Source organism: Filicampus tigris, chromosome 1 (genome assembly GCF_054856515.1).
Source record: "Filicampus tigris isolate MCC_2025a chromosome 1, RoL_Ftig_1.0, whole genome shotgun sequence".
NCBI classification, from domain to species: domain Eukaryota; kingdom Metazoa; phylum Chordata; class Actinopteri; order Syngnathiformes; family Syngnathidae; genus Filicampus; species Filicampus tigris.
The window spans coordinates 5,715,989-6,002,664 of NC_141217.1; the positions used below are offsets into that span (position 1 = coordinate 5,715,989).

Consider the following 286,676-nt stretch of genomic DNA (forward strand, 5'->3'; position numbering starts at 1 on the left):
TCTCAAATTATTTTGGAATTATGTTTCTGTCTGCTACAGGGGCTGAGATATTAATCATTTTGGAGGTGTTGAATTTCTGGGTAAACTTCAGGTTTTCAAGAGTAATCCCATTGAGCCAGGCGCTTTAGGCCTTAATGGGTTAATTATTGATTGCCATATTCACAGTGTGCTAGCCCTGAACTGCAGAAGTTGTTGGGTTAACCATTTTTTTACTTCAGAAATAGGACTAGCGCACACTGAATATAATCAGTAAACACCTGCCATTTTGTTCGGAAATATTGACCGTCTGACCTCACATCCTATCATCTGTTCTGATTTCTGTCAATGATGTAATAGTAAGCACAAATTAGAATTCAATTTTGAAATACGGCACTTTGGTTGTCTGCTAGTTACAGTGATACAAGTGGAACACATCAGTCAACATTGAAACAAAGCTATACACAGAGTTGGGCATTTTACCAAAAATTCCCGGTCCGTTTATCGCCTTCCCCCTGCACCCGGGTACCCTTCCGCCGTCCATTTATCGGCCTTTTTGTCCGTCCGGAACAAATAGTAATAGCCTATAGGCCGGTCTGCCTATCATTTTAAACGGGCTTCCGTTTGCGTTTCCGTCTACCAACTTTGACCACCTTCCACTACCCCCGCCCCCGCTGAGCGATATTTGAAACGAAAGACTCACTGTGGCATGCAACCCTCACCGCGGCCGTACTACATCTCCTTTTAGGACCCAGAAGCCTCGACCGCGGCCAACGGGAAAAGGAAACCTTGCCGAGGCCATTGAAGCCTCACCGTGAAAATATATGATAGATGATGACAGACAGAAAAAATGGGCTTCCGACTACACTTAATCCGTTAAATTTTCGAAGATTCCCGTCTATCGTTTATTGCCAGCAAATGGGCGTCTGTGAAGTATAATCCTGCTGAGGCCCAGGCATGCATATCGTCGCGTACCGTGAAAAACACTTGTCATTTTTAATATATATATATTTTTTTACATTTATGTGAATGGGGTTTCCGTGTTACAGACATCCCATTAATGTGACTTTTTAATTTTTTTTTATTTACAAAATTGGACATACGTGTTTTTTACAGGACATTGACGATATGTTTATTTTAAAAATGTCATAGTCGTGTATCTTCCAAATGTTACAGCAGTGACAAATCTTATGAACCGATGAGCGACCAGTACTGATTTATGTCACCATATGGTACGGGCTCAGCATCCTAGAAATCGTCTTGTACTAGAAATTGTACCCGCTTATCGAAATTGTTAATGTCAAATAGAACCATGACAAAAGGTGCGTGAACATCAAGTAACCTGGAGATGTTTCCATGGTGTCATTTTAGCGTCATGACGCTGATGCTTTCGCAACGCTAACAGCACCACAGGTCAAGATTCCTATGCAGCGATCAACTTACATGTACTTTGCTGAAGCGAAAGAGAGGACTTTAAGCGTCCCGTTTCCCAAGTCTTCCCAAGAGTTTCACTTGTGCGTTTTACTCCTTTCAGCAGTCACATTTAACCCCCGGGCATTGACAGGAGAGCTGGAACATAATATAAGACACTCACCCAAGGCAGTAAAGCAGCTCCTCAGTCAACGTTTGGTACCAGCCAGTCATCCGTCGGTGTTCTGCAGGCTTTGACCAAAAGTCACTTATGTCTCTCTGTCTCTGCTGCACTTGGCCACTGCAACAAGTCAAGGCATGTTCCTGCACAGCAGCCGGCAGGGGTGCACAGACTGCTCCCTAGACCAGAAGGGGAGGAGCAGAGCAGTGAGGGGAGGGTAGTCCAAAAGGCCCAGCATGACTCAGCCTGCTTGAGTTGGCCTGCATGCAAAGTTTGAACCTTTTTGTCGCTGCACAGGATATTGAGATGATTGCTAGCTTTTTTTTCATGTCTGAACAACAAGATGTGATTTGTTACAGAAAGCCAACATCAAGAGCTTTGGACAGGCCATAAAACAGAATTCCCGTTTGCCTGTGGGCAGTGACCTTTTTGTGTTTTTTATTTAACCAGCTAGAATAAAACACTTTCTGATGCTATCATTTAATTGTAAAAGTATTGTAAATATATACAACAAAGCCCAAATAATTCAGACGCAGTTCAAATGTGGCAAAATGATTTCTGTTGAATGGGTATCTTTTACTTGGAAATAACACACGAAAGTGTCAAAAAACTAAGGTGTTGAGATATTCATGAAAAACATGTTGTTTGCCTAATAGCATAACTGTCTAAATCATTTTTTAACTTATTGTCACATAATCAATAAATACTAACGTTATTTGATTGCTATATTGAAAAAGAGAAAAAGAAAAAAGTGTTTTGTCTTTTGTGTAGATGCTCAGCCATCCAGCTCACCGTAATGAATTGAAGCAACTGGACTCCTGCTTAATTTGTCGTTTTTATTGATGTACTTGCTTTTCAAAAACATTAAAAAGTTACTTAGGCAATTATGCTATTAGGCCAATTTTCTTGTTGTTTTTGAAGATTATTCTTGTTTTTAGACTTTTTAGACCATTTTGTGAAAAGGAAATATTTTGCACCATTTACAACAATGAATTGCCTCTACTGAGAGAGAATCAATTAAGATTCTGAACTTTTTTGTTCCAAATTAAAAAAAAATATATGTTGTAATAAATATCTCTTAGCATAATATCTTACAATCCTGTGCTTCTTTCTTGTCATTTTAAGATAAAACCAAATCAACCAGTAAATGTACACGCTTATACTTTTTGCACTTTAACGAAACTATGGACCTTACTGTATATTTGAAAGCCTTTTTTTTAGTGCATGCAACCATAATTTAGTAAGTCAAACTGAAATTGACATCGCACGCCCACTATAAGGGAGTAAAACTATGCAAGTTATACTTGATTAAATTACAAATTTAATGTTACTGTTTTTTTAATTAAAGTTGCGTGTCTTGCGATGAGTGACCTATAAAATGTTAATTTGGTCAGTGTATTATAACTTATTTGCATTCCTAATAGCCACATTACTCTTTATCATACCGCTAAATGAATAGTCCATTAAAGCTATAATGAGGCAGTATACTAATTCATTATATAGCATCCTAAAATACAGGTGTTTCAGACAAGGCCCATGATTACAATTAGAGCTTACTCAATGACAGATATGGATTATACGGATGTGTCCAAATGTGCCTCGCATGCCTTTTTTTTTTTTTCCTACTGACACACAAAGCCTCGATCAGATGTGCAGATTCATCAGCGTCCGTGAGGGCTAATTATGCAGTGCCGCTCCGCTGCTTGCGTACAATCCCCCCCCCCCCCCCCCCCCATCCTCGGAGGAAGGGTGAAGCCGGTTCATCACTGCTGTAGTGGAAGTTGATCACTAGGCAGATTCCAGTTGCAGCGGCAAGAACCAGCTCAGCAAAACTCACCTGCTACAATATGCTCAGCCTGGCTGCCTGAGCATCCTGGAAGAGGCCAAGTGCACGTTTCTCTCCACTGCATCAGGCAGCAGACTGATGATGACCTTATCACTTGGAGAGCCAAGTCACTGATCTTGTGCCCAGAAAGCACTTTTAGCACTGCACTGTGGTTTGTCTTTTCCATGTTGACGGCAAATGGAAATGGTGCTGAAAAAAAGGATGCATTTGTCCACTGCTTTTTTATTGAAGTCAGTGATACTGCAAAGCACTGCACTGGCAAAATTCTGACTTCTTTCGCACAGTTGCTCCAAAATGTACGCAAGCGTGGGCTGTTTGCACTTGGGTAAAACATGGACAAGCATGACGGGAAATCTTTCTTGCTATTGTTATTATTTATTTATTGTATTTGATGGGACATTGCGGGGGTGGGTAGGGGGGGGGGGGGGGCAAGGAGAGAGGAACCCAGCAAGTTCAAAGCTTGCTGCATTGATTACATCATCGCAACTGGAGTGCTGGAATGGGACAATGCACCATCCCAAGGTGGGGGGGTGTATAATTGTGTATGTGTGTAGCTCTTGTCTACAAACTCAGGCAAGGTCCCATTTACAGCGAGGTAGTCTACCTGCAGTGTGTGCGTGTGTGGGTGCGTGTGTGTGTGTGTGTGTGTGTGTGTCAGCACTGCAGGAAGTCAGCTGATGCTGTAGGGCATTGCAGGATTGCTGCACTGCTGCTCTCTTCCTCACTCAGGCAAATTGCTCAAGGAGGAGGATGGTGATGATGAGTGCATGTGCTGCATACTTTTTTCAGAAGGGGTGGGGTGGAGGGGGTGAATGGAGGAGAATTGTAGGGCTGCAAAGCATGCCGGTAAGTCGCTGTGCTGGGCTACTGTACCTCTGAGAGAAACTAGAAAGTAGAGATGGAAGGAAAAGAGAAAGGGGGAGGGGGTGCAAGGAATATCAGGTGAGTGCGGCAGATTTCCTTTGCAGCCGTCTCTGTTGGAAGTATGAGCAGGGGAAACTGCAGATGTTCCTAGATGATGTCAGGCACCGGATGTGGTGTTGAGCCATCTTTTTTGGTCTTTTTTTTTTTAAATAATACTAAAGTTAGCTTTTTTTTTTTTTTTGGCCTACCCCATCCTCACTCATGTCATCCTGCTGCAGTAAGGAAACATCTCTCCGGAGGAGTGTACGTTTCACACAGAACTGCCTGACGGCTCTTTCCAAGGTCTTAGCACAGTTACCTGATATGAACTCGGAGCACAGTCGACCGTCATACTGAGCTGACAGGACTCACTCAGAAAAAAGAGCTGCATGTTGCAAGTTTGGCTTCTCAAGGACTGTCATACGTGAATGACAATTCAGGGTTTCTTGGAGAACGACTTGTATAGTGTGAATTTGAAGACTAGACACTTTTTTTAAATTTCTATAGTCAAACCCAATCCCAAAAACATGATTACTCCTGCCGGCAAGCATAATGTGATCAGTCTTTAAAGAAAAGTAGTTGTAGCGCTAAACTTCATGACTGCACCACAGCTCCCCTGTCCCACGCAGGATGCTGTAGCCTCACTCTCTCACCGGCCTTTTGAGCACTCATGCATCCCTTTTAGCAGCTCAAACTGTCAAATCTATACCTTCAAAAAGTAGAAAACACAGATTGTTCTCTCTTAAAAGTCCCAACTCTCTGGGTTAGCTTTTAAGAGCTCCTTATTTCAAAGGGGGGGCTGTTTCAGCAGGCACGCTGGCTGCTATTTCAAGCCGGTACCGTGCGTTATACACGGACGAGAGAACAGACGAGCCCGGCTGGCTGGCGAGCCATCTGGCCGACTACAGCCTGGTGGTGCAGAGGAGGCGGAAAGTGATGCGATGATAAGGCATGCACATACTCAGAGCAACTGCTGCAACTGCATGGCCGGTTTCGAAAGTGTATGACGGACGAGGGGGTGCAAGTATACGGCATATGAGAGGAATCAAATGTGTACCTGTAGACGAGTGTCGGGCCGCATCGGCAGCGACGGTGCAGGAAAACTTCGGCCAGCCTCTTGGTGTGATGATGTGCCCTCATGGTGCTGCAAAGTTGACTGCAGCATTACCTCCTGAACAAAATGACATTGTTTGCACTCTCTCTCTTTCCCTCCTCCTCCTCCTGCGAGCACCCCACTCCCTTCCCTCCCTCCCTCCCTCCCTCCCTCCCTCTCCTCTGCACGCTTGCTGGCAGCCTAAAGTGCAGAGCTCAGCAGTGTTCTCCTACTGCCGCAGCAGATCCTGCATGAGCTCTGCGTATCCAAGCGGGATGAGACTTTTAAAGGGGACCGCAACCTCCAGGGTCAACCTCCTCTCTCTCTCTCTCTCGCTCTCTCACTCTCTCTCTCCTCTTGGTCCTCCTTTGCAAGCCCCTTTGGCGCTCTTCGTCACTCGGCAAAAACCTCTGTGAATGATACTCACAGGCCTTCTTCCATCCCATAAAAGCGAGTGAACTCAAACCGCACCACATAGAGTATCACCTGTGATGTGCACGGGAATCTTTCGTATCCTTGAAAGCTTTAATTTGAAAGCAAAAATTCAACGACAGTGGAATCTCCCTCGTCAAATGTCTAAAAATACAATTTGAAATGTATCCAACATTACAGAGAAAATATGCGGGGTTTTTTGGGGGGAGAGGGGCACTCTCCCCTTGAGCTCACTCCACAGGTTTTCAATGGGGTTGAGGTCTGGGGGCTGAGACGGCCATGGGAGGAGCTAGATTCTGTGCCCATGGCAACAATTTTCAGTATGAGAGTATGCTTCTGTAATTAAAATGGAATTAATTTTAAGACTTTTAACACATCTTAACCAGGGAGGGCAATAATTATGGAGGGTGCTGTATATTTTGAACAAGTTCAGATAATGGATGGATGGAATAACTATATTTATAAATCCATATGCAGCTGTGTGCTAGAAAGCAAAGTGTGGTGAGTATCTGTTACGGAAATGCAGTGGGTCCTTGGGGCGATCAATCGTTGTCAACACACTGCACTTCATTCATTGATGCCTGTTTCTTCTCTTTTTGGCTAACTATCTGCTTCCTTCTTGACAATCATGCCATGTTTTTGTGGCTCAGTAAAAAAAATAATTATGATACAGTATTTTATGTAGAGCCTCAAAACCCAATACAGTGTCGCAGTTTGTCCTTTGCAGCACTTCAGTAACTGCACCGTGCTTAATCTCTCAGTGTGCGGTGAACAGTTGCCAGCTGTAATTTTCTCACACTGGTCCACTTCAGTGGTGTTCGGTCACATTGTTCAGTGTGTGGCAGATTTAAAATGTACGTTTTTGGAATGAACCCGGAGAAATCCCACACAAGTGCATGGGGAATATGCTACACTTCACCCAGGATTGGTGGCCAGCCCTCACCCTAACCACAGGACACACATACGTATAGCGACAGACAACCATTCACGCTAACAATTTTCACTGAGCGGGAACTGAACTCATGCTGCTTGCAGCAAAATCAGGTGCATGGAAAAACGTCCAAGTGTATTTTGAGTTTTCTTTGGATCATTCTTTTTGCGCTACTGCCACAGAAGTGAAAGAAGGCCATCGTACTGGAAATGGAGGTACCCCTCTATCTAGACCAGTGTGTTTCAAACTTTTTTGAGTCAACGCACATTTATTTCATTGGAAAAATCCCGCGGCACACCACCAGCTGAGAAAGCTGAGAAAAAAAAAGCTTATTTTAACAATATAAGTGTTCTATTGTTTATATAAGCATTTTTTTTCACATTGAAGAATGACATTATCTTATAACGTATTGAATAGGAATTAGATAAACACAAAGAAAAAAGTATTTTATAATGTTTGAAAAACACTGGTCTAGACTACTCAGTACAATTTGGCTAACTTCAATAATGATGCTTTTGCATTGGCATGAGTCGGTACCTAGATATTTTTCTTGTGTTTATGGAATGTAATGTCAGCTTACTTTGTTGTCTTTCATCTCTGGTCACTGCTGTGTTCTAAGATCCAGCTTTTTATTTTTTTTTCTTCGTTCCTCCTCTTAAAGCGGAAGTCAACCCAAACCTATTTTTTTGAAGAATATGTTCCCACCAGGCCCACGAGTTGAAACACGGCATTCTGATTAATTTTGTGTTTGTGGAATATAAATTAAGCAGTAAAATGCACTCGTTTTTAGCCATCTCTGGGGGCGGCCATTTTGTCTTCTGTCGACTGAAAATGACATCACAACTGCTCACAACGACCAATCACGGCTGACCTGTTCTCTGAATCTGAGCCGTGATTGGTCCTTGTGAGCAGTTGTGATGTCATTTTCAGTCGACAGAAGACAAAATGGCCGCCCCCAGAGATGGCTCAAAACGAGTGGATTAACACTTATTCCACAAACGCAATATTTATCAGAATGCCCTGTTTCAACTAGTGGGCTTGCATAGAACATATTCTTGAAAAAAATATGTTTGCGTTGACTTCCGCTTTAAATAAAATATAATGTATAAATTAAAATGAAGCCACACGCCAAGAAGATCCTATTTGTCCTTGATTATTTTAAGCCTGTTTCATTCCAACTGATGTGTTCAGTGTGGCTTGATTTTTATTTATTTATTTATTTTAGGTTTCTGCAATACTACTACTCTCGAAGTGGAAAACGAACCACGGCAAAGTGAGGCGAGCCGGTATTGCGCTAGGTAAAAGCAACAAAAGTAGACAGTTATCAAAAAGGAATGGAACTCATCCTCACTCCTACTCATCATCGGTGTCTTTGCTGCACGTCTTAAAAGATGTGAATAAGGACGAACAGTGTTGGAACAACACTCGGCTTCTTCCCACATTGCAAATACATACATGTTAGGTTCAGGAATGTTAAAATGCTACTTCTTACAGTGTACAGCTAGTAAAGGTTTCATAATGGTTTGACTTTGCAATGGCTTAGGTTTAGGGTTATACTATAATTAAAATGGACCTTCACAGGAGAAATAGTGTGGAAATACATACTGTAGGACAAACTGACATTCAAAGGTGTTTGACTATGAAGGTTTCACTGTCCTTCTGCATTCCTCTTACTTGATTTTTCACCCGAGACAATGCCGGACTGCTTTGAATCCGGCCGGCTAGCCTGCATTGCACTACAGTACAAACGCTGGCTTCAGCAAAGTTGTCTGTGCACGCCGTCTTACGCGGTAAGTGTGACATTGTCCAACATTTAGTAAGTGGATGAGCTTGAGTTACTCTTTCTGTTCCTTCCCGTGCGCGTCGCCAAGCATTTTGGAGATCAGTGTGTACAGTGTGAGCCATCAGCTTTTGCTGCAGCAGTGCAGCACTTTGTTCTTCTCACTGCAGGAGGACATGACTTTGAGCAGCCCCGGGCCGGACTTGAGCCCGCTTGATGTGTGGCGCATTAAAAGAAACGGGCAGCTTTTCTCATTCATTTTTTTTAAGCCATATTCTTCACTGTGGCATGCACCTGCTCTGTTTTACCAGTACCACTATTTACTGACATGATACAACTGAATATTGCTGAATCCTGGTAAATCTTACCCATGATTTGGCATCAGCCACATGCAGTGTCCTGATCACTTGCTGTCAGTATGTTAGCAAAAACTGCAGTACAGCATTGCACTCCTGTGAAAAAATAGCCCGTATGCATGTTAGCATGCGGTGCTGCTACACTGCATGAGTCCGCAGAGCCCTCTCCTCTGTACTCTGACACCTGCAGGAAAAATGCCTCCAACAGCAGCTCTTTCATACCAGCAGCAGCATTACCAGCCATGGCATGAATAAACCACATCTTGTATTGGTTACGGCAATGATTCCCAACCACTTAGTGTCCCGCGGGAAATTATTCAATTACGCTTGATTATCGTAAAATTATTTTGTACGAGTAATGTATCCTTGTTCCATCTATCTATGCCAGCGACGTATAGCGGCAGGCAAAACAACTAGATGCTCTTCCACTAGATTGCAGAGGGTACATAATTAACAATTAACCTGTGTGTCCACCTTTTGGGGGACATTTTTGTTTCATGATTGCGCCTGAAGTTTTTCTAATGTTAACCATGTGCCTTGGCTCAATAAAGGTAGGGAAACTCTGTCTTATGTACCTTGCTATGGAACCTCCAAAGGCAAATATCCCAGAGGTTGTATGAATGAGGCAATAATCTGCCTCCAGTTGCACTAAACTTTAGGTTGTCCACCACCGTATTGTATGCATGACAAAATGTAATAAGACAGCATCGTGCATAAGAAGAGCTCATCTCTGGAAGCATCAAAGTAGAGAGAAGAGTACACACTAGAAGTAAGCTGATTCATTCACTACTCCAGAGGAAGCACACACATCCTAACTTATTAAAATGCAGGGTTTGTTCTTTATACAATGGTTATCTTCTTATTACACATGTTGACAGTTAATGTTTAAAAGTGAAATGCCTAAGGCACAAATGCTACACAACTCACATTACGCCTTCGTTATTTAAAGCGGAAGTCAACCCAAACTTTTTTTTTTTTTTCAAGAATATGCTCTATGCAAGCCCACGAGTTGAAACAAGGCATTCTGGTGAATATTGTGTTTGTGGAATATGAGTTAAGCAGCAAAATCCACCCATTTTTGGCCACCTCAGGGGGTGGCCATTTTGTCACTTCTGTCGACTGAAAATGACATCACAGTGTCTCCGGGCTCAGGTATCGACCAATCACGGCTCCGCTTCAGAAAACAGGTGAGCTGTGATTGGTCGTTACCCCTAAGCAACTGTGATGTCATTTGGGGTGGCCAAAAATGGGTGGATTTTGCTGCTTAACTCATATTCCACAAACGCAATATTCACCAGAATGCCTTGCGGGCCTGCACAGAACATATTCTGGAAAAAAAACATGTTTGGGTTGACTTCCCCTGTAAGACAATTTGTGCGCTAAGCAGTGGTTAGCAGTGTTGTTGTTTTTTTTACTATTGTATGAGACGAAGTTTATTTCATGAATGTTTTAATACAGAGTTTGATCCGTTCTCTTATCACTTAGCAAACATCTCATAGATATTACTTCTTGTGCCATAGTGCTTCTTGCATGTAGATTTGGCCATTGTCAGAGCCTGAGGCAGATGCCAACAGTCTATCCTTGTTCCCAATGCGCTGTACCTGGTTATGCTGGTAACAGATGGCAGAACTGAATGTAGGCCACGAGTCAATGCAAATCTCACAAACACATTTTCAGAAATAGAAGAAAAAAAGCGTACTTGGTCGTTTGATTTTAACACCTTGAGGCAGGCACTCCAGAGACCCAACTATTTGGATAGACCATTTAAAAAAAAATCTTTTTTCGATGTCACCTTTAAAGCAAGGTTCTCTGTATATTGCCCAAGACTGCAGCAATTTGGTCAAGACAGCATTGCATCGCTGAAGAGCCAAGCAACTGACGCTGCACGCAATCATTCAGTCGCTGCATGCACTTTTCCCGGCCAGGAAGGAGCGCTTAATCGATGTCAGAAGTGGAGGCAGTGAGCATGTCTGCTTTACCCTCCTCTGCTGTAGGAGGGCCCCAAGATTAGCACGTAGCTCAGCACTGCTGCACTGAAACATTGGCTTTTTCATCAGGAGATGTCACCCAGGGAGGAGTCATGCGAGAAGCCAATGAGAGCATTTCAAATGTGCTAAGAATTGCATTTCTTGTCATTCAGAAATCCCTTGGTAAAGTTTTCATTGCGTGGTTGAAATTAAAAAGAAAAAAATCCATCTATCTTTACATGTATTTTTTTTAATTCGTTTAATACAACTTTAATTATATGGAGCTTGCACAACAGCTGCAGCTGTAACAAAGAGCTTTAAAGAACATTTCACGTAAAATAACAAAACAATAGAAAACAATTCACAAACAGTGGCAATAATACAATCGTAACAACTATCCCTACATATGCCTTGCTTTTTGTAGCGGTTATAGATGAAAGGCTGAATTCACTCAGTTTACCCACATAAAAACACTTAATCAGGCTATTTGATTTCTAATGGCTTCAAACCTTAACGGCCTGTTCTTTGAAACCCACTAGATGGCAATATGTCCTCATTGTTCCTATGGAAGCTCTGAACCAATGCCCTGTCTTTCACACCGTGGAATAGTCAACCAAACTTCAGTTATTTGTTCTCTACGTCACAGTAAATATCTTAAATACAATTAATGATGAATGAGTCATATTTTTATACCAAACCCTGGAGAATGGGCCCCGTTGTTTTAAAACCCACATCACCTGTAAAGCACCATATACTTGGCATTCCCCGGAGATCAGTGTGTCAAGTCAACCCAAAGATATTTTTTTTACAGAATGTGCTCTATGTAGGGCGGTGGTCTACATGTAGGTTGGTCCGCCTCACAGTGCAGAGGTTGTGGGTTCGAGTCCGGCCCCGGCCTCGCTGTGTGGAGTTTGCATATTCTACCCGTGCCTGCGTGGGTTTTCTCCGGGTACTCTGGTTTCCTCCCAGATTCCAAAAAAACATGCTCGGTAGGTTAATTGGACACTCTAAATTGCCCCTGAGTGTGATTTGGGTGCAGATGTTTGTTTGTCTCTGTGTGCCCTGCGATTGGCTGGCAACCAATTCCGGGTGTCCCCCGCCTATTGCCCGAAGACAGCTGGGATAGGCTCCAGCACGCCCGCGACCCTTGTGAGGATAAGCGGTATAGATAATGGATGGATATATTGGCTTTTCATGTGTGTAGGTTGAATTACATTGATATTTTCACTTTGTTTGTAAATGTTTGAAAGCATCAATAAAAAAAGCTCCACAAGTGCTGCTTTCCGATGACTTAATATCGTCATTCAATTTCGGCAACCAATATTTCTCATGTTTTTTATGTTTTCAAGACAACCAGATGTTAAACCATATAAGTAGTCAAGCTCAACCATTACCGGTGCATGTACAAGCTATTTTTTTATTTGTCAAATAATATATTTTTTGTTGCGTTTGGGGCAACCCTGTAACAGATACTTAACTGTATTAAATACTTCTCTAAATTTGAGCCGTTTTGGCTGCTATGCTAACAGGTTTCTACGGTTTCCTCCAACATTCCGAAAACATGCATGTTAGGTTAACTGGGCACTCTAAATTGCCCCTAGGTGTGGTTGTGAGTGCAAATGTTTGTCTCTGTGTGCCCTGCGTTTGGCTGGCAAACAATTCAGGGTGTACCCTGCCTACTACCCAAAGACAGCTGTGATAGGCTCCAGCACGCCTGCAACCCTTGTGAGGATAAGCAGATTGGATAATAGATGGATGGATGGATGGATGTTCTATGCAGGCCCACTAGTCTAAACACGGCATACTGATTAATATTGCATTTGTGGAATATGAGAAATCCACCCGTTTTTAGCTAGCTCATGGGGCGGCCATTCTGTCACTTCTTTCCACTGAAGATGACATCGATGTTGCTCAGGGCTGAGATAATGACCAATCATGGCTCAGCTTCAGAAAACAGGTGAGCCTTGATTGGTCGTTATCTGAGTCCTGAGCAACTTCAATGGAATCCCCCTGAAATGGCTAAAGGTGAGTGCATTTTGCGGCTTAATTTATATTCCACAAACGCAATATTAGTCAGAATGCTGTAGTTCAACTAGTGGGCCTGCATAGAACATATTCTGGAAAAAAAAAATTGGGGGGGTTGACTTCCCTCTAACAAATGGTCAGTGCTCATCTTGCTGCCATTCTCTGTTCGCTAAACTGTATTGCATAAAATTACTTTTGTTAATGCTGAGCAAACACCACGAGCAGCAGTGTTTCAGCGTGAGAGTGAATACTGGATATAATTCACAAAAGGGCCAATAAAAGTTCTGTAGGTATGATTGGCTCGGTTGAGAATGATGAACTGCTGCTCACTTGAGTCCTCTTCAGTCAGACGCACAATTAGGCACACCACACTACCAAATTACCAATTTAAATGTATCAAACTACAGATGAAATAAAACGTAGTGCTTCACTCTTAAGTTGACAAAAAAATAACGTGCACTTTCCTACCTGTCCTGTTAGGTGTTCTCATGATGGTGAGTTGAAGCCTCATGAGGCATCGAACCACTTGAGGCAATTGGTTCGAGAAAAGGTTCATTTCTCGAAGTTCCATATACACACGAACCACCTGCTGACCAGGTGTATCATCATAGGCAGCTTAATATGTGATGCATACAGTCGATTTTTTATGTCGGTTGTGGAATTAAAAAAAAGTATGATCAAATAATTTCTTGAAATTAATTCTTGTATAGTCCTAATAGAATATATTTATTCAGTACACGTATTTTTTTCCCAAATGGTAGTATCATATGATATGGCAGTTTGTTTGAAATTTCTTTGTCACTTTTGGAAAATGGCATTGTTTTATGCAGGTGGAGGACAGTGAAAGTGCTTGAGGAGACAGGAAGAGGGGTGCTGAATATGCTTGTGTAACTTGGACAGTAACACTTGGACAAAAAAACAAAACAGGGGCGAGAATGTATCTATTTGTATTCAGAAAAAAATGTTTCTCAACTGTATTTGGTTTTAAAGGGAAAGTCGAGTAAAAAACGTTTTTTTTTACAAAGTAAACTTATTTTTGCCAAGTAGCAAAATACGATTAACTACAAAGAGGACAGAGATCTGTCATTATATATGAAGCTTGTGACAATATTTTTTTCCAGCAATTGCAATAGGATGACCAGTTGTTCCACATATATATTTTTCAAACTCTCCAAAATTTTGACGACATAGGGCCATTACAAAATAAATGCAGAATCGCCTCTGACTCACTTCCACAGAAGGTCTTTATCATCTACATTAGTGAACTTGGAAAGAGAATTATTGCAAGGATAAATGTTGTGCAGTATTTTAAACTGAAGCTCTCTTGTTAGCACCGGTGGAGCTAGTTGTGCGTCTTCCAAGCCGGTGACGAGGACTTGGGTCGGAGACGGAGACTGGGAGGTCCTAACTAGCACACAGCAGCTGGGAGCACTTCACCACGTGACCCGAGATACGTTAGCTAGCAGCCGTCGTCACTTCACCTAATTCATGTCGTCCGGACTCGGATGGGCAAAGGTAAGCCGCCGACACGGAAACACATCTCAACAAAACCCGAACGCTAACCTGACATACAACGTCGCTTCCATTTAGCTGATTCTTAACACAAGGACTGTTTAAAAAAAGGAAAACAACGCCTTTCAACTAGCCGTTTTCCCCCAAGGCGTCTAGATGGTAGCTGCCCAAGCGTCTCGTTCTGTCATCTTGGGAGTCCGATTTTCACCATTATAGTCGAACAGAACAACAACACCTGCTCATGTCTCGAACGTCCAGTTTAGATGGTAGAATCTGGTTCGCAGCCCTTCAATTTCACAAGCTTTTTTGTTTAGTTTTTTAAACACCTCTCGTTTTGCGGTGTGTGGTGAGGAGGTATTCACATAGGTGTCTTGTACCGATAGCCCACAATTATTGAGGTCGAGACGGCCCATTTGAAAGATTAGCTCACGCATTGGCTAGCATGACAAGGCGTTACGTGTTTACTGCATTCAACGTTGTGCTAGCTCATTTATTTAAGACAGCACTCCCCGGTCGTCACTAGACGAGGTGTGTCAGAAAGCTTCCAGGACTGGCCACAAGCGTTTTTTGTTTGATTGTTGGTTTGTTTCAAACCAATAATACAAGTTTCACTTTCAATGTGGGTTGGACGGTCAATCGAACCGGCATGTCTAAAAGAGATCCTGCTGCTCTTGCTTAGTCCAGTGGGAGAGCGACTTAGTGATGGGCAAAATGAAGCCTCTTAAACCACTTGGGGTACTGCTTCAGCTAACGGTTCACGTACGCACAGAATGAAATGAGATTATACTCTAAACAGTGACAAGATCACCATCAGTAGCAGTATTGCACTTTTAGCAGTAGGTGTGTAAGAGCAAATGTGGAATAAATGAGAAACACGACATCATGTGCACACTGTTTATTAATAACAGTAAATAAGCATGAGTTTTAAACTGTCAAAATTACTAAGGGGATCAAACCCGAGACCCTGTGACTATAAGTGCAACACTCAATCAACTGTGCCAAATGAGCTGTTCAGTTGATATTCTCCCAGACTATATAGGAGGCAGTGAAGAGCGTTTACGGTATAATCTTAAATCGGCAACTAACTTGAAACTCGCTCCAAACGGTGACTACACCTGCGAAGCGGCGCGAGGTCTCCAGTGTTTCAAGGCAACGATATGTTGAATGAACAAATGATGCCATCCGCACAAACCAAGGCCTCTGTCTCGATTTTTCATGGAACCAAACCGATGCTCGGAATCGGGGCTTCATTTGGCACGCCCACTTTTGCTCGCGACACACTCCTAAGCCTTGCTGCGCCTTGGCCCATCACTATCGAGAGTTGTGGCAAGACGACTCATAGCTGCTTCACCATGACAACGTGCCTGCTCACAATGCTCTGTGGACCTAACAGTTCCTGCCGAAAAGAACATACGCACCCTGGAGCCATTTTTCAGCTTGCCCAACATGGTTAAGTGTGATTTTATTTTTTTCCTCTTTGACAAGCACAACTGTGCCCATTTTTAAGAATTGTTTGACATCAAGATGGCCCTGACAACGTAGCTGCTGAAGAGCTGATAAGAATCCTTAAAGGGAAGTCAACCCAAACATATTTTTTTTCAAGAATATGTTCTATGCAAGTCCACTAGTTGAAACAAGGCATTCTGATGAATATTGCGTTTGTGGAATAAGAGTTAATCCACCCCTTTTTAGCCATCTCAGGGCATTCTGATTAATATTGTGTTTGTGGAGTATGAGTTAAGTAGAAAAATCCACCCCTGTTCAGCCATCTCAGGGGGCGGCCATTTTGTCACTTCTGTCGACTGAAAATGCCATCAGGTAGCGACTAATCACGGCTGCCTGTTTTCTGAAGCTGAGCCATGATTAGTCGTTACCTGAGCCCTGAGCAGTTGTGACGTCATTTTCAGTCGACAGAAGTGACAAAATGGCCGCCCCCTGAGATGGCTGAACAGGGGTGGATTTTTCTACTTAACTCATACTCCACAAACACAATATTAATCAGAATGCTGTGTTTCAACTAGTGGTCCTTCTGGGAACATATTCTTGAAAAAAATGTTTAGGTTGATTTCCTCTTTATAGGAGTGCGTTAAAGTGTGGCAAGAGTGCGTTAAAGTGTGGCAAATAAAGCTCAAAAGGTTTGTTAAACTCCGTAGTTATTTCTCAGAATGGGAAAACCAGTAGTTTAGTTGGGTTTCAAATACATCTTTTGTGATGCCAGTCCTGTAGGTTCTCTGACACACTTCGTCTTTAGCGTTTGTGAAACTTGAATGGAACTTTGCTATTAGCTTTGCCAACTTTGACAAAGACCTGCTCGTTTGAAGCCATTCTGGGGACTGACGTTAGTGGTGCCATTCACATATATTTAACCATTTAGAGTCCAGTGGTTGGGATAAAATAACATGCAAAATAACATGATCTAATCAGTTTTGAGAAAAATGTGCAGGTGATTATCACACCAGTACAATTGACTATAACACTAAAGCAATTATTCCTCCCAATTTAGATCTGGGGCGATTAAAGGCACAGATTTGATTTTGATGCGTCACATAAATGCGACGGATTTCGAACATGCTCATGCTCTTGCTTCACGCAAAGTTGCATAGGTGAGGCAAGGTGACCTCAGCAAAATAATTGTGACCTGGAAACACATAGTTTGGGTCAATGGTCAGTTTGCTGAGTTTCTAAAATGGTGATACTGCTTTTGCAACAAATGAATTGGCATCGGTGTTCAGTGCAGTAGACTTTGCCTTCCCTCCAAATTCTTGTCATACAGAACACAATGTTAAAATGACTCCGCTCATGTTTGTTTCTGAGCAGGAATTAAACTCTCCAGTCACATTTTAGAAAAAATGTCAGTGGAGTGGTCAGAAAAGTTGCTAAATAACCAAAGTTAGTTGGCAACACTAACTGCTCTTGTAAAGTACCTCCTCTCTTTTTGGTTGTCAGTTAGCAAGGATGGATAAATATGATTTAATTCAATTAAATTTGGATAAATTTCTTTTTATTACAAAGGTTAATGAATACTTGGGTTGAAACAATAAATCGCTCGACCACGCAATATCCTTTAAAAAGTACATACTATGGAAATATTACTTTGTTTGTACAGTGTGACCCGGGCCCCGCAAGATTTGGATTTGGAAATTTGAAGTGGATTCCTGGAAAAAAATCCCAATGAGTATAATGTTTTAATGTGATGTTCTAAAGACATTAAACTCGTTATACCTCAAGTTGCATTTGATTCTGTAAAAAAATTGAGAAATTATGTCGATTGAAAGTTGGGGCACGTTTTTCTTGTTTTGGATCACCCTGTATACAGGTGATTTCGCTGGTGTGGCTGACGACCAATCAAATGTGAAATTATTAAACGGGGTAAATCTTTCAACCATCTGCCTATTTCTGGAAATGCATCTGTGAGCGAGCAGTTCTGCACTTCTGCCCCACTGTCACCTAGCAGTGAGGCAACTAAACATAATAACCAACCACACACACCAAGTGTCTTCAATGGTTTGGCAGCTAAGCTGGCCTACGTTTCCGAGAGACAACACTAGCACATAATTCAAAAGGCCAGCATAACTGCAGTGTTAGCCCAGATCAGTGTAAAATGATAGTGTTCCCAGAATTAGCTTCTGATAGTAATCTTCAAATAACTGAGTTGTCTACATGGAGTTGGGTACACTTGTTTGGTGATGTCATGCACCACACTGTTACCATGAAATTAGAAATCTAATTAGGTGAATTGGTGATAATGCAACGGAATCTCTTTTAGCACCTGCTTTATGTGAGATAATAGCCTTAGCTTCCTACAAATGACATACTTGGTTGTGCCGTGAAATTGTATGCGGAGGGGTGGGGGTTGTATTGGCAATGTGTCCATGCAATACACAAATGCTTTCATGATCTTGAGGCTTCACGGTGCTTGTTTGTTTTTCACACTCTGGGTTTTGCTTCCGCTCGTAGAAGCCAGCAGCTGTCTGCTGCAAACATTCTTCAAGCAAGTTGGAAGAGATGGCCTAACACTGGCACAATATGCCATTGTCATTGGGGTATTTTCACAACAGCATTTCAGACAGGTTAGGACTAGGGCTGAACGATGTTGCAAAATAACCTACTTGTGATTACCATGAAGACAGTTTATCTGTACTACAATTACAGATGTAAATTTTGTAAGTACATTGATATGTAGCGTTAACCACGACAATATAATTTCACGACTACCTAATGCACCTGATTAAAAGCCTCAAAGCCTCAGCTAAATAAAGCCATAAAAACAAATGTGTACATTGGTCACTTCGCATTAATAGCCGCAGGTCTCCATGTTATTGAATGGGATATTTGCAAAGAAAGAGGTCACACAGATACATTTTTTTTTTAACTTTTATTTACCTTAAACACTGCTAGACGATTTTTTTCTTCCCACAAACAATGCAACTAACGCAGCCAGTTACTCAGTAGCATCCCAGAACCTTTCTCAGTCTCTTGTCACACGAGGCAAATTCACCAATGACCTTAGACTGGGGTCGCACTGCGGAGATGGCTGTATTTATGGCACATGTTCCCTGGGCTCATTGAACTCAACTGAAGATGCTTTAGCTGCTCTCGATTGCTCATTACATAGCCCCCCGACCGCTACGCATACAAAGTTCTGCACTCTCTCTCTCTCAGGCAGCCCGCTCATCCCTCGTATGCACACCAACCACAAATAGCTGATGAATATTCAGTATGTGGGCAGACTCAGACAGTTTCATTGAGCCACTGTGACTTGTTCGCTAATTTGAATGGTCAGATGTGATGAGATTCTGAGTACGTCTATTGATGGCTTGAAACTTGCCAGTAAAAATTCAGAAATAAACCAAGTCGCATTTAAAAAAAAAAAAAAATAAATAAAAAAAAAAAAACAGAGGGTTCTATGCATGGGGAAAAAGGTAGCGGCTTATCGTCCGGAAAGTAAGTATTAAGGATGTAAGGATTCACTCAAGCTTCGATTCGATTTTCAGTTCCTGATTTTCGATTTGATTTTTTAAAAATTACTACCATGCTCTGTGTGCTAGTGTGGTTCTGCAGCCAGCCACAAACGCAATACGCAATGATGTTTGGTGCAAGCGTGTCAAGTAGGGCTGCCACAAACTACTATTTTGCTAGTTGACTAATCACCAACAGAAGTCGCGATTAGTCCACTCATCGGATCATATGTAAACCGCGGCATAATCGCACCAGGCTCTTATATGACCATCGGTACCTTACAGCTGTAATTCTTTAAGGTATGTACAAATGAATAATAGACAATTGAGATGATAGCACATTCAACTTGTATTAAACTTTGCAGCGTGTGCTAGCATTCCTGAAATGTTTATAAATGGAGTAATTGAAATTGAAGGTGACACTGTGGCCTTAATTTTTTTTTCTAGCCATCAATGTTTAGTGCATTTTAAAATGGAACCAAAAACTATACACTACGTTGAGTTGCACTGCTATGAAACTACCTATAAATACAACAAAGAAATACTTGTAAACATATTTCACGTTTCTTGGGCAACAAGCCTTTATTTAATGTAAAAGAGAGTGAAATATGAGTGAACTTAGGGAAAAGCACTGTGCCAAATAAAACTAAACTAAACACTTGTATTGGTTTTTAATTGTGTGTTTATTCAACCTTAATCCAAAACGTTTTGTTTTTCTTCTCTAATATGCATAATTTGATCTACACATTCAAAATGTGGTATGTACCCGGAATGGACAAAAAAAACTTTAAAGATTAGATCACTTAAAAGAGATCCCTTTAAATTATTATTCTAACGACTAGAGCTGGACCGATAATTCAGTATCAATATGTATTGCGATTGACGTGATTGATATCAATAGAAAATGCCTTCGATAGATCATTCGATCAAAAACAAATCAGAAAACAAACCCTATCGCGACATGGTGCATGTGATGCAGGCATCGTGCATCCGCCTCCAAACTTGAAGTTAAACTCATGAAGAAGAAGCCACAAAACAAACGAAGAAGCATTAAACCAAAGAAGAAGCAGCAGCTCACCCAGCGGTGCAGGCGTGCGGGCCAGGCCGCCGTGCGCCATACTCGTGTAGAGCGAGCAGCGTAACTTCATTCAAATGACCAGTTGACTCAGTATAACTCTTATAATAAACTGCGATTATGCATGATAACCCAATTAAACACCTCCGAATGGAGACAACGATGATGTATGCACTGCAAGAGAGTATTTGTTCACTTACATTGTATGTGTAGAACTTTCCCTCAGTCGCAAGTACTGTTTGATTATGTTGCCAAAAAGAAAGGTATGACAATTTGCTTATACACTTGAATTAATTTGAGTAGCCAGTTCACCACGATGATCAGTGCTGTGTTGCTGCCACAGTTGGGGTTGGTTGTGTTTGGCTGATTCCAGGTTCGTGCATGCAGGGCGGGCGGGGCTCTATATGTGTGCATCTGCATTTAGTTGTTTTGCTGTTGAATGTCAGGACCGGGACGCCTCGACTGTTTATGACCTGCAATCCGTACTGCTGTTCGTACTGTGCTACTATTCGTACTGCAATTTGTACTACCTTTACTACTGCTATTAACAAATTGAGAGAGTCTGAAGCGCAGTGTGTGAAAGTTTTTGTGTAAATGTGTGCAATAAACGAACAAAATTGTTGCGTCCACCGTGTCTGTCCTGGCTACCCCTTCCAGAGGGAGTTAATTAAACTAAAAAGTGTAGTTTAATTCAAACTGGACAATATGAACATTGAAGGCTAATGTGTGTGTATCAACAATACTGCTTTGGGGTAGCACCGAATGCAAATAAGCATTTACAATGCTTTTGGAGTAGAAACTGCACGTTACGCTACATAACAATGTACACCAAACCAGTTAACTGTTATTTTTTAAAGATAGCTTTAATACAAAATCAGTAGTTATCAATATTGACTGATAATAAATACTTAGATTGTGACAGTTCTTCAGACATATCCCCCAGCCTTACTAAGCACACTGTTTAAAACTGAGTTTAGTATTTATATCGACCAGTTAATTTCACTCTTTCATAGTTACGTTGACCTCTTATTAAAGGTTAAGTATTGTCCATCCATCCATTATCCTAACTGCTTATCCTCACAAGGTTCGCAGGCGTGCTGGAGCCTATCCCAGCTGTCTCCGGGCAGTAGGCGGGGTACACCCTGAACTGGTTGCCAGCCAATTACAGGGCACACAAAGGCAAACAAACATTCGCACTCACAGTCAACGTATGTCAGAGCGCGTGTGTGAGGAAGTGTTTGATGGCTGTCGGATATGTGCTGCTGTTGACTCCGATTTACGTGTCTTTGACGTTTGAGCACACACACAGAGATGATTGGGTGCGGCTCCTTGCGCCACAGCAAATAAAAATGCTGCAAAGTTGTCAAGCGGTCAAATATTAAGAGGATGAATACGGCTGCTTGTTCTGAAACAAAAGACAGACGAAAAGATGTTTCAAGATGAGTGAGTAGCTGCCCAGTTGTAATGCTCGCTGGTGCTTGAAATTACGTCATAAATACACATTATTTTACTTTTCCTACCGGTTGGTGTGTGTGATGTTACGAACTAGAGATTGGATAAGCTTTGATTTTATACATGTTTTATTTATATATCCATCTATATGATACGTTGAGTAAGTGATTTCAGAAATGCAGTCCAGGTTTACATGTCGTCGCTGTCCTGTGAAAAACACTTATGTCCAATTTTGGTAACATTTTTTTAATTTTCACATTAATGCGATGTCTATAATGCGGAAACACCATTCACGCAAAAATGACAAAATAGAAAAAAATGGACAAGTCTTTTTCACAGGACAGCGATGATATGTTTCATGAAGAGACGTGTAGGAAGTGGTAGAGCCACTGGATTATTGTTTTATCGGTCTATGTAAGAAGTTGAGTGATTAAAGAGATGGTTGGGCCAGGATGGCCATGTTTTCACTAACAAGTTCATTTTACATAGTTTTTGATTGGGAAAATGAAAAGCGTTGTCATTTTATCAATACATTTCTCAGGAGTTAGGAAATAAGTGACTCCATGAATAACGCCCCCTACCGTTCTATCCTTGTTCGGTCTGAGTCACTGGAGGAACCGATTCCAAACTCTCCATTGGAAATCATTGTACTTTCATTGCTTATAACGTCCAAAAACGTTGATCAATTGGCACCAAAATTTATGTGGACATCCCTACTAATGCCTGGAAGTGAGCAGAGCTACATAGAATTATGCTCGGACGAGTGCACACAGCTTCTTTGCTTATCATGGTTGGGACAGGTGAGGCATTTAACACGAGTCAGGATATTTACAGAGACTGAAGTGGGGATGAGTAGACGTGCACATTTTTTTGGATGAGGAATGGCCCCGGTTTTTCGACCTACAACACGGCGTCCAATTTGGGACGTAACAGCCGAAATGGTACGTTCCAATGCGGCCACACTCGGCTGAAAGCACATGCTGCTGTGCGATGATGTGCACGTTCAAGATAGCCTCGCTTTTCGATGAGGTCTTAGCTCACTTTCACGCCGATGCTGTGCGGTGCCTGGACATCGCACGCGACTGCTTGGGAGGCAACCCCGCGACATGAAGATCGACGCAGGCTGGACGGACAGTAGGGAGCTAATGTTGTGCTAACGCCTTTAGTTTTACGGCCTGAAGCTAGTTGTTGCTATTAGCTGTGCCGTTATCCTACTGTTAGCCGGGGAGGGATAAGGATCAATGCTTGCCTGATGGCTGCCTGCTGCTCGCTCCCAGCCGCCGTCTGCCTTGTGAGAGTTGGCACGTGTTTAGCATAGCTAAATGTACGAAATATAACCAGTCGGGGTTCGTGTGCACATTCATGCTCTTGTCCGCTTCAGCTTGTGTAAGTGGAGAAGCAATAGCCACGGTATTTTAGATTTTTGTGGAGCTGATCATGATGAGCTCACGTTTGACGTCAATAGATCCAAATTGTTGTGCTGAACACTTTTATACTTTCACAGGTTGAAGTGGACAAGAGTAGTAATGTGCATTTGCATTTTGGTGCTGATCGGTCGCCGTTTTAGACAACAGAACTGACAAAGCGAGCAATATTACCACGCTTGGCTCCATCCCGTGACATAGACCGATGAGACTGAAAAAATAACAAGCCCAGCCCCAAAAAGTGGCGCGGCAATTTGTTGTAATGGCGGACGCCGTCGATCGCGGGAGCTCTGAAATGATTAACGGCAGTGATATAGAAGACGCGCTTGTGCACTTTGAACCAGTAGGACCAGTCGAACGTGATATATGGTTAAGATATACTGTATGTTTGTAGACAATGACAATATCGACGTATTTGTAACAGAATAGAGGATAGTAATTTCCACACCCATTTTTTAAATTAAAAATGGTGCTTCTCTTGCATTGAGACTTTATTTTTACATCTTCGATTGAAACAGTAAAGATGAATAAACTTGGGCCTGTGTGAAAGCCACGTGTCTAAGGTCTCAAATTCTTTTGGAATTACTGTATTTATCTATCTACTACAGGGGCTGAGATATTAATTATTTTGTAGGTTTTGAATTTCTGGGGAAACTAAAGGTTTTCAAGGCTAATTCCGAAGACGACCTTAGGTTTTGGGGAGCTGTTGAGCCCAAGCCCTTTAGGCCTTAATGGGTTAAGCAAAATGATATGTAGGAAGTATGCAAAGCTACTGATTTGTTTACATGATTGTTGTAATCCGCACTTGAGTTTGTGCCTTTACAGTATAGTATCAGTATACTTGTTTACACAACAACTTGTGTGGCAGACTTATGTTGTTACCAAACTGCACATCAAAATATTTAGTAGTTTATACCTGTAATTGTAGTAGATAAAATGTCTGTCTTATGAATTAATGCTTGTCTTTACATCAGTATTCTATAATGCATCATAATAATGCAATTTCTGATCTGATATAGTTTGTTGTAATAAAGATTCATTGTTGATAAATGCATTAGAAAAAGACCTGCAGTCGTAATTTTTAGGAAAATCGCAATTAGATTTTCCATAATCGTTCAGCTCTAGTATATAATGTACTGCAAATCCGTGTCAATTCAACATATTCAACTTCACAGTTCACCAAACATGTGGACTGCACTTATTAAACATTGAGATTGATAAATAAATAAAATATAGAGTACATAAACGCGTAGAAAAAGTAAGATTATACCTGCTTTTGATCTAACATTATCCAATTTCAAAAATGGAAACGTGCCAAACAGGCATTCCAAGCAGCGGCAACACCTCATCAATTAAATGAGGAGGAATAATCTTTTCGTCTGCTCTCAGTTTCATTCATGAAATTGGCCACACACAGACCTATTGATCCTTTTAATATGTGATTGCTGACAACTGTGCACCGCGCTGCCATTTCCTTGTATGACTGGAGGATGTGTTTTTTTTTGTGTTTTTTTTTTTGTAACCTCAAGTGGCATTGTGTCCGTGTGTGTGCTCAAACAGACAACGCAATTGAGCCCTTCTATTATACATGGGTGGCACGTATCAGTTAGCCGTGGTGGCTCACAGTCTCACATATGACACGTCTTTTCATCAGACACTTCCGTTTTGTCACGCACAGTTCCACACGCTGAGTGGTGTATAATGCCCGCTGCCGCTTGAGATGACGTCATAAGTGGGCTTTCTCGTACTTTTTTACCGGGTGGCGTGTGTGAGGTTAACAGTTAACAAAGTTAACCGTAACCTGGAGATCGTGTAAGCTTTAAATTTATACATGTTTGTTTTATTCAGAGCTGGGCATTCTGTCCGGTCCGTCACTGACGGACGCCAGTTTTGTAGATGGTTGACAAATGATGGGTAAAATTTTAAAAAAGACGGACTAAGCATAGTCGGAACCCCCTTTATTTAATCTGTCATTCGTCTGTAGTAGGGCTGAATGACTGTTGTCGTTTTGGGACCGAAATCGCGATTTTGAGATCGCCAAAGATGCGGTTTCTTTAAAGGGCACTTATCCCCCATGCTCACCATTAGTGGCATGCTACTGTGGGTAGGTCCAGCGCTGAACTGGTTAAAAAAAAAAAAAAAAGTGTCGTCCTATGTCACGCTGTCGCCCGTACTCCCAGAAGTCATTTCGTTCGCGACTGCTTGAATGCTAGGCGCTAAGCTAGCTTCCTGTCGCAGCACGGACTTTATTAACGGACTACATGCAAGTCCGTGCAAAGCAGCAACGAGCTGCGTGCTATGCTGCGCATCATCTCCTCCGTTGTGACAAATAAACGACCCCACTAACAAGTAGTGTTTTCACCGCGGAGGCGAACAAGGGCTCGCTAAGTGTGCTAATCGCTAAAGTGAAATGCAGAGTCGAGAATAAGCAAAATAAGTGCTTAGGTGTAGAGTAGACTTTTTACTGAAGCCTGACTGGAACCGCGTAAGGGTGGAGCAGTTACGTAATCCAGCAGTTATGAACAGAAATGTTGTATTCCAATCAACACGTATCCAGACAAAAAATGAGGTAAGGGCTACATTAGCAATTTAGCACACGATCTAACACCGGCCGGAACTCGCCAACGGCTTAAGTAAGCCAATCACAAATATTCTCTTTGTGATATTTACACCCACCATTACTGTTAAGAACAAAAGATTATATGTATTTCAAGCCATATCGCTAAGCCCTCAGTCTCTGTTTGAAGCAGTTAAGTCTCTAGCAAAAATATGGGAAAAATATTGACTTATGTACAGAAAACATATACGTTAGTACAAACTGTAAAACATTTTGGGGTTAAAAATAGATTTTTATGCATACAATTGCACATAAATTTATACTTGTGGCAAGTAGTACAGTAATACTTACTATTTTTAATACTATTTTTAAAAACCTGAAAAAGGACTGCCTCCCTCACAAAACCTCTTTAGTGTCCTTGCATTATTAGAGTAGTAGCTTTTAATGTTTTGATGGTATAATGGCATTTTGTCATGTTTATAAATGTTACTGTACATTGTGACTATTGCTCTGAAGCTTGATTTCAAGAAAATCGCATATTCAATCAAAATCGCAATATCAGTCAGAAAAATCGCAATACAATTTTTCCCTGAAATGGCTCAGCCCTAGTCGGAGCCATTGTTGGGGCGTCTGGGATGCGACAGTTGGTCACGACGGCTGATGTCGGATTGGTGCATAAAGGCCTTCAGGTCATACAGTTTTAGTATACAGTATACTGCATGACACTGTTCAGCGTGACTTGCCTTCCACCAGACTCCATTCTTGTCATACAGAAAACAATGTGAAAATAATTCTGCATGCGAGAGGGGTTGGAAAAATCGTAAATTCATCAAATTAAGCAATTATGTGTATCTCAACAAGTAACAAACAGACAGTACTACAGCCGACTAAACCCTGCTTCACACGGCAGAATAATTGGCCCGATTCCGACTCTCTTAATGGCTCCAAAGAAAATTTTGGCAGGTAATCCCGCCGTGTGTGGTTGTTTTGGCTCGACTTCGCACCGTGTATGGTGTGCCCCGAGGACAAACGTGGCCGGAGCCGGTTGAAAGTGACGTGCAGCCAATCAGAAAGTGAGGTGGCAGGGCAGCGAGGGAGCCGAGTGGGAATCCAAAATGAAACAGTCATATGGCGCAACAGATCCCAACGTCTTTTCTTTTTGTCACTTTTTTGCCCTAAAAATAATTCACAAACTAGTGCCACCGTCAAGACACGATCAGAGACCCGTCCTGTCCTGCCTCTTAATCCGCCATGTTTGTTTACTCCGAAGTCTTGTTTCTCAAGGGGTTTTGCGAGATTTTCCATCTGAGCTGCGAATATCCGTGAATGAATCGATTCGTGTGTGATGTGTTCATCTTGCCATGTGACTGCGCACCACACACAGTACGTTCAAAACTGTTATTCATGTGTTTTTTTTTTCATGTCACGTGTGGGGTCTCAGAGTTTTGAAGTCGGCCGACAATTTTAAAATCTTGCCGTGTGAACCTTAAATTTAGACTGCTCTGTTTTAACAGCTCCAGTTTAAATGATTTTTGCTAACCCATTACCTTGCATTCTCCGCAGGTAAACAAGCAGCCCTAGGGCATACATTCTGATTGGCCTGGGCAAAATTCTGCCTTAGAATCCAGAGCAGTGTTTCCCTGGCCCAGTAAATCCATTCAGCTCTTTTTCTTGCATCTTAATCAGTCCCGAACCAACACAGGGGCTCTGGAACACCAACCAGCACAGGCCAGGATCGCAGCACAAATCCACCCCTAAACAAAATGTATTTTTCAATGGCAGTGCTTATTTTTAGTTGTTTTGATTCTGTTGGGGCTATATACTTGTATTTGTCGTAATGTGGCACTTTACCAGTGGAGTGGAAGTAGTGAAGCGTGAGCCCCAGCAGTGTGCAAATGAATACGTTTTAATCTTTCTGAATGCTGGACAAGCATTCAAAAAGAGATTGTTTACATTCAGATGCTGGCCACCCGCTGCTTGCTTTTTCATCCACCCCCCGCCCCCCCCCCTGTTTTCCAATCGTTGAGGAGACATGACCCACTTAAATGCTTGTTTACTTGCATTAGAAGACGAGTTAAGGCCCTTCTCAATGCACTCTTGTCTACAATTCAATTAGAGGCCTTCCCAGCAGCACATTTCCCAATTACACAATCTTGCTGCAACACATGCCCAAAAATCATAAATAATGCGTGTTTGGCAAGCAAAACTTGACAACCCTCACTTACAGTTAAAGGACCATACAAAAAGTTTAACAAATGAGAACTAATGGGATTATTTTGATCAAGTTGTAGGCAGCCATTGTGTCAAATGTTCAGACTTCAGTAAGTCTGGAGTTGGTTTTAGTGGATTCCCCTGGGCAAATGTGTTCAAGGTACACTTTTTGTACCAGAAAGTTTATGTCTCAAGTTAGGGCTGCTTGATTTATGACCAAAATATTAATCACAATTATTTTGGTAATAATTGAAATCAGGATTATTCAAACGATCATTTAATTTTTTGATACAAAACAAGAAAATGTTTGCATGTAAAAAGACTAAGACAAATCAAATTCTTTAAACACTAATTATGTAAATTGGATGAGCGCGACCTGCGTCATTACTGGAGTCGCATTGGATAGATTTCTGATTCATATGAACATATCAAAGAGGCCTGGGTCGGATTTGGAAAAAAAATCTGAATTGTACTGTTCACATAGATTGAAATAATCGGATACTTGTCACATACATACTTGGCGGGACCTGATTTGTCCTGCAGTGCCTAAGCAATATTTTTCAAAAACTGACAAATTAAATTTTTAAAAGTAGTTTAAGAAACAGACTATTTATGCGGAACCATTTACAAATTGTGTTGACAAGAAAGTAAGTCTTCACTGAAGGCAATCACTAATCAAGATGAACATTTACCGCTGAACCTTTATGTTGCAAAAGCAGTTATTGACATTTTGGAGACTTTCGATGCAAGGCATGTGCTTCCAAGCTGTGAATATTTTGCTGAGGTTTCCTTGTTTCACCTGTCCAACTCTACTTGAGGAAAGAAGAAATGCTGTGTGCATGCAAGGATGTTAAATGTATGGAATTTGTAATTGCTTTAGTTTTATTGGCATGCTGGTCCCCATATGTATGTATGGCCTTAAAAAAAACAAAAAAACATCTAATTTGATTAACATGATTATTCATTGATCAAAAGTTAGTCATTATTCAACTATACCAAAATTCAACTTTAAAATACAATAACTTAAAAGAACAACCAGAAGATAGATTGGTAACAAGTATAATGACAATAAAAATGGTGAATAAAAATAAATGCCTGCTGCGCAAGCCTCTGCCTCTTGGGAGCAGTGTGGTGCGGTGTATGCACGATGGAGATACTTAGGTCAATTAAGTTGTCAGAAAAATAATCATTAAAAAAACCCAGAAAAACAGACACAAAACGCCCAAGGCAACGCATGTTTTTCTGGTCGCGAGAGGCCAAAATTGAAATCACGATGATTTCGATTAATCGCCCAGTCTTACCTCAAACTATGTCTTATGTGTCTGGGAACAGAAGTTTGAGAACCACTGTTCTACATATCTCAATTTGGCAAATAATCTGTTTAATTGTAAACAGTCCGACTCTTTCAACTGAAATGATCATAGAGACCCAGTGCTGTTGAATAACTAGATGGATAGATACTACAGATGTTTTTTTATTATATTATCCAAATAGACTGAAGTTGAAACAATGACTGAGTTTCCAATGAGATGGGAAGGCAAGGGAAATCATTCAGGATGCTAGAATGCAAGAAAGCATAGTTGGACTGGTTTTGCCTAATTTGTTTTTTTCCCCTCCTTATCCCATCCTCTCAGATAGGCTGTCCAAACCACATCTTGACCTTCTGAAACCAGAGTCAGAGGATCAAAAACCTGCCTTTTGGATTGCATGAGCACAGGAGTAGGCCGGAGCTCAACTACTCCCCCAGTGGACTTTGAGGAGGAGGAGGGGGGAGGAGGAGGAAGAAGGCGAGTCCTCTGCTGTAAATACCCAGAGTATGGGGCAAAAGGTCCCAGGTGGTATTAAAACTATTGATATGCGAGATCCAGCGTTCAGCCCCGTGAAGCTGGAGTTACAGGCCTTGAATCAGAGCAAGCCTTCTCGACTGGACCTGCTGCTGGACATGCCGCCCGCCGGCGCGGACGTCCAGGTCCAGCACTCGTGGAACAATGACGACCGCTCACTCAACATCTTTGTCAAGGACGATAACAAGCTGGTTTTCCACAGGCACCCCGTGGCGCAAAGCACGGACGCCATCCGCGGCCGCGTTGGCTATACACGGGGACTGCATGTGTGGGAAATCAGCTGGGCCATGCGTCAGCGGGGCACACATGCTGTGGTGGGTGTGGCAACTAGCGATGCTCCGCTACACTCTGTAGGCTACACGGCGCTGGTGGGGAGCAACAGCGAGTCTTGGGGTTGGGACCTGTGCAGGAGTAAACTCTACCATGACAGCAATCATGCTGGAAAAACGTACCCGTCCTTCCTCGAGCCAGACGACACCTTCATCATACCGGACTCCCTCTTAGTGGTTTTGGACATGGACGAAGGGACTCTGGGTTACATTGTGGACGGCCATTACCTGGGCGTGGCCTTCCGAGGACTAAAAGGCCGGAAGCTCTACCCAGTGGTGAGCGCTGTGTGGGGACACTGTGAAATACGAATGCGGTACATAAACGGACTTGACCGTAAGTACAAGCTGCTGACGTTTATTTACAGTGATTTGATTTGCTCCGTATTCAGCTTTCATACAATCAACGGGAATATTCATATTCACAGTTCAGAGACGTTCACACATTCACTATTGGTGGCGAGAAACAAAAAGCGGACTTGTCACTCATGTCCCAATCGCATGCTTGGTTTAATATGGCCATGTGTTTGTGCACTGAACAACGAAAATACTGACTCCAGGAGCATGGCGTTAGATTGACGTCACAATTGCATAACATAATGTCAAATACTGCGTGCAAAAATGTGTTTGGAGTGTACAAAAAAGTCCGCACACACACACACACACAAGATCTTTTTTACGCTTGCGTCTTCTCTCCTGCTGCGCGTACAATATGCCGATTCCCAGTTGCAATACAGGCGTGATAATTGTGCCACAATTTTTAACCAATCAGGAGTCGGACAGTAGGGCTAATTCTGATTGGCGGTTTTCTATTCAACCGCATTTTACAGCAGTAAGTACGACGTCCAGGAAGCCTCAAACTCAGTCAATAGAAGGGTCAATATTCTTCTAAATTCTGACACATTTTGCTGTTCTTTGTTGTAGTACTAATTCAAAAATATACGTTTTCCAAATATATTTGTTTGATTTAACATTATTGTCCCTTGAGACACCAGCAGTTTATTTATTTTTTTCCCCCCCTCCGGTTTCCCCCCCATCTCTTAGTTACGATTGAATAGAAAACAGTCAATCAGAATTAACCCTACTATCCGACTCCTGATTGGTTTAAAATTGTAGCCCATTTATCACGCCTGTATTGCAAGCGTGAAATTGTACGTGTAGCGGAGAGAAGACAAGCGTAAAAACAATCTTGTGCGTGCATGTGGATGGTTTTATAAATACGAAACACATTTTTGCACAAGACATGCATTTGCACGCGGTATTTCACATTACGTACAAGCGAAACACATTTTTGTACGTGATATTTGGCATCACGGTTACATAATTGTGGCATAAATCTAACGCCGTACAGGGAGTGTCCAGAATTGCTGACTGTAAATTGGATACCATAAATCGTCTCCAAAGGTGTTCCTCCCAAAATAGTTGGGCATTGTGCAGTGTGATTAAAACTACATTTTCGAGTGGTCTTCTATTGTGGGTGCCCTAAGGCAAACCTTTCTAATGGCTGCTTGACATGCACCTGTGAGGGGGGTTGATTATCTCTGCAAAGACAAAGTGCTCACTACTGCAGATGTAGACAGATTCTTAGAACAATATTTGAGAGAAATGGGCCCTTTTTTTGTACATGGAAAGTCTTGGGTCATAGCGTTCAGTTCATTAAAAAGAAATGAGCGTACAAAGAGGTGTTCCATTTATATTTTTGCCAGTGTAATATTCAAGTCAAACTTTTAACAGTCATTTATGATGCCATCGTAAAACTTCATTCACAGTGCAGGTAGCCAATATTTAAATTTGAAGGGGAAGTCGTGTCAAAAATGTGCCTAAGGGCTCAGCTTGCGAATGTCACATGACGAAAGCCAGAAAACAGGTGAGTCGTGAAGGTCGTTACCTGTGGTGGATTTTTCTGCTTACCGGTAATTCCTTTTCCACACGCGCAATATTAATCAGAATACTGTGTTTAGAATAGTGGGGGTGCATAAATATACTATTGTAAAGAACATTTTTGACTTGACTTACGCTTTATCGTTCCTAACAGTCATACAGTGACTGTTGGTGAAAATTAAGGTATGCAGTTGGTATTTAATATTGCATTGCTCATATTGGACTGAACATACGGACACTTTCAAAGGGTGCGTTTAGTTCTGTTTCTGCTTTATGGGATTATCAGCACTTGATGCACATCAGTGATCTGAAGATTGACAAAATTTGCGGACTTAGCGCGTGATTGTTTAAACTCCCATGTTTTGAGGCATTCAATGTGTTTCCCACCCAAGCTTGGTTGAACACCATATTGCACCACTTCTGCATGTTTGACTTTGGAGGCTCTGTTATATTACGCAGCGTTTTGCTTATGTTTGGATTGCAGCCATTCACAAAAATTTGCCCAATTTGCTGTGCTGTGTTTTGATTAGTTAGTTCGACCCATCACATTTTTTAACAACTTTATTTTTTCTCCCCTCAGCTGAACCTCTGTCCCTGATGGACCTGTGTCGGCGCTCGGTGCGAGTGGCTCTAGGGAGAGAACGTCTGAGTGAAATTCACAGGCTGCCCTTGCCGGCCTTCCTCAAGAACTACCTGCTCTACCAATGACGCCACGTTCAAATTCAATTGTACACACCTCCCCTTCTCCCTCACACCTTTCTCTCTTCTGCTTCTCTGGGATCTTTCTCTGGTCAAACTTGTTTGACAGCATTTCTGGAGCCTGTTGAACAGACTTGGGCTAACGGATGTTTCAACAAGTATGCTTGTGTGACTGTGGCTGAGTTCATTTTTGAGGTTCTTATCCTGTTTTAATGACTTGTCCAATTGTACTCTTAACTGAAAAGAAATCAGGAATCACTGAGCTCTATGCACATGCTGATAGGGGGAAATATGCCTCGTCAGTCAAGCCAGTAGTGGTCAGTATCCCATGTAAAACTCAACACCCTGTCTTGATAATATTTTATTATTTTGACCGCAGTAAAAAAAAAAAAAAAAAAAAAAAAATGGATGTGCAAAGTTGCAGTTGTGCAATCGTCACAAGGTGGCAGCATTGATGTGCATCATGCAAACATGAGCATAAGACAAGCTCCAGCTCACCCGCATTCCTGAGGTTAAGCTTTAAAAAATGGATGGATGGAAGCTGTCTTTTTTTTTTTTTTTTTTTTTTTTTAATGATTTTTAAATAGACTCAGACATTTGTGTTCTCCACTGAGCTGAGATGCTGACCACTCCAATGAGTAATGTAGCAAGGTGTTGACCCGGTATTTCCTGCTCACACTCCGAGGCATCTGACAGGAATTAACTACATCAGCAGAAATCCTCTGAAATATGTCACTGTGATCATTCATAGCATGCATCTAGAAGAAATCGTTCTTTTTGTGATTGCATTGTTTTTTAAAGTCTCATGTTTCTTGGTGCCATTTTGACTTGGGTTGTACCCACATCCACTGTCACAGGTTTGCGCACAAAGTAAAAACCAGCTCGTTGAGATGTCTGTATGGAACCGGCACATATCAGGGCACATGTTTTGTTAAGGGGGGAAGGTAGTTTTGTTTTGCGCATCAACAAAACGACATTTTCAGCACCACGATCGACAATCCACCAAGTGCTGCTTTGATGTCGAGTCAAGTCCCGTGCTGCCAACATTGTCAAATGCCATACGGCACTATCATATCAGACCTGTTGATTCTAGTGTTTCAAAACATGCAGCTCTACAATGTTCAGTCAGCACTCCACGTGCCACAACTGTCTTTTCCTTACTGCTTGTTTTTTATTTGTATTTCTTGATGTAGGTTTGTTTGTTTCTATTAAAGTTTATTTCCTGTTGATCCCGTGCATTGTTTTGTGTTAAAACGTTATCTTGGAATAGTTTCTGTCAATGGGTCCATTTATTGCATTAGTTTAGCGCATGGTACATTTCACAAGATGTAGTATTAACTGCAATGTGCTGGTGCAAAGGACTTGGCAACCCGTTGGGAAGGCGACTGACAAACAATACTTCTATAAATTCATTTTATTTTTATGTGCCTTTCAAGAACACAGTGAATATCAATCAAATTGATATATGGAACAGAAACAAAACAAAATACAGGGCAGTGAAGTTAAGGCGAGTAGGTGATACTGAACACGTGTTTTGGGTTTGCATTTGAGGGTGGTGAGAGAGTTGCGGAGGTTAAGGTGGCAGAGAGCTACTACTTATGTTACTACTTACACGGTGAAGCCTAACTATAAACAGTTTACCATAATGTTGAGTCCTACTACTTGATTACACATTACTTTTCTGAGGAGGATAAATGTAGCCTTGTTTCCAATAGTTGATGTCCATAATATATCTATTATACCAAGAGTTTAATACCTGACCTTAATTATATGCTGGTGAAATACTTTAAAAAATGTGTGTGGATATTAGTATGAGAGTTAAATTACAAAGAAGACATTTCACTTGACAAAAACAAATCTGACTAGAAATGTCCAATCATGCTGCAATGAAACACACCTTGTGCTAAACCAAATTCCATAGAAATTGTATTTGGATGTGCTTTATGCTAAAGCAGAGGTCTCAAACTCACCGCCTGGGGGGCCATTTCCGGCCCAAGGATGATATTTTGCGGCCTACTACTTGCCATTAAAGTTCGTTAGTGCGTCACCCACCTTATTTGACTTGCCGTTACCCTGGCCGTTTTTTTTTTGTTTGTTTGTTTTGTTTTTTAAAACACACATGGGCTCCCATACATAGCTCGGGCTCATGATAGCTTTTGGAAAAACCTAGTTCTGAAGTGAGACGAAGTGAAAGGAAAAGATATCATGTCTGACTGTAACCCTGCTCGAAAGCATACCAGGTGGATATTCGGGGTGTGGAACTCAAGGTTATTTGTGCCTTTCTCTGTTGTATCACTTTCACATATACTCAGCTTGAATGAGTCGAATCCTCATCGTGGTTTAGTGTTTACCTGTATATGAGGTTTATTAAGACCTGAGTTGAAACTACATTGCACTTGATAATAGGCAGAAAATAATTATGATTGGATAAAGTATCCCATCATCCATTGTACAAACAGTTGCATGTTTTCGTCTTCTCATTCCAGCGTCTGTGGAACCCAAAACTAAACATGCAGCTGACCCACTTTTTGTTGTTGCTGTTTTCAACTGGGCTCATTGTTGTACTATATTTGAAATTGTAACGTAATCTCACTTGCCCTTAATGGACCTTGGAGCAGCACCTGTGTCACATGTCCACTTAAGTACAAACCAGCAACAATCTTTGTTGTTATTCTCTCAGTAGGAAAGATCATGTTGTTTTTCTAGCCTTGTTATTATCTCCTGTTATTTCCTGTTGTTATCACAGCAAGAAGAGGCTAACTGCTGGTGGATAAACATCTTGCTCATAAACATTGGGATATGCTATTACCGCAAGAGATTATTGCATATTGTACAACTGAAAGAGCATAATATGTGGGCTTTGTTTTTTCCCCTCAACAGTGGAACTTAAAATGGGTCCTTCAAAAATGTATTAACTCAATACAATATACAGGTATACAGTACATTGTTGTAATTGTTAAGGTATTTCTTTGGTGGCGTGATGTATTAAAAGATGTCTTGCTCTTTGAACCCAGATCTACTGTATTATTACATTAATATTTTCTTCAAAAGTACTGGATTGTTTACAGGCACTTAAGGATGCAGACTTTACTCGACAAACTGAAGACACGTTTTACTAGTTGAAATATAAAAGAATTATCCATCATTCCATTTTCTATGATCTTGTTGAGTGTTGTGAGGAGCCACATTTATTTTGCTATTTAATTTTTATTTTCAAATCTTTATTTTTGTATTTATTTGTACTTTTATATTGTATTGTATATTGTTTGTTGTTCTTATTTCATATATATTTTTTAAGTTTCTTTTTTCAATACTTAGGACCGTCCCCTCGTTTGAATAACATTTCCTTCTGGATTGCAGGACCAAAACTGCCCAAATTAAAAATAAATAAATAAAAGTGAAAATAAAAATAATATAATTGAAAAAATACATTTAAAAAATATATATGTAAACAAGACAACAAAAATATATTGTACAAAATAAAAGTAAAAAACAAATACAAAAATAGAAGATTTGAAAATAAATAGCAAAATAAATGTGGAAATACAGAAATAAATATATACATACAGTTAAATATCAATGTATTTATATTTTCTTTTATTTGTTTTTTAATTACATTTCTTTATATTTGTTTTTATTTTCACTTTTATGTATTTTTGATTTTGGCAGTTTTGGTCCTCCATATTGAGGCACTTGGCACGATGTGTCTCTGCCCACAACATGGTTAACCTCTTTCATTAACTTACATGATGCACATACTGAGAGGGGATTACAGTACATGTCGTTACTTTTTTTTTTTTTTATTATTTATGTTTTTATCCTTTAATTAGAGCCTCCGTGTAAAGGCTGGTCCTCGGTTTCCTTTTTTTTTCATTTGAGTTGTCATATACAGAGGTTAAAAAAAGTAGGAACCCTATTTTTAACAAGGAAGAGCATGTACCGATGTCTGTTTTCAAATGTAGGGAGTAAAAGTAAAGTAAATATGCAATTACAGTTGCTACCTGTATGCGGAAGTCCAACAACCCAACACTGCTGCTTTGTGGCCAAAAAAGAGAAATTCAACGTCACTCCAAGCAGCCATTGTATTTGCCACCCGCAGTGTCCATATAACATGTCCAACACAACACGATTGACCTCGTGCTCCTTTTGTACCTGGTTTGTAGCAACAACAAAGCGCGACTTGAAAAGGTCCCATACGCGATGTCCCGAGCACGTGTGCCTACGTCACAGACAACGCCCTCATCCGGCCCACCGACGTCACCGTGAGCTACGCCCCCTCAGTTGATCTGCCTCTGGCTGACAGCTCCGCCCAGCCGGCTCACAGAGAGACAGTACTTTACACGTGAAAAGCTTGGTGCAACAAACCGTCTTGGTCTGCGCAAAAGCGACTTTATTCGGACATATCACATTAGTATGGTGGCTGTTTGAAAAGAAAAGACAAAAAAAAAGAAGCAGTAGGAAGATGGCCCAGAAAGACACTCTTCTGCATCTCTTTGCTGGAGGGTAAGTCCGTGTAATGCCGTATCCTATAAACGGGCAATTTCTAAACGTCTATCGAAGATGCATACGCGTTACGTGTTCCTTTTAATGTTAAAATAACAATTTTACAGTAAGCGAACAGTTCAGTTCCTGGGCTCGTACTGGGCCGTTAGCCAGAGTGCTAACCGTTAGCGCCAGCTAGCTAGCTCGCGTTAGCATTTGATTATCATTCAGAGCTAACGCTTTCCTATGTTCTTCCATACATCATGGATATATTTTCGATACAGACTGATTGAATCTTGCATACTGGGCTGTGTGTTTTAAAGTCGTAGCCGCCAGTAAGGAAATAATACCACTTGTTAGTAAGTGAACCGGCAACATCCTATAGTACGACCATTACACTTAATGTACATATCTCACGATAAATCTTCGTGGATATTAGCTAGCCAAGCTTTGCACGAATTACATCAGTCGGGCGTCACGTTCGGATCTGATAACTGCCAGTGTAAGGTTGGAGTTTAGCGAGCGGTTTCTTGGCACGATGGCGGATCGCACGGGTTGTAGTTTGCTGCTGTTATGTAACGAGAGGCAGTTCGCCAGCATGTTAGGTTCCTGCTGTTGCAAAGATCGTCAGAACCTTATCGAAGATAATTGTTGATTGTAGCGCTACGAACCCTCACCCCAAAAAATCGAGGTGACTAGAAGCGACACGATGATGTTAAGGTCAGGCCTTGACAAAGGATGATTTGTTAAAATGACGCCATTTTACCCTTGGAAAAGTCGCGACAACTTTGGCAGTGTCTTCAAGTGGACAGCATTCAGCACACATTCAAGTGAGCTTTACACTTATGTAATGATGATGGAAATTGTTAGATTCCTTCTTATAGACTAGTGTTTACCGACAAGGCACATATTTTTAACAACAGCAAAATTACAAGCACACCATTAAAAGAAAATGGCACAAAAAGTACTATAAGTTCTCTGAGGTGAATGACTCAATTTACACCAAAACATACTATCTTGATCCAAATAATTCTGCTTTGTGCAACCACTTGACAAAATTAAAGTCTGTAAATTAACCAAATATTTTTTGGCGTACTTGTAAATCTACTTGTAATGTGGGCCTGTTTTGTTGAATACAAGAGCTATGACGGTACTCTGTTGGATGAAGTGCATCAGGTTGAGCATTTGATTATTCTGCTTGTCGCTTTACACTGCAGGCAAGTGGTTGGGAATTAATGACATTCGTACACAAATTAACCCGTCTCATTAGGCCCACTAGTTGAAATATGGTGTTCTGATTAATTTTGCGTTTGTGGAATATAAATTAAGCAACAAAATGCACTCATTTTTAGCCATCTCTGGGGGCGTCCATTTTGTCTTCTGTCGACTGAAAATGACATCACAACTGCTCACAACGACCAATCACGGCTGACCTGTTCTCTGAATCTGAGCCATGTGCCTGAACTAGGATGCATTGATCCTTTTTTCAGATTGGGTTCAAGTACTTAGAATTCTGACCGATACTGATTACAGATACTTGGCAACACTATTACTTCTTGCAAATGTGATGTAAATGTTTTGTTTTAATGAAGTCTTGTTCAGAAAAATGGAAAACTTTTCTTTAACATAGTATATATTTCACACAAATTTTGGAGTAAGAACATGGTGTCACAAACAGATTAAATCCCATATTACAAAACAAAAGGAATAATTACAACTGTGAATCCTATGTGTGTTGACTAAAGCATTCTACCACAAACATTAATTCCCCTAGTAATCCATTCAGCAACACAGTATAGAAAGAAATAACTCAATGACTTATCACAACATGTAACTGAACTCCGTTACATGACTGCCAGTGTAAACATGATTGGCGGCTGCTCTAAACCGCAAGCCAGCGTTAGTTACATGACAAATGGTTGAAAGATAACATTGAAACAAACCAAAATACAATGGAACTGACACAGAGATGCATGGAGTTAACAGCAACACTTTTTCATCGGCACAGTGTAAAAACAGTTTGGTTCAGTGTGGAAAAAGTCTCTGCAAAGTGTCACCCTAAGGGTGACACAGATCAAAGTTTGCTCATAACAATTAATAAAAGCTGTTATGATCACATTACACAGTAAGATACGAAACATGAACTCAATCTGAACACCTAATCAGCAATTATCCTGGACCATCAAAGAAACGTGACACACATCTGTGCATGCAAGCAGTCAGTGAGACTCCCCGCAACTCGTTGCGTGCCGGTCGATAAACAGCAGCCATAGTTGTAGCTTGCGGGGCAGCTACCTCTGTCACTGTCTAAAGAGTTTGTCTTCCGTATTGCAGTATCTGAAAAGTGTTGTCATCTGTGTCCTTTAAGGAGCAGTCAACCCAAACATGTTTTTCTTTCAAGAATATGTTCTATGCAGGCCCACTAGTTGAAACAAGGCATTCTGGTAAATATTGCGTTTGTGGCATCAAGAGTTAATCCACTCGTTTTTAGCACTCTGTGGGGCGGCCATTTTGTCACTTCTGTCGACTGAAAATGACATCGCAGTTGCTCGGGGCTCAGGTAACGGCCAGTCACAGCTCACCTGTTTTCTGAGGCCTTGTCTACACGTAGCCGCGTTTTTTTGATAACCGTATATCCTCCCCCCTGCCTGCGTTGGAATACACATAAAAAAAACGCGTCCACACGAAACCGCGGACGTGCGTTTTCAAATGCATGCCAAGCCTCTAAGTGGCAGTAGTTAGCCAATTACCGTCCATTCAAAAGGAACTTCCGTCCTTTGACGGCACTTCTACGAAACCAAAAACGTGGCGGCAAACACGTTCGCGAGGACCGACAAGAGGTCAGAATTGCTTTTAAATCTTTCAAAGAGAAGCAGTGGTTGGTTGCGGACAAATAAGTAAGCAAAAAGCGCCCCGGGAATGGCTATAACCAACGCAGCGCCGCAGGAATCCTTGTTGACTTGCATGAAATCACAAGTTGCGCAAGTGATGTCAGAATTTTTGTCGCATAGTGACAACGTAAATCTCTGGGTCTGAACGTCCACAGCCAAACGCGGATCTGGAGATATCCGCAAATCTCCACTGTGGCCGGACTTTTCAATGAAAAAACTCCGGGGACGCGTGAATGATAGGGCTAACCGCAGGCTAATACCAGCCGTTTGCAAAAACTAGGTGTAGACAAGGCCTGAAGCTGAGCCGTGTTCGTTATTTGAGCCCTGAGCATCTGTGATGTCATTTCCGGTAGACAGAAGACAAAATGGCCGCCCCAGTAGATGGCTAAAAACGGGTGGATTAACTCTTAGTCCACAAATGCAATATCAATCAGAATGCCATGTTTCAACTTGTGGGCCTGCATAGAACATATAATCTAAAAAAACTTTTGGGTTGACTTCCGCTTCAAAGCAGTGTTTCTCAACCTTTATTGAGACAAGGCACATATTTCGCATTGGAAAAAATCTCACGGCACACCATTTAACAAAATGATTCACAAAAAGCAGCTATAGAGGGTGGTTATGTACCTTTTGTCATCTAGTGGAAGAGCATTTGATTGTTTTGCCTGTTACTATACGTGGTTAAAATGACAAAATATTTTTTGTTTTTGTCAAAATAATTGACATTGGATAATTCCCATGCGGCACGTATGATGATCTCTCACAGCACAGTGGTTGAGAATCACTGCCTTAAAGTGTCTTGCTACCTGCATACGACTGACATGGCTGTTACCTTGAAGCTATATGTCATTATTGGCATTGGCCAAGGCACAGAGTTTACATTAGAAAAATGTCACAGCAGATCACCAAACAAAAAGTATACACGTATACTGAAATATATGATCTTGTCTGTATTTTGTCACAAAATTACTTTCTCGGTGCGTGCTCTTGCCCTGTTTATTGGAATGCAAATCTGATACTCTTGCAGGAATGAAAGAAACACGCAGAGATCAAAGATTTCGGACCAATTAAGTGAAATGTTATAATTTCCTGTGGCACAATGGTTGGGAATGAGTGACTGTGCTAGGGTATTTGAAATTGTGGTTTTTCTCCTAGCAAAAAGAAAACTGTCACCAAAAGGAAAGCACAAGTCCAAAGTTAATCCTTTGACACTCACCCTCTGATTCCAGTGCTCTGGTCTTGTGAGATAGGCTCACAGCTCGCGTGACAAAAATATTTTGGTCTGGGTGGCCTTCAACTGCAGGGTTTCCATATTAGGAATTAAACTGTGTTAAATACTTTGATCGTAGTGAATGTTGTACATCACCCCCCCCATATCGTTGTCCAGGTGTAGCGGTACAGTGGGAGCCATCGTGACCTGCCCCTTGGAGGTGTTAAAGACACGACTACAGTCCTCGGGACTCACCCTCCGGCCCGTCTTCCAGGTCCAGCTTGGCACCCTCACTGGGACCGGGGTCATCCGACCAGGAACTGTTACGCCTGGGCTGGTGCAAGTCTTACGGTAAAAGTCAGACAGCCCCTATCAGCCCAGCATTGCATGCGCTTTTCAGGTGTCAGCAGATCCCTCCCTATGGTGGGAACATTTTGTTCCTATACAACTTCCTCACTAGGTTAGGAGAAGACTTTTGTCATTACATCATGGAAGCCCTAGGGATAGCATAATAAGGAATGGCTCCTTGTATTGTCGTGTATACAGTCTACATAACTTTTCCTCGTAATTATATAACAACTTAATGCAATTTTTTTCCTTTCCGGGTAAAAAAAAAACAAAAAAAAAACTGGTATAGTCTGACACTAATCTTGTCCTACATAAAGCAGGATTAATCCTGCTCTTGCTTGGTGTTCCTAAACAGCTGCGACACGGACCAGCATTTTCCACCATAAACCGTCATAAGCGTAAAGTATAGTAAAGTGTGTGTCTCTGTGTATTCATGAGGCACTCAAACTATAGAATATACATATGCAGTATGACTTTCTTTTTTATAAGGCTGCTTCAGGAAGAGTTCAGGAAAATAAAGATTTTTTTTTTAGTGTAGTGGGGTGCTGGAGCAGCAGTGTTAGATTACACCCAGATGATGGAGACTGCAAACTGGTCTGGTATGCTGTCAACCGAGGCTCTAAATGTTGAGACCCGAGACACCCAAACAGATAAAATAGTGTCAATGGCACATACTTTTGCGTGTCAGTTCAGGTCTTTTTGTGGGTTTGTACCCCGAATGTGTTTTCACTATTGTGTGTTTGTGCTGTCTTTCCTTTATCAGACTCTTTTACAGTGTACCAGATAACACACAGTAGTATACCTTGTTAGCCATAAACAACCGCCAATCAGTGACTTTGACCTCAAAACACATGGTTTCATTTTGACCTGGCTGTTGTTGGAGAGCAGGTGTTTTGTAACTGCGAGAGCAAATCTGAGAGTTGATACACCTTTTGGGGACAGGGTGTATGTTACAGTAGACACCACTTTGCTTCCTAACACATTAAAGTCCCAGCCATCTGAGTTATGAAGGTCACAAAAAAAGTTGAATAGATGTGGGAGGGGAGTTGTTGCAGATGAGCCAATTGCATGTGAGTTGGGCGTTGCGTGTGGCTCTGTCTTAAGGGAGCACTTGTGATGTAACATTTCATCATATTAGGAGGCTGTTCTAATATCCATTCCATTAATAGAACAGGACTTCTTTGCATGTATGAACGTTTATTTATTTTTTTTAAAAAGAACACAATCATAAACCTACTTTGGCCAATGGCTCTTTTCGTATTTCTTTCAGATCAATCCTCGAGAAAGAGGGACCAAGATCTCTTTTCCGCGGTTTGGGGCCAAATCTTGTCGGTGTGGCTCCCTCAAGGTAATGCAAACACTTCTGAGTTCTTCCATATTTATGCAACCCCCACCGTGTTTACCTAATTGTATTTTTGTAGCGCAAAGTCGAACTATGTGGCAATGTTGTGACGCCTGCCAGTTGGTGCGCAAGTCACTGATTACGCACTATGAGAAGTCCTTGTACTCAAAAACAAAAGCACCACAACCCCAAAAGCCCAAACTTTAACACACCTGTATGTTTGATTCGCTGTCCGAACAGCAAGCTCTTGTCATAGCGTCAATGTCCAAGTTCCCAGTCAGTTAGCAGGAATAAACTCAAAACTTATTTTGTCCCCACAAAAAACATGTTCCCACACACAGTTTAGCAGTTTCAAGCTAAATGTGAAATGAATAGTAGTGACACACTGAAAAGACATATGATTAGAAATACAAGGAAACGGTATAACAGTTTTGAGAATTTTGGTTATATTTTTATTGTCTGAATGGCAAAAATCCCACACAAATTAAACTATTTTAAAATGAGCCGCCAATATCCTTCTCTCAAGAAGTTGAGTTATATAATTTCAGCTTCTTTACTTCTTTCCAAGTGTTTGCACTGTCAAACTAAACTCTTACCGACAATGGTGCTCGTGGTTTGTCAAACATTGTCTTCAGTGTCACTTGACCAGTTCCGCAACAGTTCATATCAACTCAGGTTCCTGTTTGTACTCTTCGGACATTATTCTTGCAGTATCATTATTTTCTTTTCCGTTTGGCCCAAAACTCCCTCTTGGTTTGTAATATTAAAATAATGAAATAATTACTGCAGCGAACTCACACTAAATACCAACCCTTATTCCACATTGCTGCAACTTTGTTTTGTTTTTTTTACATTCAAAACATTCCTCACGCCGCTAATACTGCACATAAAACGTGAGTGCCATTACTGCCATTTGCATTGCACTTTGTCTTTAGAGTAGTTTTTATATTATGTATTACTCTAGTCTGCTTTTATTCTTCACAGGAGTTTCACCTTAATTTTGTTGTGACTGACAATAAAGGCTTTCTATTCCATGGCATTTTCTACTCTAATGCATTTTGTACATCCTCATTTTTAGTGTGTCACGCAGCAAACACATCTTCCAGAGTATAGTGTTAGCACTTAGCATTAATGTCTTCATGCACAACAAAACATTGGTTGGACTTTGAGACTGCTGGCTGAAGACACTCATGGGATTACTTTCACCCCCTTGTTAATGAATAGCTGCATCACAATAACCTATGCTGCCACTACCCTGATCCACAAGCCAACTTGGACATGTTCCCATTCAGACCAGCTCTTGTGGCCACTGGGCGCTCAGTGCTTATTCAGCCCATTCTGGTGCAGTGACAGAGTGTTCCCGAAGTGAGGTGCAGGAAACCCACTTGTTTAGATACATGCACTCCACAATCACTTGCATCATGAGTGGCCGTCGAGTTATAAAACCGCATTCACAGATATCACAGCATGAGAATGCGTGCATATTGTGTTGTAGTCTTTTCGGCACCTTCTGTGCCGTGAGTTCTCACCAAGTTTGTTCTCCTGTCTTTCAGAGCCATTTACTTTGCCGCATATTCCAAATCCAAAGAGCTTTTCAATGGGATGCTGGTTCCCAATAGTGGTGCTGTACACATGTCCTCTGCTGGTATTGCAGGTGAGACTCTAGCATAATAACAGACACAGAATAAAAGCTGTGTCATGTGATCCAGCAGCCAATAAAATGTTTTGGTCCGCTTTGACATTAAAAGTGAAAACTACATTTTGCAGATTCTCAAGTGTTCCTCCTTTCCTGTCTTAGAATGTTTTTTAAGTAGAATAAACATTTTGTTTGTCCCTCAGCTTTTGTGACAAACTCCCTGATGAACCCTGTCTGGATGGTCAAGACCAGGATGCAGTTGGAGAAAAAGTGAGTGTGGCTTGAAATGCACCTCCTCTGTGTACTCTTGTGTGAAGCTTCTGGATCTGCATAGAGTAGACCAGTGATTCCCAACCACTATGCGGCGGTACATTATGTGACACGGCAGAACCCGACTGGAATGGACAGTTGCCAATTCACATCTGCACATGCACATCTGCGCATACACATCTACCAATGCGCTGCGAACCTGTGTTGGATTTTGAGGCTCCTTATACAGTATATTGTACTGCATCGCTTTTATTAAACTATTAAAACATGGCGTGATTGTCAAGGAAGAAGCAGATTGTCAAAGAGAGGAAGTGGGTGAGAGTAAAGGAGAGTGTAGATAGTTTGAGAGGCATCCTCGCCCCCATTCACTAAGTGTACGCGGTGAGCTACGTACATTGCTCGTGTGCATTTTGGCGAAAGAGACTGCACGCGTCATTATGAATCTACAGATGCATATATGAAATTATAACTACTGTATAGTTAAGTATTAATATAATACAACACAATACAACTTTATTTATATAGCATAACAGCTGCATCTGTAACAAAGCACTTTACATTAACACAATAGCAACAATACAACAACAAGGACGGTGAAAGCAATACATGAAAACAAACAGACATGAAAAACAGCAGAAAAGTGTCAGTCTCACGACGGGTCAAAAACCAAAGAATAGAACTGTGTCTTCAAACGAGTTTTAAAAACGGACAGTGAGGGGGCTTGCTTAAAATTTAAAGGAAGGTCATTTCAGAGGGAAGGACCGGCCACAGAAAAGGCTCGATACCCTCTGAGCTTAGTCCTCGGCACCTCCAGTAGAGCCTGGGCCGCAAGCCTGAGGCACTGGGAAGGTCCGTAGGTGTGGAGGAGCTCAGAGTGGTACGCCGTGGATGAGGCCATATGAAGATTTGTAGACAAATAGAAGCATTTCAAAATGAACCCTAAAATGCACTGGGAGCCAGTGAAGGGAGGCCAGAATTGGGGTTATGTGCTCCGTCTTCCTAACTCCAGTTAGGAGGCATGGATGACTGTTTCTAAGTGTTGATGAGAATGGAGGGGCTTTACCTTAGCCAGCTGTCGGTAAGATGAAAGAAGCTGGACCTTACAACAGCGCTGATTTGCTGGTCCCCTTTAAGATCACTGTCCATTTTGAAGTCCAAGTTTGAGACTGTTGGCTTTAGATATGAAGCCAGGGGGCCCAGGTCAGGGTGGGATGTAGAAGAACCACTGGGACCGAACACCATAACCACTGTTTTGTTTTCGTTGGAATTTAAGAAAATTTAAGAAATCTTGTGACATCCGGTCTTTGATGTTCTCTAGACAGGGCAAAAGTGGTCTTCACCCGTGAAAAGTTTTCCTGAAAATTCAACACCTACAAAATAATTAATATTTCAGCCCCTGTAGCTGATGATAACATAATTCCAAAAGAAATTGAAATCTTAGACACGTGGCTTTCAAACTGGCCCAAGTTTATTAATCATTCTGTTTCAATCGAAGATGTCAAAATAACTTATTTTTTTATGAGTGCAAGAGAAGCACTATTTAATTTTTTTTTAAAAACGAGTGGTAAATACTATCCTCTATTCTGTTACAAAGACGTCAATATCATCATTGTCTATAAACACTTAACGGTATATCACGTTCGACTGGTTCCACTGGTTCCACTGGTTCAAAGTCCACAAGCGCGTCATCTTTTTCACTTCAACGGTGCCCGCCATTACTGCCGGCTATTGCCGACATCCTCCGAGGAGTCACGTCACCGTCACGTGTATATTCCGATGCATTTTATTGGCTAGGAGACCGAGAATTGGATTTAAAAAAAGAAATTGACGTACTGTATACGCTCTCCCGGCTTTAACGGTAGAAACACGCAACAGCTCTCCTGGCTTTAGTGGTAGAAACGCGGATATGCACTCCCGGCCTTAATGGGTTGAACAAGATATAAAGCTCATCATCATCATCATCATCATCATCATCACTCCCTCAAGTAATTTATCTTTGTTCTTCCATCTGTGCCAGCGAAAGAACAAATAACCAGCATAGCCACCTATTCCCAGTCATACAACAGAATAATACATTAATTCAACTTGACAGGTTTAAGTAAAATTGTGAGTAAACTGAGCTGATATGACCATTACGTTAGTGTATATATATTTTTCGTGACAGTGTTTGTTCGGTGGTGTGCCGTTAGTTTTTTGCAATATACAGTATGTGCCTTGGCTCAGTGACATTTGGGGAAACACTGGTGTAGGGTATTTGAACGCAAGTAGTCCGTGTGTGGAACGTCATTTACAACAGCAGCGCTAACCGCCTGACACCGCTTTGCTGTCCTTGAGCTATTCACTACGTGACTCTGAGCTTGTGATCTGTGTCCGTAAATACACAGCTCTGACGCATTGGCCTGTGTGCAGAAGAAGAGTCTATATTTACACTTGCATTGGGGGGTGGAGTTGAATATGCAAGGTCACAAGAGAAAGTTTTTATTTATTTATATATATATATGTATTTATTTTTAAGAGGCAGGGGGTCAATTGTTTTCCACCAAAATAAGCTTCAAGTCAGGAAAAGTTGTGGAAAATTTCAAGCAAAACCGTGGCAGTTCGTTATTCATTTAACTATAAAGTTAGAGATTGACAGCTCTTGTATAACGAAAGGATAAACTGAAGATTAATCATTGAAGAGCTCATTTGCAAAACACTATTAATTCCATTTGATTCTGAGAAAAAATGCTTTCCTGCACATTGCACATCTGTATGTTTTACAAACATGATCCGCCGCGCAAACCTCCCACACATTGACAAATCCCAGAATAATTTTGATTATAAAATCAGTGTAATATATTTTTCTAAACACTAAAATCCAGGATTTTTTCCCACATACACTGGATTTTCTTTAGTGCCATCAAGATATTACCAGAGATGGGCATTCCGTACTGGACGGACGCCCATTTTGGGGACGGAGGATGAGAAGTTTTTTTAAAGTGGAAGTCAACCCCAAAATTTTCTTTAGAATAATGTGTATGCACCCCCACTAGTCTAAACACAGCATGCTGATTACTATAACGTTTGTGGAAAATGAGTAAAGCAGCAAAATCAACCCGTTTTTATACATCTCGGGGGGCGGCCATTTTGTCACTTCTGTCGACTGAAAATGACTTCACAGTTGCTCAGGGCACAGGTAATGACCAATCACGGCTCATCTGTTTTCTGAAGCTGAGCCATGATTGGTCGTTATCTGAGCCCTGAGCAACTGTGATGTCATTTTCAACCTTGATTGGTTGTTACCCGAGTCTTAATATAACAATGCAATCTGAAATATTTTCATGATGTCCCCTGGCAATCTGTTTACCGACGGTGGTTGTGTTTGCAGCTAAATGCTGTCATGGTTGACACTTAAGCAGTTGTAAACTATTCAATCCACACATGATACCTCCCAGCCCGTAAGGTGATGTGAATAGGAAATTAGCCTGCTAATGAGCTTTAAATAATGTTTATGAATTATGAAACCTCTGCTGTTAGCATCTCTCCCACGCCGTCATACGCAGACAGGGAGGGGTGGGGGCAGGCAGTGTCAGTGAAAACATAGATGCCATATCACATCTAAGATGTCAAACAGGAAGTGTGCTTATGGTGGCTTCGAATGGAACTGGGGTGTGTAGCACGTTTTAGAAGAGGCTAATATTGCGGCTTAACACAAAACCTTGAACAAAGATCAATATAATGCAGTATAATTGTTTGTTGCAAAACACAACCTTCCCAAAATGTATTGATACATTTATACTTTTCAAAACTAGGAATTAATCTTTGTATGTTGTGCATGTCATCATAATTGTATGCTGGAAGGAAGCAAATCAAGTTTTTTGAACAACTTCTATTGTATTTTACATATGTAACTGGGTTGGGGTGGTGGGTCGGTTTCTAGGTTCTCGACTCTAGTAGTTACCAGCCTTTCAGCCAAGGCACATACAAAAAAAAAAACACGTCATATTTGAACAGATAGTGTGCACTATTATGCAGTTATTTTGTGTATCTATATCATTCTGCCCAAAGATCTCTACAAAGCCTCACATGCACTTATTTTACTTTCAAATTTAAATCGCCCAAAAGTTTATGAGTTTAAAATGGCTTACTTTTGACAGGATCCCTTTTTCACAGTTTAAATAGTGGAAGTCAATGCAAACATTTTTTTTTTCAAGAATATGTTCTATGCAAGCCCACTAATTGTAACAAGGCATTCTGATAAATATTGCATTTGTGGACTAAGAGTTAATCCACCCGTTTTTAGCTATCTGCTGGGGCGGCCATTTTGTCTTCTGTCCACTGAAAATGACATCACAACTGCTCACAAGGACCAATCACGGTTCAGATTCAGAAAACAGGTCAGCTGTGATTGGTCGTTGTGAGCACTTGTGATGTCATTATCAGTCGACAGAAGACAAAATGGCCGCCCCCAGAGATGGCTAAAAACAAGTGCATTTTGCTGCTTAACTTAATTCCACAAATGCAAAATTAATCAGAATGTCGTGTTTTAAGTAGTGGGCCTGCTGGGAACATATTCCTGAAAAAAATATGTTTGGGTTGACTTCCGCTTTAAGCTTCTTGACGATGTTGTCGAGGTCTCCTGCGTTCGAGTTCTCCATCTTTTATCACCTTAAGAATATCGCCAGAGTCCGCCCGTTTCTCTCTCAGGCTAACACGGAAGTGCTGATGCATGCCTTTATTTCCTGTCGTTTAGATTACTGTAATGCCCTGCTCTCTGGCCTCCCGAAAAAGAGCATTTCACCACTGCAACTACTGCAGAATTCAGCCGCTCGGGTGCTGACGAGAACCAGAGGGCGGGAGCACATTACGCCAGTTTTGAAATTGCTGCATTGGCTCCCTGTGTGTTTCAGGATCGATTTTAAAGTACTTTTATTAGTTTATAAATGTGTTAATGGTCTTGGGCCATCTTATTTATCTGATTTGCTTTTATCATACCAGCCCTCGCGGATCCTGAGGTCCTCTGGCGCCGGCCTTTTATTTATTCCAAGGGTGAGGACCAAAATGCATGGCGAGGCTGCATTCAGCCATTTTGGTCCTCACCTTTGGAATAGCCTGCCAGAGGATGTCAGGTCTGCAGAGACTGTTGATATTTTTAAGAGGAAGCTCAAGACACACCTTTTTAGTTTGGCTTTCAACAACTTTTAAATAATTTATCTTTTCTTTTGATTGAAGATAATTCTATGTTTTGCTTTGAATGTTTTAAAGCACTTTGAGTTGCATTTTTATGTATGAAAAGTGCTATATAAATAAAATGTGATTGATTGATTGATTGATCTCCATTCTTCTTCTTCTTCTCCTTCTTTGTCTTCTTCTTCTTTACATGCGAAAATAGACGATTACATAAATGGGCGAAAAAACACTTTGTTTATGCTTAAAACATCTTTTTAAAATGTATTTCCCGTTTATCGCCTACAAAATGGGCATCCATCATAGGCGGACCGATCCGTCACATAGGCGGTATGCCCAGCTCTGTTAATTTGTTCATATTCCAATATAAAACAACAGTTTTGATAAAATGGCATCCTGCCTTAAAAAAATTACCATGATTGCGATTTTTGTCAGTAATCAAAGGACACTTGTTTGACTTTTCAGAGCCCGAGGAGAGAAAAAGATGAATGCCTTGCAATGCGCCCGCCATGTTTACAAAACGGAGGGCATCCGGGGCTTCTACCGCGGCCTGACTGCATCCTACGCCGGCATCTCTGAGACCATGATCTGCTTCCTCATCTATGAGATGCTCAAGAAGCGGCTCGCGGACCACCAGCTGGCCTCCCCAAATAGTGAAAACGAGAAAAGAGCGTCTGACTTTCTGCGCTTAATGATGGCAGCTGCTTTCTCAAAGGGCTGTGCATCCTGCATAGCCTACCCACATGGTAAGCACTTGCACCAGGCACGCATCCTCTCACAACGGATTTCAGAACCAAATGACCTAAAATTCATGTGTTGTTTGTCTCCGCAGAGGTGATTCGGACAAGACTGCGTGAGGAAGGCAGCAAGTACAAGTATTTCTTTCAGACCGGGAGGTTAATAGCTTTGGAGGAAGGCTACGCAGCTTTTTATAGAGGACTCATTCCACAGCTAATTAAACAAATCCCCAACACAGCCATCGTCCTGTCCACATATGAACTCATTGTCCATCTACTGGGAGAGTCCAAGTAAAAAGAAAAAGGAAAAAAAAGGCAGTTCGGCCTCTTGGGTTTTTCCTTTCTGGCAAACGTTGAATGCCGCATCATGGCTGGACACACACAAAAAGTTTGAATAGCAACACGTTCATGTTAGTGTGGTGCCTGACTTGAGAGACTTCTATTTTGGAACTGAACCAACTTGTTCTGTTATCTAAAGAACACATTGTTTATACAAATAGATCAAGAAGTTGCTAACCTGTGGAAAAAAAGGCCATCTTCTCGGATTACTTGTGTTAAGTTAACTAAATTATTTTATGTTTTGTTATTTTATGTCTGTTTCCCTTGTATTATCAGTGATAACTGAATCTGCTCACATGAGAATGAGGTTGGCTCTGTACTTGAAGAGGAGGTCCACCCAAACATTTTTTTCCAAGAACATGTTCTTTGCATGCCCTCTGGTTGAAACAAGACATTCAGATTAATATTGCATTTGTGGAATATGAGTTAAGCAGCAAAATCCATCCGTTTTTAGCCATATCAAGGGGCTGCCATTTTGTCATTTCTGTCGACTGAAAATGACATCACAGTTGCACAAGGCTCAGGCAATGACCAATCACAGCTCACCTGTTTTCTGAAGCTGAGCCATGATTGGTCGTTATCTGAGCCCTGAGCAACTGTGATGTCATTTTCAGTCGACATAAGTGACAAAAAGGCCGCCTGCTGAAATGGCTAAAACGGGTGGATATTGCTGCCTAACTCTTACCACACAAACGCAATATTAATCAGAATAACTTGTTTCAACCAGGGGGGGGCTTCATAGAACATGTTCTTGAAAAAATAAAAAATGTTTGGGTTGACTTCCACCTAAAGAAGGGAAATGATTCAGCAAAAAGTGCTGGTAATAGCGCTGTTTGTCACCTTCCAATGAACACACTCACCATTTTGGGATAAATACAGTATGCTTGTTTTCAAGTTAGATTTCAAGAGAAGAACAGTCATAGTTTTTACTTTAATATATATGAAAATATATTTACTTGCTTACCTCTTAATTTTTTTTCTGAAAAAGGATGGCTATGTTTTATTTACAATATGACAAGATTGATGCTTATTTGACAAGTGAGTCAATAAAATGCATCAAGAAAAATGGTGTGTTTTTCTAGGGAAAATTGGTGTAATCTTGGTACATCTAGTGTTAAATGCCAGCCATTCATAGCACAGCTAAGCCCCTGAGTGCCAGCCATTTTCGAGGATTTTGACCCATCTTTGAAGGCCCACAAAATATTGTTTTATGGCTGTGTAGATGTGGGACCTACCCAAAAAAATAAGACTCTTCTTTCATCAGAAAAAAAAGTTTGTTTCTAGCATTTGTAATTCTTTAATAATCTGCAGTAGAACATTGGCAGGTTTCACTGAAAAGTCTGTTTCTGGGAAAAAAAACAACTGAGAAATCAAGGGTTTTGTGAAAAGCCTTATTTCAAGTAAAACTTTGACACCAACATGTTTTGCTTTTATGACACCTCAGATACATAAAGGAAAAACAAACGGTAAGAAAAAAGAAATTTTGATGGCAAAAAATGTGTAATCTATTTACAATTTGCAAAAAATTAATGAACATTGTGCTATATTACAGGCGCGTTCATGTGTGTGCGTGACTGTGTGTTCATATCGATCCCTAGAAGCCACTGGCGTAGTTTGGGTTTTGTAAACCCATGGGCCCTCTTGTGGTCAAACCTTTTTATTTTTATTTATTTTAAAAGTAATGTTGCCCCGGTTGACTCTCGCAGCCACAGCCAGGTAACACGGAGTGTAATGTCAGATTGGGTCACTGCATAGTGTTGAACGTATATGAGCAGTGCAGGTGAGTGCTCTATATAAGCAGCGTGTGGGGGGGTGACAGGGTCCCAGTCAGACAAGCGGCTCATCGAAGGCACACAACATTTCCAGATTCCTATCAGACAAGCGAAGCGCGCTTGTCGAAGACACACAACTTCAATTCTAGATTGTGGTACACAGTTCACACAAAAGATGCATGGGGGCGGGGTCGATTTTTTAAAATATATATTTTTATTTTATATAGTAGAAATGCTGATGTATTTTTTTTCATATATAGTGGTAGTTTAGAAACGCTGACGGAAGCCCATTTAAAATCAGAAGTGGACCGGACCATAGGCGGGTACTATTTTTTTCCCACTCGGAAATATAATATAAAGAAACAAAGGTCGTACTGTTTGTTTTTTAACTAAGAATCTGCGGTGTAATGCTGCGCCCTGGTGGCCGCATCGAGAACCGCTAATCACCCGGGCCGGATGGTTAAACGCCACTCTTGACCCAACACACACCCGACATGGACGTTAGATTATTGTGACGGGCCCGCTTCACTCTCGACATTCCAGTACTCGTCGTCGCTTTTAAAATCGGAAACGTCTGTCGTTAGTGTACATTACAGCCGTTGAGCATGAGCCACTTGATTAAAGTTCCCTAGTTAGCACTCGGTCGCCTGTTTGGCTCACTTAGCTAACTAAGCTAGCATGTCACATGCGGAGTGTTTGTAGCGTCCTTCAACACTCTACAGGCCGGGCGTTATTCCGACCCCGCTCTTTGATGGAAGGGTGAGGGGGAAACGATGCTAACATTCCTCCACATTCTGCTAACGGGTAAGATGCTAGTCTAGGCCCAGGGTGGCTAACATGTAGTTAGTTAGCCCTGTGTGTATCCAAGTTACGCAATATCGGCCAGCTCCCATCGTTGAGGAATTTTACCTGACACCACTGTGTTGTATTGGGTTGGTGCTTAAATTAACTGTTACCTCTGTTGAGCAACGGAGCCGGTTCTCTAATACTGCAGTACTTTTAATCTTAAATTAATGAACCCTAACTGTGTTGTTATTTCAAAATCTTCTTTAACCTTGTTTCTAAAGGTTTAGAGTACGTGTTAATACTCACTGTTAACTGACTTTGAAACCCTGCTTTGGAACCGAAGCCCCTGACCCAGGCTTGAAACCCTAATTCACAATCACAACCCCTATTTAAAACTCGAACCCAGCCGTGAAACTCCTATTTGAAACCTTGAGGCGTGAATCCTTTCTTTGGAGTCACTTTGCATGTTTAAACCCTTGTATAGTTTTTGTATGTTGTTGTTGTTGTTGTTGTTACTCAGCCAGTGTTGATGGGTCTGGTGGAGTCGCTAGAGTTTTGGGTTTTCAAGACAACACATTCAAATAATTTTCTGTTAAAATACTCAACAGATGTTTACTACATTCCAATTTCAAATCATATGAACAGCAAACACTGTTAATATTTGACCTTTACCCTTGTTAGATCGTATTTATGAATTATGTGCTACTTCTTGAAAAAAATAAAATGTAATAATTAAAAAAAAAAAAGAAAATCCTATAACAGTGTGTTATCACCATGAGAAGGTTTCTGATTCTCATTGGGTAATTTTTTTGAGTAAATTAAAACTGAACGCGGGTCCCACAGACCCACGAACACAATACAAGGATTAAAATCCAAACCCAGGTTTGAGACCCTAATTTGAAACCCAAAACATAGACCTTGTTTAAAGCTGCAACTGTGGTTTCAAGCTCAGCTTTGGAACCTTAAATCTTGGTTAAAAACCTAACCCATTCTTGAGTCTCCAATTTAAAAGAGTAATCGTAGCTCAAAACCTTACTTTAAAAGCCTAACCCTTGACCTCCGCTTTAATCCAAGAAGGAACATTTATTGGCATCCAATTCTTCTTGTTGGGTGTATGGTTTCCTTTAAATTCAGCAGCACAGTGATAAGTTGTTGTTGTAAGAGTTGAAATATGTGGTGGTAATTCAGTTTCTCATTTTATCAAAAGGTTTGTTAGGTGTTCTGCGGGACAGAGTCACTGCCTTTGGTAAGCCAGGATTTGGAACGAAGGAGCTCTCCCGCCATGCATAGCGCTAAGGCGTGGTCCTCCTAAATGTTGTTTCTGGTCCTCAGACAGTGTCAGACTTGTGGACGGGGAGAACAAATGTTCCGGCCGCGTTGAGATTCTCCGACATAACCAATGGGGGACAGTTTGCGACCACGGCTGGGACCTCCGCGAGGCTGACGTGGTGTGCCTGGAACTGGCCTGTGGCTTGGCAGAGTCGGCCCTCCACGGAGCAGCGTTTGGTGCCGGCAGGGGAGAGATCTGGCTGCGGCACGTTCAGTGCACGGGACACGAGTCTAGTTTGACCCGCTGTGCCGTCGTCCTCCATAGTCACCCCCGCTGCACGCATGAAAATGATGCAGGGGTGAAATGCTCAGGTGAGACGATCTATCACTAAGGTGCTTTGCATGTGTGCCTGTCTGTGTACATGTTTCGCATATTAAGTTCTAAAACAAAATATCTAAAAGCAAACATTTGCAAATTAAAGACTACTAGTTGTGAGATTGAGGATTTTATACCGCGTTCCAAATTATGAAAATTGTTTTTCTATGCAAATGATTTTCATGATTTTCAAGTCATCAATTTGAATGTGTCCAATGCAGCAAATGACAATTCTCAGTTTTTTACAACCCATAAAATGTCTTAAAACACTGCTGTGGTTCATAGTGCACACAGCTAACAGACACGCTAGCTTCTACTTTTATACAGCCATCGTGCGTTTGTGCTTTGGTTTTTCCATTGGGTTTATTTTGTTGAACCATTTATTTTTTAGTAGAGAATGAAGACAATAATGAAGCTCACTTATTACGTAGCTATCTGTTGATTTGTCTAGAATAATCACCAAACATTTTTGGCCGCTGAAACAATCTGTCGTAAATAGGATGCTGTGATGACGCAAGAAACAAACACGACCGGCGCAAGCTTGCTTGATTCAGAGTCAAACTCGAGTGTTACACAGATTCATTAAACACGAGAATCATTTTCAGAAGGTCAAATCCTCCCTATTTTCTATTTGGATTGTTTTTAATGTAATATTCTATTTGGTGAGTTGGTTCATTTGGAGTTTTCGTATGCGATAATCATCAGTTATATATATTAAAAAAAAACCCTCATAATACAGTACTTAAGTCTGTAGTGATTGTTTCAGTTTTTGAATTTAACTGCTGAAGTAAGTTTTCCACACTATGCTAATTTATTGAAATGCACCACTGTGTATGTAGATAGGTGTGTATATATATTTGACTTTGGTACTCACGAGTGGTTCAACGGATCACATAAGTCACGGTTCGTATCGGACACGGATTTTGAGTCACGGATCGGATCATTTTTTTGGCTCAGCGGAAAAAAAAGAAAGATAAATAGAACTTTGTCTTCATTTATGTTATAAAACGCTTTTGCCCATAAAATAAATAAACTCCTAAAATAAACTCCTAAAGTCTCGCTCTCGCACTCTCTCTCTCTCAATCTCTCTCTCTCTCTCTCTCTCTCTCTCTCTCTCTCTCTTTCTCTCTTGTACGATACATTCATGAACCTCGGAGACATCACAACTCAGCAACACACAAATCCAACCACAACACAGATAACCCAATTCGTTACAATATGCTGTTGAACATTCAAAGATTTCAATGCCTAAAAAGTGTATACAATTTTATAAAGACTTAAAAAAAAAATTTCAGTATAAAAAGAGTTTTAATATAGTTAGCAATAATTGTAACTGTTATTGTATGTATTTTTTTTTTTTATTACAAAAAGTGTATATGTGTACTGTAATGACAACTTGTCTTTAACTTGAATACTTAGATGTGTCATAGGTTGTTGCTCCTGAGTGTTTAAAGATTTCAGTGTCTTAATAATTTACTAAATTAAGAGATCTTTATTGTTAGTGTATTTTTTATTCTGGTGTAATTTCTTAGAATATCACCCGAATGGTTCGCTTTTACTTATTTTTTTCTAAAAAAATGTACCATTTACTTGTCATCTTTTCAAAATAAACATATTTAAAAAAAATAATAATTTGTACCAAAAATATACCGAACCGAAGTTTCCAAAAAAACGAACCGAAATATGATTTAGCGTACCGTTACACCCCTAATATATATATATTTTAAAGTGTTTTAGGTCTCCCACTTTGAACAATTCTGAGGGCTATTGCAATTTCAGCCACTGTGTAGAGTGTGTGGACCAATAACGTGTTCTTGACTGAAATGTAATTTTGCGATTCTTCTTTTTCACACAGGTACCCTTTTCATGCCCATCCTTTCGCTGTTGTCACCCCACAACGTGTTCTCTTCCGGGGAGGCGGTTCGGTTCATCTGCAGCGTCCTGCCGGGTCACCACGTCAGCGACTTCCACCTGCACAAACATGGCGTGGCCACACCTGTGGTGACGCAGAGGGTGGAGATGAGTCAGTCACGGGTGGAGATGACTCTGCCCAACGTCGAGACTTTCCAACAGGGCAGCTATAGTTGTCGCTACAGGGTCAGCGGCAGCTCGCCTTCTCAATTGCTCAGCTCTCCACCAAGCAACTCTGTCAACATCACTGTGGGTAAGTCATTTAGGCTGGGTTCACACCGCAGGCAAATGCGACCCAAATCGGATTTTTTTTGCCCACATGCGACCTGTACTTGATTTTTTTATGACAGTCTGAATGGCTCAATTACGATTTTTTCAAATCCGACTTGGGTCGCTTTCATATGTGGTCCTAAATCGGATACGTATCCGATTTTTTTACAATGCGACCACGGTCTGAACGGCCAGGTCGCATGTATCTGACATTGACGTCATCCGGAGCCCAAAATGCCAAGCAGAGGGAAAGTGCTGGCAGCAGGGGGATCGAATCTGCTCGTGCCACGAGTTGTTTTGAGAAACACTATTGACTTAATATTTTACTTTATTTGTTTCCTACTTGAAACATGAAGCATTAAGTGCACATTTATGATGATAGTAGTAATTCAGCCACCGTTCAGATCGATTCATTTTTTTTACGCACGATTATGACGTCACGTCATCATTAGTGACGTCTCCATGGAATGAGATATTAAAGCCTCGCCTCATAATTTCCCCCAAATACTGTATTTATTTTTCTACCTTCTACCTAATCGCTTCACTGTCTAAATGCCCGGACACACTGGACCACATTTACTTCTGCAAACACAATGTCGGGAGATTTAAAAATAGAGTGGAAAAAAGAGCACTATTTGACTGAACCATGAAAATAAATATTTGCAAAATAACTACCTGAATATATATTTTATTTGGTTAATGGGACTTCTGCTGAACCTTTGCGCGTCTGGAAATCAGGGCTGGGAATTAATTTTCATCTTTACGCAGAACTGTAAGATGCTGTCTTTTTAAGAAAGAAATCTTTTTTGTGTGTAAGTGTTCATATTATAAGTCCGACCACGGTCTCTTTGGTGTCAAAGTCAGTACTTTTACTCAAAGCAACTTTGCAGATTTGATCTCCCCGCTCCCAGAACTTTACCTCCGCCTGCTAGGAGTGCATTTTGGGCTGAGGATGACGTCAATGTCGGATATATGTGACCTGGCGGTTCAGACTGAGGTCGCTTTGCAAAAAAAAAAAAAAAAAATCCCATAGGTATCCAATCTAGGACCACCTATGAAAGTGGCCAAAAACTTTGATTTACTAAGAAGACATTATTCACGCTTTTGAGACAAATAAAATGCACTTTAATCGGACCCTTATTTAATTTCCCAAGCCACGTAGATCCGCAACAAGGATGAAAGAGACGCGGGTTGCCAACCCCTGTTTTAGATGATAAAAATCCATCCATCCATTTTTAGACTTTTTTTTCCTGCCCTGCCATTCTACATATGGAACATGTGTTTATCATGTTGAGATGCTAACACCGCTGTCAAATTGTATCCGAATTGAAGACAAAAGTCAGAATCTTAAAACTACAGCCAAATGGACTTCTGAGTGGAACCTGTCTTGTTACGTCGGTTTGGTCTTGGACAACCCCTCAGGGATTTTTTTTGCCATGGGGTGCCATGTTGAACTTCCTGTGTCCAGTGTGTGAGCATTAACACCAAATTTATCATAAGTGCTCCTCATTCACACTTGACATGCTAACAAGTCACTTGACAGACAACAGGGAGGGAAAATGTGTTGTCTCAAGAATACGTAATACAGTATAAAATATCTGAGGGTTTTATTTCCTTTTATGAGATACAGAAATCGCTTGAACGGTTTGTTCTGTGGTGTGATCACAGTGGAACTCCTGACCCCTGAGCACTGGTACAACACATCCTCTGATGCACCGGCTGGTTCCGTCATCAAGGGCCACAGTTTTAACATCACATGCTCCACACCGCAGCCGTACCCTGGAGGCTCCTTTCAGCTGCGACTCATCCGCCCCAATGGCACAGTGCGCCAGTCTCTGCCGGCCCTCAGCCCCTCCGTCACTTTCACCTTCGCCGGTGCCCAGAGCTCACATGAGGGCTACTACTACTGCCTGTATCGGGTCCAGCTGGGAGGACGCACCTTTGTCTCCAGAGAGAGCCAGGCCCTGCCCATAGCTATAAGAGGTGACACTTCTTTGGCTCCCTCATTATGCATGGCTAAAACTTTATTTGGTTCTAAATGACAGAGTGCAGACACAAATCGATCTGTTGAAGTTGACTCTTGTTCAATTCAATGTGCTATTTGTTTCAAATGGAAACTTGTCTTGCAGACAGTGTAAAAAAGACAGTTAAAAAGCCATTCAAGAAAAAAAAAATGTCTTTTAAATTTGATACACCACAAAGAAGTGTTCAATTCTGACGGTATGATAACTGTGAGCAAAAATATCACAGTATTAAAATTACAGCTCTAAAATCTTTTTTTTTTTAATATTTGGGAAAATAACTTTTTTTCCCCATTGAACACAAGCTATTTTATTTTTAAACACAATACAGAATATTTAGTACATTAAGAAATTTGTACCGTGTTAAGTTGAAAATGAATAAATGTTCTTGTTTTAATTATTCTTCTCAGTAAATAACAGTATCCCATCACTGGTGAACAATTTTTAGAGCACACCCGTGGGCTACTCATGCCTAACTAAGTAGGCCTACCCGCTGGCACCACGTTTAAATTTTTTATTTTTTTTAATCAATATAGCAAAAAGACATCCGTGTTATTATGTGGGAGTTTGCAAAGTTGCTCTCTCTCGTCTTCCTCCCTTCCCTTCGTCCTCCTGCCTGTGTGTGTGTAACTGCTGTCTCCTCCCCTCTCTGCTCACCCTACTTTGTAACTGAGTGAATTGAGTGCTACATAGTTTTCATCCATCCATCCATTATCGATACCGCTTATCCTCACAAGGGTCGCAATCCTTGCTAATTTTCAACAATTATCTTCAAATATGTATAATGTATTTCAAACTAAATTGATGATTTCACTTTACAGGGGCTGTAAGACAGTTTAGAAATGGTTAATACAATGTAAAACAGTTAAGACAATTTAAGATACAGTAGACCATACACACAAGATAAGCGGTTCAGATAATGGATGGATAGATGGAAATGCAATAACAATAAAAAAAATTCTCCCACCTTCAGACCCAGATCCAGTTCTGAGTCCAGTGATGATCAGCTGGCTTGTGTCTGGCCTGACATTTGTTGTCGCTGTCATCATAATTGTCGTTGTGGCCAAAGTGCTGTGCAACAAGGAGAGCAAACCATCTGAACTGGAGCGAGAGACCAGATCTTGTAAGTCAGTGGTTCTCAAAACGTTTTACATGTACCAGCCCTAAAATACTAAGCTCTTGAAGTACAGTGGTACTCCTACTTATGAAATTAATTGGTTCTGGAAGAAATATCTTAACTACAAAGTTTTGTAAGTAGAGACGTGTTTTCCATGTAAATGCCCTAATCCGTTCCAAGCCCCCCAAAATTCAAAAATCAAAACATGGAACAAATACATATTTGTATATTCACAGTGGACAATAAATGAGAGTTGTGCATAATGTAAAAAAACAAAGAATAGAGTAAAGAATAAAAATGATGGTCGTTTACCTTTTAATTGCTGTCCTCATCGCTTTTTGCCCTCTTTGGTTCATGTTCTCAGAAGTGGTTTTTGCCTGGCATTTTGTAACCAACTGATTTAATAACGTGGCGACTGTCGATACATTACGGTCATATTCTTTGGTGAGATCAACCAAACACATCCCTTTTTCATACTTTTCTATTATCTCTTGCTTTAAAGGTAAATGTTTTGTACTTAACTGAACTGTATTTAGGCCAGGGATGGGCAGCTTAAATGCTAAGAGGGGCCCACAATTTTTCATCAGTGCTACATAGGACCACACACTTCCTAACTAAATAAAAAATATTTTAAATATGGATGAAATACAGGCAAAATATGTGCTCTTAATATATTTCATTTTCGATAATGCATTTTTCGATGCATGTATAAAAAAACACTATCCACTCAGGGTGTGAGGCCCGTGGGCCTTCATCTGCTCATCCCAAATTTAGCCAGTGATTATTTTGCGTACAACTAGTATGGGTGGGATGCATACCACATTTTGAGAATAACTCGTTTTTTAAGTAGTGACTTTAGTAGTAGTACCTGGACTCCTTCATAGTTTACAGCAAACTTATCAGTTACAATATGTCCAGTGCTATGTAGTTGCTGTTTTTTCCCTATTCATCATCACAGTGGTTTTGAAATATAAGCAAGATGTGAGTGAAGTGTTTTTTGTTTTGCTGTAAGAGATCTCACAAAATTGTCATTTTCCATACAGGAATTACAGTCATTTATGGTGTATGTCAATTTTTAGGGAATCAAAAGGACATAATTAGCCATGTTTGTTTGTGGGTTTTTGTTTTTTTTAGTGCTTGGATGAAAGTCTAACAACACATGCTTCCATCTACAGGTGTGGAAAACACGTATGTTGCCTTATCAGTTAACAAGATATGATGGTGGATGCAGCCAAGCGCATTGCTGGAGGTATGTTGTTTCTAGCTTGATTACATTTTAGTATTGTATAATAACTGAAATATCTTTCTCCTTGAATAAAGTGATGTGTAGTGCCACCATATTGATCCATAAACAAACATCCATCCTGTTTTGATTTAATGTCATTTGACTAAGTCTGTTTAATCATTTTAGTCTAATGATGTCATTTTATAAAGCGCTGGATATTGTCACTGTCGTATTTGTATAACCAATCATGTTCGTTAATGTCTTTTATTGTATGTCTTATTTTATATTGTGTTGTTGATCGCTTGGAGACTACATGTAGGGAATTAAAATGGAGAATGGCTTTCTGCTTTACAACACTAGGAAGTGGACCGTGAAAGTGCTGCGGGTGCGGCTGTGTCCACGATGGATTCATGCGGCACCACAGAACCAGTTGGCTTGGTCAGCAATCCCTGCTGCACCACTTCACTGTCTGGACGCTACAAGGTTTCTACTGTGTTTTGAATGTCACATTGCTGTATCTCCACTATATCTTCTAGCAATTAAAACACTTGGGCCTTGATCTCTAAAGGAGATATGTTATGGAAAATATGATGGGTGGCCTTTTTTTTTTTTTTTACCAATTATATATTTTATACCAATATTTAATAGTTGGCATGCCTCCCCACCCATCAAGTGTGAAATTAAACAACCCAGCAATTATTTTGCAGGTTGCCTATTATTATTATTATTATATAATTTTTGTTTTATTATAAAAAAATGTCCTTGAGCAAGCAGTTCTAAATTTTGCCCAACTGTGAGGCATATTTAATGTAATTTAATAATATATTTTATTTAAATACTAACAGACCCCCCACCGCCCCTCAACTTTGAAGTTACCAAACAGTACTTTTTCTACATCTTAAATTAGGCACGGACTGGAATCAGATTCTGACGGTATGATAACACTGAGCATAAGTATGGCAGTATTGCAAGAAACAAAATGTAGAATATTTGGTACAGTAGTAATTGTGTACCATGTTTACTCATTCATTCCCAGGGATGTATTTTTATGTTTTAAGAATCCAGACATTCAATCCCTGGTATTTATTTTTGTCTTTTACAATTTTTCACACGAGAGGGTAAAGGATGGTCTGAAAATGGCTGGCATTGAATTCGTAAGTTAAAATAAATTCTGTATCTTAAACGGACACTGGGATGTGCTTAACATTGGCACTTATATAATAGGTTTGCATGTAAAAATTACATCAGTACCAAAGTGTCCCCCCCAAAAGACTCTGTAGTGATTTAAGGTCTTTTTTGGTGATTAGATTTATGGCAAATTTCCACGCCCCAAAAGGGGGCGTGGTTTATGTTATGTTTTCGGTCCCAGCGGCTACGTCACGCGAGGAAGGCATGCATGGTAATATTGCTCGCTTTGACAGTTCTGTTGTCTAAAACGGCGACCGATCGCCACCAAAATGCAAATGCACATTACTACTCTTGTCCACTTCAACCTGTTAAAGAATAAAAGTGCTCTGCACAATAGTTTGGATTTATTGACATAAAAAGCGATCTCATCATGATCACCTCCACAAAATCAAAAATACCGTGGTGATTGCTTCTCCACTTTCACAAGCTGAAGCGGACAAGAGCATGAATGCGCACACGAACCCCAACTGGTTATATTTCGGACATTTAGCGACACTAAACTCGTGTCTTGGGAGGGAGAGAGACGGTGGCTTGCAGCAGCAGCAGCAGGCAGATTGGAGCCCCCCGCTTCCCTCCCCGGCTAAAAGTAGGATTGGGACGGCTAATAGCAGCAACTAGCTTCAGGCCGTTAATACAAAAGGTGTTAGCACAACAACATTAGCTCCTTACTGTCCACACAGTGTGTGGAGGTGAAGATGAACCTGTGTCTTCATGTCGCCTCGCAAGCAGTCGCGTGCGGTGTCCCTGCTTTTTGCTTGCAGCTGCCACCTTCTGCCCGAGTGAAGCGGCTTGAGAGTGACAAAAGCCCTCATCGAACAGCGAACGAAAAGTTCCAGCGAGGCTGACTGCACAGCTTAGTGTGGCTGCATTGGAACGTGCCATTTCAGCTGTTATCTTCCAAATTGGACGGCGCGTTGTAAGTAAAAAAAAACTGGGGACATTTCTCATCCAAATAAATGTGCACGTCTACTCATTCCCACTTCAGTCTCTGTAAATATCCTGACTGGTGTTTAATGCCTCGCCCGTCCTAACCGTGATCAGCAAAGAAGCAGCTTTTTTTAAGCAAAGAAACAGTGGGTTTTTTTAGGGGCAAAGAAGCACTGTGTGCTCGTCCCAGCCTAAATTTATGTAGCTCTGCTGACTTCCAAATTTCCTCACTCTCATATAATTCAGCCACAGAGAGGTTAATCCTTTTGATATGTTGAAGTGGTCATTAGTAGGGATGTCCACATGAATTTTAGTGCCAATTGATCTCCGTTTTTGGACGTTAGTACAAAGTACAATGATTTCCAATGGGGAGCTTGTAATCGGTTCCTCCAGTGACTCTGACCGAACAAGTATAGAACGGTAGGGGGCGCGGCCATTTTCCTCATTAAAAGAAGGCGCAAGATATTGGACCCCCAGCTGCTCCTGATGCTGCGTTATCAGGAAGGTGAATAAAGCGCTATACAAGTGAAAGCCCATTTATCAATTCTTAGTGTAGAAAACACGTGAATATTAAAATATGTGCAATAACTATACACCTACAACACAATAATAATCACAATAAAAATAATAGATTGGGATGGAATACAGAGAAATATTTCCCTACATTGTTAAGGCGAGGCAGCGCCTCAGCGTGCGCCTCAGAGAATATGGAAGGGTGAGACAAATATGATTTAACCTCCATTGCGACGCTTTCTTTTCGGCTCATATCTTCTTCAACCCTTTTGTGGTTTTGCTCATGTTTTCAGCAAGCAGGACAGAGATTTGACTTTCTTTGCAGCAGCATTAGGGGCAGTGATAGTGGAAGTTCTCCTTCCTTGATCTAGGTCAGCAGTGGTGGCAGGTGATGTATCTGGCAGGTTCACAGCCTCCTTAATGGTGGACTTGATGGTGTCATCCGTGTGAGAAAAGATTCTCTTGAAACAGGGATCAGTTAAGTGTGTGCACGTTGAACTCTCCGTCATTTGGAAAATGGAACCCCAACTTGTCAGTACGTCACGAATGAGGGATTTTCCAGGAATGTTTTGGATTGCCTGATTCTTGTTCAATTCTCTCTTCCTTTTCCAGCCGTGAGAGATTCCCTGTACAAGGTGCCTGCATGCTCATAGAGCCGAGTCAACTCTGTGAATTTTGAGCACTTTGGCTACAGCTAGGTTTAGATAGTCTTTTGTTTGTTTGCTGAGTGCAATTTAAAAAAAAAAAAAATTATTTAGTTGTTAAAACTGACCAGACTCAGTTTCAATTTCTTAGGGGCGCTCTCCTCAACTTCAACAGCAGCTGCTGTACATGTTTGTGGAGGTGTCTTTTGGGCTTTTCCAGCACTTTTCCAGTTGTTGATGCTGCTTGAAGCTCTTCAGCAATCTGTTAGGCCTACTCATGGGCTGAAGCCAGGGACACCTGCACGTCAGGGCTAATGGACTCTATGCACGCAGCACTTGTGCATTCGGTCTAAGCTGGCACGTTAACTTCCGCTCGGCATGTGAACGCTTGGTTACGGCATGGGAAACGCATTCAAGGTCAAAACCGAGTTGACGCTGAACATTGCAGCGCACAGCAAAGTTGGCTTGGGAAGTTGCCTCCTCGTCTTGGAAAGTAAAATGTTTGATGCTAATTCCACCTCGAAAAGTACGAGCACTGAGTTATTGAAAACATACTACCTATTCCATAACCCCAGGTTAGTGCACGTTTAACAGACTACAGATGTTATTTTTCAATCAGATGGCATCCCAATAGTTTGTAACGCATATTGACAGCTGAAACGTATGCCATCTGACCTTTCCACAGTAAAGGTTTAATGCCTTCCTGTGCATAAGCTCCATTCACCATTCCTCGTTTACCCACCACAGTGAAAATCGGTGGACACAGTTTCTGATTTTCTCTGTGGCGCCGCCTTTTTTTATTGCGAAACACTAGCTCCGCGTATGATTGCGTGGCAGTCCAATCTCACGCTTCGACTACATCTAAAGAAAGAGTCAGTTGTCAACAAAGCTCCAATAACAGTGGAAAAAAGTCACAAGATGGGAGGCAGTGGCTCATTTGCATGAGACGGAACCGTCCTTGCTTTTGAGCAAGTAAATGGGCTGTAGTCCTTAACCCTTTGCGTAGTTTGACCAAATAAATCTCAAAGACAAATGGGGAGGAAAAGGCATAATGTTTCCTTTCACCTGACCCATATGTTTAAAATGGCTAGTAGCAAACAAATTTAAGTTTTCTCTCCTTATAAAACAACCTGGTGAAGATTTAGTGACACACTGGAGCAAGTGATTAGTTCATAACCACAACATTAGAACCTTGGGATTTCTCAGGTTTCCTTTCTTTATTCTGGAAGTTTGTTCAGTTTTATAGTGGTTCCAAGTGTGCAGTTTCCTCCTGCAGTAACTATACCGACCAGCAAGACCACATTACGAACACTTGCAAAATATCCAATAGTGTATCTAATATTCTGCATGGTAATGGATAGTTTTGATTGAGACTCTCAGATGTATTCATTTAAGATTTCTTGTGGTTATAGTTTGCAAATGTACTACATCACAAGAGCTGTGTTGAGTATTTGGGTCACCTCAATTATGATTCAGACAACTTGTGACGAGGCAGTACATTTGTACACATTAAATCTAGTGAATGACCTTTGAACAGTTTCATTCAAAACCCAACATCAAATATAAGCATCAGTACAGTGCAAAGGAACAGAACGTTACAGCTACAGGTCACAGCCTGTCAGCTGTCCAAACAAAGTAAAGATGTTTTAACACTACAAAAAAAAAAAAAAAAAAGTTCAATCAGTTTACATAAAAATTGGTAAATATGCCAGTAAAACGGCAAACAGGGTTTCATTTTACTTTAATTTACAGCTGCTGGACACAGCAGTTCTCCAGTTTTTTAACATGCTTCCCGTATATATTCATGTAAGCCTTGCGCATTACCTCATGCGCCTGACATAACTGACAGAGCCATTGCGTTCAAAGTCAGTGTTTAGGCTCGATTCAGCATTAATACACATTTAGAGTTGCTACGCGCTCAAGTGGCACAATGTGACTAACTTTTTTTTTTTTTATTAAAAGATTTGTGCAGTACTAAGGACGAACTCCACTAATTTGTGTACCTGGTTCTCCAGAGCAATGATTTATGTAGAGAATGCTTTTGTATTTTTAATCTAACCCATCTATGCATTGTATGTCATGTACATTGCTGCATTTCAAGGTATAAATGTCACTGTTGATTAAAATGTTAAGTTGAATGTTCCATTTTCCACACAGATTTGTCTTTTATTTTATTATTTTGACAGCAGTTAAAACCTTGTGATCAGGATAGTACAAAAATAATCTGAAGCCAAGAATATCTATCGCATGTGCAGATTTCTGTAGGTATGGACTTGGATTAAAACAACATGCAACTTGTTACAAAACCACTGAGGCACTTCTGTTTTGCTCGTCTGTTCCAACGCAACAAGGAACATATGGACCAGTCTTTTAACTCCAGTGACCGCAGTCTACAACAATGAACAGTAACGCTGGCCTCTTATTTGGTCACAAGACGCCAGAAGGGAATTAAAAAAAAAAAAAAAAAGCTCTCAGATAAAATGTCATTTAAAGTAAAACAGCCCTATACTGGGCATGATTGTTCTGAAATCATTCTATTTTCCTGGTGTAATTGTTTGTCTCCATGTTTGAGAAGACGAGGTAGAGTAAAACTGCTGCAACGAGGAAGCACACCAACTGCACCCAGACTGGGATGAAGCGGGACGACTGAGGTTCTTTGGGAACATCTAGATGAGATTTCTTGGGTGTTGCTCTCAGCCTGGCGCTTGTGTACGGCGACGACGCAGTGTCGTACGTGTAGCGTCTGAAGACCAACAGCAAGTTTGTCACACACTTGCCAGTAACTCGATGCTCATGAACACCCCAAAAAGTCAGAAGGTTGTCTCTGAGCAATACTTGGCAAAATGGTATCTGATTTGACATTGAAGTGGCTGTAATAAAATCTTGGTCAATTTGGACCTAAATGCACCACATTGCATTATTAGCTTGATCATAGTAGGACGAATACTACTGGCTAATTTTTGGACAAAATACTCACTCGTGTTGAACTTTCCTCTCAGTCCACTCTGGTCTTGCACTCATGTAAAGCCGACTACTGTAGACAGACAGTGCACACAAAGTAACCAGTCAAAAATACAAAAATAAAAGCATAAAAAGGAGACATGGTGGATTTTTCTTTTTTAGTTACAGGTTGTAATTATTTTGTCAAAATGCACAAACCATTAAGCACAGTTAAAACATCCACCGTTAATAGCCAATGCAGAGCACGACTTTCGTTATGATAGGTTAGGGCGAGCAGCTATTTATTCAGCCCAGACACTGAACTGAAGAAAAAAGCTAGCCCCTGTCAAGACGAAGTAAAACCACCATTTCTATTTTCACTTGTGGAGGCAAGAGGTAATTCATCACCAAGCAATTCATAATTCGATTTTCCATAATATGTCACCTTTAATATTGGAACACTACAGCCAGAGCTGGGCACTTGACTATTTTTTTGCCGGTCCGGCCGCGACCCTCCACCCTTGACCTGGGTACCTTTCCGGCCGCGACCCTCCGGCCATATTCATAAACATTGTCGGCCCCCGCCCCATTCCGACCCCCCCCCCCCAAAAAAGCGTCCGTAATTGACGTCGCTGCGGGAGAGACATTAACGGTAGAGGCTTTTTAAAGATCATTAGCTGGCTAATTTACTATTCGAACCTGCTATGGACACGCTTCAAATGCCCCAGTAGTACTTACCCAACTGCGTGCTTACTTGCATTGCGAGCCCCAGGGTTGGATTTGTCGTATTGTATAATTATTTGGGCGGCCATTTGACGGTCAGAAGTCGCAGTCAAGTTACTTATTAATTTTGTACACTTCCCGGCCTTCAAAATAAAAGCGTACCAGCAAACCACTATACAATGCAGGTTTGCTATGGCGTATTTCTGGAAGTAGGGAACGCCAGAAAAAGTGCAGGAACTCCACCTTGATGTGCTAGCGTCTGAATATACTCGCAGACACAAATTGTTTTGAAACAAGTCGGCGGGCGTCGCTTCAAAAAGACAGCAACAACAATGCATATTGTGCCTGCTACAAACATAAAGGGATGACTAGACGATGCATTTAATTTTATTGCGAAAACGATCTGGAAGGTGGCAGCTAAGGGGGAACGTGGGTGAGTAGCTTGTTTTTACTTTGAGTGATGGGACTTTGCAGCAACGAGCTGCGTGGCTCATCCGTCTCCGTGTGGGAAACTGTATGTCATCGCAACATGTGAGTCAGCAACGTGCGCTCAAGCGTGTTTGTATTTCCTTATCGTCACATCACGTAACCCACGCCTCCCACCTGCAACTGGGGCATACCATTACAAGAGGGGGCGGAGGGGCAATACCATAATCCCTATAACAGCAGTTGTCGCTCGCGTAGACGCGGGAGTAGAAAGAAGCCTAAAAAGAAGCCTTTCACAGAGTAGGCTGAGATGATGTTTGGTCGCCTCGCGAGCACGTCACACGCATGAGGGCCGATTAGTGGGCCAGACTAAAATCAACTTCCGGCCATGCTTAGTCCAGCCGTTTTTTAAAAATGTGTCACTCCCCACCCCTCCGCCCCCAAAATGGGCATCCGGCCGCCCCAGAGGGTCCGGCCCAGGGACAGTCCTGCCCAGCTCTGACTACAGCAAACACTTTGTAATATAACTTACTTGTCTTCTGGCAACTGACTCCTGGCCTACAAAAGGACAAAAATGATATTGATCAAATATTGACAATACACAGATATAAAAAGAAAAGTAGCACACCTAAGTAGCAAATTATTCTACAGAGATGTAAAATATGTATGTGTTACTTACAGGTGTACTGTAAACATATGTGACTTCCTCCTCTGAAATAGGGAGAAAAAAACATTTGGTTGTCAAGGCAGCTATGGAACTCTTCAGAGGACTAAAAAGCATCCTGCTGGACATCTTTGGAATTTCTCAAGCATTCCAATACCCAAGTCAATGGAAGTACTGTTGTCTTAATTGCGCTACAAAGTGGGGTGACAACATACAGGTGGTTTGTGCTTGTATGGCTGGGTGATATGGCCTTAAAATAACATCTTCAATTTTTACTTTTAATCACAAAGTATGATTTTATTTTTTTCCCATTTGCTTGTAGAAAACACAAATGATAATAACAATAGTCATTGTGCACTCTCCCCCGCCCCACGGGGATTATTGTCTACATCCACAGAAATAAGTGAATCCTTTTTTCTTTACAGTTAATGTGAAAATAAGTCTCAAACGTGTACAGTCTGTAAATAACATTGTTAATATATTAGCATTATAACTTAAATGATTGAACTTTATAAAATGAGCCATCAAACTCCACGGCTCAGTTAATTCATTTGCTGCGAACCCCTCTTGCTCTCTTGTTGTCTTATGTAAAGTTGCACAGGTGAAGGAGGAGACCTCTGCAAAATATTTGCGGGATGGAAGCACATTCCTCGGGTCAAAAGTTCCCAACAACATGAATCACTGCGTTTGCAACATATATATTTGTACCATGTCTTCAGCAGTATTCCGCATGATCCACTAAAAATAATAATAATCGTCCTGACAGATCGAGTCTAATAAGTCGCCCAGCCCTACTTGTGTGGGTTTGAATTAAACCAAGTGGCATGTTGCTTGTCAAGGTTGTGCCAAAGCAAACTTCATACCTGTCAACCCCGGGCTGTGCTGAATCTTACAAAAGTAGTAATTAGCCCGTACATTTCTGTATCTAATCTTACACCGTATCTATTTTTAATTTTACACAGTATTTATCGCTGGGGGGGGGGGGTTACATCTGTCTGCAGCAGATTTAGACTCTGCTTGGTTAAAAAGCTAACACATTACACCAATTCAAGAAAAATGTGTATTAAAACCACTTTACCTTCTTCTCTGTAGTAGGTTTTGTCCGGTTTTGTCGGCGAAGCTCTTTTCCCTTTGGCCATCGCTTCTCTAATTTTCTTCTCGTACAGACTTCGTGTGGAGTCTTTAGTAAAGGGAGACACACTATGAGCGATGGTAACAATACAATAAAGAATAGAAAGCCAACGAAAAACATGTAGCCGCGAGTATATAGAGCAAGACTGACTGCTCACCAACGACAGGACCATGTTTTATCCCGTATTCATCAAGCAGGTCGCTGATCTCCTCCGCAGATTTAGCGCTGAGTTTATACATAATGCGTCTGGAGGTTAATGTCTCACGTGTAGTTAATATCGGACTGTCTCGGTTGCTAAAAATAAATATGCTTGGCAGTACTTGGGGCGCTCCTTTTTTCCTGCGCTTGTCGTTTGACGCATTACAGCCCAGCGGTGTCTAGACACTTAATCGTACTGATAAAGAAAAATTTCGCATCTCAACACTGTTTATTCCTGCTTTCCCATTTTTAGCACGTTTTTCCATACACACACGACAATGGGACTAAATGTTACTTGTGTAACGCCCAAAATTTTTGCCCTGAAGTGAAAGCAATCGCACCTCCATAGTGTTTACTTCCGCGTTCCATCGCACCCATTTTAAACTGTCATCTCCAAATGCAGCGCCGCCAAGTGGCTCCTGCTACTAATCAAGTGTTGGCGTTTTGTATCAGGGATTAACTGTTGCAGGTATTGGACACTTGGATGATCTTAACATTGGCAGTTATATAATAGGTTTGCATGTAAAAATGACATAATTACTGAAATGACCCCCCCCCCCTCCCCCAAATACTCTGTAGTGATTTAAGGGATTTTTTTTGTGATTAGATTTACAACAAATTGGCCTGCCCGGCTTGTTATTTTATCGATTTCAGCGGTCTACTCCACGGGAGGGAGGCAAGCGTGGAAATATTGCTCGCTTTGTCAGTTCTGTTGTCTAAAACGGCGACCGATCGCCACCAAAATGCAAATGCGCATTATTACTCTTGTCCAATTCAACCTGTGAAAGTATAAAGGTGTTCTGCACAAGTTTGGATTTATTGACATAAGAAGTGATCTCATCATCATAACCGCCACAAAATCAAAAATACCGTAGCGATCGCTTCTCCACGGCTAAGAGCAACAACTAGCTTCAGGCCATTAAAACAAAAGGCGTTAGCACAATAACATTTGCTCGTTACTGTCCGTCCAACATGTGTCGATCTTCATGTCGATCTTCGCGTGCGTTGTCCGACACAGCTTGCAGCCGCCAGCTTTGACGTGAGAGTGAAGCGGCGTCAGTGTGAGGTAAGACCTCATCGAACACCGGGGCTGTCTTGAACGTGCACATCCTACTCCACAGCCGAGTGTGGCCGCATTGGAACGCACCATTTCGGCTGTTACGTCCCAAATTGGACGGCGTGTTGTCGGTCGAAAAAGTGGGGCCATTCCTCATCCAAATAAATGTAGAACATCTACTCATTCCCACTTCAGTCTCTGTAAATATCCTGTCTGTTGTTAAATGCCTCGCTCATCCTAACTGTGATCAGCAAAGAAGCAGTGTTTTTTTTTAGGGGCAAAGAAGCAATGTGCGCTCATCCCAGCATAAATCTATGTAGCTCTGCTCACTTCCACATTTCCTCATTCTCATATAAATCAGCCACGGAGAGGTTAATCCTTTTGATATGTTGAAGTGGTCATTAGTAGGGATGTCCACATAAATTCTGGTGCCAATTGATCACCGTTTTTGGACGTTATAAGCAATGAAAGTACAATGATTTTCAATGGAGAGTTTGGAATCAGTTCCTCCCGTGACTCTGACCGAACAAGGATAGAGCGGTTCCTCATTAAAGCAGAAGTCAACCCAAACATATTTTTTTCAAGAATATGTTCCCAGCAGGCCCACTAGTTGAAACACAGCATTCTGATAAATTTTGTGTTTGTGAAATATAAATTAAGCAGTAAAATGTTTGCGTTGACTTCCGCTTTAACAAGAGGCACTCTTGTAGTCATTTATTTCCTAATTTCTCCCAAATTAATTGATAAAATAGAAAATGACAACTCTTTTCATTTTCCTGATCAAAAAATATATAAAATGAACTTGTTAGTGAAAACATGGCCATCCCGGCCCAACCATCCCTTTAACTGTTGGAGGGGGGCACCATTTTTCATCATCGCTCCTCGGGGGCGGGAGGTGGCTGGGGGACACATAGGACCACGCACTTGCTAATCAGATTTATGACAAAAATGCCATTTTAAATATGGACAATGGCCAAAATATGTGCTCTTACTAAGTTAATATATTTCATTTTCGATAATACATTTTTCAACACATGCATAAGAGATTCTCTTTACTGACCCAACAAGAAAGGACTTGAGAAAATAACAAAATAACTGCATACTATATATTTTTTCCACTGCAGAGGGCTCTCTGGATGGGTGGATGGCACAAAACTACTGAACAACAAACCTCACCAACAGACCTCATTTTCTCTATGGATGTTCTTGGCACAAGATCGTGTTAACTTTGTAAAAAGATGGACTGACTAACTTAACCTTTGAAACCCAATTTTAAGCACCAATTTGGTTTTGTACACTGCTAATTTTCATTCACTGATTGTCCTCTCAATGGATGAGCTGTGAGGAATTCAAGTTGTAAAGACAGGAGATGGCAGAAAGAAGTTGAAGGAAAAAATTAAAATAGAAAAAAAGAAAAAGACAAGAGGAAGGAAAATGGTGGTCTCGGGTCACATGTGGGACGGGCGGGCATGGTGCACATTCTTCGGATGTGCACCGAAGGGAGTTTTGGGCGCGACAAGCATGTCTCCTTGGCTGCAGCGCCCGTGATGTACGTAGTTGATGCCTGTGTCCACATCTTTGCAGCATATATGCACAAAACTGGAGAGCACTGGGTGCGCCGCCAAAAAAGGAAGAAAAGATTTTTGAAATCCCAGCCACGGACGGACGGGCACATGGACAAAAGAGGCCTGTCGTCCGGCCAGAGGAGGAACAAAAAGTGCAGCAAACATCCATCCATCCATTATCTGAGTCGCTTATCCTCACACCTAGGGACAATTCCCCGGTCAAATAAGATTTGGAGAAGGCGTGAAGTTAATCACGGCCACATATTTGGTAATATATTTGAAAATTCTACTTAGTGTATAATGAAGCTTTCAAGCTAACAAATGTTCAATCAGTCAACTAACCAGTACCACAAATCATTTTGAAGTAAATAAGTTATAACACATTGGAATTCAAAGCTTTTCTCCAAACTAGTTAAACTATTGTAAATAATGCAAGTCGAAGAACATCATCAGGCATGAACAACAATGAAACGCATTTGCAATATCTCGTAAAGTTACTCCCAAAATTGCATGCACATGAGAGTACAAGATTTGAACGGTGTGTTCAGTAACACACAAAAAGACATTTGCAGCTTCCGCTGTGCTCTTCTTGAGTGTCACGCGACTTTGGAATGCGAGCCTCTTGGGGTGGCGATATTCATTATACCGGTGCATACAATTTGAACTGGGGCTGATTGATAAGTGATGAAACACAATATTTTCATTTTGTGCTGCAAGAATGCACAAAAAGAGTGTTGTTACCTGTTTGGTGTTTTTTTTCACGACAACACACCATTGTAAGTGTGACAGCAATTCAGGTTTAATTGAGGGCAGAGGAGCAAGAGTCATGCCATTAAGCAATAATATACATACAATGTAACTGTTGTTGTCGGGACACATTTTGAAAAGTGTTTTCAATTCATTAAATAGGCAAAAATAAAAATGTGCAGCTGATTCCAAGTAGGTCTCAGTCTACAGCTCACTGCGCAGGGGGTAATGGTGATTTGGCTTCAGGTCGACCTCGACGGGGAAATGGTCGCTCACGGCAAGGGCCTAAAGTTTCCGCACAAAGAGCTGTTGAAACATTTCATGAACAGGTGCCTCTCAATCATAGAAAAGTTCATAGATGAAAAAAATGAATTGTTCTGCTCATTCAATTCACCTTAGAAATAATTTTCAACATGAAAATATTTCTGCACACCACAAAACAAATTACACATTCATTCCCAATGATACATTTGAGACAGCATTCATACATTCAATATCATTTCACATCATTCTGTATCCTTCAATATTATTCCACATCGTTGAAAATCATTACACGTTTCAAAATATTTTCATTCAGCCTTCAAGGTAGAAATTGCAAATGTCCAGCTTCTAAAATAATTCTGATTGTTTCTTGCAATATTCTACATTTTATATGTAAACTTGTTTTTTGTTTTGCACCAAATTTCATCAAACAAAATCATGAAATATTTCTCAGTATTTAGTGAAGCTATACGAGTTGAATTGAATGACTGAAGAGAATAATGTTTTACACGCTATTCTAATGTATTGAGATGCACCTGCATAAAGTTACTGTACTAAAACATGTTTGAGACACGTTTACCTCCTCCTCTGTCAGGTGGAAAGCCTCTTTAAAGTTGAACGGCTGAGCAGAGCCGGGTACTATGGCGGAAATAATCGTACGTCCGTGGACGATGATCCTGAATTGGGGATTAAAATAATAGAAAACCTAACCATTGTATCGCACATGGTATTCTCACAAAAAGTACACAAAAAAATAGCAAAATAAAAAAACATTACTTTTAGCTGTAACTCCTAAATCGTTTGTCATTGTAGGTTGGTGCTTTGGTAACTTGACGGAGACAGTGCACGCCACTAATTCCGACCTGTCGTAGGCACAGTGCGTCTTCTCCCGTACTGTGGTGTCCTGCTCGTCTCCGATCAGCCACCGAAATTTCGGGTCGCTTCTCAGGCGAACAGCTCGCCAGCCCTTGATGGTGACGTAACCGCAGGCGGCGTTCAGGTCGCCCAAGATCATCACATTCTGGCCCAATGGAAAGTTTCACGCAACTCCAGTTTCATCATCAAGCATGTGGACAGACGGCAGGTATCATTTAGAATTTAAGGGGGAAAAAAAAAACCACACCTCTGTCTTCCACTTCCTGTAGATCTCCGTGAACACAATATACAGCTCATCCATCTCCTTCATGGCGCTTTTGGGACTGGTGTGCTGGCCAATCAGGATGAGATCCTTCATGACTAAAACAGAAATAAGTGCCATCATGTGACGATGGTTCTCAATTAGTGCGGTTCATTGTACAAAATATTGAAACAAGTTCCCAGAACGTTGGACTAAATCGATTGTTTGATTATTTGTTTTTGAGCAAGCCAGTACAAGCAAAAAGCTAACAAAAGAAATTCATAGACGAAACAAAACAAAAGGTCACCATGTCACCATTTGCGACCGCTCTACACATACTGCTCAAAAAAGGAGTGGGAAGAAGAAAACTTATTAAATCACACCCCCAACTCACATTTATATTCCAAGCCACACATAACTTTTGCTTCCCTAATGGTTAAGTTACACCTACGCAAGTCCTACCAATATAGCTAACACATAAATCAATGTAATCTTTAATTAATTACTGTGCTAATGTACAGTGCTAAGTAAATATATCTCACTATCATCCAATGTAAGGTTCATGTCACAGCGTCCTTAAATTGACAGTGTTGGCAATTACCAAAAGTTTCTGTGATGCTTAATATGTTATCCATGAATTTTCACATTGACTGCTTAACAAAATTTCGGGAAAAAAAACCCAGTCAACTACATTATTATTTCTTGATCAACATGTCAAATGATAGTATTTCTGAAGAGAAAACCTGTTTTAGTGGTTGAATGTCATGCTTGTTGTCAAATTTCTATATACAAATGTGCATTCAATTTGAAACCAGCCATTCCTGTTCAAAATAGTGACATGTTGAGAGCTCCCTGAAATGGAAATATTTGAGAAGCAGCGTGGCACTGTACATGTCAATTGTGTCAATTGGTGATGTAAAACCTTCTACACACTGTAGATGCTTGTTATTTCATTACTCTGTGTCTGACTGCCAGCTTTCTTTTTCCGTCCACCCCCACAACCTCGTTCCACTTCCTTGGCCCGCTACGGTAGAGAAAGACAGCAGCCCAAAAAACAAGGTAAATGTAATCATCATCACTTCATTGCAACAGGCCAGTGGTTCCATTAAAATATTCCAGACTCTACAAAAAAACACCACCACCACCACCAAGGAAAATAGCACTCTTTACTTTTTTTTTTTTTTATAAAAGAAAATACACAATATAATGTAAACAATTAACAGTTTGTGAAGCATGATTAATTAACTGCGGCTCCTTCTGGTGTGCGTGACTTGGCCACCAGTGGGCAGTATAATATAGACATACTGACATTTCATAACTACCGGTACTCTAAGTGAGTTAGTAAGCTGCTGTAATATTAGTAATATTATTCACAGAGGATAAAGGATATAAGCCCGAGTGTTGAGTCTTTTGGTTCAAATATCTGTTCCTTAAGGAAGTTATAACACCCAACAATGACACACAATTAATTAGCCTGTCTATGGCGTTTCCAATTACTGAATGTGTTAGCATTAAGATAGTGAATTTACAGGCAGTTATGTGGTTAATTTAACAACACAATTTGTAATTCTCTTTGTTTTATGTTTAGTCTGACAGTAAACTTTAACTGAGAGTGGCCACTAGACAACATTGTTTACTATCTGCCAAACTGCTGCTTGTTGTGAAATTAGCTTTAGATGTAGCAAAAAATCTTAAAAAAAAAAAAAAATCATTAGTTGGCTTCACTTGTATTTCATTTCTATGCTTTTTCCCACTTTGTACATGCTCAAAGAAAACTAGTACATTGATGTTGTGCATAGTAGTGTCCGTGTCGTGTCTTTATCTTACGAGTGGTTGGGGATTGAAAGCGAACGATGAAAGGCTCTCTGGAGAAGACGTCTGTGTCATTGGTGCCTTGCGCCTCTAGTTTAGGATACTGATATTGTTCCTTCACCTTCAGCACATTATTTCTGTGGAGATGAGAGAGGTCAAAAGGTGACATTAGGCTGACCTTGCCCTGACCTTTTGACGGGAACACCGTCCACTTTTTTTTTTTTACCTGTAAATGTAGACATACTGTTCCTTGTAGGTTTTCCTTCCCAGCCGCTCACTTTCTACATAGGAATACGAGTTGGATTTGTCAAACCTGTGGAAAAAGGCAACAGTGTGTGATTCTGCATGAATTCAGTTTGAAAGAAGTACAAAGGATGTATAGAGTGACATTGCGCACACCCGGCCTTTTAGTTTGACAAACCTGTTAAGATCTTTCACCAAGGTTTGTATCGCTTGTCCTTTCGAGTCGCGGACCTCCTGAATGAGACACAAGTCACATCGGGAAAGAATCTTGGGAAGAAAATAGTCAGACTTTTGTCATCTGTCAAGTTTTCTGACAATGATAGTCTGGCAACATGCACCTTCAGTAGAATCCCCATGACCTTCTTGTTGTTTGCCTTGGATTCTCCAAAGCTCTGAACGTTAAAAGCGCAAACCTTCATGGAAAAAGCCACGTTGAACGCACACAGCCCCATCGCGCACAGCAGACCGGCAGTCCTCATCTCGTGGACGATTATTGCCCTGTAAATGAAAGGAAAACTCAGCATGATCCCCTCTCCACAGGGCCAGCGCATCATCCTCTTACCTCCACTTTGAGCACACGCGTGAGTAACCTCCAGCAAGGGTAGGATCCATGCGTTGCGTGACAGGGAACATGCAGGTAAACTGCAGGTTTGTGTGCGGATGTGCTGTGTCAGTGCCAGGTGATAATAGAGCTTTATCTGGAACTGTTAAAAGCCGCTCTCTACAATCAACAATGTCCACATGACCACAAACACAATTCAGCTTGGAGCGTGTTGTCTCTTTTTCAAAAAGTTGGTTTGAGCGCAATAGATTCTGTTGCTGACGAGAGCAATCTAAATCATTTCTGACTTGGAATATTTTAGTGCATGTCTGATAGTGACAGTGGTAAACTGTTTCATTCGCCCAAATTTAAAATAGGTTATTATTATTATCATCATTTTATATACATATTCACTTAAAAACATGAACAATTATTTTTAAAAGTGTAGCGAGAAAATGCCATTGCAACACATTGTATTATTACAAAATATTTATGGTAAAATGTAAAACACACATATATCTTTAATGTTTTCATTATTATTAGTAGTAGTACTAGTCTTGTTATTATTGTGATTACTATTGCATTGTATTGTATATGGATTGTAAAATATAAAATTAATATGCATATTTAATAAAATAGTAGTAGTAGTTGTTGTTATCCTTTCGGCTTTTCCCCTCAGGGGTCGCCACAGCGTACTGTAGTATTAATATTAGTTGGTATTATTCATAAACAGGAAAAATATACAAAAAATCCATAAAATATGAGTCAAAATATCCATCCATTATTCAAACAGCTTACCCTCACTAGGGTCGCGAGGGTGCCGGAGTCTATCCCAGCTGTCGTCGGGCAGTAGGCGGGGCACACCCTGAACTGGTTGCCAGCCAATCGCAGCTGAGTCAAAATATTCTGATTATAATTCATTGTGAAAGGTTTGGGGAAGGTCTGACAGAGATGGTAATGAAATCAGACAATTACAAATAATAAATAACAATAATATTTATGCTCATAAGTTATCATGTATTACCTATTAGTATCATAAATAAATAGATGGATTAATGAGAAATCGGGACATTAAAATGCCATTTATATCCAAGCTTAAAGAACAAGATTACGAATAATACAGTACACTCGCGGTAAAAACTTACACTTTTATTGAAAAATATATATATCTTTTAATATCACACACATTACATTTGTGGGGTATATCAACAACTAACACTAAAACCTTCAAATGTTTCACATTTGAAAACCGAAGGACGCCGATCCTCCAAATGCGACTTGGTCACACTGGCCTAAAACAGCCTGAGTGTTTGGGGGAGGTCATTTGCATGAAATAATTCTCTATTCGTCTGCCTATGTCAAAGTATAAGTCTTCGAATTTCTCTCCAAAAAGTGGATGCCACGGCTGCATTATGCCAACTCCGGTCACGGCCCACAGCAGCGGCAGCAGCAGCAGCAGCAGCAGCAGCAGAAGAACAAGGAACACGCATGGACTCCATCGGGTGACACGCCACGTCTGCACAAAGAGGGAAGTAATGCTTCAGCTGCACAGTGCTGACAACACTTGTGTCACCGCATATCCCCGATCCAGCAAAATAACTCCACAAATGCACACAGTTAGATTGCGCTAGCCCTTAATGGCTTATTTGTCATTCATATTAATGTAGCGTTTTTTAGCTACCACCGTATGAGCACTAAGCAATCCGTTGCAAGTATACACACACGCACACCCACATCCTGCTTACCGCTTTGTTGTGGTGGCGACCAAGGTGCCCAAGTTCTTCCCTGCACTGCGACAGTCGAGCCTGACTGGACTGAAACTCTCGCTCCATGGTGCGCAGCTCAGTCTGCAGGGCCTCGCACTGTGCAATCATTAACAATGACAGACAATTTAGAGTCTTCGAAAGAACCTAACATGCTGTACATCATGTGTGATAGTAGGGCTGGGCGATATGACTGAAAAGTATATCACGATATAAGTGTTTCATATTGGGCGATATCGATATATATTGCATTTTTTTTCTTTTTTTAAAACTATTGAAAATAATGACCCGAAGAAAAATACATTGAGGTTATTTTATTTTAACAGAATACTTAACCTTTAATAAGAGGTCAATGTAACTATGAAAGAGTGAAATAAACTGGTCGATATAAAGATGAAATAAACTCCATTTTAAAGACAATGTGCTTAGAAGGGCTGAGAAAGGTTTGAAAAACTGTCACAATCGAAGTATTTCATATCAGTCAATATTGATGATTATTGATTTTGTTTTAAACCTTTTCTTTAAATAACAGTTAACTGTTTTTTGTGCATCGCTATGTAGTGTAATGTGCAGTTTGTCCTCCATCAGTGCATCGTAAAGGCTTATTTGCATTAGGTGCTACCCCAAAGCAGTTGTTGACACGTATATTAGCCTTCATTCAATGTTCATCCAATGTAAGTGAACGAATGAGTTTAAGACATGAAGACGGTCTTTTGGGTTCTCAGTATGATGCAGTAATATTAGCCGTTATTTGCAGAGGATAAAGAATATATGCCTGTGATTATTATTGTTATACTATTATAGCTGTTTCTAAAAGGGTTGTAATGCAGCAATGGCATTTCCCATTAAGTATTAAGATAGAAGATTTTAATATTAAAAAAAAAAAAAAAAACGTGGCCCTTGAGGTCCAACATTTGGCCGCCCCTGTCCTAGGTCATCCTCCATGGTCCAGGAAGTAGCCTGATCACTAACGAACATACAGCGCTCTTTGACATCTGGCTCTGAATGAAAAGAGACTGTGTTCTTGTCCTAGTCACCTCCTTCTCCTTGATGCGGAGCTCCTCCTGAGTGTGATGCAGCTGCTCCCCCACGTTGCAGTCCACCTTTTGCGATGCTTCGTCTTCCTCGGGTGTACCCTGAACACTCACGTCCCTTTTCTCGATGCTGCCATCTAAAAGAATTTGGACGTGTTATTACGTGAATTTCCCATGTCCGGTGGTGGCGAGAGCAAAGTACAATTTTAGGTATCTGTACTTTAATTGAGTATTTATTTTGATTTGTTTTACACCCTACATTTCAACACAAAAATGTTTACTACATTTTCAAGTCTTGGCGGATGATGAGACAATGTGGAAAAAGATGTAGGGAGTAAAAGTAAAGTCAATTGCAGTTCCAGTCTTGATTTATGGAGATCTTGGGACTTAAAAGGCACAAAAACAGGGTAAGCAGACGGATGGAGGAACGTGAACCTGGAAGCATGAACAAATTTGACGCAACAAATTCGGAGAAGCAAGACATTCCTCATCCGTGGCCTCATTTAGAACAATTGCTTGACATCATCGGCTACAAAAATGTTTTGTGTTGAAAAAAAGTGTTTTGTACTTACTACTAAATGCATTTCAGAGTCTGTCCTTTTTTTTCTTCTGATTTTTGCTGAATATTGTTTCCCTCTGAGCAGATTAAAGGTCGGGGGAAATCTTACCACTAATGTTCGGCTTTTGGTCCTTCACAAATTGATAGTAGTCCTCCAGCAGGCTTTTGTGGAACAGCAACTCATTCTTCTCTTGTCTCAGTGACACCAGCTCCTCAGTCAATGTCGCTTCTCTGGCGCTGGACAGCTGCACGCACACCCGCACTTGACAATTGAAATGTCGGACCACTCACGCAGTAGATTAGACGGTGTCTGTCTACCAACCTCAATCTGCACTTCCTGCTCACGTGCTCGTTCGCCGCTAACTTCCAGCTCCTGCCGGAGTTTTTGACTTGTGAGTTTCAGCTCCTCGTAAAGGCTCTGCAGCCTGAGAACGTCCGCTTTTGCAGTGATCAGCGCTTCCTGGTGACACATGATTTGAAAAAGCCATTTTAGCTATTATTATAAATCTTTGATGCCATCTTCAGGTCCGCTTTGCTCGGTGGCCTTACTAGTAGGCAGTAGCGTGCAGTCAGGGCCTTCAAGGCCTTCTGTGTTGAGCCAAACGTTAGCATGACTTACATTGAATTAAATGCCCGCTGAAGGCCCGGGTCCGAAACTCACTGCCCACCACTGCTAGTAGGCCACATTCATACTAGTAGTAGAACAACTACATGTAACTAGCAAGGCAAAATTGTGCACTATAGTTGACAACTACTACTAGTGCTACTAGTACCACCAGTGACATGATTTGAATTCTATTTGTTGATATAACTATACGAATATAATTGACTCAACTAGCTAATGTCTGACCTTAACTCATTCACTGCCAGACATTTTCAGACCCTCCTTAACCCTCCCACGTGGAAAAAAAATCATAGAAGACATAAAAATACGCACCTGGGATTGAATGTCTGGATTCTTATAAGACATAAGTGTGACACTTTTGCTGAGTTCCTCATTTTCCTCCTGGGTGACCTTTTGAATCTTTTCTTCAAACGTCACTTTCTGCTTCTTCATTTGGAGCGCCAATTTCCTCGACGTCTCCTTGGGAAACCTCTGCAAGGGCATACATGCTTTGTCAAATCTAAAGTGGAATGATTTGATGCATGAGCATCTTTCAAATCAAAATCGATTTTATGATTCAAATCATTTTTTGTACACCCCTAATATACAGTTTGTGTATTAATAACAAGAAAGCTCTCATTTTTTTATTATCCATAATAAATTTAATTGACCATTTTTTAGAATTAGAATAAATGTCAGATGCTTATTTTACTTTAATTTTTTTCTTAACGATTTACAATATGTAAATCAATCATTTAGTAATGACAAATGAATGAAAATAAACCATTTCAACTTACCAAATTAAAGGAAAAAAGGCTACATTATTGCAACAAATATTTTCTGATCCTTGATAAGAAGTGCCCGGTGTGCTGCATTAAAGATCGGACGGGCCGAATTTGGCCCTCGGGCCATACTTTGCTTGCTTCTGCTCTAGCAGAACAGCTTTTTGTAAACCAAGGACTTTCATTTGGATGTGTCTGTGGTGAATAGTGTTGTGCTTTTGAGTCCGTCAGTTTGTACTGAGCTTGAAGCAAGATGAAGACCATGTGAGCATGTCAGCTTACGCTAGCCACCGACTGGTTAGCTGCCATATGCTTGCCACTTGTGTTCGGACGGTAGTGTCATAAAATGGTGTGTTACGTTTTAGCGTTTTACTTTAGAGTAGTGGTGGATTCCAATTTATACGAATGGTTAATGTTCAAAAATGTGATGCTCATTTGTGATCAAAATTAAGGGAGCGTTTTATCGTTTTTTAAAGAATATTTCGCGGGTTCATTTTTGCTTCTAACCGTGTGATAATTGATTTTACTAAAATGTTACCTACCAGTTACCTTTTTATGTTGGCAACAGTTTGGATTGGGAAATAGTTTTGAAAATTGACCAGCATCATGGAACAGAGTGGTCAATTTTCGAGGTATCACTGACAAAAACAGAAAAATGTTTTATCTTTTTTGTTGTTTTTGTCTTTTTTTACCTGCAGGCATGCTTGCAACTGTGTCTCCAGAAGCTTAATCTTGTTTCTCAGCACGTCCTCACTGCAGCGAGCCTGCGGGTTTAGCAAGGATACAACTAGCTGTCATGCTGCACCTCAAAATGGAATGGGTCATGCGGAAGGATGGCAATTCATAACAAGATACATAGTAAAAAAATACTTTTCTGAGTTGAACTGATGAAAACATCCGTTCTTTCCATTTCAGTCAATGTATAGTCAGAGTTAAGACATAACAAGCAGGATTCAGCAGATATACAAACACTAGTGGATAGTTTTAGAGTCTTAAGTGAACCTGACATGTATGTTTGTGGAATGTGGGAGGAAGGCAGCACACAGAAAAAAAAATCTATGCAAGCACACACCGAACATGCAAACTGTACACAGGACGGCCGGAGTCGGGATTTGAACCCGAACCTCACAGCTGTGTGAGGGAGACATGCAATCCACTAAACCGCCATACTGCCCATCCTTAACAATATGATCTTCATTTGTAATACAGAATACATTTAGCTGCATCGGTATCTGATTCAGTTGATCTACATTGAACCGCTCCATTTTTTCAACCAAACCACCCGTAACCTGCCCCGCCTCTTCCTGTGTAAGATTGACACTTTGCGCTCATGGGTAGAGACAAGAGCGGAGGCAGGAAACCACAGAGCTGATCGGCCTTCCTGAGGTGACAGCTGCCATTGCTCTGCTGCTTAGGTGAGTGTGATGAAGCAGACCTCACCCGTCTTAAGACGACGTTGGCAGTCTTGGAATGCTGGCACTTACCTTCCATATTGCGTTTAAGGTGTTCTGCAGCTGTGCAAAACACTCCTGCAGCGCTGCCACTTTCTTCTTGATGGCCTCCTCCCTCCACAGGCCCTCCTTGATAGAGGAACGGCGTCAGATGAGGTTAGAGCTGTGACACTAGCCTGATTGATGTCATGAAATACAGGGGATGTAAAAAGTCTACGCACCCCTGTTCAAATGCTTGGTTTTTGGAGTATAGAAAACAAGAAACCAAGAGAAATCATTTAAAGCGGAAGTCAACCCAAAGATATTTTTTTTCTTTGTAGCCATCTCAGGGGGCGGCCATTTTGTCATTTCTGTCGACTGAAAATGACATCACAACTACTCAGGGCTCAGGTAACGGCCAATCACGGCTCAGCTTCAGAAAACAGGTCAGCCGATGATGGAAAATCAACTAGGGTTCAATCACCACATTCCTTTTTTACACAACTAGTCCATTCTAATTCTGTCACAATAATAAACAGTGCCATTGTCTGTCTTTTGAGTTTGGTTTTTAACTTTAGTTTCATGTTTTTCCTTGTGTGTCTTTGTCTGTCTCTCGTGAAGTTATTGAGTCCACCTGTGCTTGTCATCCCGGTCCTTTGTGTTAGCCAACCAGCTCCCTCCTATCCTCTGTCTTGTCCAGGTGAGCCTCGTTGTATCGTCAATTTGCCTGTTCCCCGCTTTCTTTCAGTCCTTGTCAGTTCGTTGTCATTTGTCAATGGTCCGCTGTCTGTTATTAAGTCAAGCCCTAGTGCTTGTTGAGTTTCCTTTTGATCGTTGTTGTTTTGTAATTATTCCAGTGCCTTGTTGGCCTTTTTGTTTTCTTTTGATTAAATACTTGAGACTGCATTTGATTTTTGCCTCCTGCTTTTGGGTCCTCCTCCACGCATATCATGACACAGAGGTGGGCATTCCGTCAGACAGATGGACTGGGCCCGTCAGTCCGTCACTGACGGACGACCCTTTTGTTGACGATTGATGAATGATGGGGCACTTTTTAAAAATGACAGACCAAGCAGTGATGGAAGTGGATTTTCGTCCGTCAGTGTAATCGTGACGGATGCCTGTTTTGCAGACATTTGTTTTGGGGGACCGACAGACCAACAGATTTCTGACGGACTAACTGATGGACTTAACCTGACGGAATGATTTACGGACTGACCAATTGACAGTTACAATTCGGTTCGTCATAAAAAATGATGGACTGACTCATGACGGACGGGTACTCAAGCCGCTGATGGGTGACGTACCAGCAACATTTAGTAAAACGGCCACCTCTGACAATAAAATTATATTAATACCTCTATGCCAGTGTCAATCAATCAATCTTTTAATGTGCATTGAAATGTACCCTTATTCATCTCTGATAGAGGAAGGTTTTTAAACGCAAGTTAGTTGTGCATATTGAATAAATATGGAATTATTACATTACATGTTTTGGGATGTGTTATAACTGTTTTTCTGAGTTTCGCTTCGCTGAGTTTTTATTTGTTTTTAGCATATCACGACGGCCAGGATCAAATGCTTTGCACAGTGTATGGCCACCAAGCCGTAGGATACACATCACCTGTGCTGTATACGTAAGCAGGAAAGGCAAATTTATATTGATGATACCATTGTGCCGGTGTACCTAATGTTGTAGCCTTGTTACATTAGAAACAAAGCAAATCTTACAGTTAATATGGAAAATACTCTTACGGTAGAGTATTAGCACAATAGAACAGTCAAAAACTTAAGGGCCCTATATTCATGTCCAGCGTGAGTCTAGCACAAAGCGTGTTCTAACTGTATGCATGGGTGGAGTTTTCATTTTTTGGGATATTTTTCTAGACACTCGCAGTTAGAAACATGCATTTGCACTGTTGTGGGAGTGAACACAGCCAACTTGCTTTACGGCCAACGGAAGAGGCTCTTCTCATTCCCTTTAAATTCAGCCCAGGAGAAGCACGTGTTCTACATGGCCTAAACATTAACCGACTCACGGCAGTCCGTGCAGGAGATTGAGTGTGCAAATGATTTTTATAAGGAACTGCAAGGAGATCTCCACCTGCGAATGTTATAAAGTTGGCCTCTGTGAAGTGGCCACTAGGAGACCACCTTCCACCCCTCGATTGTGCAACCTGGTTTCAACTGGCCTAAAGCTTAGTCTACTTTCTGTCACCAAATTGTCAGACGTGTTGGGGGGTGTAAAAGAAAACACTCTCGGTCCACCACAACGACCTGCATGGCGTAGCACAGTCTACCAAATTCCCAAACGCGCCTAAGGAGACTTGTACCTGCACAAAAATCAGCATGCGCCAGTTTTTACGCAGGAGCGCATGTGCACTGTCTATGAAAATAGAGCCCATAGTGTTGTTAGTAGCAAAATGGTAAGAAAACTATCACGTAAACATAGTAATGTCATTGGTAAAAGTCCTTAACATCCTTAAGTCATGTTTACACCTAAAACCACAAAATATAGCGGGGCAACAACTGAGCTCACCTGCATGTACTCCTGTAACTGCAGAATATCCTGGAAAAATACAAATTGAGTTATGATGTATTAAAACCTACCTGTCATGTTTGTGGAGTTGGTAAAAATAATAAAAGTATGATTGTGAACTCACTGATTCTTCGATGGTCACAAGGCCCGAACTGCAGAAGTGAAACAACATGTATTATTTGTTTTTGATTGATAGATAGACAGACAGACATATACGGTAGCTGCTGGCAACAAAAGTGAGCCACACCCCTTAGTGACAATTTCAAAATTTGGGCCCAATGAATACTTTTCCCACCCCAGTTCCATGTGACTCATTAGTGTTACATGGTCTCAGCTGTGAATGGTGCGCAGGTATTTTAAATTTGGTATTATCACGCTTATACTGTCTTACAATGGTCACTAAAGTTCAAGATGGCATCTTGATGGCAAGAAACTCTCTGACGATCTGAAATAAAGATGGCCTAGCCTTTTCACTAGACTGTCAGTTTTGTAGAGCGGATTCAAAGATATGATACTCACTCTGTCTGGGCACTGGCTTCTCTCATCCTTTGGCGAGAAGTGAGTGCAGCTTGGGAAAGATTTTTAAAAAAAACCCATCAGATTTAATACTGCGGAGCAACACTTCAAATCAATTCAAATACTTCGTACATTATACTGTAGTACCATTCAGCCACCCACCATCGTTGACACTGCCTATTTCATGTGTGCGTTTTTCCAGGTTGAGCACTTCCACGGAGGCTTCCTCCTGCACAATCATCTTCATCATCACCCGTGGATGCAAGGAGAGGATGTGAGTGCTTTGCATTCAAGTCGCATAATTACATTTGCTACAATACATCAGTACAATACATCATTACATAATGTTACATTTGAAAACATATCTGTACTTTCTACATCTTTATCGGAATAGGCTGGTTAGGTTACTTTTTTCAACCTTTGCGGATGGCAACACGAGTTGAAATCTTGATTGACTGAGGTCTTGGGTGCTTCGGCGGAAAAGCAGATACAAGCTATAAGGACCATGAATCCATTAACACTGAAGACACAAATGATTCGAAGAAGCAAGATGTTCCCCATGGCTTTATGACAGATTGTTATTGACTGCTACTGCTTGTCTTGTGTCAGCCTAAAAACCACAAGCTTCTGATGTGTAAAAATTCTCTGTCAAATCTGTAAAAACACACAATATGTATTTTCCAGTGGTTATCATTAGCTAATGTAACGTTTTGTTATTTTGCTTAGGAACATGTTTGAAAGGCATAAAAGTCAAGCCAATACAGTCTTAGTGTAGCAAACAACATCATGCGTGCGACATTTTTTTTTTTTTGCTCAGCAAGCAAGAAGAGCAAGTGCACTGTGTAAGATAGAGCGTAACTATTTTTGTGTTTGTGTTGTGTTTTTTTATTGCTGTTGTGCCATATTATCAAAGTGGTTGTTTATTTACTTTTTTACATTTGTACTTTAGTAGCTACATTTAAGAGTCCATTAATTTGTATTTATTTATTTAGTTTTAAGTAAGCACAGGAGTTGAATCAGCGCTTCTACTTTTACCAGCGTCTTCCATTTTTAAACAAGCATCTATCTGCATTTGTAATTAATCACAGTATAAGTAAGTACTTTAGCCACTCATGACGACATGTGATGAAGAAAACACTCACACGGTCGTCCGTGTCTTGGCCGCCACCGTCACTGAAGCTGCTTTGTAGGCTAATCCACTCTGACGTGCTCCACGGCGAAGAAAAAGAAGAAGAATAGCTGGTGGAGATGCTCGAGAACCAAGAGCTTCCTCGGGTGGTGGGCAGCGGAGGCAGCGACCTCCTTCTCATGAACTCCCCTTGCCGCTTGTTCTTCAGCGTGTGTTTCAGCAGCGCCGTGTCGTAGTCTCTAGTGGGGATCCGGCATGACGTCACGTTCGTGCGTCTTCGTAGCTGCTCATGTTTCTCTGCTCTGATCTCCAATTTGCGATCAAAGTCTCTCACGGGAGACACTTGGAGTCCGAGGAGACAATGCACGTCCATAGCCCGGGTCAACACACCCAAAGCCTACACACACACACGCACAAACACATGCGGTAAACGTACATATCACGCGGAGACTAAGGAAGGCCGTTTGTGAATTTATTAGAAATCCATCTTATATATTATCCATGTACCTCACGAGTAAAGACAATACAGTTCACTGGTAGATTGATTTGATTTATTAGTGCACTTTTACCAGTAGGCAGGCCGGGTACCCTTCCGCTCTCCGTCTTTCGGCCTTTTTGTCCGGCTGGTCCAAATAGTAATTAAATATATAAGCCTTTGAGTATTGTTATATTACCTGTCAGTATGTGTTCCTGCAGCATTGTGTGTGACTATTCGTTATTTGAAGGAATATCCCTCTCGAAAGTCTATACTTATTTTCCGCAACCATGTCAACGGGAGTTTACATTGACTTTAGCATTTGTACTAGCGATCATTCTAAAACGAAACATTTATTGTATTTATATATACAATGTGTTTAATTAATACAAAAATGTGCTTACTAGTACATGGACCTAAACCTGGATATCAAGGATATTGAATAAATGTGTATTTATTCAAAAGTAATAGTTGTTTGATTGACCGCAATAGCAATGCTGATTTCCGTAATGTAATTATGTTAGCAATTAAGACAGCAAATAACGGTAATGGCGGTGACACTGTGTTGAAAAAACATTGAATAAATATTAGGTATGAAGGGAGTAAATGAGTGGAAACAGTACAAAGAAACACAAAATGCTGCTATATAGTGCCACAACAAAAATAATACATCGTTTTGGGGCATTTTTAGGGTGTGCACTGTTTTATGTTACCAAGGCTCTAAGAAATTAGCATCTATGTTTGGCTCTGCGGTCTGTTGAATATGGTTACTGAATATGTAAAGTAACCACCAAGCACTTTACATGTGTATAAAGTCAGAGCCATAAAACTGTCTTTCATTTAGTAAATGCACCAAATTAACACTGGAGAGTGCCACTAGTGAGGACATTTGTTGTCTGTTAAACACATTTGAGTGCCAAATTAAGCTAGTTAATGCACAAGGAATGGTGAAATGTGCAAAGAAATGCACATTTAAAGAAAAGTTTTCTCAGAATTTAGAAATTAGAAGCCCACCTACCACGCCATCTCATCCACCCTGGAACACGCTTCATACAGTTATTCAGAAATCATCCATTCCCCATCCTCCCAACTCTTTTAAATGAATGTTTAGTCTGTCTCGTCTTTCTCACATAACTCTTTCACGCTGAGCACAATTCTTCAGGAAGTGAAGGCAACCACCACGTCATATGTTCCTCTATCTCACCAGCCACTCATGCCAAACTGATGCATTACCAGGGTGGGCCCAAAGATTACAGATAGACCAACCCCCTGGCCTGCCACAGCATTTGGAGAGGACGATTTTAGTATACAGTGTATATATATTTATATATATATATATATATATATATATATGTATATATGTATATATACAGTATATATGTATATATATATATATATATATATATATATATATATATATATATATATATATCCATCCATCCATTATCTGTACCGCTTCTCCTCACAAGGGTCGCGGGGACACCCTGAACTGGTTACCATCCATCCATCCATTATCTGTACCGCTTCTCCTCACAAGGGTCGCGGGGACACCCTGAACTGGTTACCAGCCAATCGCAGGGCACACAGAGACAAACATCTGCACTCACAATCACACCTAGGGGCAATTTAGAGTATCCAATCAACTTACCATGCATGTTTTTGGAATGTGGGAGGAAACCGGAGTGCCCGGAGAAAACCCACGCAGGCACGGGGAGAACATGCAAACTCCACACAGGGAGGCCGGAGCCGGGATCGAACCCACGACCTCTGAACTGTGAGGTGGACGTGCTAACCAGTCAACCACCGTGCCACCATATATATATATATATATATATATATATATATATATATATATATATATATATATATATATATATATATATATATATATATATATATATATATATATATATATATATATATATATATATATATATACAGTATATATATATATATATATACAGTATATATATATATATACAGTATATATATATATATATATACAGTATATATATATATATACAGTATATATATATATATATATACAGTATATATATATATATATATATATATACAGTATATATATATATATATATATATATATATATATATATATATATATATATACAGTACATATATATATACAGTATATATATATATATATATATATATATATATATATATATATATCAGTTTTATTTTATTTTCATCCGTCATCTGAGCTTTAATGAGACACTTGACACTGAGTTGACACTTGGCTGTGATTTTGGCGAGGCTGTGCCACAAGGTATTGATCTGGGAAATACATTCTTAAATTTTTCCACGTACCTACTTGCAATGTGTAGTAAGTAGTAAACGCCCAAATGGCGTTTGGTTCAATCTCTTGACAATGTCAACAAATGGAACCCCATAGCAAACAGCACTATAGTGGTCATTGTATGTAAGTGTAGGTAGCATATGATCTCGCGAGATATCGGCGGAAGTTCTCGTTTTGTCCGACATCGTTGCTGCTCTTTGCAGAAGGGCACGAAAAGTCCGAAACACGGTGCCCGGTGTGCGGACAACTTGGCTCTTCATTCATCAGCATGCTGTCCAGGCTTGTTATCGTTTCAGGTATGAACGCGTCAAGGTTTTGAAGGTAACGCAGAACAGTAACTTAGCCGTGACGCGACAAAGGAAAAGCACATATTGTGGGTAAAGCTGAAGGGTAAAGTGAAGGCCGCGCGTTGAATGAGTGAAAAGCTAGTATTAGCTAACGTCCCAAGCGAGGAGGACTTCTGAATACTTTGAACGTAAGGCATACATATTTGGGAGGTAGTTATTTGATATTCTCTTCGCGGTGCATAAATTGCTTTGCTTTTCAGCAGACGACGCAGTAGCCTTGGAATTCATAGTAGGTGGCGTGATAGCTCAATGCTTTACCGTAGATGTCACCTTTCTTGACAGCTAGCGTGGGGACTGCTTACTTTACTTGGTCGATGTGTATCCATGACAATCACATACTCATCATATTGTGCATCTTATTGTATGCCATCTTTTTTTAACATTACTACATTTAGCTCTTTTGTTTTATTTGTTCATAGCCCTTGCATGTCTTCAGGTGTCAAAAGTATGACGTAAAAAAAAAAAGATTGGTTCAAGTCAAAGTACTGATTAAGCTCGTATACTTAATAAGGCCTGACCGATATAGACTTTTTTAGGTCAATGCCGATTCCGATATTTGGTATTTATATAAGAAAAAAATCTCCTGATTCTTGGTGTTTTTTGAAAGTGCTAATATCGGTCGATTAAATTGAGCATCTGATGAATTGGTCGGGGCCTTATATATGTCGGACATTAGAACATGTACTATCTGATAATTTTCTATTAGTGAGTGTACATTTTTGTCTTGAAGGTCCAAAGGGTTATAAATTTGAGGAGGGCATACAAGTAAACCATACCACCATGAAGGTCTTGGGATCATTTCGTATTGGGTTGCTTGGTGAATTGAAAAAAAAATGACGTGGAGAAAGTAACCATCCAATATTAATTTTATTTTGTCTTGTTTGCAGCTAATGCCCTGAAAGGCAGCGGCCCCCTCGGAGCTGGGTGCGTGCTTAAAACAACAAACACAATAAACCATTGCAGATGATTTTGCACTGGTCATAGTTTTCCCTTGTACTTACTTTTATTTTGTTTTGTGTTTTTTGCTTTCCCATGTAGCCTGGTTCAGGTGTCTCGCTCCCTGCATGCATCATCCCAGAATCTGGCTCCGGTGCCCCCTCTGCCAGAGAAAGGAGGCAAAATCCGCCATGGCATCATCCCAGAGGAGTTTTTCCAGCTCTTGTACCCCAAAACTGGAGTGACGGGTTAGTTGTCTTCAACTGGAAGCATTACAGTGAACCCGTGGAGGGATAGGGACTGCTGTGCTTGTAATTGACACACATTGAAATGCAGTGAACCATTAAATAAAGTACTGATAACTATGATGATCACTTATCTATGGCAGGGATGAGCAACTTAAATGCTGAGGGGACCACCATTTTTCATCAGTGCTACTGGGTGTCTCACATGGGATTCCACACTTCCTAACCAGATGTATGACATCCGGGGGGAAATAATGTAAAACAAATACTGAAAACAAATTGTGAATAAGGCTAGGTTTAAACCGCAGGTCTTAATGCTCAATTTGTTTGGGGTTTTTTTGAAAAAAAAATTGAGGGTCTACTGTAATTGAGGGAACAAGATCAAACTGGGAAACTGCAAAAAAAAAAAAGTGATTTGAGGAGAGGGCTAATAGTTTTTCATGTCACTATAAATACGGTATTTTCATTTGTTTTGAGTAAAACAGTACATTTAAAAAATCATGGATAACACATTGCTCCAGGAACAATGGAATTGACTCAATTTAGAGATGCTGCTGCACCCCCAGCAGGTTGCTATCTGACAATGAAAGCATCCCCTGTCATCTAGGACCCTACATGCTGGGCACCGGCCTCATCCTCTACCTCCTCTCCAAGGAAATCTACGTCATCAACCACGAGACGTTTGCTGCTGCCTCCATTGGCGCCGTCATCATCTATGGCGTCAAGAAATTTGGCCCAAGTGTCGCAGCTTTTGCTGACAAACTCAATGAGGTCGGTGTATGTCTTGGATGGCATCTCTTCATGCAAATGTGGGACCTCCTATTTTAAGTAAGCTGCAAAGTTTCAGCAGCTTTGTACATGCAGTACACTCCTCACAAAAAGTCCTGAAAATTCAGGAGGAACCTAAAATTTAATCTTTATAGGTGAAATAATGTACAACTTAGAAACTTTTGAATACTCGTGGTCAACTGATCAATGTTTCATTAGTGCAAAAAGTACTGAAAATTTGAATAGTTGGACATTCAAAAGTTTAAAGAAGGTCAAATTATGTTTACATGTAAGGAATAGAGTCTGTTTTAGGCTCATTGCTAAAGCCGAAAACCCAACATCCCAGATTTGTTACTAATCTAGGTTTCTAAAATTGTGTTGTTTCTAGGAAAAAGTGGCCAAAGCTCAGGAGGTGAAAGACTCAGCCATGTCAAGCCTGACTCAGGCCATCGGCGATGAGACGAAGGAACAGTGGCGAGTTGAGGGCCGATCGATGCTTTTTGACGCGAAGAGGGTATGTTAGAATTTCTTCTCTTTGTGGACTATTATTATTAGAGCCATTCACAACTGTGGATAATTTTGATAAACCTAGCATGCATGTATTTGAAATGTGGGAGCAGGGCTTCATGTGCGCAATTGTTGCATTCTAGTTTGTAACCTGGCCTTCATTGGACTGTTATACTGCATCATTGAGACTTTTTGGCAGCCTCTGCTGGCGATAAGCAGAAATTACACCAATCAACAATGCCCATCAATTATACAATGCAATAAACTTTGTTTATATAGAGCTTTACAGAACATTTAACATAAAAAAAACAATACAACAGGACACAAAATATTGACAATAATACAATTATAACAAGTATTCCAACATATTCCTTGTGTGAAGCTGTTGTAGATGAAAGAAGAATCTACGTTTCCTTTTAACAGAGAAGTGACTGCAATTGTTTCTTTTTTAGAAATGGTGATGCACATTCGTCCTGTTGTTTTCATAGACACAATTCATAGCCCTGACTTGACTAAAGCGCACACAAGGAAATGAATCTGGGAAAAGTCGAGATGAGTTGGATCTAAAGGCCCTGATACACTAAAAAGACACTGGCCAACGCTTACCCCCTGTGGCGTCCGGCTGGCTGCCGGCACGTCACGCCACGCTGGCAAAACACACCGCAACGACAGACAGCGACGCTGACCATTAAAGTACCTTCTGCGCATGCATAAGATGTAATACCCTTCCATACCATCGGCGGCGGTAGTCACCATTTCTCATGGTTAGAAAACTCCAACCGGAAAGCTGTTGCCCGGGGGCGGATTATAACAACGTAAACAATGCATTCAGCTCCATTCTTCGCACACGATGAACTCCCACGCAAAGTAAACCATCACGTTCTTGACACGGTATTGTGAAATACATTGTCAACCCTCGCTCTTGTACTTGTAAGAGGATTAAGGCAGCGGAGGCGTGCTCACTGTTTTCCCGCCTTTGTCACTTTGCTAGCTAACAGCCAATCAGAGTGACCAAATATCACGACTGGTGACGCCGATTCAACATACGTAAACGCCCCCAAGACGCTTACAGACGGGTTACGACACTACGACTGTGGCCACTACACCGATCAGACGGCGCTTAAAGACGCCATGACGCTTCACGACCTCCGACGTCAGTTTGGTGTATCGGCCTTAAAGGCTGAAAATACACATTATGGCAAAATATGACGTGTGCTAGTTCCAATTGGTCCAACACACGAAGCAGTATTGGATTTGCACCAAAACAATGTATCAAATGTGGCGGTTTCTTTCAGGTAAGCCTGACCACAAGATGTGTTTTAGCTTGGGTCATCCAGCAAAGGCTGTGCAGTCACAATGTCCCTTTCCGCTCAGAACAATGTAGCCATGCTGTTGGAGACCAACTACAGGGAGAGGCTACACATGGTGACCAATGAGGTGAAAAAGCGCCTGGACTACCAGGTTGCCCTGCAGGATCTGCAGCGCCGCATGGCTCAAGAGCACATGGTCAACTGGGTGGAGAAGAACGTCGTGAGCAGCATCACGCCTCAGCAGGTAAGCTTTCTTCTCATCGGAATCTCACCAATTTCAGCTTTTTATGTGTTCTTCTCAAGGCCTGAACCAGGAAAGTATTTGAGCACTGATTGAGTTTGCCTTACATTGAACATAATTTAAGTTTCAAATATCTACACTTGAAATATTTTTTTTGTTTTCAAGAAAGTAACTTTAAAGTGGAATGTTTCTCAGTTTGACGCAAACGCCTACTCATCTTCGAAATACTGAAATTTTTGTCAATGTGACGTGAAGACGTTAAGAGGTACAGGAACGTAACAGAGTATAGTGTTGGTGGCAGTGCTTCACTTTTCTCATCATGCTAATCACCTTTGACATTGTTCTGTGCTGAAAATGTGCCGCGTGTCGTATTGAACTGCGCTTGTTGGTTGCTTTCCAGGAGAAGGAAAGCATCGCCAAGTGCATCACAGACCTGAAGGCTCTGGCCAAGGCCACTCAGGCCAAAGCTGTCGTCTAAACTGTCAAGTCTCTGGCGCCACTTGAACCTCCAACTCATTGTTCCAAAACGAGACGGGCACTTTTTTCTTTTCCAGAATAAACAATTTGCCCCTTAAAGTCGGTCTCTGTCACTCTTATGGGTGTGTACAGTATTTCCACATCAGCTGATAGTCAAATAAATGCTTGTCTTTACTCAACCTCAATGGTCTGATTGTTTTTTTTTGTTTTGTTTTGTTTTTTGGGGATGTCCTGTTCCAGGCATAGCCACACAAAGTTTACACTTGACCAAGTAATTATACAATGATGAGTGTTTTCTGAAGTCTTGGCAACCGTTGTACCTTGCAAGGAAACCACCAGTGTTTGGAAACCTTTGGACTCATAATGAACACTTCAAATAGCATTCAACCTGTGACAAGGGGCCAAGCCTGCTGATCTTTGATCACGACACATCTAAGCAGGAAGTGATGGGAGTAGTTTGCGTTTACGCCGTGTGAGGAAGACACGTTCCCTACTATGGAATAATGCCGCTGGAGCAAAGCTGACAGGTAGTAAACTACTAGTGATTTCAAACATTTAAATTTCCGATGAGTCTTACTGACGTCTTTTGATGTAGCGTTTTTGTGTCGCATAGATTTGTGGCTCCAAAGGAAATGGACAAACGTATTTGATTCATAATAATTTATCTTGTGCCACAATCATTTGATTGATGATTATTTTTTTAAGTTTAAGCAAAGTAGATGTGACCTCGTCTTCTTTTCCTTTCGGCATGTCCCATTAGGGGTCACAACAGTTGACCTTATGTAGTAAATGTATACATTATACAGTCGCGTGCTTATTTTGTAAGATTGTTCATGAGGGAAACTTCGGCTGTATATCTTGTAACTCATTAACAGGATTAAAAACATTTGCTTTTATTTGTTTTAACATGTCCAGATAGGTAAATACAGCCATTCATCGAAGAGTTTATAATTAACCTGCCTGTTTATTCTAAAGTGTACATGTGATATGTAATACAATACATCATATCTTGACACATGATCAAATGGGTTCTTTCCAGGTTTGGCGTGAGAGTGCTGTTTATGAATTTACTTGGAAAACCACAAAAGAGAAGAAGATAGAAAATGTTGACAAACTCTCGTCCCTTTTCTTACTCCCCACGGTCAGTGTCATATTTTGATTCACAAATTAACACATTGGTGTTAATTTGCATGATTTCGTTTTTAGGAAGGATGGGTAGGAACATAATGGAAAAATAGCTTTTTATATGTTTGTATGTAAATAGTTCTGTGTCTGGAGTGCCTGCCCGCCTCTAAACTTTTCAATATTGATTAAAAACTGACTGAGTTATCTTCCTATTTATGAAAATGTTTGCAATCCGTTCAGCATTTCTGCCCCACTCTTATGAAACAGTAAGGCTAAACATAACCACCCCCACACTTGAGTTTCTCCACAAATAACACAATATGCTTGGCTAGCAGCGGCCAAGACACTATCATGTCAAAGTCACTAGGTAAGCAGAGCTGCAGTGTTAGCACAGATTATCTAACAGTGTTACAGCAATAGCTTCTGATAACTAGTACATATGTCCACACCGCGACACGGATTGACGAGTGTATTCAATTTTCAATTTCAAACCTTTAAAGATCTTTGCGGACAAGCCCTCATTTTCTGTGACTTCGAGAAGATATAGTGCAGAAACAGAAAAAAAAATGGAGTAAACGTTTTTAAAATGTGGTATGACCAGTGTATTTCAGTGCTTTTTTGATGAAATGTTGCCTCAGCCAGTGACAACGCAATGGAATATCTTTGGGCGCTCCCATTAAGTAGGTGGGGGAAAAATATAGTTGTATTAGGATTTCAGCATTAGCGCCCTATAAATATTTGTGTGACAGCTCTGGGAAATAGGAGGGAGAAGGTGGACTGTTTGTGTTTGCTTCAGTACTACTACTTTATTGTATTCTGGGAATCACATTTTCCTTTAAAACACGCACACACAGAAACAATGTGCTGCACATGTAGGCTACATAGTGTTCAATAAAAGACCTTAAAGTGGAAGTCAACCCAAACATATTTTTTTCCGAGAATATGTTCTATGTAAGACCACTAGTTGAAACAGGGCATTCTGATAAATATTGCGTTTGTGAAATAAGTGTTAATCCACCCGTTTTTAGCCATCTCTGGGGGCAGCCATTTTGTCTTCTGTCGACTGAAATGACATCACAATTGCTCACAACGACCAATCACGGCTCAGATTCAGAAAACAGGTCAGCCGCGATTGGTCTTTGTGAGCAGTTGTGATGTCACTTTCAGTCGACAGAAGACAAAATGGCCGCCCCCAGAGATGGCTAAAAACAAGTGCATTTTGCTGCTTAACTTATATTCCACAAACGCAAAATTAATCAGAATGCCATGTTTCAACCTGCTGGTAACATCTTGTTGAAAAAAAGATGTTTGGGTTGACTTCCGCTTTACATTGTGTTTCAGGGGTTTCCCACCGGAAGAGTTCCCTCAGTCGAGGTGGGCTTTCCAACAAGACAATTCCAGCTGGTCCTCACCTCAGAGCCATCAGAGAAATTTGTCCAGACTGAGTGCCAAATCCATATACAGTATGTTGATTACATGACAAAACACCATTTGAACATTTTTCCAAAATCCTTCATAGGATTGAACATTATCCTTACTAAGTTACTAGTAAAACAAGACAGTGCACCACTAGAATGACTGCATCTTCACAGTAACGTTTTGTTTCGTACCACTAATACAATTTTATTTAGCTTAAGGTCCATGTACTAGTATGTGCTTTGTTGTCACTAGAGGGACAACCTTTGTCATTGTGGGCTTGCGCCCTAGTGTCTATACTAGTGTGCTGAAATGTCCTCCTCACTGAAAAAAAAAGGAAAACCTATTAAGCCTTTATTTACAACAGGATATCCAGCGAAAAGTTCATGTACTAATAACCTCACTAGTAAGACAATTCAGCACACTAGTAGGACAAGCTACATGTTACTAGTGAGTCAAAACTTTATTAGTTGAAACCTGTATGCTACTAGATCTACTCAACTCATTATAAAGTTTTGCTAATTAACATCAAGCGTTTCATTTGTAATACTAGTTGCGTGTTGATGTCAACTAGTGCACCGTTTTGCTTTACTAGTATCGTAGTGGTTCTACTAGGATGCCAAAGTTTGTCAGTAGAAATTTCATACAGCAATGAAAATCAGTATTGGAAAAAAATGAAGGACAAAGTAGTAAGACAGTCATTTTACTAGTGCACTGAATTGTCTTAGCATGGACAAAGAACATAACATGGTCCTGAAGCTAGCTGTCAAGGATATTGAATAAATGTTTTCCATACCTAAAACTGGGGCATCTTGTAACTTCCAAATTTTGCATCAAGTGCAGAGAAAGGAATACTCGGAGGTGCTGAGCAAGCAGCCGGACAACCTTAACGTCAGAGTGGAGGTAAAGTCAACGGCGTTGCGCCCCAACGTGATTCTTTGCTTCCGCCCAAACTCACCGCCTCACGTTCTGACCCCCACGCAGCACCTGCTCACCTGCGAGCTGGATGGCCAGCAGCTGACCACTGCGGACGACTGCGTGGCCAAGCTCAAGCGGCTGAACGCCAAAGGTCGCCTGTGGCCTCAGGAGATGATCATGGAGGCGCAAGGAGGCTACTTCTTGCTACTTGACAAGGAGAGCAAAGTTAGTAGCGCCATTCATCCATTTCCTACATTGCTTGTTAGTCGCAGTTGACTTTGGGCACCCACAACTTTGTAATTAAAAACCTTGTTTGCTAATCATACTTTAATACTGAGAGCAAAGGTGGGGCAGGATGATGGAAAGAACTGTTTAAAAAAAGATGGCAAATGAGAGTGCTCTTCTACTTACGATATACACCCCCGCTTTCTCGGCTGAAAGGCAGAGCTGGAGGCTGTGCCGCTGATCAACATCCAGCAGACCAAAGCTGTGTTGGACAGCTGTGCTTACGACTCCCTGCTGTTGGTCACCGCCAGGGAACGTAGCAAGCGCTTCCCCCAGGTCTTCATTTTCCAGTGTGAGGAGGCTGGGGTGAGTCCTCGTCCGACAAGGACGTGTTGTTGTCCCTCGGCTCGGTCAACAGGCCAAACATTTTCGGACGGGTACCTCACTTTACTTGCAGCCTTGCACCACCAGGCACTATGTGCAGTCATGATCGAACAGCTTGAAAACTACGAATGAACGCAATATTAGTGAAGAATACAACCTTATACCTTGTTCCGCTTGCTAATCTAAAATTCAAGAGTTGAACTTTGTTTCAACTTTCTGTAGCTTTGGTCTATCATGACGATTCAGGATTTATGTTCTGTTGTGTCCTGCAGCTTTTCTTTCCCAAGTCATTAGAGAGAACTAGTAGTTCCTCCCTATGACCACCCAGCTCAAATCTAATGTCATTGTCGAAAAGTTTGGTGTCATGGAGTACATGTCATTTACACGGTGTTCCTTCTGGGCAAAAAAACAACAAAAACAAAAGTTTGATTTTTATGATAAGCTAAAGCATTTTTTTTTAAATTTCTTAACAGGCAGACCTTCTCAAGAGTGACTTGGATAAGTTTGTCCAAAGGGGAAGCGGTACTGTGGAACCACGCAGAGAGCAGCCAGTCATCAGGTACGAGAGCCCCGTCCAGACACAGTGGAAGCGCAAGCGCAAATGATATTGGTTTTACTCCTTCCTGTTTCGCAGGAGTGAGAACATCACCGGCCTTCAACGTCCCGGGAGCTTCCAGCAGGCTGCCCCTCGTGCTGTGCAAGAAAGAAACCCGCCGCTGCCGCTGGGGCGGCCTATCCCGCAGTGGGCTGACAGAGAACCTGGTAAACTTTGCACTTTTTGCAATTTTTGCAGTCATCTCACTAGTGTAAGTGTACCTAATGTTGTGGCCGCTGAGCGGGAATGTTGCTCTCTGCAACGACACTTTTGCTCCTTCATGCTTCAGCAAGTCCCCACCGGGCTGCACCTCGTGTTGCGCCGAGAGAGAGAATCCTGCCGCCGTCGGAGCGCTCCCTCCCTCAGTGGAGCCACAGAGAACCTGGTAAGCAGACTTCAAGGACAATTCACATCACGAATTGAATTCTGATTTCATAAAAATGCAGATGTTCAGTTTTGATTGACACAGTCATAGAGGTACCGTATCAATTTCACAATACAGTATGTATGTGTTTGCATGGAAAGCTCTTTGAGCATTTATTCAATAGATTATACAATATACAATTTTATTTGTATAGTGCATTCACAACATTCTGTACTCGAATAATAGTACAATTACTTGTATAAAAGTACTCATTCAAATAATTACTCAGGTAAAAGTGGACAGGCTTTGAAATGTACTTCGTGAGTAAAAGTAAAAAGTATTTTTACCAGATGTTTCCTCCTCACGTCATATAATTTGAAAGATCATCACTTAACACAGCCTTTAAACTGACTGGATTGTTTTTTTGGGTTCTCAAACTTCAAAATTTCCAACGTCTTCCTGAGAGCAAACAAATGGAACCAAATGGTCAACCACATTAATAGAGCATGCTATGCTAAACTAACATCATTAGCTAACGAAGCTAACGAAAGGGTCATGATTTAGCTTTACGTCGACGTGTTTTCTCAGATTGGACGGGGAATTCTTGAAGGCGGCAAGCTTGTGGACTTTATGTTTACACAGGACACAATGCATTCGCCAAGAATCCTACGACAACACACTCCACGTCGTCGATTATTTTACTTCTCCTTACTTTCCAATTAAATGATCTTCTGTAGCGGGTATCATAGCGTCTTTTTGCCTAAGATAGAGCCAATCACAATCTGTGAAGTCCGGGACTGAGTGTAACCCTTCATATGATTGGCGGAGCCACCGACATTGGTGTAATTTATTTTTAATTGTCATGCATCATGTCAAACATAAGTAATCGAGTAAAAAGTACAGATACTGGTGTTAAAATGTAACGGATAAAAGTAAAAAATAAATACTCAGTGAATTACAAAGTACTGGAGAAAACTTGTGATTAGACTAGTGGAGGTGCATAGAACAACAGAGGACACACCCTGGATTTGGTTATAACCTATGGCTTGTCTGCTGGTGTGTCCTCTGTTGTTGACTTGGCAGTGTCAGACCACTACTGTGTCTATTTTAACATCGCCAGTTTTAACCATCTAGCAGTCCCGGTCAGAACAGTGAAGAAACGCTACCTATCTTCTGAGGTGGCAGCAAATTTTATCGAGATCTTAAAAAACACTCCTGCTGACATTTTACCTGCACCCTGTGATCTTATTGTTGACAATTTTAACCTACATCTTAAATCATCATTAGATTCAGTAGCTCCACTTTTAATTAAAACAACAAAAACAAAGACTGTACCCCCGTGGAGAAACAATGCTATCAAAATATCAAAGAGAAAATGCAGGAGTGCAGAGAGGAGGTGGAGAAAAAGTAAACTTACAGTACACTATGAAATTTTATGCGAACAACTGAAATCTTACAATAAAACAGTAAAACTGGCAAGATCTTCCTATTTCTCAAACCTCATTACAGTCAATAAAAACAACCCCAGGGTTCTCTTCTCCACCTTTGAACTTTTAACTAGTTCTGATTTTAATAAGTCCCCACAGAGACCAACAGATGCTCTCTGTGAGGACTTTGCAGACCACTTCAGAAGTAAAATCGATGACATAAGATCCAGTCTTTTAGCCCGTCAAAACACAAGTTTTAATAAACCCGGACAATCATATTTACATGAGGAAACACTGGAAAGTTTTGCCCTGGTTGATGCAAGGACACTTGTTCGAGTTTTCTCCCAGGTAAACCCAACAACCTGCCTTTTGGATCCAATTCCCACATTTCTTTTTAAGACATTTTATGGATTTTTTGAAGAACAAATTTTAAATATAGTCAATTGCTCTCTTCAGACAGGCGTCTTCCCAGCTGCCTTTAAAACGGCGGTGGTGAAGCCCCTTCTGAAGAAGAGCGGTTCTGACCCGAGCGTTTTTAATAACTACAGACCCGTATCCAACTTACCGTTTTTAAGTAAGATTTTAGAAAAACTGGTTTTCATCCAGTTGAATCATTTTTTAAATACAAATAATATTTTGGAGAAATATCAATCTGGTTTTAGGATGAACCACAGTACGGAGACTGCTCTTTTAAGGATCTTAAATGATATTAGGTGCACTGCAGACGTGAGAAAACTCACAGTCTTGGTGCTACTGGATCTAAGCGCTGCTTTTGATACAGTAGATCACCAAATTTTATTAAATAGACTTAAAAATCTAGTGGGCATCTCTGGTACTGTTTTTGACTGGTTTTATTCCTATCTCACAGACCGATATTTCTTTGTAAGTATGGATACTTGTTCCTCTAAAACTCATGAAATTAAATGTGGGGTTCCTCAAGGTTCGATTTTAGGCCCCTTACTTTTTAATCTTTATATGCTTCCCCTCGGGGATGTCATCAGGGGACACGGCATCAGCTTTCACAGCTATGCTGATGACACGCAGCTGTATATTGCCGTGTCTCCTGATGACACAGGACCCATTGATACCCTTTTAAATTGCATTTTAGATATCAAGTCATGGATGGCAGATAATTTCCTACAGCTCAATGAGGACAAGACTGAGGTCTTAGTTATCGGTCCCGAAGGTCAGAGAGAGAAGCTTTTACCAAAACTACACATTTTTAATCCCTCACACTGTGTGAAGAACCTTGGCGTCATTTTTGACTCTGAGCTCAGTTTTATTCCTCATATTAAAAATGTAACCAAGATTGGTTTTTATCACCTTAAGAATATCGCCAGAGTCCGCCCGTTTCTCTCTCAGGCTAACACGGAAGTGCTGATGCATGCCTTTATTTCCTGTCGTTTAGATTACTGTAATGCCCTGCTCTCTGGCCTCCCGAAAAAGAGCATTTCACCACTGCAACTACTGCAGAATTCAGCCGCTCGGGTGCTGACGAGAACCAGAGGGCGGGAGCACATTACGCCAGTTTTGAAATTGCTGCATTGGCTCCCTGTGTGTTTCAGGATCGATTTTAAAGTACTTTTATTAGTTTATAAATGTGTTAATGGTCTTGGGCCATCTTATTTATCTGATTTGCTTTTATCATACCAGCCCTCGCGGATCCTGGGGTCCTCTGGCGCCGGCCTTTTATTTATTCCAAGGGTGAGGACCAAAATGCATGGCGAGGCTGCATTCAGCCATTTTGGTCCTCACCTTTGGAATAGCCTGCCAGAGGATGTCAGGTCTGCAGAGACTGTTGATATTTTTAAGAGGAAGCTCAAGACACACCTTTTTAGTTTGGCTTTCAACAACTTTTAAATAATTTATCTTTTCTTTTGATTGAAGATAATTCTATGTTTTGCTTTGAATGTTTTAAAGCACTTTGAGTTGCATTTTTATGTATGAAAAGTGCTATATAAATAAAATGTGATTGAAATGTGATTGATTGATATTATTGTGAAGTACATTTTTGGGTTGACTTCACCTTTAATGTCGTTTCCAGGCTGTGTATGATTATGATATCATTAAAAAAAAAAAATCTCAATTCCTAGATATTCCTCCTTCCCCTCATTTTTACGCCCCACAAGAAGAAGCCGAGCACCAGCGTGATCTTGGTGGACCCCGCGGCCCTCCACATGTTGCCGAGCTGACAGACGTTGAGAGGAACACGGTCAGAGTTGCCATGAGAAGCAGATGCTGTTGTGGTCACAAGTTTACATATAGTTACCATGGGCATCAACTTGCCATAGTTGTGTGTGGGGTGTTTGTGTTTGGCGATGTGTCTGCTGCATCCACAGGTCTGGACACTAATGAACAAGTGACTAATTCAGCAGCTTGGTGATGAAGTGCTGCCTCCACGAGTGAAAATTCCATTCTTTCTTTATGGGTACCGGCTAGACGGTTAAAGCAATACATGACTCAAAAGTCATTTTCCTTCATTCTAGTAGGCGTGTGTGAATATTAATAGTGCAAATACCAATGCCATCTAATTCCCTGAAAAATAGCTATCCCATTAAGAATCAAAATAATGACATACCCTGTACGCTGCCATATTGGACATTTTTGATGAGTTCATGTACAGTATTGACTCTGTGACGTGTTTTGTGCTGCAACACGCTTCTGTTCATTTTGGAATTGTTTCCTTGTCTATTGTGCTATAAAAAAAATCCACAGAGGTACACGTGCAAAGGCGCACAGGAAGGCCTTAGCCAAGATTCGAAACCCAAATCTTAAAACTGTGAGGCAGATGTGCCACCAAATTCGAGCCTGTGTTGTGTGTAATGTTAACCCTGTGTGGATCCAGACTAAATGCAGTTAAAAATGGAAACTGAGGCACTCAAAGTATTTTCAATGAAAAGGCCTCTATTTTAACATGGCCAATTGGAGAAAAATGCCTACGCGTTTCAGCCTTGGTAGGCCTTCATCAGAGCAAGCTTGAGTGGACTAGCATGGAACTGCTTTTATACAAGAAAGTCACATGATCTATGTGGGCTGGACCCATGCAGTCAGCTGGTGTAAAGCATCCAATCAGCAAAATCCCAAAAGCAACTACTGTACTGTTATGATTTAAGATAGTGTCGTCCAATCAGTCACTAAATATGTCATCCATGCCCATGATGACTATATGTCAACTTTTGAGCACAGGTGTACATGTCACACCTCTCGCAGCTGTGCAAGAATTTCACTGGCTTGTGTTCCGTTCCCGCAGGAGATTTTAAACCACATTTTGAATGATCTGGAGACCTTCATGGGCAAGGTGCTCACTGCGACGACTGCGACCCCCCCGCAGGTCGACAAAAGCAAAAAGAAAGGCATGTTTGTCAAAAAGAACCCTATCAGCCCAGGTAAAGTCTGATTCCCTCTCAGTTGTCATCAGGGGCGGAGCCAGAACGTGACTAATGGGTGGGCCTGGAAAAATCAGGGTGGGCCTAAATCTGTCCCTCACTGAGCACAATCTTCCTGTCCCGACACTTCGTATATTCAAATAAAATGACAAACTGAATAATATGAAGTTCAGATCAGCCTTAGACAACCACAATTATGCCATTCTTAATATTCAATAAAAAAAAACACAACAAAACACAAATTCAAAAATAATTGAATAATCATTTCCTAAAAATTTTAAAGTACATTTTTTTTCATGAATCTCACTGAGTGGGCAGCCTGTCGATCTGGTTGGGCCTGTGCACACCCAGGCCCACCCATGGCTCCGCCCCTGGTTTTCATGACGCATAAGACGGACCCCGCATTCAACTTGACCTGTTTCTTTGCCTCCAGCTGCTCGTCTGCCCCCTCCTCAGGAATTTATCTCCTGTCTTCAGAAAATCAAATACGGATTCAACCTATTGGTAAGTAAGCAGATTTCCCCCTGACTGCACTGCACAGACAACACGTGCGTGTGTGTGACTGCAAACGTGCGCTGTTTCAACAGGGCCTGCTGGATGGCTCACTGGTCAACACCAGCGCCTCTGACTACATCCACTTCTTCTTCAGCAGTTTAGCGACAGTGAGTCAATCATCGTAATACATCAGAATATGTACATCTCTTCACTCATCATTCGCCTTAAGTAGAAATATGTTAGTTAAACATGACTCTGGCAAAGTTAGAAGTACTGAAATAAAAAGTACACTCTGAAATCCGGAGCTGGGCATTTTACTAAAAATCCGCCGTCCGTCTATCCGCCTTTTTGTCCGACCAAATAGTAATCGCCTATTGGCCGGCCCGCCTGTCGTTTCAAACGGGCTTCCGTTAGCGTTTCCCTCTAGCGACTTCGACCGACTTACACTTTTTTTTGATATATTTGCTATCAAAACAATGTTTACATAGCTTTGCTAACATAAACTGAGTTAACAAAATTGCTAAAATAACTAATGATAAAAACTGAAAAAAAAAAAAAAATCCGCCCTTCTTGTAGATATCTGTTTCTAAATATCGAGAGTAAATTAAAAAAAAGCCTTCAGAAAAATAAATACTCAAGTACTGATACTTGAAAAAGCTACTTAAAGCGGAAGTCAATTCAGAAATGTACTTTAATATAGTATGTCCTATACACCCCCACAAGTCTAAACACAGCATTCTGATTAATCTTGCGTTTGTAGACGATGAATTAAGCAGGGAAATTCACCCATTTTTATCCATTTCAGGGGACAGCCATTTTCCCACTTGCTGTCGACTGAAAATGACATCACTGTGCCTAAGGCAATCGTCACATGACCAAACCCAGAAAACAGGTGACCCGCGATGTGGTTGTTTCATGGGCCCTTTGGCACTGTGATGTCATTTTCAGTTGACAGCAAACTACAAAATGGCCGCCCGCTATGATTGATATTACACAATACAATACAATACAATTTTATTTGTATAGCGCATTTCACAACAGCTAGAATGCAATTTTAATCAGATTACTGTGTTTAGCCTAGTGGGGTCACATATACAGGCTACAGAACTTATTATTGTCAAGAAAATTTGGGACTTGACTTCCCTTGAAGCAATTTTATTCAGATGAAGAATACAGTATTATTCCCACTGCAAGAAAGATTCCTTTCATTTCCTGCACAGATCCTGCCTCACTACCACGCCCACCTGCCCCCGACCGTGCTCTCCCCCCTGCTGACGGAGGCGTCCCTTCGGCTGCTCAGGCAGGTGGTCAGCCCGGAGGAGGACCATCTCTGGAGGTCTCTGGGAGACAGCTGGAACATTCCCAGGTAGCAACACAGCATTTTTATCCTTTCATGTGTCTCAACTGCTTTCCTAACAGTCCACCTTCGAGATACGATATCCCAGGACACACCCTGACGGCGGGTGTGGACTGCTGATATGGGAGGGGAAAGTTGAAGCAGTGACGTCAGGTTTGCATGACAAGTGGAAAATATTGTGGTTCACTTCCAACATCAACTGGAGGTGATGAAATGGATGTCATGGAAACAGAATAACAAACAAATGAGCTTGCTCCATTCAAGTGTTGACACCAGCACTCTTGTTTAATGTCACACGGATGATATTATTACTCTTGTGTTCGGATGCTGTCCTCGTTGCTGCTCTAAACCCGCACTCTATCATGTCTTCCTCGTAGGTCTCGATGGCCCGATGATGACGTCCCGCCTTACATCCCAGAGTTCTACGACGGCTGGCGGCCGCCTGCCCCGCCGCACAAGCCCGCCCAACCCCCTCATCAGAACGGCCAAGTGAGCAGGAGCAGCAGCCAGCGCTTACCAGCGGGACGACCCGACGGCAACGCCAAGGAAGGTCGCGGCCACATGCGGGTCGTTTATGACTTCATGGCTCGCAACAACAGAGAGCTCACTGTTATGAAGGGTGAAGTGGTTGAGGTGAGATGATGTTAACTGTGGTTGGCATAGAAACAGATGTTGGTATTATTTTGCTCAGTGATTCTCAAACGTTGGTTTTTCGAATTTGGATTCAAGGATTTTGCAACGAATGATGTCATATTTTAAAAGTGTACCTATGCGTACATGGTGAGGTGGCCAATTTGCCAAAAAGGCAAACGTTAGCTACTCCTCCTTGCCTAACTCTGATACGATTGTGAGAGATCACATCAAGGGTTCCTGTACCCGACATGTTTGAGAACACCTGATTCAGTTAACTTTATGCTCTTTGAAAAGGTGGTTCAAAGGTCCAAGCAATGGTGGCTTGTGCGTAACAACCGTTCGATGGAAGGCAACGTTCCTCAGAATGTTCTGGAGCCTGTGAGGAGCGGCTTGCCTGCGGAGGAAATGGTACACTCATGTTACTGTGTTGAGGAATGATTGCATAATTAGCATGTGGATTCATTCACTGTTACTCATCTTGGCACAGCGCCCACCTCATGGTCCCCCAAGTCTTGACGTGATCTCCTCACCTGCAGAGGTCAGAGCATGGCTGCAGTACAAAGGCTTCTCCAAAATGTGAGCAAAATGGTTCAGACGGAGGTCTTTGTTGTGTTTCCCGCGCATGATGATGATGATGATGATGACGCGCTTTTGTATGGTGCAGAACCGTGGCCAGCCTCGGGGTGCTGACTGGTAAAATGCTGCTGCAGATGGGCAAGAATGAGATGAGGACTGTGTGTCCAGAAGAAGGAGCCAAAGTCTTCTTCCAACTTCAGGCTATTAAATCAGCTATTGCAGTAAGTGTGCCTACATACAAATCTACACAAACACACACTTACTTGACTCTAAACTTACTTTCTTTTCACTGCAGCTTGCCAGTGAACCATCAGGCCCGTATGATATCCCCTACTAATGACCAACCACCATTCCCCCCCTGCCCACCTTAATTTTCATCCACTGATCAGCATCCCATCTGAATTAGTCTAATCTTTTTGTGTTATGAAACCTATAGCCTTTTTTTTTTTTGATGGTGTATGCATTAATCCAATTACACATTTATGAAGAAAAAAAAAAACAAGTTGATCAGAAATATTTTAAAAGACTTAGTTTGTGGAAAAAAAATGTTGCCGAATTAATTTATGGACACCATGTAATTTATTCCAAGACAGAAGTCAATAAAGTTGCAAACTGAGAAAGAGTTCAACTTTAATCTGCTGAATATCACATTTAACAGTGCAAGTAAATGTAGTGCTTGAAATCCATCTTCTCACCATTCCAAAACATTAGTATCATCTTTTGGATACATGTTGAACGCAAATACAACATAACATTTTACAGTAGAAGACATTGTACAACTTTTCTGAAGAATATTGGCACTTTTTGAGATTTAACTTGAACATTTACTCTTTCTTGTTGCCCCATTTGGCCATCTTGTTGTTGACAGGGGTCTTTATGAATCTTTTGGACTTCATGTAGTCTGCAATCTTTTCAAGTGCCTGCAATGGCAATAGACAAAGTGATTCGCTGTCACCATGAATCAAGAGGAGATAAAGAGAAGGATCCGTCTCTCACCTCAAAGCGATCCAGAAGGTCTTTGAGGTTCTTGAACTCATCCAGGCAGGTGGCATGAAACATCCTGTGTTGGTCCAACAACTCATACATGATGAAGTCCACAAAAGTAATCTGTTACAAAGAAACCCATTTTCACCATTGCCACTCCAGTCATGACCACTTTCTGTCTAGCAAACCAACTCAACACCTTAACCAACCTTGTCACCAGCAAACCACTTTTGGTCTCCCAGGAAATTGGAGAACTGCTTGAGTAGACCCGGCAGCGCTTCCAGGTACCCTGGCTTCATCTTGTCCTGAAATCATTCCGGAAGATTTAGCGCCATGGAACCTGCGTCATGTCCACTTGGAAAGTGATACTCACAAAGTCGGTGTAACACAACCTCACGAAGCCATTCCGAAAGTCCATGGCCTGGTTTTCCAAGATGTCCACACGGACCTTCTCATCCTCAGTCTTTCCACCTACCGTACATTCAGATTTAGGACACGTAACTGATTAATTCAAGGTTGATGATGTGATAGCACTGTTTGTAACACTGTCTTGACGAATTTGATTCGAAGAAGTTGGCTTGGGTTCCGGAAGGTTTCAAGTTTGAGAACATTTACAGTCGAACGTGTGACGTCCCAAATGCTGAATTTCAAGGAAAATATGCCACTATAGTTGGATAAAGCTTGCTGCTGCTATGTGAGACATAAGCATATTGCAGGGTGTCAAGTTTATTAGAGTGGCTAAAAATATTACTCAAAATGTGCGGCTTGGTCGAGCATTTGTTGCGCGGCTGCCTCAGTCAAAATTTTGGATTCAATTCTCAGCTCTGTTCTTCCTGTGTGGAGTTTGCATGCATGCATGCATTTTCCCCCCGATTAACGTTGGTTCTTGTGTTGTTACGATATCAAAATTTTGACTTCGATACTCTGCCCGCATAAAATACCCCAATACCGGTACATTTGCACCGTTACTGTCAAGCAAATACGTCAATTTAATTGATAATGACTCAATGTAATGTTGCTTTGAGTGTGTGTGTGTGTGTCTACTCTTCTCTAGTCCTCTCCGGGCTAGTTGAATGATCTAAATTGTCTAAATTATAGGTGTGTTTATGAGAAGGAATTGTTGTTTTTGTCTATAATGTGCCTTGTAGATTGACTGGCGGCCGCTACATAACCTCTGAGTTTGCATCGGCACCCGCTCACCCGCTACCCTGAACAGGATACATGTGTACTAGTGAAATGATGGATGTTAAAAAAAACAATACTTGTATAGTTATAAGGTAACAGTTTGACAACGGAAAGGGTTAAGCTTGAAGAAATCGAGAGGTTGAGCAGCGTCTTAAATGGCTGGTGTTCAACTTGAAAGATTCATCTGTAGAGTCTGCACCATACAGTAAGTGGCCCATGATATTCATGCGCACAAAACTTACACAGGTCGTTCTTCCGAGCAATGTATCTCATGATGGCATTGCTCTGCACGATTTTCCTGTCTCCGTCCTCCAAGTAGGGTAACTGCAATGAACCGTCCATCATAAAAGGTTTCAGTTATCATTAACAAGTCTGTCAGTCATCACTCACGTTGGGAAAGTCCATTCCAAGGTGGTACTTCACATCAAACCAGCAGCTCTTGTCATAGTCGGGAGCTGCGCGTGTGGGAAGACGTTAACTATCAGAGTGATTTGGATAAACGTGACAGCATAAAGGCGGCTTTTCGTTGAGCGGGTACTGTTACCGTCGCCACAGGAAAAGAGCTTGTCCTCATAGGACGTCCCGGTGTACTCCAGCAGCAGGCGGACAGGCTGAGCCAACTGGATAGCAATCACAAGGCGGGGGTGTTTGTTTTAGTTGACTTTCTGTCACACAATTATTAGTGTGTGCTGAGACTGAACGTTTGCATTCCAGGTTACCATGGCGTAGCGCATACATAAAACCTGTTATTTAGCCTTTTGCTGAATGAATAGATTAGAGAACCAGATCCAACCATGCAGTTAATGTATTTCCTAATCCTGCACATAGGATTTGAAATGAAATGAACCAGCATTCTGTTTTTTTGTGGCTTCCCCATTGAGTTGTCTAGCTGTTGGAGCTTGACTTGCTCGCCATACAGACAAATTTACAAGATTCATCTATGGACTTTCACATTTTCTCCAAAATTCTTTCATCACTACAATGATTCCAACAGTATACTTGTCTTTAGTATTATTGCAGAAATCATTACGCAGATAGGCTGGGAGAAATCGCGTGGTTTCTACGAAGACATGTGACCTACAAAGTGCTTCATGTGACCCAAAAAAAAAAAAAAAAAAACACAATACCCCCCCAAACATTCAACTACGAGCGCACGAATAACAACAAAATAGAAACATTGTAGAAGGGTATGACGCTACCCTGGCGTCTTTTCACACGAGCCAATTATTGTAATCAATACCAACACCTGCGTCGTCCTCTGAACATAGTTGAGCTGATTTCAATTGATCAATTATAATCAGTCATTCACTGCACTTTATTTTTTTTACTCTTGGAGACTACTTTTGTTCTCGCCGGTATTAAAAAAAAGAACTCATTAACAAAGATGTGTGCACTTCACCCCTATGAAAAGTAAACTACTAAACAAGGCAATGCACAAAAACAATTGCACGTTCATGAAATGTACGAGTAAACATTTGAAGATTATGAATTCCGATGGAGCAAAATTGTGTGTAGTCTAGCCACGTAATCCACCCAGGTCGCGCAAATAGCCTACGATTCATTTGCGTTTGGTGTGAACGTAGCATTAGCATTAGCTACAGAAACTCTGCACACATTCAGTGTTCGCGTGCGGTTTTTTTTTTTTGTACCGACCACCGCTTCACCGGCATAATGCCGACTACTGCACAACGTCCAAAAGGGTTAGTAAAAGAGATACAATGCCAAAAACACTTCCTTCTTCAGTTGATGTAATGAAACAATGACGTTTTGCAGATTACACAACTCACCCCACGAATATCCCAGTAAACTAATTTCATCTTTAGTTTTGGTTGTAAATTGAGTCTTGTGTCGACAGTCGTCTGTTGCTTGATGAGAACTGCTGAGCCTGAGAGGAGAAAGTCGGGACGGGTCGGTTGGCTTTGTAGTGCGGTAGGAAGTCGGCAGAACTAGTGGTGGGAGGAGTTAATTCCCAAATCCTAGTTGCCATCCTTGATTTACGGTCTCGACATACGACGTTTCCAAGTTACGCGGAGCAAGAAGACACGCTCAGCACCGCCGTAACGACTGGCTTTCATTTGATTGTTTTATATTTATGGCCTACAAGTGTGTTCATACAAATATTTATTGCAAACTGTTTCATATCGTAGCATTTCAAATAAAAGCATTTCCCCCCAAGCACATTAACAATGTTTAGACGATGTTATGTTTAATCATGCTATCTTCATTGGAGGAAAATGTGCATTTCTAAATTAGTGACCCCAAACATTTAAATGGTAGTACTGGTTTATGTATATAAACTGTACATATACAGTGTAATTTTTTCTTAGTACAAGTCAATTGTTCTATTGTTGTCATGTCATTGGTCATCTTCTAAACCGCTTATCCTGTACTGGGTCGCAGGCAGGTGCTGAAGCCTATCCCAGCTGACAATGGGCAAAAGACAGATTACACCCTGAACTGGTCGCCGGCCAGTCGCAGGGCACACACACACACACACAGTGTGACTGTGTAAAAGGTGCTGATCCTGAGTGACACTGCAAAATGCATTTACAATGTAAAAGTTGAAGTCCCTGTTAGGACTCATGACTCATCTCAGAGGATAAAGAGCTGACCTTTGTACAAGTCACTTTAATGCTATTTGTCCCAGCAAGTTGTATGTTTAGTGAGTCCCAATACAATTTTACACGGACCAATTCCATTTGCACACAGCATTAGTCTTCATCTTAAGTTACAGATCGGCATCGGAGTCGCAGTTGTGAATTAAATTGCATTATGTAAAAAAAAAAAAAAAAAGAAGGTAAACACTTTAATGTGAATATTTATTTATACATCAACACAGGCAACATGAACTTTATTTTCACAAAACAACAAACAGTACAGGATCATGACAAGTGTTGCCTTGAATTGCAACTTGTACTTCCCAGAAAGACTAAAGCACATCGGATGACATTAAAAAAGATGAACAAGTGACTTTCATTTCCTCAAATGATGAGTGTACCGATGGCTTTGGCACCGGTTGACCTCGCGCAAGGGGCGAGAGCGCAGCGACATATCATGCATCATCACACGAGAAGCACAATTGAACACGGATGATTTCTTAAACCGCTTGCATTACTGTTGGAAACAAGCAACGACATCCTTCCAACAGTCACCGAAAAGACTGACTAATAACCAAACCAACAGCAATGACATGTCAAGTCTAAGACAATAACAGTTGAAATGTTGCTGCTGAGGTTTACAACAGCACAGAAAAGCTGACAGTATATCTATCCATCAACACATAATATAAAAATAAAATAAAATGATTTGGAGACTTGGCAATGAACAACTCATTGAAATAAACAACCGGCTACACACATTACACATGCCCTTCCTCCATTTGCCACAGTGGTTGAATTATTTTTACACAAAAGTGTGCAAAGAGGTGATGCAGGGAAACTATGTTGATCGCTTTCCTTGTGTGGCAGCCAAGCACAAACTGTCTTCCTCCTCAATGGTGTCCAGCTCGTCCGTGCGAATGGCTTGCGTTATTAAATTGAGCTCCTCGCACATGGTCTCGTAGCGATACGCCACGCGGATGTCCGGGACGTTAGTGCGCCTGATGTCGTTGCTCTCTTGACCTTCTTTGACATAGTCCGGCCCGAGCCAGTAACTCTTCACCTAAAGCGGAATGACAATAAGCTTCAACTGTATAGCACAGTTATCCGTATCGCTTTGCGATCCACTTTCTCTTGTTTATTGATTCATTATGAATAAGATGTGAATGAATAAGATTCATACATCATGCTAGCTCTGCACTCATGCCAAGCTTTGTGTTCACTTAAGTATTTGACAGAGTAAATTGAGATCGTGACACTTTTTCACTACAAATACTTTTGTGACATTTTTGTTTTGTGGTGTGTAGTAAGGTTTTTATAAAGTAAAATATATGCGCCTCGGCTAAATAAAAAATGGGTAACACTAGTATAACAAACAGCACAGCAAGTTTGTTTTGTTAATGTGATGGACATGCAGTCTCGGGTACCTTGTGAGAGAATCCGCTCATCAGAACACTGTTTCTGGCCAGCTCACACATGTCACAAGAGCTCAGCTTCCACACCTGAGCAGCAATGCTGTACTCCTCCATCAGGGGCTCCTACAAAGGATGCGCACACACTAAGAGCTTCTGTATTCCATTTAACAAAACATGGACCCTGTTGGCTACAATACTGTTCAATCAACTTTGGGTCGTTTCTTTTTCAAGTTCCTATTTTCATAGCTTTCGTCCTCATTACGCTTGGAAATAAGCTAACTTTGGCTCGAGGTGGGGAACACCTTGGCGTTAACCCCACTTCAAAAAAGGTGCCATGTGTTTGAGATACTTGGTGTCTGTGTGCTGAAGAGTAATGTGGGTAATGTGTTACTAAGTAACGTGCTAGTCCAAATTGTGCACGTTTCCCGGTAACGGCTAAGCTAATTCGTTACATTTTCCAGTCAAGCAATCAGATTACAGTTACTCATCAAATATCACAAAACTTTACGACATAGAATATATTTATTTCAACTTGACAGTGACGTCAGTAGTTCAAAGAGTAGTGGCCCCCTTCCCCCCTCTTTATTGTTGAAGTCACTATTAAAAATGCACTTCCAATTAAGTGGCAAAACCGGGTGTCATTTTTATGCTAAGCAGTGTTGTCAGTATCTGCTGAGTAGAACTATTAAATTAACTTGTAATCTAACTTGGTGACTTTTAAAATCAAGTAAGGAACTAAGTCTCTTTTGAAAGCAAGTAACCAGTAAAGAAACTAATTGAGTTTTTCAAGGCAACTGTGGCAACTCTGGTGCTGACCTTAGTAAAGTGAAACTGCAGGGGATCGTCTGTGGACAGGGAGACCATGAGGCCTCTGGAGAGATACTCTGGCAGAGGGTTACGATGATAGCTAAGGAACAGACTGTTATTGCTAAGGGGAGACATGGCGATGCCAATCTGAGCCAAATAGTACAGATATTGAAGCACAGGAGCCTGTGGACAGATACGACATCATCTGTTAATCATACACCGCGGCTTCACTTTTCCATTTAGATTGACTTTATCAAGATGGTGACTTGGCTCAGCAAATGGAATGGCGGTTGTGGCCTCAGGCTTTTTGTGCTATTGTGGGTCTTACCTTCCGGAGCAGCAGCCCGTGGGAGATGTTCTCTGACAACATGAAACCAGACACTAGGTGATGGATGGGGCCTGCCTCGCCACAATGAGGACGTAGTACGAGACTGTGGAAGCCTCGCTGCCTGCATTGAAATACAAACACAAAAACACATCAGCGATGAGACCTTCAGCAATGTCTGCCTCATGTTGAATTACGTTTCATCTATTGACCACTCTGCACATGGACAGATCCAGCAGACGACGTTGTTTATAGTAAATATACAGCGGACAAGTGGTCTTTTTGAGTGTGTTTTACTGATGTTGTGTTCCTGTCCACACATGGTTTGTCATAGGATTTTTCATTGGGGCAGGAGAGTGATATTTGTTTTAATATTTTAAACACCACTGATCTGACCATGGGCAGCATGCTTGGTTAGTGCATGTCTGCCTCACAATTCTGTGTTCCAGGATTATAATCTCAGCCCTTGGTTTGCCTGAGTGGCGTTTCCATGCTTAAATCATTGAATGCCTGTATGTCAACATGTACGTCCACTAGATGGTGCTAACGTAGTGTTAAACAACAGCAGACTTAACCAGGAAATTCAATCAATCAATCAATCAATCAGAGGTTTGTTTGTGTACAATTTGATTAACTAGAACTTCACTGAAACTAGATGTTTTGGCAACATAAATAAAAACCTTATCATCTTTTATAGGCCTTCCATGTACAGTATATGACAGCTGTAAAACTCTTGTCTAGACCAATGGCAGGAAAACTTGTGCTTAAGGTCCATATTTAATTAATTTATTATTATTATTTTTTGCATTTGGGCCAGATAAAATACTTTTTTTAATTTTAAAGTCAGATGGGCATCTAAAATAGTGTATAAAAAGAATATGATTTCATTTTTTAATCGATCAACCGATTATCTATTTTTTAGGATTAACTTTCCATAACATTTTACTATTATTTTTATGAATCCTTTTTATTTTAGGTAAAAAAAAAAAAAAACAGCTACGTGATTACAACAACTATTACAGGACTATTGATAATGTAAATGCAGATAAGGAATGGAGCCTGCAAGCCATACTTTGCCATCCCTGCTCCAGCCCATCTGATATTATTACTTTATATGATATACTGTATCGCCATACATCCATTCATTATCCAAACCGCTCATCCTCACAAGGGTATACTATATATCCATTTTAGTAGATTTTACATTTAGTAACATAAAAAAATATGGCAACTAGAGGACTTTGTTGTTTGATCTTCTCTCTCTCTTAATACAAGCCACAAGGGAGCCGACATACCTGCGCAGGTGATTCAGAACGGCCATGTTTGCATACATATAGTAGAGGTAGTAGGAGTAGGGCGGATTGTCCTCCTCCGTCCAGCTGGCCGGCAGCGGGCTGTCCAGGTTGAAGATATGCTGCTCTGGTTTGGACTCATCGTCCACACTATCAAATCCTACAACCTGCAAAAAATGTGTCTTTGAGAGTGCTGAGAGTTCATACAGCATTGTATGAAATGATTTGAGGTGAACATCATAACATACATGTTGCAGGAAGAGGTGCAGCTCAGGATGTTTGCCTGGGTGGATTGTGACTTCAAATAGAGGCAAGAAGATGTTCTCCAGCATCTCTTGGAAGTTGGACAGCTGCCTCTTGGTGTGGTAGACATCACTTGAGGAAAACAAAAGTTGTGGCTTAGTATTGTTTTCTTTTTTCTTTCTTTTTTGGGAGTTTTAAATGTACCGATGGTGCTACTCTATGACTATCTCAGAAATGGGTCATCTAGTGTATCTTGTTAGATGCGGAAGTCTGTACATCTCAATGAGGTTTAATCACAGTAATGACAATTGCAACAAAGTAATGTAAGAAAGTATTAAAGCAAGCATTACAATTAATTACAATAATATACAATTATTTGTTATTAAATATAAATGACACATTTTAGGGTGTCTGTATAGCCTTTGTTGTAGTAATAAAGTAGTACAACACTGTGTTTACTACTTATGTGATGGATGAGTGCTTACCCACTCATTTTTTGGGACATTTTGAAGTTAGGAAAGGTGTGTAACTAATGAGGTTGTGCAGTGTAAGAGTATGTTGTCACATGGCAAAAGAATGCACACTCAGTTACCATTTTACCATTTATACTTTATTTGATTGCTTTGCATTTGTAGCTTGGAATATTTTATTTTATTTTTTTTTTTAAATATGAAAATTTACTTTTATTATGACTTTAATACTGAAATGACCACCTACAAATGTGCACAATGTACTTATGCATTAAATGATGATGCTTAAATCGTCGTTTCTCATCAGCTAAATAGAATGCTTTATTTACTTTGTTGTAATTTGGTTACTGGTTTACTATGTTTCGTCACTACCTAATTCTTCACATTTTTTTATTTTAGAGTTTTTCTTTTTCTTTTTTTAAAGGAGTTTTTAGTTTGTTATTTTGGAGTGTTTTCAGGATAAATTGGGTTTCCCTTTATGGTATTTGATTGTGCAGGAGGCAGAAGTCCATACACTGTGCACGCATGTGTTAACATGTACGCTTTCCAGGGCTATCAACTCTCAGATGTCCAAGCTTTTTTTCACACTGGGCAGCATACCGAAAAATCCAAGTTTTGGAGCCCATTCAATATTTTCAGTATTTTTTTGATTAATCTTTAGAGTTTGCTGTGTCTTGCAAATCCCAGAGTCAGCTTGTTTGCTGGAGATTTGAATAAAATGTCTGCGTTTCACTTACTAAAGTCGAGGCATTTGCACAAGCCAGCGCACATTGTGCGAGTAGACTTGATGCCGGACGGCCCACTTGGCCAGCTTGTCCCACTCGTCTCTGGAACGCCCGTACACGGACAACCTCAGCTCCACATTCTGGTACTTGCTCTCCTCCAGGTCAGCCATCACCTCCTGAGTGACAGTGACACAACATATGTATAGTCGCCAGCAATTCTCAGCATATTGTACTGTATGTAGGTTTTGTTTCTCTCTCTTTAGTTCTGTCTTGATACTTAATCGTGTATTATTAACATCTATATACTACGTTTCTGCTCTGAATATCAAAATATATGCAAAATGTTATATTTTACATTTTAACGGTATGCCTTCCTTCCGTTTGTATTTAAACTTAGTCCTTAGTTATTATTGTAGTCCACAATGCACTTTCGACATCCAGTTATGTGTATTTCTACAAAAAAAAAAAAAAAGGTGTTCTTGAAGGCTACTTTTTAAAAAATAAATTTGCTTGGTTTGAGTTTCATAAACGTCTACGATAGCCTACTAAAATGGGAAAATGGGGAGGTCAGGATCAGACCAGCTAAGAAATGCCTGCATTACTTTGTACGGAGGGTTACATTTGAAGGAGCATCATTTCAAAGTCTTTTGTGAGCACACCTTAATAATGTGACCAAAGTATTTCCCTTCAACATGATTGTCTGTCTTGATGAAGATCTCTCTCAAGATGGATTCGCCAATGGGGTTGTATTTGGCATTGAACTTGTCAAATCGATGGAAAGTGTTGCGGTCCTGCAAGTGGAGGAAAAAAGTTGAACAGAAGTCCATCCATCCAATCGTCCATCCCAGTCCATACACACAACGTTCTGATAATCCATCTTCTAACTTACCGCATGCATGTCCAAGGTGTCCACACTGAGGTCAAAAGCCGTCAGGTTCATACTCTCAAATACCTCCATGAGCGTTTGACCCTTTCCTCTCTCCACATGCACAATCTCCCGAGTATACTTCTTCATGGCTCTTTTGATAAATCGCAAAAGGTGCTTTTGGTTCATGCAGGAGGAGGCGTGGATATGCGTGTCCACCTGCAGACACACAAACAGGAAGTTGATTCACAGGCTGGACGGAAAGTCAGGATTTGGCCAAGTTAGGTCTTGACGTTACCTTCCGGATGTTGTAGAAGTCTCGATGTGGGACTTTTTTCTGCGCTGCCAATTCTTTCATTTCATTCAAGAGGATGTGCATCTGGAACTTGGAGCTTAGATACTGCAGGCGACGGTAGCAGAACGACTTTCTGTGGTAAAAGAATGGAAGAACTTGTCATTCTTCTTGTATGCAGCCCAGCGATTTTCTTTTGTTGTAATAGGATTATGTTTATATAGTATGTTTGTAACAGTACTTAAGATCTCAACATAGACCAAAAATGGACTTTCTCACTTTAATTCAAATGAAAATATGCCTCTTTTCCCCTTATAACTCAAATATTAGTCAAAAGTCTGTTTGCAATTTTATTTTAACCTGATTCCTTTGTTGACTAACTTTTATGGCGCATAACCAAAATACATCCAGTTCTAACTACATGGTTCAAACTGGGCCATGTGATTGACTGGCAACCAGTTAAGGGTGCAGTCTGCCTTTTCCAAGTCAACAGGGATAGGCTGCAGCTTCCCGTGACCCACAAAAGCAAAGTATACAAAATGAATTGATGCATGGGTCACACTGGGGACCAGTGTGGTGTACAACACGTCACGTTAGATTAAAAGTTATTATAACAGTAGAAATGTAATGTGCTCAAAAAAGGAAGCTAAAAGTACACTGGTCCATTGATGATGAGGGCCATCATGACGTTCATGTCAGCGATGTACTCCTGCAGGTCCGGATATGGCAGGTCCAGCTCTGTGCTCCTGCATGCAACATGCACACATAAGAGTGCAAGTTGAAAGTTGCAAGTCTTCAATGAGAAAATCATGTATGGAAACTGACCGACCATTTCCAACGGGACTAAACCTTTTTCTTCCACTGGAACTACTTCGGAAAAATAGACCTGGAAGTTCAATGATTTCACTTTAAAAAACTCTGTTAACATGCTTTAAAAAAAAAGTATTTTCCTTGTGACGACCGAGAAGTTTACACGTTGAGCGTGGTGTCCAGTTGAAATGGTAATGACCGCAAAATAAAATCAATGCATGCATATTACATGCTAGCTCTGCACTCATATTGTTTTGTGTGTATTCTTGTGCTTGAGTCATCAGGATTTGAAAGGCATGCAGTTCAGCTGGAAGGCATTTTGTATTTTGCAAAGCGAATAGCTAAGAAGTTCTTCCTTAAGATCCTCAAAAGTAGAGACCATACACGACAGCCATTGTTTCTGTCTGTTCACCATGCAAAGGTCATTTTCAACTTAATGTTTGTATGAAGGTAGTTAAGCCTTTCAAGTGGAATAATAATAATAATAATTTGCTACTTGAGTGCTCAGGGTTTGGTGTCCATGGAACAACTGTACCAATCTGAAACAATAGCACACTGCACGGAGGTTTGATTTGAAGCATATATCATTTTTAACTGGTTTTGTTAAGGCTCACGTGTCACTCCTGAACCATGTTTTCTGAGAACTAGCAAAACTCACTTGTCCATGGTCTCTGTTGATGTGTACACATGCATGACACCATCCACCATCTTGCAGCAGTAGCCCACGTCAGGGGGCATGCTGGTGGGGTCCTTGTTCTTGTAGGGGTGCGTTCCAGAAACAGGTGGGTGCACTGTGGCATCTGAGGGAGGACAAAATGTCACAGCAGGTGGCAGTTTTGAGGGAGGTGGGAAAAAAAACATGTGACTCATCTCTCATCGTAAGAACGGCCTGCACACGGGGGTGCCTGCTCAGAAGTGTGTAACAGATGGATGGTGGCTCGGTGTTAATGTGGGAGTAATGAGCGAGATGATAGTAAATGTGAGTTTACTGTCCTTTGTGAGTATCTGGAGACATATCAGGAATAAGGCTGTGATTTTAGTTTACTCTTGTTATGTTTTTATGAGCACTGGCTTGTCCGCTTCAATTCTTTATGGCAATATAGAGCGAGAGTTGTGATATTCTGTTTTAAATAGTAATTTTTAAATACACTGGAACCTCGATCTTGTGATTCATCCATTACAAAACGTCTTACTTAAACTGAATCGTATGAAAACAAGCAGTATTTCTCTTTGGGAATAATGTCAATCAAATTAATCTGTTCCTGACACCCAAAAACATGCACAAAAATGATTTTTAGAGAGATTATCTTGGCATTCAGAAAATAGTGTGATGTAAATACAAATTACTAATGAAATGGATAGATGAACATTTAATATCACTTTAGACTTTATTGAAGCCTCTTGATGGCATATGGAAGATGAAGAAGGGAGAGGGAGGGGCTATTTTCGTACACTGCTACGAAATCTTTCTTGAATTGAATCATGTTTCTCGCCTTCTTTTTCAAATGACTGGCATTCAGAACTTTTAGTTGTAATGTGTAAAAAGTGTTCAAAGACAACAATCAGGCAAGTAGGATAACATCGGTGTTACACATTCTCTCAAAAATGAGGCCTTCAAATTAAAAGCACGGCAGCACAATAACACATTTTCACAGTTAGTGGCTTATCAGCCATCAATCAGACAATGTTGTGCTCGTTTATTGAGTGCCACTGCTAAATAAGCTACCATAGGGCCAAAGAAAGTGGGCGGGCCACGTTTCTTTTGCAGTGGCTACGTTTCCAAAACAAACCTGCTTGGTTTTACTTTGTTATTTGTACCAGCAACGACTATTTGGCCTGCTGCATTTCCACGTCGTCGGAACGTAGCTCTGTGCCCTTTTACAGCTCTTCAGAAGAAACTCACACCCATCCATCCACCTTCTTCCACGTATCCATGGTCAGAGTTCAGAATTCCCTCTCCCCAGCCACTTCATCTAGATCCGAAGATGTTCCCAGGGCTCCTTCCTGTTCTTATGTCCCCGGAACACCTCACCAGGGAGGCATCCGGCAGGCATTCTGGACAGTTGCCCGAGCCACCTCATCTGGCTCCTCTTGATGCAGAGGAGCAGTGACTCCAGCCCCTCCTGGATGACCAAGCTTTTCACCCGATCAGTAAGGGAGAGCCCAGGCACCCTGCGAAGGAAACTCGTATCCGGGATCTTATTCTTTTGGTCACGGCCCACAGCTCGTAACCATAGGTGAAGGTAGGGAAGAGAGATCCATCGGTACATCAGGACCTTTGCCTTACAGACATAGCACCAATCCACCTGTCGATCTCCCGCTCCATTCTTCGCTCACTCGTTAACAAGACCCCAAGACACTTGAACTCCTCCACTTGGGACCTGGAGGGCGCACTCAACCTTTTTCCGACTGAAGACCATGGTCTCACATTTGCAAGTGCTGATTCTCACCCCAACTACTTCAGAGCAAACAATTTAAGAAAAACACCATATGGCGGCACGCGTCCAGCATGGCCAGCAAGAGGTCAAATGAAGCCACTGCAGCTAGGGCACATTCCATGGCTTCCTAATAGCACAATCATATTTTACCTTACTGGGAGCCACGTTGAGGGCTAATTTAGAGCAAAAAAACAAAGACACCTGACAGACGCCATGCATGCTAAGATCCCAAGTTTCCTCAACAGAAACATAGAGGCTCCACTGTAATTGCTCCACTTTTTTTACTTCACTCGAACAGCGGCATATCTGAAGCCTGCACATAGCTCAAATTCTGGCTTGGAACACAAAGAAAAAAACGGACCAAGAAACAGCTCATAGCTCTAAAAACGTTTCGGTCAAGGTACAGTACTGGTGTATATAATGACAACGTACCTGCTGTGACAGTGGCCTCCGTTGCCTCTTGGAATTCCTCCTCATAGATAGTTAGATCGAGGGGCCTCTCACTGAGCTCTTGCAGGTATCGGGCGGTGGTCCTGCAGAAGCTCTGCAATGACAGGCCCATATACTTCTGTCTTATGAACAGGGCTTTCACCACACACTTTGCAGCATCCAGCAGGTCTGTGAAAGGAACCTGGATTGGGGTGCCAGAGAAAAAGAGATGATGAGCAAGAAATGAAGCCTAAAAGATGTGCTATGTAATACATTTGGGAAATTAATGTTTGAGATCGCTGGCAGAGCTAGGATTTTTTTCCTTGGGGGGCCATGGGAGAGGGAGCAAGGCTATCTCATGGGGTCCCCCAAATGAAATAAAAAAAAATATATATATATATATAAATCCTAAAAATTCTTCTTAAAATGCAGATAAACATTCATTGTGTGTTACCTACAGGGGACAGAGGGAAATGTGGAAAGGAATTCCCAGAAAAGAAATAAAATACCCCAAATTCAATTATCTGGCCTGGCACCTGAGGGGTCCAAGCATATTTCATGGGGGCCCCATGCCCTTGAGCCCCCCCACACCCCCGCCCGTGTTTGACGTACCCCACATTTCTCCTCTCCAGAGATGGTGACTCGCTGGTACTCTCTCTCTGGGAGCAGCTCCCTCTCCAGCAGGTCTGGCGCTTGGCTCTGCTGCTTCATGTATCTGACAGAAAATTAAAAAAGAAAAAATCTACTCAGGCACATAGATTAGGTGATGGAGCAGATAATTGCCGGCACTCACTCCAGATCCGTGGCGCTGTCTGTTTTCATAAACTCCTGTTTGGCTCTCAGCAAGATGTCTGGTTCAAACCTGTGGATAAGAGAGTCTGAGCTCACACTGGTGACAGTACGTACACACACCACAGACTTCATTTGGTCCACCAATAAAGAGAATGCACACTTCTGACATTGTCAGAGAGTTTTATTATACTGGCTGTAGTTTGCCAAATGGTTTACTTACCTTATTTTACTAGAAGTAAATGGTATTTAAGCACCACATTACAGTATTCGAGCGATGTTGCTTCTTTGTAACTAGTTATAGTAAACCTAGCTAAAGATAAGATAAGATAAGAATGCCTTTATTGATCCCAGTGGGGAAATTTTCATTGTTACAGCAGCAAAGATATAGGTCACACAGGGACGGCGGCATAATGTAGCCATTAATGTATAACATTGACAGCAAACATTCAGAATCAAACCTATGTAAATACACGCAGTAGCGTGTATATACTTCTACATAAAAAGTATGAGGAACACTCATTTTGGCCTGTACATAGTACAGAGGAAAAATACTCTAAGTAAGTGACAGTGCTGCAGTGCTGTAGTGAAATGTAAGGGACAGCATTGGATAAAAATAAAACTAGACTAACAGTAGTGGGGAATGTTGAGTATTTGCACGGTATTACAGTAGGGGGGAATATTGGGTATTGCACGATATGAGCTCAGGTGCAGGACTGCACAATTGCACTAATGTCTGCCAGTTTGTAGAGACTACACAATGGTCTTGTTAAAGAGTCTGACAGCAGCAGGCAAGAAGGAACGGCGGAATCTCTCCTTTGCACAGCGAGGGAGTAACAGTCTGTCACTGAAGGAGCTGTGGAGTGCTGTTAGGGTGCCCTGGAGGGGGTGGTCCGGGTTGTCCAGCATTGATAACAGCTTGGCCAACATCCTCCTGTCCCCCACCGAGTCCACAGAGTCCAGGGAGCAGCCCAGGACAGAGTCGACCCTCCTGACCAGTTTGTCCAGCCGCTTCTTGTCCCGGGCCGAGACGCCGCCTGCGCAGGTGACCACTCCCTGGAAGGTGACCGATGCAACCACCGAGTCATAAAAGTTCCTGAGGAGTGTCCCCTGAACCCCAAAAGACCTCAGTCTCCTGAGAAGGAAGAGTCTGCTCTGACTCTTCCTATAGAGGGCGTCTGTGTTGTCTCACCAGTCCAGTTTATTGTTCAGATGAACACCCAGGTACTTGTAAGTTGAGACTCTCTCAACATCTGTTCCCCGCATATTCACTGGTGCAGGTGAAGAGTGCTGGCGCCTACCGAAATCCACCACCATTTCTTTGGATTTCCCCGCATTGATCAGGAGGCGGTTCTGCTGGCACCAGTCCACAAAACCCTGAGTAAGTTCTCTGTACTCCCGATCGTCTCCGCCTGTGATGAGGCCGACAATCGCAGAGTCGTCAGAGAACTTCTGCAGGTGACAGGTAGGGGTGCTGTAGTTGAAGTCCTAGGTGTAGAGGGTGAACAGGAAGGGAGCCAAGACAGTTCCCTGTGGTGCCCTCGTGCTACAGAGGAGCACGTCAGACACACAGTCCTGTGTCCTCATATACTGTGGCCGGTTTGTGAGGTAGTCCTGGATCCATGTGGTGAGGTGGTGGGCCACCACCGACCATTCCAGCTTGTCTCCCAGTAGGGTGGGCTGGATGGTGTTGAAAGCACTGGAGAAATCAAAGAACATGATCCTCACAGTGCTCCCGCCTTCTCCAGGTGGGAGAGTGAAGTGTGGAGGAGGTAGATGATGGCATCATCCACACTGATATGCGAACTGGAGTGGGTCCATTAAGGAGCTCACCAGGGGGCGCAGGTGGACAAGGACCAGTCTCTCCAGGGTCTTCACCGGGTGAGACGTCAGCGCCACTGGTCTGAAGCTGTTGAGCTCCTTCGGGTGGGGGGGGGGGGTCTTTGGCACCGGGACCAGGCAGGATGTTTTCCATAGCTGGGGGACCCTGCCCAGCTTCAGGCTCAGGTTGAACATGTGCTGGACAATTCCACACAGCTGGTCTGCGCAGGATTTGAGGAGCTGGGGGATGATGCCATCTGGACCCGCTGCCTTCCTCGCCTTCATCTTCTTCAGCTGGTTCCTCACCTGAGATGTTGTGAAGGCCAAGGCTGGGCAGGAGGGAGTGGCGGCTATCTGGTGTAGCTGGGAGCTGGAGACTGTGGAGAAAAGGGGGGAGGGGGTGACACGCCCAGCTGGAGGAGTAGGTGGAGGCTGCAGCAGGAGAGACTGAGTGGGGGCAGGCATCTGATCGAACCTATTGAAAAAGAGGTTCAGCTCATTTGCCCACTACAGGTCCCCCCCAGTCCGGGTCTTCGGTTGTCTGTGGCCTGAGATGGTCTTCAGGCCCCTCCAGACTCCCCTGGCGTTATTCTGCAGCAGCTGCTCCTCCATCCTCTTCCTGTAGGAGCTTTTCCCCTCTCTGATCCTCCTCCTCAGCTGGCGCTGCACAGTCTTCCGCTCCACTATGTTGCCTGACGCAAAAGCCCTCCTCTTCTCCTTCAGGAGAGCTTTTATGTCTAGTATGATCCAGGTTTTGTTGTTGGAGAAACACCTTACTGTCCTGGTGGGTATGGTGTTCTCCATGCAGAAATTTATATAGTCTGTAACAGTGTCCGTTAGACTACTAATGTCTTCCCCGTGAGCATCGCTGAATACTTCCCACACAGTTGTGCTGAAGCAGTCCTTTAAGGCCTCCTCGGCCTCTCCAGACCATCTCTGAACCGTGCGGGTCACAGCTGGCTGCCTGCGGACCAGAGGTTTGTACACAGACTGGAGAGCCACCAGGTTGTGATCAGCTTTGCCCAGCGGGGGGAGGGGCAGTGATGTGTATGCCTCCTTGGTGTTGGCATAGAAAAGGTCCAGTGTTTTATTGTCTCTGGTGTGGCAGGTGATATACTGTGTGAATGAAGGCAGAGAGGAGGAAGGGGAGGCATGATTGAAGTCACCAGAGATGAGTATCAGGGCATTTGGGTGCTGTGTTTGTAGCCTGCTCACTGCTGCAGTCAAGACATCACAGGCTGTGTCGCCGCTGGCAGCTGGTGGGACGTAGACGGTCACCGCGATCACATGACTAAACTCTCGCGGGATGTAGAATGGCCTCATGCCAACAGATGAGAGGGCAGGAGGAAAAATCTAAGCTTGAACTTACACTCTAAAAACAATTGGGTTATTTCATTAACCCAATTTTTGGATTGTTTGTGTTGGGTCAAAATTCTGGGTTATTTCTTATGAATTGTTGGTTCAAATTAACTATATATTAGGTTATATGCCAGTAATGTTTTATGTTGGGTCAAAAATCACACTTACAGGCCCATACACAGGTGCCAGATGTACAATTTAATGAAGTATGACTGCCGGCCATGACAGCCACCGACATACTGTTCATGTCGACACATGCAGCATCGGGGTCAAGTCAACGACACTTTTGACATTTGGATTTCTTCAGTTATCACACTGTTTTGGTAAGTACTTCGCACATTGTAATCTTTTGAAAACGATTTGCTTGTAACTGAGTGTGTGTGTTGGACAGGATGAGTGCTGGAATTGTAAAAAAAAAAAAAAAAAAAAGGCATTAGTCTGCCGCCATTGTGGGATGTGACACTTCACAAGAACAGTGTGTTCTCCAAATAATGTTCCATATGAACTTTATGTGTTTACTGTAATCCACAGGAACATTTTTATGATTACCAGAGTGGTACTGGTTAACTTGCTTGGAGATTGAAAACTGTTGAACGCAACTCTCCTCAAGAGGTCAATATATCTCAACACACTTTTCTTGATGGACCCATAACTCATCACAGCACATGTGAAAGTGTGAGACAGTTGTCTGGTGATGACCGCAAGGAAGCAAGCCTTGGTTTAAAGAACTGAAATTGTACCATTTTAAAAATTCATCCATATAATGCACTGATTTGCATTTCCTGGCTGACAGCCAATCAGAGTGATTGTTACCGACACCACTTTGCAGACTGCCGTTGGCACTAACACTAAACACTACTTTTAAATTTAGATTTGTTCTCACTTCCACCATGAATGTGCTGAACAAAATTCTGGACATGTATGCATTCTACTTTATAAAACCATGACTGAGGACCGCACAACAAACAATGACCTTCCTGCCATGTTAACACACAGTTATCACCAAGTAGGCTAAGATGAATCTGGGTTTGCTTATGACCATGGCACATGCATTTGGGCCTATTAGTGGGGCAGTATCATTGGCGCTATAAATAAAGCAGTGGAATAACCGGATTTTTTTTGTTCATTTAACCCATAATTTCGGGTTAAGTTAAAAAAGTTGGGTCAAAACTGAATAACCCATTTTTTGGGTTCAAATTGACCCAAGTCTGGGTCGGTCCTTTTTTAACACAACAGTTCGGTCAAATTTAACCCAAAAATAGTTATTTTTTGACCCAACTGTTTTTAGAGTGTAGGCTCAAGTGAGGCAGTCAGTGAGTGTGTCGAGTGATGGCGTGAACTGTGGCCGACAGCAGATTTTCAATGAGTGTGAATTCTGTTACATCAGCGAGTGTGTCACTCTTTAATAACATACGCTATGAGGATGTTATCGTTGTTACAGCTTTTACACGTTCGAACTTCACCATTTGTGAGCTCACCCACTGACATTTTTTTTCTGTAGAACACAGTTGACCATTTGCTGATAAGCACACCTGTTCACTTTTATGACTCCCTAAGATGCCCCTAAATGCACTGCTCCTCCCGAAGGCCAGGCCCAAACAGTCACACTGGACACATCTCAACGACTTCGCCCGACAGCCGGATTTACACTGCAAGGTTCAAGTGACACAATTGGGATATGCATCCAGTGTAAAAGGAAAAAAAAACAAGGATTTGAATATCTTCAGACTTCCAAATTCAATGCATTTAAATGGAATGTTATTTATTTAGCACCAATGTGCGCAAGTGTCCAAAATCTGTGCACAAATGTAAATGCACACATGGGAAAAACCCAGAAAGGGCGAGCTTGACATCGCGGGTTCCACTTTTGCAGTACTGCTCTTTTTCTTTTTTTTTGTCAATAACTCTATTTTGCAGAGCTGGGTGTAGCCACCGACTACTCAAAGATAGTGTTATTTTGATATCAAGTAAGTTGGACCAGATTCTAGATTCTCGAAGGCTACAATAGTGGTAAGGGCAGGTGTACAAATGAAATAGCTGGAGACAGAATTGAGCGACAAAAATAAATGTATTAAATGTAAACAGCAAAACTATTTACAACTTAACAGCCGGCATCTATATACATGTGGTACCATAGTTCACAATTGAAAAAAAATAATACCCGAGTCCTACTGAGCTCAGTAATATTCAGTCTTTAAGTCAGTCAGTGTCCTATTTTGTAGTCTTAGGTAGTCCTTGAAGAAGTGGTGTAATAGTGGTAGTAGGGTTTGTTATCACGTGATGTTTCTCAAAGGGTAGTGAAGAAGGCTTTCTTATCTCAGTTGGGGTTCTGGGCACAGGCTCGCCATCTCCATCGAATGATAATGAATCTTCTCAAATCTTCTTGTATAATGTCTGTACCAAGGTAAAAAACCTAGCCTGCATAACAATAATTGTATTATTGTATGTAGCTAATAAAAGTATTATCAATTTGCAGTCTTATCAGTCGCTATAGCTTCACAGTAGTTCTCAATTTCTCAAACACTGCATTCAAATATCACATTCAAAATCAGTTATTCATATACATACATGCATGTTTTCCAAAATATCATTGTTACACATGAAATTAACCAATGCAATAACAATAACATATTTCTCTATCTTCAATTCCTTATCAACCCTATGTTTTATGATTAACATGTATCAATCATTTGAATCAAGAAATAATTGTATTACCAACGGGTAGTTGAGTAATTCAATATTCCACTTTAAACTCATATTTCATCAAAATGAGCATTTAACATCCAAATGTCATATAATTCACCAAAAACATATTTACACATTTTTGTCAACCTAAACCTTGCTTTAGAAATACCTTTAAACAAGTACAACCAAGTTTCTTACAGCAAATAAGCAGTATATTAACACTCGCGATTAGCATTAGCTTAACATTAGCTTCGCGTTAGCCTAGCATTGTCATTTTTACGTCGTAGCACATGGCGACTCACCAAGACGACGTTCTAGTATGAACACGGTCGGACTGTCATGGACCCTCAGACCCCGCTGGGATTCACACTTTTAAAATGAAACATTTCCCCATTAGCATTTGAATATTGGTCACATTTACTTCGACTCCAATATGTTTCTCACTCACCGAGACGGTATATTAGCATTAGCACTCATAAGAAATTGTCACGCAACCTTTCAGTTGGGCATCCGAGCGGAAAAGAACGAATAAACAAGGTGAACTCGAGACGGCGTCTCGAGTAGGCGGGACAACTTGACTTTGTCCAATTAGAAAGTCATTATCACCTAAGTGACATTACACAAGGGAAATTAAGTAAGGTAGAAGATGCACACTTCCTCTTACCAAAATAAATGTTTTTCAAAGTAAAATGGTGCATTGAAATAAAATATAATGTTTTCTCTACTGGGTTACACCCTCCCCCGTAGAATACCATGCATGTCCCGATGCATGTTTAGCAAATACTGTTCATCTGTATTGTTTAGGGAGTCTGCGAAAGCAGAACTTAAACCCTGGAACAAAGATTTTACAACCGTCACTAGGGGACTCCCTAAATTAGGATAGTCTAATCTCATTGGCGGTCTTCTCTCTCTCTGATCGCCTCAATGGTTGGGTGGTCACAGGATCATTATTGTCCATTTCCTTGGTTAAGTCAGTAGTTTGTTCCTCACCTGAATCCTCAGGAGTACTTGTAGGTAATTCCATGGTTTCGTTTTCCTCAGGTATGTCAGGAATCAAAGGAGAATTGCCACTCCCAGCTTCACTGTTGATAACATCCGGTAAATTTTCCAGTTGTTCATCCACATTTCCATTTCCATCCATATCCAAGTCCTCAGTTGCAATGGTTTCAGGTAAATTCCGATCCAGTTTTTGCGACAAATCCAAGGGTTTGGTTGCATCTGGGATTGTCGTATAGTCATGCACAGTGATAAATCTGGCAATCTCTTGGCATGGGGAATCATCAATCCATGGGATTACAAGGTCGTTGTCAGGTTGATCAGATGCATCAGAATCTGTGATTTCTGTTGCAGTGGTTAGACAGGTTTTTGGACGACTAACGAGTTTCTGCTCAGGTAAATCTGTTGTAGCAACAGGAAGGAACCCGCAAGGAAGTAAAAGGTCTCTGTGTAGGGTTCGCAAAGGGCCTTGCTTGGACTCAGGTTTTACTGTGTAAACTGGTAGGTTCCCTGCCCGTTTCACAACAACATGAATATCAGCCTCCCATTTGTCTGCAAGCTTATGCTTGCCACGCAGTTGCACGCTTCTGACCAAAACCCTGTCCCCAATTTCAAGTTCAGAGACAGTGACTTTACGGTCGAACATGGCCTTGTTCACGCAGTCGCACGCTTCTGACCAAAACCCTGTCCCCAATTTCAAGTTCAGAGACAGTGACTTTACGGTCGAACATGGCCTTGTTCTTATCTGCCACTTTTTGTGCATTTCTTGAAGCTAGTCGAGTTTTAAGACTTTGAACGTATTGTGAATGGGACATCTTCTGATCTTAGTTCAAGGGCAGTCCAAATGCAAGATCGACTGGCAATCTGGGTTTTCTACAAAACATCAATTCATAGGGACTATATCCTGTTACATCACTGCGTGTGCAATTGTATGCGTGCACCAAGGGCATAACATACTCTTTCCAGTGGGACTTTAGTTTGTCTTCAAGGGTTCCCAGCATACTGAGTAGCGTTCGATTGAATCTTTCAACGGGATTACCCCATGGGTGGTATGGAGTAGTCCCTATTTTCTTTATGCCAGAAATGTCACACAACTCCTTGATAAGTTTCGCCTCAAAATCAGGACCCTGATCACTGTGAAGACGTTCAGGTATGCCGTAGTGAACGATAAACTGGTCCCACAAGCACTTGGCAAAAGTTTTGGACTTTTGATAAGGTGTTGGCATGGCAAGAGCAAATTTAGTAAAATGATCCGTCATCACGAGAATGTTGCTTGTGTTACTGCTGTCCGGCTCTCGACTGAGAAAGTCCATACAAACGAGCTCTACAGGTCGCATGGTGGTGATGTTGACCAGAGAAGCTGCTTTTTCAGGGGGACTTGTCCTACGGATACAGTGGTCACATGTTTTTATTTTGTGCTCAATATCTGTTGCCATCCGAGGCCAATAGAATCGGCTTCTGATCAGATCAAGGGTTCTGTCAATACCTAAATGGCCCATATCATTGTGCAAACTTTCAAGTACAGAGGGTCTGAGTTCTTCAGGAAGAACAAGTTGATAGGTCACTTGGTCTCCATCTTGTCGTTTTCTGTATAGCACCTCATTGTGCAATTCCAATCTATTTAGTTCTCTGAGGAAGAGAGGAAGATCCGGTAGTTCTCTTCGGCAGGTTGGAGGAGGTGTTTGCCCATTTTCGATCTGCGCGATGACTTGACTGATGGTTGACTCAGCTCTTTGTCTGTCTCTAAGGTCAGAGTTGGATAAAGCAGCAACTGTTGGCAGGCCATGTTGTTCTTCGGAATTGTAGACATCAGGGATCGCACTAGCTGAGATGGTAAGTGACTCAAGTGTAACATCACCATCGTTACCGTGGTCCCTGACTTTAACAAGATGGTTCTGATAGATTGCTTGCATAACCTCTCTATCGACCAGCTCTAAAGTGTCACTGTCAACTAAATGACTTTCAAAAAACTGGCTCACTCGTTCTTGCTCTTTCCTTGATTGTGCATCATTCACAAGATCTCCATGGGGACGTCTGGAGAGCCCATCAGCATCACAATTCTGCTTGCCTGCTCTGTACTGCAGTTTAAAGTTGTAGTTTGACAGAGCTGCAAGCCACCTGTATCCTGTGGCGTCTAATTTAGCAGAGGTTAATATGTATGTGAGTGGGTTACTATCTGTCACAACAGTAAAGTCACCACCATACAAATAATCGTGAAACTTTTCCATCACTGACCATTTGAGCGATAAAAACTCTAGCTTATGAGCTGGATAGCGTGCTTCACTTCTGGATAACCCACGACTAGCAAAGGCTATGGCCCGAAGCTGACCCTCCTGTTCTTGATAGAGTGCTGCACCTAAGCCCGTTGTACTGGCGTCGGTATGGAGCAAATAGGGTAGCTTTGGGTCTGCAAAACCTAAGATTGGGGTTGTTGTCAGCTTTTCAATGATGGAATCAAAAGCTCTTTGACAGTTAGGTGTCCATCGGCTTGAAAATGGCAGTTTTGGATCATGATAAGTCTGATCTAATCCTTTCACTTTGGGCTTTTTGCGGAGTGGTGGGTACCCTCGAGTCAGATCATTAAGCGGCCGCACTATAGATGAGTATCCCTTTATGAAACGTCTATAGTAGCCAGAGAAACCTAAAAATGACCTCAACTCTTTGAGGTTTGTGGGTCTTGGCCAGGTTTTTAAGGCTTGAATCTTTTCGGGATCTGTCTCGACACCGTTCTCTGATATTACATGACCAAGGTACCGCACTGTTGTTTGACAAAATTTGCATTTTTCAGGTGATAATTTCAGTCCATACTCTCTGAGACTTTGAAGTACTTGCATGAGACGTTGTTCGTGTTCTTTAAGAGTGCTTGAAAAGATGATCAAATCATCTAAAAATACAAGTACTTCCTTAAAATTCATGTCACCAACACAACGCTCCATTAATCGTTGAAAGGTGCTTGGTGCGTTGGTTACACCCTCGGGCATCCGGTTGAATTCCCAGAATCCAAGTGGAGTTACAAAAGCTGTTTTCTCTTTGTCTGCTTCTTCAACCTCAATCTGGTAATAGCCAGATTTAAGATCAAGGACTGTAAACCACTTGGATCCCGAAGGTGCTGAGAAGGTCTCCTCCAGGTTTGGAAGGGCATACGAGTCATGTCAGGCATATCAGTGAGCCGTTTCGTTATTCTCTCTTTCCACTTCGGGGGTATTGGGGAATCTCCAAAGTTGAAAGTCAGTGGCGTCTTTTTGTTCGTGCTTGGCTCTGTCGAATTTGTGACATTGTGTTGCGACACAACACAATGGAACGCTCCAAGCTCTGCAATCACACAGGTGGATGGAATAGTCACATCTTGGTCTGTCTCATTGGTGATCACAACAAGAACTTTGTATGGAGCTCGAGAAGGAAAGATTTATCAGACAACTTTTTACACAAAGACCACCTGGTAGGGACGACTGAGTTGGGTGTTCAATTATGGCGCATGTATCAACTGAAGTACAGTGAACATTAGCAGACACCTCCAGGACAACACAATGGCCCGCTGGAACAACAGCTGCTGTTTTGCCTACTAGAGTGACGAACCCAATGTTGCCATCTTTGTTTTGTAAGTGTCTGATCTCAAGAGTCTTCAGAAGTGCTCTGAACCCAAAAGGAACAGGTAAGTGCTCAATCGTCTTGATGTCTAAATAATTCTCATAAAGAACATCAAGCACATTCATTCCCACTAACAATGGTGTTTCACTGTTCGGGCGTATGTCTGGAACAACGAGAGCCAACGTTGGTATGTCAATCACTTCGCCTAAAAAATCTTTTGGAAACGTAACACACAACTCTATGTAACCTAAGTAAGGTACAGGCTGTCCTGCAGCGCCCTCTACCTCCAAAAGGTTACAGAGTGGATTAAGGATTTGGTCTGGTAGGTTCTGTTTGTAAAATGATTCTGTGACTGTAGTCACTTGTGACCCAGAATCAAGGAGACAGTTAACATTGACACCTGCAATGTCAACTACAGCGGTACATTTTGAACCAACTAGGCCTTTTGGCAAACTGTATTTTTGCTGGTTTGCTAAAGATTGTTTGACGTTAACTTTGCGTTTTGCTTTAGTGGGACGTGACTTTCCAGCTACGGTCTCCATTTGTCCCGCAACAGAGACTGTACTCAGTTTAAATGTGTAGTAGCAGGTGTAGGATTTTCAGCTTCCCACTTCCTTAGTTTTTCTTTAAAAATGCTCCGCTTTTCTGTCACTAAAGCTGCAGTGGGTTCATTTTCACAATTTGGCTTTATGTGGCCATCTTCGCCACATTGGAAACAATACCCCGGTTTAGGTGCTGTTGATTGAGTATTGTTGGTTCGTCCAGTGGATTCTTTTGTACTCACACCCTGCTTTAGTTTCTGTTTTGGTCTCACTTTGGATTTTTCAGTCTTTGCCTTCTGAGCTTTCGTTTTCGATGTTTTGGCAGTTAGCTTCACCAGTTGACTTTGGATTTCTGCAACTTGGTTTGAGAGTTCTCTTGTAACTGTACTCAAAATAGCAATGTTGCTATCATCTACAGTGACAGGTTCGGCTATTTGCATATGAGAAGTCACTTTTTGCTTTGAACTTCCCAAGTGTTGTCTCATTCTCATAGTTTTGGCAGCATGTTGATCCTCTTCGGTGCGCAACAACAACAGCAGGTCAGGAAAAGTTGGGGGACTTGTTCTCTTTTGTTTTAGCTGGAGGTCAGTTAGTGAGGCATCATTCCAACAACCTCGACAAAACTGTGTTAGGAGTAGTTTGTCAAAATCCTTGCTTGCAGCACCGCCCCGTTTTACAGTGAGCGTCAATGCTCCTTGTAGGCGTTGCAAATATGATGACGGTTTCTCACCAGTATTTTGGTATGTGTCAAGAAACTTGGCAAATAGTTATCCTCCATCTTGTACCGTTCCAAAAGCAGAATCCAACAACTGGAGGTACTCGGCAGGTGAGCTGTTAGGGTTCAAGTGCTTGATGACATCAGCAGCAGGGGGTAAAAGACACTCAATGATTTTCCGGGTTTGTTGCAGTTGAGACATGGAGGTTTCAGTCATGACTAGCTCTACACTGGAGCGCCAAGAATCATAATCTGGCTCATAATTAGGGCAAGGAACCTTGCCTGAAAAGGCTCTAAGCTTTTGTGAGAATTGTAACCCTGAAGAGTCATCACTTTTTATTATGTGTTCAACTACAACACGTTGCACTTCTGGGGGATTTAAATCTTGTGCTGAAATTGCTGGTGTACTCGGTTTGCAGGGTGATCGGTTAGTAATGGTTCGGTGTGCACCTCTAAAGTTATGCTCAACTACAGAGGGCTGTGGTTCTACTGACAGAGTTGCAGGTGAATTATCAGGTAAATCGGCTGGTTCAGGTGATTGTGTTACAAGCGCTTTGATGGAATCATTTATCTGTGACATCATGTCTTTCAGAACATCTGCATAGTCTCTACCACTCATCTTAGCTAGGTTTTGAATATCACTGAGATATGCTTTCGTTGTGTCATTCCCAATACTTTCTGTGTAGACACTAGCAAGAGACTGTATCTTCGAGCTTATCCCACCGTCCGATACATGAATCAATGGCAAAGGATCAATATAGTCTACAACGGTTCCTGAGTTTTATTCCACGATTACACTACGGTGATATTTGGAAGTAACATCATCTATTTTTATGGCTCTTGCAATTGACCCATATTGTTTCAAGAATTCCACCACCTCATCGCATTGCGCATCTCCAGCTATTCCAATGACTATCACCGAGTTTGGAATCTTAAGAGACCGTTCTTCAATAACATCCATTTTAGGATATATTTGAGCTTGCATAGTACAAGAAAATGCTCCTGGCTAGCTCTCCAAACTTACTGTAGCCCCCGACTACTCAAAGATAGTGTTATTTTGATATCAAGTAAGTTGGACCAGATTCTAGATTCTCGAAGGCTACAATAGTGGTAAGGGCAGGTGTGCAAATGAAATAGCTGGAGACAGAATTGAGCAACAAAAATAAATGTATCAAATGTAAACCACAAAACTATTTACAACTAAACAGCCAGCATCTATATACATGTGGTACCATAGTTCACAATTGAAAAAAAAATTACAGAGTCCTACTGAGCTCAGCAATATTCAGTCTTTAAGTCAGTCAGTGTCCTCTTTCGTAGTCTTAGGTAGTCCTTGAAGAAGTGGTGTAATAGTGGTAGAAGGGTTTGTTACCACGTGATGTTTCTCAAAGGGGAGTGAAGAAGGTTTTCTTATCTCAGTTGGGGTTCTGGGCACAGGCTCGCCATCTCCATCAAATGATAATGAATCTTCTCAAATCAAATCTTCTTGTACAATGTCTGAACCAAGGTAAAAAACCTAGCCTGCGTAACAATAATTGTATTATTGTATGTAGCTAATAAAAGTATTATCAATTTGCAGTCTTATCAGTCGCTATAGCTTCACAGTAGTTCTCAATTTCTCAAACACTGCATTCAAATATCACATTCCAAAACAGTTATTCATATACATACGTGCATGTTTTCCAAAATATCATTGTTACACATTAAATTAACCAATGCAATAACAATAACATATTTCTCTATTTATCTTCAATTCCTTATCAACCCTATGTTTTATGATTAACATGTATCAATCATTTGAATCAAGAAATAATTGCATTACCAACGGGTAGTTGAGTAATTCAATATTCCACTTTAAACTCACATTACATCAAAATGAGCATTTAACATCCAAATGTCATATAATTCACCAAAAACATATTTACACATTCATTTGTCAACCTAAAACTTGCTTTAGAAATACTTTTAATCAAGTACAATCAAGTTTCTTACAGCAAATAAGCAGTATATTAACACTCGCGATTAGCATTAGCTTAACGTTAGCTTCGCGTTAGCCTAGCATTACCATTTTTACGTCGTAGCACATGGCGACTCACCAAGACGACGTTCTAGTATGAACACGGTCGGACAGTCATGGACCCTCAGTCCCCGCTGGGATTCACACTTTTAAAATAAAACATTTCCCAATCAACATTTGAATATTGGTCACATTTACTTCGACTCCAATATGTTTCTCACTCACCGAGACGGTATATTAGCATTAGCACTCATAAGAAATTGTCACGCAACCTTTCAGTTGGGCATCCAAGCGGAAAAGAACTAAAAAACAAGGTGAACTCGAGACGGCGTCACGAGTAGGCGGGACAACTTGACTTTGTCCAATTAGAAAGTCATTATCACCTAAGTGACATTACACAAGGGAAATTAAGCAAGGTAGAAGATGCACACTTTCTCTTCCCAAAATAAATGTTTTTCAAAGTAAAATGGTGCATTGAAATAAAATATAACGTTTTCTCTACTGGGTTACATGGGCATTTGACTAAAATTTGCCGGTCCGTTTATCGCCATCCATATGCAGCCTGGGTACTCTTCCGCTGTCCGTCTATCTGCCTTTTTGTCAAGCCGGATCAAATAGTAATTGCCTATCTGTCGGTCCGACTATCATTTTCAACGCGCTTCTGTCCACCAACCTCCCCTGTTTAGTTGAGCACAATGCTGTTATTCTGTTGTATGAATGGCAATAAGTGGATACACAGATTAAGTCAAGGTTACCTTCTGCCATGCAGTGGAAGAGCATTTATATCGGTCTTCCTGTCACTATATGTCCCTGGCTTGGATGGACGAAAAAAAAGATACATTATTTGTTGTAAATAAATGATACTTTTTGGACCAATTAAGTGATAGTGGATTATTTTATGTGACACACCTGATGATCTCTCAAGTCATGCAGCACAGTGGCTGGAACACTGTGCTGCAAATGGTTTAGAAAGATGTAAATACTAAATTGCGAAACTTTTTTACTTAAGCTATCAAATGCAGACAGCTTTTTCCCATGAAGGGGATACGAGTATCTGTTGCATGCACCTTGAGCGTGCCATGTGTTTTTTCCCACTCACTTGACATCTTGGCTGATCTGCCGCTCCAGGCGTTGGCGTCTCTCCTCGAGCTGTTCAATGGGGCTGTCCTCTGGGAACTCATAAGGAGCACTGCGCATCTCACTATCTGCCAGGCTGCGTGAGAACAGTTCCTTCACAGGCACACATGCACAGGTACAACTGTAATACTGAATCTACAACTTCACTCAAAAGTGAAAGCTACCACAGAGAACCAACCTCTGCAATTTCCTTGTACTTGCCGTCCATGGATGTGCGCAGATCTATGGACTGTTTTAACGCCACGGGGATCCCAGGCAAGGAATGCTGGGGAGTGAGGAGGTGGCGCGCACCACGCAGGTCGACTAGGGAAAAAGGAGGGTAAATGTTCCATCACAGTAAGAATTAAATCTGTCCGTCCGTCCGCCTATCATACATTCTATGATTGACCCATAATTCCCTTGTTTCTTCATTGTGGTCAAATTACACATTTGGATGGACACTTGCCAGTGGACAGGCTTCATTCAACCATATGAACCCTGTGGTGTATAATGAAAGTCATACTCAATATGCTCTTTTGATCGGCAAAATCAAATGAACGATGGCAGTTAAAAAAAACTGGTGGATTCGGATGCAAATCTCAGTATGATTTATGCAAACACTTCTTAAAAAGGCTGAGTAAAAAAAAAAAAAAAAAAAAAGCAAAGACAAAAGGAGACCACAGAGTCACAGCAACTTGTGTCGTGCAGCACCTTCTGCTGAGCACCCCCGTCCCAACACATCCTACTCAACATGTAGAACAAGTTTGCCTGGGAAACAAAACTAGAATCATAAACATCAGCTATTACACACTCATTGTTACTATTTAAGTAATCCTTTGGCCAGGAACCGTATTTGCTAGCTACTTTCCCATAAAGGCAAGAACAGGGGGACAGGGACACAGCCCTGGAATTAATAGCAAAAATAGGTGAGTACGGTAATTGACATTCAGCCTAAAAAGACATACAGTATAATTGGCAAGAGATGCCTCAAGATTCTGGCAAATCACCACATTTCTATTAGACAGGGCTTTGGCATGTATAATAGGAGTGCCAGCACTCACTTCAACATATTCCATTTATAACAACATGACACAATATGGCACCAAAATACAACTTTTATACATAAAAGATCAGCAAATAGGTGAGTTTTTCAGCAAATGAAAGAGGATAGGTGCTTGAATTAAAAAACAAAGCAGTGCCGTTCAATATAATCTAGATGAGCCAAGTGACCACTGTGATGCCTCACTGTTAGCCACAGATGTTCCTGTGCTACTTAAAATAATGGCCTGCCAAGCTGTTATTCTTGCCGCCCGTCACTCTGGGCCATATCAGTTCTCCCCGACAACACAGGACACAGTTTTCGAGGGCAGCACGCGACCAGCGGCAAAGACATCCAAGCCGGGACGCAGTGAAGCCGAGCCGAACGGACCCGCAGCTAATCCCCTAATGGCTGCTATATTTGGATCAGATGCATCTATGGTTACATAATAGCTCATCCCCTCACAACCAGACACTTGTGCAATACCAGGAATGATTTACTTTATACTACCTCATCATCTAGTCATTGTGGGCTATTATTGATCTAAATGAGATGGATGAAAGCAAATGGGGCCTGGAACAGACAGCAGACAACTTTGAGGCATGGTCAGGTGTCTGAAAAGAACCAACATATATCATTTTCCACTCATCACTAGTGAGCCTGAAAATGAGGTCAAATAGTATCAACTTGTCAAGAGAATGGGCAATTGCATGAATATTCAGCAACCACAGTAGGGACTCAAAGCACAGTAACTCAAAGCATTACATACAGTACATACAGTGTACAATGTACAGGCGTGTCTCTGTAATTTAGCTTGAATACAGTGGATATCAAAAATTCTACACACCCCTATTCAAATGTCATCTCATTGTGATATAGCATCAAGTAAGATTGGGGTGGGGCAGTGCGGCTGGCACGCGATGAAAGGTTATTGTCGCCCGGAAATATAACAGCCGTTCAGGAAAATCTCCCCAATTTCTCAATGGCCACCATGCCCCTCTGTTAAAACTGTTGCTGTGTTCAAAATTATCAAGTCAGATTCAAACTCATGTTAAATGAGAGTCATCACACACAATTAAACAATTAAAGCTACAATTAAAGTGTACCCCTCAAGATTTCAATTTCAAATGTTCTAGTTGGGTTTTCCAGATGTTTTTTTTTAAAATGTAGTTCTAGCAGAAGCTCAAGGTTTTGTGCTAAATTTTATTGCTTGGCACCGTACGTAATTCCTTCTATGTTGAATCCAAATCTTTAAATCATGATGCTGCCACCACCATTCTTCACCGTTGGTACAGAGTTCTTTGGTGATGAGCAGCCTCATGTTTGGGCCAAACATACCTTTCAGAATTGTCAAAAAGTTCAACTTTGGCTTCATCGAACTATGATGCATTTTCTCATGAGCACATGGGAGTTATCAATCACGATTTCACAGAATTTTGAAACTGAGGTGGAAATATTTCGTCTAACTAACAAATACTACAAATGTTATTTAAAGCCAGTGTAACATTATGTACAGTTTGAATATCAAAACTGTGTTCAAATATTGAAAATAAATAAACTGTACCTAATGATTTAATTATAATGTATTGCACATAAAAGCTAAGTGTACCTAATAAATGTTTAAAAAAAACAAACACTTATTTTTCTTGGGTTCAATGTTCTTTACAAGAATATGATCTATGCATGCCCACTAGTCGAAACATGGCACTCTGATTAATATTGCGTTTGTGGAATAAGCAGTAAAATCCAAAGTTTTTTGGCCATCTCAGGTGGCGGCCATTTTGCCTCTTGCTGTCGACTAAAAATAACATCACAGTTACTCACGATTCAGGTAATGACCAATCATGGCTCAGCTTCAGACAACAGGCGATTGGTCGTTACCCGAGCCCTGAGCCACTGTGATGTCATTTTCACTCGACAGAAGTGACAAAATGGCAGGCGTCAGAGATGGCTAAAAACGGGTGGATTTTGCTGCCGAACCCATATTCAACAAATGCACTATTAATCAGCATGCCATGTTTAGACTAGTGAAGGCGCAAAGAACATGTTATTCCAAAGATGTTATTGGTGTTGACTTCATCTTAAAAGCGGAAGTCAACCCAAACATATTTTTTTCAAGAATATGTTCCCAGGCGGCCCACTAGTTGAAACACGGCATTCTGATTCATTTTGCGTTTGTGGAATATAAGTTAAGCAGAAAAATGTACTCATTTTTAGCCATCTGTGGGGGCGGCCATTTTGTCTTCTGTCGACTGAAAATGATATCACAACTGCTCACAACGACCAATCACGGCTGACCTGTTTTCTGAATCTGAGCCGTGATTGGTCGCTGTGAGCAGTTGTGATGTCATTTTCAGTCGACAGAAGACAAAATGGACGCCCCCACAGATGGCTAAAAACGAGTGGATTAACACTTATTCCAAAAATGCAATACTTATCAGAATGCCCTGTTTCAGCTAGTGGGCTTGCAGAGAACATATTCCTGAAAAAAAATATGTTTGCATTGACTTCCGCTTTAAAGAATAATTGCGGCTGTGTTGTACTTAAAAGCTAATTAGAACTGAACCATACCTAACAAATGGATCAAAAACAAGTTTAAACCTGTAACATTATGGACAGTTTGAACATTTTAATCAGTAATTCTTTCACATGCCACTAGAGGAAGCCTGAGCAACACACTTTGAGAATCACTGCTCTAATTTATTAAGATGCACCTGGTAAAAAGTCTGCAATAAAGGAACAGCAAGCGGGAAGGTGGGGGTGTAGTCGTAAGCACACTGTGTAGAACAGCATCAAGACTTTATCATATTCCCTGAGAATTTATCATCATTCTTTTTTCTTCCTGGTCACATCATGCAAAATTCTGCTACTTGTTGCTGGGCAGAGTTGATAGGGCTCAAGTCATAATGTCCTACCCGCCGATGCTGGATGGACACAAAATTACTCCAAAATCACAACTATTAAGACACATCTGTTTATACTCACTCTATTTGGCATTTTATAATAAGAATAAAAATAAGAAGCCCTTTATTGATCCCACAGTGGGGAAATTTTCAGTGTTACAGCAGCAAAGATATAGGTCACACAGGGACGGCGGCATAATGTAGCCATTAATGTATAACATTAACGGCAAACATTCAGGATCAAACCTATGTAAATATACGCAGTAACTATGTGTATATACACACCAACATACATAAAAAGTATGAGAAACACTCATTTTAGCCTGTACATAGTACAAAGGAAAAATACTCTAAATAAGTGACAGTGCTGCAGTGCTGCAGTGAAATATAAGGAACAGCATTGGATAAAAATAAAACTAGACTAACAGTAGTGGGGAATGTTGAGTATTGCACGATATAAGCTCAGGTGCAGGACTGCACAATTGCACTACTGTCCGCCAGTTTGTAGAGACTACACAATGTTCTTGTTAAAGAGTCTGACAGCAGCAGACAAGAAGGAGCGGCGGAATCTCTCCTTTGCACAGTGAGGGTGTAACAGTCCGTCACTGAATGTACCCCAATGTTAAATATGAAATGTTTATCAGCACATGAAGTTGTTGCTGATACCCAAAAAATGCCACCAATATAGTGGACTTGCGTATATTGTCTGTGCAGGCTCAAGATTTAGTCCACATGGGATTCCTGTGACTCAAATGTGAATACATACTAATCGGTCTTGTGTGTAGTGCTGTCAAGTAGGCACATATAACAAGCAATGACAATATGATGCTTGTATTAAGCGCCTTCGGTGAATCACTGCGTAAAAAAGAAGCCTGAGTCCAATACCCGAACCCCCAAAAAACACCAGAGCAACAAGCTACAAGCTCACAATGTGGTGTGAAATAACGTTTCAAAATTCCCTTTTAAAAGGCATCTCTAAGTCTGCGTTCATTTGCTGCTTACATCGACATTGCGGCTTTTCGTTGGAAAACTTCTCCTCAAATACGGCAAGTCTTGTTTGGATAAGTTCAACAACCATTTTGACCTTTGTGTAGCAGTAAGTTCTTATTATTATTAGTGAGCTAAAAACGGCGCTGCTATGAAAGGACAGGAAAGAGTAGAGCATAATTGTGAAAGGAAAGGAGGCCGGGTATAAAGGGGACAGCAGGATTTGTGCTTTTGCAGGATAAGGCTATAGCGGAGCACGCCTGCCTTATCATAGCCTATTTACCAGGTCATAGAGAGGGCCCAGAGAGGGAGAAACATGGGAGAGAAATAAAGGGAGAGATGGAGCATGCCTGCCAAATGGCCAGTGGCCCAGGATGATTCTTTCCCTTTTAAGATGACTTCAACACAACAGAAGGGGAGAAAGGAAACATGAGAAACACTCAGGGGACAAAAGCCACGCACGCACACATTCATGTACACATTCATCTGCATTCTCCCTTCTTGCTCTGTCCCTGTCATACATACAAAGAGGTGGTCCAGCAGATCCATGAACTCCCCCTCACATGCCCCCTCCTGGTTCAGGCCAGCTGTCGCTGCACTAGCTGCCTTTGGAGCTGATCTTCCTCATTTAAACGCCTCTGACATCTCACTGGAATGTACCACGGGAGAGCTCGGAGGAGGGGGGTGGTAGGCTCCACGTATCACCGGTGGATGTGGAAAGTCCACATTGCAGCCTAAGCGCATGCTCCCCCCTGCCTCCCTACTCCTCTCCTCCCTGCGGTGCTTTCTGCTGAAGGCACCATGCGCTCCCGATGTTTGTGTAGTCTGTGTTTATGAATCAGAAAGAGCTACATCATCATTTTTTTTGTCTCTGTGAGAGGATGAGGACTGTCCAAAAAATATGACCTCCCCATCTCCACTCACGAGGATGAAATTAAAGGGCCAGCACCTTGACCCCATTGTGATTTAAGGAGCACACACTTTGTGCATGTGCATTTGGGATGTACACAAAACACTCTCCACACTTCACCAATCATTGTGAAACCCTGGAAATTACACATTGGTTGACAGTCATAATCTTCCCGCACGCAAGGTAAATTTGCACTTGATAATAACCATGGCTGCAAAAATGCGAGTCGTCCAAAGTCTGGCACCGAGTCCATTTACAGACTACAGCTTTTTTTTTTTTTAATTCTATAAATGAAACACGGGCCACGTCAAAACCTTATGAAGGAGCTTTAGGCACATAATATTAAATTGATGCTGCTTCTGTGTGTGTGTGTGTGGGGGGGGGGTTGGCCAACGATATTTGTGCGTTTCCCTCACTCAGAGATTTTCTGTCATGTAGTTTGAAATAATTGAAATAAATTGTTGGGGTGGGGTTCTGTTGATATATTCCAATTTCTTGAATATCTTGTATTGTAAATCATTTCGATTAAATATTTGTACTCAATTATTGCGATGTATTGAGATTAATTCATTACAAATTGTGTAATTAATTAAAGCAGTTTCACCATCACTAGTTTTTATTGACATTTACAACATTTTCACGAAAGCTTTGGTGGGAACAACCTTTTTAGGCCCATTATGTCCATTTAAATCCAGGCTAAAAACTTTATATTACCTTTGATTAAAGTCCTTGAAAAAATTCGAATCATTTTTTTTCATTTATATATTTTAGAAACCCTCTTTTATTTCTTTACTTTTAAACGTATTAAAGTTTTCTGTTAATGTGTTTATATGTCGTTAACATACATGGCATTAATATTTGTAAGCTACTTTTGCTTTCTCTGCTTTGCTTATGAACATTGTTAACTGTTGTGTTTGGAAATGCTCGTAGGTGTTGCGTCTTTGCCTGTGTGAAGCACATTGAGGCGACTTGTGTATGAAATGTCCTAGACTATATAAATAAAATTGCCCTGCCGTGCCATCTCATGTTGTCTATTCCCTCCCCAAAAGAGTCTCTTTCAGCATGCGTCTGCTGTTTGTGCTGCCTTTCTTATCTTCTGTTTCTCAATAAGTCAACTCTGCTTTTTTTAAAAACTTGACTGTGAAATTTTCCTAGCCTTAACATAACACTTTTGCGTACAAATACAGCACAAATGTCACAATGACCGCATGAATGTACCTACCTTGCAGAATTGGTGAAATATTGGCAATTTTTGGGAACTTATGAATGATGGCTGCACAGGGTCCATCTCATAATGTTCTTGATTGCTTTGTGTTGTTTGATTATTGTGCTATTATGAAATGCTTATAGTTTAAACAGAATCCCATTAAAAATCACAATATGCTTGTCATTAAAAATGTGTGCAGCATATTGCAATCCTTGCAAGAAATTAAGACTCACTCCTTTGAAATTCAAAATTAATTTGACTATGTCTTACCTCCGAAGCTATCACACAGACAACAATTATAATATATAATTATATTATCACTATTATGAATTAATCTATCATTGGATTTAGAGGATGACACATGGAAATAATGATTGCTGGGGTCCATTACAGGTCAGGTACCATATCTGGCAACATGTCATTTCTCCCAGTTAATCAAGTACTATGAAAGAAACACACACTGTATCATATTATTAAAACTAACAATCAATTTTCTGTCGCTCATGTCCTCATTACGGAGACGAACAAGCAACCCAACATGCATGTATTTGGAATGTTGGAGGAAGCCAGAGTACCTGGAGAATAGCCATACGGGGCTGAGATTCAAACCGTGGCACTCAGAACAGTGAGTCAGACGTGTTAGCCCAGATGCTCCCTCTAAATTACAACATCCATCTATTTTTTGACCCGCTTATCCTCATAATCATATAAATTTTTAGGGAGTATACTTCAGTAAGAAGTCGCAATGTGCTCCAAATGTTGATTTACTAAAACAATTGGAAACATGACACGACAGCCGCTACAGCCATGACAAAAAAGAAGCTTCTACAAGAAACCTGTTGCCCTTGAGAGGGCCATTCGTCACAGTACTTTTCATTCACAGGGCTCCCCTTGGTGGTCAGATGCGGCACCTCCATGCTATTAAATGTACACTCGCCTGACTTTGATGCGGGCAGCTTCAGTTCAATCCGCATCACTGAAAGTGTGAATGGTTGTTTGTCTATTTGTGCCCTGCCATTGACTGCAACCAGTCCAAGGTGAACCCCGCCTCTCAAAGTTAGCTGGGCTCACCCGAAGGAGAAAAAATGGAGGCATGGATGGATGCATGATAACAGCAATAACCATCATCATCATCATCATCATCATCATCATCATCATTGTCGTTATCATCATCATCATCATCATCATCGTCGTCGTCATCATCATCATCACAAGATTATTAAGAATTACAGTGACATGATAAGAGGGTTGGCACATACTGTAAATGGATGCAAAGTTACTCAGAAGACAAATATGAATATATGCAGTTTAAGAGTAGTAATAATAAAAGCTATTAAAGGTGACTCAAGGGTCTATAATAGGTCCTACATTATTCATATTATGTACTGTATGTAATATTTCATGTATGTATGTTTCTAAAATATTTACGTATAATTTATTTTCTGATGATACTAGTCTACTGTGCTTGCAGAAACCTTGAACAACTTCCGAATACTGTTGAAAGTGAACTAAATACATCAAAAAAATGGTTTGATATCAATAAATACTTGCTAAATTGTAAAAAAGTCAGTAATTTTGGGCACTAAACAAACAATGTGTTAAAATGACTGTATATTCAATTGAAATAGAAAAAGTGTATTATACGACATTTCTTGGCGTGATCATTGATGCCAAGCTTTGTTGGAAGCCACATATAGATAATGTTAAAGCCAAAATGTCAAAATGTATAGCTATTTCTTTGTAAAACTAGAGATGTCCCGAATACCAAATCGTTATTTATAATTTATAGCTCGCTATTACTTCCACATATTACTACATATGGTGTTGAGAATTGGGTCAATACATATAAAACAAATGCTTAATTTTACTAAATTAAGATACAGAAAAGAGTTATAGGAATCATTAACCAAGCTAAATATATAGAACCAACTAATTCATTATTTATTAATTTAGATACTTTGAAATGCCATGTCTTACTTCAATGCCAAGATGTGCAAATAATGTACAAAGTACGTTATTCTGTGTAACACTGTAAATAAGCTGTTTGAAAACCGAGAGACTTGTTTTGATTTGAGGGGAACTGGTGCACTCAAAAAAATACAAGACAAGGACTAACATAAAGCAGAGATGAATCTCCGTTATTGGTGAACATTTGTGGAATAATTATGAAAATTATCTGAAAATGTGTGATTTAATTATATCTTTTAAAAGAATATTTCAACTTGAAGTACTGAATAATACAGAAGAGGATTAGGGCCAGTGAAGAAAAAAACAAGCAGAAAAAGAAAGTGTATAAATGTTATTTTTGTTGGCTTGACTGGGTGGAAAAATATTTTTGTAACAGGTTTGTTTTTGTTTTTAAAAAATGGTTTCGTTTCCTTTTCATGATTTAATTTCACTATGAGTCTGCGGTGATAAAATTTGTGTTGGCGCTTTTGGGTGATTTTCTGTACTGAATAACGTTAAAAAAAAAAAAAGGGGCGTAGGCTTATTAATAAGCTGCGACTTCACTTTCATTTGGCTTTGTTTTCCTGTAAAATTCTCTATTGACTGTATTCTTTTTTATTCTTCTATTTATTTATATGTATGTCATCTTCCACACAACCTATCCTGTACAGGGTCGCGGGGAGGTGCTGGAGCCTATCCCAGCTGACTACGGGCGAAAGGCTGACTACACCTTGAACTGGTCGCCAGCCAGTCGCAGGGCACACACATAGACACAGTCACTGAGTGGGAACCCATCCCACGCTGCCTGCACACAACTCAGAGTGTACCGCTACACCATCAGTGACCCTTATTTCAATATACTGCAACAATTGCAATGATATTCTAATAACTATAAGGTCAAGAGTCATTTGGATTTGATGTGAGGTCATGGCTGACTTAATGATTAAAAAGCCACTGATCATTAAGTTTTTAGTGATGGTCAAAAACGGTACCTTTGTGAACCAAACCGTGTCTCTCAGCAGGGTGACAGGACGTGTTGCCAGCAGCCACAGGTCTCTGGCATTGCACACACACACACACACACACACACGCACGCACACACACACAGCAGATGTGAGCGCCAACGAGACAAATGGATAGCTGCGCCACCGGGGCCCAAGTCCTTGAGGCATCGAACAGAACAGACCTCGGTTGACAGGAGCAACTGGACACCCAGAGGTAAAACAACAGTTGCAGGTAGACTGTGGTGCAGATAGACTGAAGGTTGTCATATGAGGGCGTGTCGGCCAAGACGATGGTGGGTGGGAGACCCAACACCCAGTCAATCATTGATCACTAGAATGATATATTACTCATGCAGGCTGTGTCACAGAAGGGAGTGACAGGGATCTATTATTCATTATTTCCCTTGTCGTAATTACAGGACGTGTTCTGGCAACGGACCCCTGACATGCGTGGGCATGAGATGATGACAGGCGGTGTGAGCAAGATGTGGGCAAAGTGCATAGGGCTCAAAGAGCCATCATCAAGCTCTTTGATAATAGCAACTATTATTTTCCTTTGCTAGAGTGCAAATACTAATAGGAGTGGTACTGCTTATATATTGTACAGTATATTTTTTCCCCAGCCTTCGAATCCAGGATGACCCTTTCCGGATACTTTTAGCTCTACGTAGTATGTGCTCTAACCTGTCAGTTTGAGCTTCTAAAGTCTGGGAAGTGCTACAGAGTTCCATTGGCCAAATACTTAAAAAGATATACCAAATGCCACCAATCTTCATACTGTATATGCATGAACATGTATATGACATATGTTGATATTTTACTTATTTTATTAGATCTTATTTTACATTTTACTTTATCTTACTGTATCCTCCTAGTTTCTATCTATCTGTCTGTCTATCTGTCTGTCTATCTATCTATCCATCCATCCATCCATCTATCATCCATCCATCCATCCATCCATTAAACCACCCACCCACCCACAAATCATTCTATCCATCCATCCATCCATCCATCCATCCATCCATCCATCCATCCATCCATCCATCCATCCATCCATCCATCCATCCATCCATCCATCCATCCATCCATCCATCCAACCATCCATCTATCCATCCACACATCCATCCATCCATCCATCTATCCATCCATCCATCCATCCATCCATCCATCCATCCATCCATCCATCCACCCACCCACCTATGCATACACACATCCATCCATCCATCCATCTATCCATCCATCCATCCATCCATCCATCCATCCATCCATCCATCCATCCATCCATCCACCCACCCACCTATGCATACACACATCCATCCATCTATCCATCCATCCATCCATCCATCCATCCATCCATCCATCCATCCATCCATCCATCCATCCATCCATCCACCCACCCACCTATGCATACACACATCCATCCATCCATCCATCTATCCATCCATCCATCCATCCATCCATCCATCCATCCATGTTCTTCCACTAGATGACAGAAGGTAAATAATTCGCATGTATATCTACTTTTTGTGAAATATTTTGCTACATTGTGTGCCGTGAGATTTTTCCCCATGTGAAATATGTGCCATAGCTCAATAAAGGTTGGGAAACACTTCTGTTAAAAATATTAAAAGAAAATTTATGCAGAGTTCTGTACATGGAGGCACGGTGGTCGACTTATTAGCACAGAGGTCGGCAAGCCGCGGCTCCGGAGCTGCTCTCGTGGCTGGGGGAAATAAATTATAAGTGTGCAATTGAAGTGCATTTGTCTCAAAAACGTGCATCATGTCTTCTTACTAAGTCAAAGTTTTTGGCCACTTTCATGTGTGGTGCTATACTGGATACCTATTTGATTTTTTTTTGTAATGCGACCGCAGTCTGAACCTCGAGGTCGCATACATCCGACATTGACGTCAGGAGCCCAAAATTGTTTTGAGTAACAGTACTGTATTAACATAGTACGCATTTGACTTTAATTGAATCCCACTTGAAACATGACGCATGGACATTTATGGTGATAGTAGTAACTCAGCCACGGCTCCGATTGGCTTGTTTTTTTAGGTGCGGTTATGACGTGACGTCATCTTTAGTGACGTCCACATGAAATGAGATCGAAAAAGCCTTGCCTCATAATTTCCCACAAATACTGTATATCTACCTCTGACCGGGCTGGTGTGACTGTCTGCGTGCGAGACTGTGAGAGGCAGGGGTATGCTGTCAATCAAACAGCCGGGCGCACATGCAGGCAATAGTTGTTTTTAAAAGATACGCCTACCAAAAATGGAGGACTCCAAGGAAAGTAAGAAGACTGCAAAGAAAATGAAATGCAGTTTCAACAAGGTCTGGGAACTCATTGTCCGTGGGTGAAGCCAGATACAGTCAGATAAAGCTTTCTGTGTACTTTGTGGCTGCTGTTGCTTTTATGGAGAAAACTGAAAGACTTGAGTTGTGATGGAAATAACCTAAAGTGTTTCATCAGTGCTTTCCTTGCTTCTGGAAATGCCTCGTGCTGCTATGGTGGACACATTTGTTTACAACTGATTTTTTTGTATTGTATTGTAGTTACAATATTGTTATCTCCTGACTATTTTTGATATACTTCTTGTTTTATTTTCGTTTTATGCTATGGCTGTTTAATTTGAAGATAATTTGAATTGCAGTGTAGTTGTAGTAGCCTGTCTTTGTTTGGATTGTCTTTGTTACCGTAGTAAATTGTTACTGCACTTCATGCTCTACATGTTGACTTGAGATTTGACAAGGTTTTATTGTATTTTTTGGACCAGTACTACTTGTGACTATTGTTAAAGTGCATCTACCTCAAGATATGATGAGACTGACTAGTTTCAGCCTTTATTGTGAGCTCGTATTGCAAGGGTGGAGCTATGGGTGGGCCTGGGTGTGCACAGGCCCACAAAGATTGACAGACTGCCCACCAAGTCAGATTCATGAAAAAATATATACTTTTAAATATTTTGTAAATTATTATGAAATTATTTTTGAATTTGTGTTTCGTTGTGTTTTTTTTATTGTATTGAATATTCAGAATGGCATAATTGTGGTTGTCTAAGAGGATCTGAACTTCATATTATTCAGTTTGTCATTTTATTTGAATATACCGTCGGGATAGGAGGATTGTGCTCAGCGAGAGAAATAATCAGGTCCACCCTGATTTTTCCAAGCCCACCCATTAGCCATGTTCTGGCTCCGCCTCTGTCCTATTGATATTAATGTCTCAGAAATGTACCTTTTTACTAGCAGTTTGTGTTGTATTTTTGTAACTGTGGATAATTTCAACTGCAATTCTGTGTTCTGTGTTTTTATTTGTAGATCTATAATTGTTATTTTGTTACAGTTGACTATATTATATGTTACTGAATAGTTGACAAGCTGTGTCATATGCAGTTTTGGTGTCCGTCGCGAGCGTCAGCTGCGTCCCACATTGCCCCCCACAAGCACACTTCCTGTCCCACATCTGGTGAGTTTGGATCTGGTCACTCTAGCTCCAGCACGCCTGCGACCGTCGTGAGGATAAGCGGTTTGGATAATGAATGTGAGGACAAGTGGCTTGAATAATGCATGGATGGATGGATGATTGTTCTGGACATTTACAAAATATAAAGACAAACAAAAAAAAAGAAAACATTTATCTCGCATACAGTGCTGTAAAATAAAGTTTCACAACTACAGTAAGACTGGTCACTGTTGTCACTGTCCCTCATCCTCCTGACCATAGACAGTTTAAACACACTGCTCTGTTTGGACAGTTTAGACACGCTGCTGTGTTTGACCAGAGATTTTTGTAGGTCAAGTTATGATTTACACCCAACTGTCAACTATTATTGTCATGAATTTACCAAATGTTCAAATGAATTCATACATGGTGTTCATGGCATTATGTTCTTGACTAATCTTGACAATTGAAACGACAATTGTGCATATGATTACATCCAAAATGAAATCATGCTGACATGTTTTGGAGAGAACAGCCATTAGACTGAAAATCAACTAATATGTTTAGATCAGCAAGATCAATTTATTTGGAAAATGTGGTAATTGTAGGCTACTTGTACATAACCCTTTGCAAAGATGCACTGACACACTGGAGACATTTGCATTTTGATGAAATCAATGAGAAATGACATTTTGCTGTGAATGATTGCAAGGTGATTTAGGGATTTGGCCATGTTTTTTTGAGAATGTCATATCTGTTTCAAGAGATGAGCCAAACCAACAGAGAAAAAGTAAAAACCAAACCAGTCCCCAGTCCCTTAGCATAATGGCACCTCCCATTTGTTTATCATTATCCATGAACCAGGTGAACCAGGAAGGAGCCTGCTAACTGATAAACATGGTCACACATGGTCAAACCCAAAGACATTTTTTTCACTTTATTATCAGTTCAGCAACAGTCGAGTTCTGTGCTCTTCTTAGTGGCATTGTAGTTATCATTGGTATGCAATCAGAGCACGAAAGGCCTTCACTGTTGGCATGAACACTATCAGAAGCACTGATCTACCTTTACAACCTAAATGAAATTGTATTAATTTATTTTCACCATTCTATTAACTTCATCTCATAGGAATTTTCTTGGCTGCCCATCTTGCAGCAGTGTGCATGCTAGATTTTCTTTTGTTTTTCTTCTTGTCAAACCGGATTTCATGTGTTGCCATATCAATGTAATCTGCCCTGGTCAGACTCAGGAGTGCTGCCTCGTGACATGTACTCAAGCAAAGGCTGTTTTTTTTGTTTTTTTAAACCAATCAAGTGTAACCCTTGAAAGTTGTTCAACCTTATCTTCGGAGGCCGTGGTATGGTGGGTTACAGTGTAGGTTTTAGTGATATGTATTTCTTCTGGGGTCTTCCTTGCTAAAAAGAATGGACACAATACAATATACAATACAATACAATTTTATTTATATAGCGCATTTCATAACAGCTAGGGCTGTAACAAAGCACTTTACAATACAATAAATAAAACAAAAGCAATAAAAGGCTGTGGTACATGTATTAATAAATATAGACATAAATAATATAGAAAAAATATAGATAAAATATAAATAAATAAAGCCAATAAATTGACATAAAACACTATATACAATTGACACCGGAAAAGAGCCGAAAAATTCAGGTCTGATCAAAAGCCAGAGAAAAGAAATGTGTCTTCAATTGGGTTTTAAAAATGGACAGAGAGGGGGCTTGCCTAACAACCAATGGGAGGTCATTCCAGAGGGAAGGACCAGCAGTTGAAAAGGCTCGATCCCCTCTGAGGCTCCGCTTGGTCCTCGGAACCTCGAGCAGCGCCTGGTCCGCAGACCTGAGGCGGCGGGAAGGTGCGTAGGAGTGGAGGATCTCAGAGAGGTACGCCGGGGCGAGGCCATTTAACGATTTAAAGATAAATAGGAGAATCTTAAAATGAACCCTGAAATGCACTGGGAGCCGGTGAAGGGAGGCCAGAATTGGTGTTATGTGCTCGATCTTCCGAGCTCCAGTTAGTAGGCAGGCAGCAGCATTTTGGACCAACTGGAGACATTTGAGGGAGGACTGGCTGACTCCAAAATAAAGTGCATTGCAGTAATCTAGCCAAGATGTAAAAAATGCACGCATTACTGTTTCTAAGTGCTGATGGGAAAGGAGGGGCTTGACCTTAGCCAGCTGTCTAAGGTGAAAGAAGCTCGACTTTACAACAGCGCTGATTTGCTGGTCCAATTTAAGATCACTGTCCATTTTAAAACCCAAGTTTGAGACTGTCGGCTTTAGATGTGAAGACAGGGGGCCCAGGTCAACAGGGTGGGATGGAGACGAGCCACTGGGACCGAACACCATAACTTCTGTTTTCCTTTCGTTGAAATTTAGGAAATTTAGTGACATTCAGTCTTTGATGTCCTCTGGCGGGACAAAAGTGGTCTTAAGGAGAAAGCCTCTTTTTTGCTTAGCGGGATGTAGATTTGACAGTCGTCCGCGTAGCAGTGGAAGGAGATTCCGTGTTTTCTAAGGATGGAACCCAGGGGCAGCAAATACAATGAGAACAGCAACGGCCCCAGAATAGAACCCTGTGGAACACCATACGATAGAGGGGCAGAGCGGGACTCAGAGGAACCTAGGCTAACAGAAAAAGTCCTGCCAGCTAAATAGACCGGTAGGTTTCAGAATTAACACTCTTGGTCTACATGAAGGCTTAGAGTGATGTCAGTATTTTTCTGTTCTCTGACTGGTTGAGCGGTATGGTCTTGTGACGTTGTGATGATATGTTGGTCAACACAGTTGCTGGCTGGTTTGTTTCAACCTGGATACTGAGATAGTTGGCATTTTCAGAATAGCACAAATGAGTGCAAACTAGCTAGCTCCGACTACCTCTGAGGAGCTAAGAAAGGAGGATCGAGTTTAAATATCGAAAAATAATCATCATCTCTGGTGAGTGTGTCGTATTTTGTTCAAGGTTTTTATTTTTTGTAATGTTATTAGAAAAAAAATGAATTGTGAATTGCTGCTAATATTGTAGTGTAGAACTTTGGAGTTGTTTAGACCAGTGCTTTTCAAAGTCTGTGCATTGGTGTGCCGCTAGATATTGTCAGGTGTGCCGTGGGAAGTTATCTAATTTGTGCAGTCTAGCGCCTGCCAGCGTAATCGTGTCTTTACTACATTGTAGTACTCTTCCATACCAGCAGCAGCAGCAGGTAGCCAATTGTCTTCGTAGAGACAAGCAAATTAGTGACGCATGTTTGTCCAAACAGGCCCATGTTTCACACTGTCAATATGAAACATTATAAAATATTTTTTTCTTTGTGTTTATTTAATTCCTATTCAAGACGTTATAATATAACGTCATTCTTCAATGTTAAAAAAATGCTTATCTAAACAATACAACACTTGTATTGTTAAAATAAGCTTTTTTTTTCACAATTTCAACTGGTGGTGTGCCATGGGATTTTTTCAATGAAATTAATGCCTTGACTCTGGTTTAGACTAGAGGAAGATTGCCTCCCTCCCGTTCCCTCTTTCTGTCATATGCACTATTATCAGAGTTTGGGCATTCCGTCCCAGGGATGGAACGGTCCGATCTCACAAGTGCCTTTTTCAATGCTTCGACCCGAGCATTTATTGGCCCACCGCGGCTGCTCCCCCTGCATAAAGCCTGGCAATTAGGTGCTTAATGTGCACAGTGCTACGCCGTAGCGCTCCACACAGGAGGGCAAAAGGCTGTGTAATTGACACCGTCATGAGAGTTTATACACACAGCATGGCTGACCATTAATCACAGACTACTCTGGACTTTGCTGATTCACTGCTTCATTCAATTACATTGATTCTTCATCTCGTGGGTAATATTATCATCGTTGATGTACAAAAATCAATGAGTGTTTTGCTGTACTGTCCATCCATTTTCTACACCGCTTGTCCTCATTAGGGTCAGTGGTGAACTGGAGCCTCTACCAGCTGATTTTGGGAGAGGCAGGGCACATTGGTCACCAGCCAGTTGCACGTAGAAAAACACCTAAGGACAGTTTAGTCTTGAAACATTGTTTTTTTTGCATTTGGGAGGAAGCGTGAGAATCTGGAGAAAAAACATGCAAGCACGATGGGAATAACATTGAAACCCACACAGGAAGGCTGCAGCCAAACGCCAGACCTCAGAACTGGGAGGTGCATGTGCTAACCACTAGTACACCGTACCACAATTTTGCGACACCTCTGCAACACGAAAAAATAAACTGGCTGTATGGTGCACAATATGCTCCAAACCAAATCTCAATGCAGCTTTTGAACAATGAGGGAAATAACAGAAACAACAATAATGAATGACAAATAAATAAGATTAGCTGCTGCTCTCCTGACGGTGCTGGCTAAATAACAAGCGCAATTTGTCAGTGTTAGTCCACCCTCACGTAACATGTCAAAGAAATCTTTACAGCAATCTGCTGCTATTACACGGAGCAGCTGCATCATTGCGACCACTTTCACAGTATATCCAATATAAGAGCTGAATGAAACATTCTGACTTTACAACAATTCATGCTCAGGTTTGACTGACACTGTCAGAGAGATACTAATTTCATAATGTTTGTTATTGTGGTCCCAGTAGGGCAATTGCACTGCATCAAATTCAGGGCTGCTCCTGAAGTATTTGACTCTCTCATTAATCTAATTGATATAACCCAGGTATTAGACTCAGCCCTCATTATGATACAGGTCATTTATAATTTATAATGAATACAAATATCAAGCAAGCGGGCCGGGGCTTGGGGGCGTGTTGAAAAACAGGATGAGGGCCCATGAAAAAAATCCAAATCATTTCTGCACTTTGACTGACATGAGACGGCCGTACTACACCGCACTTTGCATCACTGTGTGCATACATCATACAGGAGGATAATCCACTCATTCAGGCTGGGGATCACATCTCTCTACAGACACATGCCACTGCCTTGAAGCAGGGTTACCATCATCAGCACTTATCACTACAAGAGTGAATACTATCCTTCCGCTAAATACAACAACAAAACGGAAATCCGTTAATAAAAAACATATGACGCAGAGGCATTTTAAAACATACATGATTGCATTATTCGTGTCATAGAAACCGCTGTTTGCGTGTGGTGTCACCAAGTTGCACACAGCAGAGTCAAATTAAACAATGATGCAGTCTTGTTGACTTGCTGCACAGCCAATCAACAGGTTAGGCGCATCTTTAAAAGTGCTTCACTGTCACAGTGGCTCTACTGCAACTGCACAAAATACGAAGCACTCAGTAATATAAGCTCCTCAAATATTCCGAGCATTCCCTGCCACTCACCCGTACTGGCGGTGTACTGCAGGCTTCCTCGCTTCCTGAAGGGCGAAAGGGGCTTGCTTTTGGCTGCCCCGGGGGGCACGTTAGAGGACATGTTGCCAGTTCCTCTGCGTCCACTTGTTTGGGGATGGAGGAAAAAAAGGAGAACTGAATGAGTCAGAGCTGCGGAGGTTGTCAGCGTCGATGGAGAGAGTGAGAGAGAGAGAGAGAGAGACGGGGGAAGCAGATGATGGGATGTTGTACTGATGCTGAATGCTTGGGGGGAGTCAACTGCAGTCTACTTTTGTGTGTGTGTGAGTGTGCGTACGTTCTTGGGAGCTGGGCATTTCCAAACTGCTTGGTATAAAGCTGCAGAGCATCCCCTGCAAAAAATCTGGTGCCGCCCTTGAGAATACATCAGCGTTGGTGCTGCAGCATTGATGGAAGTTGGGGGTGTAACCGACAGAGGCGTGGTTGACATCAACAACGCCTCCCCCCCCCGTCGCACCACACACACACCCTCCATCATCCAACACACATAAACATACACATGCACACACAGAGAATACAAATGATCCACTCACTCAGCAACACACGCCTCCTGGCCGCGCTGTTGCCATGACAACCTAAAGCCTGTGTGGGTAAATCAAGGGAGAGGAAAGTTCTGATTTCGGAACTGACATTGTTAAGTAAAATCCGAAGAGTTGTGTGGGCTTTAAATTTAGATTTTTTTTCCAATAAAAAAAAAGCGCATAAAATCCACTCAGCAGCCTATCGCAACTTACTTTGGCCAAGAGTTCAGGTCCAACCATACGTGTCACAAATCAATTGCAGGACACAAGTTGACCAACCAGTTTTCTCCGGGTACTCCGGTTTCCTCCCACATTCCAAAAAACATGCATGGTAAGTTGATTGGACTCTCTAAATTGCCCCTAGGTGTGATTGTGAGTGCGGATGTTTGTCTCTGTGTGCCCTGCGATTGGCTGGCAACCAATTCAGGGTGTCCCCCGCCTACTGCCCGAAGACAGCTGGGATAGGCTCCAGCACGCCCAGCGACCCTTGTGGGGAGAAGCGGTATAGATAATGGATGGATGGAAGTTGACAACCAGCCATTTACACTCACATCACGCCTATGGACAACTTAGAGCAGGCTGGGTCTCCAACTCAATTCATGTGGTGCCCGCAAGACAGAGTCACGATGTGTGTGGGCCATATCAGGTATTGCACAAAAAAGGGCTTGAAATATTCCAAAAGGAATCCACAGAATAAATACACAGAATCCAAATCTTCTCAATCTTTGTTCATAACTATTCAGAACATGAACACGTTCTTTACGTGAACAAGATTTGTGACCCAGTCCTCTGACTCATCTCCCTTCTACTTTGCATACTCATCAGCATGTCAAGTTGAGCAATGACGTCTGATTTCTTGAGCACCCACCACTAGCTTCTCAGTGCATTCAAGACATGTCGGGTGTCCCCCTCCTCAACAAAAAAACATTCAGTTTTCTTGAAACTGGCTGTTCCTTTTGCCAACGTTTCTCTTCAAGGCAGGTTTTGAAAAACAACATGAGTGGGACTGAAATACAGGATATAATTTCCTTCTACTTGGTGTCACTTCATTGTGCACATATGGCAGCCTATAAGTGATTAAACAAACAAACACGCACACAAATGCCCAGGGCAAAAAACGTGAAGGCTGCAGTAACACTGAACTTGGGTGGCAAGTAGGGGGCCACAAAATATCATCTTGCAAATGACCCCTGGGCCGTGAGTTTGAGAGCCCTGATCTAGAGTCTTCTCTTAACTTTCATGAATGTTTATGGAATGTGTGGCAGAGACTAGAAAAACCCAGGCAAGCAGTGAATTGCAGTCTAAAATATATGGTATCATGACAAAATAATTTCCTGACTCACAAAATGACTTCTTCAAACAAAACACCAAATCTGCTCTGAATAGGGATGAGGAACCGACAGTCCGCGGGCCATTTTTGGGCCCGCCAGAGCACAGGAACTGGCCGGCCATGAAAATCTAAAAACAAATAAAACCTCACAACTGAACAGTTAAAAGAAAAAAAACAAATTTGCAGTAATTGATATTCGTTCATCTTTGATTTGAATTCCGTTTCTGGTGGCACATATTTCAGCCCATAGAAATGGCCACAGTTAGGAAAAAGGTTGGAAATACTGTAATCATCGTTTGCCAATTGTAGAACAATAATGGGACAAAGTCATGCACATTTAGACACAGGTTCTAAGAAACACATATTTTGTGTTTCGGGAGAATATGAAAATAAAATGATCCCAAACGTTCTCATGCATGGATTACGTACAAATGCACCTCTAAGAACTGGGGCGATTTACATTGGCTGTGTGCAGAAAGGAGCCAGCGCCCTCTTGTGGAAATGAGAAACAACAGTCTGCAGACTGCAGCAGAATCGTATTTCTCCTCAATGGTGCCCTTTACATTTAAAACCATCATGATATTTAAAAACAAAGTTGATTATGGTATCATATATAATTAATTTTTTAAAAATAAGTCATATGATCGCATTATATGATAGCCTGTAACCAGTAGCCTAACGCTTTGCCTACTGATACTGTATAATATTGAATAAGTATGTCGGTAAATAAGACTAGCATGTACTATTTTGTAATGCATTCTACCCTTTAAGATGTGTTTAAAAGAGGAGCGAGTGCAAGTTCTTGAATTTCTTCATCAATGACATCCTGCAAGTCAATGCGATGCTGTGTGAAACATGAGCAGACAAACAAGAAGTTAATGAAGTGTTTCCTTGTATTAAATCACCCTGAGTCCACTTCCCCCTACAGCTAATCTGTCTGTGTGGCTAATCCCTCTCCGGCAGCAGCAAAAGCAACACAAGCGCCATCGAAACTGACCTTGGACACACAGAGTCCTCTGTCTACTCACGGTCACAATATTAGGGACATCTGCATAATCCAATGAGATCCAGTCAAAAGTGATTGCAATAGGCTGCTTATTATATTGCTTGAAATATGCAGGAGTTATGGTCTTTGCAAACAAGAGAGAGGAAATTATAGGAACAGATCTCAGAAAAAGGCAGTGCAAAACCACGTTAACAAACATGCAAACTTGAATACTGCTATATACATATATATATATATATATATATAATCTGAGCATTCTTATCTTTACAAAGACAGAAATTGTTGGCATTATAAATATTTTATTAATTCCCCTCACTTGGATTAACAAAGTATATTTGTGTAGATTTTCAGTTGTGAAAATGTAGCTAATAGGGCTTTTTAACCCTGTAGGGAGCTTAGTCAAGTCATGCAGTAAGCGTGATCTGTAGGTCTTATTTCATTTTGGCAACAGATTTTTTATACAAAAGATGGGTCTGGACGACAGCATTCAAAGGAAACAACCTGCTGGTAAAGTCCATACAAAAAAAAATAATGTCTGTTTTTGGTGATGTAAAAAAATATGAGAGCAAGATAAATCTTTTCCAATTTTTTTTTTTCTGTACAACTCCAGTGTTTTTTTTTGTGATTGTTTTTGAGAGGGGAATTAAAAACAAATGACTGAAATATGTGGTTGCACAAGTGTGCACCCCCTCTTATAACCGGGCTGTGTTGCTAATTAAGCAGTCATATTCAAAGTCATGTTAAATGGGAGTCAGCACACACTTGCCACTACTTAAAGTGCCTCTGAATACCCACAAATCCATTTCTGGTGTTCGAGTAGGCTTTCCCTGACATTTATTGGCTTTCTAGCAGAAGCCAGGATGTTGTGTGGTACCGCTGCAAAACAACAATGATAACAACACCTTGTGGTCCTCCTTAATTTGAGAGAGGACATGACAGAGAAATAAGAGACAAGAAGCAATGGCAAAAGACAACAATAGCTACAGTGTGACTAAGGCCTGAAGGTGCAAAGGTGACAGCCACATGTAAAGGTGATAACATGGCGTCAACGACGATGTCGATGCGTCATCAGTGAGAGTACGTACACCTCTGTCTTTGGCAGACTAAAAGATTAACGTGGAGAAAATCTATTTGAGCTCCTCGGTGGGTGGTACCAAGTGGAGTTGAACCTCAATGAAACACCGCAATTGAAGAGGAGACACTCCCACTTCCGCTCAACTGTGTACTGTCTACATTTTACGAACTGATGATTACAATGCTGTTATGCCCTTTAAGCAGTTTGACTACTCGACGCATCCTTGGCAATGTTTGAGCAACGTTGATCATGACTACGACATTAAAGATTGTAACCCGCCGACCAAAATGACAAGTGTTAATCCTTGGCCTCTGCGCTTGAGCTGAGGCTCTCGGAGTAATCTTGTCAACAGATCAGCGCCGCAGAGACTGAACAGAAAGCGGGGCTACGCCATCCCCAGGCTAATGGGATTGGTCGCCGTCACTGGATGTGCCACCGTGGTTAGCCCCTTTTGAAGCGCACAAGCCACAAGCATCACGCCCCATGCATTTAGCACTACATGCTTAACAGAGTGACATGAACAGAAGTGGAGTACAATACACCATCAACTGATTACCTGCCAATCACAAGACTGAGACTTGTGAACGTATTCACAGCAATTCACTTTTCCCACATTTTGTTATGTGACAGCCTCATCCCAAAATGGAATAAAGTTTCCCCCCCCACACAAAATCCTACACACAACACGTGGGGTGTTTTGTGTGACAATTTCCTTTTTGCAAATTTATTGGAAAAAAAAAACCAACCAAGAAATGACATGTACGTAAGTATTCACAGCCTATGCTCAATACTATGTTGATTCACCTTTGGCAGTAATTCCAGCCTCAGGTCTTTTTGAATATGATGCCACAAGCTTGTCTTTGGGATGTTTCACCCCTTCCTCTTTGCAGCACCTCTCAAGCTCCATCACGTTGGATTGGGAGCCTGGATGCAAAGCCGTTTCCAGATCTCTCCAGAGATGGTTGGTTGGATTCAAGTCCGGGCTCTGGCTGGGCCACTCAAGGACATTGACAGAGTTGTCCTGAAGCCACTCCTTCGTTGTCTTGGCTGTGTGCTTAGTGTTGCTGTCCTATCGGAAGTAAACCTTCGGCCCAGGTCCTGAGCACTCTGGGGCAACTTTTCGTTCAGGATGTCTCTGTACATTGACGCATTCCTCTTTCCCTTATACCTGACCAGTCTCCCAGTTCCTACTCGTGAAAATCCCCATCATGCCCGCTTCATGATGCTGCCACCACAATGTTTCACTGTAGGGATGGTGATTAGCGGTGCCTGGTTTTCTCCAAACATGATGCCTGGCATTAACACCGAGGGCCCTATATTCTTGCCCGGCGCAAGTCTGGCATAAAGCGCAGTCTTACTGTGCATGGGTGGAGTTTTCTTTCTTTTGGTATTTTTCTAGACTTTACACAGGTAAAAATGCACATAAGGGGACATTTGCGCCGTTGTGCACCACTGTGGGATGGAAAGTAGCCGAGTCCCGGTCAGTCGTAGTAGCTCCCCTCGTTTGCATTAAAATTGGGGCAGTCGAAGCGCACGCAGGGCTTGACATTGCGGAAGCAGAAATAGACATCCACCACACCGAATCTGTCTGCCTCCGGCTTGAAGAAATACAACAAAATCGTGTTACGCCACCTGTGCCACCATTTAGACCTCTAAAATTTTGTATACTTTCTGTGACCAAATTATGAGAGGCGCCAGGTCAGCTCCGTGCGTCAGAAAGCCCAGTGAGGTGCATCACAGTCCGAAACAGGGAAGACTACACTTGGCCCGAAGTTGCGCCCCTTTTTTACTCTGAATGGACGAAGGCCTGTCTACCAAAACAGGGCCCCAAGAGTCAAATCTTTGTCTCATCAGATCACAGAATTTTCTTTGTCTGAGAGTCCTTCAGGTGTCTTTTGACAGACTCCAGGTGACTTGCCATGTGGCGTTTACGAAGGAGTGACTTCTGACTGGCCACTCTACAATTCAGGCCTGATTAGTGGAGTGCTGCAGGGATGTGGTTGTCCTTCTTGAAGGTTTTCCTCTCTCCTCGGAGGACCGCTGGAGCGCTGACAGAGTGATCGGCAGGCTCTTAGTCACCTCCCTGACTTCTCCCCTTCTTCTCCGAGTTCAGTTTAGACAGATGGCCAGCTGTAGGAAGCATCCTGCTGGTTCGGCACTCCTTCGGCACATGATGGAGGCCACTGTGCTCATTGGAGCCTTCAAAGCAGCAGAAAGTTTTTTTTTTTGATGCTTTCCCAGATTTGTGCTTTGAGACAATCCTGCCTCAGAAGTCTACAGACAATTCCTTGTGCAGGCTTGTGCTCTGGCATACACTGTCACCTGTGGGACCTCGTGTGTATTTCAGATCATGTCCAATCAACAGAATTTACCACACGTGAACTTCAATTAAGATGTAGCAAACTCTCAAGGATGATCAGTAGAACCAGCTTTTTTAGAACTGGCTGTGAAAACGTATGTGCATGTCACTTGTTAGTTGGTGTTTTTTATTATTAATTTGCACAAAAAAAAAAAAAATTAAAAACACTCTTTTTTTAACATTGTCATTATGGGGTGTTATATGTAGAATGTATGTAGAATTTGGGGCGGGGAAAGTAAATTTATTCAACTTTGTATTTTGGACTGAAGTTGCTCTGAAAAAATGTGGAAAAAAGTAAAGCGCTGTGAATACTTTCCAGATGCACTGTAGATGTACAATGTTTCCCAAATTTTACCCCCCCCCCCCAAAAAAAAAGATTCTCTTGGAGTTGTGTGGTTTTGTGTTGAAATGAGATCAAAGACCTCTTTGAAAGACTCAAGTCCCACAAAATAGAGATGTCTTCTTTTTGTTCTGAACTCTTAAAATGCAATGCCTTTCCAAAAAGTCTGACAATTTTACTAAAAGCCTTGCATCCGGAGTGCGAAATGCAGCAATTCCCTCATTCATACTCAAATAATTACACGAATGCTAACAAAGGCTTCTGACGTCATTTATCTGACGTCCTAATCTACAGTATATCTAACTAAAACCAGCATGTCAGATGGCGCACACGCACAGCTGGCACCTGATGGCCAGGATGCCCATCAACTGCTCACGGAGGGCCTGTTGCCACAGCCAGCATCCATCTTCACCTCATAACATGTCTCACTCGACATGATACACAATCACACATTGTTTTCTTGAAAGAGGGATTATGTAAACTATAGCACACACATTTAGGTCATACTAACGCTCACATCCAACCAATGAAAGCGGCGCGGCGGCAGTTGCTCTATTTAGCAGTCAGCGCACCACCTGAGATTTAAACGTCTTAACTGTAAGGAGTTTAGGAGACTTTAATGCCTCCCTCCTTGCTCGTCCATGTGACTTAAGACAAGAGTCCGAAAGGCAGCGAATGCAACTCTGTAGAACGAGGAGACACCCTCACTGATTTGTTATAAATCCTTTTTTTTTTCTTCACCATTATCATTATGGCATTGCGAAGGAATTGAGCTGCTCTATAAATTACATCCACCCACGTGTACTGTAGCTGCAAGTATAGAAGGCACAAATATGCAACACATTCTTTGGTTGCGTATATAAACAATAAAGAAATAAATTGGACAGTTTGTTCCAATCCAGAATGAAATCTGCAACTCGCAACAAGCGAGAGTGTTTAGGCTTCCCCTTCCTTGATATCATTCACATTCGTTGGACTAATGAGATTGACTGGCCAATCAGGAAGAGGCCTCTCCTCACTAAGGGGTTTAAAAAGAGGGAATTAACGACTGGCTTTCAGCTAGACAAGAGATGCCAAACTGAGGGTCCCATCTGATCAGCCACTCAGGAGACCGCAGCCAAGCCAGGTTAGCTCAAGAACCTCCCTTCCAATCTCCTTCCGCTCGGAAATCGCCTTTTGGCACGATTAGTGCTACACCAGGATTTCTCTGCAACAGCACACAGAGGGCCGGCAAAATTTCTTTCCTTGAGGATCTTGAGTGTGAGGAGGCAGAAAGAATGGGCGCTGGAGCGAGTGCCGAGGACAAAAAGTCCAAGGAGTTGGAAAAGCAACTCCAAGAGGATGCCGACAAGGACTCGAAAACGGTCAAGCTTCTGCTGCTTGGTAAGTGAACACCCGAAGGCACGCCAGGATCTCCTCGTGCAGGTAGAGAAAGCCATTGCTTTTCGGATGTCATCGCTTGGAATGACATTTTCTGACAAAAGGGGAAATTCAGTGAAATCAGACAGCAAGCAGGAAGCACAAGTAATCAATGTCTCTCTGCGATCGGTTGTCCAACAGAAGGCCGACAAAGATTCTTGAAGGATCGAGAATACATTCATTCAAGTCATTTCGCTCGTAACGGTGTAGTAAGACCATGATCGTGGCTGGCTCCATACAAATCGAAGAAGTGGAAAAGAGCCTCTCGAAAGTGCTCACGACTAACTGGAATGTGACACACAGTTTGTTGGGAGGGATTTGCGGGCTTGTTTCTGCATCAGACCTCACATATGTTTATTGGAAAGATGGCACGGCAGAGAGTGCATGAGAGAGATTAGACAGCAGCACTGAGATGCGGCTGCAAGGCCAACAAATAAATGAACAAAACCGCAGGATCATCTGCTAACCAAGATTGTTTGCAGGAGTCCAATTACATATGAACGTGTTTTTACCGGGATATCACGGAAGCACGTAAAGTGTGAGAAGAGCGCACAAATTAGCCGCAAAGCCGTTTGGGCTCTTATGTAAGGGCGTTGGCGCTTAAAAGATCACAGCCTTTGGTCTAAATGAATCACAGCACAGCAGCGATACGCCAATCCAATTAGCTAACGGGTTTAGAGCAGATCCACTTGCGGAGGCCTCTGCTGATCCCTCCGATGACACACTAAAATGAACATTGGTTCGACTTTCACCCACTTCGCAGCGGGCACACTCGTCCATCCAAGCAGTGCGCCTTCATCCTGCCGCTGCCTTCACAATCGCCACAAAGAGTACAGCAAATTCAAACAATCCCTTACAGTTGGGCACAGGTGTCAAACTCAAAGCCCCATGTTTCTGGTGAAATGGTTTCATTCTTTGAATTTAGGAAGACAATTTGAGCTAATATTAACATTTTTCTTCATTCATTTTGTGTATGTAATAATATGACGAGGTTACATTGGTATGGTTTTCACCGTCATAATGGCCAGTCTGAGGGAAACGGTAACCACGATGTGGCTCGAGACCAAAATGAGTTTGACATCCCTGTATCGGTGCATTTGAAAAAGGCTTATGAATGAGAATCCTCACAGGTTTTTTACTGTGTGAAATGTTTGGTAAACACCGTCTATGAGCCACTTTGTAATCTAATGCAGAGATGTGTGTGTGTCCAGGCTGCGATGGAAGCTACATTTCTAGTCAATTTTGGCAAGGGTGCTCCTTCAAGTTGCTTGAAAACAAATTCTTCTGCCGCTTATGGGCCGAAGCGAGTCCACGCTGACGAGAAACAGCATCTGCTAAACGTTATCCTCTCCTTGCAGGTGCCGGCGAGTCTGGCAAAAGCACCATTGTCAAGCAAATGAAGTAAGTAAACACACACTAAATTGCATTTGTGGTTTCATCCACAGAGTGTCAGCAGTAAATAGTCATAGCGCGCCTTAACGCTTTTGGAATCTGAGCGGTCAGTTGGCCCAATGTCTCACCTCTGCACTTAGTGCTCAATAGGTCAAACATCCTCTTACCCTCATTTGTCAGCACTTGTCTGAATTCAGGCAGGCACTGTTGTTTAGAATTGGTGTGAACATGACTTTTGGGCCTTTCCGTTGGCAACCAGTGTTATCCTGTTATGGACGAAATGTGGCGTCATTTGCATTCAAACTCCTTCCCCTCCACTTTGTGTCCAGGATTTTGCATCAGGGTGGTTACACAAAAGAGGAACAGTTGGAATTCCGAGCCATCATCTATGGCAACATCCTGCAGTCTGCTCTGGCTATCATCAGAGGCATGGAGATGCTGGGGATTGATTTTGGCGCTGCCTCTGCACAGGTCTCCGATGACACTACAAGACCACGTGGGCTTTAAATTACAGTGCACAATCCAATCCAGGACGCTGGACCACCCCTTATTTGTTTGTATTTAGAAACAGCTTTCCCGTATGCCAGATTACAAAATGAAGCTGTAAAAATATAATCCTACTCACGTTTGAACATTCTCGGTGGCCAGACAAGTACAAAACAAAGTTATCCTCCGTATAGAAAAGTGTAAAATCCATATATAAAATGTGTACGGTACTGACCCGTCTAGAGAACACAGATCTACACCCTACCGGAAATGCAGTTCACTCATCAATTAATTTAGCCATATTGCACTACGCAAAACTATGGCGGTCGGCACACTTTTCCAATATCATAGTTGAGGTTGACAGCGTCTGGCATTTGACTACGTTTTATTTTCCCACAATATTGAGGTTGTACTGTTCCGCTTCGAGCTCCCCCCAACGGAACACATGGTTCTGACAGGATTTTCCTTATCTAAAAACTGCAGGAGAATGCACAGAAGCTGCAGAACTTGTCCGACTCCATCGAGGAAGGCACAATGCCTGCCGAACTGGCCGACGTCATCCAGAAGCTGTGGAAGGACTCCGGTGTGCAGGCCGGCTTCGAAAGAGCCGCCGAATACCAACTCAACGACTCGGCCGGCTAGTGAGTCCGCGTCTTCGGCTCTTGAAAACCAAACAGGCAGCAAGCTTTCCGTAGGCACGACAGTGAGCTGTTTGTGTTTATCCTTCAGCTACCTCAACGAAATGGACAGAATCTGTAAACCCGACTACCTCCCCACCGAGCAGGATGTGCTGCGATCTCGAGTCAAGACCACTGGTATCATCGAGGAACAGTTCTCCTGCAAAGAGCTGCACTTCCGGTGAGCCACGGATGGAAAAAGGCCATCCCGCTCTTCGAGAGCGAGACGCTAACAGCCTCTTTGGTGCACAGGATGTTCGATGTGGGAGGCCAGAGGTCCGAGAGAAAGAAGTGGATCCACTGTTTCGAGGGCGTGACCTGCATCATTTTTTGTGGCGCCCTCAGCGCGTACGACATGGTGCTGGTAGAGGACGACGAAGTGGTGAGTTGGCGCGCGAGCTGTGAAGAAAGACACTAAGTAAAACCAGTCACTTGACGCTCTTACACTTTGACCTTTCAGAACCGAATGCACGAGTCCCTCCATCTATTCAACAGTATCTGCAACCACAGGTTCTTTGCGTTGACCTCCATCGTTCTGTTCCTCAACAAGAAGGATCTGTTTGAAGAGAAGATCAAGAAGGTCCACCTGAGCATCTGCTTCCCAGACTATGACGGTAAACCCAAATGTTAGCCAAAATAACGACAAGACGTGAATCACGAGCAACTGCGACACTCCATCTGCTGTTATTTTTACACACATACTCACACGCGCACACCCCCGCACACAAAAAATTCCCAAACACATAGTTCACAGCCAAGAATGTGTTACCATACTAAACAGGAACAAAACTCTTCATGGCTTTATGTCTGATTATTTGTGTGTGCAGCAGTTTGTACAAACACTGCACACAACTGAGTTCAGTGTTTCCCAATCTTTCTTGAGGCAAGCCACATATACACTATTTTACATTAGAAAAATGCCATGGCTCACCACCAAACAAAAATATCGTTGCTAAATTAACTCTGATTTCGTGTCAATTTACTCACAAAATGACTTACATGGGCATATTTCATTGAACCCCAAGCTTCTGTAAGGTGAAGTCTTCGTAAAAGAACATGAAATTGTTTTTCCTGTCATTATACGTCACTGACATAGATAAATGAACGCATTCACATTATTTGCAGTAAATAGACAATAATTTTGACACCAATTAAGTGAAATTGGATAGTTTCGTGTGATGGATAATCTATCGGTGATAGGGATGCCACCGACTTAGCCCAAACGCTACTTCAAGCACAACAAATGAGGTGTTCGGGCTGGTCCAGCAGCATCACTAAGCTAGCACACCTGGGGTTGACATTGGCATTCCGATTTTTTCAAAACCTTCGAAATGTTGCATAACCATTTCCGAAGCTGTTTTGTCAAAGTTATGCTATTACACAATGTTACTTAAAAGTACCTACCAGCTCTGTGTAGTCCTGAGTCCATGCAAGAATCTTTAATGAACGAGATCTCATGTCAATGTATTGTAGGCCCCAATACGTACGACGACGCCAGCAACTACATCAAGGCGCAGTTTGAGGAACTGAACATGAAGAAGGGCGTGAAAGAAATCTACTCCCACTTGACCTGTGCCACGGACACAAAGAACGTTGAGATTGTGTTCAACGCTGTCACAGACATCATCATCAAGGAGAACCTTAAGGACTGCGGCCTCTTCTAAGCAGCTCCAATGTTGTAGGTAGGTGAGGACCCCGGCATGATACGTTGCACTTAATTCAGTCTGAGTCTTGTTTCAAAAAGCGAGGGCCATTAATCACGGAAAAAAAGAGGAGGAAGATAATCAAAATTGAGGTTACGCCATATGATTTTAACGTCAGAATCAGTTGGTTTGTTAACACTTGCCAGAGGTTTTGGTGCTTCCCGAACGGCAAAGTGATTAAAGAAACTGTTACTAATGGGACAACAATGAAAAATGTTGACTGAGCATTCAGATCAAAAAGGAGAAGACGGCAAAGCATTAGCACCATGAATCCGTCACGCTTGCGAAAGCCTGATGGGAAAACTGTAAAAACGTCAATTCGACCGACCACTGAAAATAAAGAAAAAGTCCAGTGTCGAATTCTGATAAACCTACTTGCTCTTCTTTTAATGAAACGCATGTTTGGGGAAAGTTTTCAAATTCTGATAAAAATACAGTAGCCACTCGAATTGAGTTCTTATATTCCATCAACAATTCAGTAGTGCTCTTTGCTGTACCATTCATGTAGGCCAAGGGTGGGCAAACCTTTGTGCTTAAGGGCCACTTTGATTTTTAAAACAATCTAGGTCATCCATAGATGTGGTTAAAAACAAACAAAAAACACTCACGTTAAAATGTCCGCATCGAATATGTTAAATTGCTCATTTTAACAATAAGATATATTTTCATAATATTCTGTATGCCTCATTTAATGGAATTAATTTACAAATTATTTAGTACATTATGTTTGTAACTCCTACAAGTGTAGTACGTATGTATAAAAAACATTCAAATTACTTACAATGAATCAATTCAATGACCAAAAAATGAATACAAAACATTTTAGGGCTAATCAGCAACATGACAACAAATATAATGTAATCATGGTTGGTTGGCCAGAAATAATGAATGGGGCGGACAGCATGACACGGTCTCCAGTTAAAACTCTTCCCACTCTGCTCTGTAATTTCTTTCATTCTTTCCACCAATAAAACAATTCTTTGTTCTCCTGTCAATTTAAGCATATGATCCAGTTTTGATAAAACTGCTCATTGGTTGGGTTTGGGAGCTCCATTTTCAACGACAAAACCAATCAGTGCTGCTGTTTGTTCGTCTTAATTCACCTCCCTCTCCAGTATAAGCAGTCACCATTGTTCACGAACTTGCAGTTTTGATTGTGGATCATCAAAAAGGAAGCAAAACCCATAGCTGTGGCCTCCATCCCCACATAGGATGCCAATCGGCCCTCCATCGGCCCGCAGCTGTATCGGACCGAAACTTGGAAGGATCGCTAATGCAAAATTCAAGACAGCATATTGGAGCAAATCTGGCAACGTTGAACCAAAATTCTGCTTTGTCTTGTCTTTGCAGAACTTCACTCAGTCCCTCACTAACTGGCATTAACTGAGGTGTGTACCAATGGAGCAGCAAAGATCCTCTCTATTCATCGTGTTCATGCCAAGTGACTCTGTCCAATCTCACATTTTCCCTGCCACACAGCACATGTCCAGCTGGGTCGAGACTCCCTACTTAATGGACATTCACGTTTTTACTGGTTCTTCAGTTGCAAAAAAACAAATTGGAATTTGAAGAAGCCCTCATTACTTCCTTTGCCCATTTCCCGTCTTCAAGAATAATATTTTTGCGTAGCATATCATGGCATCCTTGTTTTTGTTTTTGAGTACCGTAGTCTCTGTGGTCTTGATATAACTGTAAAATGTTGCCGAGCAAATATCTGAAATTATTCGCCGTGCTTGCAGGATGTCCAGATTACAGACCGATTGTATCTCACTGAAAATAGTGCTGATGTTTTCGATACACCGGACATTATAAGGAGGAAAAATACATTTCTTATGGGCGAACATGTTAGACAAACATTGTACATAAGAGTAGTTCATTCATAATTGTTCTGAACGATAATAAAATGCATATGTCACATGTACTGTATATATACACAGTGTATATGAAAAAGAAAGAGGGAAACAATATAGAAGGGTGACGCTTTATTATTAAAAGGGAATGAAAATTTACAGTTTGTCCTTTCTTATGAAATGTAGAGGCATGAATTAAAGCTGCATCAGGCATCTCTCTCTCCCTGTCTTTTCTTGTTTTTACTCGCTCAAAGCATCAAGTGGCTGTGATGTAATGGAAAGGAGATTCTTGACAGTGCCGAGGTGATTTGGGCTCAAAAACGAAAGCCATTCTTGTTGTCACATGGCCGTTGTAAGCATATGTACTACGTTGTCGTTTACAGCGCAGTAACGGTTCAGAACCATTTATTACACATTTCAAGGAAACAGTTCAATCAAAAAAAGACTGATGCAAAATATTTGTACTAGTCTTTGTTTATTAACATTCCTTCTACCAGTCAATCCAAAATGCGTCTTACTCATGAGGCTTTGAGCAGGCTATCTAACACAAATTGTATTGCAGTTGTATTGGAAATATTGAAAAAAAAAAATACAATAAATCAGCCACATCCCTTAAAAAGAACAAAGTTGTCAGAGAAAAGATTGGTTTTGCTCATTCATGCAACACACGAGTTAGCCTTAAGTGAACAAAAACATCACATTCATGGCAAAGGTATTAAAAACATTACAATAAAGATGACTTGCTAACAATGTTTTGATCTCGCTCCTGACTGAGTGTTGTCCGATGCATTTGTACCACATCGCTCGGCGTGCAAAATTATGTGAATTTACAGACACAATTGTGGAGAAAATGTACATAAAGTAACCACGGGCGTCAAGTACTGTAGTCGTGCTTAAATGGTTATCTTGATCCCAGGGTGGACTGATCATACAACGTACTACTTCAGTCTAAAACGACCCTTGGCGAGTTTCATCTCAACCACATTCGTAACGATCACTGATTCAAATATAAAAATACATCATTCTGGTTGCATCTTTGAGCGCTTTTCTTAACAATGGGTTGTCCCAAAAATGGACAATAATTACAAACACACATCAAAACTGGTTTTGGAATGGATAATACTGGCTAAAATTAACCTTCAGGAATGGCTATCCCAAAACCCCGACCTCAACCCTATTTCATGTGTGTGGACTATGCTTAAAGCGGACGTCAACGCAAACATTTTTTTTCAAGAATATGTTCTATGTAAGCCCACTAGTTGAAACACGTCATTCTGATTAATATGGTGTTTGTGAAATAAGTGTTAATCCACTGGTTTTTAGCCATTTCTGTGGGCGGCCATTTTGTCTTCTGAAAATGACTTCGCAACTGCTCACAGCGACCAAAAACGGCTCAGATTCCGAAAACAGGTCAGCCGTGATTGGTCGTTGTGATGTCATTTTCAGTCGACAGAAGACAAAATGGCCGCCCCCATGGATGGCTAAAAATGAGTGCATTTTGCTGCTTAATTTATATTCCACAAACGTAAAATAAATCACAATGCCGTGTTTTAACTAGTGGGCCTGCTCGGAACATATTCTTGAAAAAAATATGTTTGGGTTGACTTCCCCTTTAAAAGGCCAATTCTGACAATAACAGTGGGCAAATATTGGGAATTAAGTCTAGAAGCTTGTTGAAAAATGACATTAGAGATCATTGTTGCCTAGAAAAAGTTTTTTTTTCTAATTACCGTAATCATTAAAAGCTACAAATAAATACAATAATTAATGCCGTTGATGAATGAATGTATGTAAACTATGACAAGTTTACGTAACGCAACCACATATATGGGAGGGATTTACAGGAATAAAAATAAATGTTGCACAATTAGGTTGGTCTGGAACAGAGGCACATCTGCAGCATAATGTTGTATAAAACAAGTACATTATATTATGCAAATTCAGTCAACTTTGAACCTTTCCCTGTGTACCGCAAAACACGGAGGACTACAGATGCTGCTCTAACTGCATTTCATCAAAGGAAAACGTGAAGCATTCATGTTTTATTTTTGTTCAATGGAATAATTTGATGAAAGTATTATTCGCAAATGAAGCAAAGTAAAAGAAAAAAATACTGTAATTTCAAATTAATGATAAGGGGAGCATTTATATCCACCGAGCGAAGCATCAAAAGTGTAAATTACGGTGACGTACAGTGTGGAGAAGATTCCCTAAGTTTCATCACTTCCCAAGCCTCTACAGATGTGGATGCGGTCCCACACAGTAGTTAAAGATGCAAATCACCAAATTCCTGTTTGTTTCTTTATACTGTATGCATCCGCGAAGGTACATTTCGTTGCCTTGTAAAATAGCACTATTTACATGTTTGAGTTTGCATTCGCTGCTGTCTTCACTGTAGACAGTCAACCTTGTTCATGGTGTGTTGGTACAACACAGACATTATGTTTCAATCATGTCCCTAAAATCGCTATCGCCTCCTTAGTATGAGGTGATAGCTGTGATACAAAAATGCACTTCTTTAATTATTTCGGGTGAAAATGGCTTCACTAGTGCAGCTCCTAAGTGAAAAATGTTAGTCCAAGAAATTGCATAATCTCCCTTGATGAACTTGAGTGCAGTGATGTAGTTCAGCATAATAAAACGTCAGATTGTGCTGCTGGCTGAGGAATTTATTCGACTTAATGCTAAGTAAATCCAGGACCTATATGTAAAGCTCTATGTCCTCTACATAAGATATGGCATTCAAAGCAATACTGTGAGCCAATATCCAAATAACATCCATGTACCGGTAATCCAAAACACTCAACCGGATCAAGTGAATTGACACATCAGCTGTTTAAGTGTGAAAAAACAGACTGCACAACACAGTCGTTACCGGTCCAGGATGCAAAAACCCACAGGAACTCACAGGGATTGCTTCGCTAGCCGCTCTCACCAATCTCTTCATCCCAGCGAAAACTCGGCCAAGACTAAAAGGTATCACGAAGCGAGTCCCCGCAATGGTGGATGCAACAGTTGCTGCAGAAATCACCTGGCTTAAGTCCTTTTGTAAAACACTTTGCACTGCACCTGATGCAGTTAACACATACTGTAGCAGCCAAGATGACCAGAGTCCCCTTGTGACGCCTGCAACAAATATGACAGATGAAATAAGTTTTACATCTTTTTTGGGGGTCTTCCTTGTAATTATATTAATAATAATAACAACAATAACAGCATTTTATGACAGATGGAGTAATAATGCTTTCTAGTTGTCTCAAGTCTCAACATACGCATGCATGCAACCCTGTGATAGTAAAACCTTTTAGCCATCTAGAAGAGAAGAAAAAAAAGTGAGCTACATAACTCAGCCATCTTTAGTTTGCATATTTTTAGCCAGAATGAACTATTCTCAAAGTTTCTCTCTTTTTAAAATTATTTAGCTAAATTTGTTCTTGACTAGTTAGCTTAGCAGCTATGACAGCTAAAAAGCACCTCTTGACCATAAACTCTCCCATTAGCATTCATTTTAAACCCTGTTACTGTAAGTGATACTGAAATTAAATGAGCATACAAAGGAAATGTACATTTCCTAATGTGTTTGTAAAGCATTAATTGGCAAAGTTGTTTAAATACAGTAAATGTTTTCCAGGTGTCTGAGTGTCTTTAATAAGGTTGCGCCAAACAGCACATGACAAACAAAATAATGTACGGTATCCCATAAAAAGCGAACGATGAGCTGGACAAATTTAATTATTTGATAGTTGGTCTGTTTTCCTTGAAAACATACCAACAAATACCGTTTTGAGATGACATTTAATTCAGACACATCCAGTTGTGGTAAGAAAAGCAGCTTCCATTTACATTAATGACAACATGTCAACACATACAATAATTGGAACGTTGACTACATTTTATTTGGTTAACTAAAACTAATGAAATAGCCTCAACAAGAATTAAAAACACATTTTTCTTAACAAAACATGAACAAAAAGTGCTTTTCAAAAAACGAAAACTAACGAAAACTGCATCTTAAATTTGTAAAACTAACAATAATTATAGCAAAAATGTCCTTAATATCATACATTAACTTTTGGGGTCATCCGTAAAGAAGATGGAAGGTCAAGCAGCCGTTTGAGGATTGTAGATTACTTTACTTTATTAAACAATACTTAGTGACCTTTTTTTCACCTCACACTCGACAACGCGTTCATATGTTAAGAAAAAAAAAACCTGAAATGAATACTAAAATAAATAAAAATATAAATAAACATAAAATAAATACTAAACTAAAGACAAACTATTAAAATAAAACTAACAAACCTGATCTAAAAACTAATTAAAACTGAATTAAAAAAAAAAGTTTAAATGAAATAAAAACGAATTACAATGAAGAATCCAAAACTATTGTTAATGCGCTGGGTATACAAGTTGTAATGCTGAATTGCAGACAGCTGGAAAGTAGAAAAAAATATTCCACTTGGCGCTTCCAAGGTTCGACCTCAAAATATTTGGGTCGAAACTAAACATAAAGCAATGACCGATGACTTTCACAAGCCTGTTGTTGAGCATCCGAGGCGCATTTGTTGAGCCACTGGCTTCAACATACAGTATATTTAAATTTGCAGTTGCTGCTTTCTGTCGGGCCTTGATTCATTTCGTTGTTTGGATTTGCCAGCCAGTCTCTGTGCCTCCTGTATGGCAAGTATATTTTGAATACTACATTTGTTTACTGTCTGCTTGCCTCTCATTTTTCCAGATTGCATCATCTCCAACATTCCATCATCAGCCTGTGATAGTATTTGTCAGGCATCCTATGACCTGAGGCTGTTGCAATGCAGGAACTCACTCTATATAACAAGAGTACGAGTCAAACCATTGTGTAACTGTTATATTAACTATTTTAATCTAGATTGTTGATCTTGAAAGAACTATGACATTTAGGATGCAGTCTAGCCTGACTTTTTTCACAAGAGTATCTGCATCTTCGTTTATTCATATATCGTATGCCGTTGTTTGCCCTAATAAGGACAAGTGCTATGGAAAATAGATTACTTGCATCTTTATTCAGAAAAAGAGAGCTATTCACTGTGCCGAGTGCTCAAGGGGGAAACCCCGTATTGGTGCATGTACAGTATTGCTGTCATAACAAAAAAAAAAATCATGTGGCCAATACAGGAAGCGTGTCGTTCGGATGTGCAGCGCCAAATTGTGTCTATAAGGAAACAAACTGTGTCAACATGTTGTGGGTTCGTGTGTTGGAGTTTTGTTCCCTGTGAAAGAGTGTTTGTAAGTCAGGGGAACTGCTGTCCAAGAAGAGAAATCGTTTTAGAGCAAAGACACTTGAAAACTTTTGTTCCTCATTAAAAATGTATGAAGGAATGCATATTTTGTTTTGTTTCTAATTGAAGACTTTGGTTAACAACATCGGATACATAAGTTACACGTGAGCTCTGAATTTGATCAGACAAAGTTGCTCTATATTACAATGCAAACTCATCTGAGCATTTACACAAACAGGCAGATTTTGAACTCTTCTCGTCAACAACTTCACTAAGCTAACAAATGGAGCAAATACAATTAGACAAAGATCATATTTTAATTAGAAACACTAGCAACTGACTAAAGATTTAATATTATTTCACAGGCTAATGTTGGGTCAGCATGTAAGCTGTTCCATCATATTTTCATTTTGTTTACCTGCATTGATTTTAGATCTACAGCAGAGGTCACTGTTGAGTGACCAACACAGTGTCAATACAGTTTGTTAAATGTGTCAATACACTCTTTGAGGCGTCATCATCCCATCACTACTTGATACAAAGCAGACATATTGGCTGTGAAGTTAGTGCTGCTCTGACCTTTTGTGGCTTTAGTAGAGCCCGATGTCGATCAGGTTGATTTTGATGATGACATCAGTGACTACGTCAAACACAAACTGCACGTTCTTGGTATCCGTGGCACAAGTGAAGTGGGTGTAGATCTCCTTGCTGCCCTTTTGTTTATTTAAGTCTTCAAACTGACTCTGGATGTACATTGCCGCCTCATCGTACGAGTTCTCACCTTAACGCACACACAAAAAAGTAGTCAAAATTTAGACAAAAATCACAGTCAAATATAACTATGTGTACAGTACATTCTATCAAGGACAACGCGATAACATCATCATGATCACGATCACACAGCTCACACTGTATTGTTTGGAGTCAAGTCTGAAATACTGCTGTTTTATGTTGTTGTTTGGTTTGCGGTCACAAGGATGTAATATCGGCAAGCTCCATGGGTGGAGCCTCATCAGCTCAACAGGAAATGCTGGTTGGACACATGCAGGATCTTACTACTCGCTGTACTCAGAACATTTAAGGAAATGATCTGAAGGAAGCTCCATTCAAAACCACACTTTTTGCTGGACAGCGACGTTTGCGTCCATCTGCACATGCGATATGGATTTTCCTTGTTAAATATGAATACAGTGGCTGGTAACTTCACAATACCAATCAAATGTGGACTCAAATGATCTTGAAGGTACAGTTTCTGACCTTGCATGCATTTCCTTCAAATTGGATTAGACCTTGTCACTGAAATATTTGGATAGTGAAATTTCATTTGGGATGAGTATTTGATTGTACAGTATCATAGTCAGAGCTGGTAATCGCCTCACCGCCACTGAGTTCCCGTCTGCATATTTAGCCGACCCACGTGGTCCCAGTCGGTCCGCGTCAGCCAAACGGCGTCGAGAACGGATTTACCGTGTAGCGCGCCACACGCAGGTGCCGTACTCTTGACACGTGGCCAAGTAAAAAATCAAATCAAATCAAACTGTGTTGTGTACCTTGCGGTCCACAGACACAATGACATGATTTGATTTGATTTCACCGATCAGCACACTGTATTGTTTTTATTATTATTATTTTTTCTTTATTTAGCTGCGTGTCTGCTTGTGCGGAGCCTGCGTGTGATGTGACGATTACGTTCTTGATGCTGACTGGCTGTCGCCAACGAGGGACGGACCGGCACCATGTGGGTCAGCTAAACATGTAGACGGGAACTTGGTGATGGTTAGGCGATGCCCAGCTCTGGTCATAGTGATCGACTAACGGGGAAACTCAACTAATCAATCAAGTATTTCAAAAAACATATTATGTTAACATTCATTTTAGATACAGCATTAGATAACACTAAAGCCCCTATCCCACTGAGCGCCAAACATTTGTGAGTGTTTGGGAAGGTAGTGAATGTTGCCTTCTCGTCAGGGTTTGTTCAAGGTCGCAAACGTTTGCAACCTCGACGGACCCTGACGAGAACGCAACATTCGCTACCTTCGTAAACACCCCGCTCAGTGGGATAGGGGCTTACAGTATTTGTGTTCATTATGTCATCTTCATTTCAATTCTTTTTTCTTTTCTTTTACAGTTGTTTTCGCAATGAAACATTAAAGGCCCTATTTTCGGAGACAGGCGCCTGTGCGCTCGGCGTAAAAACGGATGCAACATTATTTAAAAGTAGACTACATTTTAGACTCACTAAAAAGGCAGGTCTAAGTTGTGGCGCAGGTGGTGTAACGCAATTTGGGTGGATTTTCCATTTCCAATTTACCATTTGCTCTGCACATTTTTTTCTGTAGAACCTAACTAACAACTACTTGCGCCTATCCACATATTTGTGTGCTCTTTCTGTAAAGCCCCAAGACACCGCCCAAACCGCCTGTTCCTTTTAACATGGACTAGTTGCTAGCATTGGCCACTGGTGAACAGCAGCATGAACGAAATTTCCAGTTGAGTTCTGACAGACAGACAAGGCTTCTCGTGGGGTTAACGCCAGAGAAATGCAATTGCCAAAATCCAATCAACTTTAAGCCATTTATTTTGAAGCATAATGTGACATTATGAGACACATCTGGATACACTGTCCACAACATGATACATTTAAGATAGGTATAAAGCAACACAAAAATTGCGATACTATCACTACATCTTTATGACACAACAGTTCATCCTACCTGTGTAATCCGGGTAGCAGATTGTGAGTGGACTCCTGCCAACTTTCTCCTCAAACAGGTCCTTCTTGTTGAGGAAGAGGATGATGGAGGTGCTTGTGAACCACTTGTTGTTGCAGATAGAATCAAACAGCTTCATGCTCTCATGCATGCGGTTCTGGGGGGGTGGGCAACAGAATGGCCTCTCACATGTCAACGCACGTTTACATCGGAGACGGGGAAGGAAGACTAACAAACCATCTCCTCATCCTCAGCCAAGACCAGATCATAGTCGTTGAGAGCGACACAGAAAATGATGGCTGTGACTTCCTCAAAGCAATGAATCCACTTCTTCCGCTCTGAGCGCTGACCTCCCACATCAAACATCCTGAACACACAGACACCAAGGCTGCATAAATATCATTTCAGTTTTAATTACTATTACAACCACTCTCTTATGTGAGAATGAGTGTCTCCTTCAAAATCACCTCTGCCACCATGGGAGGCCCACAGGAAAACACACACACACAAATGAAAATGAGAGGCTAACTTGTGGCCCCAATATGCCTCTAAGACATTCTAATATCAAACAGTTTGTTCAAGACAAAATACCACGGAATACATTTAAATTAAATTACGCGCAGACCTAAAATTGGCTCTGACCCAAAACAAAAAATTGTCAAAAACACAAGATATTCAATATGACGAGGGAAAAGAAACAAGAAAAAAATTCTTGTGTACAAAGCAATCATGTAATAAGGGGCCATATGTCATCTCTGTCTGCAGTTTTCATTTAATTGAGTGTAGATTTTTTTTTTTCTTTCAATGATAAAATGCTCCCTTTGAGCTCCTACAATGCACCAGTTGTTCGTGTATGTCTATAAAGAGCCAGTAAACCATCTATCCATCATCGCAGTGGTCCACAACCACAACACAGAAAATCTGAAAAAATATTTATTTTATTGATCATCGGCGCCTGAAATAAGTTTATTCGGAAAATCCGGTGCTTTCGCCTGCACCTCTGAACACAAGTCAAACCACTCGTCTCGGTTGTGTGATACGATAGTAAAAAGGAAAAACACACAAGCAAAGAACGAACATGGAAGCAGATATTTAAACCCAGAACCCCTCAAATGTGAGTGAGGCACATAACCAGTTTTTTATGGCCAAAAACATGATGGCCAGTTGTAGACCTGTTAGGCTCAAGTGTAGCTTTGACTCACTTAAAGTAGAGCTCTTTGAAGGTGAAGTGAGTTTCCACGATGCCTGTGGTCTTGACACGCGTCCGCAGCACGTCCTGTTGGGTCGGGATGTAGTTGGGCTGACACAGCCTATCAAAGTCGTTCAGGTAGCTGCGCCACGAGAAATATTTTAAAAGTGCGCTCAAGTGATACAATCACACTGCAAATCCAAATAGATTCTGTCAACTCTGAAAGCAACAGTATGGAGCAATATAGGTTTTTTTTTTGCTTCAACGGATCATTCTAAATTTGTATACGATGACCCCCCGCTATTTGCGGGAGATTGGGACCGGGCCAGCCCGTGAATATTGAAAATCCACAAACAACTGACGCCCATTCAATTGCATTGGGAAAAAAAACAACCCCCTCCCCCATCCCCCAAAATCCTTGAATAAGGGGGAGGATATACCACCAATAAGCGTTTAAAAAAAAAAAAAAACGGGTTACCACAAAAAATATAGAAGGGCAATTTAAAAAATATGTATATAGGTGAATCAGCAAGTGCGGTGTCCACTGTAATTTACTTTATAAACACATGTATTTGTTAAATAAGAAAAGGGCATTTTACTCAATTTTGCTGGTCTGTCATCGTGACGAATCGGATTGTAATCGTCAGTTTGTCAGTCCGCCAGTTACTTCCGACAGAAGTTCGTCGGTCCATCGGTCAGCCCCCCCCACCCCCCCAAAAAACCCCGTCAGCAAAACAGGCATCCGTCAGTGACGGACTGAGAGGTCTGTCGTTGACTGACGCTGTTAGTGACGATTACACTGACGGACGAAAACCCGCTGCTTTCAGTACTTAGTCCATCCATCCATTCATTCATTATCGATACTGCTTATCCTCACAAGGGTCGCGGGCGTGCTGGAGCCTATCCCAGCTGTCTTCGGGCAGTAGGCTGGGAACACCCTGAATTGGTTGCCAGCCAATCACACTGCACACAGAGACAAACAAGCATCCACACTCACAATCACACCTAGGGGCAATTTAGAGTGTCCAATTAACCTACCAAGCATGCTTTTGGAATGTGGGAGGAAACCGGAGTACCCGGAGAAAACCCACGCAAGCACAGGGAAAACATACAAACTCCAAACAGGGAGGCTGGAGCCGGGATCGAACCCATGATCTCTGAACTGCGAGGCGGACGTGCTAACTAGTCGACCACCAGTACTTACTCCGTCATTTGTCGCATAATTCGTCAATCATCAGAAAAACGGTCATCTGTCAGTGACGGAATGACAGACCGATCTGTCAATCTGACGGAATGCCCACCTCTGTTGCCACGTAAATTAGGTGGTGCATAACAGCAGATTATTACATAAATAAATAAATAAATAAATGCATGTATGAATAAAGCAAATGGCGGAGGATTGAATCCTAAATTAACGATTGAAAATGACGTGAAAATGACCACAATTGATCTCTTAGTTAGATGATGATGATGATTGAAGCTGCAGCAACTACAGCATTGTTGCTGTATAGTGTGTTTCAAACAAAATCACAATAGAATGTTTGCAAAGATTTGAGTGACGTGAAGATTTTGTTCTCGATGCAAAGGGCTCCACGGACTGGCGGTACTAAATATGGGCTAATATTTGGGTGGCTGATAAACTCTGGCTCATTATGAGTTGAGTGAGAACAGACCGACTCCATTGGTCCCTCTTGTCTTGTGGTGTGGAGACAAAATGCACAGAGAGCCACGACAGATTGCCTGTTTTCCAAACAAAGTGGATGTCCTTCACTGTGAGGTCAGGTCTTCACGGTGAACGTGACACAAACGCCATAGATAGACAACTGACTGTTTTTACTCCCTTGGGCACTTTTGTCAGCAGGTTTGCAATACTCGACTACAGCTTAACCACTGAGCTCAAACATAATTCGATATGAAGCACTGGAACTAGTTGAACACGGAAGAATTCCATCACACCAATAGGAAATAACGGAACATTTCTTCCAGGTTCAAAATGTTGCGACCCTTGACATCATTTACTGTACTTTTACAACTTTCCTTTTTAGGCAGGACATTGGCGGCCTCTCGCGCCATTTCCGGGAGTTTAGGAAAGAGCAATATTGGTGAGTAGTGAGCCAACAAATATTTGTGGGATTACTGGACGTGCCCTGCAATTGACTGGCAACCAAGGTATACAGCACCTCCCGCTCAAAGTCAGCTGGGATTGCCTCCGGCTCAATAGAGACCAAAAAGAGGCCAAGCGTTGTATAAAATGGAAACACAGTTTACATCACTAACTAAGCAAATATACCCTCTGTGGCTGTAAGCAGTGTCTGGAATGACAGCAGGTCAATCTGACTGGGCATTTATAAAGATCAATGAGACAATGGCATGCCATTGCCATGTTATTGCTTTAAAAAAAAAAAAAAAATCTTGTAGGGAAGCATCCAGTATTTAGGAATCAACAAGTGTTATAAGACGAATGCTTAAAATCACGCTTTCAATACAATAAATTGCACATGATCGCAAAATGGCTGTAGGTGTTGCTTCTCTCTTCTTGCAGAGGAATGCAATCTAGTGAGGAACAAGCGCACACAGCGACCTTTGAAAACAAGACACGTCTTGCCTCCTTTGGGTTCAAGTAGAAACACTGCAGCAATGAAGAAGAAACGCTACTCTTATTAAAAGCTGACGAGACGGAACGTAGCAATAAAGCCCCAGAGAGACTGATAAGAATGTCACTAGGAACCATTGAGTAATCCTATGAATTAAAGAAAGTGCGAAACAAAGTAAAGGTTGAGGAAATACGGCAACCAGACTGAAATATTTAGTGGTTGCTTTTTCCTTCCTGCTTTCCACAGCGCAAGAGCACAGTTGAGCGGGAATCAATGCAACCGGTAGCTGGATCTCACTATGCAGCAGAATCGTTGAGCTGATACTCCCGTGAGCGGTCGAAGCAGGCCCGGACGCCGCTGTCGCCCCACAGCCGCTGGATCACGCCGCTGAGCTCCGCCGACATCGCCCCTTCCTCTGCCGAGCCGGCGAGCGCAAACAGCTGTCGGGCATCGTCCTGGGAACACGCGCATTCCTTTCTGTCATATGCAGCTCATGACATGTGGTGTTTGAAGTACCTCGCTGTTGTCAGCTCACCGCCCGCGACTCATCGCCAAAGTCTATCTTTAAGCGCCCCATTGCCCGGATGATGGCCATGATGGACTGGATGGTGTTGCTGTAGACCACAACTTTGTACTGACTGCACTCCTCCTCTGAGTAGCCATCCTCGTGAATGATTCTAGCAATCCCAAAAAAACAAAACAAAACAAGCTTTCAGGTTGTATCAATATTTCAAACTGCCAAGATTGGCTCCAGCTCACGTGGGACATGGTAGTTAGTGATCAGGAACATTTCATGACAGCTGTCATTAGAGCTGGAATTTGTGCTCCTGCGAGCATGCGGCATGCCTAATGTGGGAACTGGGGGAGTCTATTCATGTCTTGCCAGGCTATGACTGGCCTCGGTGGCCTTTGTTTCACATGTTGTGCAAAATGGGGGGCTTTTTGCTCTGCCCGGCCGGCTGCATCGAAATGAGTCCGCTCTGGCATTTCCACATAGATGAACCCTGTTTGTTACCACAGACAACAGGACACAAAACAAAATCGACCTTGTGTGTTTCATGCTTACTTCATCTGCTTGACTAGTGTGCTTTTCCCTGATTCCCCAGCACCTGGAAATGAGAAAAACAATAATTGTATCAGATCACACAACATAGCCAGAGAACGGAATCTGTTCTCATCTAATCACATATCAGGCAACCCGCATGTTTGTATTAAACTGTAAAGGTCATTGTGACATCTTGCAACAAAAAAAACAACTCCATTACTGAATGGAGCCTGAGGGTTTCATATACTGTCAAAGGTGTTTGAAAACTGTACTTTCTCTGGTATACCAGTCAGATATTTGGATGTATGAACAATAGGTTTTCTGCGAGTGAAGAAATCCCATGCTAACTTAAACCTGAGAACGCAACGATACAGAGAAACCACTGAGTCATACAAGCAGCAGCTATCATTGTTGAGTGAGTTTCCTCTGTTGGAAGAATTGTGACGGTTTACGCGAAACATTTGGACATGAAGGGTGTTGCAATGAAGGGCGGGAGACTCACTTCCCATGACAAACTTTTACAGAATTTCAACATTAAGCCGCGCAGGATGCATTTGGCTGATTGAGCATTTTGCTTCCACTGGCGGCATAACAGAGATATTTGACCAGAGGAAAAAAAAAAAAAAGGAAACAAACCAGTTTGAGCTCAGTGTAAACCTGCAAAAACCAATTTTCTATTGGAATGAATCAGTGTGATGAAATAATAAGTCCAGTAAAATATGCTTTTTTATCTTATTTGTTGTTATTATAATTGTGGTGACTAATGGCTAGTAAGTTTGTCTCACAACTTTGAGGCTCAGAGTTCAAATCTTGGCTCAGGACTTCCTGTGTTTGGAGTTTGATTATTTCCCAGAAATTCTACATTTTCCGTAGGTGTGAATGAGTATGAATGGTTGTTGGTCATTTCCGTTTATTTTGTGTACAGACACTATGACATTTTACTCCACCTGGATAAAAGTCAGCTGTGTGATCCGCTACAATATCATCAGTGGACACTCTTTGCCAGGGGTCTGCAATGCTGTTCCTGGAGGGCCGCTGTCCTGCCTGTTTTCCATTCCTCCCTGCTGCCTGATTCAAATGATCAGATGATCAACAAAGTCTGCAGAAGCTGTATAACGACGATCCTGATCAATTGGGAGAGATGGAAAACATCCAGGACAGTGGCCTTCCAGGAACAGAATTTGAAGACCCCTACTCTATACCATGACCTTCATTTAACCCTTGAATTACCATTCGCAGCAATGTAGCACTAAGATGAACTATTCGTTACTAGCAGTGGTAGCCAACATTAGGAGAGAGCGGAGCAGTGCAAATATGAATATTTAATGCAGAGCTGTGCTGCACGTATAAATAAACAGTTTCCCAATCAATATGTGCTGTTTTTGGAGCAATTATCTTTATGTGTGTCTGTCTGACTACATTGTTCCTTTCAGCTGCCTGTTCAGGGGCTTGATATTAGATCATATGCTTGTCATTGAAAGAGATTAGTGGGTGTGACTGGCATATGCCAATATTACCATTGGCCTATGGGGAGAGTTACGATTGAGCCCTATAAATGATGTTTGTCTGGCAACAGGAGAAAAAAAAAATCAAAGCTTTTCAACTGATCTACATTGCTACGTCTACTGGACCAGTGGCACTCAACCACCAGACTGCAGTACTAAATGACAGAGCTGCCGACTGTTACAGATTGTCTGTATGTTGTTATGGATATCACTGAATCTGTATGTTGTTATGGATATTATGGATATCACTGAACGCGGTAACATTGAATATTACTGACACTTTAAAAAGAAAATCATGGATCATATTGCCCAAACATGTTGTAAACGAGCACAAAAAAATAAAATAAAAGTTAGGGATGTTCCGATCAGGTTTCATGACACCGATACCGATCATGCATGAGCGAGGTCGGCCGATACCGATTCCGATCACATGGAATACCTGTATATTTTTCCATTTATTTATGGTGACTGCTAATATGCAATATTACCTGAAAAAAACAGTCATATTATTGCCGTAATTTTGACAAAAATCTATATATATTTTCAAAAGCATGAAGAAATACAAAACCGTTGCTGGCACAATACAACAATTACTCAGTCACAAAGATAACTGAAAACTTAAATTTACCAGCTTTTAGTAAGACAGTATTTAACAGATCAAAATAATCAGCAGTCTCAAAAGACTTAATTATGCAAAAAGTCAAATAAATACCATGCCACCTAAACATTGCATGGTTCAGAATATAATCAAAGTAAAAAAAATAATCACATGTAGGCTTCACCCGAATAAACTATTCAATGAGTTCCTAAATTGAAACGACTCAGGAACTTTATTGCCTTGTGCATAGGCAACCTATCTTGTGCATTTGTCAAGGAGAAAAGAGTCACTGTAAATCTTTTTGTGAATTATAAAATGATATAGTGGGTCTGTTGCCCAGAAGTGACCTACAATGCGTCTCCCTGTGGCAATACTGCGCTGTGTCCGCCTTGACTTTATTCAATGCAGTGAGCCTCGTAAACTCACCATAGGAAACCGCGTAGGGGATGGGACCTTGGATTCAATCACAGAAATGGAAATCGCAAGCCAGGAGTTCACTGTGGCAGAAAATGACGTATGACTTTTCCAAGTTCCGAGCGATGCCGAGTTGGTCCGGGGGCAAGACTATAGTAAATTCAGCCCGGCTTCTGGCTGTGTTTATTTTGTCTTTTAGTGTGCACAAAAAAAAGTCGCAATGTATAAAAAAAAATTTCTCCCACACACACCTCGCGCTGCTGTAATTAAAAACTCCATAAGAGCTGTCAATGAAGCCATGTATTTATTTCATTTATTTAACTTACTTATCCATGTATGGTATTTGCAATGCTGACCAGGCTACAGACAGCAGATTAAAACATGGCAAAATAAAAGCAAATACATATACCGGTACTCATATACTACAAATAGGTTCAGCTATTATGTGTATTAGGGAAAAACTTTTTCATAAAAAAAAAATATATAAAATCACTTCCTTATTGTGATAACGGGTCAATAAAAAGATAAGTTTACATGAGCATTAAGCAACAATACTTTCAGTCTGATTTTCATGTTGACACATTTGAATATTGATTGTATATTTTAAAGTTAACCAATATTAATGTTATCTTAATAATATGCTATCTTTAAAGGTCACTTAATTATTCTCTACCTGCAATTTGATGTTGATGTAGGGTGTCGGTAATGAGTAGGGAAGTAACACCTCCCACTGATGCGTCATCAGTCTCATTTGCATAATTTACCAAGAACTATGAGTTGGGGTGGAAATGCAAACCACCTGGGCCACAGGAACTTTTGTTACCAGGAATTTATATTACCAGGAACTAAATGTTCCTGGGCTTGTTGGTGGAAAAGGGGCTATAGTCTCCCAATTGCTTGTTTTTCAAAAGTCTGATTAAGTTGGTTGTGTTGAAACTTTGGGCCATGCTCCCCGTGGGAGGTACCTTTTCATGGCACATACAGTATTACACGACGCAAAATCCACACACGCAGCAGACAATGCTATGTTCACACAAACTGCGGTGGTCGTAATATTCGATCAAAGCCTTTTATTGCCGATCAAAACATCGGATCGCTCATGCTTCGCAGCCTTGTGTTGCGTCCCTCGCCTCTGCTCGCAGCGGAGGCGCGGCTGCGTTAGGGAGCCTTTCTGGCGGCGCGTTTCAATTGGTGTCAATGTAGCTCGCGCGGGCAGGCGGGCGCGGTTGCGTGCAGGGCGGCGTGAGTGATGCTTTTGGACAGAGGGACGCCGTCGCGTATTAAACAAATCAACTTTTTTGCCATTTCGTCTCGCGGCAGCCAAGCATGAGCTGCGGGTGATCCGATGTTTTGATCGGCAATAAAAGGCTTTGATCGAATATTCAGATCACGTAAATTTTCACGAAAATCAGCCGATCATGATCGGTGCCCGATCGATCGGTGCATCCCTAATTAAAATACGACTGCGATGTATGTTTTACAACACGCCAGACATTGCGTTCAAAAAATAGTACCCGCCTATGATTTTAGATCAGTCCCAGTATAGTATTATTTTGTTCACACCACAATGTGCATTATAAGCACACGTAGCCAAATAAAATAAAACACACACACACACACACACACACACATAAGGTGTGGTAAAATAATAATAAAAAAAACAAAAAAACAAATCATGACAAAAGTGCAGCAAGCTTGGAGAATTGGGAGCCAGCTAGTTTTATATAAATCCCTCTAAATGCGAACCTGTTGTCTCTGACAGAAGATGACACATGTTTTTCAAATCGTTTTAGATAGCAACGTAATTCTGAAAGCAGAGGTGGAGCTTTCTGTCGCTACCACATGCATTACGTCATTAATTGCGATTAATTAATTACAGTCAGCGGCACGGTGGTCGACTGGTTAGCACGTCCGCCTCACAGTTCAGAGGTCGTGGGTTCGATCCCGGCTCCGGCCTCCCTGTGTGGAGTTTGCATGTTCTCCCCGTGCCTGCGTGGGTTTCCTCCGGGTACTCCGGTTTCCTCCCACATTCCAAAAACATGCATGGTGAGTTGATTGGACTGTCTAAATTGCCCCTAGGTGTGATTGTGAGTGCGGATGTTTGTCTCTGCGATTGGCTGGCAACCAATTCAGGGTGTCCCCCGCGTACTGCCCGAAGACAGCTGGGATAGGCTCCAGCACGCCCGCGACCCTTGTGATGATAAGCGGTAGGGATAATGAATGAATAATTACAGTCAGAGTTAAACCTTTTTTTTTTTTAATCGCATTAATCTAATTTTTAATCTCTGACTTTACTGTTTCTGTATGATGATGAGATCCATTTTGATGCGGGGGGCTTGTGCTGGAGTTGTTGAGGTGTAAAAAAAAACAATGGTCAATGTCACACTCTGAAGTGGACACTGATTGGCTTGATAAAGTCATCGTGATATGCCTTCTTTGTAAGAAGGACTTTGCTTACCAAAGAAGCAGTTCAAACCTACCACATAAATGCAAAGTAACCAGCCGCGACTAAAGCCACAACCCGCAACCGACGGGCTGACGAATGTTTTTGCCAAGTGAATAGTGGTGTACTGAATATACTGTGCATGTGCGTGTGTGTGTATAGCCCTAGATACACCAAAAGGACGTTGGGCAACAGTGACAGACGCTTACCCCCTGTGTCGTCCGGCCGGCTGTCGGCAGGTCACGTTGGCAAAACACACCGCAACGACAGACTGCGACGCTGACTATTAAAGTACCTTCTGCACATGCAAAGATGTAATAACCTTCCATACCATCGGCGGCGGTAGTCACTATTTCTCATCGTTAGAAAAATTCAACCGGAAAGCTGTTGGCCGGGGGCGGATTATAAAAACGGAAACAATGACAGCTATGTTCTTCGCTCACAATGAAATAAACCATCGCGTTCTTGACACGGCATTGTGAAATACTTTAATTGTCAACCCTCTCTTTTGTACTTGTAAGAAGATTAAGGCAGCGAAAGCGTGCTCACTGTTTATCCGCATTTGTCACTTCCCGTTGGTGCTCCAAGCGCTGATTTGCTAGCTAACAGCCAATCACAGTGACCAAATGTCACGACTGGCGACACCGATTCGTGTAAACGCCCCCCCAGACACTTACTGACGAGTTACGACACTACGACGGTGGCCACTACACCAATCAGACGGTGCATCCAGACGCCACGACGCTTCACGACCTCCGACGTCGGTTTGGTCTATCCAGGCCTTATGTGTGCGTGTGCCCGTGTGTGTGTAGTCGAATCACTCGTCTTGGCCATGTGATGGGATGGGCTCATTGAAGAGAAACATGCGCAGGGCTCCCGCTAATTAGAACAATAAATTCAGCATAATTGTCAGTTGTATTTTCAAGAATCACAGTACCTCATACTTTCAAGATGCCATGTGTTAAAAAGACCTTCATTTAAAGAGGAAATCAACCCAAACATATTTCCACGAATATGTTCTATGCAGGCCCGCTAGTTGAAACACAGCATTCTGATTAATATTGCGTTTGTGGAATAAAAGTTAATCTACACGTTTTTAGCCACATCAGGGGGCGGCCATTTTGTCTTCTGTCGACTGAAAATGACATCAAGATGCTCAGGGCTCAGATAATGACCAATCATGGCTCAGCTTCAGAAAACAGATGAGCTGTGATAGGCCGTTACCTGAGCCCCGAGACACTGTGATGTCCTTTTCAGTTGACAGAAGTGACAAATGGCTGAAAACGGGTGGATTAACTGTTATTCCACAAACATGATATTTATCAGAATGCCTTGTTTATTCTTGAAAAAAAATATGTTTGGGTTGACTTCTCTTTAAGGTTCACTGGCAGGGGTTAAACAACCCAAAAACTTGATTAGGCAAAGTGCATTGAACCCTGTCTCTGGTTCCGTCCGATTCACTGCATTTTTGGGGTGATTATCAACCATGGCCTCCTGCCAGGCCAACTTTGCACAGGCATTCACAGTTGCCCTTACGGATGCAGGAATTACCACCAAGGCTCATTTAACAAGAATTTTGCAGATATTTTTTTGGGCAGGGTTGAAATTGCTGTTTGTGGTCTAATGAGAACATTTTCATTGGTGGGATGTATTATCGTTCCAGCTTTGTGGCTTTGTGCATCAATGTCCTGTGCTCCTCTTTGTTTCCCCCCGTAACTCTCTTGTTCCTGCACCATCCAGGAGAAAAAAAATCCTCACTCCTCAATATGGTGTTCACAAGCATACAGTGAAAGTTTCCCTACGATGAGCTCTCGACTTGGCACCAATACATAAACCTAAGCCAATGTAACAGTTAAGCAGTAGGGAATTCGTCTGTTCATCTTCATGTGAAAGCAATTTGAGGTTTGATTTTTCTCATTATGCTCAACTCGAGGAGCTGGTTTTTGAGTCCCGTCCAAACAACAGCCCTGCTCAAGTCAAGTCTATGAACGAAGCTAAACCCGAAGGAAGTAAACTTACAGGAATGGTTGTGTTCTATTATATCTTTAGGATCAAGCCTCAAGAAAATGCAACCACACAAGATAAAACAATGGAATGAAAAAACAATCTGACAATGGAATGAAAAAACAATCTGTGTAGTAAAAATAATTCCTTTTTTTTGGAATGTTACACATAAACAAAAGGGAAACTATCCTGCAAAGGACCAAGCCTTCAGAACATGGATAGCATCTTGAGTATCCTGCTTTGAACATTGCTTTTTGAGTATTCTTTTTTTTTTTTGTTTAAGATTATATCATGTTTACTTTTTTTTTGTTTAAGATTATATCATGTTTACCATTTAAAGGTTTAGTCAACCCAAACATTTTTTTTTCAAGAATATGTTCTATGCAGGCCCAATAGTTGAAACAAGGCATTCTGATTAATGTGATTTTGTGGAATAAGAGTTAATACAACTGTTTTTGGCCATTTTGTCACTTCTGTCGACTGAAAATGACATCACAACTACTCAAGGCTCAGGCAACGACCAATCACGGCTGACCTGCTTTCTGAAGCTGTGCCATGATTGGTCGTTATCTGAGCCGGAGCATCTGTGATGTCATTTTCAGTTGACAGAAGTGACAAAATGGCTGCCCACTAAGATGGCTAAAAAGGGGTGGATTTTGCTGCTTAACTCATATTCCACACACGCAATATTAAGTAGAATGCTGTGTTTCAACTAGTGGGCAACATATTCTTGTAAAGAAAATTGTGGGGTTGACTTTTTTTCTTTAAAAAAAATAAAATAAAAAAATAACAATAATAATGCATCAATTACCACAATGCTCTTCTAATGGACATGGTTTACTTTGACCCACCATGTGATGAACCATTATAGCTATGATAAATAAAGCTATGCTTCATGAATGTGTGGTGTATTCATGGTTCCACTTAATACTAACTGCTGACAGTGTGTAAAGTGTGCATCGCCACTCACCATCATACATGTTAATGAAGTCTGCCGCTATTTGCGCACAGTGGACATAAAAAGTCGTAGCCCGCCCGGTTCAAATTCCAGGTTTTGTTATATGATAAAACATTTTTTTTTTAAATCAAGATAAATATTTTCAAAACTATTTGCACCATTTAATGTGAACGACATCCGATTGGCTGTCGCTGACGTGCCACCGCCAGAAATTCAAAAAGTGAAAAATATTTGCTTCAAACGCACCGCCCGGCACGCCACCGCGCCTGGTCACACGAACTGCATTGCATATATGGAAACGCGCCGCCAGAAACGCTCAGTAGGCCTACACATTCACCCTTCTTGACTACTAATAATCAGTATCGGTATTGGCCCTGAAAAAAAAAAAAAAGCATTATCGGTCTTTCTCTAATGAATATATTGTCAATATATATTTTAAAAATATATACTTAACTACATGAATAATATCATATACAGTATAAACGTGGCGAAAAAGACATTCTGCTGCCAAATTGGATGCAAGAGTGCGGTCAATGGGGCTATCATTTCCAGCAGCTTCTCAATTATCCAGTCTCTGCTTGCCTTTTCCTTGCTCTTATTCTCTAATACAGAACATATGGTGCTACAAAACGAGGGTCAGTCACAGACTGTGATTAATTTGTGAGTAATTCTAGTTCAGTCACATTGTTCAGTGTACAGCTGGATTTAGTGGTATCATTCCCATTTGAGATCTGTCCACCGTGACATCCGCAAATGTTTGACAGATGGATGGGGCTACAGTCGTATGTGTGAATGGAGTAGCACAATGGACCACACGACACACAACACGACACACAACACGACACAGCGTACTGACAGAGGGACTGTAGGATAGATGTGGGCCCAGTTTGACGCCTAGAAGCCAGTCTGATAAAAGGTCCTCGATCCATGTGCACAATGTGTCGCTGAGGCCCACGTTGTGAAGATTGGTGACTGGCCTAATGGGGATGGTAATGTTAAAAGCTCAACTGTAATCTATTTCTTTTTAAACCACATACACACACTTCTCTTGTAGGTGTATAATTAATTGACCTGCGTGACTTATGGAGATACTAATGCTAGCCCAGGTTGAAAGGGAGGACAGATCTGACGTGCTTTATCACCAGTCTCTCAAAGAAGTTGGGGATGAGGTGGGTGAGTGCCACAGGTCTATTACCATTCATGGTTTTGATGTTATTTTGCTTAGTCATTGCAAAGGTCGCCTTTGCCAAAATTGTCTGCAAAACCATCTGGGAGCTGGAAGGCACCGTCTCCGATCACCTTTCTTGGAATCCCGTCAGGCCCTTCATGCTTTCCTGGTGTTGACAGACTGGAAGGTGGGTTTCATAAGGTGAAACAGTGAGTGTGTGGTCTTCATTCTCTCTGTGTGATTTCAAATGAGGTAAACTTGTAGAAATAATTTAACTTTTCACCAAATGCCAAAAGCACTTGCTGGGTCTTTGTTGATAAAATGATCCATGAATTTCTCTGTGTACACCATTTTTGCCTGTCTGATGCCCATTTTTCAGGTTGTACCTGGTCCACTACTCTATTACCTGAATTGAAGTTTCTTTAGAAGGGCCTGAACCTTCATGTTCATCCAGGGCTCCATCTTAGGGAAACTCCGGAGGCATGTGTTGATAGTAGTACTGTCAAGCAATTACCACTGCGGCCGGAATCCCTGAATTTATCCAACTGGTAGTGATAATAATCACAGAGCTGTCTCCAGTGGGTGGCATGGTTGACAAGACCAACCTTAATTTAACCATTTTATTTCCCCCGGTACTTGACGCTCACCAACTGACTGTGTAGCGGCAGTCTGTTTGGATCCCATTTGGGCTAAGTAGTTAGACTGGCAGCCCCTTTTCTCTTTGTGCTCTTGTCACCGTCTACTGAACTTTTTTTTTTTGCCTATTTCGGTCTGTTTGACTGATTGTGGGTGGGCAACTCTGGCCCCGCAGCGCCGGTATCCTGCCTGTTTTCCATCTCTCCCTGCTGGAACACACCTGATTCAAATGATCATATAATCAGCAAGGTCTGCAGAAGCTGGTCTAAAACTGCCTGCATGGATGACTAACCTACCTTTCTACCTACCTGCCTATCGTCCCATGTATTCTTGCATACCTAACATCGGCTTATTGTATATTTACCCGCCAGGCGATCCCCCCCCCACATAGTACTTACATTTTTATTTACTTAGCTGTCAGTATTTGACTGCATTCGTTCTCTCTACTTGGGTGTTTACTTCCTACCTGCCTGTTTATATCTGTAGGGCTGCCGTCTTGCTGACCAATCTGTCTACTGTGCCTGTCCTCTGCCAACCTGCCTACCTGTGGTAGCCTATCCTACTAAGCTGCCTACCTACCTTAAAACCATTCTGACTATCTCAGAACCCAGGAACCTGATATCTGACTGACTTCACCTCCCATTTCTGTGGGCCTACCGACAAATGTTGCAGCTAGCTACCTATGTGTGCCTCTCTGGCTGATCACCCACCTGAAGTACATATCCAACCAAATATATCTCCTTTTACCACTCTGCCTACCAGTAATCTGCCGAGTAGCAGGTGCTAATTGGAATCTTGTTTAAATCAAAGCTCTGTAGTTGATTTACTAATCTGTTGTAGGGAATATTAAACGTATTGGTTTGGTGTTACTTTCCAAGTTGAAGTTTTGTTTCAATTTCCTATCTTTCTCACTGCTGTGATGTTCAACATTCAAGTACCGGTATATAGAGTTGCATTTATAGGTCAAGTCAACAGGTCCTGACAAGAGATGATAAGCAGAACCAGCTTCCAGCAAACACAGACAGAACCAAAAAGAGGTCACTTGGAGTTTATTTGGAAATCTGGTTCCAGAACATTTCTGTTTAGAGAGAAAGCATTGCCAGTGCACTGAGAACAGTGGCATCTAACCAATTCTGCACATCTACCCTCCTCACCGACAGCATCAGCGTGTGTGCATGTTGATATGGACACTGTGAGCGCACAGTGCACAAAGCCAGGCCATCACATATAAATATGCATCTAATTCAAATTTTATCCTACATGCTCCATTTAAGTCAAAATAAAGCATTTGTTCAGGACATTGAAGGATTTGTCCAATATTAGAATCAGGCTGGTAATTAGTGACTCTAGATGGATGGATTCATATTAGCTAATATGTTAGCCATATGTTTATCAGATGGTAATTGCACTACACATCACACATAAACAGCTAAATGTCCTTACACATATAACAATCAATCGCAAGGGAAGAAATACAAATATTTGTGTCTTGTGTAACACACACCAACAGGCCTTCACATAAGTGCACGCATACAACTTTGTCTAGTGGAATGAAATGTGGCTTTGAGGGATATCTGACAGGGGTAGAAGTCCTTGTGACCAAGGATTTCTCCAGGCCAGACGACCTGGTCCTTGAAGTGTTCAACCATAGATGGAGAAGATCAGAACCAACCAACATTTTTGATTAGACTTATCTATCAGGACAACACTATATATGTGAGGGTTGCATCTTCGACATCGCCCTGTTCTCACTTCCGCCTCCACGGGTGTAAGTGTTCGCGAGTTAAGGAAAGAAGCCCAGATCTGACCTTGTCTGATTCCTGCATTTCAGCGATTGAAAGAAATAGAAAAGCAAATTCAACTTGTGTGCGTCCTCATTTACATTGGACGCCTTCTTGAAAGATTAAACCAACACACATTGGAAACTAGTTGTTTTTTTTGTAAACTAATAAATGAGCTTACATCCCAAGTGAGTGACCTGATGAAATTTCCAACAAAATATCAGCAATCTATCCAAATTTAAGAACAGAGCTGGGCATTCCGTCTCGGATGCCATTTTGTGGACGGTCGTACGGAGGATGAGAACTCTTTTAAAAAGGGCAAACCAAGCAAGGATGGAGGTAGGTTTTCGTCCATCCCTAACCGGGTTAAGTCCCGGCTGACGTGTTGTGTTGGGTTCTTTTAAAAAGCAAGACTGCCTGCACAACACTGTAGTGCTCTTTTTCATGTGCGTTCCCTCCCTGCAGTATTGTTCTCACGGCATAGTCTGCCCTCTAGTGGATGTCCATTTCACTGACAAGGGAAAAAAAACAATGAAAGCTATGACCCGGATGTGGAAGACATTTATTCTCCTCCTAAAGTAACATTGCCTTATTTTGCAATAATTATATTTCTATTGTGATATAACGTAATAAAAAGTGAAAACGCGCAACAAAACCCAATATTACTGTGTTATTCAATCTTAAATATTTTTGTGATGTCCCCTGGCTTGCTCCACACCATCATCATCATCTTCATCATCTCATCACAATGCTGGTTGCTGGCAGCTAACGGTTGTAAACAATTCAATCAACTCACGATACTAAGTAAGTGCATCGGAAATTAGCCAGCTAATGACCTTGAAATAATGTCATGCACGGATGCTTTTTTGGGGGGGGCGGCAGCGGTGGGCGAGTAGACCGATGGAATGTAAGGACAGAAGCGCATTCAAAGGACGAGGATGGACGGGGTCGGAGGACGATAATTTTTATGAATAAGGACGGAGGGACGAGGACAGAAGGGTAATCAGGTCGCGGTTGGAGGACGGACCGGCAAAAAGGGGTTAAATGCCCAGCTCTGTTAAAGACTTTTAGCTTGGCTGCAAAGGCTTGATTGTCGGATGTTTCTGAATTTTTATCCTGAGCCGTTATCTGGGATGCGGGCTCTGTTAAGAGTCATTTTCCTGACCAATCTGCTCGGTAAATAGTCGAGGACGACAATCATACATATTAAACATGTTCAATATTTACAGTCACAAATCCTTATGTGAATAACTCGTCTCCCAAGTCATTCATCACAGCAAAAATAACAAGGACAACAGCTTGCATCCACAATGTAGTTATCAGACAAGCCAACAGTTAGCTTTTTGTCTTTTGTGGTCTCCTACCACTACTCTTTCTTTATATTTTCTGTCAGTCTGGATGCCCTGTGGCACAATATTGCTCCTCATAGGTCAATCTTTGTACTCCAGCAGATGATCTGGTTTGGCAACGGAGGCTCACGATTGTCATTAGAGATTTAGTTTTGTGTGTGGTGTGTTGTGATAGTCATCGCAAGTACCTCTGACCACACCGAAAGAACAGAAAGCACATGTTGCGATGGTTTTCTTTGTAATGTGTAAGATTAATCACATTTTAAAATTTAAGATGTTCATAATTGGTAGATGTGTATGCCACTTAAACAGACATTAAAAATACGTAAAAATGCAGTCAATCAAACCATAAACCGTTCTTAAAAAGAAGATGGTAGAGCGAATCTCAACTAATAATTACTTAGAAACTGATCCAGGGGCGGAGCCACAATGTGGCTCATGGGTGGGCCTGGAAAAATCAAGGTGGGCCTGAAAATTTCCCTCACTGAGTACAATCCTCCTGTCCCGATACATCGTATATTCAAATAAAATGACAAACTGAATAATATGAAGTTCGGATCAGCCTTAGAAAAGCACAATTATTCCATTCTTGATATTCAATCCAGTAAAAAACACAAATCCAAAAACAATTTCATAATAAATTACAAAACATTTTAAAGTACATATTTTTTCATGAATCTCATTGGCTGGCAGTCTGTCAATCTGGGTGGTCCTGTGTAGGACCACCCATGGCTCCGCCCCTGAACTGATCCATCTTTGTATGCAGAACACAGGTCACAGTCTTCTTTCGAACATCTACATGTCGTCCGCAGTGACAATTTTTACAAATATCGGACACAAATGATGTACGCAACACTGACCAACTTCACCACAAAGGAGCATTATCACACTCCAGTTTCATGCCCCTGTGTATTGGAATGCTTGGGCAAATCCAGAAGATGTCAGGTGGGATACGTCGGGGTTGTCAACAACCACACATTTTCCGTTTATATGGGTGACATGAATTTATGAAACCGATTTATACAACTTGCCATCATGAAAAGCCTTGTGCAGTGGTACCGTGTTTTAAGAGTGCCCCAACTTACAAGTTTTTTTGAGTCAAGAGCCATTGCCTGGCTGATTTTTTGCTTTTTGTTGCCAGCAAAACTGTTGGCCACTCCAAATAAGGTAAACAAAAAAGGAACAATTGAGGCTGTAATGCCGTTGTATGTGGGCAAGGTGAGTAACACCTGATGGTTTTTCAGCTGTTTATACAAAGGGACAAACGTTCCAAAACACAAATACAAAATAAGAACACTCACAGCGACCTGCTGTCGACCACAACTCATGCTCATAAGACAATCACACGCAGACAATCACTAGGCCACGCCCATTAAAGACACAAAACACATCAATTCTATGATACATACAGTAATAACACAATGAACCCCGTTTGTTCCTTTATGTTCTGTTATTATGTTTTGATGTAATACAGACTGTACTATTTTATCTTCTTTATCAACATTATTGTGTCTAACCTTAACCCTGTTTGCGGGGAGGGGGTGCTATAATGCATTAATGGCATTTTTAATGGGGATATTTGGATTGGCTTTTTATAGCAGTCTATTCAGGTACAACCTTGGTCACGGAACGAATTAAATTCGAAAGTCAAGGCACCGCTGGATGTGTAATTTAGGAAACTTTTGACCCATAAAGTGTCCAGTGAAGATTGGACTTCATCTAGTTGTGGCCTACTTCTACAACACACACCAAAAACAACAACCAATACTCAATAATAGATGAGGAAACATCTGCTCCATACTAACACATTTTCAATGAAAGGCGCACGCTGGCGCACTGGCCCCCAGTCTACCGAGGTAAGACGCGGTGTGTTCAAAGCCCGAAGTACAAAACGAATCTTACCGAGCAACAACAGCTTCACTTCTCTCAATAACTTCTCCCTGTCTTCTCGCAGGTTTTTGTCGATCATCTTGCTCCTCTCTACCGCAGCTTTGTCTTCGGCGCTGATGGTGCAGCCCATGGTGACTTTCAAACTACTTTTCCCAATGTCGTCGTCTGGTGCTTTTTGTTCAGCGGCTCATGGGTCGCCGGGCTGTGGAGTCCAGAAAGGCGTCGGCGGGCTGTTCTGTCTCACTAAAGCGCTTTAGTCCGATGCTCAACTCCCTCCGCGTGTCAGCCACAAGTGTCGTCCAAGAGAGGAGGGCTGCAAAACGCGTTCTAATACGGTGTTTGTTAAATTGTTTCTAATAACTAGCAATTTGAGGAACCTAACAGTTTTTCTACAATTTTGATCGCAAACTATAACATTTTGATCAAACGATTTGGGAATAAGTAAGAATTCAACATAACAACGAGTGTACTTTCGCCTTGAGAGTGACGGAGGCTGCCGCTGCGCAGTCGCACCCTCATCCAGCTGATGCAGATGCAAACTGAAAGCACAGAATGTGGGCACTCCCTATAGGCTTGATGGGAAATGTAGGCTAATCGTCCAAGGGAACAACACTCTGTCCCGTCTGTGCTGTTCGCGAGAACTAACATTTGGGGCTCATTTGACATCCAAATATACAATATAGCATACATGTTGGCTACAATTGTCAAAAAGTGTGGCTATTGTTTCGAACCGTTTGGACTATCCAGCCACAGTGGCGAGTCAAGTTTGCGTGGTGTTAGACCACCACCTAGCTGTGTTAAGCTCAACTGCAACACAGATTCTGAATTTCATGAATACCGGCCTGCACATTTCAATCAAATTGGCAAATTGGATTTTTCAGCTAATTTGCTTCTATTTCCTTGACCTTTGCAATGAAGACGTTTAACATGTCCATACGACACATGTTAAACTTTTTCATTCTGCACGCAGCAATAGTGGTTAAGACATCTGCCTCATAGTCACGAGGTTTGGAATTTGAATTTCAACTCGAGACCTCTTGTGTGGAGTTTGCACATTATCCGTGTGCTTGCGTGGGTTTTCTCCCGGAACTCTGACTATTTCTTACTTTTCCGAAAGATTTCTGACGTTCACTGTAAGTGCCAGCAGTGAAAGTTTTCTACAATTTTTACTTGACCTCTTTTCATAATCACCATAAAATGATCATAATCTAATGAATCAGATAATATGATGGGATGATTACAGGGTTCCCACATGGGACATATACCATAAGGGACAAGAAGCAATTGCCACTCACTCTCCACAAACAAACATAGTGCAGCTCAGCTTTTGGCCAGCCATGTTTTGGTAGGCGTCACACTTTAACACATTTGAAACTGAAACATTTGAAACACGCAAATGTGTAGCAGAACAGCATGAAAACGCTCAAATTTGGCAGGATACAAATGCAACTTTCCTTGGCATTTAAATATCCTCTTTGGGGCTTTTCAGATAAAACCAAGGCAACAAAGAAAAATGCAATTATTTGTCTTCTCAAAGCTTAACATTTCACACTATTCAATTTTAAACTGTTGTGTTCCCTGGATCCTGTCCTAAAGAAAAGACGCTTGATGTAATTTCCTGAGAAAATATTTAAGAGGTTGATGTGAAATTGAATTCAATCTTTTTCTCTTTAAACAGAATATAAGCAGTTTGTTTTGCATTTTGTTTCTTACTGGACTTAGAGTCACCATCTCAAGCCCATGGACTGATCCCAGAATCTTCTTGGAGAACACTGGACCATTCCGACAAAGTAAGAGAAGGTGATGCCGAGTGAGCGAGAGAAGCTGATGCCGATATGCCAAAAGGGGGTCATGAATGTACCTTTACGCTTCTCCATAGTGACAACCATTCTCCTTGAGAGCATTCGCTATAGTTAATTGCAGCCTGTCACGCATGTCAAGACTCTGCTTCTGTGCGCCACAGGAGTTGCCTTCCATGGCTAAACATAAAAGCTGTGACTCTCTCTGTCCGATGGGGAGCAAGGACACAGGAGATTGGAAGAAAACATGGTGGAAGTAGAGGATGAGCCTCAGGTGGAGTCATGGCAGAATCTGTGCTCTGCTTCTAATTTTCACACACACGTAGGCACACCCACGCACACACACACACACACACACACACACACACACACACAAACACAAAGGAAGGAGACAACTGTAACCAGAACCATGGTTGTTTTTGATGTGTCGAACACTGTGGAGAATATGAATGGTGTAAGTTCAATAACAAGCATGACTTTGGGCTCTATAGTCTAGTGTAAGTCTGGTTCAGAGCAAGGTCTAACTATGCATGCGTGGGGGGTACATTGTTTTTGGTATTTTTATAGACATGTGCAGTTAGAAATGGGCGCTTTGAGCCGTTGTTGGCGTGGATACAGCGGGCTAGCTTCATGGCCAATGGAAGTGGCTCCTCTCATTCCCGTTAAAGTTGTCGCACAGTCTTTGACATGGAAGAAGCAAAAACTGATTTGATGGACTCCACGCAGAAGATTGAAGTGTGCGAAGTACATTTATGAGGAACTGCAAGCAGACCTCCACTTGTGGATGATGTAAAGTGGACAGATCATTCCTGTGAAGTTGAGCTGTGCCGCGGCTAGGAGGGTCATTTTATAAATATAAAAAAAATGAACAGGATAATAATCACATCTCGCACACATATCCGCGGAGCTCAGAATCTGTGTGCCAGCACATAAAATAACAGACAACAACATAAAATTCACCAAAATAGCGTTATACCACCTGCGCTAAAACGTAGACCAAATTATCAGGTCTATTGGGGGCGTGTTAAGGAAAACGCCTTCAGTCTGCCGAAACACCCAGCATTGTGCAAAGCCATCTGCCAAATTCCCAAACACACTAATCGAGGCTTGCACCCCCACGAAAACAAGATGCGGCGATTTTTATGCATCTGCGCTGTCTTTGAATATAGTGCCCTACATTTTCTGCGGTTTTAATCATGTCAAACTGTGTCCGACACCTACAAAACTTTAACAAAGAAAAAACAATAGACTAAAATAAAGAAACAAAATAAATAAAATAAAATAAAGAAGAGCAATCTTTTTTTATAGGTCTGACACACAGAATACAAAGAGTAAAAACATGTCAAACTTACACAAAAAATGACATGAAGAAATCCATTTGATTTAATGGCGAGTTGATGTCATGTCACGTAGAGTGGCTTCATCGGAACAACAAATCTGTGTGACGTCACATCCATTAAACTGAGAAGATGCGGAAAGTTAGGCTGAAATTATAAAAAAATAAAAAGTGAAGGCAATAGTCTTCAGTACCAGTCATAAATAACCACATGCAAATTGTATAACATTGCGGATGGCAGTGATTGTTCGTCTTGTGCTTTATAATTTGGCCCCCGATGCTCTGCGTGAAGCTTTGAACACTTTTAAAGGCATGTGACAACAACAAAATCCATCTATTTTTTTCATCATGTCTCCCTGAAACAAAGGGTCCATTTTTTTTGTTCTGACTTCCAGCAGTGTGTGAACCTTTCCGTAAGCCTTGAGTCGGCAGACTTGCGATCAAGCCAGCAGTCCATTCTAGACGTAGGCAACAGGAAGAACGAGCTTGGACAAGACATATAAACAGATTGCGTACCGTGTCATTTTCTTTGGAACATTAGTCACGACCTGTGCAAAGTGTTTGTGTATTCCACCTGAGACTTCCATTTGTCAAGCTAAATGAGGCCAAAGGCAAAAAGCTTGTCACAACTGCACGTTTGTGTAGCCACAACACGGTGGCTTGTGTCAATCACAAACACAGGAGCACTCACTCTGCTCTGTGTACCTGTCAACATGCAGCACACTGTAGCATACAAGAAGAAAGACTGGGAGTAAAGTCCCAGGGTGGCCCAACAGGGCCCCAATCCAGTATACTGTTTTAATGTGCTATAGCTAAATCACAACAAATACTTGTCACCGTAAAAGATTGTGCATGGGAACATACTGTACATGTACGGTTCCCTTAGAGTCCAGTACGTAGCCTTCTTGGAGTACTGTACATTAGTACAGATCAAGGGTCATCAACATTTTTCAAAAAAAGAACTACTTCTTGGCTACGTGTGGTGCTATCAGTTTGATACACGCTTCTGAAATAACAACTTTGCTCAAATGACCTTGAATAACATTATCATATGCTATTATATGTATTATATGTTATTCTATTATATCGTCGCTGTCCTGTGATAAACGCTTGTCCCTTTTGATCATTTTATTTAGATTTTTTTTGCGGCAAAGGGTTTTTGCATTACAGACATCGCTTTAACGTGAAAATTAAAAAAATAAATAAAAAATGGGACATACGTATTTTTCACAGGACAGCGACGGTATGCTATAATTAATATATTTATGTGAGGACACCGATTAATTTCAATGGTTTCTTATAATAATCAGGAAACAGATAAATATCAATGTGTAACACTTTGATTTTATAAATCTCTTCCAGTGGGTATATCTTAAAATAATCACTTTGACAACCTTCCTTGAAAATGATAAGGTCCTATCACTGGAGAGCTATTTTTAGAACAGGCCCGCGGGCTACTCATGCCGTCCTTGGGGGCTATCCGGAGCCCACCGGCGCCACGTTGGTGACCCCTGCTATATATTGTACACAAACAGACTCCTAGTTTACCCCTTTTTCTGACTTGGAACTAAACCAATGTTTGTCTGAAGGCAAGGAGGGTGCAAGATCACAAGTCTCACAATGTGAAATGATTTTGGTGAGATGATAATCACAAGGCAGATATAAAAGATAAACATAATAACAACAATTCAAGCGAGAGGATTAAAAATACAGACTGACACCACTCACGAAACAGCCAACCGCAGTGTCTCTCTTTAACATGTAATGCCGCAGGAGAGCGAGCGAGTGCAAGGGGATGAGGAGGAGATGCACATGATCTATTGCAATTGTCAATGATTTTTCACGGAACATCTCCCCTTGTCCTCAGAAAGATTTGGCACAACTCAATGTCCTATTGAAGATGGCATAGAGTGCGCTCACTGGGTTTCTGCTTGAGAGCACAAAATAATTGATGTATCATGTAAATGAGGTTGTAATGAAATGAAGTCCTTAACTCGATTATTAGATACTATGGGCGAGGCAGCTACATCTCTGCTACTGTTTTGGAATTTCCCAGTGCATGGAGCTGATTGTTCAGTTTTTGGCGTTGTATGAACTCTGAGGTTTCTTCAAGAATCTGCCCTGGGACGTGAAAGTCAGCTGGCATGTTCTGCGGTGCAGATGATTCCTGTAGGCCTTCAGGTTCCGTCTCCTCTTGGCTCACTCGGCCGTGAGAGTTACACGGCTCCAGATTGCACGCCGTGCCCTGAAGGAACTGCAAGAAGTTCTCCTCGATGGAGGCCTCCCGGCTGGGCAGCTGTTCCCCCTGACCGGATCCGGCGCGCTTGAAAAGGCAGGCCAGGTGGCGGCCAAGCTCCTCCCGAATCTGCCGATTGAGGCAGCCGTAGAAGAAGGGGTTGGAGGTGAAGCAGAAATAGCCGATCCACGTGACCACATCCTCCAGCTGGGCCAGCGAGGCAGGCGAGGTAGAAGCCGCCGCCGAATAGAGATGGAAAGAGAAGTACGGCAGCCAGCAGCAGAGGAACTGGCCTCCCACCGCCACCAGAACCGCCGCGGCCTTCCCACCGCCGAAGGTCCTTTGGGGAGTGTTGCGGGAGCCGGTCCCTCCGAGGCTGGCGGCCACGGTGGAGTGGCTGCTGGCAGACTCGGAGCGTTGCCGCGGCGTGTCCATCCAAGTAGGGAGCGGGCCGTGATGCATGGCTGCCACTCGGGCCACCTTGAACATGTTGCAGTAGACCACCAGAATAATCAACATGGGACACAGGAAATAGATGAGTGTGAAGAAGACCATGAAGAGCAGACGGGTGGTCCTGCCTCCCGCCCAGTGGAGGGAGCAGCGCGTCCGACCGGCGATGAGCAGTGGACTCGGCGCCACGCCCTGGTTACCTTGGAGCAGCCAGCCCAGGAAAGGCAGCGATGACATGACGACGGCTTTAATCCAGACCGCCGCCAGTGCCATCGCCACCACCCTAACCGTCATCTTCACCTCGTGACGCATGGGGTGCACGATGTAGTAGTAGCGCTCCACGTTGATGGCGCAGATGGTGAGGATGGCCGCGCTCACCAGGCAAACGCTCAAGCAGAGGTAGCTTCGGCACAGCGCCTCGTCCGCCAACACCCCTTCGGGCACCATCCCGAGCGGCATCAACACCAGCGCCGCCAGCAGGTCCACCAAGCACAGGTGGAACACGAAGGCAAACTTGCGCAGGTGCGGCGTTCTGCTGATGACGATCATCACGGCCAGGTTCCCCACCACAGCCAGGACGTCCATGATGAGCATGGCGCACAGAGCGAAAAACTGGTTCACGTCTACGCCGGCCTGGCCCACGTTGGAAGCGTTTGCTTGCGGCCAGAGGAGAAACGAGGGTAGTCCCGGGGGAGAAGCGTTCCAGGAAGGACTTGGCCTGACAAGGTGCTCCATGAGAGGATGGGATGAGGAGGAGAGAGTCCGCTGAGTATCACGGGCCCATCATCCATCCTCCCCTGCCGTAGGGCGCCGCACAGAAGCTCAGGAAGTAGATCCTTTCATGGCGGCCGCGGCTGCAAAGGTCACGATTGAGTCAACGGCTCAAGACGGGTCACAGGAGGCCCCGTTCTCTTGAAGATGGAGCCGCTGAGACCCTCCACTATAAAAGGCTAGCTGGCCAAATCTGAAAGAAAATACACATTTTCACTTAACAGGGAAGAAGCACTGTAGAAGATGTGCAAGCAACAACAACATTAATAATAATTTAAAAAAGTAATAATAATAATGATAACAATAACGTGACCAAAAGAACAAGATCGTGGGTACAATCGGCCGAAAATAGTTCCCTCCGCAGGGTGTCCAGCTGTTCCTCCACATTAACAAGAGCCAGATGAGGTGGCTCGGGTATCTGATCGGGAGGCCTCCTGGACACCTGCTGAGGTGTTTTGGGGCATGTCCAAACAAGAGGAGGCCCAGGGACGCTGGAGAGACGAGGACAGTCGACTGGCCTTGAAGCGTCTTGGGATTCCCCCAGAATTAACTTTGCGAAGTTCCATCAATGGCGAACAATCCTAATGTGAATCAGCAACAAATTGTCCACTTTCATAAAAATCGACAGTGAATAATGCATGTATCACTTTCATTTTTTCAAGAAATTGTGTATGCCCTGTACAGACGTTTTGACAAGGAAGCTGATTCCAAAAACACGCATGTTAGGTCCGTTGATGGGTCTAGGTTGTACATGAGTGTCAAACGTTCGTCTACACGATCAGTCCAGGGTGTACCCCATCTCTCACCCAAAGTCATCTGTCTAGGTGCCAAGCACACCCGCGTTAATGTGGGTAAGTGGTATAGAAAATAACAGAAAACAAGGACCATGCTAATATTAAATAGAGAAACAAATAAAAGAAAGAGGTAATACTCGACTATATGTTACTGTGGGGGAAAAAAAATAAAATGGTTTCAATTAAACCCAAAAGTGTGCCAATTCAAGACAATTCCACAATTACAACATGTAACTGCTCTTCCACTGTGTACACCATGTCCCCCTCAGCAGTCACTCAAACTGTTGAACTGTCCGGAATTTCGGCTTCACCACTTCAGTGCGACACATTGAAAATAGTTTTTGTTCCAAAGCATCCAGTTAGTCATGATACTTCGAATCATCCTCACTTTTCGTGCTGCTGCCCATCTGGAACTTCACGTGGCATCTAGTTTGGCATCTGCATCTTCAGATGATGCGCTCTCGAGGCAATCAGAAGCCACAGGGAGATGCTCAAAGCCAGCAAGAACCTTATGTTCCCTTCAAGAGTCAAAAACAAACGGGAAAAACGAAGAACTTTCTGTCTCTGTGTTGTCTACTGCAATCAAGAAGCTAATTGATTGAACAAATCTCATGGTATTATCCTGTAGACCAGGGGTGCCCATTACGTCGATCGCGATCGACCGGACAACCGCAAAGGCATTGTGGGTAGATCGCCAGCCTATCATCCGTCCTTATTGCTACGTTCATGCTAAGTTCACACCAACTGCGTTGGGGCGCGTTTCTGGCGGCGCGTTTGAATTGGAGTCAATATAGTTCGCACGGGCGGGCGCGGTTGCGTGCGGGGCGGCGCGAATGATGCGTTTGGAGCGGTGGGACGCGGAGCGAAGCACCAAAAATACACCCATTCGGCGCATATAAAACAAGTAAACTTTTTTGCCATTTCCCCTCGCGGCAGCCAGTCAGCATCGGGCATACTAAATCACACACAGCCACACAGCGTCCTGTCCACTCAGCGGCTTTTTTTTTTGTTGCTTTTTTTTTTACAGTTCTTGAACTTTACCAAGACAGCAACGTTGTTAGCATTAGCTTAGTGTGCAAAAAAGTTGATTTGTTTTATACGCGCCGAATGGAGCGAATGGGCGGATTGTTGTTGCTGCAAATCTGCTTGAGGCTGGCTATCAGCAGCTACTGTCCGGACGATGCGTCCCTGGCTGATTCCATTCAGTGCAAGTCATCAGAGTAAGGTAGTTACAAAACTTTTTTTTGTTGTTGTATTATAGGTGCTATATAGGTTGATGCAGTCATGCAAGGTACACCAGCATATACGGTACATCTAAAAATATTTCTCAATATATTTATGAATAATGCGTTTTGCATTTTCAGTAGGTGGTAGATCATTTTGACTCGGTCATGTCATAAGTAGCTCTCAGGCTGAAAAAGTGTGGCCACCCGTCATTTGCGGTTGATTTAAGAAGTGTTGCTGGAAAAGTGCAAAGAAGCAAAGAGGGGGATGAACTTGCGCAACCCGTCCAGAGCGCCGTGTTTACTGTCACTCGTACGCACCGTAAAAGTTGTGGAACGAGCACCAAGACTCTGGTACATTTCCATATGCCGCACACCTGCATGGGCATGTTTTTCCATCCGGCATGCTAGCGAGGCGCTTGCTCTTTTCCTGCCCACATGTACACAGCTAGCGTCACAATAATAATAGGTCAAAGGGTTACAGTCACCTTCAGCCTAATTAAATGAAGCATAAACAACGTCTCACCATGCGCAGAAAAGGCAGAGCGACTCCCTGGAGAGCCTTTAGTTTAGCCGTTTGCATCAGTATGGATTGTTGTCGGCTTCTTTTTTCATACCGTGTTTGCAAACACTGACATATTGCTTGGGATGTTAGCTCCATCACAGCAAGCCTCCATCAACGCAAAATTGTTGTACTTTTTCAGGCAAGGAACCATATTTGCTTTTCTGTCACCATGTGGCAGAGGATTACTGGAATACAACATCTTGCTGTGGTATACAATTAAAATGGCCATGGGTTGTACAGCACGAACTTCAATGACTGTCTAGTGTATGATTTTCACTCCCCATGCATTTCGGTGGTTAAAAACTACTGAACTGCACATTCCTTTGTCAGCTGACAAACAAGCGATACAATTATGAATTAACAAAGGAGCGGGTTTCACTAAATATCCGATTGAATGAAAACATTTTGAGATCAAAATGCCATAATGTGAGGATTTCAAGGAGCTCCTCACACTTACAGACGTCATGCTGAGAGTCTAAGGTTCTCCTCAGGTGGAGCTTGTGGTGACCCAACACCTCCTACTGTACATGATTCTGCATCATGCTTCCCTTCAATTAAATACATCGCCCGTCTGACACTCTGACGTGAAAAGCCTGCCGTTCTCTTCCACTTTGGCGAAGTTTGGAGAACCAGCTCACAAATTAGAATGTACACAATAGGAAATGAGAAGCCTTCATATGATCCTCTTGCGTCACATATTAGCACTGACCCAAGTCTTTCTTGCACCCCCACTTCCCAAAACACACACAATCCATTTACAGAGAAAGTACGTGTCGGTGTGTGGTGATACAGTATCATACCTCATCAACATACCTCGGTCGGGAAAGCGCTGCTCACTCGTGTGCAGGTTCAGTCTGCTGAAGGAACGCTGACCTGTTTCGATGACTCTCTCAAACACACACTCACAAAGGCAACGCAGTCACACACACACGTCTACGCGCACACCAGCCATACAGAGCGATGTGGATGTTGGATGCGTGTGTGTTGAGTGAGTGAGGGATGGAGGGGTCGAAAGAGTGGGAGAGTGTGACACTCCTGTGTCTCCTCCTCACCTGGCCCCTTTCATCTTGTCATCGCCTCCTACTCGAACCCTCCCCCTCTCAGAGACTGACCGCCGGCCCAATCCCTTCACACGCGCGCGCGCGTGCACGCACGCGTGCAGGCACACGTAGTGGCTTCACTAGGCGCCCAAGGCAAGTGCAGCAGCATGCAGAGTTGAGAAGAAGGGTGGGTGGGCAGGCAGCACCCAGCCATACAGCTCTCCACTGGGTCCTAGTGCTTTTCTTTGCCAGATTTACTCATTCCTGCCGCCTCTTGATCTCCATTTTCAATTGGCAATTGAAAATTAAATACAAACACGCACGCGCACACACACACGTACACGCAAAATCAATTTAAACAAGCTTTCAGATGTCATTCCCTATTTTTTTTATTGTGCCCTAACCCCATTAAGTCCCATGCATTTTCTTTTTCTGGACTGTTGTATTGTTATATGTTTGCATGTTATCAATAGATTGTTTTCCATGGCATCATGCAGCTTTGGATATTGCCGCGACCGCCTGCATTTTGGAGATCCATGAGTTATGTTCCGATTCCATAACTGTCAAGTTGTACACTTTCGGTGTAATTTGTACAGGAGGAAATACCTTTTCAAACATGTACGCCATACATCGCTGATTTCCATTAATGTGACAGCAATTCGAAAATAACGTGCAAAAGTGGTGTTACCAGGATGCCATATGTGGGTGGGCATTAGTCTTACCTGGGGGAGGGTTGGCAAAAAAGTGCTACAATGCTCAAGTAGGTCCAGCGTAGGACTACTGCACCTTAATACGTGTTTTGTGTTCTCCTTAATTGAGATCACTGTTGTTGTGATTTGGGCTAAACAAATAAACACCCCGGGGTTGACACTCACTGTGCAAGTGTGAAAAGAGAAATTAGATTGACAGCAAATGTAAAAAATCATCAATCAGTTTAGGGTTGTAACAATAAAGGTTTGAGGGCCAACGTCTCTTTTGCAGTTTACCTGCATGTACCGACCTTCAATCAGGGTGAGCAGACTGAGGATTTGCCAAGGACAAGACGGAGGATGTGTCTTTTTCACCAATCAGCAAAGCTGATCTCACTGGCCAGATAACAAGTCCATACATCTGTGTTTGTTATGAACACGCAAGCTCTAAGGTGGTATCTCACTGAGTGGCGAATGCTTGCGAAGGTAGTGAATGTTGGATTTGTCAACTCTTCTGATGAATGTTGATGACAATCAGGTAGTCGCCTCTGTCATTAGTGACATTTAGTGACTTTCACCGTCGAAGATGGATTTTGGTAGTATGGAAATGAATTATGTGTAACTCATAAAATTTAACAAAAAAAACCCAACGTTATTACTTACAGGTTGATGCCCTCGTATTAAAAATCCTCTGTCCTGAACTGCTTCACGAAACTCTTTAACTCATCCAAACAGGCATTTGTAAAACTAACATAGGGTACTCTTCATTGCCTTCCTCTTTTTGCCTGGTTTCTCTTGACATGATGAGCAATATGGAGAATCAGTGCTAATACAGTATCTCACCAAGCGTCGAATGCTCGTGAGTGCTGCTACGCATTAATGTGTCGACTAGGACTGTTCGATTTTGCCTAACAAGAAAATAGCGATTATTTTCTCCCAGAAAATTTGCTTACGGTTCAAAATTATTTAATCGAGCAGCCCTAGTGTCGACATATATTGGAACCAAGGTAATGAGGTCTCTAGCATTGGAGCATAAAAAACAACTTTGGTCGTACGACTGTTTACATATCCTTTATTCTGTTTTGCAAGTACTTGCCACTGTTAGCAAAAAAATGGTTTTGCCTGACAAGCCAGAGTTTTTGCAGCATGTAAAACTGTTTGTGAACATGTTTGCAACCTTGTACGAACCTTGACGAAATCCTAAATTCTCTACGTTCGCAAGCATTTGCCGCTCAGTGAGCTACGAGGTTTAACACTTAGTTAGCATTGATAGAAAACGCATGCTCCATATTGTACATATCTTCATTTTCAAAATGTTTACATTTTAGATCAGTGCTCTTCAGTAACACAGATTTATAAAATAAATACTATATCTTGCGTGGATATTGGCCAATTGTTGCCTCGGTATTATATCAAATGTAGAGACACATCACAAGATTGGGTTCTTTGGTTTCAGGGATGGCAGCTGACTCCCACCATGCTAACCGCTACCTAGCCCCGAGGCTAATATTAGGCAAAGTCAGTGATGTTTTAGGCAGTAAGAGATGTTTAAATTGTGCAGGGAATAGGAATCAGTGTTTATGCTGGCTAATTTGTTATTGTGTCGTGTCGTTACCGCTACATTAGGGTTGGATGATTATATGTATGCTATATGTTAGCATTTTGTGGTGGCCAACGATCTACAGTGCCAGACCAACTTTTAGTAAATCTTTCACAAATGCTAGGTGATAGATTTGGAACATACCCAATTTGTGGCGCATTTTTGAGGGGGAGTGATTAATTATAATCTAGCTAATCTAATTAATGCTAATTAACCCTTTTCCTGAAGTGAAATTATGTGTATGTACCTGTAAAATTCTGATGTGGGGAATAATTTATTAACAGATTTGCAATTTTGTTATTAAAACTACCCCATTTTTTTTATTCCACACCATTTCAAAATGCCCTATAAAATAGCAGAATACCTGATTACTGGAAGAATGTCAATTACCTGAATCATACTGCATCCCTAGATAGCCCACTTGTAACTTCTAAAAGGGGTCATTTACCACTGTGAGTTGTTAAGTTTTTTTTTTCCGAATATTACCTGAGTACTTAAAATTTCACCTCGTGAGATGTCTTTTGCTCAATGTGCATTAAGCGAAATCCATGTAGAATTTGGTCTCTCCATTGGCAATCGAAAATCAAAGAACGAAAAAGTGACAATTTCACGTGACGTTCAAATAAAAAAATATGAAAATTGTTAATTTCACGTGGCAAATCTGATGACCTTCACAGCACACTAATGTACCACAGCACACTGGTTGGCTATAACAAAATCTTTGTGTGTGTGTGGGTGTGTGTCTGTGTGCGCGTGTGTGTGTGTGTGTGTGTGTGGGTGTGTGTGTGTGTGTGTGTGCGTCCTGTGACTGCACTCGTGTTTGGGGTCTTGTTGCATTACAGAAATAGCAGATACTTACACAAGACGGCAGCACCAACCACAGGGGATGGAAATACAATGGTTTCCATGGCAACACTGATTTCAGCCTTCCTGCTTACACCCTGCACCCCATCCAACAGCAACCTCCACCATCAAGCACCCATCCCCACCCCGATGGTTTACCCAAGGGAGACGACAAAAATGCTTCAGCATTATCGTCAGTGCACACACATATCCAGGCACGCAGACTGCCATCCACAACGGCTGCATTAACATCAATGAAAGGTTTACCAACTACATTTCAAATATATACATAATAAAAGTATACAGCAAATAGTTTATATATATATATATATATATATATATATATATATATATATATATATGTATATATATATAAATATATATATATATATACATATATATATACATATATATACATATACATATGTATATGTATATACATATGTATATGTGTATATATATATATATATATATATATATATATATATATATATATATATAATATATATATATATATATATATATATATATATATATATATATATATATATATATATATATATATATATATACACACACACACACATATATAGGTTGTTTTTGTTGGGTTTTTTTTTGGGGGGGGGGTGTCCAAGTATGACTTTTAGGCCATTTGTTTCCTAAGGTGACGAAATGTGATGTGTTACTAATGAAGTCTGTGGGGGTTTCCCCTACAGTTTAACTTTTAAATCACTGCTAAATACAAATTGACATCAGTAAACATTCTCATGGGTTTCAGACACACACTGGACTTGACATTTTAATTTATTTTTGGTGGGATTAAATGTATGCAAAGAGTGCAGCATGGACGACTGAAGAGTTTTCCGACCTCACAGTTGAGAGGTTGAGGGTTCAAATTTCATCTCTGGTCCTTAGCCTGCTTATGCTCCAGTTACCTGTGGCTCTCATGAGGGCGAGCACTACATAAATTGTATGGAACAGTGCCTACGCTTGAGACTGATGACGTATCAGTGGTAGTTGTTGTGTTACTTTGTGACTCATTACTGACACCCTATGGCTGTTAAACATCACTGCAGGTAGAGAATAATTAAGTGATCTTTAAAGCTAGGATAGTATTGTGTATCTTAATCTTAGTTTAATATATATTGGATAACTTTAAAATATACAAACACATTTCAATTGTGTCAACATGAAGATCAGAGTGAAAGTGTTGTTGCCTAACGCTTTTATAAACTCATCTTTTTATTTACCCTTTATCTCAAATAAGGCAGTTCAAACTGATTCTCATTTGCAATGTCATTCAGGCTGCAAACAGTCTTCGAGGCAGTGATTTATATGTATACATTTTTTTTAATTAAAACGTTTTGAGCTAATACACATAATAGCTTAACCTATTTGTAGCCTGTCATGGAAATGAATAAGTCCGTAATATGTAGCTAGTGAGTATTTCACATAATTTTTATATGAGTGCATGTATTATCTATTATTTTGCCATGTTTTACTCTGCTGTCTGTAGCCTGGTGGTCAGCATTGCAAATACCTTACCTGGATAAGTAAAAGTTAAATAAATGAAATAAATACATGTCTTCATTGACTGCGTTATTACTCAATCGTAAATATTGTCGTGATGTCCCCTGGCTTGCTCCGGTCCGCATCATCATCATCTTCATCACATTATGATGGTCTTGTGTTGGCAGCTAAATGCTATCTTGGTTAACCATTCAGTCATCCGAAATCGGGGCCACCAAACGGCCCTGGGCAATGTAGTTACTAGTTAGCCTGGTAATCTTTTGGGGTACAAACAAAAGGCGGAACCACTTTACCAGGGTAAACTGAACGGTTCCTGCAGTGGAAAAGGGGGGCTATTATCTTGCTTAAGTAAGGGCATGCTTAACCTGGGTTTGTGTTGACATGCGTACATGGCCTGATCATTTCTGTGTGCGCAAAGATTGGTTTAGAGTTGATACACAAGTCTGATGAGAAACAGTACTGCCAATAAGTGTCCTGGTTGGGCCACCAATATTTTAAACTGCTAAAAATCTGAGTTGTGGCGTTGCCATCGATATGACAGAGCGACTGCTACCTGTACTGCAAGTCAGCATACTGTTTAAAAAAAATAAATGTTTAAAGCTGAAGTCAATCCAAATATTTTTTTCAAGAATATGTTCTCCGCAGGCCTACTAGTTGAAACACGGCATTGTGATTCATTTTGCGTTTGTGGAATATAAATTAAGCAGTAAAATGCACTCGTTTTTAGCCATCTCTGAGGGCGGCCATTTTGTCTTCTGTCGACTGAAAATGACATCACAACTGCGCACAACGACCAATCAAGACTGACCTGTTCTGAATCTGAGCCGTGATTGGTCGTTGTGAGCAGTTGTGATGTCATTTTCAGTCGACAGAAGACAAAATGGCCGCCCCCGGAGATGGCTAAAAACGAGTGCATTAACACTTTTTCCACACACAGAATATTTATCAGAATGCCCTGTTTCAACTAGTGGGCTTGCATAGAACATATTCTTAAAACAAAACATTTTTGCGTCGACTTCTCCTTTAAAGAGAAAATAACTTTGATAACGTTTATAATAACTTTAAGAGTACGGATTACTTTTTGAAATCAGTCAATAGGCTACAGTAAATTAAAAAAAGGGTTCAATCCTGCTTGAAATATCAATCTTTCTCATCCTGTATCTGTATCTTGCCCATCCAATTGAAGCAGAGGAAACATTCTGTTTAAAACAGACATGTGATACTGTACTGCATATGGCCAGATATCGCGTCTCCATTCAACTATTAAAATCCAGTTGATGGGTAATGTAGACCACATGACCACCTCAAGCACAGATTATACAAGACTCTTTCAGTATTTCACTTGATTGGGGAGTGAAAATAACAGGATTGATCTTTTGAGTTTCATTTAACCACAGTGAAAGATTGTTTCTCAGGGCATTGAATTGATTGCAACCGGAATGTTCTAGTTATCTTAAGGCCTTGACACACCAATCCGACGTCGGCCGTTGGAAAGTCGGTACAAGCCGTCTGTTTGGTGTGTCCCCCGTTCACAGTTTTTTTTCTCAACACTAATGTGCCAAATAATGTAAATTTTAGGACAAACTGATAATCAGCACTCTAAACACACTTTTTCTCTGACTCCTCCCTGTCTAATTTCCACACACCCAAAGATTTCATTAAACAACACCACCAACAACAACAAACACACATATTTGCCACTTTGGAACCTTTAACAATTGCCAGAAAAACACCACATTTGGAACCTTCACCCTCAAGCACCATTTAAAACAAAATTACAAGATTATTTTGGGTGCACCTGAGAAGGATGTTAGCACTGAAACAGAAACAGGTTTCATAAAACGAACGATATAGCAGCAAAAAGAAATTTCTGCTTGTTGTGGCACTGAAATACTGAATTGTAAAAAACAAAAAAAAAAACAAAAGCAGATTTGTATCAACAAATATTTCCCTTTCTGAGATGCAATTAACATTGTTGGCAGCACTATTTATTTTAAAAAATAAGAAAAGCCTGTTGCGAGAGTCAAGCTTGGTATTAAAATGCTTTAAATTGAGGCCAAGGTGCCTTTGCTGCAACGTGCGTGACAACGCGTTTCTGAAAGGGGGCAAAAAAGACGACGACAGCTGTACATGCAGAGTATGTTCTTTGCTGCATGATGGCCCATGACGTGCTCCATCAAAACCATTTTGAATCACCTAACATTTAATCAGTCTCTACCACTTCAGTCTCGATGAGTAGTTTAACCTTTTGTTGATTTGCATGCTTTCAACTCAGTGAGAAGAGCTTCAGGAAGGCCATTTGCTTTTCCAGTATGACCCATGGCTGGGTGAATTTGGTGTGAAAATACAGGTAGTACCTGCATTCTATGCATACATGACATCTATGATAATTACAGGCAGTATTTTGGGTATCCATCCATCCACCCATCAAACGACTCTGGGATGAGCAACACCGGTGATGGTCCAATCAATGTCAGTGAAATGTAACCTCACAGATGAAAGTACAAGAAAATCCTAACAGACACTGCAACAGGTTTTAAAAGGTTTTCTCAGAGAGTGATGACTCTTACATCTGCAAATTGAGAACTATTGTATAGTTTCTTTCAATCAAGACAATTGAATAAAGTAGAATTGTTACAATAAATCCGAGCAGGTTGAATGGCCACGTGTCCTGCTACTTTGCCAAAGTTTTGTGTATTTTGATGCTTGAGACGACTGCTACTACAGGAAGATTTTAGCCACGGTCACTCTCACACGCACGTTTTTACCAAAGCCTTTGACTAACTTGGGAGGTTCTGCAAATTCCTTGAGCCATTCAGCATTTTTAAGCTATTTCACCTCTTCACGGTGCGTCAATCTCTGCACGCACTGCGAATGAGTTTGATCACGGCTGAGGATGAGCATTCCTGGAATGCAATATTTTGTCCATCATATTTTTAAGACACATCAAAAAATGTGTCAAGTGGTCTAAATCAACATCTTGGCAGGAGAATCCTTCAGAGCGCCTCTTTTCGCTTTGTGCATTTACACAGCGTAGCGAAGCCTACGTGTAGCCCGGCAGAGCCATGACGTACATTTACAGCCCATGTACCACAGATGAGATTCGCTGGCACAGCCTGGAATTGAGATGCAAGACGAAATGCTTACAACTTCCTCCAAAAAAAAAGCCGAAGGGCACCCTGAGCTTCTCATTTTTCTCAAACGTTTGCGTGTTGCTAACTGCCAATACATGTTCCACAGGAGTATTCAAGTCTTTCGTTCACTTTTCAATAAGAGTCACTTTCCCAGCTGGAACACACCTGAAACATATTGTTATTGTGCTCCTCCATTAGTGGAATGTGTGCGCGGAGACAAACGCATCCAGCCAACGATTTTGCGTTTGAAAATGTGGAGACTTTAGTGAGGCTGCGGGCCTTGTTGGCTGTCCTGGTCCTGTGGTGGAAGTTTGTAGTTCTGCTGCGCCGCCATGGCTTGCAAGTGCTGCCGCTGGGCCTGTCTGGCTTTGTTATACAAGAAAACCCCCACAAACACAAGGACGGTGCCGGTGGCGCTGAGCATGGAGATCTGGTTGCTGAACACGATGACGCTCAGCCACACGGACAGGGCGTGCTTCACGGTGCTTGCGACGCTGAGGAAGACATGAGGGAGTTGTGTGGTCAGTGGAATGCTCGCTCCTCACAAGGTACGTAGTAGGAAATCAGACTGCTAAATTTAAAACAAAACCTCAGCATACGTCACAAGAGCTCAACTGAGTCAGCATCAAAGTTTGTAAAGAATGACAGAGGACAAAAAAGTTGTAGTAAAACACAAGGGAAAGCATGAGAGTTGGCTAGATGTATGCAGGGTTCATAGTTCATACATCTTAAAGTAGAAGTCAATCCCAAATTTTTTTTTCAAGAATATGTTCTATGGAGGCCCACTAGTTGAAACAAGGCATTCTGATGCGTTGCGTTTGTGGAATGAGAATTAATCCACACGTTTTCAGCCATCTCTGGGGGCGGCCATTTTGTCAAGTCTGTCGACTGAAAAATGACATCGCAGTTGCTCATGGCTCAGGTAACGACCGATCACAGCTCACCTGTTTTTCGAAGCTGAGCCATGATTGATCGTTACTTGAGCCCTGAGCATTTGTGATGTCATTTTCAGTCGACAGAAGTGACAAAATGGCCGCCTCCTGAGATAGCTAAAAGGGGTGGATTTTTCTGCTTAACTCATATTCCACAAATGCAATATTAATCAGAATGCCGTGTTTCAACTCACGGGCCTGCATAGAACATATTCTTGGAAAAAAATATGTTTGGGTTGACTTCCCCTTTAAGCCAAGTTAAATTCAAAATGTTTTCAGGGTAGACTTTTGTTGTATGATGTATGATGACTTAAAAGCAGTTTGTGCATTTTTTTTTATATAAAAGGTGTTCAAGGGTAGTAAATTTGGCAAAGGCAGGAGGGTTAAACCACACAACCCCAGTGTATAAAGTGTTTGAAAGGAACGGGAAAGCACTGTACCTAAAAGTAACCGGAGAAATGCGTCCCATGAGAGCGTAGGCAGTGACACTCTGCAGGTGAAACAGGGCGCCATTGAACAGCAACAACAAGATGATGTCCCGACTGAAGGTAAAGGTCTGTCCACTCTTCTCATTTGCTGGAGTTTCCTGTGAGACAAGCGTCAGACCAATTCAGTCAAATTCCTTCTATATTTCTTGATTTTTGACCCATAAGGATTTTGATGGCCATCATTGTTTATTTCAGTCATTTTTTTGGGGGGGGGGGGGGGGGAATGCCATTTTGAAGCCATGACGTCATTAAGAATTTCAAGTTTAAAGCGTACAATTTTAGGCCCAACTAGTTTGATGCCTCAACAGTTTGAAAACAAATCGAATGTGGCAAGCATTGTAAAGTTTGGTGCAACGTTTCTTATAAATACTCTATTAGAGCGGCAAGGTTGGCGGAATGGTCCATCCCTCTGTAAAATGTGTTTATAAAGTTATTATTATTATTATTATTATTATTATGAATCACTGCAATCATGGATTTTTCCCATTTATAGTGAAAAAAAAATCAAAGTACATTATTATTTGGCAGATGTCAAATCGTATTAAAGGTGCAAATAATTATTTGGATTGAATAAATAATCTGTCAATTATTTTGTCAATCGATGAATGGCATTAAAAAAAAAAAAAAAGAATTTCCACCCCTTTATACCAAACCAAGACATTATTTCAAATTGACAGTGCAAAAATGCACAAACATTAATTATGATTCAGTTATTTGTTTGTTCCGTAACATGTCGTAAAATTGGCAGTGGAAATTCTGCACTCCAGTTCAAAAATGGTCAAATCTTGAGTGCTCACTCATATTGAAAGAGGACTCCGTTCTGAGAATTTTTTTTTTTTTAAGAACTGGATACAAGAGTGAGACAATAGTTACTAAACCACTAGTATATCATACCAATTTACGACACAACTCACTAGCTGACCTACCAAGAGGAACACCCAGGCCGGGATGAGCATGATGACTGCTGCTGCACTGGTGTAAAATTGCAATTCTGGAGGGCTGAAACAAAAAAATACAACTAAAAATGTATCATTTTAACATGTACCATTCCTGGTTTTAGTCTTTTTACCTGAATTTGTAAGTGTCACCACTCAATAGTTTCTTGGAGAAGACATTCTGTAAACTGAGATGGGAGGGAAAGAGTTAAGTGAAGCTTGCCGCGGATCAGCAGCAGCGTTGCCGTACCAGTCCATGATGTTGGTGGAGAGTGCGGCGGAGAAACCGAGCAAGTTGAAGCTGAGCTCTGTGGCCGTGCATAGCGCCAGGCCCGCCATGACGGGGAACAGGGAGAGGTTCACCCACAAGCCTGCATTACAATGACGGTGGACAGTATTCAATGAGGATGCATATTAGGGTAGTCCTTCCAGAGGGGTCCATTTTGAAATGTATAGATCTGTTGTTTTTTTGCGGGTTTTTTTTCTTTTTTTTTTGCTGCAATGCCCTAAATTTGCTAGAATAGTTGGGAAAAACTCCCCTGGTAAAATGTTTTCCCAATTCTGAAAAGATTTACCCCTGCCTCAATTATCATGAAGTTTAGCCTCATCTCGTTTTGTAGGCTGACAAAAGGACAACAATATATCAGTGCTTAAAGAGGGAAATCAACCCAAACCTATTTTTTTTCAAGACTAAGTTCCCAGCAGGCCCACTAGTTGAAACACAGCATTCTGATTAATATTGCGTTTGTGGAATATGAGTGAAGCGTGATTGGCCGTTACCTGAGCCCTGAGTAGTTGTGATGTCATTTTCAGTCAACAGAAGTGACAAAATGACCACCTCCAGAGATGGCTGAAAACGAGTGGATTAACTCTTATTCCACAAACGCAATATTTATCAGAATGCCTTGTTTCAACTAGCGGGCTTGCATAGAACACATTCTTGAAAAAATATGTTTGAGTTGACTTCCCCTTTAAGTTTAAAATGCGCCTTGTTGCCCCGACCTACCACACTGTGTCCAGGGATGACATTTTAATTTCCTCAAACCAAAGCTTGTCATTGTGTTTTGAATTTTGTAAATCAAATCAATAGATAAAGGTTTGGGTTGATAATCGGTTTTGCACTGCAGATATTTTGTTTTACCACATGGTCTTCTGATTTGACATTTGGCCGAGTTGTAATCTTAAAATGATGGCTGCACATAAAGCTGTGGCATTTGACTGCTCCACTGGAAAGAAATACAGTAATCCCTCGCTACTTCGCGGTTCGATCTCCGTGGCCTCAGTGCATCGCGGATTTTCAAAAAGTACTCATCAAAAAATAAAAATGAAACAATACAGCCATATGGGCAATCATTTTACGGAAAGGCGTGCTGTTTCAAAGAGATAGTTGCCTCGGAGGCTTTTTACATACCCACGGGCAGTAGCAGGCTCGTGATTGGTTCCTGACCAATGAGAGCACGGGTGGATTTATCCCGTAAGCTGGTTGCAGCCTCACCCAGGATTTCCCTTGTTGTGTCTCACCAGTTTCGCTTACCTTAACTAGACTCACGTGTTGCTTTTTATCCAAAGGCCCTTGTTGATGTTATTGTGCAATACCAAAGTTGCCATGATTACTGCCGGTGGTGACAGAGCAATTTGTTGTGTAGCAAGTATTTAGAAGGGTGGAAACTATGTCGGGGGGTTGGCAATGACGTAATAGAGGCATACATTCCCGCCGATATAAAAATAAAAACAATATAAAATAAAAATAATAATAGTAATAATAATAATAATAAAGTCAACCTCTACTTCTCGCGGGGGGTTTCTGCTCCCCATTAACCGCGGTGAACGAGGGATTACTACACTTGCTCTCTGCTATTGTGTGAATGTAAAACGGCTGCCTTATCCTCGCACTTGAGCTCGCAGATCCCTCTGGTGTATTGCAACAACAAAATGAGGCTCTCAACAGTGGCATTAATGCTAAGGACAGCTTGAGTGAAAACGACGGACCATTTGTAAAGAACCCCCCTAAAAAAGGAACTCTGAAGACACTAAGATGCATTTGGAGAAACACCCTATGTATCCAAAAATGTAATTTATAATCACATTAAACATGTTACCCATAGTATTCCTTTAAAATGCCTGTTTTTTTAAACAGTTACCACTTGACTGATAACTTCCAATAATTCAGATGCTCATATTAGGAAAATGAATTGATTTTCCAGAGGAGAAAAACGTCTTAACCGTTATTGATGAAATCATCTGAAAATGATCCACCTGTGTACTCTCCAAGAATCAACCTGGACATGATGACAGTAAAAATGGGTGCGGAGCTCTTCACCGTCTCTGCAAAAGACACGGCCACATTCTTCAGGCTCACCAAGCCCAAGACCACCGTGGTGAACCTGGAAAACAGCCACAGGGATTCTAAGGACTCCGCTGAACGAGTGACTCGTGAGTCTGATTCTACGATATCACTTCCAAACAGCATTACTTTTACCTATCTTTGGCTTCGGCTAAATCAGGCCTGCCAGTGCGAAGATTAAACCGTGTAGAAAATCTGACCACTCGTGAATATTCCTTTTCAGTGTAAAATGATTCAGATTCACATATTTAAGCATTGGAGGAGCTCTGTCCTCTCGATGCGTGACATGACATGCTTCGGGAAGTCACCTCATCAGTCCAACGAAGAGCATGATCATGATGAAGTTGGGAGGATACTCATTCCTGGATTTGTGCTGGTAAAGGCAGCAGGGCACGAACATCTTGAGAAAGCCGATAATGGTGGTGGAGAGCATTTGGACCGCACCTGGCCACAAAAAGGAAAGAGCCACGAGGAAACAATGAAATAGGAATCAGAATGATACTCAATAGGGCTGAACATATCATCAAATTCAAATCGACACTGTAAGGTATAATGTGTGTGTGGGTGTGTAGTTGATTACTATTTTTTTAGGCCGGGGGGGGGATTTTGTCACGTCTGTCGACTGAAAATCACATCACAGTTGCTCGGGGCTCAGGTAACAACCAATCACAGCTCACCTGTCTTCTACAAACTGAACCATGATTGGTCGTTATTTGAGCCCTCAGGGCATCTGTGACGTCATTTTCAGTCGACAGAAGTGTTAAAATGGCCGACCCCTGAGATGGCTAAATTTTGCTACTTGACTCATATTTCACAAACACAATATTAATCAGAATGCCTTGTTTCAACTAGTGGGCCTGCATAGAACATATGCTTGAACAAAAATGTTTGGGTTGACTTCCCCTTCAATTGGAAAAAAAACAACATTGGATTCAACTCACACAAACAGCCACTCAGCCCTTTCAAACACACCTTCACACCCACGCACGCATACACACAATCATTTACATTAGTGTTGTTCTGACAGATATATTTTTTTCTTCTTGAGGGCGACTTGTTGCTGAAACGCCGCTTGGATTTAGAACTACGACAACAGTCTTTTTTACGGATGTCACTTTTATTGCGCTCTGGCAATGACTTTGACTAAAAAGATTATTACTCCTTGCTTGAGAGTCTAATAAAGGTATTTTGTTTATTAAAATTCTGTTGTGAGTATATTTTAATGTAAATTGTGTCTGATAAATCAATGAGAGACTGTTGGTGGACCGCTGAGATTGTCCCGTGCGGCTCTCGATAGCAGGACACAATCAGCGGTGTTATAAAATACAGCTGCTTTAGAGCAAACAGCATATTATTTTGTATTTATTATTTTTCGAAAATGCTGCAATATTGTTTTGTGAGTATATATGTATTTATTTGTATTGTGCTCAAGTAATTATTCCTTTTTTATTTGATTTGGTATGGCGCATTTCCTGAGCGGAGAAGAAACGAGAGAGAGAGAGAGAGAGAGAGAGAGAGAGAGAGAGAGAGAGGTGAATTAGAGCGAGGCTGTTCATGTCTGAATAAAGACGCAACAAAACACTGTCCTGCCGTGTCGGTTGTCTTCAGCAAGGATGACGCCAGAAGAAATACATAAAGTCAAACCTCTATTGTAACCCGCCATACCACGGCCTCCGAAGATACAAGAAGGAAGAGCAACTGTGTCATATGTCAGTTTTTGTTGATTATGGCGGCGCCATGTGGACAAAAGCGGTAGTGTTAATGGTAAGCCAAGTATGAGGTAGTCCACAGTTTTAACAAATGGAAAGTGGACCAGTTCCCCCAAGTCATCCGCCCTTACCCAGCATGCTCGGCTGCCCCTCCAACAGCGACAGGATGTATTTGTTGAGGAAGAGGTTGCAGAAGCTAAAGAAGTACCAGAGGGCCAGGTAGGTGAGGGAGCGGCGGTTCAAGACCCCCGAGCCAGCCTTGATCACCGTTGTCTCCGTGACCACAATCTTTAGCACCTGGTCACTGGGTAGGCTCTCGCTGCGGGCCAACACCACTCGCTCCTGACGGATGTGAAGCGGGAGGAGAAAACGCCACAGTGAATGCCTGCTGCTTTTCTGCCTGGTGCCCAGCATGGCCTCTGTTGCCCAGGCCCCTGGGGGGGGGGGGGGGGGGGGGGGGTTTCGGGGCGAACCGGGAGATGAACGGTCTGAAACAGTAGCTGTGGGACTAAGGCATCTTCTGATCAGTCACGTGATGTTTTTTGCGACATCTTGCATTGAAGACATTCTGGTATTGATGCTTGTCACACCTGCAACACACAACAGAGAAAATAGTGAACCTCTGCCATAGCACAGATTTTACGGCGATTGTTTTAACAGAATACAGGAAAGTCTAAATTTAAGAGTTGGCACCTTGAAGTGTTGTACTACCTTGTGCCACAACATGCAGGGGAGCACTTGACATCTATTGGAAGAGATTCGGCCAGGCCCGGGGCCTCATTTATCAAAGAGTGCGTACAACAATTTAGACCATGTCCACATGGAAACTGAGACTGCTTCGTTCCTCAAAAAAAATCTCAAACACGGAAGTGTTTCAAGAAATACGATTGTCACTGAAGACGATGACAGGGTGTAATGTATATGCCAAGTCTGAAGTGGTGCTGTAACACAGCCACAGGTAGCCACCGGAAAACAGAGAACAAAAAGCCTGAGCATAAAAGAAGTAGATGAAGAGGAGGCGCAACAATGGCCAGTATGTCAACACGATCTTGAAAGGAAAGTTTTGTTTGGATGGATGACACGGTGCAGTTTTTGCTTCGTGTTACTATTACACAATTTTCCTTTGATAGGGGCGGGTAAAGCATGAAGTGTTGAGACATTGTTTCAAGTTGCACCGAAATAGAATCGGAGCTTTGGTTTTCAGTGATAGCAACATGAGGGACATCTAGTGGACCAAAGAAGTCACAGCAACCCATGTCACTTAAAGAACGTAACATTCCCTCATGCCTATCTTTCAGCAATAATAGCAAAACAAATATGATACTCTGGCTGTGCAATTAATAGAAATTCAATTACCATTATTACAATCCACTATTATAAAATTGGCATAATCGTAAAAAAAACATTCATATTAGGGTTTGGCGATCTGGGCAAAAAAAAAAAATATATAGATATTTTTTCAAAAAACTCGATAACGATAATTTGACGATATTCTACGAAAAATATTTTAAATCTGCACTTGCTTCACAGACCAATTGTGGATAGACAACGTTTGTGAACAACATCTTTTAAATTACTAAATATAGCTTCTGCAAAACAATGAAATTCTACGACAATATTTAACAAAAACAAACAAAAAATTATGTATAGACTTACATCGATTTTTTTTTAATGTCATTTAACTGTCTCTGCTATTCCACAATGATATGACATTTTGAGCTGCAGTAAGTACTGGTGTACCACTCCCAACTACGAGAGCAATCAGAATGAAAAAAAATGTATTTAATATGTGACGTGTGACTAAGTGTCACCCAGCGAGGGGGGAAAAAAAAGGCGTCGTCATGACAACACCAATTCTCATACATTGCCCAGTGTATTCAGAATAATGTTGAATACTTGTGAAGACTTGTGACCAGAGCAGGGCATTTGACCATTTTTTGCCCGTCCGGCCGCGACTCTCCACCCTTGACTTGTGACCCCCGGCCATATTCATAAACATATAAACATTGTCGGCCCCAGCCCATCCATGATTGATGTCGCCGCGGGAGAAATGCTCTAACGGCGGAGGCTTATTAAAGATCATTAGCTGGCTAATTTACAATTTGAACCCGCTGTGGACACGCTTCGAATGCGCTAGTAGTCCTTAGCCAACTGCGTGTGCTTACTTGCATTGCGAGCCCTGGGGTTGGATCGTATTATTATTTGGGTCCAACAGAGAGCCAGAAGTCGTAGTCAAGTTACTTATTTATTTCCCACATTTCCCCTCCAACCCGGCCTTCAAAATAAAAGCATGCCAGCAAACCATTATACACAGCTAGTTTGCTATGGCGTATTTCCAGAAATAGGGAAGACGCCAGAGAAGTGCATGAACTCCACCTTGATGTGGCTGCGTCATCCTGCTGCTTTTTTGCGCGAAGCTTGAATATACTCCAAAAAAAAAAAAAAAAAAAATAATAATAATAATAATAATAATAGTAATAATATATATACTCGTGGACACAAGTTGTTTTGAAACAAGTCGGGGGGGCGTCGCTTCAAAAAGACAGTGACGACAATGGATATCGTGCCTGCTACAACCATAAAAGGACCGAGAAGACTAGACGATGCATTTAATTTTATTGCGAAAACGATCTGGAAGGTGAAGGGGAAATTCTTTCCACACACAACGCTGCTAAACTAGTTGCTTTGCAGCAGCAACAAGCTGCGTGGTGCATTCTCTCCTCCGTGTGAGAAACCGTATGTCATTGCAAATGTGATATAATCGACCAATCAGAGCAGCAACAAATCCTTATGTGTGCGTGGCTTGTGTTGCAGACCTGTCACCAACAGCACAATGCGTCAGTCATGTGAATCAATGTGGCAGTTGTTTGTGTAAGAGGAGACGTGAGACAGCAACGTGCGTTCAAGCGCGTTTGTATTTCCTTATTTTCACATCATGCAACCCGCGCCTCCCACCTGCAACTGGGGCATACCATTACAAGAGGGGGCGGGGGTGCTGGGGAGCAATACCATAATCCCTAAAACAGCAGTTGTCGCTCGCGCCGACACGGGAGTAGAAAGAAGCCTAAAAAGAAGCCTTTCACCAAGTAGGCCGATATTGAATTTTGCCGCCTCGCGAGCACGTCACACGCATGAGGGCTGATTAGTGGGCCGGACTAAAATCAACTTCCAGCCATGCTTAGTCCATGCTTAAAAAAATTTGTCAGCCGAGTTTTCCTCGTAATCCATATGGCTCTTGGTGCAACAGAATTGCTCTTCACGGTGACTATTTAGGCACATCTAACAATGTTATTCCCACCGACGTCAGTCTTGTCAACTCCAAACCATTTAAAGACTACGGACGACGTGGACTCGCGCGTATGAATCCCGCTCGACATTCCTCCATATTTGAAACAGTTTCTCAGAGTCACGTGACCGGGTCCTGCCCGCTGATTCAACGAATGATTATCACTTCCTCCTTCTCTGCCGTCAATGCGCACTGATTTTTCAGCATTTCCTCATACTTTGCGGCCGTCGACTGACTCTAGTCAGAGGCAGTATTAATACTGGATAATGTAAAATTACACATCGTGAAAGCAAGATTGCCGATGATATCGATACCGATATATATTTTCATATATATTTTCAATTCATATGCATTTATATCCAATGCACCTTGTTTACACAAGGAACTCATACATTTGCACCTTTCTTTTTATTTTATAATAACACATTTGATCAATTTTATTTTGTCCAAAGGGAACTTACATTTATTTGTCATATATTATAATTTTTACATTTAAAAATGTTCATGTTTTGTACCAAAAAACAAATGATCGTTTTAATAATCGTGATTTTAATTATATACAATACCTGTCAACCGGTGTACTGAATGATGTGTTTTTATTTGTCACATTTCAATCAATCAATCACATTTTATTTATATAGCACTTTTCATACATAAAAATGCAACTCAAAGTGCTTTAAAACATTCAAAGCAAAACATAGAATTATCTTCAATCAAAAGAAAAGATAAATTATTTAAAAGTTGTTGAAAGCCAAACTAAAAAGGTGTGTCTTGAGCTTCCTCTTAAAAATATCAACAGTCTCTGCAGACCTGACATCCTCTGGCAGGCTATTCCAAAGGTGAGGACCAAAATGGCTGAATGCAGCCTCGCCATGCATTTTGGTCCTCACCCTTGGAATAAATAAAAGGCCGGCGCCAGAGGACCTCAGGATCCGCGAGGGCTGGTATGATAAAAGCAAATCAGATAAATAAGATGGCCCAAGACCATTAACACATTTATAAACTAATAAAAGTACTTTAAAATCGATCCTGAAACACACAGGGAGCCAATGCAGCAATTTCAAAACTGGCGTAATGTGCTCCCGCCCTCTGGTTCTCGTCAGCACCCGAGCGGCTGAATTCTGCAGTAGTTGCAGTGGTGAAATGCTCTTTTTCGGGAGGCCAGAGAGCAGGGCATTACAGTAATCTAAACGACAGGAAATAAAGGCATGCATCAGCACTTCCGTGTTAGCCTGAGAGAGAAACGGGCGGACTCTGGCGATATTCTTAAGGTGATAAAAACCAATCTTGGTTACATTTGTCGTGTCTCTAGGAGCCGCACACGCTCTGTGTGTGTGCGTGCTCAAATTTCGAACACACGAAAATCAAATTCAACGGTGGCTCAGATCAGAAACATCATTCCAAAAGAATTTGAGAGCTTAGACGTGTGGCTTTCACACAGGCCCGAGTTTATTCATCTGTACTGTTTCAATCGAAGATGCAAGTGAAGCACCGTTTTTAATAAAAAATAAAAAATAAATGGTAAAATGGTAATTACAATGCTGTATTCTCTTAAAAAGACGTTGAAATTGTCATTGTCTACAAACATATTCTCAACCATATATCAGCCTATCCAACAGGATGTTGTGATCTACGGTATCAAATGCAGCAGTGAGGTCCAGCAGAACCAGAACTGATACTTGAACAGAATCAGTGTTCAGCCTAAATGTCATTTAACACTTTCACCAGTGCTGTCTCAGTGCTGTTATATGGACGGAAGCCTGACTGAAATTCATCAAGAATTTCACGTTTACTCAGAAAGTCGCTAAGTTGGTTAAATGCGACTTCTCAATAACTTTAGATGTAAAAGAGAGGTTAGAAACAGGTCTATAGTTGATCATCATAGAGGCATCGAGAGTCAGTTTCTTTAGGAGTGGCTTAATGGCAGCTATTTTTTGTGAATTTGGAAAAATGCCTGATGCCAGTAAGCTAGTATTAACCCATTAAGGCCTAAAGCGCCTGGCTCAACAGCTCCCCAAAACCTAAGGTCATCTTTGGAATTACTGTATTTTTCGGACTATAAGTCTGGAGTACAAGTCGCACCAGCCATGAAATGCATAATAAAGAGGAAAAAAACATATGTAAGTAGCACTGGAGTATAAGTCGCATTTTGGGAGGAAATTGTGCGCTTAGTACACATCATTTCCACTGAGCTACGATGCTACATGTAGCATACAAGAAAGTTACGGTAAGATAACCTTTAAACTCACCAAAACGATTGTAGATCGCTTAAATAAGTCTTTTATTCATCCCCGACCATGTAGAATGTTTCCAAGTCTCCAAAAGTATTTATATATTCGGTCGTAATGGTGTCTTCCTCTCCTCTCTGCTGAGTGTGCTCCTCCTTACGTGTGTGGCTGCATGATGCAATACCCCAGCCAGAAGCAGGCAACTGCCTGTTTGTGGTTCGTTCTTATTCAACCATCGTCTGTAAGTAACTTAGACAATTGTGTGTACCGGTAATGACCATGCAACATTTATATAGGAGCTGAATTGTGGCTGATTGTACTGTGTTGTTGACTGAACATACTAATCGCTGTGTTTATATAAATCGCGGTTGCTAATCGTTAGCATGTCTGCCTGTTTGTGGTTTATTCTTGTTCAACCATCGTCTGAAACTAAGACAATTGTGTGTAATGACATTTATATTTATATACGAGCTGAATTGTGGGTGACTGTAGGTTGTTGACACAACATACTAATCGCTATCACTCATGCTAATCGCGATCGCTAATAGTTAGTATAGGCTCATCTTGTTCATGTCTATGAAAATACACGTGGATGTAATGCATAGATTGATAGTATTTTTTGTTTCTTGTACAGTTTCACAATATAAACAGGCAACTTCGCTGCACACCTGAGTCAGTGGAGTTTGTTTGTGAATGTTTAGCTGTTTGGATAAGCTGGCTTCCTCGACTAGCTAGGCCTGTTAGTTTAACAAAACATTAGACTTTAACCGTTTGAATTATTCATGCATTTTAATAGCTTTTAGGATGTATCTTATGTTTCTTTATGTTGGTTACAATAACATGTGAAATGATATAGAAGTAATTGTCATGCTTGTAAGTGCTGACTTGTATTTATGAGGTTTTGTCTCCCTCTGCAGGCGCTTAAGCGCTAAAGCGCCTGCAGAGGGAGGCAAAACATAAGTTACAAGTCAGCACTAACAATCCATGAGAGTAATGTGTTAATAATTTCACACATAAGTCGCTCCAGAGTATAAGTCGCACCCCCGGCCATACTATGAAAAAAAGTGCGACCTATAGTCCAGAAAATACGGTACCCTTGAAAACCTGGAGTTATCCCAGAAATTCAACACTTACAAAATAATTTATATCTCAGCCCCTGTAGTAGACAGAAACATAATTCCAAAAGAATTTGAGATCTTAGACGTGTGGCTTTCACACAGATCAGAGGTTATTCATCTTAACTGTTTCAATCAAAGAGGTAAAAATAAAGTCAGTGCAAGAGAAGCACTACTTTTAATTAAAAAAAAAAAAAAATAGAGTGGTAATTACCATCCTCTTTTCTGCTACAAAGATGTTGATATTGTCATTATCTAAAAACATATCTTAACCATATATCACGTTCGACTAGTTCTACTGGTTCAAAGTCCACAATTGCGTCGTCTGTATCACTGCCATTATTCATTTCAGAGCTCCCACGATCGACTGCGCCCGCCATTACTGCTTGAAAAAAATCCGGATATCCTCAGACGACTCACAACACCGTCACATGTCTATTCTGATGCCTTTCATTGGTTAAGAGACCGAGAATTAAATAATAAATAGAAAATTACTCACACGTTTTCCCGGCTTTAAGAGTAGAAAGACGCAACAGCGCTCCCGGCTCTAGTGGTAGAAACGCAGTTATGCGCTCCCGTCCTTAATGGGTTAACTGACTTTGGTGGTAGAAACGCACTTGTGCATTCTTTAATGGGTTAAGGACCTTTATATACCTTTAAGAACCTCGCGCCTCACCGTATTTAAAGGAGACGCATTTAGTCCGGCCCTCAGTCTCGTAACATAGGGAAAACATCACTTCCTCTCGCCTGTTCCCTCACTCATCAATCTGTCCCCCAAACAACAACAACTCCACCTGACAATACTATTGTTAGAGAAATCTCGCCTCACCGCGAAAATAGACGATTACATACAGAAAAAATGGGCTTCGGACTACGCTTAGTCCGACTACTTTTTTTTTTTTTTAAAGTTTCCTGTTTATCGTTTATAGCCTACAAAATGGGCGTCCGCCATAGGCGGATGGACAGACCGTCACATAGGCGGAATGCGCAGTTCTGGTATGAACAAAGAATTAAGCAGAGCTGCGCATCGCCTATTTCCCGTCTGCATGTTTAAATCGACCCACGTGGTCCCAGTCAGTCCGAGTCAGCCAAACGACATCGAGAACGGACTTAACCTGTACCACAGTGCCGCACTCCTGACACGCGGCCAAGTAAGGAAAAAATACAAACAAAAAAAAAAAGTGTTGTGCGTACCTCGAGTTCCCACAGACGCAATGACAGAATGTGCCCCATATTGTCTTTAATTCACTGATCACCACGGTGTGTGTGTGACTGTCTGTTGTTTTTGTTTGATATTTTTCCTTTGTTTGGCGTCTTGTCTGCTCATGTGGCACCTGCTTGTGACGTGAAGATTACGTTCTCGACGCCGATTGGCTGTCGTCGACGAGCGATGGACCGGGACCACGCGGTCGATTAAATATGCAGGATGGAACACGGTGGCGGTTACGCGATGCCCAGCTCTGGAATTAAGGTTACTATAACTTTATCAATGATGGGGTATAGCATCTTCTGCAAATAAACATTTAATGCACTGCTTGAGCCAGGAGCATGGATATAAACATTCCACATTATACTGCATTCAAATGTACAATAAACCTTGTACATTTCTTCAATATTAGTTTTATTACCTGATATTTGGGTTGGTGTTTTATTGTAGCTTCTCTCCAACCTATTTAATTATTTTATCTTATTTTGAAGAAGGGGAAAAAATCTATTTATATCAAAAGCGATTGATGTGAATTATTTAGATACTGATACACCTTTCAGCCATATTGCTCAGCCCTAGGTTTAACTGTTTTTATAGGCGAAAGTGTGGGAGGTATACTGTATAAGCCCCCGCGATAAACGGAGAAGCATAAACCGCAGATGCGGCGTGACATCACATCTCTACATGTACAAAATAAGCTAATTTTAAGGCTATGAAAGTACTGCTCACCATCTGTTTAATGTTCATCGACCCTGCTCATTCATTGCAACACGATAGACTCTGCACTCTAACCATTGCAAACATTGAGTGCAAGCCAGTTGAGTTCAGGGTGCAATGAGGACCTTAGGAGGACACAAGGCAGGAAATGCATGTTGTTAAACAAGACTGAAGAGAGCAGAACCTTACCACGAACACGAACCGCTCCGTGATAGTGATCACCCACGGTCCAGCAACACAACCGAGAAGACAACACAAGCAGGAAGTTGCACGTTGACGTTAGCTAGCGACCGCTCATGGCAACGTGCGGTGCAAAGGTGCGGAGGCTAAAGGCCAGCCGAGCTGTCAACTTCAAGTCAGCGTCCAAGGCATGGGAGGGAATCGCGTGAGGCAACACGTAATGCAGGCAAACATTTTCTAACCTGCCCGAGAGACTCTTATCGGTGCGCTTGACTTTTGGACGTGGCGGCTGAGAACGTCAAGTTAATTTGTTTGAGGCGGCAGTGGAACGCCTTCAAAGTAAAACTCAAGAGTCAAACCTACCTTTGTTATTTAGTAAAGGAATTAGGAAAATAATTTACTGCTGATTGTATTTTGGGCATTTAATTGATGTAATGTCTTTTTTTTTTTTTTTTTTCAATTTGACGGATATAGCTTCCTCAAGAATAGATTTTATTTTCTTAATAAATTCGTATATTTCTGCAGTAGGTGAACTTGACCGAACTGATCATTTTCAGCTAACGATGCGTTCAAAGTCTGCTGTAGTTTTCACTACCCACTAGTGGACGAAACTTTGCACAAAGTTGATGCATCTCTATTGAAGACACAAACGCACGGACGGACGCACGCACGCACACGGGAACACACGCACACACACGCACATGCACACACACGCAACCTCGGGAAGCAAATACGCTTTAAAAACAGCATATTTAATTTATAATCTGATGATTATGAAAGTTTCCACCTTATATTTTTAACATGGCCTGCCCTATAGCAAGTCACTAGCCTTTGTTTTTTTTATACTGAGGTCTACTTCTTGACTATTGAATCTGATTAGTATGAATGGATACCAGTTTTATAGTACACACTTCTGAAATAAATTTGCTCAAATTACCGTTATATGTTCATTTATGAGAAGACACTAATCATGTTAATGACTTCTCACAATAATTAGGAAAAATATAAACAACAATAGTTAACACTTTATTGTTATAAATCTCTGTCAGTGTTCACATTTTCAAATGATCACTTCTACAAGTTTCCTACAAAGTCACCGTGTCCCACCACAGGTGAGCAGCTATTTTTAGAATAGGCCTGAGGGCTACTCATATGGTTCTTGAGGGCGACCTGGTGCCCGCGGGTACCACATTGGTAACCAATGTGGCCAGTGGCCTAGAAGAAAGCCGAGACCTTGCACTTCCCGGCTTGCTTTGCAACGCTCCTTATAGTGAATAGTCCAGCATGCCTGAGACACTAACAAGGATTGGTTCAGAAAATTGATGGATGGATCGTTGTTGCTCCTTTGGCTTTATTGTGACTGTTTGTCTGTGATGTACCATTTGATGATTACAACGTTTCCATGTTGGCTTAAGTGAGACATCAGTGATTTGTGGCCAATAGCAGCTCTTGAATAAATATTGCTGGCATCCTCCTCCCTCAACTTCGCTTGCAGCTCGTTGCTCTCTGTAGGCTGAGCTTTTTTCATATGTTTGTGTAAATATGTGGTGTTACCCACAGTAGCGGAGCACATTATTACACAAATCACCCTTGGCACTGTCCTTTTCTGTTGTTGTAAAAAAATGTCCACACCGCGCTCCGCTTCTTGTTTGGCTCTATATTGCTTTAGGTTCCGGCCGCTCTCTCACTCTCCCGTTGCCCTCTCTGCCAGGGAGGGGCTGAAAGTGTGCCTGAGTCACTCACTGAGGCAGGGACTCAGAGAGTAGCAGGAGGCGCTGGGCGAGAGAGAGAGAAGGGGGGGAGAAGCGGCGCTATGAGCGAAGTATCGATCCCAGGACAATAGTATCGATCCAATTTAAGTACTTGCTTAATATCGATATTGTTGATATTTGGATCGATCCTCCCACCCCTAATTCAAGTGGGTGTGCAGACCGGTCAGTGCCAGGCCCCCATACCGGCTCCTCGACAGCGCCAGGTCCCCTTCCCAGCGCCTCGGCAAATGTAGGCCCCCATCTCGGCTCCTCCGCACCACCAGGCTCCAACTCTGCCCCGGTGGCGCAAGCTCTGCGGCTGCCCTCGGATTCGGCTACAGCGGCGCAAGCTCCGCGGCCTCCCTCCATTTCTGCAACAGTGCGCAAGGCCCGCGGCTGCCCTCTGACTCTGCTCCAGCAGAGCATGCTCTACGGCTGCACTCGGATTCTGCTTCGGCAGTGCAAGCTCTGCAGCCTCCCTCCGTTTCTGCTATGACAGTGCAAGCTCTGTGGCCTCCCTTCGATTCTGCAACGGCGGCGCAAGGCCTGCGGCTGCCCTCTGAGTCTTCTCCTGCGGCGCAAGCTCTATGGCTGCCCTCACCTCCTGTGTGGCTCTCGGGCTTCGAGACGGCCACCGGATTGGCCCCGCCAAGAACCTTTAGTCTGGCCTCCTGGACCCCCCACCAAACTGGTTCTGCCAGTTTCATTTTTCACCCAGTCATCGCCCTCTATACACTTTGCGTCTTGTTTTCGTTCCGTTTCTGTTGGTTCATTGTCTTTGTCACGTCTAACTTCTGTTTGTTGCCTTGTCTCAATCCAAATCTGATAAACCTGTGGAAAACAGACAGGGGTGTGGTGGATCTCAAAAATGCAAAATCAATCAAACTCCGAGGAAAAAGGGTATTTATTACAAAAACAAAGGACCTCAGGAGGACAAAACGCTGGCAAAACGAAACCAGGAAAGATCAAATTCAAACCAAAGGTGTTTGCACACAGCAAGAAGAATATGTTAACCGAAAAATCCAAACAAAATAGGCAAATTCCAATTGAACGCAAAACACAAAGAGCTCAGTAAAAAGTGACTAAAAAGACTACAACACAAGATACTCTACCGGAGATAAAAGATCATGAACGAGACGTCTAGAAAATAACACTTGAGCTGGAAGCCAAGCAAGAGCAATAATCCGACGAAGCTGAGTGGCAAACCGAGTCCTTATAAACCCTGTTGATTGTCATGAGACACAGGTGCGCAGCTGAAATGCATGCCCTCCACTCCAGCTGGGCTGCACAGGAGAGAAAGAGGAAAAAAAGAAACGAGGGAAAACAAACAAACAACAACAGAGCCAAAAGCATGACTAAGTCAAGCTGGTTTCCTGGTGTTTGTTTAGTTACTTTGATTCATGTTGTTTTATACTTAAAGCAACACTGTGTCATGTCAGTTTTTGTTGATTATGGCGGCGCCATGTGGACAAAAGCGGTAGTGTTTTGACAAAAGTCAACCACATTTCCCATGCGCGCCAGTGCGTAGTGTCGTGAAATCCTGAGCTCTCGCTGGCCTGCAAGTTGGACTGAACTGAACTGACTAGAAGAGGCAGCCGGTTGTTAAGCTTGGTAATGCTTATCTATTTTATATGGACATTGTTCATGGTGTACCCCTGGGGTTAGTGTTGAGCCATAAATTATTTATTTGTATATCTATGACTTTTGTATGGAGTCAGAGGCAGGGCCGGCTCACCCATTAGGCGACATAGACAGACTTCAGGGGCGCCGAAGTTCTGGTGACAATTCACCTTCAATATATCCATCCATCCATTATCCAAGCTGCTTATCTTCACGAGGGTCGCTGGAGCCTATCCCAGCCGTCTTCGGGCAGTAGGCGGGGTACACTCTGAATTGGTTACCAGCCAATCGCAGGGTACACAGAGACAAACAAACAAACAAGCAACCATTTGCACTCACAATCGTACCTAGGGACAATTAAGAATGTTCAATTAACCTACCATGCATGTTTTTGGAATGTGGGAGGAAACCGAATTACCCGGAGGAAACCCACGCAGGCAAAGGCAGAACATGCCAACTCCGCACAGGAGGGCCGGGGCCGGATTCAAACCCACGACCTCTGCACTGTGAGGTGGACGTGCTAACCACTGTGCCGCACCTTCAATAATTATCAGAGCTGGGCACTTGACCCTTTTTTGACTGTCAATCCTCCGTCCGCGACCTGGGTACACTTTAGAGGTAAGATCTTAAGCCCAAGCCCGAGCCCGAAATTCGGGTCGGGCCTAAAATGTCAATCATTACGTTCGGGTCGGGTCGGGCTTCTGTCTCGCTGACTTTTTAAAAAATAATTATATGTTTATAAAAATGTATACTAAAACGATGTGTGGATACTAAACTAAGGAAACTAAGGCCCGCAAAAAAGTCGCCTCATCACAACGCGTACTGTACTAAACTCTTGCAATGACAATTCAAAGAACTCCTTCCTGTCTCTGTCTATTATCCACCCGTCATTGTTCTTCTTTAGCTCTCTGCCTCTCTCTCTCTCTCTCTCTCTCTCTCTCTCTCTCTCTCTCTCTCTCTCTCTCTCTCTCTCTCTCTCTCTCTCTCTTAAAGTGCCGCGCTTGATTTTTAAGGACGTACTGCTGCTGTGGTTTATGGCCCAATTTTCAACCCGTCAAAATGACGGACGGCCTTAAATTTTTCCGTCAACAAAAAATCCGTCAATGATGGAAAATTGTCGGTTAATGTAACCTCTGCAGACACAGAAATATAAAAGATGTAAATGTTTATACAGTCTTATTTAAATTAGATTTCGTTACAAAAGACAGGCTTTAATTTGTTATTATAAATCACCCCTCCTCCTCCCGAGTCCTCACAAATAAAATATGAAATTTCGGGTTTGCTTCGGGCTCGGGTCTGCAAATCAAGTTAATTGGCCGGGCCCGGGCTGTGTCGGGCTTTAATACCTGCGGGCCTGGGTCGGGTCGGGCTGGATTTTTTTAGGCCCGATCTTACCTCCAGTACACTTCCGGTCTCGTTCCTCCATCCTTATTCATAAAAATTATTGACCCCGTTCTTTTAAAGCGGTTCCATCCTTACGTCTGCCCCCACCCACCTGAATAAACCCCCAAAAAAGCATCCATGCATTAAGTCCCGCGGGAGGGATGCTAAAGGCAGAGGTTTAATTTAAAGCTGGCTAATTTACTACTCAAACCCGCTCTGGACACGCTTCAAACATGCTTCAAACACGCTTCAAACACGCTTCAAACACACCGCTAGTAGTTACCCAACTGCGCGTACTTACTTCCGTTGGGAGCACAGGCAGGAACGAAGGCTTTGCACTGCACGCGTTCGGTCTGCACGGAGGGGAGTGTCGGACACTTAATTGCTATGTCGAAACCTTTTTTTTTGTTTTGCCAGTCATCGTCTTCTTCCAAGCAAAAGCTCTCCCTCTCCGATGTGCGTGAATGAAGTGGCCGCGGCATTCAGGTTTCAAATTTCCCGTGGTCAAACGCCAGCACTCCGTCTTTGTCTCATTCTTCTTCTCCTTCCTTTTCTTTCTCCCTCCGTGCAGACTGAACAGGCGCAGTGCACAGCAGTTGGGTAACTAGTGTGTTTGATGCGTTCAGAGGCAATTCTTGACATTTGCCCATTTCATTTGTCTTTATACTTGCGCACAACCCACACGCGCTGTTTTGAAAATGTGTTAGTTTCATTCCAAGTCGGAGGGCGTCGTTATGGCTACTGACAAGACACCGCAGGGCGGAATTTCCTCTGCCTTTTATGGCCAATTCCGGTTGGCCTTTTTACTGTCGAGCAACGATCAAAAAGACAGCGACCACGTCACACGCATGACGGCTGATTAGTGGGCCAGACTGAAATCCACTTCCGACCTTGCTTAGTCTGCCTCTTTTTTTTTTCAAATGTGCCACCACCCATCCTCCGCTCCAAAAATGGGCGTCTGCCCGGGACGGACCATTCCGCCCCCGGGACGGACAGCCCAATTCTGGTTATTATATTCAAAGGGATTATTATTATTAACTCTTAATTTCAAATAAAAAGAAAGAGGAGTAAATTGATCCATCCATCCATCTTCTACCGCTTATCTGGGGTCGGGTCGCGGAGGCAGCAGCTTCAGCAGGGAAGCCCAGACTTCCCTCTCCCCAGCCACGTCTTCCAGCTCTTCCGAAGGGATCCCAAGGCATTCCCAGGCCAGCCGGGAGACATAGTCCCTCCAACGTGTCCTGGGTCGTCCCCGGAACACCTCACCAGGGAGGCCTCCAGGAGAAATCCTAATCAGATGCCCGAGCCACCTCATCTGGGTCTTCTCAACATAGAGGAGCAGCGGCTCAACTCTGAGTCCCTCTTGGATTGAGTGATCTTCTCACCCTATCTCTAAGGGACAGCACGGACAGTCTGCGGAGGAAACTCAGCTGTATCCGGGATCTTTCAGTCATAACCCACAGCTTGTGACCGTAGGTGAGGATAGGAACATAGCTCGACCGGTAAATTGAGAGCTTTGCCTTTCCGCTCAGGTCCTTCTTCACCATGACGGACCAAAACAGAGTCCGCATCACAGCAGACGCTCTACCAATCTGCCTGTCAATAATAATAATAATAATAATAATAATAATACTACATTTTATCTATAGCGCTTTTCATATCACTCAAAGACGCTTCACAACAAAAATAAGTGAATAAAATAAAACCTGCTGTTAAAACAAAAACAGTTAAAACCAACAGAAGAAGAAAAAAATTCCAAAGATTAAGTGATGTTAAAAAGCATGGCGGAATAGGTGAGTCTTGAGGAGTGCTTTGAAGGATGTGAGGTCTGCGCAGTTACAAATGTGTTGTGGAAGGGAGTTCCAGAGGGTGGGGGCGGCAACAGAGAAGGCTCGGTCCCACCGATTTTTGTACTTGATCGGGGGGATGGCAAGGAGGTTCGCATTTGAGGTTTGCCAATTATCAGCAGGTGGGATTTAGAGCAGTTGAGGAAAAGAAAGTGTGTTTGTATCCAGGATTCAGAAAGACAGTTGGACAGAGTGGAGTGGATAGTAGAGGTGATGGATTTAGTGGAGATGTACAATTGGACGTCATCGGTGTAGCAGTTAAAGCGGAGACCGTGGTGACGGATAATTTGACCGGGGGCGAGAAGGTAGAGGATGAAGAGAAGAGGACCGAGCACAGAACCCTGGGGGACACCATGGGACAGGGGGCCAGTGGATGAGGAGCATTTGTTGATGTGGATGAATTGTTTCTTGTGTGTGAGGTAGCAGTGAAGCCAGGGGAGGACTTTGTCACTGATGTTGACAGATTGCAGGCGAGAGTGTAGGATGGAGTGGTTGATGATGCCAAAGGTGGCGGTGAGGTCGAGGAGGATGAGAATGGAGGGTTGGCCGGAGTCAGAGGAGAGGAGGATTTTGGTGATTTTGAGGAGGGCGCTTTCAGTGCTGTTTTGTGTGCGGAATCCAGATTGAAATTGTTCGAAGGGTTGGTTATTGTCGAGGTGGGCTTTGATTTGGGATGCGACGACACGTTCTATAATTTTGGACAGGAAAGGGAGATTGGAGATGGGTCGGAAGTTGCTCAAGATGTCGGGTTGAGTTGGTTTTTTTGATGATTGGGGTAACAGCAGCAAGTTTGAGTGAGGAGGGAACGGAGGAAGAGTTGAGGGAGGAGTTAACTATGTTGTCGATGAGGTGAGAGATGGTGTGAAAGCAGTGCTTGATGAGGGATGATGGAATGGCATCCAGTATGCAGGTTGACGATTTCATTGTAGAGATGATTTTGGTGAACTCGGCAGAGGAGACGGGTGTGAATTTAGAGAGGGGCGGAGTGGTAGGAGGGACAGAGGCAGGTAGGAAGGTGGGAGTGGTGGTTAGTGAGGAGTGGAGGATATCGACTTTAGTTTGACAGAAGGATAGGAATGAATTGCATTTTTCAGTGTTGAAAGAGGTAGAAATGTTATCACAGGGTTTGAGGAGTTTGTTGACGGTGGAGAAGAGTGTCTTTTGCTTATTGGAATCGGTGCGAATGAGGTTGGAGTAGTAGGCGGAACGGGTGGAGTTGAGGGCTGTCTTGTATAGCTGAAGGTGATTGATCAGTGTAGGCAATGTGATGGAACGTTAAACCTTTTTTTTCCGTAAAGTCTTTCAAGCTGGCGTTTGCGGGTTTTTAGTTTGCGGAGTTCCGGGGTGAACCAGGGGGCCGAGTGAGTAAAGGAGACAAATGGTTTTGATAGGGGCGATTTGATTGAGACAGGTGGAGAGAGTGCTGTTGTAGTAGTTAGTAAGGACAGTGGGGTCGTTGGGCAGTGGAGGACGTGAGGTGGACAGGTGGGTAAGGATGGAGGTAGTGAAGTTAAGTGGGGAGATGGATTTAAGGTTTCTGAATGATATAGTGCGCTTTTCCTTGCAGAGGGGGGAAGGGAGGTGGAGGTCCATAGTGATAGCCTGGTGGTCAGAAATGTTGAGGTTGGTGCTGGAGAGATTTTGAATGTTGTAACCGGTACAGCAGACCAAGTACAGAGTATGGCCATGGTTGTGGGTGAGGAAGTTGACATGTTGAGTGAAGTTGAGGCAAACCAGAAGGTCCAGGAACTCAGAGGTTGCAGTTGGTGTCGTCGATGTGGAGGTTGAAGTCGCCGAGAAGCAGAGTGGAGGGTGACATGGGTGTGAGCTGTGTGACGAAATCAGAGAAGTCAATCTCACGCTCCATCCTACCCTCACTCGTGAACATGATCCCAAGATACTTGAACTCCTCCACTTGGAGCACCCGACCCTTTTCCGACTGAGGACCATGGTGTCAGATTTGGAGGTGCTGATTTTCATCCCTACCGCTTCATATTAGGCTGCCAACTGCTACACTGAGAGTTGGAGATCACGGCTTGAAGAAGACAACAGTATCACATCATCTGTAAAGAGCAAGGATGCAACACTGAGGCCACCAAACTGGATCCCATTAATGCCTCGGCCTTGCATCGAAGTTCTGTCCATAAAGATTATCAATAGAATCGGTGACAAAGGGCAGCCTTGGTGGAGTCCAACCCTCACTGAAAACGAATCCAACTTACTGCTGGCAATGCGGACCAAACTCTGACATCGGTGGTACAGGGACTGACCAGTCCGTATTAGGGGCCTCAGTACCCCGTACTCCTGAAGCACCCCCGAAAGAACTCCCTGAGGGACACAATCGAACGCCTTCTCCAAGTCCACAAAACACATGTAGACTGGTTGGGCAAACTCCCATGGACCCTCGAAGACCCTGCCGAGGGTGTAGAGCTGGTTTGCTGTTCCACGGCCGGAACGAAAACCACATTGCTCCTACTGAAGCCGAGACTTGACTTCCTGACGGATCATCCTCTCCAGCACCCCTGAATAGACCTTACCAGGGAGGCTGAGGAGTGTGATTCCTCTGAAATTGGAACACACCCTCCGGTTACCCTTCTTAAAAAGGAGGACCACCACCCCAGTCTGCCAATCCACGATGTCCACGCAGTGTTGTAGAGGCGTGTCAACCAGGACAGCCCTACAACATCCAGAGCCTTTTTGAATTCCGGGCGAATCTCATGCACCCCCGGAGCTTTGACACCGAGGAGCTTTTTAACCAAATTGGTTACTTTAACCCCAGAGATAGGAGAGCCCACCTCGGAGTCTCCAGGCGCTGCTTCCTCAGTGGAAGGTGTGTTGGTGGAAGTCTTCGAAGTATTCTCCCCACCGACTCACAACGTACCGACTTGAGGTCAGCAGCACCCCATCTCCACTAGTGTGTTACACAGTGTTAATGGGTGCACTGCTTCCCCCTCCTGAGACGCCAGATGATGGACCAGAATTTCTTTGAAGGAGTCAGGAAATCATTTTCCATGGTCTCACCAAACTCCCCACATGCCCGAGTTTTTGCTTCAGTGACTGCCAAAGCTGCATTCCGCTGGGCCAGCCGGTATCTGTCAGCTGCCTCCAAAGTCCCACTGGCCAAAATGGCCCAACAGGAATCTTTCTTCAGCTTGACAGCATCCCTTAGCGGCAGTGTCCTCCAGTGGGTTCGGGGATTGCCGCCGCGACAGGCACCGACCATCTTACGGCCACAGCTCAGAGGACTAAATTGAAATCAATATAAACAAATAAGTGAAGAGGAGCAAGGTAAGTTATTTTGAAATCAGAGTATCTGCCCAGTTCAGGTTCAGAAAACAGATGAGCCATGATTGGTCGTAACCTGAGCCCTGACCAACTGTGATGTCATTTAAATCGACAAAATAACAAAATGGGCGTCTCCTGAGATGGCTAACAACGGGTGGATTTTGCTCATATTCCACAAACACAATATTAATCAGAATGCCATGTTCAGACTAGTGAAGGCGCATACAACATATTATTGTAATTATGTTTTTTAGGTTGACTTAAAAAATGCAAATACATTTAATGTTAAATTAAAATGTTAAAATAACTCCGACAGACTCATTTGCTATGGATAAAAGTGAAACATGAATTAAACTAAGGATCTGAAGAAGTTAAAAATTAGTGCATGTTTCTGTGACTTCTTAACACTGATTTACAATAACATATTTTCTTGTGTTATTTTTGCAGATTTCATTCAAAGTTCTAAACCTAATGCAAATACCAATGCACTTAATGTATCTCGGTGCCGGTGATTGATGTAAGGAATGAAACTTCTTGATGAATTGTCAAACAACTGAATGTTGAAATAAAAAGAGACAAAAGAAAAACATTGCTTGACCCCAGAGAACTGTACGAACATGTCCAAATTACAAAAACTATCCAGTGCATAGGGAAGAAAAAAAAGAGTATAGTAGTTTGTTTAATATAAAATGGGAGAAAGAGAGGTCAAGTTGTTGTTCCTTTTGGTTTGTGCAATATAATGTCGCAACAGCAAATCTCTTTCATGATTTGTGTGACAGTAATGAAACAGTCATGGATTTAAAAGACCTATTGAGGGAAATGACCAAACTGAAATTCTGCTTTGACAAAAAGAAATGACTCATCACTAAGTGGAAATAAAATGAAAACAATGTTGTACGTAATCAAATGAACACATTTTATGTACACAATCCACCACTGTTCAGAGATGAAAATTAAAAACAACTATAATAATAACAAATAAATGAGGGCGAACCCCGCCTCTCGCCCAGTCAGCTAGTGTCCAGCTCACCTGTGACCCTAATGAGGACAGTCGGTGTAAAATGGACAAATGTTGCTTTAACATGTTCATGTTCTGCATAGACACCTTGAGAACTTAAGCCGCACACGTAAACAGGAGGGGGCCGTCTTACCATGTGTTTGTTATTGTTGAAGTGAGCGTTTCAACGGTACTTGACACGCAAGTTAGTCAGGGTGTCTTGATCCGCTTGCCGAGCGTTTGACAGTTTAATGGTGATAATTGCTCCTCAGGTTAGGTGGAAGGCATCTGTTGAATGCCACTAAATCAAATACATCAAAGATTCACAAAGTTGAGTGAGAGCCGGGTCAGCTGCTTCACTCTTTGTGTGTGTGACTATGTCACAACCTTTTCACCACGCTGCTCATCCGCAAACTTCAACATGATGGCGTTCTTTGTGCGATAGCTGACAGCAAGTCAGTTGGACAGCATCAGACAGGTGAGGCTGCTTGTGAGGTTGACGGCGGAGAAAGCGGTGAGGTATACTTCAAGTTGATGCAGAGAAACGTCTGCTATTGGCAGTGGTGAAAGTTAGCTGTTAGGCTAACGGCTCAACATAATGTACAATAAGTGGCCAAATAAGGATATAGACTCGGCAATATGTATTTTAAATATGAGAGTGTCTTAAGCAGGCCTATCACAGAGTCAAAAAATGTAATACAATGGCTTACAGGAAAGCAGTATTTTTACGGGTTGCAAATCAGCGACATACACGCCAGTGTTCTCCCGCGATGGGTGCATTTTTTAATCCGAACAATGTGGCTGTGATTATTGAATAGTGAGCTTATTGCAGTTAGCTCCTCCCTACACGGACATAACACCAGGAATAAAGATGTCATCACGGGGAAGACACGAAGGCTTAAAACAACTAGCTTAAGTGTTGTGTATTATGGCCCACACAGACCTGGAATCAGCTTGATCCTCACATCAAAACTGCCCAATCCCTCCCCAACTTTAAGAGGAAATTAAAACCTGAATGATTAGATAGATACTTATAATCTTGAAGAATCTACTAACTGGGATCAACGTCCAGTTTGTTTTTTATTTGTTTGCGAAATGTTAGGGTGTTGTTTGTTTGTTTTGTCATTGTTGCGTTGTTTGTTTTTTTGTCTTGACATGTATTTCAATGTCCAGAGCCCGCACCCAATAAACTTTAACTTCTATGGGGTGTCTCTTTCGCATGTAATTGTACAATGAACTTCAGACTGCCTTCATGATAGTAAATGTACAACTGTAATATTTGACATGTGAAGAAAATGGGATGTACTATAGTACTAGTACTATTACTAGTGTATTGTATGCACCTCTCCTGTCACCTTCACTCTTTGGATTGGTACGGAGATGAAATTCCTCTAACATATCTGGGGAGTGTTCCAGTCTATACATGTCAGAGTTTTTCTGCATGTAGGTCACTGAAGTACATTGTTTATTTATCTATTGCTTCTTCTTTTGTGTTTTTAATAGTGGTGTTCACCAGGACTGGGCATTTTACCCAAAAAATTGCAGTCTGTTTATGGCCGACAGCCGGGGTACCCTTCTGCCGTCCATCTATCTGCCTTTTTGTCCAGTCAAAAAAAATTGTAATCGCCTATAGGCCGGTCCTCCTATGATTTTAAACGGGCTTCCGTTAGCGTTTCCGACTACCAATTTACTCACTCAAATCCGTCCCCCAAGCAACAACAACTCAATTTAACAATACTATCATTACAGACACCTTGCAGTGGCTGGACTAAATGCTTCTCCTTTTAGCACCTTTTTGGACCTTTATGTACCTTTAAGGACCTCACTGCATTTAAAAAGGAGACATATTAGTCCGTCCGCTGATAGTGTAGTGGTACACACGCCTGAGTTGTGTGCGGGCAGCGTGGGATCGATTCCCGCTCAGTGACAGTGTCTATGTGTGCCCTGCGACTGGCTGGCGACCAGTTCGGGGTGTAGTCTGCCTTCGCCCATTGACGGCTGGGATAGGCTCCAGCAACTCCCCGCGACCCTATATAGGATAAGCGGTTTGGAAGATGACATGACATGACATGACATATTAGTCCGGCCCTCAGTCTAGTCTCATAACATAGTGAAAACGTCACTTCCTGTTGCCTGTTCCCTTACTCAAATCTGTCCCCCAAACAACAACAACGCTAACAATACTATTGTTACAGAAACCTCACCGTGAAAATAGATGATTAAATAGACGGACAAAAATGGGCTTCCGACTATGCTTAGTCTGACTATTTTTTTTTTATTCCCGTTTATCGCCTGCAAAATGGGCGTTCGTCATAGGCGGATAGACTGACTGTCTGTCACATAGGCGGAATGCCCAGCTCTGGTGTTCATACAGATGTGTTATGTTAATGAACTATCTTGCCAAATGCCAGCTCCATTGTGTACTGTCCCACGAGTGTGAGGAGCGTTCCACAGATAACAAGTGACACCTAACAAAGGAATGCAATTTGTAAAAAGTGAAACTTAAAAACAAAACAAAAAATCAAACACTTCCTGGAAACATTGGGAGCAAGCGTCACACCACTATTTGTTATTCAATTGACATGCATGCATACAGAGCTTCCTTGAGGGAGCTTTGAGTGGAATTCACTTCACTACACGGGTTTAACCAGTGGCCAGGTCAATGTTTGCGTTGTCCATGAGATGTAATCTTAACCCTTACATGGCCGACCATTAGTAACTGGATCTTGCACATTCACAAAAGTTGAATGAATGCCATTTTGGCTAAAGACTATGTTCAAACATTTGTTACAATATCTTTATGATCCTGTTAAATTGTAGTTTCAGGTGGACGACCAACACCTCACCAAATCGGCGCCTGTGGGAACCAGGTAGCCCCCAAGGACAATATGAGTAACCTGTGGGCCAGTTCTTCAAATATCTCAGCAGCGATGAGACATTTTGATTTCCTAGGAATATTGAACAAGTGATCATTTGAAATTTTATTATAAACACTTGCAGAGAAATAGTGTTGCATATTGATATTTATTTGTTTCCCACTTTGTTAAATCACTGTTAATAATTATTGTGTACAATTATTAACATGATCAGTGTTTTCATATAGTTGAACAAAATGGATTATCAGTAATAACGTACAATTAAAGGTTAATCAGAAGTGTCCATCAAACTGGTACTGCCTTCGCATCAATCAGTACCAAAGAAGTAGCTCTCAGTTTCAAATATTGTGATCCCTCATTTATCTGATTTATTTTTTAGGCAGTAAAGGAACTATAAAATAAAGGGATTCTTATACCTACAGTACATATTTTATATCAGTAACAAGCGTTGCCTGGAAACATTTAGTAAAATATTCCAACACTTTAAAAAAGTAACAACTATAGAATCTACTCAATAAATGTATACTGTAAAAAACAACCGATAGAATCTACCTAATTGGGTAAATGTAAATGATACATTTTGGGTAAAGAGTACCTTAATTAAAAAGCTATGAATAAAATATACCTCACACTTCTGGTTACATATTATATTTACTATCACGCAGGGTGTCAGCCTATCTGAGCTGCATGGCTGGTGGTAGAGTGGCCAACTCCCAGCCCAAAGGTTGGGCTACGTATCTCAAAATCCGTTATTTGGACTCTCGCTGAGCAGTCGAGAAATGTCAATGCTAACCCAAAACGGCCTGTATGCACACACTACTTCCACATTTGGGTTGCGGCAGCACGCTCTCTTCCTGTTGCCAGCAATGACAGCATCAAACTCTTCAAAGTGTAGTCGCTTGTCTGCTGGAATGATGTCAAGTGTCCGCAAATGATGTATTACCTTACTAGTTACTCCAAATATCCAAGTAACTGCGAAGTGGTCAAAGGATGTATATCTGATTTGATGAGCCATTTGCAGTTTCACAGTACATGCAGGTCTGTGTGTAAGGAGACTGGGACCGCTTCATCTTGGGCACTCAACTCTTAACAAAATCGAAGTTATGAAAACATGATGGATAGAAATGAACATTAATATTGATGATAAGTATACTGGAAATAAATCAATATTCTCATAGTACCGGGTCACTGGAAAATGTGTTAAAAATAGACATTTATCTGAAAGGAGCGTGTCTTATCTACCTATTGCTAACTTGTTGAACCAGTCTTATTTGACAAAATGACAGCCATTTTATGGTAATGATAGGTTACCATTAAATCCCATAGGAAATTAATGTGGGTTAATTTTGTAAAATATATTAAAGTTCAGTTAAAAATAAAGTTGTATTTTTTAAGGAATACCTGAAATGTTAAAATATGATTTTTCAAAAACTATTTTTTAATGACACACATTTGACTCTCTTCTGTATATATATCTGTATATACATTGCGGGAGGCTTGTCATTGCACAACGTAGGTGTTTTTGCACAGTACTGTGCAGTATGTGCTTGATGACAGGTGATGGCCAAATGGTCAGAAGGCAGCTACGCATGAATAGCACGGCAAGCAGCCACATTTCTACCATTTAGTTACAGTTACAATAGTGGCAGTCCACTGCTGTGCGATCTTTGAGGCTGAACCACTTTTCTTGTTTTTGCGCCTTGAAAATCATACTAAAATTAAAGTGGAAGTCACCCCAAATGGTATTGCGATGACAACTTCCTGCTTGTCTAACCACAGCATTCTGATTGACATTGTGTTTGTGGAATATGAGTTCATTCATTCATTCATTATCCATACCGCTTATCCTCACAAGGGTCGCGGGCGTGCTGGAGCCTATCCCAGCTGTCTTTGGGCAGCAGGCGGGGGACACCCTGAATTGGTTGCCAGCCAATCGCAGGGCACACAGAGACAAACATCCGCACTCACAATCACACCTAAATGAAAATGACATCACAACTGCTCAGGGCTCACGGTTCAGCTTCAGAAAACAAATGAGCCGTGATTGGTTGTTACCTGGGCGGCACGGTATTTTAAAAAAATGTACGTTGATGTGATTTGTTTGCATATTACTGAAATGAATAATGTGTTTTTAAAATGAATGATCATTGAAAAAAAAAACATTCTTTGTCCTTGTGTTTTGCTTTATCAGAACTACCTTTGGAAAAGTGCATACAGTATTACACAATATCCATCCATCCATTTTATAGATTGAAGAAGAATTTCAATTAAATAAGTGTATTGTTGCCAACATGCCTTAAGTGTTCTTTTTTAGGTCCAGGAAAATAAGACACACAAGTGCTGTTAACCTTTTAAATAAAACCCCTTAATACAACTAATGCAGCACAAAAAAGGACCAAACATATTTATTTTCCCCTTTGATACATTGTAAACAAGTTAAAATAAAAAACATTTTACAAAGTACATCTTATCAAAGTGGCACATATATACAGTACATACTTCTGAGTTTAAGAGCTCAGTTGGTCCTCTTTGCTCATCTTTTCATTTCCAATACAACATTTACATGGAATGTTGCCGTGGTGACAAGGTACGAGTTAGGCCACACGGCTGCTTTCAACTATGGCTTACAGGTCTTTAAAAAACCAAACAGACTATCATAAAAAACAGGCTGCATGTGACATCCACAATTAGCAACAAACTACATGAGTGGCTACTGTGAAAATAGATTGCTGTGATTGTTTTTTTTTTTTTGGTACAAAAAATAGTTACTGTATAAACTTGGAAAATTACTGTTTTCATACATTCCATTGTTAATGGTCTATGTAAGGCACAGTCTGCAATGTTGGCTCATGTTCTCACACATCCAATTCACAATGTGACAACATGAGATTTGGCCACTAAAGTGCAACACTCTCATCTCGAAAGAAAGAATGAATGTATAGTTTTTAACCAGGTAGTATGTTGAAAAAAAAAAAAAAAACCCTAAAAAGATCCGAAAACACCCGTTCTGAGTGGTAGTATAATAACCTTTGAAGTTGCGCACGTTAGCACAAGAACATCCCCAAATCTTGATTTGGTGCCTTGGGACGACAAAGAAAAAGGGAAGACCTGTGCCAACAGGGAGCCATTCTAGTTCATTCTAAAATCGTCTTTAGAATCGAGCATTTTTGCATTGCTCAAACTTCTGTCGTCCCATTCTAAAGTGATACAAAACCGGTGCTGGTCTAGACCGACTACCGTTAAAAAACGGGAAAGTTAGAGAGAGCAAGGTGACGGTAAAAGAAAAACTAGAGTCTCAGAAGTCATCGTCCTCTGAGCTGAGGTGAGTCTGCTTCTTCCTCACGTTCCAGTGTAAACACTGGGCCAGGCTCTCGAACCAGTCGTTGACCGGGTTGCGGAAGCAGATACAAGGAACGGGGAAGCAGGAAGTTGTGATGGCAATACTAGAACAAAGAGAAAGCGATGGTGAGGTCATGTGAGTTTTCCCGACTTCCTTATGAAGCAACATTGGGGATTTGCACAATGATTGTTCAACAAGTCAAAGCGGTCGGCAGCTAATTGCACTTGTAGGAGCTACATGAAGGAAGTGGTGCCACTGTGTGAATTTCCAGATTAGTTTTCGCAAAACCCCGCATTGTGTGCAATGCTAGTTCCACTTGTAGTCCTGAATTATGTCTGTGAACAGACCAACCTGTCTCCGTGACAGATCTCCTGCCGGCGTCTCCCGTCGAACGACACCCACGCCGTGTTTCTGGCATCACGTGACAGCATTATCTAGGGAAGGGCACACATCGCATCGAACACTTAACGGTGTACAACGCTTGTCTTGCCACATAAGCAGAGATATTACTTACTTTCTCATCAATGCATACTTTAGATCAGCGGCGGGCAAACTGTTATGCTCAAGGGCCAATCCCAATTCATTCAAAAAAATAAATACATTAAAAAGTGTGTATTTAAAATAGTTTATCCAACAATAAAATAATCCTCATTTTACTATTCATAAAATTGTAAATATCGAAACAATTACCTAAAAACGTTTATGTGTGGCATACGTAAACTGGTTGCTGATGTTTTACTAATATTTTACTTTATTTACAATAACAGATTAATCAATACATGTATTTTAATGAACCAAATTTAGAGAGAAAAAAATGTGACATTGTTGCAACAAAATGTTTTATTCAATTAAATAATTATGTACATTATTTTTCAAGACAGTTGACCAATGTTATGTTAAGTCTTAAATGTACATCGTCACTTTAGGGCAGAAACCTCCCATGTCCAAATTTGGTCAAATTCTTTTTTTCCCCACAAATCTCTATCGGTCAGTCCCCACACAGGTCTGTTATTATTATTATTTTTTTACTTATTATTTATTTTACAAGTTACTGACCAATTTAAAGTGTTGAAAATGCCTTGCGCTCTTTGATGATGCAACAATGGTTTCCTGTAAAGTTGATGTTTTGGAGGTGTAAGGAGTCTAACTGATGGCTGCTATAAATTGTAAAATTGGTCAAAATCCATCCATTCATCTATTTTTTGAACCTCTTATACGACCACCAGAGTCACGGGCGTGCTGCAGCCTATCCCAGCTATCGTTGGGCGGTATGCGTTACACCCTGAACCTGTCGCCAAAATTGCCGATCGACTGTAATATCATCATTTGCGTGATCTATTAGTGACGTCATTGATGACATCGTAATTGATCGAAATAAGACATTACAGCAAACAAGCTCGTTCACTCCGGGGTCATGCTGAGCCCAAAAGTTCATCTATTTTTTTTTTTTTTTTTTACTGGTGAAAAGTCTGAAAAACATTTTATTTACGTGAAAAAAAAAAAAGAACAAGCTACAGTTTGTGTGTTATTGTTTTAGTTTTAACATCTCTAATTCAAAAATGGCTTTCGTCACTCAGTTACATGAACTTCCGGCCGGCCACTCACATTCAAGCCAATCAAAGATGCAACCAGCAGGCAGGCGTGTTGTTTGAACAAATAAGGAAATAGCTTCGTTGGTGACGAAACACGCAAAATTTTTGCTAAACAAGGATACGAGATGTACTGCTGTCATATCGTGTGTTGAGCTATTCTTGCAACGCGGTTACATATAGAGTCAATACAGTTGGTGTAGATGGGGGTGAATCTGTACAGCTACACCTGGGGCCAAATGGCTTTGAGAATGTGCTACTTTGTCACGCCGCGTCATGCCAGGTAAAAAGTGGACAAACAATGTAGGGCAAACATTCTGGTAATAGCTGTTGAACTAAGATAGCAAAAGCCTGGTGATGTTAATGCATTTTTTTTTTCTTCATTAATGTCAGAGAAGGAGATGTAAACATTACATATTATACTTAATGTAAACATTACATATAATTAATGTTTATCAGCGTTTTTGTTTTTTTTTAAGAAGAATTTTTGGGGTTTAAATTATTTTATCCATTTTTGTAATGGCAGGGGTTGACTGTAGAGTCGTACATACATGCAAAGTGTTTAAATATATTGCTATATCTTCTGATTGACTCAGTGATCGAGTACCGTTTTTTGTTTTTTTAAAAATCCTTCTGACCATCGCGTAAAGCCTAATACAAAGAATAAAATAAAAGCTTTGTGTTCAACTGAACAGATTTCACACTAAAGTGAACTAACCGATATCATTGTCAATCTTGCTTTCACGATGTGTAATTTTACATTATCGGGTATTAATACTGCCTCGAAAAGCGAGTCAGCCGACGGCCACAAAGTTGGAGGAAATGCTGAAAAATCAGTGTGCAGTGACGGCGGAGGAGGAGGAAGTGATAATCATTCGACGAATCAGCGGGCAGGGCCCGGTCAAGTGACTCTGTCAGCTGTTTCAAGCAGAGTGTCGAGCGGGGGTCCGATTCATAGCGAGGCGCGAGTCCACGTCGTCCGTAGTCTGTCAATAGTTTGGGGTTGACAAGACTGACGTCGGTGGGAATAACATTGTTGGATGTGCCAAAACGGTCACCGTGAAGAGCAATTCTGTTGCACCACGAGCCATATGGATTACGATGAAAACTTGGCGACCGCGCAAGCACGCTAAACAAAAGCTTAAACACGCACACACACTCAGAAAACAGTCGGCGGGTTGAACCAACAAATATAAACGCGCTCACGCACACTCAGTACTTTAGCGGGCAAGTCAAATGTGACAGCCTGGATGTTCGCTTAACATTCAGTTGACATGCTTTTATTCCGCATCATTCATAACTAGCCTGTATTCCCGAGACATGTTGCACAAACTACGACGGTTTATTAGTGTGACGCCAGGATACACCCAAACATGAATAGTCACATATCACAGCGATGAATGAGTGGGAAAATGCACTTTTCGGTAAATTGCGGCTTTGTTATTCAACTTTATTCTGAATACGGTGGCCAATGTATGCGAATGGGTGTTGTCATAACGACGTCTTTTTTTTTTTTCTCTCGCTGGGTGACACTTCCATCACGGCACATATCAAATACATTTTTACCCCCATTGTGATTGCTGTAGTTAACACCTTTTTCTCATTCTGATTGCTCTCGTAGATGGCAGTAGTACACCAGTACTTACTGCAGCTCAAAATGTCCCATCATTATGGGATAGCAGAGACGGTTAAATGACATTAAAAAAAAAAAATCGATGTAAGTCCATACATATTTTTTTGTTTTTTATTGTTAAATATTGTCGTAGAATACCATTATGTTTTGCAGAAGCTGTATTTAACAATTTCAAAGAGATGTTGTTCACAAACGCTGTCTATCCACAATTGGTCTGTAAAGCAAGTACAGATTTTAAATATTTTTTGTAGAATATCGGCAAATTATCGTTGAGCTTTTTGAAAAAATATCTAGATATTATTTATTTTTTTGCCCATATCGCCCACCCCTACCCTCAAGAACCAAGATCACATAAGTTGCATGTACAAGAGCGTCTTGCGAAGATACTCAGCGAACACACTGCCTCCACAAAGGCTAACTTCAAAATAAAGCGTACCAAATAATACATTGAGTCATTAATGCCAATGCAATAGCCCTAGTGGCTTTTACTTTGAAGTTGGCCCGCGTTGTGGCGTAACAACTAACTTGATTTCAGTTTTCGCTGTCATTGTATGATACGGTAAGTTCAGTATTGCATCTCTGCTTTTTGCAGACGATGTGGTACTGTTGGCTTCTTCAAGCCGCGATCTCCAACTCTCGCTGGAGCGGTTCGCAGCCGAGTGTGAAACGGTCGGCATGAAAATCTGAGACCATGGTCCTCAGTCGGAAAAGGGTGGCGTACCCTCTCCGGGTCGGGGATGGGATTCTGCCCCAAGTGGAGGACTTCAAGTATCTTGGGGTCTTGTTCACGAGTGAGGGTAAGCTGGAACGGGAGATCGACAGGCGGATGGGTGCAGCGTCTGCTGTGATGCGGACCCTGTATCGGTCTGTCGTGGTGAAGAAGGAGCTCAGCCGAAAGGCGAAGCTCTCAATTTACCGGTCGATCTACGTTCCTACTCTCACCTATGGTCATGATCTGTGGGTCATGACCGAAAGGCCATCCCCGAGGGACTCAGAGCCGAGCCGCTGCTCCTCCGCATTGAGAGGAGCCAGTTGAGGTGGCTCGGGCATCTGGTAAGGATGCCCCCTGGACGCCTCCCTGGTGAGGTGTTCCGGGCATGTCCCACCTGGGGAGAGGGAAGTCTGGGCTTCCCTGCTGAAGCTGCTGCCTACGCGACCCGACTTGGGATAAGCGGGAGATAATGGACGGATGGATGGATGTATAATACGGCACAAGTCTCCGCCGTTAGTGGCTAGCAGCTGTAATTAGCTGGTAGTACAACAGCTGCCTCTTGGCTTACTTTTAAAAAAAAAAAAATTTCTATATTACTATATTACTTTGTAATGTCCAGTCCATGTTTTAAGAAAGGTGCCTTGAATTGCACTTCAAGTCTTTTTCCTTATGAAAAAATAAATAAATAAAACTGTCTTCATTTAATTTATAACGACAGGTTTGCCTAATAATTGTAAGAAAACATTCAGCTCAAAATGTCTGGAAGGAACGGACGGACATATTAGACATTAGGAGTGTTTTTTTGGTATATTTTTTTCATAAAATAAATGAAGACAACGTTCTATTTAACTTTTTTTTTTTTTCTCATACAAAAAAACGATCCGAACCGTGACTTACGTGATCTGTTGGACGACTAGTGAGTACCAAAGACAATCTCCTGGTACTAATGCGAGTACCGCATGAAAAAAATAATGTGCACCCCTGGTTATATCACGTTGCGATGACGTATACTCCTCCCCGGCTCGGTTCTTCGAGGGCAATTTATTTGTCACCATGGAGGAGGACGATCCAACACGCAGCTTGTTGCTGCTGTAAAGCAGCGGTGTGGGTGTTGTCACTTAGGTGTGAGTAAAGTTGCCTATACATGCACGCACCACCTTCGCCGCCACCTTCCTGACTGATTTCGCAATACAATTACATGCATCGGCTAATCATCTATGTCAATTGGCCATAAAAGGCAGAGGAACTTCCACCCTGTGAAGCATTCATGTTGATAGCTCGAAATTGTCCTTACATGTGGAATGTGAGTGGATGACTGTACTTTGTCTAGGATGTAGTATGTTATTTTCTACTCATATTACAAAGTATGTGATAATAAAGTGTTCTCATGTCCCACTAGCAATTGGCTTGAGTCGAGTGTGTGTGTGTGTGTGTACCTTCAACTCCACTCCGGCTGGCACCACGATGGGTCTGAAAGACAGGGAGTGGGGGCAGATGGGAGTGATCATGATAGCTGGCACATTGGGGTGTATCATGGAGGCTCCCGCGGCCACTGCATACGCTGTACTGCCTGTAGGCGTGGACACAATCACGCCTGCGGGAACAAGGAAGGACTTTTGTTCAGTGCAAATGAGCCTTCATTTCAGACTTTGGAAAGCCATTTGACTCAATTTATTCAAATGTGGCCTGGGGGAGAGTTGACAATGCGGGTGTTACTTTTTAAGAACTGATGTGGTATTTTTGATCAACAACTTTGATGTCCATTTACAGGGACCCACGTTTACTGTGGTGGATACATTCCAGACTAGGGCTGCTCGATTATGAAAGAAATATCAATCACAATTATTTTGGTAATAATTGAAATCACAATTGTTCAAACGATCATTTATTTTTTTGCTACCAAACAAGAAAATATGAAAAAGACAAAATATTTCTTTGAAACATAATTATGTAAGTTAGTTATAAAATTTGAAAATACAAGTATAATTTCCTTTTGGATACAAACAGTGGCTATAAATGCATATTAATGATTGTTTTTTTACGATTATGCCAATTTTTTTAATAATTGGAGTGTAATAATCGTAATTGTAATTGAATTTCAATTAATTGCACAGGCTTATTCCAGACCAAACAGCAAGAGATGAAAATCCACATTTTACATAACACCCCTCAAATACACTTCAACTTATTAAAACACATTTTGTGAACATATTTGTACATACACCCAAATTGCAAGCAGAAAATACCATGAAAATGGTGTGTGTACACTCATGTGCCATTTTACAAGGCATGGCCTGGTGAGGTCATCAGGTGCAGCCTTACTGCTTCCAGAACCAGAACCAAACAAAGTCAAGCAGCATTGTGTGTCCTTGCTTTTCAACTGTGAAACAACATTTCTGAACACCTGCGATATTCGTAGTTCTTGTTTTCATTTTATGTTTCCTCTTTCAAAGCTATTTTTTCTTCTACCACAGTGTTTCTATTTTTGCACTCTAGATGACATTCAACTTTACAGGCCTAATTCCAGTGTGCGATGTGCATGCTTGGTTGAGTGAGATCGCGGAAGAGCGAGTGAGTGGTAATGCTCGTTATGAAGGAAGTCTTGCTAGTATGTGCATGTTGCATGTTAACAAAACAGAAGTTGGCTCCATGGAGAAAAAACACAAACAAGAGTCATTCCAATCACTGGAGGGAAACCAGGAAATTAGCCCTGGTTGTGATGACTGCTAAATCTTGGTTCCCATGCTCCAAACCTGCTGCTTTTTTGGTCTTCCCGGCCAGTAAAGGAAGTGTGTCGTACACCTTTCGGCCCCACAGAGCGCAATGACAGTGGCCCATATTGTTTGTATAGCAACAATCACCACGCTGTGTGTTTGACGCTGGTGGTTTTTTTATTTTAAACGTAATTTGGTTGTGTGTGTGTGCTTGTACTGTGCCTGTACGTGACATATTAAGCAGTGTTGGCATTCCGTCAATACCGACGGAAGGTCAGTGACGGACTCCTGTTTTGCTGGCGAATGACGGACTGGTGAAATTTACTGACACGCTCACCACTGCCGTTACGCTTGTAAACTGTTTTTTCTTGACAGTCCTAAAATAGCGGAGGCGAACTGTAATTTGGCGAAGAAAGAAGCGCCATTGAAGTACCATTGAAGGGTACCAGTCCGTCATTTTTCGTGACGAGCTGAATTGTAATTGTCGGTCTGTCAAGTCCGTCAGTCAACCTGTCAGTTAAGTGCGTCAGAAGTCTGTCGGTCGGTCCCCCCCAAAAAACGTCAGAAAAACAGGCGTCCGCCAGTGACGGACCAGACGATCGTGTTTAGTGACGATTACACTGATGGATGAAAACCAACTTCGCTGTCAAGTGATCACTAAGTTATCACTTATCTCCATTTTTTTTTTTTTACATGAATCATGTTTCCGCATTACAGACGTTGCATTTAAGTGAAAATTAAAAGTTTCCAAAATTGGAGAAAAGTGTTTTTCACAGGACGATATTCAACATTTTCATGGAACAAAGAGCAACAGCAGTCTCATGTGAGTGCACGCGCCAACTGTCGGCGTCGCCTATTAATGTGCGCATGGTAACTCGAACAGGCACGTTCAGCTAGTGAAATGATGAAATCATTGATAAGGCATCACAGACCATAGAAGCAGAGAACGTCCAGTAAGGGGCCTGTGCGGCCACGCCTCACACGTCCCTGGGTGTTGTCTATTGTCTGTGATATGTGATTATGTGTCATTTTTGAACAAAGAAAGCTTAAATTTTGTAAAAAAAAAACCAAAAACTTTTTAAGGTTCCTAAGACACCCTGTCTTTCATGCAGACTTACTTCAGGGATGATGAAATGTGTCAACACAATGTCTTGCAGCTCTGAGGTATTACAATACAGTTGTCTCAAGATCAAAAGACACACCTTCAAGCAGGTTTTTACGCCGTCACGGAAACGCATATCCTTGCCAAGCCGAAACTAAGCGAACAGGTATGAAAGAAGGTCAAATTCTGCGTGGGAGACGAATGTGTTTGCTCACCGTCTCCCTGCACAGTTGTGATCAGGTGTCCATCCAGGAAGAGGTCCACGTTGGAGAGGTAGGAGGAGGGGCCTCTGTCCACCACTACCTCATTCAGCACCTTAAACATGGAGGAAAGCGCGCCATGACGCTCTACATCTGCACCTCATGTTAACGTCTCGCTCGACTGCTGGTGAGGCTCCCACCACATGTGCATTCATTTCAAAAGTCAGACTTCCACTCAAACTCAGCTCTACTCATCAGCTTTCCACTTGGGAAAAAAAAAAACAGTACAGCGAGAATTTTTGCGTTATACTCAATTGCAACAATCATATCATAAACTAAAATAAAAATGCTCAATTTATTGAACTCATTCGCTGCCAAAGACATTTATTTGTCCTTTCACAGTCCAGACATTCAATGCTAGGAACTTATTCCTACGTCCATCCATTATCCAATCCGCTTATCCTCACAAGGGTCAAGTGCTGGAGCCTATCCCAGCTGGCTTCGGGTAGTAGGCGGGGTACACCCTCAACTGGTTGCCAGCCAATTGTAGGGAACTTACTTATATTTCTTTCAAACTTTACGGTAAGGGGGTCTGGTAATATCTGGCAGTGAATGAGTTGCTGTCAATCAATGACAGCATAAAAATGAAGCAATTTCTTAGGATATTAAATTAACATAATTGTGGTGATGTTGTGTTGATGTGAGTGTGCAACGATATATAAAAGCAATACAAAGTATAATACCAACTTGAATGAAGCATTTTTGGGAACTAAAGAAAGATGCTTTTTTTTTTTTTTTAGTTTCCTGAAATGTAGTGATTTGGTATATACAAGGATTCCATCATTTGCATTAAATCAATGTACTACTTTATACAAGATAAATGTAGGGTGGGCTGGATTAAAGAAAAGGCTGTGGGCTGTATGTGGCCTGTGTACCATACTTGGCAGCTGGGGTCATCTTAAATCAAAATGTGCACGCATTTACCGTATTTTCCGGATTATAAATCGTGTTTTTTTCCATAGTTTGGGTGGCGGTGCGATTTATACTCCGGAGTGATTTATGTGTGAAATTATTAACACATTATTACCTGTATATCATTTCACATTCTATTTTAACCCACATAAAGAACATAAAGATAAATCTTAAAAGCTATTAAATCAGAATGAGCACGCATTTACCGTATTTTCTGGATTATAAATCGCGTTTTTTTTCCATAGTTTGGGTGGGGGTGTGATTTTTACTCTGGAGCGATTTATGTGTGAAATTATTAAAACATTATTACCTGTATATCATTTCACATGCTATTTTAACCCACATAAAGAACATAAAGATAAATCTTAAAAGCTATTAAAATGCATGAATAATTTAAACGGTTAAAATCTAATATTTGTGTTAAATAAGTAATAATATAGTATGATAAAAAGACAATTTGACTGTCTATCAATCCAACTATACAAAATAGTGTACTGTTCCTTTAAAAGGTGCCGTGCCTGGCAGTGCATGGTCTTGCATCATCAGCCAGCCACACACACACACACACACACACACACACACACACACACACACACACGCACGAGATCGGAAGGAGAGAACAGATAATTACGACCGAATCCAAAAATAGTTTTGGAGACTTGAAAACATTCTACATGGTCGGCGATAAATAAAAGACTAATTTAATCGATCTACGATTGTTTTGGTGAGTTTAAAGTTATCTTACCGTAACTTTCTTGTAATGCTACATGTGTGGATGTTAGCTAAATGTTACCTTCGTAGCTCGGTGGAAATAATGTGTACTAAGCGCACAATTTTATTAATTTGATTTTTATGGACACATTTATTTGCGTTACGCGACAGAGACAACTTGGATTCCGAGAGGGGGTGCGCGATTTATACTCCAGTGCGACTTATATATGTTTTTTTTTCTTCTGTATTATGCATTTTATGGCTGGTGCGACTTGTAGTCCGGAGCGACGTATAGTCCGGAAAATACGGTAATCATTTTTTCTATGTCTGTTTTCATACTTAACGTTAGGGCAACAGTATAATTGGAACACCGACTGACCAGCAAAGTACCTTGGTATGTTATGTGCTTTTGTCACCCGGCGTTATCTCCTTCAAGTTTGGGTCTTCTATCAGAGGCCTGGGAGCGTGAGGATTCTGCGCAGCATCTTAGCTATTTCCACTATTGCGCTCTTCTGCACGGAGATGTGGTATTTGCTGGAGCCATCCACCCAGCTTGAGGATTACTGCCCCCAGTGACCCGATCACTAGTAGCACCACTGTAGCCTTTACCCTCCACATTTTCTGTAGCTCTTCCTTCAGTCCTTGGTATTTCTCCAGCTTTTCGTGTACCTTTTTCTGGATGTTGCTGTCATTCGGAAATGCTACATCTATCACGACTGCTATGGATAAGTCTGCCATCTTGAGTCTGGGACATCTAGAGCTAGCATCTAGTGGCCGTCAGCATCTTACACCCTGCTGGAATATGATGCACCGTCTCTGGGGCTTCTTTGAACAGCCTGCACCTGGGGTCCAATTGGATTTGGTAAACCCCAGCCTCTACTGATCTTAGCAGCTGGATATGCTCAGTGGTTAAGATCCCTGAATCGGACATGGGAGGACCGTGGTCGGTCAGGGCGAATGGTAACATCCAGGTGGGTCCTTAGATAAGCCCCTTATTGCTATACTGAATGCCGATACCTCAGATGAGTGATACAAATAATGATAGAGTCATAGCGGCTTGGACATCACCCGGTTCAACAACATCCTGGTGTCAGGGAACCAGGACACACTGGTGAGGAATGGGCTACTGGTACACCAGCAAGCCATTCATGGATATATTTTAGGGATGTTCCGATCAGGTTTTATGACACACATACCGATCATGCATGAGTGAGATCGGCCGATATCGATATCGATTCCGATCACATGGAATATCTGTATATTTTTCCATTTATTTATGGTGACTATACTGCGCTGTGACAGTAACGCATCATGCATAACAAGCTGCAGCATGCGTGCCATACGCCATCGGCTCACCTTGACTTTATTCAATGCAGTGAGCCTTGTAAACTCACCATAGTCTCCCAATTGCTTGTTCTTCAAATGTCGGATTAAATTTGTTGTGTTTTGGCCATGCTCCCCTCCGTGAGGTACCTTTTCATGGCATATATAGTATTACAAGACGCAAACTGCACGCAGAAGACAATGCTACGTTCACACCAACTGCAGTGGGAGCAATTCTGGCGGCGCGTTTCAATTGGAGTCAATGTAGCTCGCGCGGGCGGGCGCAGTTGCTGCGGCGCGGCATGAATGATGCTTTTGGAGCGGTGGGACATCGTCGCGTATTAAACTTTTTTGCCATTTCGTCTCAGCAGCCAATCAGCGTCCTGTTCACTCGGCGGCTTTTTTTTTTTTTTTTTTAACAGTTTTTACAGTGGCTCTGTTTGGCTGTGTGTGACACACCGCAGTGTACGGGGGACCTTCGAGCTCTGGCTCTGTTTGGCTGTGTGTGAGACGTAATCACGTAGTATGCCCGATGCTGGTTGGCTGCCACGAGGCGGAATGGCAAAAAAGTCGACTTGTTTAATATGCGCCGACGTCCCACTGCTCCAAAAGCATCATTCGCCCACGGGAACTACATTGACTCCAATTGAAACGCGCCGCCAGAAATGCTCCCACTGCAGTTGGTGTGAACATAGCAGACTCGCCTCCGCAGCGAGCAGAGGGGGAGGGACACAACATGGCTGTCGGCTGCGAAGAATGAGCTGCGGGAGATCGGGTGTTTTGATCATAAATAAAAGGCTTTAATCGAATATTAAGATCGCACAATTTTTCACGAAAATCGGCCGATCATGATCGGTGCCCGATCGATCGGAGCATCAGTACTATATTTATTTATATATCCATATCCATGTATATATCAAGGCGGAATGGTGATTGGCTGTGGGCAGGGTCAATCCAAATTTCATTAGGCTCGTATGCAGATTGTACAAATGGTGGCTAAATATAATCCGGAAAATCCCATAACATGCTCTAACACAGCCCCCTGTCAGATCTTATCAGATCATGTTGTAATCTGTTTTGCTTTCGTAAGATCTTATCACGTAGCGATCCCTGTGCGCAGCCAAACTTTATTTTGTTTTCAGATTGTAGCCATTTCACTGATTAACTCAATGGGACACATCTGACATCTCTCATTGCGCTTGTTTGGTACCATCAAACCAAACATTCTGTCTGTTCATAACTTTGAGCTGCTCCACTCCAATCTACAGTGTCACGCAAAGAGCTGACTCATTATGATGTCATCACGGGGGAGAACTGCTCTGGCAGCTTTTTGATTCAAAGTGTATGTAAACAAGTTGGGTTTGAGCTTGTCATGTATCGTGTCTATAGTTGTACACAAGAACGGTGTGCAATGAGCAGTGCTAACATTACCTGATAGTTTGTGGCTTTGCGGGTAACGTCCACTTCGCCATTGGTCAGAATGACGCCCTTTTCCCTCTCCCGGTGCACGCGCACTTTCAAGCGACTTCGCAACACTATAGCTGCATTACCTAAAACAGTGCCCATTTAAGAAATGAATCGTCTTTTGTTTTTAGCCTGTCTCTAAACACATTGGTTGGAGGAAAAAAACAATACCTTCAATAATTTGGGTGACCTGAGACTGATATGTGTCGAATTTGAAAGGCGTCAGGAAGCCAAGAGAGCCCAGATGGAAGGCCATCACTGGTGGAACGCTCTCCTGCATGGCAATGATAACGCATAAGAGGTTAAAGAGTTGTGCTTCATAACATTGATTGTGATGACACACACACAGTAAGGCATATACCTGAAAGAGCGAAGACGCATAGAGCAAAGTTCCATCCCCCCCAAGACAGATGATGAAGTCCACACAGTTGGAGATATCGTCGAGATCTATGAAACACAGAAGCACATCATTATTATCTTAAAAGTGGGAAATAATAATGGTTATTTACTTTTTAATGTCTTGTATACAAATGGTTAGTGTAAAATGTCACTTCAAATGTGCTTCACACTGTATCTCATCTACCAGCTGATGACGCAGCATCAGGAGCACCTGGGAGGTTCAGTGTCTTGCTCAAGGATACTTTGACATGGTCACAATGACGGGGGGTCGAACCCACAACCTGCGGGTTGGGAAACGACCACTCGACCACTGAGCCGTGCCGCCCCAATCAGGGCAACCACGATTAGTTGAACACGTAACCTCGTAACACGATGTCATATTTGGTTACACTAACATATAGTAGTGTTCATTATGAATTACAAGGGTATTTAGTCAGCCAACTCCCATTTATCAACAACCAAAACACAGCTACTGTAAGGCCGTAATTATGTTGGAAGGCGAACATCTCACACACTGTCTCTCGCTCGTTCCGACAAGTGCAAACAGTGACGGAACTTGGAAAAAGAAGAATTCAAACAGAACTAAGATGTTTGCCACAACCCCTCAATGGCAACACATAACAATAAAACACACATAATCCAATTCATTACAAGAATGCTACATTACAGTGCCAAAATGTACGCGCCTCCTAATCTATAAGGAATTTATTTTCCCTTTTCAGGAGCATACCTCGTTTTGATTTTGTAGATCAATTTAATACAATTATGCAAACATAAAACGGATTGAATAAAAAAATAAATAAAAAACAACAAGTGGTTATTTTTAGTATTTATTTACAGATATTTTCATAGTATTCAAAGTGAAATTAACGAACCTTAACGAATTCAAGATGTAAGACAATGATTGAATGAATTGTCAAGAAAAATTGCATCCAAGCACATTTTGATTAAACCGTTTTTTTAACAAAGCGAGCTTACGATAGCACGCGGGACCTTTCTGTTTCTGACTCCACAGTAGCAAACGTGCGCAGACAATACTTGCTCGTTCTTGGTCTGCAGGAAGCGGAGCCGTAATGTAGCATCGTTGAAAGCAGTCTTGGCCCGGCCGTCTCTCCAATTCAACGCGGCATTTACTTGTTCGGATTCTGACGAAAGTGAGTCAACCTCTTTCGAGATGAATGGCCTCGCTCTAATACACCTCTCACTTTTTTCCTCAACACTTATCAAATGCACCGTAACAAAGCAATTCAAATAGGAACAAATATTCAAACGGGATACAGAGTATGCATTATCAAAACACCATATTGCAGCGTGTTGATTAAATAATTAATACATAACAATATACGTAATCCCCAAATGAGTACACAAAATATACATGACAAAATATGTGCACATGACTGGTACGCAGGTACGCATGCACGACAGAAATAACTTCTGCGTAACATCATGTGCGTCACGACACGCCTTTGCGTACCTGTAGTGGTGCAACGGATCGTCTTTGATCCGTAATCAGTACAGATCAAGCATCACGGTTCAGGCCGGGCACGATCCGCAGAATGGTTGGTGGAAAAAAAACTGTGCGCGCTCACATTAAAGGGACACTGGGATGATCCTAACATTGGCACTTATATAATAGGTCTGCACGTAAAAATGACATCAGTACTAACATAACCCCCTTTGGGGGCGTGGCTTATGTTTTCTGTCTCAGTAGTTTACGTCACGGAGGAAGGCAAGCGACAGGTCAATTTGTTATTTTATTCAATAATTCTTGTTTATTGCTCAGGATGATTTTGTGTAATTAATTATTATTTATTTTATTTGCAGCCTCTATAGTTCAAAGTGCATCTTCACTGACATGCACTGCTTGCACCAACAGCATTTCTGAAAATGGAGAGGAGCTAGTTTAAAAAAAGCAGTCATTTTAGCCAATTCAGACACTTTTTCCAAATCTAGCAACTCTTTTTCAAAAAAGCGACTACCTTTGAGCGGAATCCCATTTGCATTGTGTTCTGAATGACAAGAAAGGAGCCAGATAGACGACAATCAAGGAGTCACTTGAGCTGTTATATGTTGCAAAAGCAGGTATGTGAGGTATGCGCTTCCAACTTCAAATATTTCGCTGACGTCGCATTGCCCCACTTTTACAATTGAACATGAGAAAAGAAGGCGAGAGAGATAGAAGAGGGTGAATCGTTATTCTTTGGTAACAGATATATTGGACGGATGAGCCCTGCAGTGTAACGGCTCAGTTAACCTATTAAAGACTAAAGCGCCTTGCTCAACAGCTTCCCAAAACCTAAGGTCGTCTCGGAATTAACCTTGAAAACCTGAAGTTTTCCCAGAAATATAACACCTACAAAATAATTAATAATCTTGACTGTTTCAACCGACACCGTCACGTGTATATTCTGATGCATTTTATTGGTTAAGAGAACAATAATTAAATAATAAAAAGAAAATGACGTGTACGCTCGCTTGGCTTTAGTGGTAAAAGGACGCAACAGCTCTCCCGGCCGGCTCTAGTGGTAGGAACACGGTTATGCGCTCCCGTCCTTAATGAGTTAATGTTACATGGTTAAACATTTAAAATATTCATTAAAGCAGCACTGGGCAAGAATTCGACCTTAATATTTTTTTTTTCACAACTCTTTTGATGAAACTGTATCGTTTTTAGTGGCACTAAGAAACTTTGAGGAGGATGGGAGCAACTCTGGCACACAAAAAAAATACAAATGTCCTGAATTGCTTTACGGCATACTCCTTTTGATATAAGGACGGAAGTTGATTTGAACGTCTACACACCATTACTGGTGTCATGGCAGAAGCAATCAACAGGGTTTATAAGGACTCGGTTTGCCACTCAGCTTCGTCGGATTATTGCTCTTGCTTGGCTTCCAGCTCAAGTGTTATTTTCTAGACCTCTGGTTCATGATCTTGTATCTCCGGTAGAGTATCTTGTGTTGTAGTCTTTTTAGTCACTTTTTACTGAGCTCTTTGTGTTTGCATTCAATTGGAATTTGCCTATTTTGCTTGGATTTTTCGGTTAACATATTCTTCTTGCTGTGTGCAAGCGCTTTTGGTTTGAATTTAATCTTTCCTGGTTTCGTTTTGCCAGTGTTTTGTCTTGTACTTCTGAGGTCCTTCGTTTTTGTAATAAATACCCTTTTTCCTCGAAGTTTGACTGATTTTGCATTTTAGGGGTCCACCACACCCCTGTCCGTTTTCCACAGGTTTATCAGATTTGGATTAAGACAAGACAACAAACAGCAGTTAGACGTGACAAAGACAATGAACCAACAGAAACGTAACAAAAACAAGAAGCAAAGTGTATAGAGGGAGATGACTGGGTGAAAAATGAAACAAAATTCCAAAACAAAATCAAGAGATCGGAGAAGGCTAGACAAGAGGTTCCTGGCAGAACCAGTTCGGTGGGGGGTCCAGGTGGCCAGTCAAGAGGGTCTTGGTGGGACCAGTCTGGTGGGCAAACCGAAGGCCAGACTAAAGGTTCTTGGCGGGGCCAATCCGGTGGCACTGACATTGCGACACTGACATATGACAGTGTTGTATTTACACAATAAAAGGACCATTGTTTTCCTAGAGGAAGCAGTTATTTTCACGTTATCTGTAAACCATGGTGATTATAAAGAAAATTGCAAACAGAGAAGTGGGGGGTGCAAAACTTGTTTTGAATTAATATAATTAATATATTTCATTTGTTTCTTCTATAAGCGATGGAAGGGAAAATGGCCAGTCTTAACTAAACCCAAGTTTTCATTATGGTAGTTTGCAACACACTTGAATATATTGTGAGTGTATTTCAGGGATGGGCAAATGGCGGCATGTGAATGAGCCTCAATTAATTTTTGAAAATAAAAATAGTTACTGTTGCCAAGCCATTGAAAGCTGTAATACCAGCGTTGACAATAGGATGGCAGAAATCACTCACCAAGCGCATCAGAGAAGAAGACCATGTCATGGCCGTAACAACAGCAGTCTCAAAAGTACATAAAAAGGGATTAAAAAACGAGTGTTGACAGCTTTCATTTGAAGTGCATGAGTGTTGCATGTTGCATATTGTGAGACGAGAAAAGGAGTCTGACTGGTGCGGAGGCTGACAGCATCCGCTCCAGTCTAGCACTGGCGCTTCTCCTTTCATATTCTACAAAAGCTATATAAATCTGAATACTGTGTTTAGACTAGTGGGGGCGCATAGAACATATTTTAAAGAGAATGTTTGACTTGACATCCCTTTTAAATAAGTCCCATTTAAACAGGCATTTAAACTTTAAACATCAGGGACAGAACACTTATAGCCTAGAGCAGTTTTCTTTTCATCAGTCATCTGAGCTTTAATGAGACATTTGAGTTGATATGTGGCTGTTATGAATTTGGCGCAGCTGTGCCACAGTTTATTGATCTTGGAGATAAAGTATTAAATGTTTCCGCGTACCCTGGTTGGGAAACAATGGCTTCGGGGACCTTTCCTGCACGGTGTTCACACGTGAGTAAGCAAACCTATCAATATGGGGATTTGAATAACATGCTGGACAAATACATGGTTGTATATTATTAAAATATTTGAGTGAGTTGATTTTCGTGAAAACATGCACACAAGGAATTGTTGCACGTAAGGTTGTTTTGCTGCTCAGCGGATTTGTGCCAGAGCCGTCTGTTGTTATTTTTTGTAGTTGAGCAGTGGATCTTTTCTATTTGGATTTGAAATTTAAAATATATTAAGATGTCCTTCTGTTAATTGGTTCGATAAAAAATACAAGCATACACATACTTGGTACTGATTAGAAATGGCTTTTTGGTCACACATCTGGTCAGTGTGCAGTCTTATTTGACCCTCTAGCCATGCCGATGAAAAACTGTCCTCCTCCATCGTTTCAATTGCCCATCCCTGGTGTAATTATTCATAGCACAAGGCAATTGCTAGTCTAACTCTGGTTGCACCTCTTTAGTAAGCATTTAATTGGAATACTGTCCTCACAAGGTCTGCATACCTTCTCTGAAAGTGCAGAATTTCTTTGTAAGGGTCCCAAAGTTGTCATCACCAGAAATGGCTGGGTCCTCCAGAACCTTCTTTTCCACATAAACGATCATGTTTTTGACCTGAAACACAAACCGAGAGACATAAGTCGAGCCATCTAACACACATGCATGACACCAGCGCCAATGATTCAGTGTCCACTCTCTGCCATACCTCAGTGAGGAACATGCAGAGCTCCTTGAAAGGCTGAAGCAAGGCCGCATCTCGGATCTTCTTGATGACAAGGACACTCTTTGGGGGCGTGTTCCACGTTAGCCGCTGAGTGGCGGGGTCCTGAATGTGCCTGGTAAACATGTAAACAAAACCTTTAACAACACATTGAGGCCAGCTCTTAGGCTGATGTAAGGCCTCTTAAGCGAGAGCGTACGCAAGCAGCTATCCTATTAGAGCCCATTGGCTTAAGGTCTGCAGTAGAATTCCATGTGCCGTCTGCTGCGCTTCACCCTATCACAAACTCCTGACAGCAACTGGCAGATATTTTTGGCGAGATACAACCATAGACAGGGCATAATGAGTACATACACTATGACTAGGCAAAAAGCCAAATAGGAGCTTTTTGTCAAGAGGACATATTTTTGCTGCAGGTTGTCTTCGAATTCTGGGATAAAATGTAGGAAGTAAAATTTGTGAGAATAACACCACGTTCCAAATTATTACGCACATGAACTTCTGCTCACATTTGAATAAATAGTATAAAATAATTTTAAAATCAACTATTAGAGAATAATCTGAATGTTTTTGATCAACCCTCCTGATGATAGCAGTATATATATATATATATATATATATATATATATATATTAAAATAAAATGTATATATATATATATATATAATAAAATAAAATTATATAGCTGTTTCAATCAAAAACATCTTAAATTCCACATTCCCACATGGGATCTTTTATTTGATAGCAGCATCGCGATTCTTGCATCCATTGAACTTGTGAGTTTTTGGACAGCTTCTGCAAGAATTCCTTTGCAGGATGTCCCAATAGCCTCCCAAAGCCACAGTTTGGATGAGAACTGCCTCCCGCCCTCATAGACCTTTTGCTTAAGGATGCATCAAAAGGTTGTCAGTAGGGTTGATGGCCAGGGTTCTCCTCTTTTCTGCAGCCCAAGATGCAGAGTAATTTCTTGCAGTATAAGGTGGTGCATTGCCATGTATAAAGATGAATTTGTTTCGCAAATTTCTGTTCCTAATTTTGGTTAAATCTTGAGCATCCAGGGTTGCACAGCACTCATCAGTGAATAATCTCATGCTGTTAGGAATACCTCCGCATCATTGGCTGATTTGGGCATAAAAGGGAAGAAACTCATGGGGCGGCCTCCACCCTCCTCTGACCTCAACCCTGTTCAGAACCTTTGGAGCATCCTCAAGCAAAGATCTATGAGGGCGGGAGGCAGTTCACATTCAAAGAGCAGCTTCGGGTGGCTCTTCTGATATTCTGCAAATCAATTCAAGCAGACAATCTGTCAACTGTAAAAAGTTGAATTGAAAGACTTTTGACACTGCTATCAAATAAGAGATCCTATGTTAAAATGTAACTTGACCTGTTAAATTGTTTTGGATTGAAATGGATTTTGATTTGCAATAAATACAACCTCCTAATGCTGTAAATTCAACAAATAGCTATTTTCAGATTTTACAACATATAAAACGTCTTCAAACACTCCTGTGCATAATAATTTGGAACAGTGCATTTTAACAAAAACGTTTTTACTTTTGAAAAACAAAAATACTGTTATCATTTGGAGGTTTATTTAAAAATATTAACATTTATTCTCACCATTGTCAGAGAACATCATTTGCAGAACAATTTGGATTGCAGTGTACTGTACTAAGAAGAAAGAAGTGGATCTGGCGAAGTAAAAAGTATGCTGACTTACCAGTGCGCATAGCTGGGAATTGGTGACTGAACAAGTTGGTCATGCAATTACAGCTATGAAATAAGTTGGCCGTTACTTCCTCTATGCAAAAGAATTATTTTGTGCACTGTGCATATTATTGGACATGAAGAGAGAATTCTTCATTTAGTTTATTATTTTTGCTGTTTGAGCAAGTACTGCATCAAAAAAAGATTACCTTTACTGGACATCAAGCCAAATATTTTCGACAGCTGAATTGTCTAGTAATGCTCTGAATTGTCTAGTAATGCTACTTTCAAACCAAACGCGGATGATGCGTTTCTGGCGGCGCATTTGTATTGGAGTTAATGTAGTTCGCGCGAGCGGGCACGGTTGCGCGCCGGGCATTACGAATGATGCGTTTGGAGCGGTGGGGCGCGGAGCGTAGTACCGAAAATCCGTCCATTCGCTGTATTCGTTGCGTATTAATCAAGTCAACTTTTCTTGCCACTCCGCCTCGTGGCAGCCAATCAGCATCGGGAATACGGGTGCAGCCAATCAGCATCGGGCATACTGCGTCACACACAGCCAAATGACATCCTGTTCACTCGGTGGCTTTTTTTTTTTTTTTTTTTTTTTTACAGTTCTTGAACTTTACCAAGACAGCAATATTGTTAGCATTAGCATAATGTGTCGGCCATTTTATTACGATGTTGACAAATGCTGTCGTAGTCTACTACCACGCGAAGGCCCTCCCCTCTCCGCTGTGAGCGAATGAGCGGCTGCAGCATTTCAGGTTTCAAATTTACCACGGTCAAAGGCGAGCAAATCAAGCTACTCGGAACGCTTCATTCGCGTTTGGTGTGAACGTAGAATAAGGCCTCCACAGCTTCAACTTAACTTTATGTGATTAATATCCAAGACAGCAATATTGTTAGCATTTGAAAGAACAAGTTAAATAAACACAATCCTTAGATCCAACAAATGTTTTTTTTCTTAACCTCAAGGCCATTTGAGATTCTGCCAATGAAATTCTGCACCCAAAAATCAATGTCTTGTTAGATGATTTTTTTTCTTTTCTTGTTTCCATAAACAAAAGGTGCGCTGTGATTGGCTGGCGACCGGCCCTGGATATACTCTACTTCAGATCCCAAATTAACTGGGATAGGCTCAAAGCTCACCAATGGATGTTTTTGTCCATTGAAAAAAATGGATGAATAAAGAATAGTAGACATTTCTCGGATTGCAGGATAATTACATTTTTGTTGTTGTTGGTGTTAACTTGCTGAGTGGGTCTGAAATGAGGCACCCAGCCCAAGCCTCCTTGCTTTGACATGTCACCGAGTGTGAAGAGAATGTTCGCTTGGGGCTCAATACAGAAGCATTAAAAAATGGTAATGAGAGCTGTGGGGAAGCACAGCCAAACCATATTAGTCAGGAATAAGGATGGTTTAGAAGATTCAAACATTCAGCTTCTCTAAACTTTGTTAGGTTGAGGGTCAATTTGACCCATTTCAAAGTTTAAAAGTTAGAACTTTTTTTTTTAAACATAGGAAAAGTAGGATAAACTTCTGACAGCATTCAACAACATTCCACTCCAATTTAACAAAACAAAAAAAAAAGTGTCAAATGCCAAACATTTAAGTCTCTCTTGATAAAATGTTGTGTATAACATTCCTTTTATTTATGTGCAATATATGGTTTTAAAAAGATTACACTTTCATGAAAATGTGTATACTTTATGGTTAAACATACAACGGGGCACACCATGAAAATATTTGCGGTAACAAAGAAAAACATAAGACAAGGCATAAGACAACATGAACTCTCAGAATAATCTTAAAATTGCGATTAAAGAATTGACTTGCAGAATGACTTTTTCAAAAAAGAAGAACTGCTTCCTTTTCCAGCCCAACATACACTGTTGTGTGCCGGTGCTTTCAAATGCAGAAGTTCAATAACTACAAAACTTGACCCGGGAGCTTAATTTGCATAATAGTTCCATTGATAGTTGCCATCGTCTGGTTGCTACAAGAGATTAGCTCAATAAATGGAAACTCTTGCATTGCAGATTTCCAAAGCATTGACAAGCATGCAGGGAATGGTGCGTGTGCTACGGGAGACGCCATTCGGGTTTTTTTGAGGGTTTGGAACCGTCCATCCTTCAGAATCTTAACGGCATTGCCCTTCTGTTATTCATCCTTCATGAAGCAGGAAGTAAACTGCTGACAAACACGCGGCTAAACAAACAAATATTGATTTGCTAACCATCTGCACTCCAATGTATGGTCATAACAGAATTGCAAATAAAAAAATGAAATCAAGCCTGATTACAGTGGAGTCCAAACAAACACTGACATCTATAAACTGCCGTGATTTCAAACAGAGAACCTGTGATCCATTCATAAAGCGCCTCTCACTGAACACCTCAATATTCGCCCCCATTCAGCAGGTGGGCCAAGTCCAAAACCAGACAACACCTTCAGCACAGAGTTGATTATTCCTCACTCATTGCAGCAAGGGTTAACATTTCACCAATTTCTAAATATTCTGACGTAGAAAATATGCTTAGTTAGTCCTCTCACCATTTCCATACTTTTTTCTCCTTATTGGCCGGCACGTCCTGAAGTACCACCTTCATGGCTGTACACATGTGACACGGTTGGATGCAGCTTCAGGCCACAGACAAAGCTGGAGAACGATGATCTGTCAGGAAGCCAACAACATCCTTCAAGGCGAGAGATGAGTCGCTGTCCACAGTGAGGGTAGTAGCCTCTGTGTATGTGAGGGGGCGGGGAGCAGCTAACAACCTTACAAGCTAGACTCACAACTGCTATATTTGTCCCAGTGAGGACTTAACACTAAACCTCCCTGGTGCGTTCTGCTGTTGAATGAAACTTGTCACTTGTTTTAAGCTTCCTCTCAGCCACGCCCACTCAGCTCTCTATTGAACATGAGCATGCCCATATCAGGGAAGGGCTTGCCTATAGACTACGCCTTCATTTCTCAACAGGTGTGTTTAACTGAGCACAGTTGAAGACGCTGCTTTGCCCAGAAGCACTTTTTCCACTGTAATGATACGCTGCGTTCAAACAGGAACAACAGTTACCGAGAGGTTAAATGTGTGCAAGTGGGTTTCAAAACAAATGAAAAGAGGCAAAAGACGCTACCTTTATGCTCAGCTGAAAGAAACAAAAATACCTCAATACATTACTAATTCATCAAACTAATTTTTGTTAACAAAACGGTAAAGGCAACCTCCAGGAAAGAGGAAGTAAATTACACTAAATTATGTCATAATGTATTTTTAGAGTTTAAGATTGAGTTTGACCACTTTGCATTTTGGAATGTTTTTTGACATTTAAAATGTGCCTTACACGTTTTGACATTTATAATATAAAATGCCAAAACGTAGAGCTAGAAATAGCTTGTCACCACTCTGCAATCACAACAAATGTTGTGCGCCTCGTGCTGTCGTCAAAGCAGGTCAGGTGAAACTGTCAAGGCGTGCTTGTGTACACGCGTTGTGTGTGACAGAAACGCTACATTGTCAGTGGACAGTGGCTGAGAAGTCAGTGCCTGTCCTTTATCATTGTTGCTGCTGTGAAGGCTTTATACTTTTAGAAGAACATTGAATTACCGCCCAGTTTTCACAATTGACAAGAGACATTACTAAATATTTCCAGGACAACAAACTTGTAGCTACATGACCAGCTGATGGCGTTGGTCTTGTGCAATGTTACAATTAGCATCTTTTTCCACATTGCATGTGATAATGGCTAATTATCAAGTTTGAGAGTAATAAAATGAAAGTGGGAGGCCATTAAAAAAAATGTCCAATTACCATAATTTCTCAAGTTACAATAAATAAAACAATAAATAGACCATGGGTGTGGGCGGGTGGATATTACACATTTTAAAGGGTTGGGGTAAGAAAATTCATCACATTGTACAGAAGTAATGTTTATACAAATAATGAGGTGGTTTTGACGAAATTCTCCCAGGGAACTAAGGAACGATTAGTATGTACCACACATGCTGGACTTTAAGGGTTACCGTACTTGTTTGTAGAGCATGACCGATGTGGATTTTTTGAGGCTGAGACCGATTCCAATATTTGACAGAAAAAAAGAAAAAAAAATGGGTGGGGGGCCTGTTGTGACAATATGATCTTAGATGAGCTGTTAGCCTGCAAATCAGTGCACGGGAAGTGACGAAGAGATAATAGTTACATTTCCGCGCATGGATAACAGCAAATTGGAGGAGCACATACAGGAGTAGAGAAAAAAATTATTTTGAAGGGCGGAATCGGGAGGCGTATTATATTAAAGAGCGTATTAAACTTGAGTAATTATGTTGAACTGTCAGAGCTGCAAATGGTTTGTATGGAAAATAGGTGAGGTAAGTAAAAACAAGCTGCTCACAGCCGCTGTGGAACTTGGCATCAACTTGTTTATAACGCAGAGGCAATGAACAAAAAAAACAAAAAAAGTCAAAAGGCATTCCAAGCATAATGGGCTTATTATTGAGATTCACTTCAGGGTGTGGGAAGGGCTTCAAAGAAACCAAGATGAATGCTAGAGCACAAAGTGATGGTCAAAAAGAAAAAAGATGCCAGTATCACAACCACACCCCTTCCATAGAGAGTCAAGGAGGGGTTATCGTTTTCAGTTCATCCAAAGAGAACAAAGCGTCATGAGCAACACTGGCACAACAGTGTTTCAGGATTAAAAGTATTCGTTAAATCAGGGGAGAAAACAAAATCTTTAATTTGTTTGTTTATTTTTACATAATCTAACTTTTGATATATTATTCATTTATTACAATAGAATTCTTGTACAATTATAAGTGAGTTCTTGTAACTAGTTACTACTTGTAAATAGTCATAATCTTGGACCAGTACTATGACAGCTAGAATAAAGTTGCGATTTTAACGTTTAAAGTAGAAATTGCCACACAAACAGTTTAAGACCTGATGAATGTATTTATTGGAAAGTATTAATAAATTATATAAACACTTCTGATGACTGCAGAAACCCCAACATAAAGTGGTGATTAAAGTTGAAATCTATTTTTTTAAGAATATGTTCCCAATAGGCCCACTAGTTGAAACACGGCATTCTGATTAATATTGCGTTTGTGGAATATGAGTCAAGCAGCAAAATCCACCCGTTTTTAGCCATCTCAGGGGGCGGCCATTTTGTCACTTCTGTCGACTGAAAATGACATCACAACTGCTCAGAGCTCAGGTAACGACCAATCACGGCTGACCTGTTTTCTGAAGCTGAGCCATGATTGGTCGTTATCTGAGCCCTGACACACTGTGATGCCGTGTTTCAACTAGTGGGCCTGTTGGGAACATATTGTTGGGAAAAAAAAGGCTTAGGTTGACTTCCACTTTAAAGATATTGTAATTTCAGAGAAACAGACACAAACATTAACACAATCACAAACTCTTCCTATTGTTGAGTATTGATTTGCACAAACATGAGCTACACCATTGTTTGACAAGGGTGCGCATTGACATTATTCTTATAAAAATCATAATTTTTGTCTCGTAGAATTATTCTCAGATTTTTGCCTCCGCGTGGCCCTATTTTCAAAGACTTTGAAAATAAAATGAAATGCAGCAGGTTGTATTAATTCCTACAACCACTCTATTCCCTTCTAATAATGAACACCGGGATTGAGAAAACAATCCATGCCTTGTGTCTGCTGTCGTAGGTTAGGGTTAAGTCTATAGTTAAAGTGAAGGCTAGCTAAATTCAAATGCAACAACAATGCTCTATTGTACTTACATTACTGTGTGCGGATTCTGTAGCATGCATGCCTTTGGGCCAAATGTAGTCACAGGGCTTGGTCCGTGTAGGGACTGAGTCCTCCTGAAGGTAAAGAAAAGGGCATCAGACAAGTAGGTTAGCTTGAGAGTATCAAAAGTAACACTTTATTGGACTTGCGTTATGTCACAGGGAAAAAACAAAACAACCTATCTGTCTTTTATTGAATGTCAAAAGGGCATTAAAGAACAAGATGGTGATGAACTAAATGCTGCATCACAACAACAATCCATTTGTACTTTGACGTGGGTTACTGTGGGGAAGAAAAAGCACACAACTACAGTACCTGTAGTAGTACATTATCATGGTTGTACTGTGCTGCGGTGTATAACATCACTGCTTCATAAAAGCTGTGTGTATTTTCAACCCTCTTATGTGACTGACAAAAGCAAAGTATTAAGAAAGGTTGGTTAGTGTGTTTAGCACTTCAATAACAAAAGGATTTGGTTTGTACATTTTAACTTGCATCTTGAGCACTTTGTGTCTTGAGAGCAAAAATCAAAATAACCTTCATGATCAGCTCTCAAAACACTTCATCACAATGTTGTCATATGTCACAGATGTGTCACTGAAAAGTAGCAGGTGTGTATTGTCAACATTTAACATTACGTTATTCAAGTATCCTCATCAAAAGCTGAACAGTTCCGATGGAGGTTGACAGCAGGTTTCACTTCCTGCACAGAGGAAACCCATTGCTAAAGCACACCAATGGAGATTTTGCAACGTTGATGGTGAACAAACATTGGACACTTGATGACTAAATGGGAATTTTTGCAATATGCGGGGGTGCTGCAACTGAGCTCAGTCAATACGCACATTGACGTGATTTTGAAAATACCCCAAATGAAAGACAACACTAGCTCGCAGTGAAGCTGCTGCTCTGACTCTGCATTTGTATCGCCTCCCCCATCATCATTAAATATCCTGCCTGAGGACAACAACTGTAGTTGAAAACAGAAGTCTACATGTTTCCCCCTCTTCACAGTCTGACATGAAATCGGACTAAACCTGAACATTTAAATCAGACTAAATGTCTTGTCCTAGGTCCAATGGGATTCCCAAAAGTATTTCTATTTGCTACATGCCAGAGTTAGAAGTTTGCATACATTTCATTAGTATTTGATACCATTGACTTTAAACTGTATGACTTGGCTCAAAGCTTTTGGATAACCTTCCACAAACTTCTCCCAATAGGTGGCAGGAATTTTGGCACATTCCCCCACACAAAACTTGAGCCAAGTTTGTAGGCCGCCTTGCTCATACATGCCTTTTCAGGCCTGTCCATAAATTTTCAATAGGACTGAGATTACGGCTTTATGATAGCCACTCCAAAACATTGACTTTGTTATTCTTTGTAACCAGTTTGGCAGTATGCTTTGTGTCTTTGTCAAGTCTTTGGAAGACCCATTTGCGGTCAAGCTTTAACTTCCTGGCTGAGGTCTTGGGATGTTGCTTCAGTATTTCCACATAGTGTTCGTATGATGCCATCTACTGTGCCATGAAATAGTATTTGCCTTCATCCCAACTTCTTAATTTCTTTGCATGGTGTCACCATTTTAATGTTAAAGATAAAAAGAACAAAACAAAAACAATAAAACACAAATTTCAGACAAAGTTAACCCGAGTAGACACAATATGCAGTTTTAATTTAGTATTTAATTAAAGTGAAACAACAACCACCTGTTCCTATGTGAATAAAAGTACTTGCCCTGCTTGTTATTAAATCATGAATTTTCACCGACCACCCCCAAGTCTAATTACCTCGATAAATCACAAATAGAATCCATTTTACAAAATGAAATTGGTCAAAAGATCTAAAGAAGCTGCAACAAAATGCCCCGATCCAAAGAAATTGAGGAATACAGGGAGTCCTCATTTTACGAACGAGTTCCGTTCCTACACTGGCGATTTAACACGAATTTCCGCGCATGTCGGATTTTAATGTTAGTCGAAACTTACGTCAAAATACTTTGTATTAAAAAAAGAAAGAAAATAAATTAAAATAAAAGGCGTAAGATGCTGTACTTAGCATTATTGTTGAGAAGTGGACGGAGAAAGAGGAGAGGAGAGCAAAAAAGGCAAAGCACAAAAGCACACTTTTGGTGCGAAGAGGAAACCAGCTGCTTCATTCCTGTGGTGAGTGACATGAATATCAGGTGTTTTATTGACAGTTGAAAGTAACAAGCGGAAATGATGTCCATTTGAGTCATGACTCTGTGTGTCGCCGGACACAGTGGGTTAATCAAATGCTGGAGCAACTCTGTCCGCTCAATCATGTAAACAGGATAATCAGAAATCGGAATTTTGACTTTAACCCGAAAATTGACTGCATGTAAACGTAATCACTATGGTGCTGGGGACAAAATGGACGAGGAGGCACGGGCGTTGTAAAGTCGTACGTCGTAATTCGAAGACTGCCTGTAGATGAGAAATAAAGTAATAGACTATCAGGCTGTAAAGGGTTACAAAGCCATTGTAAAGCTTAAAGGACTCCAGCAAATCACAGTGAGAGCAATTATCCACAAATGGAGAAAACATGGAACAGTGATGAACCATCCCAGGAGTGGCCAGCCACAAATATTCCCTCAAGAGTACGGCGACAACTGAAGGGGGTCACAAAGGAACCCAGACCTATCAATAATTGCAGGCCTCCCTCCCCTTAGTTAAGGCCAGAGTTCATGACTCAACAATAAGGAAGAGATTGGACAAAAATGACATTGTCAAAGTTCCAATGTGAAATACACTGCTGTCCAAAGTGAACATAAAGACGAGCAATCTTACTTTAGAGGAAAAAAAAAAAGTCTGAATTATTCCCAAAACTGACAAGACGAAATAAGATCTGAAAGAGACCTTCAACTCTTTGATTTTTCTTTTGTAAGAGTTCAAAATGAGTTCATTTAATAAATAAAATGTAATTTTCTGAAACATGGATGGACTGCATGGATTTTATAAGCAACACAGTATTTTACAAGTGGAAAGATAGGAAGATATATAAACACTAGGACTATCAATAGATTAAAAACAAGAGATCAATTAATTACAGACCATAATTAAATGATCTAATTAATTAATTTTGAATCTCACTTAAAAATTGCTGAGAAAAGCCCCAGAGCCGCCCATTGTCTGTATCCGTATTTATGGTGAATATCTTTTTTCAATTACGCGGTCATTTGCTGCCTTGAGGAACTGTTTGGCGCATTAATCAGCCATGTGCCTGGTATCTGCTTTCACGACAATCAGTGAAAAAGGAGTTGAAGTTCCACTCTCCATCACTAAAGTGTCCAGTCACCCCAACATAACCATGGTTGCGAGTTGAAGTCCAGTGATCTGAGGTTATAGCAATGCATTTGTCCAAATCCCCCACCAAAACATCAAGCTTGCTTTTCTTTTCATCATCATACTTCTTGCTGATTTTAGTCATCACTGCAGTCCTGCACGGTGGTTTGTATGATGGATCATTGGACGCTGGTTGAGCGTGACAGACAATGAATCCCTTGTCTTCAACTATGTTGATCGACCTGCAGTTCATCGCTATTCACTTTGCAACAACATTCGTCAGCCCGTCGGTCGCAGACTTCCTCATACCCAAGGTGTTCTCGAGTTTAGTTTGGCTAAGTGCTTTGCACTGGCTCACTACGTTAGCATCTTCGTTGCTATCATTAGCTGTGGCTTTAGTTGTGGCTGGTTACTTTGCATTTATGTGGTAGGCTTCAACTGCTTCTTTGGTAAGCAAAGTCCTTCTGACAATGAAGGCATATCACCCTGCCTCTATCAATAGTGCCGTCAGGGCGTTTTTTTTTTTTTTTTTAATTTACCATTCATCGGACCAACAACTATCACATGCTCCTCCATTTTCACGTCTTCTCTCTGCTCCTGAACTTGCCCTCTCACCTGCAATAGGAGCCTATCATTGTTTTTTACACCCCCAACAACTCAAGCACAAGCCCCACACATCAAAACGGATCTCATCATCATACAGAAACAGCAAAATTAGAGATTAAAAATTTGATTAACGTGAAAGAAAATACCACTACAACTGTGACTGTAATTAAGTGATCGCAATTAAAGCACTATTTTAACACCCCCAATTGTGCCATTCCCCATTTAAATTATTGAATTGAATGAATTATTTACCATGGATTAAAATTACAGACAAAGTAGGTGTAAAGTCCTTTGAAAGGCAACTACCTGTACTCAGACGAGCTGCTCGCTGAGGAAGTGCTCAGGCTGCGGGTCTTCTTACAGCGCCGAGCCAGGCGGGGCGCAGTAATGTTCCCTCCATCACGGGTAGACCAGCAGTAGGGGGACGCTTTCACTCGCACCTCTTCTCCGGCGTCCATCTCAATATCTAACGGGATACAATTCATAACTCATAGTACAACACTCAAAAGATTGAGTCACCTTTACATAGAAGCATCAATTACATTGCTACAGGGCTAAATGGCAATAACTTGCAACACATGACCCAAAAGGATCTACTTGGGGGTCCAATGTCTACCCATGTTCAACTTTGTGGCGTTTCATAAAAGACTGGCTTTAAAAAAAATCTAATAAAAAATAAAATAAAAGCAATAGCATGTAGTATGCGGACAGATTGGCGCTTATCATGCATTATCAAAAATTAATCGCCATATGATTAAAAATTAGGTAGCGAGCTTCGCATAGACTCGGGAAATACCAAGTCTTTAATAGGATCATGTTGGATTAATACCAAAGTTACAGCTCCCTCTAGACCTACTTCATTAATTACGTACGGCTTTGGCAGCTCTGTTGTTACGTACGCTAGTTATCTTGGTTAAAATGCTTTTACATTGCTCAAACGTCTGCTTGCTTAAGGGGGAAAAACAAAACGTATTATAATTATGAGATCTCCAACTTGAGCGATGAGCAACAAGTGAAAGATGACGGATCTAACTGCTATCGACTGTATTGCTAACTAAGCTAACATAAAGATACTTTGCAAAATAACGTGACATATGCGGCGTAAAACAGCAGGCATTACATTATCAAACGTACCTTGTAGTCGCAATGTTACAGATGGCGACAAAAATGCAGGTGTTAATTCACTGTCGTAGACTATGACCCTCGCTCACCAATTCACCATCTTAACTTCGTCAACTATCAACCACCACCACTTCCGGGTATGCACTGGCCAATCAGAAAGCGTACATTTGTGACGCACACAAGGGTCGCTATGATTATACTGTAATATAAACGGAATCCAAATGTGGTCATGGTACCTTATTGTCAATCGAAAGCTGTCAGACCAGTCCAATTTATGAATCAGCTAATCTATGTGAGCTCAGCTGTAAACACTTGATATACATGTGTTCATTGTCTTCATCCACCCGACATTACGGGACCAAGCAGACATTTTTGGATGGGGTATTTAATTGAGCAAATAATTTATCATATGACTGGTGCATGTAATGTGTACAGTCCCGCCGTCACTTAAAAAGACGGGTAAAGCCCACATTGCCATAATCGGCTGCGGATAAAGTCGTTTCACACTCTGTCCAACAGATGGCGACCGATATCCGAAGCCAGCAGGTTCAACAAGGCCAAGTGAAGGTAGACAAGGTGGCTCACTGATACGCTGGAACTTGAGCAAAGCATTTGACACCAGGCAATAAAAAATTAGCCAAGTGTCACATTTCTACATCTGACCACATTAGGTTTAAGTTTCTTTTGTTCCCCGATTTTTTTTCCAGTGGAGAGTATTCTCTGACCTTGCCTTTAGGCACGTCACACAAGGAAATGACAGCTCTGACGAAGGTTTTAGTGACAGCTTAAGCTGTCAGCAAGGTAAGAGAATTCTCTTTATCGGGGGGAAGTCTCGTCTGAGGGGGGAAAAAAACAACAACCTTCAAACGAATAATCAACACAAGCTTAAAGTGTTTAGATGCTACAAAAAATTTAAGTGTGAAAATTAGTGGACAAGCCAGGCGGCTGGAACAGTGGTTAAGAAATGGTTTATCTTGAACATAATTACAAGAAAAACCTACCTGCCGCTTAACATTCTAGCTTCAAGTAGGAAACACTCAGTGAATCACACTGAACACGGTATGTCATCTCAAACTGCTTTTATTACATCTTAAATAACAGTACATTTTAATATAGTTGCTATCTTGCATCCAGCTTTCGGTTGTACACGGACTGACTTGAAAATTAAATACAAAAGGTGAAAAGGGAAGAGAGGGGGTGCAGAGCTCTACGGTTATTTAATGGAGAAAGAAAAAGAAAGGAAATTTAATTTTGACTTTTTTTATTCAGTATATTTTTTTTGCCAACTCCAGGCCTAACACAATTACAGCACATCTTTGTGTACAGACTGTTGCAAAGAATAAACAATGGCACTACTGCTAAAAGGAAGAGCGTCTTCTGTTTACAATGAGAAGGGAACTAAAAAAGTCTGTCATCCAGATGCTGTAAGATTTTTCTTTTTTTTATTAAAGACAGAAGAAAAAAAAAAGTTATAAAATGTTTTTCTTTGTAAGTGGAATTTTGTTTGCTACAGAAGGAATGGAAATTTGTCCCATTGGTATGTTTAGGTGATTAAATGTGTATATGCAAGAGTGTACAATTTACATTTACATCTAAATAATTTGTGTAATCCCTCAGAAGTATGGACCAAGCAACCTTTTATAATGCAGGGTTTGCTTCTCATGTGCATAGCTTTGCCATTTTAGTTGTATTATGGTATGCACGGAGTAGCAAAAAAAGAAAGTCAAAACTGTGGGGGAAGAAAAATAAATACCATTGTATTGATATATTCAACAGGTTCTTTTCTTAAAGAAAACATCAAAGGACTTAATTCCATATGCACTTTTAAGCAATTCTACAGCATGCGATTCTAAGAGATAACCCACCCATGGCAGACAACCAAAATCTTTTTTTTTTTTTTAGTTTTCAACTTAAAAAGTTTCAATATTATTTTCAAACATTGATTTATACAACATGTCATTCACAGAGTATTAACTGCATTTCCAAGCACGGAATGGGCACCCGCTCGACAAAGTTCTGGAACGCAGTCTGGCTAAAGAGGAGCGACTCCCTACCTGACCAGTCACATCCCCCGGTCCCAACCACAGCAACACAAAACTACAGGAGGAAAAAAAAAGTCAAATAAAATATAGAAAGGGTTCAGTGGATTATGATCCAATAGGTTAATCTTCATTTCATTAATCTAGACTGGTGCCAGACAAAAAGGTTTAAGAATGGTTAAATGGTTTTCTTTTTTGTGTTTTTTTTACATTTTAAAAACGAGCATTCATTTATAACAGCATGTGCTTGGTTAATTAACTTTTTTTTTCCTTTAGACAATATGCTATATATGCAAAGTTTACATTTTTGTGCAAACAAGGATTTGTGGACTACACTGGGGAAAAAGAGAAAAGTTTCATGGGTCTAACTAAATGTACAGCAGGCTTGTAGTGGCTGTAGGGCTCCCTGTTGAAGCAAAATTCTCTCGCTTTGTTCTCCAGTGGGATAAAGCTGAATTCCCAAGGATATTTTCAAATTAAAACATTCTTTAAAACATGTAAAAATTTGCAAATTAAAGATTTGATCCTCATTTTAACAGACAACCTACAGATCTACTTCGACAGAGATGAAGAAAAAAAACAAAAATTGAAAGATGGCCAAGAAGCTATAGAGTTATTAGATCGCCGTCATGTAATAATCTTCACTCAACCTGTGGTCATGAGAGGAATGCACAATTTTTCCATCCGTCCATTCTCAGACAACCAAATTCCTTGACCTGTACAGTTGGAGCTGAATGAGTGAAAGACAATTGTGCTCTTTTAAGGAGGAGGAGAAGAGAGCGAGTGAGAGATTTTTGCCCTTAATAGTTTGTTGGGTGTTTTGAGTCAGTATCATGTTGCTTTGAAAAGATTGGATATGCAATACAATTAAACATTGTGATGTTGGAATGGTCTTCCACGCCACTTTGGAGTCCGGATACCATCTGCAAATGAACAAACCACAATTAGTTGAGACAATTACTGGGCAAAAGGCTTGGTGATCAAATACAAACGACTGGTACGACTACATTGTGCTTTGCGATTGCTGCTAGTTAGAAAGCAAACACAGTTAGTGGCTGACTGCTATATATGACACCACCGAAGAGATTCTCCAGACCATCAATGACAGACTTTGCCAAACATGAGAAGCTATGCACCCCCCTCAACAACACGGCAGTCACCCTCTCCGCGCTGTACAAAACCAGTTTGGAATAGTATGAAATTAGCTCCCAAAAGTTAGATGTATAGCTCAATTTTTACTTTTTGAGTTAGGAATCAAATTTCAGAGCGGAAAGTTCATAGTACCTGCACCGCATCTTGCAAATTCCTTATCAATGTACACACCAGCAGATTTGAAAGAAGACCTTGACTTTCTACTCAGAATCAACATTAGGTGTAGCAGTAGAGCAGATGTGTGAACATAGAAAATAGGGATGCACAATAGCGAAAAAATATTGTTATCACAATAATGGCCTCCGCAATATGCATATCGCTAAGACATGCAATCATTTTGTAATGGAACTGTATGCTTTTATTTGAATTTGAACAGTCAGATGCAGACTTACAGAGGAAGTAAACCCAAACATATGTTTTTCAAGAATATGTTTTATGCAAGCCCACTAGTTGAAACAAGGCATTCTGATAAATATTGCGTGGAATAAGAGTGAATCCACCCTTTTTTAGCCATCCCTGGGGCGGCCATTTTGACACTTCTGACCACGGCTGACCTGTTTTCTGAAGCTGAGCTCTGATTGGTCGTTACCTGAGCTCTGAGCAGTTGTGATGTCATTTTCAGTCGGCAGAAGTGACCCAGATGGCTAAAAACGGGTGGATTTTACTGCTTGACTCATATTTCACAAACACAATAGTAATCCGAATGCCGTGTTTCAACTAGTGTCCTGCACAGAACATATTCTTGAAAAAAATATGTTTGGGTTGATTTCCGCTTTAAATGAACATCGACACCCAATAGTTGGACATTATCTTGGGAATTACAAATAATTAGCTAAGAAGACATTGCACTTGCTTATTTTGCCGCATGAAAAAGTACTTCTTTCATTAGAAAATAAAAATTTCATTTCTTTAGGGTACATGTTAAATATCGCAATATCGGTATCGCTATAGTCTACATCCATATTTTGCATATCTTTCCAATATTGTGCAGCCCAAACAGAAAATTGAAAACTCAAAACAAAATTCTGTAAATGTTTCTTATGCTTACTTTTCAAAGTGTGTACTCATTCATGTTGAGAACGGTATGTGAGTTTGTGACATAACCAAAAACAAGTCAGTGTTTCTCAACCCCCATTGGCACATCCAAAATTATCAATAGGGCTGTTGTTTATCTTTTCACCATTTCATTTAAATTCCCCTTAAATACGACTCAAATTATCTGGCCTTTAACCACAACATAAATCAGGTGTTGGAAAACTTCAGTGCTCAATGGCCACATTATTAATTTATATGGAACAGATGGATTTGGATATATACTGTACTTTAGGGCTGCAGCTATTCAGCTTCAGAAAACAGGTGAGCCGTGATTAGTTGTTAGCTGAACCTTGGGCAACTGTGATGTCATTTTCAGTCGGCAGCAAGTGACAAAATGGCCGCCCCCTGAGATGGCCAAAAACGGGTGGATTTTGCTGCTCAATTCATATTCAACAAATGCTACAAATGATATTAATCAGAATGCTGTGTTTGGACTAGTGTAGGCACATATAACATATTACAGTCAAGAAAATTTGGGGATTGACTTCTTTCCATCAAAAAATCGGGTATTCAGATAAAAATAAAAAAACAATATATTTTTGCTTGGTTATAAATACAGAACACAAAAAAACACATTTCCACTTATCGGTAATAATGAACGACCAATTGGTTTTCATTTTTAGTTAATCAGCGACAGCGACTATATCAGGCTGTCAGCATCAAAGTGTGCAGAGTTTGGCTTGAAGAAACTGGCTTTGATCGGACGGATCTCGCCGTCTTACTTGCTTAACGGCTAGCTGCTAACGCCGAGCCATCATTAAGCACTGGCAACAGACACCGCACAATACAGTGTCAGCGTACTGAAGTCTTTTTTTTTTTTTAGCTCCCTTAATTGGTGACTGAACATTATTTTAGGACGTGTTGTTGACGTCGGCAGGAGACTAGACAAGTCAGCCGTTATATGCTGCCGTGAAAAACTTCAAAATAAAATCGTACGCAAGGCATTGATGTGTTTACATTATTTGGTGAGGTA

The 286,676-nt window shown here is 41.5% G+C and overlaps 16 protein-coding genes and 2 long non-coding RNA genes across 43 annotated transcripts in view; 7 read left to right on the forward strand and 11 right to left on the reverse strand.

Annotated features, from left to right (window-relative positions):
* LOC147152589 (uncharacterized) overlaps positions 1–5,522 on the reverse strand; it is a 13,428-nt gene extending 7,906 nt beyond the window's left edge. Inside the window, exons 1-2 of the long non-coding RNA XR_015089245.1 lie at positions 5,374–5,522; positions 1,571–1,746 (exon numbers count right to left, since the gene is read on the reverse strand). This is a non-coding gene — a long non-coding RNA (uncharacterized LOC147152589). The remainder of the gene's footprint in view (positions 1–1,570; positions 1,747–5,373) is intronic.
* A 7,248-nt stretch (positions 5,523–12,770) lies between these two features.
* On the forward strand, positions 12,771–34,068 carry spsb1 (splA/ryanodine receptor domain and SOCS box containing 1). 2 transcript variants are annotated; one of them, XM_086048860.1, is made up of 4 exons: positions 12,771–12,900; positions 14,232–14,415; positions 29,724–30,596; positions 32,721–34,068. In XM_086048860.1, the coding sequence occupies exons 3-4, from the start codon at positions 29,906–29,908 to the stop codon at positions 32,846–32,848; spliced, it is 819 nt and encodes a 272-aa protein (XP_085904986.1). In that variant the 5' UTR covers positions 12,771–12,900; positions 14,232–14,415; positions 29,724–29,905; the 3' UTR covers positions 32,849–34,068. The 2 variants fall into 2 exon arrangements, with proteins under 2 accessions (XP_085904986.1, XP_085904995.1); XM_086048869.1 differs by having other exon boundaries at positions 29,728–30,596.
* A 3,013-nt stretch (positions 34,069–37,081) lies between these two features.
* Positions 37,082–52,326, forward strand: slc25a33 (solute carrier family 25 member 33). The gene is made up of 7 exons (XM_086048845.1): positions 37,082–37,342; positions 41,600–41,773; positions 43,041–43,118; positions 44,666–44,766; positions 44,952–45,018; positions 50,650–50,930; positions 51,017–52,326. Exons 1-7 carry the CDS (start codon positions 37,302–37,304, stop codon positions 51,214–51,216), a joined length of 942 nt encoding a protein of 313 aa, XP_085904971.1. The 5' UTR covers positions 37,082–37,301; the 3' UTR covers positions 51,217–52,326.
* Positions 52,327–53,462: 1,136 nt separating this feature from the next.
* On the forward strand, positions 53,463–67,422 carry LOC147152592 (uncharacterized). Of its 2 annotated transcripts, XR_015089246.1 has the most exons (9): positions 53,791–53,836; positions 55,026–55,064; positions 55,151–55,459; positions 57,319–57,627; positions 59,313–59,627; positions 60,639–60,788; positions 61,958–62,031; positions 62,368–62,490; positions 63,957–67,422. XR_015089246.1 is itself a non-coding variant. In XM_086048895.1 (8 exons), the coding sequence occupies exons 1-7, from the start codon at positions 53,806–53,808 to the stop codon at positions 61,999–62,001; spliced, it is 1,197 nt and encodes a 398-aa protein (XP_085905021.1). In that variant the 5' UTR covers positions 53,463–53,805; the 3' UTR covers positions 62,002–62,031; positions 62,368–67,422. The 2 variants fall into 2 exon arrangements, 1 of the variants encoding a protein (XP_085905021.1); XM_086048895.1 differs by having other exon boundaries at positions 53,463–53,836; positions 62,368–67,422.
* LOC147152593 (uncharacterized) lies at positions 66,478–71,796 on the reverse strand. 3 transcript variants are annotated; one of them, XM_086048927.1, is made up of 6 exons: positions 71,704–71,796; positions 71,111–71,212; positions 70,048–70,079; positions 69,901–69,926; positions 68,257–68,313; positions 66,478–68,022 (listed from the first exon to the last, which is right to left on the reverse strand). In XM_086048927.1, the coding sequence occupies exons 1-6, from the start codon at positions 71,738–71,740 to the stop codon at positions 67,809–67,811; spliced, it is 468 nt and encodes a 155-aa protein (XP_085905053.1). In that variant the 5' UTR covers positions 71,741–71,796; the 3' UTR covers positions 66,478–67,808. The 3 variants fall into 3 exon arrangements, with proteins under 3 accessions (XP_085905053.1, XP_085905044.1, XP_085905035.1); XM_086048918.1 differs by lacking the exon at positions 71,704–71,796 and adding an exon at positions 71,322–71,697 and having other exon boundaries at positions 68,257–68,310; XM_086048909.1 differs by lacking the exon at positions 71,704–71,796 and adding an exon at positions 71,322–71,697.
* A 2,962-nt stretch (positions 71,797–74,758) lies between these two features.
* On the reverse strand, positions 74,759–78,784 carry dnase1l1l (deoxyribonuclease I-like 1-like). Of its 6 annotated transcripts, none has more exons than XM_086042842.1 (9): positions 78,727–78,784; positions 78,503–78,662; positions 78,343–78,398; positions 78,148–78,234; positions 77,937–78,058; positions 76,116–76,228; positions 75,856–76,013; positions 75,573–75,669; positions 74,759–75,016 (listed from the first exon to the last, which is right to left on the reverse strand). In XM_086042842.1, the coding sequence occupies exons 1-9, from the start codon at positions 78,774–78,776 to the stop codon at positions 74,936–74,938; spliced, it is 924 nt and encodes a 307-aa protein (XP_085898968.1). In that variant the 5' UTR covers positions 78,777–78,784; the 3' UTR covers positions 74,759–74,935. The 6 variants fall into 6 exon arrangements, 4 of the variants coding, with proteins under 4 accessions (XP_085898968.1, XP_085898958.1, XP_085898986.1 ...); XM_086042832.1 differs by having other exon boundaries at positions 78,343–78,431; XR_015088350.1 differs by having other exon boundaries at positions 74,894–75,016; positions 75,770–76,013; positions 78,343–78,431.
* A 1,055-nt stretch (positions 78,785–79,839) lies between these two features.
* On the reverse strand, positions 79,840–90,717 carry traf3ip3 (TRAF3 interacting protein 3). 3 transcript variants are annotated; one of them, XM_086048949.1, is made up of 14 exons: positions 90,555–90,717; positions 89,075–89,458; positions 88,095–88,161; positions 87,936–87,984; positions 87,541–87,568; positions 87,417–87,446; positions 84,932–85,027; positions 84,140–84,211; positions 82,999–83,157; positions 82,384–82,521; positions 82,171–82,306; positions 81,506–81,639; positions 80,451–80,567; positions 79,840–80,221 (listed from the first exon to the last, which is right to left on the reverse strand). In XM_086048949.1, exons 2-14 carry the CDS (start codon positions 89,432–89,434, stop codon positions 79,988–79,990), a joined length of 1,620 nt encoding a protein of 539 aa, XP_085905075.1. In that variant the 5' UTR covers positions 89,435–89,458; positions 90,555–90,717; the 3' UTR covers positions 79,840–79,987. The 3 variants fall into 3 exon arrangements, with proteins under 3 accessions (XP_085905075.1, XP_085905066.1, XP_085905086.1); XM_086048940.1 differs by having other exon boundaries at positions 88,095–88,173; XM_086048960.1 differs by lacking the exons at positions 89,075–89,458; positions 90,555–90,717 and adding an exon at positions 88,341–88,402 and having other exon boundaries at positions 88,095–88,173.
* LOC147152596 (uncharacterized) lies at positions 84,782–88,678 on the forward strand. Its single transcript, XR_015089250.1, has 4 exons — positions 84,782–84,862; positions 84,951–85,054; positions 88,135–88,206; positions 88,327–88,678. It is a non-coding gene; the product is annotated as an uncharacterized LOC147152596 (long non-coding RNA).
* Positions 90,718–91,984: 1,267 nt separating the features above from the next.
* Positions 91,985–96,863, forward strand: atp5pb (ATP synthase peripheral stalk-membrane subunit b). The gene is made up of 7 exons (XM_086048983.1): positions 91,985–92,149; positions 93,088–93,124; positions 93,239–93,384; positions 93,989–94,152; positions 94,538–94,663; positions 96,031–96,210; positions 96,608–96,863. Exons 1-7 carry the CDS (start codon positions 92,122–92,124, stop codon positions 96,683–96,685), a joined length of 759 nt encoding a protein of 252 aa, XP_085905109.1. The 5' UTR covers positions 91,985–92,121; the 3' UTR covers positions 96,686–96,863.
* Positions 96,864–97,072: 209 nt separating this feature from the next.
* Positions 97,073–110,195, forward strand: eps8l3b (EPS8 signaling adaptor L3b). The gene is made up of 19 exons (XM_086048991.1): positions 97,073–97,211; positions 97,724–97,825; positions 99,151–99,272; positions 100,064–100,128; positions 100,210–100,368; positions 100,585–100,734; positions 101,226–101,311; positions 101,387–101,514; positions 101,637–101,732; positions 105,232–105,350; positions 106,389–106,524; positions 106,958–107,028; positions 107,112–107,186; positions 108,240–108,385; positions 108,754–109,009; positions 109,304–109,417; positions 109,497–109,585; positions 109,674–109,806; positions 109,881–110,195. The coding sequence occupies exons 2-19, from the start codon at positions 97,788–97,790 to the stop codon at positions 109,920–109,922; spliced, it is 2,025 nt and encodes a 674-aa protein (XP_085905117.1). The 5' UTR covers positions 97,073–97,211; positions 97,724–97,787; the 3' UTR covers positions 109,923–110,195.
* A 3-nt stretch (positions 110,196–110,198) lies between these two features.
* LOC147152599 (glutathione S-transferase Mu 3-like) lies at positions 110,199–113,716 on the reverse strand. Its single transcript, XM_086049005.1, has 8 exons — positions 113,542–113,716; positions 112,299–112,374; positions 112,145–112,209; positions 111,997–112,078; positions 110,943–111,040; positions 110,779–110,874; positions 110,582–110,692; positions 110,199–110,505 (listed from the first exon to the last, which is right to left on the reverse strand). Exons 1-8 carry the CDS (start codon positions 113,569–113,571, stop codon positions 110,410–110,412), a joined length of 654 nt encoding a protein of 217 aa, XP_085905131.1. The 5' UTR covers positions 113,572–113,716; the 3' UTR covers positions 110,199–110,409.
* Positions 113,717–114,554: 838 nt separating this feature from the next.
* Positions 114,555–159,101, reverse strand: ampd2b (adenosine monophosphate deaminase 2b). Of its 6 annotated transcripts, none has more exons than XM_086049014.1 (18): positions 158,876–159,101; positions 140,290–140,414; positions 140,074–140,204; positions 125,256–125,324; positions 125,075–125,177; positions 124,466–124,664; positions 122,254–122,395; positions 121,442–121,531; positions 120,792–120,921; positions 120,518–120,712; positions 120,288–120,419; positions 119,641–119,804; positions 118,439–118,565; positions 118,194–118,357; positions 116,902–117,022; positions 116,583–116,756; positions 115,779–115,889; positions 114,555–115,414 (listed from the first exon to the last, which is right to left on the reverse strand). In XM_086049014.1, the coding sequence occupies exons 1-18, from the start codon at positions 158,964–158,966 to the stop codon at positions 115,193–115,195; spliced, it is 2,490 nt and encodes an 829-aa protein (XP_085905140.1). In that variant the 5' UTR covers positions 158,967–159,101; the 3' UTR covers positions 114,555–115,192. The 6 variants fall into 6 exon arrangements, with proteins under 6 accessions (XP_085905140.1, XP_085905149.1, XP_085905181.1 ...); XM_086049023.1 differs by lacking the exon at positions 158,876–159,101 and adding an exon at positions 145,545–145,676; XM_086049055.1 differs by lacking the exons at positions 140,074–140,204; positions 140,290–140,414; positions 158,876–159,101 and adding exons at positions 139,054–139,120; positions 139,200–139,299.
* Positions 159,102–166,574: 7,473 nt separating this feature from the next.
* On the forward strand, positions 166,575–173,273 carry gnat2 (guanine nucleotide binding protein (G protein), alpha transducing activity polypeptide 2). The gene is made up of 9 exons (XM_086049138.1): positions 166,575–166,916; positions 168,311–168,353; positions 168,674–168,815; positions 169,314–169,471; positions 169,560–169,688; positions 169,760–169,889; positions 169,968–170,121; positions 170,981–171,189; positions 172,561–173,273. The coding sequence occupies exons 1-8, from the start codon at positions 166,811–166,813 to the stop codon at positions 171,169–171,171; spliced, it is 1,053 nt and encodes a 350-aa protein (XP_085905264.1). The 5' UTR covers positions 166,575–166,810; the 3' UTR covers positions 171,172–171,189; positions 172,561–173,273.
* Positions 173,274–173,518: 245 nt separating this feature from the next.
* Positions 173,519–204,181, reverse strand: gnai3 (guanine nucleotide binding protein (G protein), alpha inhibiting activity polypeptide 3). 3 transcript variants are annotated; one of them, XM_086049125.1, is made up of 9 exons: positions 203,761–204,181; positions 185,885–185,927; positions 185,354–185,495; positions 185,116–185,273; positions 182,238–182,366; positions 181,273–181,402; positions 181,039–181,192; positions 178,901–179,102; positions 173,519–176,186 (listed from the first exon to the last, which is right to left on the reverse strand). In XM_086049125.1, exons 2-8 carry the CDS (start codon positions 185,887–185,889, stop codon positions 178,912–178,914), a joined length of 909 nt encoding a protein of 302 aa, XP_085905251.1. In that variant the 5' UTR covers positions 185,890–185,927; positions 203,761–204,181; the 3' UTR covers positions 173,519–176,186; positions 178,901–178,911. The 3 variants fall into 3 exon arrangements, with proteins under 3 accessions (XP_085905251.1, XP_085905232.1, XP_085905242.1); XM_086049106.1 differs by lacking the exon at positions 203,761–204,181 and adding an exon at positions 200,622–201,161; XM_086049116.1 differs by lacking the exon at positions 203,761–204,181 and adding an exon at positions 200,021–200,039.
* On the reverse strand, positions 203,769–210,914 carry gpr61 (G protein-coupled receptor 61). 3 transcript variants are annotated; one of them, XM_086049078.1, is made up of 2 exons: positions 210,597–210,914; positions 203,769–207,394 (listed from the first exon to the last, which is right to left on the reverse strand). In XM_086049078.1, exon 2 carries the CDS (start codon positions 207,163–207,165, stop codon positions 205,768–205,770), a length of 1,398 nt encoding a protein of 465 aa, XP_085905204.1. In that variant the 5' UTR covers positions 207,166–207,394; positions 210,597–210,914; the 3' UTR covers positions 203,769–205,767. The 3 variants fall into 3 exon arrangements, with proteins under 3 accessions (XP_085905204.1, XP_085905212.1, XP_085905221.1); XM_086049086.1 differs by having other exon boundaries at positions 210,584–210,914; XM_086049095.1 differs by lacking the exon at positions 210,597–210,914 and adding an exon at positions 208,384–208,772.
* Positions 210,915–217,174: 6,260 nt separating this feature from the next.
* LOC147152604 (solute carrier family 35 member E2A) lies at positions 217,175–234,069 on the reverse strand. 2 transcript variants are annotated; one of them, XM_086049151.1, is made up of 9 exons: positions 233,770–234,069; positions 225,159–225,617; positions 223,627–223,762; positions 223,231–223,358; positions 221,225–221,345; positions 221,109–221,162; positions 220,966–221,038; positions 219,992–220,137; positions 217,175–219,113 (listed from the first exon to the last, which is right to left on the reverse strand). In XM_086049151.1, exons 2-9 carry the CDS (start codon positions 225,439–225,441, stop codon positions 218,882–218,884), a joined length of 1,173 nt encoding a protein of 390 aa, XP_085905277.1. In that variant the 5' UTR covers positions 225,442–225,617; positions 233,770–234,069; the 3' UTR covers positions 217,175–218,881. The 2 variants fall into 2 exon arrangements, with proteins under 2 accessions (XP_085905277.1, XP_085905286.1); XM_086049160.1 differs by lacking the exon at positions 233,770–234,069 and adding an exon at positions 233,593–233,612.
* A 15,828-nt stretch (positions 234,070–249,897) lies between these two features.
* Positions 249,898–281,579, reverse strand: nadka (NAD kinase a). Of its 3 annotated transcripts, XM_086049204.1 has the most exons (12): positions 281,430–281,579; positions 280,602–280,761; positions 276,375–276,458; positions 268,885–269,014; positions 268,685–268,793; positions 263,641–263,726; positions 263,451–263,553; positions 263,247–263,365; positions 258,825–258,924; positions 256,230–256,387; positions 251,211–251,293; positions 249,898–250,962 (listed from the first exon to the last, which is right to left on the reverse strand). In XM_086049204.1, the coding sequence occupies exons 2-12, from the start codon at positions 280,751–280,753 to the stop codon at positions 250,815–250,817; spliced, it is 1,272 nt and encodes a 423-aa protein (XP_085905330.1). In that variant the 5' UTR covers positions 280,754–280,761; positions 281,430–281,579; the 3' UTR covers positions 249,898–250,814. The 3 variants fall into 3 exon arrangements, with proteins under 3 accessions (XP_085905330.1, XP_085905321.1, XP_085905338.1); XM_086049195.1 differs by having other exon boundaries at positions 263,451–263,726; XM_086049212.1 differs by lacking the exons at positions 276,375–276,458; positions 280,602–280,761; positions 281,430–281,579 and adding an exon at positions 273,162–273,464.
* Positions 281,580–282,481: 902 nt separating this feature from the next.
* Positions 282,482–286,676, reverse strand: part of LOC147152606 (guanine nucleotide-binding protein G(I)/G(S)/G(T) subunit beta-1) — a 52,333-nt gene continuing 48,138 nt past the window's right edge. For all 3 annotated transcript variants that reach the window (XM_086049328.1, XM_086049320.1, XM_086049311.1), the window contains exon 11: positions 282,482–284,379. The gene's annotated coding sequence lies outside the window, so the exon portion shown is untranslated. The remainder of the gene's footprint in view (positions 284,380–286,676) is intronic.

Excerpts from the sequence above, each read along its gene's own strand:
- gnat2 (XM_086049138.1), top strand. The coding sequence starts at position 166,811 with ATGGGCGCTGGAGCGAGTGCCGAGGACAAAAAGTCCAAGGAGTTGGAA. Across the intron at positions 168,816-169,313 it reads TTGGCGCTGCCTCTGCACAG|GAGAATGCACAGAAGCTGCA; the intron begins GTCTCCGATGAC and ends TAAAAACTGCAG. Across the intron at positions 169,890-169,967 it reads TGGTAGAGGACGACGAAGTG|AACCGAATGCACGAGTCCCT; the intron begins GTGAGTTGGCGC and ends TTGACCTTTCAG.
- slc25a33 (XM_086048845.1), top strand. The coding sequence starts at position 37,302 with ATGGCCCAGAAAGACACTCTTCTGCATCTCTTTGCTGGAGG. Across the intron at positions 37,343-41,599 it reads CTGCATCTCTTTGCTGGAGG|GTGTAGCGGTACAGTGGGAG; the intron begins GTAAGTCCGTGT and ends ATCGTTGTCCAG. Across the intron at positions 45,019-50,649 it reads AGGATGCAGTTGGAGAAAAA|AGCCCGAGGAGAGAAAAAGA; the intron begins GTGAGTGTGGCT and ends TTGACTTTTCAG.
- LOC147152604 (XM_086049151.1), bottom strand. The coding sequence starts at position 225,441 with ATGCTGGGCACCAGGCAGAAAAGCAGCAGGCATTCACTGTGGCGTTTT. Across the intron at positions 223,763-225,158 it reads GGGGCAGCCGAGCATGCTGG|GTGCGGTCCAAATGCTCTCC; the intron begins GTAAGGGCGGAT and ends TTTTGTGGCCAG. Across the intron at positions 220,138-220,965 it reads CGGCCTGGGTGTTCCTCTTG|GAAACTCCAGCAAATGAGAA; the intron begins GTAGGTCAGCTA and ends CTTGTCTCACAG.
- ampd2b (XM_086049014.1), bottom strand. The coding sequence starts at position 158,966 with ATGTCCTCTAACGTGCCCCCCGGGGCAGCCAAAAGCAAGCCCCTTTCG. Across the intron at positions 121,532-122,253 it reads TCAACAGAGACCATGGACAA|GAGCACAGAGCTGGACCTGC; the intron begins GTGAGTTTTGCT and ends TGTTGCATGCAG. Across the intron at positions 120,922-121,441 it reads CTCATCATCAATGGACCAGT|AAAGTCGTTCTGCTACCGTC; the intron begins GTACTTTTAGCT and ends CTTTTACCACAG.
- gnai3 (XM_086049106.1), bottom strand. The coding sequence starts at position 200,739 with ATGGGCTGCACCATCAGCGCCGAAGACAAAGCTGCGGTAGAGAGGAGC. Across the intron at positions 185,274-185,353 it reads TTGGCGATGAGTCGCGGGCG|GACGATGCCCGACAGCTGTT; the intron begins GTGAGCTGACAA and ends GCGTGTTCCCAG. Across the intron at positions 179,103-181,038 it reads CTGCTACCCGGATTACACAG|GTGAGAACTCGTACGATGAG; the intron begins GTAGGATGAACT and ends GTGTGCGTTAAG.
- nadka (XM_086049195.1), bottom strand. The coding sequence starts at position 280,753 with ATGGACGCCGGAGAAGAGGTGCGAGTGAAAGCGTCCCCCTACTGCTGG. Across the intron at positions 276,459-280,601 it reads AGCAGCTCGTCTGAGTACAG|GAGGACTCAGTCCCTACACG; the intron begins GTAGTTGCCTTT and ends CTTTACCTTCAG. Across the intron at positions 256,388-258,824 it reads CACAACTGTGCAGGGAGACG|GCGTGATTGTGTCCACGCCT; the intron begins GTGAGCAAACAC and ends TTGTTCCCGCAG.
- eps8l3b (XM_086048991.1), top strand. The coding sequence starts at position 97,788 with ATGTTGACAAACTCTCGTCCCTTTTCTTACTCCCCACG. Across the intron at positions 101,312-101,386 it reads AGAGAGCAGCCAGTCATCAG|GAGTGAGAACATCACCGGCC; the intron begins GTACGAGAGCCC and ends CCTGTTTCGCAG. Across the intron at positions 101,733-105,231 it reads GTGGAGCCACAGAGAACCTG|ATATTCCTCCTTCCCCTCAT; the intron begins GTAAGCAGACTT and ends CTCAATTCCTAG.
- LOC147152592 (XM_086048895.1), top strand. The coding sequence starts at position 53,806 with ATGCTAACATTCCTCCACATTCTGCTAACGG. Across the intron at positions 55,065-55,150 it reads GGACAGAGTCACTGCCTTTG|ACAGTGTCAGACTTGTGGAC; the intron begins GTAAGCCAGGAT and ends TCTGGTCCTCAG. Across the intron at positions 60,789-61,957 it reads GGAGCGAGAGACCAGATCTT|GTGTGGAAAACACGTATGTT; the intron begins GTAAGTCAGTGG and ends TTCCATCTACAG.
- LOC147152599 (XM_086049005.1), bottom strand. The coding sequence starts at position 113,571 with ATGAAATTAGTTTACTGGGATATTCGTGGG. Across the intron at positions 112,375-113,541 it reads TTTACTGGGATATTCGTGGG|TTGGCTCAGCCTGTCCGCCT; the intron begins GTGAGTTGTGTA and ends ATTGCTATCCAG. Across the intron at positions 110,693-110,778 it reads AGTGGTTTGCTGGTGACAAG|ATTACTTTTGTGGACTTCAT; the intron begins GTTGGTTAAGGT and ends TCTTTGTAACAG.
- LOC147152593 (XM_086048909.1), bottom strand. The coding sequence starts at position 71,403 with ATGTATAAACTCAGCGCTAAATCTGCGGAGGAGATCAGCGACCTGCTT. Across the intron at positions 70,080-71,110 it reads AACCTACTACAGAGAAGAAG|AGGAGGAAGTCACATATGTT; the intron begins GTAAAGTGGTTT and ends TCCCTATTTCAG. Across the intron at positions 68,023-68,256 it reads GAGAGGAAAGTTCAACACGA|ACGCTACACGTACGACACTG; the intron begins GTGAGTATTTTG and ends GTTGGTCTTCAG.
- spsb1 (XM_086048860.1), top strand. The coding sequence starts at position 29,906 with ATGGGGCAAAAGGTCCCAGGTGGTATTAAAACTATTGATATGCGAGAT. Across the intron at positions 30,597-32,720 it reads GTACATAAACGGACTTGACC|CTGAACCTCTGTCCCTGATG; the intron begins GTAAGTACAAGC and ends TTCTCCCCTCAG.
- atp5pb (XM_086048983.1), top strand. The coding sequence starts at position 92,122 with ATGCTGTCCAGGCTTGTTATCGTTTCAG. Across the intron at positions 93,125-93,238 it reads AGCGGCCCCCTCGGAGCTGG|CCTGGTTCAGGTGTCTCGCT; the intron begins GTGCGTGCTTAA and ends TTTCCCATGTAG. Across the intron at positions 93,385-93,988 it reads CCCCAAAACTGGAGTGACGG|GACCCTACATGCTGGGCACC; the intron begins GTTAGTTGTCTT and ends CCTGTCATCTAG.
- traf3ip3 (XM_086048940.1), bottom strand. The coding sequence starts at position 89,434 with ATGGACGTGCATTGTCTCCTCGGACTCCAAGTGTCTCCCGTGAGAGAC. Across the intron at positions 85,028-87,416 it reads AGTTACAGGAGTACATGCAG|GAGGGCCTGTGGAGGGAGGA; the intron begins GTGAGCTCAGTT and ends TCCTCTATCAAG. Across the intron at positions 81,640-82,170 it reads CCAAAAGCCGAACATTAGTG|ATGGCAGCATCGAGAAAAGG; the intron begins GTAAGATTTCCC and ends AAATTCTTTTAG.
- dnase1l1l (XM_086042832.1), bottom strand. The coding sequence starts at position 78,776 with ATGGATCCTACCCTTGCTGGAGGTTACTCACGCGTGTGCTCAAAGTGG. Across the intron at positions 78,235-78,342 it reads TTGGTGAAAGATCTTAACAG|GTTTGACAAATCCAACTCGT; the intron begins GTTTGTCAAACT and ends CTTTTTCCACAG. Across the intron at positions 75,017-75,572 it reads TCCACCTGACAGAGGAGGAG|GCCCTTGCCGTGAGCGACCA; the intron begins GTAAACGTGTCT and ends CGGAAACTTTAG.
- gpr61 (XM_086049078.1), bottom strand. The coding sequence starts at position 207,165 with ATGGAGCACCTTGTCAGGCCAAGTCCTTCCTGGAACGCTTCTCCCCCG.